This window comes from Ceratotherium simum, chromosome 20, assembly GCF_057802395.1.
Source record: "Ceratotherium simum simum isolate JZ-2026a chromosome 20, ASM5780239v1, whole genome shotgun sequence".
In the NCBI taxonomy this organism is placed as follows: Eukaryota; Metazoa; Chordata; class Mammalia; order Perissodactyla; family Rhinocerotidae; genus Ceratotherium; species Ceratotherium simum.
This window is the reverse complement of record NC_141919.1, coordinates 864,989-1,153,346: the sequence shown is the minus strand read 5'-3', so window position 1 is coordinate 1,153,346 and position 288,358 is coordinate 864,989. Positions and strand designations below refer to the sequence as shown.

Here is a 288,358-nt window from a genome sequence, read left to right as displayed (position 1 = left end):
AAAATAAAAATAAAAAAAATAAAAATAAATAATTAGCTGACTCAAATTATATCTTGACATGTTAATTTATATCAAGGGGGACTGATTCAGCCATAGACCTCATAAAGTAGATACTTATTTGTTAGAGGCCACCTGTCTGTTGTGTGTGTGTATCCTTTTGGGTCTTATTCTTTTGTCCATATTGCTTTTTAAAAAATTATATAAGTTATACATGAATATTTCTACTAGAAAAGAAATGCAATATAGAAATGTGCTGAGAAAAAGAAGAAAGTCTCCTTTCAATCCTACACCAACCATATTGATTTCTTTAAAACACACTGTAGATGAAATATCAACAACAGTAAAATAAGCATTGAGACAAGAAATTTTTTAAAACCATGAGTCTAGTTTGCAGACTCTTATGCAAATAAATTTGAAAACCTAGAGCAAATTGGTAATTTCCTAGGGAAATTCAGATTAGCAAAATTAAATGCATTTTAGTTAGAAAGCTTAAAGAAACCAATTTCCATAGAAGAAACAGAGAAAATTATTAAGTGACTACCCCAAGAAAAAGCACAAGGCCCAGATGGTTTCACAGGGGAATTCTACCAACCAACAATCTAGAGCTTTAAAAAATAAGGAAAACTGGGCCGGCCCCGTGGCTTAGCGGTTAAGTGCTCGCGCTCTGCTGCTGGCGGCCCGGGTTCGGATCCCGGGCGCGCACCGACACGCCACTTCTCCGGCTATGCTGAGGCCGCGTCCCACATACAGCAACTAGAAGGATGTGCAGCTGTGACATACAACTATCTACTGGGGCTTTGGGGGGAAAATAAATAAATAAATAAAATCTTTAAAAAAAAAAAATAAGGAAAACTATGTAATTTCTTTTATGAAGCAAATAACATGGATATCTAAACCAGACACAGCACAAAGAGAGAAAACTATTGGCCAATATCATTCATGAATATTGAAACAAAAATTCTAAACAAAATTTTAGCAAAAAGAATTCAATATCACATTAAAAAAATAATATACACCATGACCAAGTGGGATTTTTTCCAGAAATGCAAATTTGGTTTAATATTTGGAAATCAATTAATATCATACACCATACTAATAAATCTAAGAAAAAAAGATCATATCATTATCTCAATAGAAGCTGAGAAAGACTTTGAATAAATTAACACCTATTCAACATAAAAACACTCAGGAAGATAGGAATTAAAGAATACTTTCTTAACATGATGGAATATACATACACATATACATACACCTTACTTCTAAAAGTAGTTTCTTACTTGATGGGCAAACACTACAGGCAATTCTTCTAGGACTGGAAACAAGACAAGGCTGTACGCTATCTGTTACTATTCAACATTGTACTAGAGGTATTAGCCAATACCATTAGATAAGAGAGATCAATTAGAAGCATCAGAAGGGGTAAAGAAGAAGTAAAAATATCTATATTTGCAGATGATATGATAGTATACCTGGAAATCTCTAGAAAGATCAATGGTAAAATTAATTTAAACAATAAAGGAATTCAGTGAAGTAGCAGGATGTAATATTAACATACAAAAATAAATAGCCTTTATATACACAAACAATAAACAGTTAGAAGACATAACATTAGAGACAACCTCATTTACTACAGCAACAAACAAGATTAAGTACTTAGCATTAAATTTTTAAAAATGTGCAAGAGCTATATGAGGAAATGTTAAAACACTACTACATAAAGATATGATAATAGACTTCAACAAACGGAAAGACATCCCCTGTTCTTGGATAGGATGACTGAATATTATAAAAATATAAGTTCTTCCTAAATTAGTTTGTAAATTTAATGCAATCCCAACAAAAATACCAACGAGCCATTTTCTAGAGTCAGACAAGTTGATACCAAACTTCATATAGGAAAACATACAGGAATAGCCAAGAAAACACTGAAAAAGAGAAACTATGTGGGGACTAGCTTTACTAGGTATGAATACATATAAGTCACTCTAATCAAAACAATGTGGTACTGGTGAATGAATAGGCAAATGGACCAGTGGACTAGAACAGAAAGTTAGAATTAGACCCCAATACATATGGAAACAGTATATGACAAAGGTGGCATCACAAATCACTAAGGTAAAGATGAAATTTCTAAGAAATTGTGTGACAGAAATTACATGAATCAAGTCAAAAGACAATTGACAACCTGGGAGAAAATATTCAGAACATATACCATAGACAAAAGGCCAATATTTTAAAATATAAAGAACTCTTAAAAATAAAGGGACATTGTATCCAGTAGGATGGCCATAATGAAAAAGATAGATAATAGCAAGTGTTGATGAGGATATGGAGAAATTGGAACACTCATACACTGCTAGTGAGAATGTAAAATGGTGTGGTTGCTTTGGGAAACAGTCTGGCAGTTCCTCAAAAAGTCAAACATACAGTTGCCATATGATCCAGCAATTCCACTCCTAGGTATTATCCAAGAGAAATAAAAACATACATCCACATAAAAACTCGTACATGAACGTTCATAGCACCGTTCTTCATATTAGCCCAAAGTGGAAACAACCCAAATGTGCATGAACTGATGAATGGATAAACAAAACATGGTATCTATCCATGCAGTAGAATATTATTTGGCCATTAAAAAGAATGAAATACTGATTTACACTGCAACGTGGATAAACCTTTAAAACATGCAAAGTGAAAGAAGCTTGTCACAAATCTAAGTTGAGGGATATTCAACAATATAACTGACCAATTCTCTTCAAAATTGTCAGGATTGTGAAAGACAAGGAAACACTGAAGAACTGTTACTGACTGGAGGGAAGTAAGGATGAATGATAACCTAATGTTCTGTGAGATCCTAGACAGGATCTTGGAAGAAAAAAAAGACATTAGTGGAAAAATTGGTGAACTTTGAGTAAGAACTGTACTAATGTTAATTTCCTGGTTTTGATAATTGGCTGTGGTTAGCATTAGGAGAAGCTGAGTGAGAGAGCTATGGAAACTCTCTGTACTATTTTTGCAACTTTTCTGTAAGTCCAAAATCAGTTCTGAATAAAAAGTAAAAAAAAAAAAATCAATAATAACTATACTGACACCGTTCTCCAAAGTTAGTCTCTGACATCCAGAAGTGAGGAGGAATAGAATTTAAAAGTTCTATTTTTAGTGCATTTGTCCTTACTTACCTTAATTAATTGACAGTAATTAAGATGAAATGCCACAGCAGAAAGTTTCCATAGATACAACTACTTTTGGCAGAAGCTTACAACTGGGGCACCCAACATGCCCACAGTTACTAAGTGTGATAAAAAGGGAAGCCATCCCAAGAGTCAGTTCAAGGACCTCTTAAAAGATTTAAGGGCTTATTGAAAGTATTATTAATCAGCTGCCCTAATTAAACTGCTTCATTTAAATCTATTTTGGATTTTATTCTAACAAGCCAAATTAGTATTATTTAGATTGTATAGCCACATGCCATTTTAAACTTGATTCCAAATCCAGCTGATAATTAACTGCTGTGTCTAAAATAATGAAGCTTATGTCTTTTGTGGAGCATAACAGAATCAATATTAGTACCTCATAGTCACTCGGTCACTTCCAGACAGTGGAGAAGAGTAAAACTGCCCAGTCTTCAGATGCTCGCTGACCATGGGGGTGTTGAGGAGTGCTTAGAAGACGGGTTCAACCCCCCAAATCACCACCTGTGTTACCAAAAGCAATTCCAGAAGTAAGTAATAATAGTAAAATCCATTTGTATGAATAATTGAAACTGCTTCAATCTTGTGTCAGTTTTGTAAAAGTGTTTGTTATTTTGTATCAATGTATAACATAGACTCCAAGTAAAAACATCATGCTTGCTATGAAAGATAGTATCAAGGCGAGTCCCTTGGCACTGCCTTCCAGCCAGGATGGCCATTCCTAACCCCTCTCATGTGAGAATTCTGGGTCTCTCTTGTCCCTATATTACCATGTATATGGCAATCACAAGCTGAAGAGGTTTACCAATTTATCCCTAGTGTTATTAGGCTGCTAACAATGATTTGTATCTGGTGACTTAAGTTACACAGTCCACCAAGGAGAATTTTACTGTACTCCCATGAGGATAAGAGTATCTTTTCTATGTAGTTTACAGGGGTCCCAAATTTACAAGTCCATTGTATTTGTATGAAACTGTAGTCCTCTTGTTACAAAATGTCTTTTGCGGGTTTGAGTCACATATCATGGCCTGTATAGGTGCGAAGTTGCAACCATGCACTGGAGAACATTTCCATCAGCATCTTTTTAACATGTGGTATGGGAGTTGACAGCCTGGGTACCACAGCAGGGCACTTACACACCCAGTGTGATTACATTAATGGACTGACTCCACCTTTCCCTGTATCCACACCCTCAGCCATGTAACTTTGCAGTTCCCTCTCATAGAGCAGTAAGGTGTAATTCCCCATCCTTGGGTTCAGCCAATGGGATATTGGCAGATGTGAAGCAAGCTGCCATGAATGCATCATTAGGCCTACTAACTCTTGTGCTTCTAGCATCCCCAGGTAGACATACCTGGGCTAGCCTTCTAGTCCCAGGAGGATGAGAAACTGAACTGTCCCAGCCAAGTTGCATGAGAAATGTTTATTGTTGAATGCCCCTGAAGTTTTGTGGTTATTTGTTATGCAGCTATAGATAACTGATACACATACCAATTAGTTACAAACATGTAGGAAGACCTTGTAGTAGACATTAGTCAAGGACATGACTTGCCCCTCATGTCACTCACTGGTAACAGGGGGAGAGAAAAATTGAATGATGTGGAGAATCAGTCTAGGAGGTCTAAGTTATTGTAACTGACATTCCAGAAAATGAGAATAGCAGTATCCAGAGTAAATTTAAAATTTTATGGCACTGAAGCAAGGCAGGAGTCTACAGATTAAAAATGCCCATAAGTGCAGAGCAAGATAAATCAAAAAAGACACACACCTGGATGTATCATGGTGAAATTTCAGAATACCAAGGATAAAAAGAAAATCCTGAAAGCTTCTTGGGAGTGAGTGAGTGGGGAGGGATGAGAGTCAGATTGCATTGTTCCTCTCATCAGTAAAATCAAATGCTGGAAAATACTAGAGCAATATTTTCAAAACTTGATTTTTTTTTTTTTTTTAGTATAGACAGTCTAGTATCTAGTCCCAGCCAAATTAGCAGTCCAATGGAATGACAAAATAAAGGCTTCCCTCCACAGATGCTCACTGAGAAAAAATTCTGGAGGATATAGTTCAGCCAGGTGCTTCCTTGATCTTTGCAGACCTAAGTAGGAGTACAAATGAAGATTTCCAAATTGTGACATCCCCCTCTCTTTATTCCTACCACTGGCTCCATCTTCTTCTGCAAGGGAAATCACATTATGCATGTAGAACTCTAGTCTGCAGGTCCAAGTTCCATCCTACCCACCTTGAGCAGCCTTCCCCTGCCCAGCCCTCAGGTCCAGCTAGAAGTATGGTCTGCCTACAGGAGTTAAGGCCTAGGGCAGAGGCCTGCACAGTCCCTGAAAGCAGTCTTGGGCCACATAGGCAGGGAATTCTGAAATCCCAGGCACTCAGAGCATGATCTTGAAGGTGTGGGCATGGGTTCTGAATAGGCCCCATGGACTCTACCCAGTGGGAAGGGGCTTGGCTGGACGAGGCTCACAGCAGGGCCCTATAACGCTTGCAGCCCATGGCAAAGGCCCAGTCGTCCAGGTCTAGGGGTGATATTAAGTCCAACAAAATGAAAACTGAATCCCAAAGAAAGACATAGGACATAATAAACAAACAGGGAACAGACAAATATATCATGGAATAGAATAGATCCATACTTAATGGGATTTAGCATATAATAATTAAAACAACATTGAGAACAACTAACACTGATTGAGAGCTCACTACATACCATATTCTCACTGACCCCTTCTTACTTATGGGGAAACTGAGAGAAGTTAAGTACAACATCCAACTTCACAAAACAGTGCCATGGCATGCTCTTCATTGCTGTACTGTTCTGTGATCAAGATAAACGCATTTCAATTCAGAGGGGAAGGGACAAACTTTTCAGGAAACAGTGTTGGAAAAATTGGCTCGAAGATTAGTTCAGGTAACATTAGCTGTTGTAACTTCAGTGGTTTAACAACATAAAAGATTATTTCTCTCACTTAAAGTCCAAAATGGGTGTTCCTGATTGGCAGTGGCCCTCCTCTGAACAGTGATTCAGGGATCAAGACTTCTTCCATTCTAGGATATTTCCACTTTCAAACAGTTCTCAAGGGTATGTGCTTGACTGCATCAGCTAGAGGGGAAAAGGCATGGAGAATGAGAGTGGGTGGTCTTTATGGGCCAGGCCTAAATGGGGTCCATAATTTCTACCAACATTTCCTCCCTAGAGCTTAGTAATATAGTCACACCTAACTGCAAAGGAGGCTAAGAAAGGCAGATTGCTGTATGTCTGGGGAGAAGAAATGGTTTGCTGAGCATCCAGCAGTCTCTGCCACAGCTATCCATTTAGATTAAAAAAATAAGCTAGATTTGTACTTCATATCATATCCACAACAACAAATTCAAATGGTTAATAAGCCGACACCAAAATCAACTATGAAAGTATTAGAACAAAATATTTTTTACAATCTTAGGGTTGGAAAGGCCTTAAATAAATCACAGAACCCAGAAGCTATAAAGGAAAAGATTGGCAGATTTAATTATATAAAAACTAAAAACATCTGAACAACAAAGGTACTGTAAACAATGTAAAGAAAGTAACAGATCAGAAGAAAATATTTATAACATGTATAACTGACAATAGATATATGTAGTCTATGTAAATACTTATACAAATCATCAAGAAAAAGACAACTCAGGGGCTGGCCCCTTGGCCTAGTGGTTGGGTTCCACACGCTCTGCTTTGGCTGCCCAGGTTTGGTTCCCGGGTGCGGACCTACACCACTTGTTGGCGGCAATGATGTGGCAGTGACCCACATACAAAATAAAGGAAGACTGGCACAGATGTTAGCTCAGGGCAAATCTTTCTCAGCAAAAAAAAAAAAAAAAAGGGAAAAGAAAAAGACAACTCAGTGGAAAAATACACCAAAGATATGAACAAGAAATTTTCTGAAGAAAAACATCAAATTGCTAGCAAACATATGAAAGCATGCTCAAATGCAATATAATCAAGAAAATGCAAATTTAAATAATAAATAATTTTTCCCCATCAATTTAGCAACAACAAAAAATATTTATTTTGTTTAGTATTAAAGTGAATGTGAGGAAATAGTACTTTTTTATACTACTTGTAGGAATGTAAATTGTCACAGCATTTTGGAAAGGTAATTTGGCTATATCAGTTAAAAATTTCTATAACTTTCAACTCAGCAACATTTTTGCCTATGTGCGTAAGGTGGCATAACTAAGAATGTTCATTGCATTATTGTTTAAAATGTTAGAAAAAATGTAAACAATCTAAATGTCCATCAGTAAAGAATAATATGGAATAATATTGTCATATAAGCTATGTTATTAATATATACCATGAAATACTATGCCATGAATATAAAGGATGAGCTGAAGCTCAATGTACAACATATCCTCCAGGACATGTTTTTCTAAGTGTAAAAGTAAGTCACATAGCAAAAGTAACAGTTTAATCTCTATGTTTTAAAGAAAAGCTACAAAATATACCATGCATTTTTATATGCACATGTTTACGAATGCATTTTAAAAGGTCTGGAAAGATACTACTACGATGAAAACAAAGGTTATGTCTGGGAAGGGGCCCATGCCTGTCTGAATTTAACTGAATTTAAAAAGAGCCACTGGATTTTGCTATTGGGACATCATTGATGACTTTTGAAGATCAAGTCTCACGAGAGTTGTGAGACCAGAAACAAAATGGAAGAAGTCAATGAATGGAAGGAGATGAGAAGAGGAACTGAGCATAGAAAGAACTAAGACACAAAGTCCCAGAGAAAATGGACTAGAAATGTACAATGAACACAAGGTGCAGAAAGGAAGGGCTTGGTGGTGCAAATGAGCTCGGTAGACCAGCTGGTGAAGTCTGAAGATAAAGGGACTCCTGAAGGAGATTGTGGCCACAGCTCAGGATGAGTTTGTGGAGTGTTTTGGGCTCAGTGGTTGGCTGTGCATTGGATGTTATCGGTTGGGTTGGGGAAGCAAGGAGTCCTGGGTTGACTTCATCTTGTTGTTAAATAAAATTAGTGAACAAGAGAAAGGAGAAGTTTACATAGAAAAATATCATCAAGAGTCTATGAATTTGGGGGCCGGCCCCGTGGCTTAGCGGCTAAGTGCTCGCGCTCCGCTGCTGGCGGCCCGGGTTCGGATCCCGGGCGAGCACCGACGCACCGCTTCTCCGGCCATGCTGAGGCCGCGTCCCACATACAGCAACTAGAATGGATGTGCAACTACGACATACAACTATCTACTGGGGCTTTGGGGGAAAAATAAATAAATAAAATCTTTAAAAAAAAAAAAGAGTCTATGAATTTGGAAGTTATAAAAATTGTTACGAATCTCTATTGACGATATTTTATTTTGGAAGTTAGCCCATTGATTTCTGTAGCTCACCTGAAATAATTCTTTTTGGTGAAGTATTGTGAAATAATAAGAAATATATATGTTGGTCTCAGCCCCTAGTTCCTGACACAGGGCCCCTAAAACTTTTGTAAACAGGGGTGCCAGGAGAATCTTTTGTTCTAATATTTGGTCTTTGACGCCAGTACCTGACACAGAGCTCCTAAATCCCTTGGAATTTCCTAGGTAATAGCAGTGTTTTTTGTTTTAATGAGGTGACTCCTGGATGGCTCCTGGATGGAGGCTGGTCATCAGAAAGACTGGGCCATGATTAGAAGCGTGGAATTTTCAAACCTACTCTGAATTCTCTAGAGAAGAGAGAGGGGCTGGAAATGGAGTTGATAATTGATCACGCCTACATGAGGAAGCCTCCATAACAATGGCAATAGTATAGGGTTTGGGTAACTATCAGGTTGGTGAACGCATGGAGGTGCTGGGAGAGTGGTGGGCTAGAGAGGGCATGAAAGCTCCATGCCCCTTCCCACATACCTTGCCCTATGCATCTCTTCCATCTGATGTTCATCTGTATCCTTTATCACATCTTTTAATAATAAACTGATAAACAGTTAGTAAACTCTTTTCCTGAGTTCTGTGAGCCTCTCTAACAAATTAATAGAACCCAGTGAGGGGGTCTTGGGAACCTCCAATTTATATCTGATCCATCAGAAGCACAGGTGAGAACCTGGACTTATGATTGGCATCTGAAGCGCAGGAGCAGTCTTGAGGAACTGAGCCCTTACCTGTGAGATCTGATGCTGTCTCCAGGTAGTTAGTGTCAGAATTGAATTAAATTGTAGGACAGCCAGCTGGTGTGGGGAAAACCCCCACACATCTGGTGTCAGAAGTGTTGTGAATATGCTGGTAGTGTGAGAGTAAAGGAGAAACACAGAAGTGAGTTTTTCCTACTCAGGTGTGAACAAATAAATAAACGAATGACCAACACACAGACACACACCTTTATAAGCTGGTTTTCTAGCTAGCTTCCCTCCCAAGGGTAGCTAGCCTAATACATCCAACTTCCTGTTTTCACTCCTGCAGTATACTGAGCTTTCCTCAGCCAAGCTGCCCCTGCAAGTCTCACCAACAAGTCTATCCACTCAGTCTAGCAGTGATGCCAGCCCTGTAAACCTGACCTATCTATGTTCTCTCCTTAATGCACAACAGGCTCTTGCTGAACTAATATATGATTTATTTGCAGAAAGCTGCAAGGGACCTTAATACAATAATTAGTCTCTTGGTAGTAAGTCTTTGTTTCTATCTGCCAACTAAAATGTGCATGATACACTCTTTTCTTACTTCCTTCTTGGCAAAAACGTTTTACTGGATCTGAGATGACCATAAGGTTTATTTCAACATTAGACTTTTATTATTTAATGTATTCCAAGGAAGAGACCTAATCTTACCGATTAAGAAATATGGTATACCAAGAAGATATAGAAGTCGCTGACAAGCACGAGAAAAGATGCTCAACATCATTAGCCATCAAGGAAATGCAAATTAAAACCCCAATGAGATATGACATCACATCTACTAGTATCGTTAAAATTATAAAAAGAAAAAAGTGTTGGTGAGGATATGAAGTTGGAGTGCTCATATACTGCTTGTGGAAGTGCAAAATGGTACAGCCTCTGTAGAAAACAGTTTGGCTGTTCCTCAAAAATTTAACCATAGAGTTACCACAGGACCCAGCAATTCCACTCCAAGGCACATACCCAAGAGAATTGAAAACATATATTCACACAAAAACTTGTATATGGATGTTCATAGCATTCTTCCTAATAGCCAAAAAGTAGAAACAACCCAAATTTCCAGCAACTGACAAATGATAAACAAAAATCTCCTAAATAATAAGACCTTGTGTGTTATTAAACATTTGCAAAGAGATCTAGTACTCTTATCTCTCCGAAATCTTCCCTGTCCTTTTACAAAAAACAGAGTGGAGATGAGCAGGAGGTATAGTTACTCAGTATATACACACACAAAGAATGTCTCTGGTAGTAAATTGGTCTTAGTAGAGCATCAGAAATTAAGCTTTCCAACTCTAAATTTGGAGACTAAACTGCATGACCTCAGCTTCCACCTTAAGAAACTAGAAAAAGAAGAACAAGTGAAACCCAAAGTAAGCAGAAGAATGGAAGTAATGAAGATTGAAGCGTAAATCTGTGAAACAAAAAAATTAGAAAGTCAATAGAGAATATCAATGAAATTTCTAGATAAAAATAAAAGAAAATTTTTGTGACCATAGATTAGGTAAAGATGTTTTAGATATAGCACCAAAAGCACAATTCATAAAAGAACAAATTGATAAATTGGCTGTAATCAAAATTAAGAACGTTTCCCAAATACACTGTTAAGAGATGGGAAGAAAATATTTATAAACCACACATCTGATAAAGGACTTTTATCCAGTGCATATAAAGAAATCTCAAGACTAAGTAATAAGAAAACAAACACCACCATAAAAATTGGGCAAAAGATGTGAAGACACTTCACCAAAAATTATCTATGGAGGCAGATAAGAACAAGAAAAATGCTCAACATCATTAATCATTAGGGAAATGCAGATTAAAACCATAATGAGATACCACTATACATGCACTAAAATGGCTGATGAAAATGAAAAGGTCTGACTATACCAGGTTGACAAGAGTGTGGAGAAACTAGAACTCTAATAAATTGATAGTGGGAATTTAAAATTCTATAACCACATTGGAAAACTGCTTGGCAGTTCCTTAAAAAATCTAAATATACATCTACCATATGGCCCAGCCATTCAACTCCTAGATATTTACCCAAGAAAAATGAAAGCCAGGTTGCCGAAGGCAATATACAAAATTAATTGTATTTCTACACACTTGCAATGAACAATTGTAAAATGAAATTAAGAAAACAATTCCCTTTACAATAGCATCAAAAAGAATAAAATACTCAAGAATAAATTTAAGAAAACAAGTGCAAAATTTATACTCTGAAAACTATAAAACATTGTTAAAAGAAATTAAAGAAGATCTAAATAAGTGGAAAGATATTTCACGGTTGTAGATAGGCAGACTTAATATTGTTACTGATAGCAATACTCTCCAAATTGATCTACAGATTCAATGCGATGCCTATCAGAATTCTAGCTGGGTACTTTGTAGAAATTGACAAGCTGGTCCTAAAATTCATATGGAAACTAAAGGGATGCAGAATAGTAAAATAATCTTGAAAAGAAGAACAAAGTTGGAGGATTCACACTTCCTGATTTCAAAACTTACAAGCATCAGTAATAAAGACAGTGTGGTACTGGCGTAAGGATAGACATATAGGTCAATGGAACAGAAATGATTTTTGACAAAGGTGCAAAGATTATTCATTCAATAGGAAAAGGAAAAGAAGAGAACTGCTTGTTCTCTTCTTTTCAACAAAGGTGAACCACTACTTCACATTGTATACAAAATTAATGGAAAATAGACCAAAGACCAAAGACATTTAGGTCTTAAAACTGTAAAACTCTTTTAAAGAAAACATAGGGCCCTTACCTTACACCATATACAAAATTAACACAAAATGGATCAAGAACCTAAATGTTAGAGCTAAATCTATAAAACTCTTAGAAGAAAACGTAGAAGAAAAGTTTCATGACATTGGATTTGGCAATGATTTCTTGGATATGACACCAAAAGCACAAACAATAAAAGTAAAAATAAATAAATTGGACTATATCAAAATTAAAAACTTCTGTGCATCAAGGGACACAATCAACAGAGTGAAAAGGCAACCTATGAAGTGGGAGAAAACATTTGCAAATCATATATCTGGTAGGGGTTAATATTCAAAATATATGAAGAACAACTCATGAACAACAACAACAAAATGAACAACTTGATTTAAAAATAGGCAAAGGGCTTGAATAGACATTTCACCAGAGGAGATATAGCAATGGCCAACAAGCACATGGAAAGATGCTCAACATCACTAATCATTAGGGAAATGAAAATCAAAACCACCATGAGATACCACTTCATATCCAATAGAATGGCTATGGAAAACAAGTTTTGGTGAGGATGTGGAGAAATTGGAACCCTTGGGCACTGTTGGTGGGAATGTAAAATAGTGCTGCCACTGTGGAAAACAGTATGGTAATTTCTTTAAAAATTATAAATAGAATTACTGTACGATTCAGCAATTCCACTTCTGGGCATATACCCAAGAGAACTGAAAACAGGGACTTGAAGAGATATTCGTATATCCATGTTCATAGCAACATTATTCACAATAGCCAAATGTGGAAGCAAACTAAGTGTCCACTGGTGGATGAATGGATAAACAAAATGTGATGTGTATATAAATATATACACACACACACACACAAAATGGAATATTATTCAACCTTAAAAAGGCAGAAAAGCAACTGGCCCAGTGGCGTAGCGGTTAAGTTAGTGCGCTCTGCTTCAGTGGCCCAGGGTTCTCAGGTTTGGATCCTGGGTGCAGACTGACACACTGCTTGTCAAGCCAGGCTGTGGTGACGTCCCATATAAATTAGAAGAAGATGGGCACAGATTTTAGCCCAGGGTCAATCTTCCTCAGCAAAAAGAGGAGGATTGGCAACGGTTGTTAGTTCAGGGCTAATCTTCCTCACACACACACAAAAAATGCAGGAAATTCTAACACATGCTACAACACAGCTGAACCTTGAGAACATCATGTTATATGAAGTAAGCCAGTCACAAAAAGACAAATACTGTATGATTCCACTTATGTGAAATACCTAGAGTAGTCAAATTCATAGAGTCCAAAGATAGAATGGTGGTTGCCAGAGGCTGGAAGGATGGGAGAATCAGAAGTTGTTTAATGCTTATACAGTTTCAGTTTTGCAAGATGAAAATAGTTCTAGAGATTGGTTGCATGACAATGTGAATGTACTTAGTACTACTGAACTGTACACTTAAAAATGGTTAAGATAAGGGTAAATCTTCATGACTTTCAATTTGGCAATGGATTCTTAGGTGTGACATCAAAAGCATGAGCAACAAAAGAAAGAAATAGAAAAATTGAACTTTCACTAAAATTAAAAAATTTCTGCTTCAACAGACACTATCAAAAAAGTTAAAGACAGATGATACTGACATCAGCATCATGGCAGAGTGAGTTGCTCCCCTTGTCTTTCCCTTCTAAGTTACAACAAATTGGACATCCATTGACCAACAGAGGATTCCCTACACAGCACAACAGGACACATAAGAGATCCAGGCATCTATACAGCTGAAGGTGGGTGGACTGGATCCCCGGGAGGTAGTAGAACTAGGGGAGCAACCCCCTCCTCCCTCCCCAGGCAACAGTGATCCAGGGCACGGATCCTCACAGTGGCCCACATGCCTGTGAGAAAACAGGTGTGGCTTGCTCCCTGCTTGTCTCCCAACAAACTCAGCCTGCTTGCCCATGAGTGGTCTCAGCATGGCTGGAGAGGGCAGATTGGATTGCTCCCTGCCCATCTCCTAGCAGATCCAGTGTGCAAGCCCCCACTCCCTCCCCCAGCAGTGGCGAGATCCTTCCAGCAGTGGGGATAGTATACAAAACTCTAATTTTCCCGACTGGGGCAGGGTGCTCTGACTCGACTTTTCAAAACACACCAGCTAGCACCAGAGACCAAAGGCTACATAGCGAGCAACAACAGAAACCTCTCCCTGCTTAGCTCCTGCTCCCCCTAGCAGGGATAGGTGGAACCTGTGACCACAGGCTTCAGGAGCCACAGCAGAACTGGTGACCCAACCCCCAGTGGCAGCACCCCTGACACCAGCTCCACCAGCAGCAAGGGCTACGCATAATTCCCCAGGCCCATAGGTACCTGGCAGCAACAGTGACACTTATGAACCCAGCACCCCTGGCAGTGGTGCAACCAGCACCCCCAGACAACCCAGGAGCAGCAGCACAGGTGGTGCATGGGGCAAGAGCATCCAAGCCCATGGAGAGCCCATGGAGAGTCAGTGGAGGAACAGAAGACCCAGGTAACCCCAGAAGCAGTAGAAGTGCTTGCAGCCTGGTGACACTGGTGACAACACTGGAGACTAAAGTGAGATCGTAAGCAGTAAGGCATCAGCAATCATAGAGGTACAAGCAGCACAAGGAGGGCACTGATGATGCCCCTGGCAGAGGCTGTGGAGGGTGGAAAGCACAGTCTATTAAATGCAACCAGAAGCAGCACAGAACCAAAGTAACCAAAGCTGTATGAAAATAAGAAAGGTGGTTACTACCACAAATGTGCTGTAAAAGGATCAATTCATCAAACGCTATGAAGAACTACAATAACATGGCAGAACACAAGGAAAATGACAGCTCTGCAGAAACCACACTTCAAGTCACAGAAGTTTGCAATCCAACTGACAGAGAATTCAAAACAGCTATCATAAAGAAACTCAATGAGTTACCAGAAAACAGAAAAACAGTGCAATGAGCTCAGGAATAAAATTAATGAATAAAAGGAGTACTTCACCAAAGAGATTGAAACTCTAAAAAAAAAAATCAGAAATTCTGGAGATGAAGAACACAATTAATGAGATGAAAAATAATGCAGAAAGCATTAAAAATAGAGCAGACTATGTAGAGAAGAGAATTAGTGAGCTCAAAGATAGAAATCTAGAAGTGATTCAGGTGGAGGAGAGAGAACTAAGGTTTTTTAAAAATGAAGAAATTCTGCAAGAAATACCTGATTCAATTAGGAAATGTAGCATAAAGGTAATAGGTATCCCAGAAGGAGAAGAGAGAGAAAAAGGAGCAGAGAGCTTATTCAAAGAAATAATAGCTGAGAACTTCCCAAATCTGGAGAAGGAACTAGACACACAACTACATGAAGCTAATAGAATTCCTAATTACCTCAATGCAAAAACACCCTCTCCAAGGCATATAATATTAAAACTGTCAAAAGTCAATGACAAAGAAAACATATTAAGGGCAATAAGATAGAAGAAAATGACCTACAAAGGAACACCCATCAGACTTTCAGCAGATTTCTCAGCAGAAGCTCTACAGGCTATGAGAGAGTGGAATGATATATTCAAAATACTAAAAGACAAAAATTATCAGTCAAGAATACTCTATCAAGTGAAATTATCCTTCAGATATGATGGAGAAATAAAAGCTTTCTCAGACAAACAAAAGCTGAGAGAGTTTATCACCACTAGGCCTGCCTTACAAGAAACGTTGAAAGCAGCCCGCCTATCTGAAACTAAAAAGCAAAGGTTAAAAACCGTAAGCAAGGAGATAAATAGACAGACAGAATCAGAAAATTGCAGCTATGTATTAGAATAGGTTAGTAAACACTTAATTATAATGTAAAAGATAAAGGGAAAGAAGGCATGAAAACTAACTATGAACACTTCAGGGCTGGCCCCATGGCTTAGTGGTTGAGTGTGTGCGCTCCGCTGCTGGCGGCCTGGGTTCAATCCTGGGCGCTCACCGACGCACTACTTCTCCGGCCATGCTGAGGCCACATCCCACATACAGCAACTAGAAGGATGTGCAGCTATGACACGCAGCTATCTACTGGGGCTTTGGGGGGAAAAAAATAAAATTATTAAAAAAAAAAAGAAAACTAACTATGAACACTTCAATTGGGGCCGGCCCAGTGGCGCAAGTGGTTGAGGGTGCACGCTCCACTGCAGTGGCCCAGGGTTCGCCGGTTCAGATCCCGGGCATGCACTGACGCACTGCTTGGCAAGCCATGCTGTGGTGGCGTCCCATATAAAGTGGAAGAAGATAGGCATGGATGTTAGCCCAGGGCCAGTCTTCCTCAGCAAAAAAAGAAGAGGAGGATTGACAGATGTTAGATCAGGGCTGATCTTCCTCACACACACAAAAAAAAGTGAAAAAAAAAACCCACTTCAATTTAGTCACAAACTCACAGCACAAAAAAGAATTTGTGACAACAAAAACACAGAGGGGGAAGAGTAAAGGAATGGAACCTTCATAGGCTAATGGGGATAGCAGGCTATGAGAAAATGGACTATCTCCTCTATGAGATCATTTATGCAAACCTCATGGTAACCACAAAATAAAAAATCAGAGCAGAGTCATAAAGCATAAGTAAAGAGAAAATAGAGAAAAACGTCACAGAAAACCACCAAACTGAAATGGCAGACAGAAATATAAAGAAAAAGAAACAATGGAAATAGAGAATAACCAGAAGACAAAAGATAAAATGGTAGTATTAAGCCTTCATATATCAATGATTACTCTAAATGTAAATGAATTGAATTCACCAGTCAAAAGACACAGAGTGGCCGGGTGGATTAAAAAACAAGACCCAACAATATGCTTACTCCAGGAAACACATCTCAGCTCTAAAGACAAATATAGGCTCAGAGTGAAGGGTTAGAAGATGATACTCCAAGCAAATGGCAAGCAAAATAAAGTGAGTATAGCTGTACTTATATCAGACAAGACAGATTTCAAGATGAAAAAGATAAGGAGACAAAGATGTGCATTATATAATGATAAAAGGGACATTCCAACAAGAAAACATAACACATTAATATATATACACCTAACACAGGAGTACCAAAGTATATAAAGCAAGTATTAACAGACCTAAAGAGAGAAATTATCAGCAACATAATAATAGTAGGGGACTTTAACACCCCACTTACATCAATGAATAGATCATCCCGACAGAAAGTCATGAGGAAACACAGGCCTTAAAGGAAACATTAGACCAGATGGACTTAATAGATATATACAGAACACTCCATCCAAAAACAGCAGAATACACGTTCTTCTCACATGCACATGTAACGTTCTCAAAGATAGACTGTATGTTGGGAAATAAGGCAAGCCTCAATAAATTTAAGAAGACTGAAATCATTTCAAACATCTTTTCCAACCACAATGCTATGAAACTAGAAATGAACTACAAAAAATATGCTGGAAAATTCACAAATATGTGGGGACTGAACAACCATTGGATCAAGGAAGAAATCAAAATAGAAATCAAAAAATACCTGCAGACAAATGAAAATGAAAACACAACATACCAACTCTTTTTTTTTTTTTTTTTGTGAGGAAGACCAGCCTGAGCTAACATCTGATGCCAATCCTCCTCTTTTCTGCTGAGGAAGACTGGCCCTGGGCTAACATCCATGCCCATCTTCCTCTACTTTATATGGGATGCTGCCACAGCATGGCCTAACAAGCGGTGCATTGCTGCGCGCCCAGGATCTGAACCGGCACACCCCGGGCTGCCACAGCAGAGTGCACGCACTTAACCACTTGTGCCACTGGGCTGGCCCCCACAACATACCAACTCTTAAGGGATGCAGCAATAGCAGTACTAAGAGGAAAATTTATAGGACTACAGGCCTACCTGAAAAAACAAGAAAAATCTAAAATAAGCAATCTTACACTATAGCTAAATGAACTAGAAAAAGAAGAACAAACAAAACCCAAAGTCAGTAGAAGGAAGGAAATAATAAAAATCAGAGCAGGAAAAAATGAAATTGAAACAAAAAAAAGTAGAAAGGATCAATGAAAGTAAGAGCTGGTTCTTTGAGAAGACAAAAAAGTTGACAAATCCTTAGCCAGACTCACTAAGAACAAAAGAGAGAAGACTCAAATAAATAAAATTAGAAATGAAAGAGGAGAAATTACAATAGACACCACAGAAATACAAAGGATTATAAGAGAATACTATGAGAAGCTATACACCAACAAATTGGACAATCTAGAAGAAATGGATAAATTCTTAGACTCATACAACCTCCCCAAACTGAATCAAGAAGAAAAAGAAAATCTGAATAGACCAATCACAGGTAAAGAGATTGAAACAGTAATCCAAAACCTCCAAAAAAGCAAAAGTCCAGGACAAGATGGCTTCTCTGGTGAATTCTACCAAACATCCAAAGAAGATTTTTTTTTTAATATTTTAATTTTTATTTTTATTCTATTTATTTTTTTGCATGGAAAGTTTCACCCTGAGCTAACACCTGTTGTGAATCTTCCTCTTTTTTTTCCTCCCCAAAGCCCCAGTATATGATTGTATATCACAGTTGTAAGTCATTCTATTTCTTCTATGTGAGCCGCCACCACAGCATAGCAACTGATAGGCAGGTGGTGTGGTTCTGCAACCAGGAAGTGAACCCAGGCTGCTGAAGCAGTGAGCACCGAACTTTAACCACTAGGCCATCAGGGCTGGCTCTCAAAGAAGATTTAATACCTACTCTTCTCACACTATTCTGAAATACTGAAGAGAACAGAACGCTTCCCAACTCATTCTATGATGCCAACATCACCCTCATACCAAAACCAGACAAGGACAACACAAAAAAGGAAAGTTACTGGCCAATATCGCTGATGAACATAGATGCAAAAATCCTCAACAAAATATTAGCAAATCAAATATAAAAATACATTAAAAGGATCGTACACAAAGAACAAGTGGGATTTATTCCAGGGATCCAGGTACGGTTCAACAACTGCAAATCAATCAATGTGATACACTACATTAACAAAAGAAAGAATAAAAATCACATGATAATATCAGTAGATATAGAGATAGCATTTGACAAGATCCCACATCCATTTATGATAAAAACTCTCAATAAAATGGGTATAGATGGAAAGTACCTCAAAATAATACAGGCCACACATGACAAACCCACAGCCAACATCACACTCAATGGTGAAAAATTGAAAGATTTTTCCTCTGAGAACAGGAACAAGACAAAGATGCCCACTCTTGCCACTATATTCAACATAGTACTGAAAGTTTTAGCAAGAAAAAGAAATAAAAGGGATCCAAATAGGAAAGGAAGAAGTAAAACCATCACTATTTGGGGATGCTGTGTTTCTATATACAGAAAATCCTAAGCAATCCACCAGAAAACAATTACAAATAATAAAAAACTACAGCAAAGTGTCAGGGTACAAAATCAAGTTACAAAAATGAGTTGTATTTCGCAAGTGACCTCAGCATCATGGCGGACTGAGCTTTCCCCCAAAGACTGTCCCCTGCAAGATACAAGAAAAAGGGCATTCATATAAAAACAAAGGACATTCACACACACAAAAGACATCTGAGAGACCCATGCAGCCTTACATTTGAAAGTGGAGGTGATGGTATGCTCACTTCCTCCAGAGGAAGTAAAGAGAACTCCTCCCTTCCCCACTGACAGCGAGACTGGGAACGGGACTGCATGGCTCTCTGAGAGGGTGGGGACAGGTGGACCTCTGCAGGAAAACTAGTGTTCTCCAAGTTCTCTCACAGTCTATGGGAAATTCACATATGGAGGTGACAGAAGTGTGGCGGGGTGTCTTCATCAGGCTAGCACCACAGGAGAGCAGATAGCGAGAGAAGAACGTGAAGCCCCAAGGATTGGGTAGGTGAAAGAAAGACCCATCCCACTGCCTGGAACACCAGCACAGCTGGTAGGCCAGAGAACTGGGGGATCACCGCAGCCTCAGAATACACAGCTCTTGACCACCACCCAGCGGCAGCAGGTGGCGGCTGCAACCAGATATTTTCAGAATGAGGAAAAATAAGCCCACACCCTCAAGCAGTATGCAAAAATATATTGAATCTCCAGACCAGAAGGAAAATGACAAGCACCCAGAAATCAATCCTGAAGGCACAGAAATTTGTAACCTAAACGACAGAGAATTCAAAGTAGCTAGCATAAAAAGGCTCAATGAACTACAAGAAACACAGATAGACAATTCAATGAAATCAGGAACTTCTTCACAAAAGAGATTGAAACCATAAAGAAAAACCAATCAGAAATGTTGGAGATGAAAAACACAATGGAGGAGATAAATACAAATCTGGAGTCTTTAAAGAGCAGAGCTGACAATATGGAGGAAAGAATTAGCATTATTGAGGATAAGAATGCAGAAATGCTCCAGGTAAAGGAGGATAGAGAACTGACTAGAAAGAAATGAAGAAATTCTCCAAGAAATATCCGACTCAATTAGGAAAGGAAACATAAGGATTATAGGTATTCTAGAGGGAGAAGAGAGGGAAAAAGGAGCAGACAGCTTGTTCAAAGAAATAATAGCTGAGAACCTCCCAAACCTGGGGAAGGAGCTGGAAATACAAGTGAATGAAATCAACAGATGTTCTAAATATATCATCATGAAAAGACCCTCTCCAATGCATATAGTAGTAAAGTTGGCAAAGGTCAATGATACAGAAAAAATATTAAGGGCAGCAAGACAAAAAAAAAATGTACATCAGAATTCTTTACAGCCCGTCCACCAGTTTCTCGGCAGAAACTTAAGAGGCTAGGAGAGAGTGGAAAGATATATTCAAAATTCTGAAAGACACAATTTTCAGCCAAGAATACTCTATCCAGCGAAAATATCCTTCAGATATGATGGAGAAATAATAACTATGCCAGATGAACAAAAGCTAAGAGAGTTCATTGCCACAAGACCCCTGCTACAAGAAATGCTCAAGAAGGCCCTCATGCCTGAAAAAAAAAAGAGAGAGAGAGAGAAATGGGATATAAAGCTTTGAGCAAGGAGAAAAATAGGTAGACAAAATCAGAAAAATTGCAGCTCTCTATCAGAATAGCTTGGCAAACACTGAATTATAACATCAAAGATTAAGGGAAGGAAAATCCACAAAATAAACATAACCTCATCACTTTAAACACAAACTCACAACACGAGATGGAATAAGTTGTGACAATAACTTAGAAGGAGAAGAGGAAAGGGATGGAATAGACTTAGTCTAAGGAAATAAGAGGCCATCAGAAAATGGATGATCTCCTCTGGGAGATTTTTTGTACAAACTTCACGGCAGCCACTAAACAAATAATCAGAACAGAGACACATACGATAAATAAAGAGAAAACTAAGAAAACCATCATACAGAACTACCAAACTGAATTGGTACTCTGAAACACACAGGACGAGAAACAAAGGAAATGCAAAAGAACCAGAAAATGAGCGATAAAATAGCAACATTAAGCCCTCATATACCAATAATCACTCTAAATGTAAATGGATTGAATTCTCCAATCAAAAGACACAGAGTGGCAGGATGGGTTAAAAAACAAGATCCAACAATATGCTGCCTCCAGGAAACACATCTCAGTTCCAAAGTCAAACATAGGCTCAAAGTGAAGGGATGGAAGACAATACTCCAAGCTAATGGCAAGCAAAAGAAAGCAGGTGTTGCCATACTTATATCAGACAAAGTTGACTTCAAGGTAAAACAAGTAATGAGAGACAAAGAGGGGCAGTATATAATGATAAAAGGGACACTCCACCAAGAAGACATATCACTTATAAGTATCTTATGCACCCAACACAGGAGCACCAAAGTACATAAAGTAACTGTCAACAAACCTAAAAGGGGATATTAACGACAACACAAGAATAGTAGGGGACCTTAACACCCCACTTACATCCATGGATAGATCATCCAGACAGAAAGTCAATAAGGAAATAGTGGACTTAAATGAAAAACTAGACAAGATAGTCTTAATAGATATATATGGAGCACTCCATCCAAGCACAGCGGATTACACATTCATCACAAGTGCTCATAGAACATTCTCAAGGATAGACCATATGTTGGGAAACAAGGCAAGCCTCTATAAATTTAAAGATTGAAATCATAACAAGCATCTTTTCCAACCATAATGGTATGAAAGTAGAAATCAACTGACAAAGTGACACAGATGTAGAGACTAAACAACATGCTACTGAACAACCAATGGATCGTTGAAGAAATGAAAGGAGAAATCAAAAAATATCCGGAGACAAATGAAAATGAAAACACACCATACCAACTCATATGGGATACAGCAAAAGTGGTCCTGAGAGGGAAACCCATAACAATACAGGCCCACCTTAACAAACAAGAAAAATCCCTAATAAGCAACCTTAAATTACACCTAACAGAATTAGAAAAAGAAGAACAAACAAAGCCCAAATTCAGCAGAAGGAGGGCAATAATACAAATTGGAGCAGAAGTAAATGAAATTCAAACCAAAAAACAGTAGAAAGGATCAATGAAACAAAGAGCTGGTTCCCTGAGAAGATAAACAAAACTGACAGTCCCTTAACCAGACTCACTAAGAAAAAAAGACAGAAGGCTCAAATAAATAAAATTAGAAATGAAAGAGGAGAAATTAATTGGATACCACAAGAATACAAAGGATTATAAGAGAATACTAGGAGAAACTATATGCCAAACGAATTGGATAACCCAGAAGAAATGGATAAATTCTTAGACTCATACAACCTCTCAAAATTGAATCAAGAAGAAATAGAGAATCTGAGTAGACCAATCACAAGTAAAGAGATTGAAACAGTAATCAAAAACCTCCCAAAAAATGTAAGCCCAGGACCAGATGGCTTCTCTGGAGAATTTTACCAAACATTCAAAGAAGATTTAATACCTATCCTTCTCAAACTATTCCAAAAAATGGACAAAGATGGAACACTTCCTAACACATTCTATGAGGCCAACATTACCCTGATACCAAAGCCAGACAAGGACAATACAGAATAGGAAAATCATAGGCCAATATCACTGAGGAACATAGATGCAAAAATCCTCAACAAAATCTTGGCAAACCGAATACAGCAATACATTAAAAAGTCACACACCACAATCAAGTGGGATTTATACCAGGGACAGAGGGATGCTTCAACATCCGCAAACCAATCAATGTGATACACCACATTAACAGAACGAGGAATAAAAACCACATGATCCTCTCAACAGATGCAGAGAAAGCATTTAACAAGATCCAGCATCCATTTATGATAAAAACTCTCAACAAAATGGGTATAGAAGGAAAGTACCTCAACATAATAAAGGCCATATATGACAAACCCACAGCCAACATCATGCTCAATGGGCAAAACTGAAAGCCATTCCTCTGAGAACAGGAAGAAGACAAGGGTGCCCACTGTCGCCACTCTTCTTCTACATATTATTGGAGGTTTTGGCAAGAGCAATTAGGCAAGACAAAGGAATGTAAGCCACCCAAATAGGAAACAAAGAAGTGAAACTCCTACTGTTTGCAGATGACATTATTTTATACATAGAAAACCCTAAAGAATCCACTGGAAAATTATTAGAAATAATCAACACTACAGCGAAGTTGCAGGGTACAAAATCAACTTACAAAAATCAGTTGTGTTTCTATACTGTAATCACGAACTAACAGGAGTGATGTCAGCATCATGGCAGAGTGATCTTCCCTCATTGAACACTCCCCCTCTAATACACATCAAAAAGGACATTTATATTCCAACAGAACCTATTCACACAACACAGGGCACATCTGAGGTACCCAGGCAGCCATATGCCCAAGGACTGAGGTGCTGGAATCCCCAGAGTAAGTTGAAGGAGGTAAGAGGAGCTCCCTTCCTTCCCCAAGGACTGTGACCCAGAGACTGAGACCACACGGCTCTCAAAGGGAGGAGGAGTGGCTTGCTGCATGAAAACCAGCACTCTCCAAGACCCCTCACAGCCCATGGGGATCCCCATATGGAGGGAGCGGAACTGTTGCAAGGGTACTTTTGACAAGCTAGCCCATCAGGAGAGCAGAGAGCAACAGCAAGGCAAGAAACCTCTGAGATCAGGGAGGCAAAAGTAAGCACCCCTCCCCCACCCAGCCCACCCGAGTGGCGCTTCAAGCACAGTGGTGTTTTAGCTCAGCCCCGTCTCCAGAGGCAGTGGCCCCCAGGTGCCCAGGCCCCACCAGCGGGGGCCGCGTGATCATGACCCACCTCCACAGGCAGCGGCCTCCCAGGTGCCTGGGCCTAACCAGCAGTAGAGTGAGCCTGCGCCCCCACACCAGAAGCAGAAGCAGCTCAGGCCCCACTGCACCACAGCCCCAGCTGCTCTGACTGGACCAAGCCATGGCCCCAGCTGCCCCAGCTCGACCATGCCACGGCCCCAGCTCCTTTGGCTCAACTGTGCCCTGGCCCCAGCTGCATCAGCTCAACCATGCCCTGCCCCCATCTCCTTTGGCTTGAGCCCCCCCCAGCTCCAGCTGCTTTGACTTGGCCTGCGCTCAGCCTCCAGCTGACTTGACGCCAGCAACTTCGGCCCACTGCACTCCAGCTCCAGCTTCTTTGGCCCAGCTGTGCTCCAGCTCCTCCTTCTTTGGCCCAGCAGCACTTCAGCTGCAGCTGCTTCAACCCACTCGCACCCCAGCCCCAGCTTCTTCAGCCTAGCTGTGCTGCAGTCCCAGCTCTTCCCACGCTCCAGCTCCAGATGTTCCAATGCTTCACCACCAGCAGCCTCCACTCAGCCATGCCTCAGATCAGCCAGGGGCTGACAAGAGTGCCCTCAGATTGAGGTGGGTTAGAATACACAGCCCTTGACCCCCACCCAGTGGCAGCAAGAGCAGAATGCGACCATATATTTTCACTATGTGGAAAAGTAAGCCAACACTGACAGGCATTACACAAAAATATATTAAATCTCCAGACCAAAAGGAAAATGACAAACACCCAGAAGTTAACCCGGAAAGCAGAGAAGCATATAACTTTAATGACAGAGAATTCAAAACAGACATCATAAAAAAGCTTAATGAAATACAAGAAAACACAGACAGACAAGTCAATGAAATCAGTAGTTTCTTCACAAAAGAGATTGAAACTATAAAATCAGAAATCTTAGAGATGAAAAACACAACAGAGGAGATAAAGACAAATCTGGAAGCCTTAAGCATTGGAGCTGACAACATGGAGGAAAGAATTAGCAATATTGAGGACAGCAATGCAGAAATGCTCCAGATGGAGGAGGAAAGAGAACTAAGACTAAAAAGAAATGAAGAAACTCTCTGAGAAATATCCGACTCAATTAGGAAATCCAATAGGAGGATTACAGGTATTCCATAGGGAGAAGAGAGGGAAAAAGGAGCAGAGAACTTGTTTAAAGAAATAATAGCTAAGAACTTCCAAAACCTGGGGAAGGAGCTGGAAATACCAGTGAATGAAATAAATAGATCTCTTAAATATATCAACAAGAAAAGACCCTCTCCAAGGCATATAGTAGTAAAGCTGGCAAAAGTCAACAACAAAGAAAAAATATTAAGGGCAGCCAGACAAAAAAAAAAAATAACATACAAAGGATTTCCTATCAGGCTCTTGGGTGAATTCTTGACAGAAACTTTACAGGCTAGGAGAGAGTGGAACAATATATTCAAAAGTCTGAAGGACAAAAACTTTCATCCAAATGTACTCTATCCAGTGAAAATATCCTTCAGACATGATGGAGAAATAATAACTATCCCAGATAAACAAAAGCTAAGGGAGTTCATTGCCACAAGACCCCCACTACAAGAAGTGCTCAAGAAGGCCCTCATCCCTGAAGAAAAAAAGAGAAAAGGGATGCAAACTTTTTGAATAGGGAGGAAAATAGGTCAACAAAACCAGAAAAATTGCAGTCATCTATCAAAATAGATTAGCAAACACTTAATGGTAAAACCAAAGATCAATGGAAGGTAAGCACCAAGAATAAATAATAACCTCATCATGTTAAACACAAACTCACAACACAAGAAAGAATAAGATGTGACAACAATAACTTGGAAGGGGAAGAGGAAAGTGATGGAATCAACTTAGCCTAAGGGAAGAAGAGACCATCAAAAAATGGACTATCACATCCATGAGATTTGTTATACAAATCTCATGTTATACAAACCATTAACCAAATAATGAGAACAGGATCACACATGATAAAGAAAGAGAAAACTAAGAGAACCCCCATACAGAACTACCAAACTGAATTGGTACTCCAATACACATGGGACTAGAAACAAAAGAAGCGCAAAAGAACCATAAAAAGAGTGATAAAATAACAACAACAATCCCCCATATATCAATAGTTACCCTAAATGTAAATGGACTGAACTCTCCAATCAAAAGACACAGAGTGTCAGGATGGATCGAAAAACAAGACCCAACAATATACTGCCTCCAGGAAACACATCTCAGCTCTAAAGACTAACACAGGCTCAAAGTGGAAGGATGGAAGACAATACTCCAATCTAATGGCAAACAAAAGAAAGCAGGTGTAACCATACTTATATCAGACAAAGCTGACTTCAAGATAAAACAGGTAATGAGAGACAAAGAGGGGCAATATATAATGATAAAAGTGACACTCCACCAAGAAGACATATCACTTTTAAATATATATGCACCCAATACAGGAGCACCAAGGTACATAAAGCAACTATTAACAAACCTAAAAGGAGATATTAACAACAACACAATAATAGTAGGGGATCTTAACACCCCACTCTCATCAATGAACAGATCATCCAGACAGAAAATCAATAAGGAAATAATGGACTTAAATGAAAAAATTGATGAGATGGACTTAATGGATATATGTAGAGCACTCCATCCAAACACAGCGGATTACATGTTCTTCTCAAGTGTGCATGGAACATTCTCAAGAATAGACCATATGTTGGGAAACAAGGCATTTCTATATAAAGATTTTATTTTATTATTTATTTTTCCCCCCCAAAGCCCCAGTAGATAGTTGTGTGTCATAGCTGCACATCCTTCTAGTTGCTGTATGTGGGACGCGGCCTCAGCATGGCCAGAGAAGCAGCGCGTCGGTGCGAGCCCGGGATCCGAACCCGGGTCGCCAGCAGTGGAGCGCGCTCACTTAACCACCAAGCCACGGGGCCGGCCCGGCATTTCTATATAAATTTAAGAAGATTGAAACCATAACAAGCATCTTTTCCAGCCATAATGCCATGAAGCTAGAAATCAACTACAAGAAAAAAACCAGGAAAGTGAGAAAGCTGTTGAGACTCAACAACATGCTACTAAACAACCAATGGATCATTGATGAAATTAAAGGAGAAATCAAATCATATCTGGAGATGAAAGAAAATGAAAACACACCATACCAACTCATATTGGATGCAGCAAAAGTGGTCCTGAGAGGGAAACTCAAAGCAATACAGGCACACCTTAACAAACAAGAAAATTCCCTAATAAGCAACCTCAAACTATACCTAACAGAATTAGAAAAAGAAGAACAAACAAAGCCTAAAGTCAGGAGAAGGAGGGAAATAATAAAAATCAGAGCAGAAATAAATGAAATTGAAATTAAAAAACAGTAGAAAGGATCAATGAAACAAAGAGCTGGTTCTTTGAGAAGATAAACAAAATTGACAAACCCTTAGCCAGACTCACCAAGAGAAAAAGAGAGAAGGCTCAAATAAATAAAATTAGAAATGAAAAAGGAGAAATTACAACAGATACCACAGAAATACAAAGGATTATAAGAGAATACTATGAAAAACTATAGGCCAACAAATTGGACAATCTAGAAGAAATGGATAAGTTCTTAGACTCATACAATCTCCCAAAACTGAATCAAGAAGAAAGAGAGAATCCGAATAGACCAATCACAAGTAAAGAGATTGAAACAGTAATCAAAAACCTCCCAAAAAATAAAAGTCCAGGACCAGATGGCTTCTCTGCAGAATTTTACCAAACATTCAAAGACTTAATACCTATCTTTCCCAAACTATTCCAAAAAATAGAGGAAGATGGAACACTTCCCAACACATTCTATGAGGCCAACATCACCCTGATACCAAAGCCAGACAAAGACAATACTAAGAAGGAAAACTACAGACCAATATCCCTGATGAACATAGATGCAAAAATCCTCAACAAAATATTGGCAAACCGAATACAGCAATACATTAAAAAGATCACACACTATGATCAAGTGGGATTTATACCAGGGACACAGATAGTTTATCATCTGCAAATCAATCAATGTGATACACCACATTAACAAAATGATGAATAAAAACCATATGATCATCTCAATAGATGCAGAAAAGGCTTTTGACAAGATCCAACATCCACTTATGATAAAAACTCCCAACAAAATGGGTATAGAAGGAAAGTACATTAACATAATAAAGGCCATATATGACAAACCCACAGCCAACATCATACTCAATGGGGAAAAACTGAAAGCCATCCCTCTGAAAACAGGAACAAGACAAGGGTGCCCACTCTCACCACTCTTATTCAACACAGTACTGGAGGTTCTGGCCAGAGCAATTAGGCAAGAAAAACGAATAAATGAATCCAAATAGGCAACCAAGAAGTGCAACTCTCACTGTTTGCAGATGACATGATCTTATATATAGAAAACCCTAAAGAATCCATTGGAAAACTATTAGAAATAATCAACAACTTGCAGGGTACAAAATCAACTCACAGAAATCAGTTGCATTTCTATATACCAACAACAAACTAACAGAAAGAGAACTCAAGAAGACAATCCCATTTACAATTGCAACAAAAAGAATAAACTATCTAGGAAAAAATCTAATCAAGGAAGTGAAAGACCTATACAATGAAAACTATAAGACACTATTGAGTTAAATCAATGATGACATAAAGAAATGGAAAAAATATTCCATGCACTTGGATTGGAAGAATAAACATAGTTAAAACGTCCACACTTCCTAAAGCAATCTACAGATTCAATGCAATCCAAATCAGAATCCCAAGGACATTTTTCACAGAAATAGAACAAAGAATAGAACAAAGATAGCTAAAGCAATCCTGAGAAAGAAGAACAAAGCTGGAGGCATCACAATCCCCAGCTTCAAAACATACTACAAAGCGATAGTAATTAAAACAGCTTGGTACTGAAACAAAAACAGACACACGGATCAATGGAATAGAATTGAAAGTCCAGAAATAAAACCACACATCTATGGACAGCTAATCTTTGACAAAGGAGCTAAGGACATACAGTGGAGAAAGGAAAGTCTCTTCAATAAATGGTGCTGGGAAAACTGGACAGCCACTTGCAAAAGAATGAAAGTAGACGATCTTCTTTTGCCATACACAAAAATTAACTCAAAATGGATCAAAGACCTGAAGGTGAGACCTGAAAGTATAAAACTCCTGGAGGAAAATATAGGTAGTATACTACTTGTCATCAGCCATAAAGGGATCTTTTTGAATTCCATGTCTATTCAGACAAGGGAAACAAAAGAGCTTCTGCAAGGCAAAGGATACCAGAATCAAAATGAAACAACAACCCACCAGCTGGGAGAAAATATTTGCAAATCATGTATCTGACAAAGGGTTAATTTCCATAATATATAAAGAACTGACACAACTGAACAACAAAAAAAAAACAAACAACCTGATCAAAAAATGGACAGAGGATATGAACAGACATTTTTCCAAGGAAGATATACAGATGGCCAATAGGCACATGAAAAGACGTTCAACATCACTAATCATCAGGCAAATGCAAATCAAAACTACACTAAGATATCACCTTACACTCATTAGAATGGCTATAATCACCAAGAAAAAAAATAAATGTTGGAGAGACAAGAACTCTAATTCACTGCTGGTGGGAATGCAAACTGGTGCAGCCTCTATGGAAAACAGTACAGAGATTCATCAAAAAATTAAAAATAGAAATACCATACGAACCAGCTATCCCACTACTGGGTATTTATCCAAAGAACCTGAAATCAACAATCCAAAGAGGCTTATGCACCCCTATGTTCACTGCAAAATTATTCACTATACCCAAGAAGTGGAAGCAGTCCAAGTGTCCCTCAACTGATGTTTGGATAAAGAAGATGTGGCATATATATACAATGGAATACTACTCAGCCATAAAAAAGACAAAATCGTCCCATCTGTGACAACATTGACGGAACTGGAGGGTATTATGCTAAGCGAAATAAGCCAGACAAAGACAAACACCGCATGATTTCCCTCATACGTGGAATAACTAACTATGGACAGAGGGAAGAATTTGCTGGTTACCAGGGGGAAGGGTGTTGGGGGGTGTACACAAGGAGTGAAGAGATGTATTTATATGGTGACTGACAAAGAATAACAAACAACTAAAATATGTTATAAAATATTATGACATCAATTTTAAAAAAAGTTAATATGTAGAAATAAATATATACACACAAAAAACCAGAGATCAAAAAAAGTTGATGACAGATTATTACTTTGACATAATTATGACACCTTACATTTTCATGATGTTTTTTCATGCATTCAAAGCACTACATATTTTCTTCTTTGACCCTCACAATATCTCTGTTAGGTAGACTTGGCAGGCCATCTGCATTTTACAGATCAGGAAAAAATCTCAAGGAGATTAAGTGTCTTTGCTAAGGCCATCTAACCCTGACGTGGGGCAGAGTTAGGACTGGCATCAGTCCACTCCTCTTCCCTTTCTGTCACATTGCTCCTCACAGCCTGACTTCCCCTCGGCTGTGCTTTAACGGTGTGTGCCATCACAATGTTTACTAAACGATAATGTCAATAGCAGAGACGTTATATAGGCAAAACAATTTAGAGATTGTGCTTTTAAATGTTCACTCAGCCTTAAGAGGGTAATTATACAATCACTTAGGAAATCCAGCCACTTTAAAATACTTACTAGAATGGCAGAAATGATCTTTGATGCTAAGCGAAAGAATCAAGTACACTGTATTGCTTAGCATTTCTATTTAGCTGAAAGTAAGAGTTTTTCCACCCCCACTCATTCAACAGATATTCATTGAGGGTCACATACGTGTCAATGGCTGTTCTTAGCACTGAGGGCACAGAGAAAACAAAGTCTCTGTTCTCAGATTGCTCACACTCCAGCGGAAGGAGGCAGACAACAAACAAATGAATACACACATGGAACATGCTATGGAGAGAGAAATTCGGAAATTGGGCTTTAATGGGCTGGTCAGGGGAGGTCTCTCTGATAAGGAGATTCTGAGCAGGGACTTAAAAGAATTCAGGGCAAGAGCCATATTGGGGAAACAGCCCCAAACAGAGGGAACAGGTGGAAAGGCCCTGGGACAGGAGAAAGAATTCTCCCTGACATTCTTAAAACTGTGAAAGAGAAAGATAATTCTCTGATCCACAGAGGGCCACCAGAGCTCAACATTTTCCCTGATATTGAGAACTAGTGTGAACAGTGTCTTGTATTTACCTGATTGCTTTTACTTAAAATAACATTTCTAATGGTAAAACCTACTATGCCTCTGCTGCCTAAACATGTCAAATATTTTTAAAAAGAAAATACTGATCATTTTATTTATACATCTATTTTTATACTCATGTCTTCACCACATAGATACTGTCTTTATTTTTAATAAATTGAATTTTTACATAAAGAGCTTACTTAAGCTACACGTCATGAGGCTCTTGAAAAATCTAGTTGACCAGGGAAAACAACCAGAAGAAATGTCTTTTCAGCCAGACATTTGTTAAGCTGAACTTCCTTTCGTCTTACAGAAACCACACTTCTTGCTCAGGATGTTTTTATCTGTTTTCCTTTTATACATTTCTCTATGCTAGGGAAATATCCAGGATATTTGGTATCTTCGTGTTACCGACCTCACAGACTAATGATCACCAAGCCCAAAACTCAATGGCTTAAAACAACAACCACGTTATTATCTTATGATTCTATGGGTTGACTGAACCAAACAGGGCAGTTCTTCTGCTGGTCTTTCTTGGTGTGTCTCAGGCAGTTGCAGTCACATGGTAGGTAGGGTTAATACCATCTGGAAGTTTGCCAGTGATACAGGAATGGCTGAGTCTTTCTCCTTCCCTATCTAGTTGTAGGGCTTCTCCTCTTCATGTGGAGAAGCCTTTCTACATGGCTGCTTGGGCTTCCTCACAGCATGGCAGCTAAGTTCCAAGAAGAAGGAAATGGAAGCTGCCATTCCTCCTAAAGGCTAAGCCCAGAATTGGCACAGCATCATTTCCACTTCATTCGATTAGTTAATAGAGTCACAGCCAGTCCAGATTCTATGAGGGAGGGGACTACACAAGTACATGAGTACTGGGAAGTGAAGTTCATTGACAGCCATCGTTGGAGAACAGTTGTAACACCTTCTCATCCTGCATTATCAGTATGTGTGTTTACTTTTGTTAGATAACCAAATAAAAAGGCTATAAAACACGCTGGAACAAGGTCTGAGGCAATCACAGAAGAAGGAATGACCAACACTTTCTGGTGGGAGAAAGAACACTTGGAAGGAAAGGAGACTTCAAAGCTAAATCTTGAATGAATGGTCTCAGGTAGGGCAGGTTAGGCAGGTGAGGTAGGACAGGTGAGGTAGGGCAGGTTAGGCAGAGGAAATAGGATGCGTGAGGTCGCTGAGGCGTGAAGAAGCCAGGGGTGTTTGGGGAACACACAACCTCAAGGAGCATATGAAAGGGTGGAGGAGTTGGCAGAAAAAACTGGAGAGGAAAGCTCGGGTTTGATCAAGAAAGTGTACGTTCTACCTGCAAATGAGTTAGCCAAACTCAAGATTAAGGGCACAGTCCTCCAGACTGCCAAGTCTGCCCAAGACTCGCCAACTGCAATGATTTTGCTGAAGTCAAAGTCAGAGGAAACAGTCCCCAGAAGACTGCCCTTGCTTCAGACACCAGCCACAAGTTTGGGCGTCCCTAGGGCCACTCTCACTTCAGACTAGCTGGCTACAAATTCAAGAGTTCTCACAACCACCCTCAGGATTGATAATTCACTAGAATGACTCACAGAACTCAAGAAAGTGCTATGCTTACTATTACAGTTTTATTACGGTGAAAGGATACAAATTAGAACCAGCCAAAGGAAGAGATGCATAGAGCAGAATCTGAGAGGGGTCCAAATGTGAAGCTTCCGTGTCCTCAGGAATGTGGTCCCTCCTGGCATCAATGTGTAGCAATACACAATGTGTGGCTGCTAACCCAGGAAGCTCACCTGTGCCTTTGGTGTCCAGAGCTTTATTGGGGCTTGATCACACACTACTAGTGTGGCTGACCTTTAGTGTCCAGCTCCTCTGGAGGTGGGAACTGACATGACATGTCCCAAAGCCCCTCATTGTCCATCACATTATTAGATTGTCTGATGGACAAAGTCCCAGTCAAACAAAGACACTCCTATCAGGCAGGACATTCCAGGGAGCACCTCCCAGCAGCCGAGGGCCAAGGCCAGACCCCTCTTTGGTAAAGTTAATTCCTCAACACACACTACCCCACCTGTATTTTGGAATACACATTAGAAGTACAGGCTCTAGAGTTTTCCAGGGTTCCCCAGCCCTGTGTGGTGGCCATGATGCTATTTATAAATGTCCTGGATCTCCTCTCCTTCTGGGCATGTGGTGGGATTGTGCTCCCTTACCCCCTTTGGAGATAGGTATGGCCTATGACTTGCCTTAGTTGAAGAAATGCAAGTGAAAGTGATGAGCAGGCAGAAGCTTTAGAAGTCACTGTAAGATTCACCAGGTAGCCTTTCCCCCACCTCAGGGATGGTGAAGACACATGTTGAAATGGAAGCTCCATGTGCCTGGGCCCCTGAGTAACTTTGAAGAACAATTGCCCTACCCAAAACCCTTGTTGGATTTGTAGTGTGAGAAGTCAATCTTTGTGCTAAACTGCTGAGATTTGGGGATTATTTGTTACCACAATGTCTTAGTCTATCCTGATATTTTACCATGGGTGATCTTGGGCAAGTTATGAATAAGTTGAAGCTTCCCTCTGTCTTAGTTTCTTCACCCATAAAATGGGAATAATAGGAGGATGATGTTAAGATGGTGGCATAGGTGGACTCTGAACTCACATCCTCCCATGGACACAACAAATTTACAGCTACTCTTGGAACAATTACCCCTGAGAGAGAACCAAAAACTGGATAAAAAGAAGCCCTGCAACAAGGGACAGTGCTGGCTGAGGTGGAAGAGGCACAAATTCCTTTCTGGAGAGAAAAAAGCCACCTTCACAAGCTGTGGTGCTTCACAGCTGGCCAGGAGCAATCCTAAGGTCTGAAGCCTTCCCTAGAGGAGTGGGAGATCTGAGCAGGGGAGCATCACCGCTATCAGCAGCTTTTGGACTCAGCACAACTGAGACAAGTGTCATGATATCTGGCTTTGCTGGCTACTGACAACAACGGGGAATACCCCCAGAAAAGCTATTGGACATAAAGGGAAAAAAGTGTGCTCTTAAAGGGCCCATTTCACCCATTTCAGAAAGCAACCTAAAATCAGCAGAAAGAAAGGTGCACAATCCTTTGGTGAAAAGAGACTCACTTGATAGGCTCTGGGTACATCTCAGTGAGAAGTGAGACCTCTCCAGGGACTGAGACATTGGCGTCAGCTATTATTGTGACCTAGTACAGGTGTGCTGACACAGATGCTAGAAGATGCCATTGGACTTCTTCCTTGTGGCCTGCTAGCCCAGGGTCTGCCCCATCCTCTAGAGCACTGACTTAAACCAGCTCAGCCAGGGCCTGCACTAGGAACTGGCCCCATCTAACAGCAAGCCCTCCAGCAACTTGTGTGCCTGTATAGGTGGGGTGCCTGGAACATCTGCAGCCCAGTGAGTGGGTCCACCTCTGTGGGGCAAGGCATGTGGAAGAAGTGGATGGAGTGTGTAGGTTGTTGGTGGAGTGTGTGGGACCTCTGTAGTGGGGTGACTGGGTCTACTTCAGGGGGTTGGGGCACATGCACAGGGCAGGATTGTGTTGCTGGTATGTTGCCTTGTGGGTGGTAGGGCTTGTCAGCTGCAGACGACTTGTGCTTCTCAAAATCCCCTATGTGCTAGCCACATAGGGGATTGGCCCCAACTTCCAAAGCCTGAAACAATTGGGTGCTCCCATGCCTGGAGCTGGACCCACTCAGCTGCAATCCTCAGAGAGCTGAAACAGCCTACAGCAATTGTCAGCTCTTGGGCCTAGCAACCAGCCATGCTGGGGGTCTACTCACTTAACAGAAAAACTGCAACAGGAATGTGCTATTAGACCTTGCAGCCAACTGTGCTGGGGCTCCCTGTGCCCGATAAAGTTACTGAAGGGTCCATAGCAGCCACAGGCAGCTAAGCATTACAACCAGCCAGCCAGGGGACAGGATAGCCTCCCTGGACACCTGCAGCAAGAGCAACCCTGCCATAACAGAAGGACACATGTAGCCCACACAGGGGTCACTCCTGGAACATTTGGAACTGGTGACGAGAGGGAAACACACTGCAGGGCCTCATAAATCATCTCTTGCATAAGGCCACCTCTCCAAGATCAGGAGACGTGGCTGATCCACCTAAAACATAGACATAAGCACAGAGAAAAAGGCAAAATGAGGAGACAAAGGAATATGTTCCAAGTAAGGGAATAAGATAAAACCCCAGAAAAAGAACTAAATGAAACAGAAATAAACAATCTACCTGAAAAAGAGTTCAAACAAAAAGTCATAAGGATGCTCACAGATCTTGGGAGAAAAATGGATGAACTCAGTGAGAACTTCAACAAGAATTGGAAAATAGAAAAAAGAACCAATCAGAAATGAAGAACACAATACCAGAAACAAAAAATTCACTAGAGGGACTCAAAACCAGAGCAGATGATACAGAGAAACAGATCAGCAAGCTGGATGAAAGACTAGAGGAAATCACCCAAGCTGAACAGATAAAAGAAAAAAGAATTAGAAAGAATGAGGATAGTCTAAGGGACCTCTGGGACAACATCAAGTGCACTAACATCCATATTATAGGTGTCCCAGAAGGAGAAGAGAGAAACAAAGGGGTGGAGAATCTACTTGAAGAAATAATAGCTGAAAACTTTCCCAACCTAAGGAAGGAAACAGATATCCAGGTACAGGAAGCACAGAGAGCACCAAACAAGATAAAGCCAAAGAGGCCCACACCAAGACACATTATAATTAAAGTGTCAAGAATTAAATATAAGAGAATCCTAAAAGCCACAAGAGAAAGACAACAAGTTACATACATACAAAGGAAACCCCATAAGGCTATCAGCTGCCTTCTCAGCAGAAACCTTACAGGCTAGAAGGGACTGGGATGATATATTTAAAGTGCTAAAAGGAAAAAACCTACAGCCAAGAATACTCTACCCAGCAAAGTTATCATTCAGAACGGAAGGACAGATAAAGAGTTTCCCAGATAAGCAAAAACTAAAGGAGTTTATCACCAAGAAATCAGCCTTACAAGAAATGCTACAGGGACTTATTTAAGTGGGAAAGAGAAGACCACAAATAGAAATAAAATTATCAAAAAAAAAGAGCAATAAAATCACTGGTAAAGGTAAATATACAGTAAATGTAGCAGATCAACCACCTATGAAGATAATATGAAGGTCAAAAGACAAAAGTACTAAAATTATCTATTTCCATGATAATAGGGTAAAAGACACACACACACACACACAAAAGAGTTGAGATATGATATCAAAAACATAAAATGTGGGAAGAGAGGAGTAAAAGAGTAGAGCTTTTAGCAAGAGGTCAAACTAAAGAGACTGTCAACTTAATATAGATTGCTATATATGTAGGTTATTATATATGACCCTCATGGCAATCACAAATCAGAAACCTATAATAAATAGACAAAAAATTAAGAGAAAGGAACCCAAACATAATAATAAAGAAAGCCATCAAACCACAAGGGACGAGAGCAAGAGAAGAAGAAAGTAACAGAGAAGAACTACTAAAACACCCAGAAAAAAAGTAACAAAATAGCAATAAGTACATACCTATCAATAGCTACTTTAAAAGTCAATGGACTAAATGCTCCAATCAAAAGGTATAGGGTGGCCGATTGGATAAAAAACAAGACCCATATATGTGCTGCATACAAGAAGCACACTTCAGACCTAAAGACTCTCACAAACTGAAAGTGAAGGGATGGGAAAAGATACTTCATGCAAATGGCAATGAAAAGAAAGCTGGGCTAACAATACTTATATCAGACAAAATAGACTTTAAAACAAAAACTGTAACAAGACACAAAGAAGGGCACTACATAATGATCAAGGGAACAATCCAACAAGAGGATATAACACTTGTATATCTATGCACCCACGATAGCAGCACCTAAATATATAAAGCAATTATTAACAGACAAAGAAGGAGAAATAGACAGTAACACAATAATAGTAGAGGACTTTACTACTCCAGTTATACAAATGGACAGATCACCCAAACAGAAGATCAATAAGGAAACATTGGCCTTAAATAACACAATAGAACAAAGGGACTTAGTAGATACATAGAGAACATTCCATCCAAAAACTGCAGAATACACATTCTTTTCAAATGCACATGGAACATGCTCCAGGATTGATCACATATTAGGCCACAAAACAAGTCTCAATAAATTTAAGAAGATGGAAATAACACCAAGCATCGTTTCTGACCACAACGGTATGAACTAGAAATCAACTACAGGAAGAAAATCAGAAAAGCCACAAATAGGTGGAGATTAAACAAAATGCTATTGAACAACGATTGGATCAATGAAAAAATCAAAGGAGAAATCAAAAAATACCTGGATACAAGTGAAAATGAAAATAAAACACCAAAATTTATGAGATACAGCAAAATTGGTTCTAAGGGGGAAGTATATAGCAATACAGGCCTACCTCAACAAACAAGAAAAATCTCAAATAAACAATCTAACAGTGCACCTAAAGGAAGTGGAAAAAGAAGAATAAACAAAGCCCAAAATCAGTAGAAGGAAGGAAATAATAAAAATCAGAGCAGAAATGAATTAAATAGAGACTAAAAAAACAATAGAAAAAATCGATGAAACTAAGAGCTGGTTCTTTGAAAAGATAAACAAAATAGACAAACCCTTAGCTAGACTCACCAAGAAAAAAAGAGAGAAGGCTCAAAAAAATAAAATCAGAAATGAAAGAGGAGAAATTACAACGGACATCTCAGAAATTACAGACACATCTCAGAAATTACAATGGACACCTCAGAAATTACAACGGAAATCTCAGATTATAACAGAATACTACAAAAAGCTATATGCCAGCAAATTGGATAATCTAGAAGAAATGGACAAATTCTTAGAATCGTACAACCTTCCAAAACTGAATCAAGAAGAAATAGAGAATTTGAATAGACCAATCACCAGTAAGGAGATCAAAACAGTAATCAAAAACCTCCCCAAAAATAAAAGTCCAGGACCAGATGGCTTCCCTGCTAAATTCTACCAAACATTCAAAGAAGACTTAATATCTATCTTTCTCAAACTCTTCCAAAAAATTGAAGAAGAGGGGAAGCTTCCTAACTCATTCTAGGAAGCCGTCATTGCCCTCATACCAAAGCCAGACAAGGACAACACAAAAAAAAGAAAATCATAGACCAATATCACTGATGAACATCGATGCAAAAATCCTCAACAAAATACTAGCAAATCAAATACAACAATACATTAAAAAGATCATACACCATGATCAAGTGGAATTTATTCCAGGGATGCAGGGATGGTTCAATATCTGCAAATCAATCAACATGATACACCACATCAACAAAATGAAGAATAAAAGTCACAGGATCATCTCAATAGATGCAGAGAAAGCATTTGACAAGATACAGCATCCATTTATGATAAAAACTCTGTATAAAATGGGTATAGAAGGAAAGTACCTCAACATAATAAAGGCCATATATGACAAACCCATAGCTAATATCATTCTCGGTGGAGAAAAACTGAAAGCTATCCCTCTAAGAACAGGAACCAGACAAGGATGCCCACTTTCACCACTCTTATTTAACATAGTGTTGGAAGTCCCAGCCAGAGGAATCAGGCAAGAAAAAGAAATAAAAGGGACCCAAATCAGAAAGGAAGAAGTAAAACTGTCACTATTTGCAGATGACATCATTTTATATATTGAAAACCCTAAAGAATTACCAAAAAACTTTTAGAAATAATAAATGAATACGGTAAAGTTGCAGGATACAAAATCAGCATACAAAAAGTTGCGTTTGTACACACTAACAACGAAGTAGCAGAAAGAGAAATTAAGAATACAATCCCATTTACAATTGCAACAAAAAGAATAAAATACCCAGGAATAAACTTAACCAAAGAGGTGAAAGATCTGTACACTGAAAACTATAAAACATTGTTGAAAGAAATTGAAGAAGATATAAAGAAATGGAAAGATATTCCATGCTCTTGGATTGGAAGAATTAACATAGTTAAAATGTCCATACTTCCTAAAGCAATCTACAGATTCAATGCAATCCCTATCAAAGCTCCAACAACATTTTTCACAGAAATAGAACAAAGAACCCTAAAATTTATATGGAACAAAAAAGACCTCAAATAGCTAAAGGAATCCTGAGAAAAAAGAACAAAGCTGGAGGTATCACACTCCCTGATTTCAAAATATACTACAAAGCTATAGTAACCAAAATAGCACAGTACTGGCACAAAAACAGACACACAGATCAATGGAACAGAATCGAGAGCCCAGAAATAAACCCACACATGTATGGACAGGTAAGTTTGACAAAGGAGCCAAGAACCTACAATGGAGAAAGGAAAGTCTCTTCAATAAATGGTGCTGGGAAAACTGGATAGCCACATGCAAACGAGTGGAAGTAGACCATTATCTTACCTCATACACAAAAATTAACTCAAAATGGATTAAAGACTTGAATGTAAGACCTGAAACCATGAAACTTCTAGAAGAAAACATAGGCAATACACTTTTTGATATTGGTCTTAGCAGCATATTTTCAAGTACCATGTCTGACCAGGCAAGGGAAACCAAAGAAAAAATAAACAAATGGGACTACATAAAACTGAAAATCTTCTGCACAGCAAAGGAAACCATCAATGAAATGAAAAGACAACCTAACAATTGGGAGAAGATATTTGCAAACCATATGTCTGATAAGGGATTAATATCCAAAATATATAAAGAACTCATACATCTCAACAACAAAAAAACTAACTCAGTTAAAAAATAGGCACAAGATCTGAACAGACATTTATCCAAAGAAGATATACAGACGGCCAATAGGCATATGAAAAGATGTTCAACATCACTAATTATTGGGGAAATCAAATCAAAACTACAATGAGATATCACCTCACTCCTGTCAGAATGGCCATAATTAACAAGACAGGCAACAACAAGTGTTGGGAAGGATGTGGAGAGAAGGGAACCCTCATACACTGCTGGTGGGAGTGCAAACTGGTGCAGCCACTATGGAAAACAGTATGGAGATCCCTCAAAAACTTAAGAATGGAACTACCACACAATTCAGCTATTAAACTGCTGGGTATTTATCTGAAGAACGTGAAAACACCAATGCATAAAGATACATGCACCCCTGTGTTCATCGCAGCATTATTCACAATAGCCAAGACTTGGAAGCAACCTAGGTGCCCATCAAGGGACAAATGGATGAAGAAGATGTGGTATATATACACAATGGGATGCTCCTCAGCCATAAGAAACGATGAAATCTGGCCATTTGTGACAACATGGACAGACCTTGAGGGTATAATGCTAAGAGAAATAAGTCAAAGGGAGAAAGTCAAATACTGTATGATCTCACTCATAAGTAGAAGATAAAACAACAACAAACAATCACATAGAGACAGAGATTGGATTGGTGGTTACCAGAGGGGAAGGGAGCGGGAGGAGGGCAAAAGGGGTGATTAGGCACATGTGTGTGGTGATAGATTAGAATTAGTCTTTGGGTGGTGAACTTGATGTAATCTATGCAGCAATCAAAACATAAGGATGTACACCTGAAATTTATATAATGTTATAAATCAATGCTACCACAATTTAAAAAAAGAGAAAATTTCCAAAAAATAAAAAATTTTAAAAAACCCTAAAAACTAAAAATAAAATAAAATGGGAATAATAGTACCTACCTCTTGGGGTTATGATGAGAATAAATAAGTTGCACACTGTCTTACTTTGCTAGGGCTACCATAACAAGTAACACAGATCGAGTGGCTTAAACAACAGAAATTTATTTTCTCAAGTTCTGGAGGCTGGAAGTCCAAGATCAAGGTGTGGGCAAGGCTTGTTTCTTCTGGGGCTTCTCTCCTTGGCTTATAGATGGCTGTCTTCTCTCTCTGTCTCCACAGGGTCTTTTCTCTGTGCGTGTCTAAGTCCTAATCTCCTCTTTTTTGTAAGGATAACAGTCATATTGGATTAAAGGTAACCCTAATGGCCTCATTTTTAAAGATCGTATCTCCAAATATAGTTATATTCTGGGGTACTCGGGGTTAGGACTTCAACTTATGAATTGGGGGTGGTGCACAATTCAGCCCCTAACATACATGAAAAGCATATATAGTAGAACGGTACATGGCACATGGTAAATATTCAATAAATTTAGCTATTATTCTTTTTTTTTTTAATTTTATTTATTTATTTATTTTTCCCCCCAAAGCCCCAGTAGATAGTTGTATATCATAGCGGCACATCCTTCTAGTTGCTGTATGTGGGACGCGGCCTCAGCATGGCCGGAGAAGCGGTGCTTTGGTGCGCTCCCGGGATCCGAACCCGGGCTGCCAGCAGTGGGGTGCACGCACTTAACCGCTAAGCCACCGGGCCGGCCCTATTATTCTTATTATGATCATTATCTTTTATATACACTGATAAGAAAATATATTCAAGGCATAGTGTTACCTGTAGACAGTTGCTGAATAATATATTTGATATTATCCCTATTTATTTAGTTAATTAATAAGTAAACAAGCAGATAATATTGTGCACTTAGGGAAAACAATCTAAAAAAATATGCTAATCCAAAAAGGCTATGTACTGTGTGATTCCAACTATGTGACATTCTGGAAAAGGCAAAACTATGGAGACAGTAAACAGATCAGTGGTTGCTAGGGACTGGGGGAGGGAGGGATGAATAGGTGGAGCACAGAGGATTTTTAGGACAGTGAAACTATTCTGTATGACAGTATAATGGTCTATACATGTCATTATACATTTGTCAAAATACATAAAATGTGCAACACCAAGAGTAAACCCTAATGTAAACTATGGAATTTAGGTGATAACAATGTGTCCATGTAGGTTCACTGATTTGTATACTACATTTTAGTGTGACAAACGCACCACTCTGGTGGGGGATCTTGACAGTGGGGGAGGCTGTACTTGGGGGCGGGGGCAGGAAGTATATAGGAAATCTCTGTAGCTTCTGCTCAATTTTGCTGTGAATCTAAAATTGCCATAAAAAACTGTCTATTAAAAATTTTTAAAATATGTAAAAAAATCCAAACTGTGAATAATGTATTTTTAGGGGAGGGTGAGGGGTTGAGGAATAAATTATGAGGATTTTTCTGTCACATATTTTGGTGATGTTTGAATTTTTTTATTTTTCATGTCTGTAAATTTATCATCAGAAAAAATATATATAAGAAAACAAAAATAAAGGATAGCCAACTCCTTTGGGATGAATAATCAAATACAATGGTGACAGAATTCACACTCTGCACTTCTGTCTCATGCCAGGCTGATGCACAGCTGATTCTCAATAAAAGTTAGCAGAATCTTCACTGCTTGACTATAGTCTCAGCTGGCATAATGTCTCTAAGAGAAGCTCTCCGAAGGAGTGTCCATCCCCTCAGAAGCCACTGCTGCCCCTTTTCTGGTAACTCTGGCTGGGACTAAGAACTCTGAAGGAGAGAAAGGGTCCTTTGAGGAGCAAAGACCTCTGAGGGTATGTGGAGAGGTGTTCAGATATCCCCAGGAAGGCTCCCTGGAGTGGCCGGCCGCCAGGCCCAGACTGGCAGGGCAGGGACTTCTGTGGGGGCCTGGAGAACCATGGGACACAGTGAGGCTTTCTGAGCCAATGCAGAAGATATCAAGCCTACTGGGGCTTTTCCCTTTTGGCTAATTATGTTTTTTATGAAACGTGAAAGCAGCTTGGACTTGGCCTTGGGGTCTGGCCTCAAATGCCAGCTTGACCACTGGTTACCTCCGGGACCTTACACAAACCCTCCAGGCTTCTTCACTATAATTTCCTCATGGATAAAAGGGCGATAACAACACCTATCTTTTAGGATCCTTCTAAAGATTCCCCGACATAATGTGGGTGCTCAGCTGATTAATGGATTGAGGTATGTCTGCCAGAAGTGAACATCAACAGGGTGAATCTGAGGGATTTCTAGGTAGGAAATGGGGGGTGAAGAGCAGGGACAGCCTTCCATGCAGGAGACTGGGCCCTGAGGGCTTTCAGTTCTGCTTATAAATATCTATCAATATGGAGTCTGATATAACAAATTTAAAAATATCCCCAAGGAGAATACGCTAATCTCCTAAAGGGGAAAATGGACCCTCAGTCTAGTGAAGAAGGAGCTGAAGGGGCTGGGGTGGCCCTGCAGGTGGCAGGCCGGGAGTCTGTGACACTGGGAGAGGCCGCAACAGCTCACAGCTTGGGCTCTGATGGCCATCCAGAGATGGGAGATGAAGCCTGGGTGGATGAAGACTTCTTCCTTTTTTTTTTTTCTTTTATTGATGTCTTAATCATTTATAACATTGTGAAATTTTAGTTGTACGTTATTGTTTGTCAGTCACCATATAAATGCCTCCCTTCACCCCTTGTGCCTCACCCCCTCAACCCCCTTGCCCCTGGTAACCACCAAACAGTTCTCTCTGTCCATGTTTTGGTTTATATTCCACATATGAGTGAGAACATGCGGTGTTTCTCTTTCTCTCTCTGGCTCATTTCACTTAACATAATACCCTTCAGGTCCATCCATGTTGCAATAACAATTTATTCTTTTTTCTGGTGAGGAAGATTGTTGCTGAGCTAATATCTGTGCCAATCTTCCTCTATTTTTTGTATCTGGGACACCGCCACAGCATGGTTTGATGAGCGGTGTGGTGTGTAGGTCCGTGCCCAGGATCGGGATCTGAACCTGTGAACCCCAGGCCACTGAAGCAGAGTGCGCGGACTTAACCACTACTGGTAGCCACAGTGATTATTAGAAAAGTAGCATTTCCCCAAGCCAACCAGAGCTTTGATCATCGAATCCAAGAATGGGAAGTAAATCTCATGTCCATCTCAATTTAAAACTCTCTTCTACTCATCACTCAAGTGTAAGAATATGTATGTCTAGAGTCACATGGGAAACACCAAAATATCCATTAGTAGAAAACTGGTTAAGTACACTACAATGTGCATTATTGATTTCTTGTCTCACATCTCCACATTCACCCTTCATTGCCTGCTCTGCAAAAATGGATTAGGGCCCTTCAAACCATTTTCTTGTACTAGCAGAAGATATTAAGCTCTGGCACTAGTGGGTGCTGGAAGGACCCTGGCAGAGAAAGAGCTTTTCTCTTCCCAGTTCTGGGGTGGCTTGTTGCCAGAGCATGCTTTTTTCTCCACTGCCTCGCTCCAAGTGGTTTTCTCTCTGCTGTCTGCTAAGCTTCTGCTTTTCCCAGCTGTCAACATGGGCAGTGGCAGGATAGCCAGGAGCCCCACGGTACATGGGCCTGTGTCTTAGCCCAGGTTGCTGCTCCTGGCACCTTATTTTCTGTCCCTTGTGTACACACACCAGGGCCCCATGGGACTAGCCATCTAGTGGGCCAGCCGCTTGAACTTTGTCCAGAGTCTCCCCAGCTCAAGCCACACACAGAAGTGCGCTGAGTTCCTGCAGAGCGAGATTTCTCCGGCTTCTGGTTCCAGCAGTGTCAACAGTGGCACCTGACTCCCTTTGTGCACCCCCTGCCACATCAAGCTTGGCTCGCCTGAGCCCTGCAGTGCTGCTCCTGCTTTCTGGGTGATTGTGGACCATCCCTGGCCTGACAACCCAGCAAACTCTTCCACCATCCAGGGGCCTGTAACCACATCTTCCTCAATGAAGTCTGAACTCCCTTCCAACTTTGCTCTTCCTTGGGTACCCTGCCTCAGCCCTACGGTACCCTTTAGAATTCTTTTTCTATCTTCATAGTTAATCTCTTATCATAGCTTAATAATTCTCTATATTGACCTTCCCCTGTTTAAATTACTGTGTTTCTGTCTTCTGATTGGACCCAGACCTCATACAATGGAATATTTTGTGGCCATTAAAATGATGACATAGATGTATTTATTGACACAGAACTATGTCTTTGACATTGTTGAGTGAAAAAAGTAGACGTAAAATTATGTGTGTGTACACACGCATGAAGAAGACTAGAAGGACGCTTTGAATGTGTTGTCAGTGGTTATTTCTGGGTGGTGGGATTTCAAATGAGTTTTACTTCCTTTGTGCTTTTCATAGTTTTGATTTCTTTCAATGAGTATGTATAATTTCATCCAAAGCAATAAAGTTAATTCCTCCCAACCCTCAAAAAACTCCGGTGACATGCCCTGGGTTTAAAAGGCAAAGTCCAACTCCTTACCATGGCACAAGAAGTAATCCAAGGTCTGGCCCCTACCTGCTGGTGTAGCCCCATATTATGCCATACTACACAGAAATTCTAGTTAATCTGAAGCTCTGATTTCATATCTATGAGTCTTTGTACATGTAATTCTCCCTGGAATGACTCAATCATTCATGAAAGCCTTCCTTTCTGGAGCCTGTCCCAATTCCTTCCCCTTAGCCTTGTGTTAAGGTGTTAAGTTCATCAAAGGACATGTGGCTAGAAGACTTTTCAGTGAAAAAGGTGGTCTGAGCCCCTGGTGGTGCAGGATTTCTGTCCTTCCTTGGCGGTCAGGCTGTTTTTTTCATTGTGTGCTTCGGTCCCAGGCTGAGCAACTCAAACATACCAGCTGCTGGAAAAGACTAAACTACATCAGTGACAAACGACAACCAGGCTTCCATCAGATGATACTGACAGATCACATTACTGGCTTTGCGTTTTCACTTTAGCTCAGTGCTTCTCAAATTTCACTGTGCACAGACATCTCCCAGGGATGCTGTGTGAAGCGCAGGTTCTAATTCAGTAGCACTGGGTGAGCTTGAGACTCTGCTTTTCTAACAAGCTCCCAGGTGAGTGCAGCTGCTGTCCACAGACCATCCTTCAAAAGTGTTAGTTTATTTTTTAATACATTTCTGAAATATAATTTAAGCAGACGAGCAGCCCTATTTCAACATCTTAGTCAATGCAACCTCAGAATGGAAACAATACAGCTTTCACCCCACAAAATTATATTTGGGGGGGTCTAAGTATATCATTTCCTCCCACTAGGGCCTCAACAAGCACTCCCTCACATAATTTCTATTAGTGGTGTAATTATCGACCCCCACTCAGCTTGCCTTTAGGTCTATTCTGAAAACTGTGCCCTACGTCTACAATAATGTTTGCCCCCTGCTTGTGTAGCTCTTTAAGGAGTGAGACCATGTCCTGCTCACACCCCAGCTGTTAGCTCAATGCTTAGCAGGAAAGCATAATGGTTAGGAGTGCAGACTCAAGCCAGACTGCCTGCATTCACGATCCCAGCTCTACCACTTACTGAGGCCCTCATCTCATTGTAAGATGGGCACAGTTGAAGCATCTATCTCTTCAGGTTGTTATAGGGATGAAATGAACAGATAGAAAATGCTTAGAATGATGGCTAGCACCAAGTAAGCACTGTATAAAATTCAGCTATGATTATTAGTGAATGTGTGGAATAATTAATCTCTCAGAAAAAAGAAACAGTATTATAGCCCTTTGATCATATGACATGTATTAATTAATTTTCACACATTAATTAATTTGTTGAATTTTTATTTTTAACACATACAAAACCGTTTGTCAGGAGCACAAGTATACAAACAAGAAACTCATTCATTCGCACAAGTATTTCCTGAATGAAAGGCACCTTTCCAGGCACTGAAGATGAGGCCAGAAAGAAGGGAAGGAAGAAATACAGAAATGAATTAGATACGATATCTAATTAGGGAGGAGAAAAAAGGAGAAAGAATTATAATGCAGGGCACAATGGTACAGTGCTACAAGAGGTATACCAATAACGGGTTCATGCTAAGCATCACCTGTGAGGAATTCTGTTTGTTACCTGCCCAGCCATCTATTCCTATCTGCTGGTATTGGAAACGTTATTTCCCTCGGGGAACCATCCCCTCCACTCAGTCCCGGTGTTCAGGGGGCTGACTCTAATCAGATTCCAGCTTGGTCTGGTGATCTGGGCCTGGCTGATCAGAGAATCAAATGCCCTTCGCTACAGCAGCTGGTTCAAAGACGTACACATGACCCAAGACATGCCAATGATTCAACTTCAGGATTCCTGTGCCAGCATATTTCTTTTCCTGCTGGGCTTACAACTGAAAGGCTTTAAACATGGCACTACTGGGACCATGTGAGGAAAGAAACTGGTGAAAGGGAAGCCAATACAGAAGAAAATAAAGCAGAGAGAGGGGGCAGGGAAGAGAGAGCGATCAGGTCTGAGATGGTTTATCCCTGATTCAGCTATGCCTGATTCACTCTTGGACTGTTTTTCTTGAGCTAGCATAGTCCTTTGTTTTACTTATGGGTTTTCTGTTGCTCACAACTGAAGGATCCAGAATAAACATGGAACTAAAAAGTTCTAAATTCCAAATTATTTTATTTGACCTTGATTAAAGTTACAACCAAGACCAAAATTTTAATAGTAGGAACTTTGAGAGAATAAAAAACTCTTCTATTGGCACAGTGCTCTGAGGATACAGAGTATTGTGCTACCCAGTAACATCCTGCCATAAGATAGAAAGCTGGAAAGAACCAAGAATACAAATATTAGTAGGATGGCTGCAGGTCCTTTTTGGATTTAAATGTTCTGTATCTGGTCACTATGAATGGATTTTGGCTTGCCAGAAGTTCTCCTGTAGCATCCTGATTGCTAATGGTTTATGGTTCTACAACCCCTAACTATGAGACTACGTACTTGCTTAATTCATTTGCCGTGGGAAACTGAATTTGAATTCACTTATCAACCTTGTAACAACTAAACCAGGAACTATAATTTCACTGATCTTATCACAACTGGCTCAACTGGCAAAAAAGAGGATATTCTTTTAAGAAAAATGCAAGTAGAAACAATTGTAAAATAATGCACTTTTTTTTTTTTACCTTTCCCAACTTACTTCTTTGGTTTATTTTCCCATCAACCATATGAGGAACACAGGGCCGATTATAATCATCCTAATTTTATAGAGAAAAGATAAGCGAAGAGGTAGCAGTAATCCAGTGGCAAAACAGAGCACGTGGAACGCAGCTCTCTAGTGATTCACAAAAGTTCACACCCTTTACAGCCAGACGGGCCCCTCTCCACTGGCCCTCACCCAGGTGCTACTCCCTGCATGTAATTAAAAGTAATCAAGCTGCATGCTTTTAAATTCTTGACGGATCTTTCTGTGAATTTCAAGTCAATCTGGAAGATTTTAGTGTATTTTATTTTATTATTCCTAATGGAATTCAGATATTTAGTAACTCAAGGTAATTTACCTTTTGTATGTAGTTAAATTTCACTGCATTTCCACTGGCGCCAATAAATAACTGCTACAGAAGGGCATCCACACCTCACTGCTTTTTTTTGGCATGCTTTATTTTCTAAGCTGTATGGACATGCGTGTGTGGGGTTTTTGTCTGTTTGGTATTATAATTACTAAAGATAGTTTTTATGTCTTGGATTATTAGAAAGATCAGTCTAGGCCGGCCCCGTGGCTTGGTGGTTAAGTGAGCGCGCTCCACTGCTGGCGACCCGGGTTCGGATCCCGGGCTCGCACCGACGTGCTGCTTCTCCGGCCATGCTGAGGCCGCGTCCCACATACAGCAACTAGAAGGATGTGCAGCTATGACACACAACTATCTACTGGGGCTTTGGGGGGAAAAAGTAAATAAAAATAAAATCTTTAAAAAAAAAAAAAAAAAAAAAAAAGAAAGATCAGTCTAGGGCCGGCCCTGTGGCTTGGTGGTTAAGTGCGCGCGCTGCGATGCTGGTGGCCCGGGTTCGGATCCCGGGTGCTCATCGAGGCACCACTTCTCCGTTCATCCTGAGGCCGAGTCCCACATACAGCAACTAGAAGGATGTGCAGCTACGACACACAACTATCCACTGGGGCTTTGGGGGGAAAAATAAAATAAATAAAATCTAAAAAAAAAAAAAAAGATCAGTCTATTACACTGATCACATTAAATGCAATGTCGCAAATAACTCATGCTAATGTGGTGGAGTGTATTTTAGGAATGCATTTAGGGATGCAATCTCCCAGCAGAAAAATGGTCATGGAAAAATGTGAGGCTGCTTCATAAGTTACCATCAGTAAATTCTACAGTAATCAATAGCCCCATAAAAAACACACAGCCAGCTAATATCAGTTAGAAGCTACTCATCTCTATTTTTTTTTTTTTTTTTTGTGAGGAAGATCAGCCCTGAGCTAACATCCATGCTAATCCTCCTCTTTTTGCTGAGGAAGACCGGCTCTGAGCTAACATCTACTGCCAATCCTCCTCCTTTTTTTCCCCCCAAAGCCCCAGTAGGTAATTGTATGTCATAGTTGCACATCCTTCTAGTTGCTGTATGTGGGACGTGGCCTCAGCATGGCTGGAGAAGCGGTGCGTCAGTGTGAGCCCGGGATCCGGGCCCGGGCCGCCAGCAGCGGAGCGCGTGCACTTAACCGCTAAGCCACGGGGCCGGCCCTACTCATCTCTATTTCAACAGTTCTAAAGGTGTTCTTAATCTTGAAGCAACTAGAGTTGGTTGCTTTACAACTGTTTTAGGCAGTTATGATTTGGATATCAGGAGGGAGTGCCTGCAGCGCATGCCTTAAGAACTTGCTGTGGCTGGCTATGTTGGAAAGGAAACTGGAGGAAAATGGGGGAGCAGGCTATCTCCAGATGTCCAGGAGGAACATGACAGGCCCTTCTCTCAAGTGGTAATGGTCTTTGTGTTGTGGCTTAGTGACAGCAGCTTAAAGATGCCAGAGACAACTCTGGCTTGAAGCAGTGCTTCTCAAGGTATGGTATCTGGTGCATGGGGTGATTCTGGTGTGTGAAGAATCTCTGGAAATTTCATTCACCTCATAATTATGAGGCCTTGTTATGACTCTACCTAGTCTTAAGCCTGATTCAAAATGATGGTGTTGATACTAACAACGTTGATAATGACTTTTACTGAGGATTTACTCTGTGCCAGGCTTGGTGCTGAACACTTCATATGCAATATCTGACCCAGTCCTTACAATAGCCCTCTGAAGTACATACCATTATTTTCTCCATTTTACAGATGAGAAAACTGACAGACAGAAATAAGGAACATGTCCAAGGTCATAAAGTTAATTACTCGCAGAGCCAGGATTCAAATCATGGTCTAATTCCAAAATATATGCTTTTTAAAAAAATTATGGTAAAATACACATTTACTATTTTAACCATTTTAAAGTGTACAATTCAGTGGTATTTAGTATATTCACATTTTGTGCAACCATCACCACTATCTAGTTCCAGAAAATATTCATCACCCCAAAAGGCAACTTTATGCCCATTAAGCGGTCACTCATCATTCCCTTCACCCAGAACCCTTGGCAACCACTATTCTGCTTTCTGTCTCTATGGATTTGCCTATTCTGGATATTTCAAATGAATGGAATCATAAGAATGGCTTCTTTCTCTTAGCATAATGTTTTTAAGGTTGCAGCATGTATCATTTCATTCCTTTTTGTAGCCAAATATTAATCCATTGTACCAATTTGCTATCCATTCATCAGTTGATGTACATTTGGGTTGTTTCCACCTTTTGGTTATAGTGAGTAGTGCTGCTATGAACATTCAAGTACAAGTTTTTGTTTGAACACCTGCTCTCAATTCTTTTGGGTATAAAATATAGGCTTTTTATCATAAACCTCTGCTGACTCCAAGAAGGAGATGACCAAATATCTTAAAGTGTTCAGTAATTCAACAAATACTTAGTGAGAACTTACTGTACAGCTACCTAGAACGCTAAGCACTGGTAACATAAATTGCAATGAATAAGACAGGCCTCCTCCCTGTCCTCCTTGGGAATGACAGAAAATTGAATAAGTGAGTAAAACACAGACCTGGCAGCAGTTAGGATTAAGGGTTCCTTTTCCATTTGCTATTAAAAGAAAGTAAAAGCTGGTAATGACAGACCTGAGCAAGACGCTGTAACAGGATGCTTTTAGAAGCAAGAAGCAAGCACAACTAAGAGTAGCTTAGACAATGGTGGCATCTATCGTCTTACGTAACAATAAGTCTGAGGTAGGGAAGTTCCTGAGTGGGATGTCAGCAGCTCAGCAACATCGAGGAACGAGGAACGAGGCTTCTCCATCCTTCTGCTCCGCCATCCTCATAGTCACAATCAGGGACAGCAGCTCTAGGCGTCATGGCCTCCATACATAACAAAGACCAAAGAACAGAAGTGGGAAGATGGCAGATCCCTTCCCAATCCCTTTTTAGGTATAAGAAAAATGTTCCTAGAAATCCCCCAGAATACTTCCCATGAGGTCTGTTCTGCCAGATTTGCACCACAAGCCTATTCCTACACTGATCATTGGCAACGGAATGGAATTACAATGCATGATTTAAGATTAATCAAGTTTGAGGCTGGAAGTGGGCCCAGGTTCCCTTGGGGCATACAGCCACCTGATGCCCTAACAAAATACAGGTTCCGGGAAAATGTAAGAGGGAAAGAAAGGGCTGCAGGATAGGCAGCCAAGGTCTAGGCAAGATATCCCGGAGGAAGTCCAGTTCAGTGTTCTCTGAGCTCCAGGTGTCAACTGAATATCTCAAAAGAAAACAAAACTTTTAAAACAAAACAAAACCCAAACCTCAACATGTCCAAGACTGAACTCATGATTCTCATCAAAATGGTCTCTTTTAGTGCTGTTTCTTTGTGAATAGCACCACCATCCCAGCTGCACGAGCCAGAAAAACAGGAGTCATCACACCTTTCTTCTTCCTCATCACCCGTATCTAGTGCATCACCAAGTCCTGTTGATATAACCTCTAAAATAGCTCTTGAAGCTACCACTCTCTTCACCTTCACTGCACCAGCCTAGTCCAAGGCACCATCATCAGCTCTTCCCTGGAGCTCTGCAAGTCTTCGGTCCGGTCTCGCTGCGCTCCCTTTGACCTCCCTCCAACCTAGTCCTTCACATAGCAGCTATGTGGCCTTTTCAAACACATGCTCATGCCTAAAAGTTGTTTCCCACTGCTCCTAGAACAATGACCAATCAAGGCCCTCTCCCAACTCTTTGCAATCCAGTTCACTGGTTTTCTTTGAGCTTGAATGGGTTGCGCTCCATCCCACCTGAAACTTCTGCACTTGCCCTTGCTCCTGCGCTCGCCTTCCTTCAGATCTCAGCCTAATCGTCACTTCCTAGGGAAAACCTTTCCAAGCTTCCTAATTAGGTCGGGTCCCTTTGCTACAGGCTGGAAGAGAGGTCTATGCCTTTCCTTCAGGGCACTTTTCTGTCTATAGACTTAAGATCCATAAAAACACGGAGCTATTATCTTCTACAACGTAACGCCTGGCACATAGTAAATGTTCAATACACAGTTGTTGAATAGCTACGAATATATATACTTAAAAGCAGAGTGGCCGATAACGAATGCGCAGCCAGTCCTAAAGAGAACACAAATAATGGCCGTGACCCACGCACCTCGGAGCTGCCTGGACCACAAGACTCGTTGCTCCTCCCAGTAGCTCCGCCCCGTGGGCCCCGCCCCTCCCTGCTGAGACGGGGGAGGGGCATAGAGGTCGCGCGACGTGACAGCAGCCGGCCGCTGATTGGGCTTCCAGTTGTGCCGGCTACGAAAGGGGGCGTGTCCGCGCGCGCTGATTGGCTATCTGGCGGCGGCTGGGCGGGCGGGGGCGGCGGCGCGGGGGCGGGCTCTGGGAGGGACCTGACCAGGCAGGGCAGGGAGGGCGGCCGCAGCGGGCGGGATGGGTCGTCGCCGCCGGCTTCGCTGAGACTCGCTCGCGTGGGCTGCTCTGGCGGGCCCGCAGTGGTCGCGGCGGCATGAAAGGCGCTCTAGGGAGCCCCGTGGCTGCGGCCGCCGCAGGCGCTGCGATGCAGGAGAGTTTCGGCTGCGTCGTGGCCAACCGCTTCCACCAGCTGCTAGACGACGAGTCGGACCCGTTCGACATCCTACGCGAGGCCGAGCGCCGGCGCCAGCAGCAGCTGCAGCGCAAGAGGCGCGACGAGGCGGCGGCGGCGGCGGCCGGGGCCGGCAACCGCGGCGGCAGGAGCCCGGCCGGGGCCTCGAGCCACAGAGCCGGCGCGGGCGGCGGCGGCCGCAGGGAGTCCCAGAAGGAGCGCAAGAGCCTCCCGGCCCCCGGCGCGCAGCAGCCCGACAGCACCGGGGCCGGCCCGCAGCCGCCCGGTACGCCCCCGGGGGGGCACGGTGGGCAGGAGAGGACGGAGAACGGGGTCACAGAGGTCACCCTCAGCCGCCCACGACCCCACTGGGAGACTGGGGTCGCTGGAACCTGCTGCAGAGAGCGGAGGGGGCTCGGGGAGCAGTTGGTTGAGTTGAGGGTCCTTGTGGCTGAGAAAAGAGACGGGGATGGGGGGGTGGCACGCCCATTCTGGCCTCTCCCGGTCCCTTCTGGGGGTTGGGGGAGTGCAGGCTTGGGGTGGGGGTCTCAGAGCCCCGGAACTGAGCCTTTCCAAGTTGGGCAAAGTTGAGGGATATTGCTGGGGTGCCGTGTGGGGGCTAAAAGTGAGGTCGCTATCCCAGGGCTCTCAAATCTAGAGCCAGCAGGGACTTTCTCCTCCTGCAGCCCAAGCTCTGCAAGATTCGGGTTGGGAGGCAGGAGAACCGTGGTGGGGGGGAGCGCCTCCGGCCCCTGGGTGCAGCGAGAGCAGGGGTTTGCGGCCCGGGGCCGAGGGTGATGCCTCTGTGATGGAGGGAAGGCCTGGTGACCGCGGGGGGCCTGTGACGTCAGGGCCGTGAGCGGAATGCGGCGGGTGGACGCGGGTGCTGGCGCCTTCCGAGCCGTGCCTGCACCCGGCCCCTTACGGCTTCCAGCAGTCAGCCGGCATCGTGTTGCATCACTGCACGTAGTGTTGATGGGATGTGTAAGTTGTCGGTGACTCAGGCTGCTTTAAGAAGAACGTTTTAACCTTTCCGACAGGCATATTCTAAGTTCTCCCTCCCTGCTTAGCCAGAAGGTCCAGTGCGAAGCTTGGTGTACTACTGTCTATCTGGGGAGGGAGGGTGTGCGAGTCGTTTCTCACCTGAACTGCAGCAGTGGCATAGTCAGCAAGACTCCACCCGTGTTTCCTGTTTTCCTAAAATTAGGCAGTGGTCCTAAGGTTTGACTATATAGTTCGACTGCTTCAGCCAATGTTCGGCGGTGTAGTCAGCTCGTCTTTACTGGCTTGCTCTTTGCTTGATAGAAACTGTGCATCCCAGCCGTGAGAGAACAACTCCTGAGTTGAGTGTTGGGGCTTTGACTCCTACACCTAGGTAACGTTGACTTTTATCTGTGGAAAGGTCAGTGCAGCAATATTGCTTGAGAATCAGAAAGTCAAGTCACTGTAATAAAGATGTTGAAAATTGTTTAAAATGCTTTTGGATATCTCAAGACCTCTTGGTAGGCCAGTAAGTTTATGAGCCTATTTAAACAGTGATATAAACTTGAGATATAATGTACATTTTTTGTATTCCATTTTTTCTCGTAAATCTATTTAGATAAATATCACAATAATAAAAGAATTGAAGAAAGCTAAGCTTTTTCTCTCCCTTTATTTTTTTAACAAATGGAAGTAAATATTTTATCCTTTAGAATAGTGTGAAACTGCATTTGGTGCTAATATATCACTTTTTAACCTTTTGAAAATTTAAAATATCATGCATTTTTGTTTTAAGATTTTAAATAATTGAGAAACGTATGAAAGTGAAAATCCCGTATTTTTCCTACTGTTAACACCTTGCATTTATATACATAAATGCACAAAGCTATTTTTTCCTAAAATGATACAAACTGAGCTGCAACCTGCTTCTTTCACTTAGCGTTGTAGTCTAGTTTAAAACTTTTTTTCAGTCAATTGTTTGTGATCCAGGTGGTCTGGCTTTTGAGATGTGTATTAAAGATCTTTAGTTAATTTTGTAGTTAAAATGGAGATCTTGTCATTCTGGTTCTTTTTCAAGTGTGTTCTTTCAGAAGCAAACAGCTCATAATTTCCATTTATGTAGTTACTGTACTAAATTTATCTGTAATGGGTGTTAGAGAGCTACTCTCTCGAGGTTTGTAGCCCTAATTGTATTGGACTGTACTTTTCTAACACTCAAAATTTTTAATTTAGTTAGAATATTATAAGTGAATGCTTAGTGCAGATAAGAATCAAAGGCAAAACAGGTTTGACATATAATGGAAACATTTATTAATCTCAAAAGGATGTGGAAATCATAAGATTTTCCCGTGGAAATGGAGATTTTTTAATGTCCTTAACTATTTGACAGTGTACGTAGACCCTCGGGTGAGCTTTGCTCCATAAATTCCTCCTGAAGTCCTCAGGGACTCTTCAGCTTTGCTGTCCCTAGCCTTTCAGGACTGTTGTCCTTGGTCAAAGCTCAACTTTATTTTGTAGGAACTGTCACTGTGTATTTTACTCTATTCTGTCTCTTCATATGGGTTTGGGTTTAGGTCAGTGATCAGACTGCTTGTGCCAGCCTTTATTGGAAAGGGCCAGTGAAATTCAGTTTTTGCCCTCTCCTCTTGGAGCTGCTGATCCAGCACAGAAAAACTAGGTTCGGCTGCAGTCTTGATCTCTTAGTGCTCAATTGTGGGAAAAAAACCGGACCCCTGTTATCTTTGTCTTTTTGGTTTTAGGAGAATGAAGTGTTTGCAGGGTATTGATAATTATTCTAATAAGTAGCCAATCATATTTAATGGTTTTCAAGTTATACACAGAAACTTTGGAAGAAGCTTTAATATAAATTATACAGTAAATGTCATTTTAAGGTTTGAATGGTGAATTCCAAATTTAATTGATACAATTTAAAAATAACCTTGAGGAAGCAGAAAGAAGGTGGGATAAGCCCCTAAGTAATTCTGTCGTTGAGTGGAGATATTAAGATTTTTTTTTTAAATTACAGGTTATAAATAGGAAATTTGAAGCTGTATTAAGATAACTTCTTTTTTTTTGTTTTGTTTTTGTGAGGAAGATCAGCCCTGAGCTAACACCTGCCAATCCTTCTCTTTTTGCTGAGGAAGACTGGCCCTAGGCTAACATCCATGTCCATCTTCCTCCACTTTATATGGGACACCGCCACAGCATGGCTCGACAAGCAGTGCATCGGTGCGCGCCCCGGATCCGAACTGGCGAACCCCGGGCCGCCACAGCAGAGTGCGCGCACCCAACCGCCTGTGCCACCGGGCCGGCCCCTAAAATAACTTTTTACATTGAGGGAAAAGTATTGAAAAGGATTTAACTGTTGACATATTTGCTGATGGCGGCGTCCTTCTAGTTCTTCTATGTGGGACGCCGCCTCAGCATGGCTTGATGAGCGGTGCGTAGGTCCATGCCCAGGGTCTGAACCAGCGGACACCAGGCTGCCGAAGTGGAACGTGCGAACTTAACTGCTTTGCCACCAGGCTGGCCCCAGCTTTTTCTACCTTACATTTTGGATGCCTCTTCCGCATTTGGTCTCTGTCAGTGATGCATGTGCCTTGGGTCTGGCATTGTGTACTCCTGGGCAACTGGGCACGAGTGTCAGTCTCTGTTTGTTTCTGCAATAAAAGTATAATGCTCTATTTATGGTAACATCTTTCCAATATCCTACATATGTCAAAAGCTCGGATTGTTACATCAGTACAGGATGCAAATGGGATTTAAACATTTCTAGGTTTAATGTGACATTAACTTAAGATTAAACTTAGATCTGTTGTGCAATTTTGCACATTTGAAAAAAATACTTTATGTTAACTAACAAGTAATAAATTGCACAATTTTATGTTGGTGTCACAGACATTATTTTTTTATTTTTATTTTTTTAATTTTATTTATTTATTTATTTTTTCCCCCAAAGCCCCAGTAGATAGTTGTATGTCATAGTTGCACATCCTTCTAGTTGCTGTATGTGGGATGCGGCCTCAGCATGGCCAGAGAAGCAGTGCATCGGTGCGCACCCGGGATCAGAACCCCGGCCGCCAGCATCGGAGCGCACGCACTTAACTGCTAAGCCACGGGGCCAGCCCTCGCAGACATTATTTTTGCTTTAAAATGAGATCAGTAACGTATTGGAACTATGTTAATATTTCCATGTGCCCAGTTTATAAAGTTTAGATAGGAAATATTAAGTGGAAAAATGGAAAAATATGTATAAACATATATTCCTTAAGAGTCATGTGTATCTAAGAAGGAAAATCTGGCAGTTAAAAAGATACGTATTAATTTGAATACATTTAATATTTTTATAGCCATACAACCCATGGGAAGGGCAATTTATACCAAGAAAAATCGAAGCCATTATAATAAAAATTGTACATAATGTTTGAGATGGAGACCTTTTAAATGTATACAAGGGAAACATAAGCATACATTTTTGGAAGATGATTTAAGAAGTAACAAAGTTCCTCACAACATATTTTTTTTGTTTTTTTTAATGTTTTGTTTATTGCAGTAACATTGGTTTATAACATTGTATAAATTTCAGGTGTACATCATTATACTTCTATTTCTGCGTAGATTACATCATGTTCACCACCCAAATACTAACTACAACCCATCACCACACACGTGCCAAATTATCCCTTCTGCCCCGCTCCCTGCCCCCTTCCCCTCTGGTAACCACCAATCCAATCTCCCAACATATTTATCAAGTGTTAGATGCCTTCAAACATAGATTCTGCTTAAACTTGTTAAAGCGTCAAAACTAAAGAGGAGTAAAGTGAGAGGAGACAAGGCAAGATTGGGGTGGCCATGGCCCCGGCCCCCCTGAGTGCTGGCCTCCGTGGATGAGAGATGCCCCTTCAAGTGCTCCCTGGCCCTTGTATGAGTTGGCAAAAAGCAGTTTGGCCTCATATTTAAGAAGTATGATCATGAATGTATAAATCCCATCAAATAGCAGGGAAGTCTGTTTTAAAATGAAAAACATACGGCGATATAAACTGTTTAAAAACGAAAACCTTAGTAGTTGATGATAAACCACAGTTGGAGTTCCAAAAGTACAATGTGAAATACAGGGTGTTGACCTTTTAATTTTCTGGATGGAGCTAGGCTACCATGTTTTGATAAAGCTGCTATTGTGAAATGTAGTTGATTTAGCAAATATCTTTATCCTTCGCTATCACAGAGTCATTGTGAGATACCTGTAATTATAGGTTAGTTGGAATAGTTTTATTATAATTTCTAAGACATAAGGGGAAGCATGTGATTAAATAGTAACTTAAAAGTTTTATTGAAAAGTAGTTGACTCCCGGCAGTAGTAGTATCAACAACTTTTTTCCTTCTCTGAACTTGTCCAACCCAAATTTTCCTATGACATTGATTTCTAGAAAAGTGAAATTTAAAAGTTCCTATACATAATGTGCTGTCAACAGACCCTGTGTTCCAGCTCTCCCTTTTGATGTTTTGATGGCAGGCCAGAAACGAACTCCTAGAAGAGGGGAGCAGCAAGGATGGAATGACAGCCGGGGGTCAGAGGTGACGCTTGACAGAGCAGAGCGGAGATCCTACAGGGAGTATCGACCCTGTGAGACGGAGAGGCAGGAGGACTTTACAGCGGAGAAGTTTACAGATGAAAAGTATGTACTGCAGACCTCCGCCAGGAGGGCTGGGGAGCAGAAGGGGTTTTCGGAGAACCGCTAGCCTTTGCCACCTTTTTGTGGTGCTGGTCTTGGGAGTACTTTGCCAATTTAAGTAGCAAATCGTATTACTTCAGGAGACACATGAAGGATCTTCTGTTTATCTCAGATGACTTTAAGTCGCGGTTCAGGAAATGACTGTACGATGGAAAATGAATTGTTTGCTGGTAACTATGAAAAGCACTCTCATAAAAACATACAGGAGTGTGTTAAATGGGTTAAATGTCTTTTGAAGTTTAGGCTAGGGATATTTTTATGTTTTTTATTTAGTTAATGCTAAATTAGACTACTAATGAATTTAAACAAATTCCTAGCCCCATGGTCAGGTCAATAGGCTATCATGATGAAATTTGAAGAAAAACTAATAGAATGTGTAACACCAATTTCTGGCTCCCATACCTTCTCTAGAAAGTGCTCTGACCTGAAAGATGGTCTTGGGCTGGTGCAATCTGAATGATCAGCATGCAGGCTATCTGTGCCCATCTGTACACAGGTGGCAGTTCTTTATGTCTTACGCTTGGCACTATCAAGAAGGATGCTTGCTGCCTAAAGTTTTCATTTACTTTTTAAGCATACAAAGCACTGAGTTTAGTTTAAATAGAAGCACCCTATGAAACACATTTAAAGGAAAATAAAGTTAAAAAGCTAAGGAAGACTAGAATAGTGTACAGTTTAATGTCAAGGGAGCCATTATTCCCAAAGTCTTTTAACTTCTTGACTACTAAGTCTACTTAAGATCCTGGCTACAAGGTTTAACCAAAGAACATGGCTTTGTAAAACCGTACTCTAGAGTCTGTTAAAACAAACCAAAAAAAAAGGTCCAGCAGAGACTAGCTCAGTTGGAGAAGGCTGAGCAGGTGGTGACTTCTGCAGATCTGTTCCCTAGAAGTTACACATTCAAAACATCGAGATAGTGTATCTGCCACCATGTGGGAGGGAGAGGGTTAGAGAAAGGCGTAATTCTGCTTTTTTTGGTGATTACTTCAAATTTGCTGTGTAATGGCCACAGTCTGCTTGCTTACAAGAAGTCTTCTGAATCAGAGCTGCTTAGTTTTGGAGGTATTTGTGAATTTTTCTTTTCCTCACTTGAGGGATTTATTCTGTGGAAATAAGGAAATTATAGTTCAAAAACACAAACCTGAATTGCCACCTTTTTTTTTTTAGTAGCAACACAATGAGTCTTTAGAAAGTGTAAGATAGGTCTTTATATGTTAACATGAAAAGATGCCTATTAAGTGAAATCACAAATGTGTGTAAGGGTAGGAGAAGGGTGGGATATGGGATTATGGAGGGATTTTTTTTTTTTTAAATAATTTCAGCTTTACAAAAAGTTGTAAGAATTATACAAAGAATTTCCATCTGCCCTCACCCAGATTCCCCAAATGTTAACATTTTACCACGTTTGCTTTATGAGACTCTTCCTCCCTCCTTCCTTCCCTCTCTTCTCTCCCCCTACACAAACACACACACACACACACACACACACACACACACACACACACACTCCCTCTCTCTCTCAAATTTTACCAGTTGTCTAATAACGTCCTTTTAGCATAACGTCCTTTTAGCAAAAGAAAAAAATGTCTGGTTCAGGATCCAGTCCAAGAATGTACATTGCGTTTAGTCTTCTTTAATTTGGAACAGCTCCTTAGTCTTCCTTTACCTTTAGGAGTTTGATGTTTCTGAAGAATATGGGCCAGTTGTTTTTATAGAACTGCCGGATTTTGAGTCTGTTGGTGTTTCCTTGTGGAACGAGATTATGCGTTTTTGTAGGGATAAGACAGGAGTGATGTCTTGTGTCCTTCTCAGTGTATCACATTAGGAATACGTAGGGAATTTTTACTTTTAAGGAAATTTGAATTTTTTTTTGATAAGTCATGTGCTACCAGAAAAGATATTTTCCTTAGCTTCTTAAAAAGTACTCTTCTGTTAGTAAAGGTCAATAAGATATTTAATAAAAATAACGTATCATCACTTGAGACAATTTGGAAAATGCATAAAATTATAAAGAAAATGAAAATAGCCTATCTTACCATCTGAGATAATTACTCTTAACATTTGGACTATTTTCTTCCCTTTTTTGTACATAGATATATGTTAAGATGGTAATGCATGTGCCCTGAGTTCTTTATATTCTTTCTTTTCCGCTTGACGTGGCAGAAGTCTTTTCCATGTCATTAACAATGGTGGGTAAGCATTTTTAATGGTTCTATTGTGATCTATTGTTTGGATTATTATAATGTAATCATTCCCTTCGTGTTGGATGTTTGCTCGGCTTCTGGTTTTTTGCTTTGTAAATAATGCCCAGTGAGCAGCTTTTTATATATGTAGGGTCTTTCCTAGATGGAGTTCTAGAAGTGAGAATCGCAGTTAGGGTCATAAAGCAGTGGTTCTCAGCTGAGTGTCGTGTATCCAAATCTGGGACCCAGCTCGTGCTTCAGCGCAAGGTTGGATGGGTACATGTACTGTGAAAACAAACTCAGCTTGGGTGGAGGGGGCTGTTGATCCATAGTGACAAATCACTCTCCTAGGAACCTGTCAGTTTACTCTATCACTAATACTCAATACGATCGTTTCTCCTAGCACTTTATCCAGACCTGAATATAGTACATTAAATGGTATCACTTGGCATTTCTATGATACCTATACATGTTTATTGGACAGAATTATAGAATCTTGATCATCTTAACAGAGTATCTAATTCAGTCCTCTCAATTTATGAATGAGGAAACAGGCCCAGAGTTTCAGCGATGTGTGGTACTCTGGTCACAGCCAGCTGACCTGGATTTTTCTTCCATGGAGGCAGAACACATGTTTTCACATCGAGGCAGTGTCATCAGTGGTGCTGGGAGTAACTGTCAGTGTAGCTCAGGTCCAGAGTTCAGCCATGTCAGTTGTGTATAGTCTGGGAGTGCAACTACTGTTTTTAATGCAGTAGGAATTTTTCTTTAGGCTCCAAATGATGGACTTAAGTGAACTCAGAACATAGGCTATTAGGAAATTAGTCTGCCTCTGTCTGGATATGTGTTGGCTCTTTCTGTGGTTTACTGCTGCTCATTTAAAGTCAGTTTCAGTTCTGAAAGAATCACTTACTCAGATGTTTAAAATTTTTCTCTCCTCATAAGGAAGCATTTTTTTAAATTGTGGTAAGCTATAATAACATAAGATTTACCATTTAACCACTTTTAAGTGTACAGTTCAGTGGTATTAAGTACATTCATATTATTGTGCAACCATCACCACCATCCATCTCCAGAACTTTCTCATCTTCCTCAACTGAAACTTTGTACCCATTAAACACTGACTCCCTGTTCCCCCCTCTGTGAGCTTCATTCCCTTTACCTGTAAAACGGGTCCTCATGTCTACTTAATAGGATTGTTGTAAGAGAGTGGTTTACAGGTGTGTAAAGCAGGATGCTTGGTCAGATGTTATTTTCCTTCCTTGCTTGTGAGTACATCACAAATAAAGCATCCTAAGTGGAGACAAGATTTCTTAACACTCACCAACCTGTAAAAGAGGATGTATTTTATAAGAAGGGGATTATAAAGAAGCAATTGAAAATATATTTAATTGGGGGTGGGAGTGGGGATAAACCTGTGGAGTAAAGAAAAAATGGTTTAAGGGATTAAAATATACCAGAACACACAGGGCTATTTTTAGGGTCAGTTTCAATCACTGTTATATTTTAAATGAATTTGTTATTTTGTTGGTAGCTGATCTAGATTTCATGTAAATTTAGACCAGATTTTGACTGTTGGCATTGTTTTTCATGTATGTTTTTGTGCTTCATTTCCTCTCAATTTCTAGGTAGACTTTGTTTCTTTTATGGCCCTGTCCAACTTCCTGGCTAAGATCTACTGTTACTTTTCTTTTGTCATTGTTTGAGAACTCTTATCTAGATATTTATTGTAATGTGGAATAGATTTTACAACAATCTCTGTTTAAGAATCTGGTTTTAGTCAGAGGGGTTGGGAGACAGAAAAGCTGACTTAGGGAATTTATTTAGGATGGTGTTTCTTGTCAGAGACTGTCGTGAAGTTAATGATCTGTGCTTCTGTATTTCTTTATCTTTTTGAGTAAGGAAAATTGTGAGTTTTGTATCTTTTTACCCACGATCATACAGTAGCCTTTTAATGTAACATTTTCAGCCATAAAAGTAGACTGGAACATACCTCTAGTTCTGGTGTTTGAGCCACTAGATTTCAATAAGTAATTTGTTGTCGTTTTAAATGTTTTTAAAAGCCTTGACAAATTTAAAAATATAATTTATCTTACTAAACTAATGCTAAAACGATGAAAAAGATGTGGTCTTTCCTGCAGGAGCTTCAAGTCTAGTGGAGGAGAGGCAAGTCCTCATAAAAAGTGATGGCGACAAGAGACTTGGCAGAGAACAGGTGTGAGGAGAAGTGGGCAGGCGGTCAGGCCCTGGATCTGGCCCAAGTGGCAGGGGAAGAAGGGAGGAGTGGAGAGGGGCCTGGTTCTTGGCTTGGGTACTCTCGTGAGTCAGGAACCGTAGGAGGAGCAAGGGGTCAGTGTTGATCATATATCTGCAAAGCTGGGGGATACACTGAGGGGGATGTCCAGGAAGTAACTGGCTTTGTGGGCTGGAATCAGAGAGACCCCCAAATGAGAGACACAGGGTCACATGAATGCGGGTCATGTAGCACTAGCATAGAGGCAAGGACGATGTGTGCCGGGGCTGGGGAGTCGGTAATGCTGATGCGCTTAAGGACAAACAAGTATCCTAAAGAAAGAGGGGGCAGCTGGGTGCCGAGCGCCAAGACGTGTCATATGCGAGAGGTGAGGTGCTGAACTTCCCCTTCCTGTGACTCTGGAGGTGACTGCCTCTGAGAAGTGGAATGGGATGGCTGAAGAGCAAGGAGGGTACCTTTTGAATTACCTTGCGAATTTTGTACTGTGTTGGGGTATTCTGATTCCAAAAATAATTTTTTAAGGACAGGCAGGGAAAGAGAAGCCAGAAAGGTCAGAGGAAAATGAGTGGTCAGCAGTGTCAAATGATGAATAGAGGTCAAATGAGATAAAGACAAAGGTTGCTACTGGATATAACAGCAAAAACGTGGGTCTTCAGCTGTCCTTGGAAGTGTATGTGGAGCAGTGGGGGTAGAAGTCAGGTTGTTGTAGGTTAGTGTTTTCAGCCTCAAATGTCACTGACTGGTTGAGTGTTTGGGAAGGGCATGATTTGAAGTTTAACTATTTTTCTCATTATACAAGAGATTCCAAATTTAACTTAAATATTTAGTATTAGAACTGGAATGAACCTTGGAGTTTGTTTATCTAACTTCCTCATTTTATAACAGAGGGAACCAGATCCAGAGAGAGGAAGGGGTGCCCCTGCAGATTAACGTAAGGCCTCTGCCGGCCTGCCTCTCCTGGCTGCCTCCCCCCTGAGCAGCTGTTAAGATCTTGGTCGGGCTCCCTGCCTCCTCTGTGGCTCGGCTTCCTCGCCTGTGGACGTAGTTGTGTAGTGTAGATTTGTTTGTGAGAATTAAATTACTGTATGTGAAGGGCTCAGAATAATGCCAGGGATGGTATGTATTCAGTAAAAGTTAACTACTAATTTGTTATTCAAGCCACCACTCTTTCTAATATACTGTAGCCATAATGTCCTTCTAGAATGTTTTTTCTCAAAAAAGCCTTAGCCCTTTAATCCAATTCACCACTTTTTATTATACCCATCTCTTCCCAGACCAATTGACAGGTTTGATCGAGACAGACCACTGAGAGGGCGTGGAGGTCCAAGAGGGGGCATGCGAAGCAGAGGCAGAGGTGGTCCTGGGAACAGAGCTTTTGACGGTTTTGACCAGAGAGGGAGACGAGAATTTGAAAGATATGGTGGGAATGATAAAATGTAAGTTTCTTTGTAAATGCTAATTACACTGTAAGATCTTGGTAATACGTGGTATGAATCTGTTATGTGTTAATATTTAATTGACTTTATATTAGTAAGCTCTTATTCCTGAGGGAGCTGATCCTGGGACAGCTTTTATGATCAACTTTTCTGATTTGGAGATTGACTGGAAACCAGCTTCCAGTGTAAGGAATATTCTTTCTTTCTCTAGAGCAATCAGAACTGAAGACAACATTGGTGGGTGTGGAGTTCGCACCTGGGGATCAGGTAGAGATACCAGGTACGGTGGGAATGTCTGCCTCCTGTGAACGTACAATTCAGTAGAAGTCTCTGGGTCTTTGTTTGCCTTTCTTGAAAATTACGTCCTGTGTGCTGTGTTTGCTGTGTCTTCGTACTTGTGTGTCCTAATGTAGTGATTGATTTTAGGTTTTTGTTTAGTGAGATAACTTTTTTAAATGGGTTGATATGTTGCAATTAGATTTGAAAACTGCTTTTAAAATTCTTTTATTTTATCTTATTTTAGCCAAACAAATTCGTGTATTTGCTGATGCCCCAAGCACATGGACTATACATATGCATATGCCTCAGAATGCTTTTTAAATTCCTGGATATTCTATACTTTATTTTCTGTGACCTTCCAAAGTTCTAGTATACATCGCATCAATGACAGGTTTCCCCTGAGGTTCAAATGTGACATTTCTCTGCGGCTTCATGGTGTCTCAGATCTGTGCCGGTTTTGCTGATTAGAGGAGTTGCTTGCTTCTGCTGTTTCTGCCATTTCATGGCTGCAGGGGTGATGCCTTTCTGGCATCTGCAAAGGAGTAGGCAGGCTGTACTTCTGGGTGGTGCAGGAGAGGAATGGGGCGTGTCTTTCTAGAAGTTTGAAGGCTTGAGGGGATCCAGACTTCTACGTTTCTTCTTTTGAAGAATATAAGCTTTTTACATAGACTATTTTTCTTAAATTGTTGTCCTTAAAGACAAATGTATAAGACAATACCAAATGTAGTATTAGATTTACTATCATTGCACATCTGTGTTGTCCTTGGAAGGAAGAGAAACTTGTTGAATGTTTCTCAGTCTGGGGTTCCATAGATTTTGATTACAAATCTTTTAATTGTGTTTTATTTTACTTTGATAATATGTATAAAAGTAATACCTTCTGAATCATCTGATTTACCACGTTATCTAATACTACCACTCCATTTTAGTTTGCATTTGAACTTAAAATCATTTTGGCTCCAAGTGATTACGTACCCTAGAAGGTCAGCATTGGCCTTATGAAGAGGTGACCATGTGTGGTCCTGGTGGACTGGCATGTCCCAGTGTTAAAGTGACACATGCCCCATGTCATTTTGGATTGGTTTGTGAGTTATGAAGTCAAAGCTCTTAGGTGGTAATAATATGTAATTGAAAGATTTTCATAGAATAAGGCTTGAATATTTTATTTAATAAATGGAGGTTTTGATTTTGATCATGAGGATAATGTAGGACAGTGGAGTTATGTGCTACTTTTGATTAGTGAGGAAAGGGCAGAGTTGAGCCTAATGTGGCAAGTGCTGTGTCTGTGGCTGGCGAGGCCAGGTGCTGCCCAGTGCACTGTGGGTGTGAGGCTTTGCTGTGGTTAGTATTCCTGTTTGAAGACATTGGGCTATAACTCGATCAATGGGCAAGATGCTTTCAAAATGATGCGACTGAGCCATTTTCAGTGTTACTGGTTTTCTTCATCTGCAGTAATTAAAAAAGTATAATATCAGATATTATTTTCTTGTTACCAGTTGGAATAGAATGCAGTTTTCAATAATGCTGCCTTCCAACTTTCGTTGTGAAAAGCAAGACAGTTTTATCAAACAACATTTGATTAAAATATGTTCACTGTCATAGAGATTTGGTTAAGTGTGTAGTCTGATTGAATTTGAACTAGAAACAAAGCCTTGAGGTGTTGAACATCATTTTGTGGAATGTACTTGCATAAACAGGCGTTTTCTGCATAAGTATAACTGAAGTCAAAATACAGACATGGGCCCTGGAGCCCATGGAGTCTTTCTTCTAATAAATCCAACATTGGTGATTTACTTTCAACAAAATAACAAAATCTGCCAAAATAAATTGTTGTTAATTTTGAAACTTGTTTGTTTTATAGTTTTGGTCATATGGTTCAGTAAGAGCTGTAAGCACAGCATTAGTTTTCTGTTTATTCATAAAATAGGTCAATACATAAGGGAGATCTGTGATTCTTCTTTTCTTTAAAATTGATTGGTCAAGTTTAAGAAATGCTGGTTTTTACAAGGTCTCTTTGTTTTCTGCTTTTTTTCCTTCCCCATATCTTTGTAGCCCTTTCATGATTTTTAATTGTTGAAAGCTATGAACTGTCAGTAAACTTTTGTTTTTTATCCCCTTGCTTTATTACGTGGTCAGGGCAATAAAGAGAGAATGGGACTCAGCACTGCCACTGCTGCTAGACTTTGGGGCTCAGGATGCCAAAACCTCCGTGCGCACCAGGGTTGGGCTGCTGCGCGGAGGCAGCCTTGGTGAAGGTCCGCCGGGCAAAGCAGCAGCCCTGTCCTTCCAGACTCAGAGTGCATTTGATTTAGGACCTTTTTTATTTTTATTTATTTATTTATCTTTTTTGTGAGGAAGATCAGCCCTGAGCTAACATCCATGCTAATCCTCCTCTTTTTTGCTGAGGAAGACCGGCTCTGAGCTAACATCTATTGCCAATCCTCCTCCTTTTTTTCCCCAAAGCCCCAGTAGATAGTTGTGTGTCATAGCTGCACATCCTTCTAGTTGCTGTATGTGGGACGCGGCCTCAGCACGGCCGGAGAAGCGGTGCGTCGGTGCACGCCCGGGATCCGAACCTGGGCCACCAGTAGCGGAACACGCGCACTTAACCGCTAAGCCACGGGGCCAGCCCCAGGACCTTTTTTAAAAGTAAAAATTAATTATTCAAATTTTGTGTTGAAAAACAGGTTTTGTTTTTTTTTTAAAGTTGATTACAGTAGCTTTGAGTTGAAAATAAAGAAAATTTAAATGTAAAAAGTCTACTCTGTTATTATAATTCAATTTATGTTTACTTTTTTAAAAAAACAGTTTATTTTATGAAGCTTTTCCTGAACTGAGGATGAAAAAGTCCTGGGTTCTCTATGTAAAGAATAAAATATTTCTAATGGATATAGTTAAATTGACTAATTTTAGCTTTTTCCTCAAAATGAAATTTCTTTGCCAGGACTTTTTTTTTAAGTAATATTCAGATAGGATTAATGTTAACATAAAAAGGTAAAATTAAGATGATGTATACTAAAATTCAAATTATTTTTCATTGTGCTATAATTTCTAATCAGTAGGTTGTATATTTAGATGTGGTAGTGTATAAACTGATGTTTCAGAGCCTTATTCTTCTGGTGTAGTTATCACCAGCTTGTTTGCAGTCCAACACACTCATGTTTGTGGTGTTTCCACTTTCTTACCGTTTTCTGAAAGTTTGATATGGCATATTCTTATCTATTGTAAGTCATTCAACACTTGTAGGTTGAGAATCTTTATGGCTCCTATTAATCCTTGGAATTTTCTAGGATAATAAGAGTTGCGAATAATTGTTCTGGTCCTTTACAATCTGTTTTTAATTTTAGGTCATATGTGGAAACTTCTATTTCTCAAAATACTTTTCATATTTTTGGAAATAATGTGTACCGATTAGCAATTACGAGCAGTTTTTCTCTTTTTCATTTTGATATGGGTTACCTTTATGTGTATGTAATTCTTTGAAGGATGTTTACTTAAGAAAAAGGACATTGAAATGTGTTTTTTTCTGTCTTGAATATACAAGGGCACTGATGTGAACATATCTGTGTGACTGCTTTTCAGTGACGTGGAGCCAGCTGTGCCCATGGAAGAGGTCACCGTGGTGGAGTCCCTGGGCCCCCTGGAGGAGGAAGCTCCAGCCAAGTGGGTGTTTCCTTCATTTTCCCTATTGGGTTGTTGGTCTTTTTCTTTACAATTTCTAAGAGCTCGTCACAGAGCAGGAAGCTCAGCCTTTTGTCATATCACAGACGGTTGATCTTCTTAATGTATTAGCAAATAATCGAACTAATTAATAATTAGTTCAAATAATCTAATGAATGATTATTAACGATAATTAATAGATTAAATTCAGGTATTCTGCCCTGTGCCCACAACCTCTTTCCTGTCAGCAGCCTGCATGTGACTAGTCTCTCTTTCGTCAGGACCCCCATCTCTTGTCCGTTTACTCTCTCCCAGGCCCTCCTCCCTCTTTTCTTCATAGAACTAAGGCCTCTGGTCCATCTCTAGCACCCTTGCCAAGTCTTTCCACTCCCTTGCCCCTTGCGTCTTCTGTTGTACTTTGCTAGCAAAACCCGCCTCCTGGATGACCACTAGCTGTCTGCCTTCTCTCTGCCTGCACCACACGCTGAGCACTGCAAGTCAACAGTGGGGCTGACGGAAACCCCTGTAGATTCTCCCTCATTAGCATTCCGAAGCAAGCCCTCAACACTGCTCAGCAATCCTGTTTCTTGGGCTTGTTCTTTCTCAACCCCCTACAATGACTGATTCAATCCTTCTTGTCTCCTCAGAGCCCTGACACTGCCCTGCACTTTCCCCTTCCCCATCCTCCCCATACCCACACCTCCTCTTTCATTTTCTGGATACAGCTTTACCTCCTATGTCACAGAGAAATTAGGAGCCATCAGATGGGAACTTCATTATCTTCCCGTCCCCCAACGTACAAACCTGCCTACACCTGCGCACCTCCTAGCCTCCTTCCCTCATGGTACAGCAGAGGCGCCCTCTCTCCTACCTATCCAGGCTTTGGATCCTGTTTCCTGCGATGTCACAGAAGTCTCACACGGTCAGTTCCTTCCTTTTCAGGTATGCTCACCTCCTTCCTCCCAGCTCTGCTCTTCCAATCAACATTTCAAACCTGCTCAATCTCTCCAATTTAAATCTTGTCCTCTTGCCTCACGTTCTCAATTAGCTACCTTTTTCGGGGTTGTGCATACTCTCTCTTCACTTCCTCCCCTCTCGCTTAACCCTCACTTCACTCCAGGTCTGGCTCTGTCCTCATTGCCCTTCTGAGACAATTGTCACATGTCTCCAGACCTAATGGACGTTTCAGTCTGCATCTTGCTTGACCTCTCAGAGCATGACTTTACCTATTTCTTCTTACGCACACCCTCCTGTTGGTTTCTGTGAACCTGCACTCTTCTGGATTTCCTTCTGCCTCTCAGGTTCTCTGCAGGCTCATCTTTGTCTTTCTGGTCTTTTAAACTGTTGAGTTCTTCAGGGCTCTGCCATAGGCCCCCTTCTCTTTCTCTGGCGTCTCTTTATAGGATCTTAGGCATCTCTGCAGCTTGAATTGTCATTTATCTGCTGACTCCAGAATATGCACCTCTGGCTCCAACCTTCAACATGGGCTCCGGGCCTATGTATCCATCTGCCTACTGAACACCTCCCCTTGGACATCCCAAATGCTCTTCATGCTCAGCATCTCCAGGACTGAGGTTCACAGATCTCTGGGCCTCATTGGGTTTCCATCCTGTGGAACAGCATTGCCGTCATCCAGTTGCACAAACCAGGAACCTAGGAGTCATCCCTGAGACTTCCCTCTTCTTGACGCCCTGCCTCCCCAAAATCCAATCTGTCACTCTGTCCTGGTGATTTGTACCTTGTGATATCCACCATCTCCACTCACCATCATAGGCTCAGCTCCTGTCATCTGATCTATCACCAGAGCTCCTACTGGGGCTACCTGCATTCTCACCTTCTACCAACCCATTTCCACACCAAAGTGGCTTTCATACTGGTGTTCTGATTGTCATGCCCCCACCCCTCACATAAGACCCCCAGTGGCTTTCTGTCCTTTTTCTGTCCCTTGTCCTGACCTACACGGTCCTGTGTAGTCTGGCCCCTGCAGATCCCTCAAGTTCAACCACTCCTATGCCTTCTCTGGGTTCACCATGTGGCCCTTTTCTCATGTCCCAAACACCTTCTCTACCTCTACCCCAGGCCTGCCATCGAGCTTTGGCAAGTGCTGTTTCCTTTTTTTTCTGTACCTCTCTTCCAAATCTCCTTCACCTGTTTAACTCTTACTTATCCTTCAGCTGCCAAGAGGCAGGGTATCTAGTGGGTAAGAGCACGGACTCCTAGCCAGTGTGCTGGGTTCAAATCCCAGCTCTGCCACTTAACTAATTTGGGCAAGTTATTTAATCTCTCTGTGCCTCAGTTTTCTTCATGTGTAAAATGGGAATAATAAGTGTACCTATGGGCCGGCTCCGTGGCTTAGCGGTTAAGTGTGCGCGCTCTGATGCTGGCGGCCCGGGTTCGGATCCCGGGAGCGCCCCGAGGCACCACTTCTCCGTCCAACGTGAGGCCGAGTCCCACGTACAGCAACTAGAAGGATGTGAACCTATGACATACAACTATCTACTGGGGCTTTGGGGGGGAAAAACTGAATAAATAAAATCTTTAAAAAAAAAAAAAAAATAAGTGTACCTACATCAAGGGTTGTTACAAGGATTGGTTGGGGAACGTGTGTGTGTGTGTGTGTGTGTGTGTGTGTGTGTGTGTGTGTGTGTCTAGAGTGGGGCCTGGCATGTAGTTAGTGCTATATAAGTATCTGTTGTTATTGTTGCTTATTGCAAGAGTAAAATGCTACAATGATTGATGGTTTTGTAAAAGCTGTTAATTTACTATTCAAAACAACTGAGAAATGTATTTAATTAAAGAAACAGATTAACGGTTATTATATGAATATTTGGATAGAGAGTTAACTAAGGAAATAGATTAACAGTGTATCTGAATGTTGAGAAAGTGAGTTAACTAGATACCTTCAGGGAAAGTTATATCCTTTTTGAGCCAATAAACCATTTATACAAATTCAGGTAATATAAAGCAGAATATTAGAGAGTAAACTATAGCATAATTCTAATCTATAGAATTGATTGAGGTACTCTAGCATTCATAATATTAGACAAAATAATTCTTTCAATTAATCGGTTACTATGAGAGACAAAATAATACTTAATGACTGGGTGACAGTCTCAGTGTCTGCAGTGTCCTGGCAGAGCCAGCCAGCAGATCTCCCTATCTCTTCTCTGCTGACCCTAGTGGACAGTGAGCATCTAGTTAGAATGGCAGGAGCTGCACCACAGAGCAGCCACCTGTGTTATCTAGTGGACGACTGTGCTGAGAAATTCTTGTTTCTGCACTGCCTTGTCAATCTTTAAAGTTATTACTAAAATTTCTATTAATACAATTAAAATGTTTTGGTAATTTCAAAATTAGGCTTGTACGTGAGAAATGCATTCGAGGATGGTGACACTCTCTGATCTCGGCTTTGTCTGAATATTGATCTAGCACTCAAGCTTTCGGCATTCAGCCAAAATGTACATTCAGTGCACCTCTCAGTGTAGAACTTGTTGATAGGTGAATTTAATGTACACTTACTTATGTCCAAACATACAACCCAAAGTGTATGTTTCCTCACATTGGACACATTTTGTTGATAATTATATGTGCTATTTCCTTCCTTCCTCCTTTTGTTACAGAAGCATTACATGTCCCTTGTCACATGGTATTCTAATGTCCAAGGATACCTGTCTCAACTTCCTGTATTGTGCTTTAAGAATAAACCTAACATTTACTGAGCATTTGTTGTGTGCCAGGAACTACTCTAAATGCTTACATGTTGTAACTCATTCAACCCTTTGCTGCCCGTGAAGGAGAAGGTACTGTTATTATTCTCATACTGAGACATAGAGGTTAAATAATTTGCTAATAAGTAAGCAGAGCCAGAAGTTGAACCAGGTGTTGTTGCACAGACATTCATGCTCTTTAGTGAATGGTAGAAGTGATTAAAAGTGCTGTTTAGACTGACTTGCTATTAAGAACTGAAAAGGGGGGCCGGCCCCGTGGCTTAGCGGTTAAGTGTGCGCACTCCGCTACTGGTGGCCTGGGTTCCGATCCCAGGCGCGCACCGACGCACCACTTGTCCTGCCATGCTGAGGCCGCATCCCACATACAGCAACTAGAAGGATGTGCAACTATAACATACAACTATCTACTGGGGCTTTGGGAAGAAGAAGGAGGAGGACTGGCAATAGATGTTAGCTCAGGGCTGATCTTCCTCACAAAAAAAAAGAACTGAAAAGGGGAGAAGACGTTGGTTTTATAAGCAGAGGAAGAGCTGCCAGATCACTGAGGATTTCCCTATTCAGTAATACGGGGCCACATCTCCCTTCCTTCCTTAAAAGTAAAGCACTCTTTATGAAAGAAGAATGTTGAGGAAGCATTATTAGAAAATATCTGCAATAAATTATTCTTTAATTGTAATTTGTTTCCAAGTGTGTTTACTTAGACAATGAAGATTATGTATTGAATTTTCTTAAAGCATAGCAACACCTCTTTAAAATTTTTATAGCAAATTTCTGAGGAGCTCAATGTTTATCGTAAAATTCACTTCTCTTTCAGTACTTTGGAAGGAAATAGGAGATATTATTTACCTGTTAGGTTGAATCCGCTTACCCCAGTTAAGTATTCAGTTAGTAAAGTTTTATTTCCAGCATCCACTTCTCTTGATTCACTGCACACTTTCAGATACTCAAGTGACAAGATATTGCCTAAATGGGAACTCTGACCTTTGAATTGATTTATATGTTTCCTCTGCCCATATCTTGACTTTCTTCCATCCAACCATATTTCTCTGCCCTCTTATTCCCTAAATAGCACAGAGGGTAAGTGTGGGCTTTGGAGATAGAAGGACTGGGTGTGAAACGTGGCTCTTTCATTTATTGTTAGCTGTATGACCTCTCTCTGCCTCGATTTTCTTACCTGTAAAATGGAGCTGTTAATTGTATCTAGCTTGTGGGATTAATTATCAAGAGCGAATTAATATAATGCACTTTGAGTAGCATCTGGCTTCTAGTAAGTGTACGGTAAATGTTAGCATAATTATCCCATTTATTTCTAAGTAAAGGTAACTGTTATTAAAACAGTTCTGTTTCTTCTGTAATTTTACCCATTTAGAAACAAGTGTATAACTATCAAATTTGCATATAACATTATGCGTATTACAAGTCATAGATTTGACCACCTGATATCCATAAGCAGCTTTGATGGAAAATTGTGTCCCAAGATTTTTGATAATACACCAAGAACTGTGAAAGTTTTTGAATTACTCAAAAAGAGTGTGTTAAATTTACAGTGATAGCAGTTACGATGCTTTTATTACTCAGAAATATACCTGCATTAGTCCTTCCTGGAACTGAGGGATTACTCACACATCTCTTCCTGTCGAATATCCAGTCTTTGCTAAAACTGTCAGTAAAAACTGCATTTCTTGCCAATTCAAATGGGAAATGGAATCTGCCTCACAGAACTGTCATAGAATGTGTTTTTTGTAATCATTTTTGGTCAGTAGGGAATAAGATTAAGGAGCCTGGCCTGGGTGATGTTATACTGCTCCTAACATGGCTTGTTGAAATGGCAGATGATAAAGGAGAACGGACGGGGCACCTGTGTGTGCACCCTTCTGCGAGGCGCGCTGCGTGAGCGGGGCGAGTCCTTGTCGCAGGTGCTCTCACCAAGCTCCAGTTTGCTGGACCTGGGGCATCCACATGTCACTTCAGGGCTGTGCTTCTCATATGCCTTGTACTTTTTGGGTCTCATTCTTTATGTTTAGATATGATGTTCTTTAAAACAAACAGAGAGACAAATAAGTACTTCTTTTGTGGCCTTAACACAAAATCTGTTTTTATTGAACTTTTTGAGATTTATTAACTTCTATTAGGTTATCTTAGTTATGAAAGAATCCTCAAATTCATAGCATCCAGTTCTGCTGATGTCCTAATTCTGTCACAAGTAGGCTAAAGAACCTTTATGTTCCTTAATATTTCTTTATTTTTAGCTCTGTATTAAAAGATTATAGTACAGATAAATGTGTTTAAAATAAGAACAGTAGAATGAATCTTCAAGTAAGTTATTCAGCTTAAACTGTTATCAAATCATGGCCATTCCTTTTTTTTTTTTTTTTTTGTGAGGAAGATCAGCCCTGAGCTAACGTCTGGTGCCAATCCTCCTCGTTTTGCTGAGGAAGACTGTTCCTGGGCTAACGTCCGTGCCCATCTTCCTCTACTTTATGTGGGACGCCACCACAGAATGGCTTGACAAGTGGTGCGTCAGTTCGCGCCAGGGATCCGAACCTGCAACCCCAGGGCGCCAAAGCAGATCATGCGCACTTAACCGCTATGCCACCAGGCTGGCCCCGGCCATTCTTATTTCATGTATTTCTCTACCCCCTCCCTCTTCCCCCAGGATACCATATAGCATCCATAAATGTTTCAGAATGTTGTATCTAAAAGACCACTCTTTTTAAAAAAATAACGAATACCATTATCTCATCTAAATTTCCATTAATATCATTAAATATCTAGGCAGTTTGTCAGTTCCCTGATAGTCTCAAAATCTTTTTTAAAAACGACTTGTTTGAATTAATATTGAAATATACTTCTCAATTGGTGTGTCTCTTTTTAAAACAGCTTTATTGAGATACAGTCCACATCCAATAAATGGCATATATTTAGTATGTACAATTTTACAAGCTTGGACATACATTTACACTTGTGAAAGCATTACCACAATCAAAATAACAAGTCTATCAACCCAAAAAGTTTCCCTTTGTCCCTTTATAATCCCACCCTCTTGCCCCTTCCCCCCAGGCAACCAGTGATCAACTTTTTGTCACTAAAGATTAGTTTGCAGTTGCTGTAATTTTATATAAATGGAATCATATGGCGTGTATTTTTCGTCTGTGCTCTTTCACTGAGCATGCGTATTTTGAGACTCATCCATGATGGTGCGTGTGTTATTAGTGCATTCCTTTTATTGTTGAGCGGCATTCTGCTGTATGGATAGACCGCAGTGTGTTTATCCACATGCCTGGTAATAGTGTTTGTGTTGTTTCAAGCTTTTGCTGTTACAGATAAAGCTGCTATGGACATGTTTGTGTACCAGTCTTTCTATGCATATACACTTTCATTTCTCCTCATAAACATCTAGAAGTGAAACAGTTGGACTACATGGTAGGCATACATTTAACTTTTTAAGAAACTGACAAACTCTTTTCCAGAGTGGTGGTTCCAGTTTTTATACTTTTTTTAGCCATTATAATAGGTGTATATCTCATTGTGGTTTTAATTTGTATTTCTCAAATGACTAATGATGCTGAGCATCTTTTCAGGGGTTATTTGCCATCTGTATATCTTGTTTTAATAAAGAGTCTATTGGAATCATTTTATAATTGGGTTGTTTTCTTATTACTGAGTTTTGAGAGTTCTTTGTAAAATATTCTGGATTCGCCTCCTTTATTAGATACATGATTTGCAAATATTTTCTCCCAGTCTGTGGCCTGTCTTTTCATTCTTTTCACCCTGACTTTTAAAGAGCAGAAGTTTTTAATTTTGATGAAGTCTAGTTTATCAATTTTTTCTTGTATTGATCATGCCTTTAGTGTCAAATCTAAGAAATCTTTGCCTAACGTAGTATCACAAAGGTTTTCTACTATAAGTTTTATAATTTGGGGTTTTATATTTAGGTCTTTGATCCATTTTTTAAAAAATTAATGTATGAATGTACATTAATTTTGTATGTATGATCCATTTTGAGTTGATTATTGTATATGGCATGAGGTATGGATAGAAGTTCCTTTTTTTTGGCACAGGCATATTATTTATTAATTATTCCAGCACACTGAACACGATTGTTGAAAATCCATTGCCATGTGTGTGTGGGCCTCTTCCTGTACTCTGTATTTTGTTCCCTTGGTCTGTGTATATTACGCTAATACCACACTATCTTGATTATCCTTAAGTCACTTTTAATCTACGTTTTATTTTTTCTTTCCCTTGTAATTTATTTGTTGAAGAGTTTCCCAGAGTCAGAATTTTATTGACTACATCCCTGTGGGCAATAGTCTTCTATTTAACATTTAGCTCTCTGCGATGAAAAAGCCTGGATCTGTTGCACTTGCTGGTTTCTGTGGTATATATTTTGAATCATGGCTGATTTAATACCAACATGACATCACTGAATGCAGAGTTGGGAAGAGATGTGCCCTATTATATAGTATTTCCACTATACACATACAATAGGTATAAGTAACCCCAAGAGCATAGATAAAGGTAAAATGTAGTGAAATAATTAGGGAACAATGAATTGTATTTATTACCTTTGTTTTAATATAATGAATTATAAGTTTGTATAATTTAATTTTTGACAATGACTGTGTTTAATAGCCAGCTCACAAAATTCCTGAAAATTGAACAATTGGCTGTTATGACTTCGTGAGAGACAGTTCTAGCACAGCACTGCTTGTAGAGTGGTAGAACACGTTTCTCTGTCTCCTGTATTTTCTGTATTTCCTGAAAGTTAATAGTGAGAAGCAGAGGTTTGATCAAATTCAGGTTCAGCGTTTTGGCAAGATTGTTTGAAAGGTTATGGAAGGCTGTTGATCATCATTGCCTTTATCCATTAATTCATTAGGGCTGTGAATTGATTATTGTCTGATTCTGTCATTCATTCTTCATTTATTAGCTGGGATGATCTGTAAAGAAAAACTTACCTAGAATTAGTTGATTACACTGAGATATAAGTTCGTTTAGGAAATGCAGGATAAATAAAGGTACTTCTTTCTTTTATTTACCTATTTTAAGAAAAATGAGTTGTTTCCCTAGCATCCTTTAAAGATGCCAGTGACTTTTTTTGGATCATTATGAATTTACAGATTTAAACATCTTTGATGTGTTTTAATCCACTGAGTTTTTATTCTTATGGGTGCTTAAAGTGACCCATTTTTTAGCTACAGGGAGCCTCTTCAAGCTGATTCTTGATCCTGTGCACACACACTCAGTGGTCTCTGCTAGCTTCCTTGCTTTCTGGTAAGACAAGCTGTTCCAGACCCATCATTTCTACTTCCTGTCCCATGCTTCATACCTCATACTGAGCCATTTTTCCAAGAAGCCCATCTCCTTTAATAGAATATGGTATTTAGAGACCCGAGTCTGAGCACTAGGGGTGCTCACTGCTACCGTCTTTTTGATTGTTTCTAGGACATTTAGGTGGAGAGAGCTGGGAAATAGACATACACACATATATTTTTAAGTTCATTCAATATGTCCTTTTGAAATTTAGGACTATAAGATTGTTAGCTAAACTTCCTTACATTTGTTTCTCCTTTTCTTCCATGCTGAAAATTCCAGTTGTTAGTAACATCATACTATTACTTATTTGCTACAGATACAACAGTCACAAATAACATAACCAACACTACTTTCAATAATATGGTTACTAAAAAGTTATATATAGAGATGACTAATCAAATTCATATGTTAAAGGCACTTTAGTTTCTCCTGATGGTTATATCACTAGCTTGATAAACATTTAGGTTAATTTGATTAATTTTGCTTTCAAATTTTAGAGATTGAATTTTAATTTAAATCTGTTTTATACCTATGTAAAATATTCACGTTTCCAAAGTTCGATCTGATAAAACGTGATATTTTCCAACTAGCTTCTATCCCTGTTCTTTCCCTGGTTTATATTACAATGAAAAAAAACCTATATGTATTAATGTTTGCGTGTCTCCCTATGCCTTAGGTGAATGGTAACATACGTTCTTTTTTTATTTTTTAATTTAAAAAAAAATTTTTTTTTTAAATTATTTTTTATTCCCCCAAAGCCCCAGTAGATAGTTGTATGTCATAGTTGCACATCCTTCTAGTTGCTGTATGTGGGACGCGGCCTCAGCGTGGCCGGAGAAGTGGTGCGTTGGTGTGCACCCGGGATCTGAACCCGGGCTGCCAGCAGCGGAGCGCGCACACTTAACCACTAGGCCACGGGGCCGGCCCGGTAACATACATTCCACCTTGCTTTTGTATCAGTATATCCAGGAGGTGCTCCATAGCAATATATATATTCCTCATTCCTTTGTAAGCTGCTTAATATTGGTGTTTAATATCCATAATTTTTTACCCAATTCCTTTCTAGATGAGTTTGGGTTGTTTCTAGTATTTACTATTACAAAGTCTTAATGTCTTTTCATATTTTTGCCAGTATGTGTTTGAGATACTTATTTTTCCAACATTTTATTATAAAAATTTTCAAACACAGCAAAGTTTAAAGAATTTTACAGTAAACACCTATACCCACCACCTAAACTGATATAAAATTTATTGTGAAATGTACAAAAACAAATGTACAGTTATTGTTTTGAAAAGTGCATATACTTGTGGAACCCACACTCCTGGGTTATAGAGATATAGAATGTTACCGTCACCCGAGGAAGTTCGCTCATGCTCCTCCATAGGGAGCCACGGCTTTGATGTTTTTTCTAGTGTCACATTTGTATTTTAAAATCACTTTACAAATGTCTCTACTTTGGATGCTCTATGATTAGTTTTCTCTCCTGATTTTTCTTGTGTTTTTATATCAGTAACCTGTAATCTAGAACCTTAGATTACATTAGCCTTCATTGAGAGCATTATAGACTAGATTCCCTCCGTACTCCACATCGAATATGTTTTTTTTCTTTTAAACAACCTTATTGAGATATAATTTCCATATTACACAATCCGGCTGTTTAAACTGTACAGTTCAGTGGTTTTTGGTATTTTACATTATTAAATTCTTTTTTGTATATAAAGGCTTCTTTTTTTTTTTTTTTTTTTTTTTTGTGCTGAGGAAGATTCACCCGGAGCGAACATCCATGTCAGTCTTCCTCTATTTTGTATGTGGGTCACTGCCACAGCATGGCTGCCAATGAGTGGTGTAGGTCTATGCCCGGGAACTGAACCTGGGCCACTGAAGCAGAGTGCGCCGAATTTAACCACCTAGGCCATGAGGCTGGCCCTACATTATTAATTTTTTAAAATTGTAGTAAAATATATAACATAAAAATTGCCATTTTTACCATTTTAAAAAAGTGTACAGTTTAGTGGCATGAGTTGCATTCACGTTGTGTGCAACCATCACCACTATCCGTCTCTATCTTCACCATCACAAACAGAAACTCTGTACCCGTGAAACAATAACTCCCCATTCCCCCTTCCCACAGCCTCTGGTAACCCTATTCTACTTTGTCTCTATGAATTTGGCTACTCTACATACCTCATATAGGTGAAATGCAATATTTGTGCTTCTGTGTCTGGCTTTTTTCACTTAGCATGATGTTTTCAGGTTCATCCATGTCATAGGCTGTATCAGTACTCCATCTTTCTCTTTTGTATATTATCTTTTTGTTGGTGGTAAAACCTATATATTACAATTTTAATCATTTTAATGTATACAATTAAGTGACATTTAGTACATTCACAGTGTTATGCAACCATCACCATTATCTAGTTCCAGAACATTTTCATCACGCCATACCCATTAAGCAGTCACTCCCTATCCCCTCTCCACACAGTCCCTGGCTACCACTAATGGGCTTTCTGTCTCTATGAATTTGCCTTTTCTGGATGTTTCATATAAACAGAATCATACATAAGCTTTTTGTGCCTGGTTTATTTCACTTAGAATAGTGTTTTCAAGGTTTATTCATGTTGTAACATGTATCAGTATTTTATTTCTTATAGCCAATGATATTCCATAGTACAGATATACCATATTTTGTTTACTCATTCATCAGCTGATGGACATTTAAGCTGTTTCTACTTTTTGGCTGTTAGGAATAGTGCTTATACCATTCTTCTGTATGTTTTCACATGGATATATGTTTTTGTTTCTCTTGGGTATATTACCTAGGAGTAACACTGCTAGGTCAGGTGGTGACTCTATGTTTAAATTTTTGACCAGACTGTTTTCCAAGTTGGCCACACCATTTCATATTCCCACTAGCAATGTGTGAGGTTCTAATTTCTCCAAATCCTCGCTGCACTTGTTAAATTTATTTTTTATTCTAACCATCCTAGTGAGTGTGGAGTGGTGTAAGTCATTGTGGTTTTGATTTGTATTTCCCTGATGTTATATTATGATGCTAATGATGTTGAGGATCTTATTGGCGATTTATAGATCTTTTTTGGAAAAATGTCTATTCAGAGCCTTGCCTGTTTTTTAGTTGGGTCATTTCTTTTTATTGAGGTGTAAGTGTTCTTTATGTATTCTAAATGTAAGTCCCTTATCAGAAATATGATTTGCAAATATTTTCTACCATTCTGTGGGTTGTCTTTTCACTTTCTTATTGGTGTCCTTTGCAGCACAAAAGTTTAAAGTTTTGGTAATGTCCAGTTTATCTACTTTTTCTTTTGTTGCTTATGCTTTTGGTGTCATATATAAGAAACAGGTGCCTAATCTAATATCATGAAGGTTTATGTCTGTTTTTTCTTTTAAGAGTTTTATACTGCTAGCGCTTATATTTATGGTGTGAGATAGGGGTCCAACTTCATTCTTTTGCAAGTGGATATCTAGTTTTCCCGGCACCATTTGTTTAACAGACTATTGATTCTCCTTTGAATTGTCTTTGGCACTCTGGTTGAAAAAAATCAGTTGATCATAAATATGAGGATTGATTTCTGGAGTCTGAAATCTATTCCATTGATCTATATGTCTGTCTTCTGTTTTCTTTTAAAAACTCATGAATTTAAAGAGGATATTTAAAAAAACATGCATTTGTGACCCATTGTTTTATAACCTCTGTTCATGGTTTCCTATATTTGTTTTGTCTCAATAGCTTCTCCCATTTTCTTCTAGAATTATCTCATTTTGTGTGTAATGCCATCCAGGAAGGGAGTGCCTGGTGGTGAAGCATAATGTTAATATCATCAGGATGGTGATGTTCCCATTTTTCAAAGACTGCTTTAAACACAGGAAGTATCTTCAGTTGGCAATGTTGGCATAAAATGATGAATATAAAATAAGGAAGCTTATGGTTCAAAGATTTTCTTACCTTATTTAGATTTGACATGGAGTGCATGAAAGTATGTTAAACTAATGGTTATGACTTTTTCTTTGAGAGAGTAGACATTTCAGACCCATCAAAAATTATTCTTTATGACTATACTTCTTTATAGAGTTCCTGAGTTGGAGGTAGAAGAAGAAACTCAAGTTCAAGAGATGACCCTAGATGAGTGGAAAAATCTTCAAGAACAAACCAGACCAAAGCCTGAGTTTAACATCCGGAAACCTGAGTCCACTGTCCCTTCCAAAGCAGTGGTGATACACAAGTCGAGATACAGAGATGATGTAAGCATCACGTTTCTGTCTAGAGGGAATCTTCACTGCTGCCTTATTGGAAACAAAATGGGCCTGTCCACTTCTATTTTGAAAATGGAATGTCGTAGTTGGCATTCTAGTTTCTACCTAAGAGTAATTAGAGATGATGTGTGCCTAATTTTACTGTATCTTTATTGTTCATTAAGAAAAAGAATTGAATCCTGATCTGTTGACACTTAGTACACAGCAGTTAGAGTGACGGTGCGTTTTCTGCTCGCACTGGTACTGTGCTGAGACTGTGAGAACACTGTATGTTAATTGCATTTCATTTTTGTCTCAAAAGAGAGATTCACGAGCCAGTCCTGATGTTCTAGTGGTTCAAGTTCGGTGCTCTCACTGCTTTGGCAGCCCAGGTTCCTTTTCTGATCATGGAACAACACCACCCGTCTGTCAGTTGCCATGCTGTGATGGTGGCTCACATAGAAGAACTAAAAGGACATACAACTAGTATATGCAACTGTGCACTGGGGCTTTAGGGAGAAAAAAAGTTATATAAAAAGAGAAGTTCAGAATGTTTTGTGAATGATGACCTTTCAAAGTATAACTACTCTGCATTTTGTGATTAGATTACCTTCAGCTCTAATTCTTTTTTGTTTATTTCTTTAATTTCCTTTATTTTTTTGTTTTATTTTACTTTTTAAAATTTAATTATTTTATTGAGGTCATATTGGCTTATAACATTGTGTAATTTCAGGTGTACATTATTGTATAATATCAGTTTCTGTATAGACTGCATCGTCCTTGCCACCAATAGTCTAGTTTTTATCCCTCACCAAATATATGTGCCCCTTAACGCCTTTTGGCCTCCCCGCCGCTTCCCCTCTGGTAACCACTAACCTGTTCTCTTTATCCCTGTGTTTATCTTCCACATATGAGTGAAATCATAAGGTATTTGTCTTTCTCTGTCTGACTTATTTTGCTTAGCATAATACCCTCAAAGTCCATCTATGTTGTTGCAAATGGCATGATTTTGTCTTATTATGGCTGAGTAGTACTCCATTATACATGTGGTATATATACATATACCACATCCTCTTTATCTGTTCATCTGTTGATGGGCACTTGGGTTACTTCCACATCTTGGCTATTGTGAATAATGCTGCAGTGAACATAGGGGTGCATAAATCTCTTTGAATTGTGGATTTCATGTTCTTTGGGTAAATACCCAGTAGTGGGATAGCTGGATCATATGGTATTTCTGTTTTTTTTCTTTAATTTTTTGTTTATTGCAGTAACATTGGTTTATAACATTGTATAAATTTCAGGTGTACATCATTATACTACTATTTCTGCATAGATTACATCATGTTCACCACCCAAATACTAATTACAACCCATCACCACACACATGTGCTGAATTATCCCTTTTGCCCTCCTCCCTCCCCCCTTCCCCTCTGGTAACCACCAATCCAATCTCTGTCTCTATGTGTTTGTGGGTTGTTGTTATTATCTACTACTTAATGAGAGAAATCATATGGTATTTGACCTTCTCCCTCTGACTTATTTCACTTTGCATAATACCTTCAGTGTCCATCCATGTTGTCACAGATGGCTGGATTTCATTGTTTCTTATGGCTGAGTCGTATTCCATTGTGTATATATACCAGATCTCCTTTATCCATTCATCCCTTGATGGGCACTTAGATTGCTTCCAAGTCTTGGCTATTGTGAATAACGCTGCAGTGAACACAGGGGTGCATGTATCTTTACGCATTGGTGTTTTCAAGTTCTTTGGATAAATATCCAGCAGTGGAATAGCTGGATCGTATGGTAGTTCTATCCTTAATTTTTTCAGGAATCTCCGTACTGTTTTCCATAGTGGCTGCACCAGTTTGCACTCCCACCAGCAGTGTATGAGAGTTCCCTTCTCTCCACATCCTGTCGAACACATGTTGTTTCCTGTCTTGTTAATTGTAGCCATTCTGACAGGCGTGAGGTGATATCTCATTGTAGTTTTGATTTGCATTTCCCTGATAGTTAATGATTTTGAGCATCTTTTCATGTGTCTGTTGGCCATTGTGTATCTTCTTTGGAGAAATGTCTGTTCAGGTCTTTTGCGCATTTTTTAATTGGGTTGTTAGTTTTTTTTGTTGTTGAGATGCATGAGTTCTTTATATATTTTGGAGATTAAGCCCTTATCAGATGTATGGTTTGCAAATATCTTCTCCCAATTGTTAGGTTGTCTTTTCGTTTTGTTGATGGTTTCCTTTGCTGTGCAGAAGCTTTTTAGTTGGATGTAGTCCCATTTGTTTATTTTTTCTATTGTTTCTCTTGCCCGGTCAGACATGGTGCTTGAAAATATGTTGCTAAGACCGATGTCGAAGAGTGTACTGCCTATGTTTTATTCTAGAAGTTTCATAGTTTCAGGTCTTAAATTCAAGTCTTTAATCCATTTTGAGTTAATTTTTGTGGATGGTGTAAGGTAAGGGTCTACTTTCATTTTTTTGCATGTGACTATCCAGTTTTCCCAACACCATTTGTTGAAGAGACTTTCTTTTTTCCATTGTGTGTTCTTGGCTCCTTTGTCGAAGATTAGCTGTCCATAGATGTGTGGGTTTATTTCTGGGCTTTCGATTCTATTCCATTGATCTGTGTGTCTGTTTTTGTGCCAGTACAATGCTGTTTTGGTTACTATAGCTTTGTAGTATATTTTGAAATCAGGGAGTGTGATACCTCCAGCTTTGTTCTTTTTTCTCAGGATTCCTTTAGCTATTTGGGGTCTTTTGTTGTTCCATATGAATTTTAGGATTCTTTGTTCTATTTCTGTGAAAAATGTTGTTGGAACTTTGATAGGGATTGCATTGAATCTATAGATTGCTTTAGGAAGTATGGACATCTTAAGTATGTTAATTCTTCCATTCCAAAAGCACGGAATATCTTTCCATTTCTTTGTGTCTTCTTCAATTTCTTTCAGCAATCTTTTATAGTTTTCAGTGTACAGATCTTTCAGCTCTTTGGTTAAGTTTATTCCTAGGTATTTTATTCTTTTTGTTGCAATTGTAAATGGGATTGTATTCTTAATTTCTCTTTCTGCTACTTCGTTGTTAGTGTATAGAAACGCAACTGATTTTTGTATGTTGATTTTGTATCCTGCAACTTTACCATATTCGTTTATTACTTCTAAAAGTTTTTTGGTGGATTCTTTAGGGTTTTCTATATATAAAATCATGTCATCTGCAAATAGTGACAGTTTCACTTCATCCTTTCCAGTTTGGATCCCTTTTATTTCTTTTTCTTGCCTGATTGCTCTGGCTAGGACTTCCAGTACTATGTTAAATAGGAGTGGTGAGAGTGGGCATCCTTGTCTGGTTCCTGTTCTTAGAGGGATAGCTTTCAGTTTTTCACCATTGAGGATGATATTAGCTGTGGGTTTGTCATATATGGCCTTTATTATGTTGAGGTACTTTCCTTCTATACCCATTTTATTTAGAGTTTTTATCATAAATGGATGCTGTATCTTGTCAAATGCTTTCTCTGCATCTATTGAGATGATCCTGTGACTTTTATTCTTCATTTTATTAATGTGGTGTATCATGTTGATTGATTTGCGAATGTTGAACCATCCCTGCATCCCTGGAGTAAATCCCACTTGATCATGGTGTATAATCTTTTCAATGTATTGTTGTATGCGATTCGCTAGTATTTTGTTGAGGATTTTTGCATTGATGTTCATCAGTGATATTGGCCTGTAATTTTCTTTTTTCGTGTTGTCCTTGTCTGATTTTGGTATCAGAGTAATGTTGGCTTCGTAGAATGAGTTAGGGAGCTTCCCCTGCTCCTCAATTTTTTGGAAGAGTTTGAGAAGGATAGGTATTAAGTCTTTGAATGTTTGGTAGAATTCACAAGGGAAGCATCTGGTCCTGGACTTTTATTTTTGGGGAGGTTTTTGATTACTGTTTTGATCTCCTTACGGGTGATTGGTCTATTCAAATTCTCTATTTCTTCTTGATCCAGTTTTGGAAGGTTGTGTGATTCTAAGAATTTATCCATTTTTTCCAGATTGTCGAATTTGTTGGCATATAGCTTTTCATAGTATTCTCTTATAATCTTTTGTATTTCTGAGGTGTCTGTTGTAATTTCTCCTCTTTCATTTCTGATTTTACTTATTTGAGCCTTCTCTGTTTTTTTTTTTTTGGTGAGTCTAGCTAAAGGTTTGTCTATTTTGTTTATGTTTTCAAAGAACCAGCTCTTGCTTTTATTAATTTTTTCTATTATTTTTTTAGTCTCTATTTCATTTATTTCTGCTCTGATTTTTATTATTTCCCTTCTTCTACTGATTTGGGGCTTTGTTTGTTCTTCTTTTTTCAGTTCCTTTAGGTGCATTGTTAGATTATTTGAGATTTTTCTTGTTTGTTGAGATAGGCCTGTATTGCTATAAACTTGCCTCTTAGAACCACTTTTGCTGTATCCCATAAATTCTGGCATATCGTATTTTCATTTTCATTTGTCTCCAGGTATTTTTTGATTTCTCCTTTGATTTCTTCGTTGACCCAATCGTTGTTCAGTAGCATTTTGTTTAATCTCCACGTTATTTGTGGCTTTTCTGATCTTCTTCCTATAGTTGATTTCTAGTTTCATATTATTGTGGTCAGAAAAGATGCTTGGTATTATTTCAGTCTTCTTAAATTTATGGAGACTTGTTTTGTGGCCTAATATGTGATGAATCTTGGAGAATGTTCCATGTGCATTTGAAAAGAACGTGTATTCTTTGGTTTTTGGATGGAATGCTGTGTATATATCTACTAGGTCCATGTGTTCTAGTGTGTCATTTAAGGCCAATATTTCCTTATTGATCTTCTGTTTGGATGATCTATCTGTTGGTGTAAGTCGAGTGTTCAAGTCCCCTACTATTATTGTGTTACCGTCTATTTCTCTTTTTATGTCTGTTAATAATTGCTTTATATATTTAGGTGCACCTACATTGGGTGCGTAGATGTTTACAAGTGTTGTATCCTCTTGTTGGATTGTTTCCTTGATCATTATGTAGTGCCCTTCGTTGTGTCTTGTTACAGTTTTTCTTTTAAAGTCTATTTTGTCTGATATGAGTATTGCTAGCCCAGCTTTCTTTTCATTGCCATTTGCGTGGAGTACGTTTTTCTATCCCTTCACTTTCAGTTTGTGAGTGTCTTTAGGTCTGAAGTGTGTCTCTTGTATGCAGCATATATATGGGTCTTGTTTTTTTATCCAGTCAGCCACCCTATGCCTTTTAATTGGAGCATTTAGTTCATTGACGTTTAAAGTAGCTATTGATAAGTATTTACTTACTGCCATTTCTTAACTTTTTTTTTTTCTCAGTGTTTTAGTAGTCCTTCTCTGTTCCTTTCTTCTTCTATACAGAATTGATGGTCTCTTTAGGTTGACCTCTATCTGAAAGCTCTACTCTTTAACTCCCTTCCTCCCTCATTTTATGTTTTTGATATCATATGTAACCTCTTTTTTGTGCATTTGTATCCATTACCCTCTTATCATGGAAATAGATAATTTTTCCTATTTGTGGTCTTCTCTTTTCCCCTTAAATCAGTCCCTTTAACATTTCTTGTAGCACTGGTTTCTTGGTGACGAACTCCTTTAATTTTTGCTTGTCTGGGAAACTTTTTCTCTCTCCTTCCATTTTGAATGATAACCTTGCCGGGGAGAGTATTCTTGGCTGTAAGTTTTTTCCTTTTAGCACTTTAAATATATCGTGCCACTCTCTTCTAGCCTGTAAGGTTTCTGCTGAGAAGTCAGCTGATAGCCTTATGGGGTTTCCTTTGTATGTAACTTGTCTTTCTCTTGCGGCTTGTAGGATTCTCTCTTTATCTTTAATTCTGGACATTTTGATTATGATGTGTCTTGGTGTGGGCCTCTTTGGGTTTATCTTGTTTGGTGCTCTCTGTGCTTCCTGTACCTGGATGTCTGTTTCCTTCCTTAGGTTAGGGAAGTTTTCATCTATTATTTCATCAAATAGATTCTCTGCCCCTTTGTCTCGCTCTTCTCCTTCTGGGAGACCTATAATATGGATGTTAGTGCACTTTTTTTTTTTTTTTTAATTTTTTGTTTATTGCAGTAACATTGGTTTATAACATTGTAAAAATTTCAGGTGTACATCATTGTACTTCTATTTCTGCATAGATTACATCATGGTCACCACCAAAATACTAATTACAACCCATCACCACACACATGTACCAAATTATCCCTTTCACCCTCCTCCCTCCCCCCTTCCCCTCTGGTAACCACCAATCCAATCTCAGTCCCTATGTGTTTGTTTATTGTTGTTATTATCTACTACTTAATGAAGGAAATCATAGGGTATTTGACCTTCTTCCTCTGACTTATTTCACTTTGCATTATACTCTCAATGTCCATCCATGTTGTCACAAATGCCTGGATTTCATCATTTCTTATGGCTGAGTAGTATTCCATTGTGTATATATACCACATCTTCTTTATCCATTCGTCCCTTGATGGGCACTTAGGTTGCTTCCAAGTCTTGGCTATTGTGAATAACACTGCAATGAACACAGGGGTGCATGTACCTTTACAAATTGGTGTTTTCAAGTTTTTTGGATAAATACCCAACAGTGGAATAGCTGGATCATATGGTAGTTCTATCCTTGATTTTTTGAGGAATCTCCAGTATGGATGTTAGTGCACTTGATGTTGTCCCAGATGTCCCTTAGACTATCCTCACTCTTTTTAATTCTTTTTTCTTTTACCTGTTCAGCTTGAGTAATCTCTTCTGGTCTTTCATCCAGCTCGCAGATCCGTTCTTCTGTATCCTCCACTCTGCTTTTGAGTCCCTCTAGTGAATTTTTCATTGCCATTATTGTATTATTCATTTCTGATTGGTTCTTTTTTATATCTTCCATTTCTTTGTTGACATTCTCACTGAGTTCATCTATTCTTCTCTCCAGATCAGTGAGCATCCTTAACACTCTTAGTTTGAACTCTCTGTTGGGTAGGTTGCTCATTTCTGTTTCACTTAGTTCCTTTTCTGGGGTTTTGTCCTGTTCCCTCACTTGGAATGTATTCCTTTGTCTCCTCATTTTGTCTCTTTCCCTGTGCTTGTGTGTACGTATTAGGTAGGTCAGCTACATCTTCTGCTCTTGGATAGGTGACCTTATATAAGTGATGCCTTAGGAGGCCTGCAGTGTGCTTCCCTCAGTTCCCAATATTCCAGGGGTGACCCCTATGTGGGCTACCTGTGTCCTTCTGTTGTGACATGTTTGCTCGCTCTGTAGGTGCCCAGGGAGGCTGAGTTATGTTCCTGGCCAGCTGTTGTAATGCTCGGCTGCTTGTAGTTGTTGTGGGCCCTTCAGTCTCTTTATCAGGTGTGGGGAGCCCCAGCACAGTTGGCTGCAAGTTCTAATACCACATTTGTGTTGCAGTATTTCTTTAAGTATGTAGGCCCCCAGCGTGGCAGGTTGTTAGGCTCAGGGGCTTACAAATGCTATAAGTCTCCAGCCTTTAGGTCTCTTGTCAGCTCTCTGAGAATTGCAGCTGGGTGGGGCTGGCCTCAGGCATGGGAGCACCCAGTTGTTTCAGGCTTTGGAAGGTGGGGCAAACCCTCATTTGGGTCTTTGAGAAGCACAAGTCTTCTGCATCTGACAAGCCCTGCTGCCCACAGGTCCACACACACAGTCAACACAGTCCTGCCCTGTGTGCGTGCCCTGACCTCCTGAAGTGGACCCAGTCACCAGTCTGCAGAGAATCCAGTCACCAATCTATGCAGGCTCACAAGTTGCCTGAGGGCTTGTTGTTGGCTGGGGCCAGTCCCTAGGGTGGGCTGCCTGCCCTGGCTGAGCTGGATTAAATCAGTGCTCTAGTGGGTCGGGCAGACCCTGGGCCAGCAGGCCCCAGGGAGAACTCCAATGGTGTCTGTGTCAGCACGCCCACACCAGGCCACAACATGGCTGCTGCCAATGTCCCACTCCCTGGAGAGGTCTCACCTCTCACTGCAATGCACTTAGAGCCTATCAGGTGAGTCTCTTTTTACCAAAGCACTGTGCACCTTTCTTTCTGAAGATTTTAGGTTGCTTTCTGAAATGGGTGAGTTTGTGCGTGGGCCCTTTAAGAGCCGGTTTTAATTTCTTTGTGAACCAGCTTTTCTGGGGGTACTCCCCAATGTTTTAGTAGCAGGCAAAGTCAGATATTACGCCACTCGTCTCGATTGTGCTGTGTCCACAAAATGTCTACAGTGGGGGCGATCTCTGGCTCAGGGGCCCGCTCCTCCAGGGAGGGCTGCCTACCTTTGGGCTGCTCCTGGGCGGCTGTGGAGTGCTGTGGCTTGTGAAGGCAGCGTTTTTTCTCTCCAGAAGGGAGTTTCTACCTCTTCCACCTCAATTAGGATTGTCCTTTGTTGCAGGAGTTCCTCTTCTCCAGTTTTCAGTTCTCTCTCAGGGGTAATTTTTCCAGAAGTAGTTGTAAATTGGCTGTGTCCACGGAAGGACGTGAGTTCAGAGTCTGCTTACACCGCCATCTTGACTTCTCTCCCTCTCAGCTTTTTTCTTATTGTTGATTTCTAGTTTCATAGTATTGTGGTCGAAAAAGATGCTTGATATCATTTCAATCTTCTTAAATTTATTGAGGCTTGCCTTGTTTCCCAACATATGGTCTATCTTTGAGAATGTTCCACGTGCACTTGAAAGGAATGTATTCTGTTGTTTTTGGATGGAATGTTCTATATATATCTATTAAGTCCATCTGGTCTAGTGTTCCATTTAAGGCCACTGTTACCTTGTTGACTTTCTGTCTGGATAATCTATCCATTAATGTAAGTGAGGTGTTGAGGTCCTCTACTGTTATTTTGTTGCTGTCAATTTATCCCTTTAGGTCTGTTAATAGTTGCTTTACATACTTTGGTGCTCCTGTGTTAGGTGCATGTATATATTCATAAGTGTTTTGTCTTCTTGGTGGAGTGTCTCTTTTATCATTATATACTGTCCCCCCATTATCTTTTTTATCTTAAAGTTTGTTTTATCTGAGATAAGTATGGCTACACCTGCTTTCTTTTGCTTGCCATTAGCTTGGAGTATCATCTTCCATCCCTTCATTTTGAGCCTGTGTTTGTCTTTAGAGCTGAGATGTGTTTCCTGGAGTCAGCATATTATTGGGTCTTGTTTTTAAATCCATCCAGCCACTCTGTGTCTTTTGATTGGTGAATTCAATACATTTTAATTTAGAGTGATCATTGATAAATGAGGGCTTTAATACTGTCATTTTATCTCTTGTTTTCTGGAGCTCTAATTCTTAATAGGATCATTTAATCACAGGAGTTGATCATTTGGGCTGGTCAGGGTTCTGACCTCTGAAGCCTTTCCTGTGTTAGTGCAGCAGCTCTGCTCCCTCTGGATAATCACCCGAACTGAGGAGAGGAGCCCTAAAGAGCCTGGCCACATGCCACGCCCTGCCACAGTAACCCACGCTCCTAGCTGGATTGCTCACAGCATCCTGCTCTCTGTGAGGACCTTATTTTTCATGATTTATGTTGAGTTCTTTATTGGAGGACTCAGCTTTGAAAATATCTACCAGCTATATTGATAAGGTTGGTCGGTAACCCATTTAATCACATTCTATTTGTTACTGAACTTAAGGGTACAGAGAAGCATTGTAATTGAAAATTTAGAATTTGCATCATTTAATCACAGCTATTGATCTTGATACCAGTCTCTGTCATGATGGTGATGAGCAAACTCTTCCTTTCTGCTGAATATTATTCATTGATTTTCGGTTTGGAACTGGTGAATTGTGTACTATGTAGATTTGTTTGTGTTCCTATTTACATTTTGGTTCATTGTATTCTTTGAATGAATACTTTCACTAGAGAGCCATTTATGATACAGGATCCCCTCCCACCTCCTGTTTTGGTTGGTCCAAGCTCTTAGAGGCCTTACTAGTAAGTTTTGAGCTATTCCACTAGAAATGGCTTTTGTGCACATGGGAGGCCAGAGCCGCCTTCTCTTGGAAATCTCTGTGAGGCATTTTTACAAGTCCATCAGCTAGCTGCATTGGTTCTTTTCCTATCCACTTTATTTGTTCTTTTTTGTTCTGGGGCATTGTAAATAAAGCTTTGCCTAAAACAAATGTGCTGTCAGGATGTGAAATGTGCAGCTGACACGTTGGGTAAAAATAATAGCTGCTTTTCCTTAATCCACACCAAATTCATCCTCCCTGGCTCCAGAGACAGGCCTCCTGGAATATTTGAAGCAACTGGGTTAGCTGAGTCATCGAGCTTGGTCTCAGTAAAGCGCACATCTTTGGTCCTTGTTAATCTTATGGCATTGAAGATTTTAGCCAGGAATTGTTCTTAAAGCAACATAAGCCAAACCTTGGGGTCACTAGTGTACTTTGTTCTGGGCGCTCTCAGAGACAAAACCCACCAGAGTAATGCCTCTCGTTTGGGTGGAGCTTTGTGGTTTGCCAGGTTCAGACCTAACAGTCGCCTGTGAGAGGAGCTGGGCCTGGACGCGCCCTGGCCTCGGAGCACTCCACTGCACGTTGCCCCTGCTTCCTGGGACACTGCCGCTGCCTCCCTGCTTGGGCAGTGGTTTATTATTTGCCTCTTACTGCTTTTTTTGTGCTTATCTTTTTACCAGAGTGCCAGTGTTCTTGAATTGTTCTTTTCTTCACCTTTTTAGCTTTAAGAGCCCATCTACCTAAGGCCTCTGCTTTATTTTCATGTGAATCTTTGAAGGGGACACAAATGTTAAACATGAAACCTGTAATAAACATATGGCCCAGAGGGGTTGATGTGCTCGGGGAGATTTGGTTCCAGTTCCTGGACAGGTTGCAGGAATGTTTAACATTATAGCACTTTGGAGAGTCTCATCCAAGATCATTGGCATATTTTTTCTAGGTTTATATTTTATTTAAAAGTGAGAGGTTTTGTTTTCTTTTGTTTTATCCATTATTATGAATTGAATCCAAATCAAATTTGGAGATTCATTTATTATAGTTTTCTTTTAATCAGAGACAGAACTTATTTGACCTCTTACAATAAAACGTACCTTCTCAAAGAATTTTAACTAAAGCAGTTCTTAAAAAGCAGCTTGAGCTCTTCTGCAGCATGCTAGCAGCCCTCAGATCAGCATACTCTGTTGTTTTACCATTACCATGTATTTGGAGTCAGAACTGTTTATTGTAAGTCATGTGGGTTTTTGGTTGTTTTTTTTGGTGAAGATTAGTCCTGAGCTAACATCCGTTGCTAATCCTCCTCTTTTTGCTGAGGAAGATTGGCCCTGGGGCTAACATCCACGCGCATCTTCCTCTACTGTATATGTGGGATGCCTGCCACAGCATGGCTTGATAAGTGGTGCGTAGGTCTGCACCCGGGATCCGAACTGGCGAACCCTGGGCCACCGAAGCGGAGTGTGTGAACTTAACCACTACGCCACAGGGCCAGCCCCTGCAGTTTTTAACATATGGTATTTGTATAGTTAGCACCCATATTGAAAGGAGTTTCTTTATCAAGTTCTATTCTAGGAAGGTGATATTTCCTTATTTATCAAAGTAGCATTTGTGAACAAATTTAAAAAAAGCAGAAATTAAAACTTTTTAATCTCAGCAAAATACACTTAGATATAAAATGTAGATTGCTGTTAATCATGTCAAATCTTACATCTTAAACTGCTAAACTGATACAAATTGGGTCTCACTTGAAGTAATAGTAAGGACTGTGAGTATGAGAATGTGTATTTGAGAAATGAGCAGAACCCACCTGTGCTGGAACCAGAGCAGCAGTGTCGTCTCCTCTGCCTAGCCCCACAGCCCAGGGTGGTGACACGTCAGGGAGGGCTGCTTTCCAGTGTGACGCCATCTGGGCTCCCTTGCAGCATAGCGCTAGGACACTGAGCTGAATGAGTGTCCATGGAGATGCTGTGTGTGTGTTTGATGCTGTAACTGTTGTTTCAGATGGTAAAGGATGACTATGAGGATGATGCCCACATTTTCCGGAAAGCGGCCAATGACATCACATCCCAGCTGGAGATTAATTTTGGTAACCTCCCTCGTCCCGGGCGTGGAGCCAGAGGTGGCCCACGGGGAGGCCGAGGAAGGATCAGAAGGGCCGAGAACTATGGTCCCAGAGCAGAAGTGGTGGTAAGTGTTTGTGTTCGAAATCCTGGATGGTTTTCTGAGGGACATGAGAGGATTAGGATGCCCCGGGCCTACACAGTCTAATTTTGGAGGGTCATCAGGTTTTGCTGTCGATTCCTCCTCTGTCTAGTGTGGATCTGAAGTTGGGGCGTTTAGAACGGCTATGTCAGCATTATGGTTATCAATTGGATACAGACCATTCTGTAGCCCTGTCCTTCAGGGTCTCCAGGGAGGTCCACTGTCTGCTGGGAATGCACACTCAGAACTGGAGAAATACTCACTCATCTGCATCAGACAAGATCCCCAGGCTTGGGTCCATCAGAGCAGCTGATGGTTGCATACTAACTATGATTGGACCGTCTGCCCGGTGCCCTTACGATGTCTTCAGGGTAGACAGAATCCTTCCTAAGGCTTCTAGGCCTCCTTGTGACCTCTCCAGGCTCACCTTCTTCCCCTGAGCCATTCCTCCCCACCCCTCAGCCAACACTGCTCTTCCTCTGCTTCTTCAGAATGGCCTCCTCCTCAGCCCACAGGGCCTTTGCATCTGCTGGTCCTTCTACAACCCCTTTGCCTGCTTACCTAGAATAGATCCTCTAGCCTTACTTCCTCAGAGAAGGTTCTTTGGTCACATTTCCTTCCAGACCAGGTCAGAGTCCTTGAGCAAAGAATTTTCTTTCTTTTCTTTGAAGCATTAAATCATTTGTAATTGTGTTCTCACTGGTGTGATTATTGATCAGTGTCTGCTGTCTCTACAGTGGACAACAGAAGCCATGTCTGCTTTTGCTCATTCTTGGTTTCCCCAGTGCCTAGCACAGTGTAAGGCTATAGTAGGCGTTTCATAACTGGTTTATGAACAAATAGATGAATACCTATTTAGTGGCAGTTGGGCACAAGGCCCTGTGGCCAGCATGGGCCGCCATGCAGGCCTCCTGACGATGGAGCAGGAGCAGCCCCTTGTCTGTGGCTGGTCTTGGGAATGTTCCTTTTGCTGCCTGATTCCCTAACTCCACGAGCAGCCCCTGGGAGGAGTGCTTGTAGTTTATTGTACTTGAGCAAGAGCAAAAACACAATCATATGTTTTCTGAGTACATTTGAGGCCAGGTTGGAAAAAGGATCTATTCTGGGAATAGAAAATAGCCATTCACTCCTTTCCAGTAGCCAGCTCCCGCCGCCGCATCACTGAGCCTGGCGTGCGGTGATCTGGCGCCAACCTGCCTCTCCTCCTGAGACTCCTCCCTGCCGCCCACATGTGCTCCCCCAGCTCAGAACCTCCCTGCCCTCGGGCCCCTGCCCTTCAAGGTCATATTGCAGTGTTTCGGGATCCCTGTTCCCTCTGCTCATTCACTGAGGCTCATCTCCGAAGAACCTCCTCTCCCAGAGATACCCGATCGTGACGTGTACTTTGCTACCAAATTGCAATGGACACCCTGCCATGGGCCCTACTCCCAGCCCATCTGCTCCTGAGGTTCCCACACTGGAAATTCCTGTGTGGTTCTCCCCCCTCACCCTGGGAGCTCCCAATGGCAGGGACTGTCTTTAATCATCCTTATATCTCCATAAGGCAACATCTGTCATGTTTATTAGGTGAAGGAAGTGCCAGATACAAAAAGGGTCACTCAGTAAGGGTTTGTGGGAGGGAGACAGGTGCTACCAGCTGTTTTGCAGAGGGGACACGAGTGAGTCTGAGAAGGGAGAGGCGTCCTTCCAGGACCATACCCCTGTGGGCTTCGTGCAGCACTTGGCTGCAGCTCAGAGGCAGCACCTCACATATGGTGACCGCACACTCCTTTTTCCACTGGGGCCTTGCCTCTCCCTCAGTGACTGGGCTGCCCCCACCCTTGGCTCGTCCCCTGGGAGAGAACTGGCATTCACATGGGGCTCTGCCCGAGGGGGAATGGGTGGAATGAGTGTTGGTTCAAAACCTTTCTTCTCTTCTCTAGACACAAGACATTGCTCCAAACCCAGATGACCCTGAAGACTTTCCTGCTTTGGCTTGAGAGAGCCCTATCTACCTGGCAACTTAAAACAGCACTGACGTACCAGTGAAGAGACTTTTCTTGCTGTGGGGAGAAAGGCAGACTCTAAGAACAATAGATATTGCTTGTCCCCGTGTGGTGTGAAGTGTTGCTCTTTTTTGGCCTGGGGGGTGTGGAACAGGGATTTCTCCAGGTATTTGTGGGCAGCAGTTCCCGTCAGAGGGTTAGTCTGGCACTTTCCCAAGAAGGTGGAGAATGGTGATTATTTTTTTATTTAAGGAATTCCAAATGAAGTTCAGAAATAATGTTTAAATTGTGTACATAGAGATTGTATTAAATCCTCCACAAAAGCAGGGAGAGTAAAATAAGTTGTAAAATAGAATCTGTTGAGACTACTTAGTAAGTGGTAGAGATAGGAAGGCCGTGTCCTTTAGTATTAGAGGCGATACATGTAACCTGGACCATTAATTTAAAGCAGTCACAGCCTAGTTTTCAGAGACCAAGAAATTAAAATACAATTGTATTTACTGTTTACTTGTAAACATGTTATACTCTCCTGGAATTTTTTGAGTTCTGGTTTTCGTTTAATCAATAATTTTAAACAGCTGTTGTGCAGCCACTGGTTACCAATGTGTGACAGAGAATTAGAGAAAGTATCGACTTTTTAATGGTGATTTAAACTACCTCGTGGTTTCTGTGCGTATGCACACACACGCTTAGGATAAATGTGCATATTTAGTGTTTGGGTGGTTTTAGGATGAGTATTAAGTATATGATTTTAAAAATCATGTTATTTAACCCACCAATCAAATGAAAAGAGGTCCAGGCAAAAGAGTGTTGCGACTTAACCTCACATCTTTTTCTCCCTTGAAGCTAGTGTCAGAATCCAACAGCCGTGTACAAAGGCCCTCTGTCCTTGTCCTGGGCAAGGCTTGTAAATAACGGGTATTTATTGAACGCCAATCTGCAGTTTTTCTCCCTCTGTCCTTGCACCAGTTCTGGTTCCCATTTCTTGCCTCTGGTGACCGTGTAGGGTTAGGGGCTACCTCAGAGGTTCAGTAACTCCCCAGGTCCCCCCAACCAGCAGAACTGAGACCTGCAGAGCCCACGCTGTCTCTGCCAAGCTGCCTGCGGGGACGGTGCCCGGGGAGGGCAGGGGCCGAGGCAGCTGTAACAGCTGCTGGAAGCTGGGGTGATGCTCTCCCCACTTTACCCAAGAAACTGTGGGCAACACTGGCCTGTTGTCACATGGTTAATATGCTTGTGTTGGAACTGGAACCTTGGTCCCAGAATCTGCCTTTTCCTGCTTTGCTATACTGTCTAAGATGGCTCTGAACTCGAACCTAAGTGTAAATAAAGGTTTGTATTCCCTCCTAAGTTTGTGTATAGAAAGCTGAATCCTTTTGGTTACACCCAGGTCAAGAGAGAAGAATGTGGGAAAGGCCACAGTGAAAGAATTGTATTTAGTTGGATGATCAGAGCTGAACCCCAGCCACAAGTTAAGGACATTCACTGTGGGTGATAGCCTACTTTTGGGCTCTTCTTATTAATATCCAAGTACAACGGTATATTAACTGATTGTTTTATTCCCTTTCCCTGGAAGAGACACAATGACCAAGTACCCTGGTCTGAGTAAAGTCTTGTGAATGTCAGGTTCAGCCATAATAATCAGCTGGTGCAGCACGAGGCTGTGTCACTGCTGAGCAGGCTCGAAGCTGTCCTGTGAAGTCATTTTGCCTTGCCTTAGCTTTGAAGATTGAACAGAGATCCCCTTCAAGGAAATTCCCCTTAGTGTTGTGAATGATACCTGAAAAGCCCGCAGCGCTGGATTTGATGTTTCTGCAGACGCTGCGTCCTGCTGCAACACTGACGATTCGCGCCTGTGGTTGGAAACAGTTGTGGGACGTGGGCTACAGCTTCTGAGCCTGTGGAGGGCTGCGTTTGCTTGCCAGGGCCGCCTCCTGCCTCTTCATGGGGCGGGTGGATGTGGGGCTTTTGTGGTGTGGTTGTCCCCAGTCCAGAGAAGACAGAGCAGAAGCAGAGGGCAGGAAACCCTAACATGCTGCAGGGAAGACAGAGGAGGCAGGGGGATTCTGTCTCTGGACCTGTGCACAAGGCAAGGTCTTCCAGATCCAAGTTCCTCTGCCAGCCAAAGCCCTTTGTAGACACGCTGCCATGAGGCAGGACCTGTTTCTGGCTAGTAATTTAACATGAAGCAGATTAACCCCACAAAAGAAAACCAGTCAGACCCCCAAGGCCATCTTGGAAAGCAAAGGACAAGCATGTGTGGATTCCAAGGACAGGGGTGCAAGCCCAGGCCCGATTCGGATCCCTTCTGATACAGGAGCTCACCCCCAGGTCTCTGGCTACTGTGGGGCAGTGGAAGACAGAGCTGGGGGTATGTCCCAGGGCCTGCTGAGCCCTCCTGCAGCTAGGAGAGCCTCACAAATCAGGAGGTGTGACCCCTGACAGCCAGAACCCCTGAAGGGAGGAGGGTGGTACCCCGCCTCAACTGGCTGAAAACCTAAATTGCACCTCTGTCTCACAAGGTCTGGGAGGAGGCGGACCCGCACCAGAAGCTGCTGCTCCTGGGAATGCCTTGGAACACGTCCGGCCAGGCTACTTTGAAAAGTACGTCTTTAGCCTAATGTTGCTAGTAAGCATTTGACGTTTTCATCCCATGCAAGGCAGGCCCCTCAGAGCCAGAGAAGCCACAAGAGACCCCCCCCCTCTTTTCTAGTGCTGGTCATCAGCTGAGGTCTGTCTGTCCTGTGTGCTAGCTCTTCCATGCCTTCCCAGTGTGCAGGTGTGTCAGAAGGCAAGGCATTGTGGTTTCAAACCATGTGGTGCTGGCAAGTCCCGTGGAGCGCCTGGACCCAGTCTCAGAAGCTGGGAAAGGTCAGCCTCGAAATAAAAGCAGGAACTGCCGTCGTCTTCTAAGCTCAGGAAAGAGCCGTGCTGCCAACAGCAGGCGGGCCCACCGCCCTCTCACAGCAGGGCCCAGCTGGAGGGGCAGAGGCGCACTCGGAGAGATCGGCCCGTTTTCTTTCACGGCGGCTGCTGTCTCCCCTCAGCCTCTACGAGGACCCCGCTCTGTGTGAACGGCCCCCTCCCCTCGTCCTCCGCTCCTCCCCCACATCAGCACCACTGGCTGCCATGCGCCCCAAGTGTGTGAGGCTTCGCCCAGCTCTGTCCCACAGGGGCCTGTATGTGTGTAGTAAAGAGAACGAAGAGAACGAAGCAGGTATCTAAAAAAAAATCTTAGTTGTGAAATACAATAGGAATAAAAGTGTACAACTTCCTTGTAACCACTACCTAAGAGTCTGATTTCCTCAGACGCCTGTCCACATGACCACGCCAGTCACGGCCTCCCCTCTCTCTGAAAGTGCTGCTATCCCAGCTCAGGAACCACTGCCCACAGGGGCACCCCCAAACACTACGGCCTGGCCCTGTATCTGGATGCTTTTTGTCTGAAGGATCCCCTCTGCCCTTGGTGCAGAACCTGGGTACCTGGAGAAAACAAGCATTTCTTGAGTGGCTGCTGTGTGCTGTCTTGTAATTGTCTCATCATGTTGCAGGCAGGGAACAGGGAAGGACAGCCATCTTCCTTGGTCTCTAGCTAGTATCTTGGCAGGGGTGGGATGAGGACATACAGGCAGAAACAAGGTTCAGCCCCAAGCCCAGTATTCTTGGTACACACTTCAGAAATTGCCAGTTCAATGGCTAGTCTGGTGGGCAAAGCTGCTAGGAGAGGGACAGGGAAAGGCCAAAGGACACATGTTCCTCCTCAGGGACCAAAGGAGCCACACAAGGTATGTGCTGTGTGCTGCTGTGCTCGGCCACTCCAGGGCGAGGCTGCGGGCCACTGCAGCACAACATGGTGACTGCTACAGTAGTAGCTTAAGTGAGCCGATGCCTTCTCCTAAGAGCATGTTGGGAGTCAAGTGTCCTTAGAACGCTTTCTTAGGTCTCCTGCATAGGCGGAGATGGCAAGACTTGAGAGGCCACAGGATTAGGTTCAAGGTCGCCAGCAAGGCACTGATGGAAACAGGAATAGAAGCTTGGCTCTCCTGGGGCCTCGTGGAGCCTAAGGGCCTAACGGCTCCTGAGGCGTCTGCTCAGGCCAGGCTGCCTCTGCCCATCTCCCATCGCTCCGGGAAAGCCTTTTCTTTGGCCACTAAGTTTCTCGTGACTCAACGCAATAGGATTTTCCCTGACCAAACCACAAAGGCTCTCGAACCCATCACAGCTCTACCACGGGCAAAGCAGGCCCTCCCTGTGGTGTGGAGAGAGCAGGTCAACCCAGTGGAGCAGAGAACCAGCTGCCTTCTAAGCATTGTTTTTTTCCAAAAATGGGCCTGATTTTAGAAGGGTGACTTGGGAGCACAAAGTCATTTGCAAGTTGGGGAATGCCTGTCATGTGAGAGAGGAGTGGCATCAACTTACACATGAGTCCCTCAGGGGCTCTGCGAGTTCTCAGATGTCTCAGACACTGAGGTAGGGAGAACAGCCACCCCGCCAGAGGCACCTAGAACACCTCCGCCATAAGTGTGCACTGCCCCACCCCAGGGGACCTCATACACATTGAGGAACAGTCTGCACAACTGTGTTGGTGGCCATGGCCTGCATTTACTGGCCACTCAGGTACTGGCAGCATTAGAGTAGCCGGAAGGAAACCCTTTAAAGTATCTGAGTAAGTCCTAAATTCTTGGCAATGCAAAGTGATCAGAACTCGCATGTTCTGGCGGTGAGGGAGGTGTAACCCCTGCCCCGACTCCATCCCGATCCCGGGACCTGTGACCAGGGTGGAAAGACATTGAAGGCCTGGAGGCCTTGAGGGAGCCTTGAGATGACTGGTGAATAGGCTCCTTTACAACACACCTGCAGGGGCGCCCTTCCCACTGCATCTGGATGAACAGCGCCCCTGGAGTTGGATGGTGCACAGCCAGCCAGGCCAGGGAAAGCCTGTCTACGAACTCTTCTAAGGTTTTGCATGAACTCTTTTTTAGGAGATGGAGGGACTTCAGCCTCCATCAAATAGTCCACAGGGGCCCCTAACGTAAGAAAATTCAAGAAACGCTATCTACTGGGGCTTGGGGTTGAACCACTGCCAGAAAGGGTGTCAATCTGGTCCCTTCCCCAACCCAGTTATCCCCTCAGGTCAGCTACAGGAAGGCCCAGCTTGGCGGGGAATGAAATCTCAACACTCAGAGGAAGAATGACGAAAAACTCTTTTGCTGAGAGGCCGAAGCATGAGCCTGAGGTGACAGGCTGAGATTGCACCTTGAGAGGATTTCCGTTGGTGAGCGCCGTGCCATCCATGAGAGACTTTTTCTGGAAGTCTAGTCCCTGCGGATCCCGAGCCAGATTAAAAGACGGTCTAGAAAGGTTACAGCCTGAGACAGCCAACCATCACTGGAAAAGGGAGGAGACAGCCAGAGTTGTATTTATAAACACCAGAAACTGTCTTAGGGAGCTAGCTACTGGGGATAGCAAGGACTAGTTTAGCATGACAGCTGGAGAGAAGGCCCCAAGGTCCATGCTCTAAACTCCTTGGTTAACTGCAAGGCAGATTTGGGGTTGGCCAGAGCAGAATCACTGTGAACAAGAGTGATCCAGGGTGGCCACCAGCCACCCCCTCACCCTGTCCTCTCCTGCCCAGCAATGCTGTGTGAACGCTCTGCTACTGCTTAAGGACATGCCCATCGCTGGCCTTCCTATGGTGCTCTGGTGGTGGTTCTGCCAGAGCAGAACAAGGCAGGAGAACAATATTCACTTCAGCAGGGTCCCAAGAGCAGCTGTCACTGTCTCCACGACATTGCTCAGTGAAGCTGTACTTGAAGCTAATCAGCGGTTCACAACTGGGGGCAGCACCGCCTCCGACGGTGGTTGAAAGTGTGTGGGGGTGTCTGGATTATCCAATGGCTAGGAACATGACTGGCATTTAGTAGGTGGGGGATGCCAGACTGGCTGCATTTTCCAGAGTCCTACGCAAGGAAGAACTGTCCCACCTGACAAGTCATCTTGTTTTAAGTAGAGAAGCAAACCGTGATGAGAAGCCATTGTCTTTCTCCAATAAAACAACGCACAAACCATACTACCTCTTCCACTGTCTTTTCCTACCCAAAGCCCCCCCCCCCATTTATGAATATATCTGGCCATTATAAGAATCCAAGGGGCCAAGGCCAGTGCCCTGGTGGTAGCCAGCCCACATAGGGTCCGGCCCTGCCGGGCAGGAGGCCTCCTTACCTGGGCATTTCAGTGTGGACAGAGCACCTGTCATCCAGAAGCATGTCAAAGCCATGCAGACTTGCTAGCAAAGAGATGAGACACAGTTAGAGACAAGGCAAGGTGTTCAGACCTGCTACAGGAGCAGCGTGGAAGCGTCTTCATTCCCACATGGCTGGGCCAGCATGCCCAGTGACAGAGCTGGGATGCCTAGGGAGGAACATGGAAGCGTTTGCCCAAAGGGTCCGTTTGCTCCCCCAATAAGCTGAGAAAAATGGTGAGACTATAACATAGGGACATACTGTGCCAACCACTTAGAAGACAAAGTGCCGCAAATCTTAATAATGGGGCAGCTAAAAGAGGACTATATATAGCAGGGAGTGACAATGACCCATGACCATGGAACCGGGGCCAGTGTCCTGCTATTAGTTAACCAGGTCCGCAGTGTCACGACAGCTGCTGATGGGGGAGGCGGGGTACAGGGGACTGCACAGTCACAGTCCTTTTGGAGAGCATGAAGACAATATTTTAATTTTTCTATTAAACAATATGTATGGCTCTTAGTATGTGCCAGGTGCTTGTTCTAAGTAATTAACAAACATTAACTCAATCCTCATATAAGCATATTAGATACTGCAATTCTGGCCCAGATCACACAGCTAATAAGCGGCAGAGCAAAGGTTTGCACGCAGTCTGGGTCCAGAATCCATGCTCTTCACAATTATACTAAGCTGCTTTTTGAGGCACTATACATCAAAAGCTTTAAAATTTTGCATATCCTTGACCTAGAAATGCCTTTTGTAAGAATTTATCCCCAAATGAGCAGCACCCAGGAAGAATTTACATTTGAGAATGTTTATGCAGCGTTACAATCATAAAAGGCTGGAAACTACCTCTGTGGGCAACAAAAGGGAGAGAGTGATGAAGGAAGGCACGCCACAGAGAAGGTACAAACCACCTTTGTGGAGGACTGCTGCCACCACGCTGCCTTCCAGTGCCTTCCAACCGCACTCAGACCCACGGGAGGAGGAGGAGGAGCAAGCAGTCACTGGGGGTGTGAGGACCCACACTGGCACTGGGACCCTCAAGTTCTTAAGCTGAAGCCCTAAACCCCCATGTACCTCAGAAAGTGACTGTCTTTGGAGACAAGGCCTTTAAGGAGGTAATTAAGTCAAAATGAGGCCGTTAGGATGGGCCCTAATCCAGTCTGGCTGGTGTCATAAGAAATGGAGGACAGACAGAGGCACACCAGGAACTGGAGCACAGAGGAAAGCCCAAGGAGACAAGCCCCAGGAGAAACCAGCCCTGCCACACCTTGATCTTAGACTTCCAGCCTCCAGACCATGAGACAATAAGTGTCTGTGGTTTAAGTCGTGGTGTTCTGCTAGAGCAGTCCTGGCAACCTCACACAGAGGGTTATGTCCGCTTTCTATTTTCACCACTGCCTACCATGATTCAGAATGGTCAGGAAGTGAACACAATAAACCAAAAGGCAGCTTTGTTAATACTTTTAATTATGTGATTATAATTATACAATTTCCACTATTCAATATTTTGTATAAAACCAGTTACAATACACAAGATTTTCAAATGCAACAATACGTATCAAACTACATAGATATGCAAAGTTTACAGGCCATTAGGAAGCTTTATCTTAAAAATACCTTCAGAAAAATAAACAATCATTCAACCAGTTCTCTCAGCTTTATAAAATATGATTAGAAATATACATTTTAATTAAAAAAAATCAAGACAATGATTGATCAAATACTGATTAATCAGTTACATTTTAAAACTTTTAATAATCTGTACATGAGTGCAGGTTAGATAAAAGTCTGCAAATTATTAATATAAAACCGTGGTACTATAATCAGGTGAATCTCCTGACAGTGAATTCTACTGGGCAATTAAAGAGGTAATTTCCTACAGTCTAGGTGAACTGTCCGGTCTTCTACACACATCTGCAGTACTGCCCTTAGCAATGTGGAGAACCCTCAGATTCAGGGGGAAGGGAAGACAGCGGCCAGCCTCACCAGGACAGCTTCTGTGGGAGACGACTAGTAAATGATTAAGATATGTTTTTAAGGTTGTTTTTGATGAGCACTGCTTTCCAAAGTGCAATGATTACTTTTAAAAACGTATGAAGAGAAGTAGTGAAGCTACTTTTAAAACAAACATCAAAGGAGCGCACTGCTCATCTGTCACAGGTGGTGATGCCAGTGGAGGACAGGCTCCAGGAGCTCTAGGCACACGCTGCCCGGAAGGCTGGGGTCCACACAGCACACCAACCCAGGTCTCTGGTCCAAGGGCAAACACACTCGCCTCATGAGGACACTGAGCAACTCCTCCAAAACTAGGCTGGGCCCAAGAAAAGAGGTAGAAATCACCCTTGCGAGTGGGGGAGGGGGGCAGGGAAGGGAGTGGGGGGTGATCGGCTCAGGGGATCAAGTTTAGAGCAGGAAAATTCTGGAGACCAGAAGAGCAGCGCACCACTGGCTCGGAAGCAGCTACATTTGACAAGTAAGGCGACCAGCAAAGTGAGGCACTGCTCAGGGCCATCCCTCTTCACTGAGGGTGAGGAGAGATTTCTAGGTTTCCTCAGCATGACAAAACAGAAGTCCGTCTACATTTCTAGCTACCCAGTTTTGCAAACACTCTTCCTTTAAACTGTCCCTGACTCTTGATGATTTGAGACCCCAAAAAGCTTCAAGGGCACCTACAAATATTCATTTCTAATTTTAATTCCAGTGGAAACTGTCTTGGTGTACTTTCAAAGCTATTTAAGGCTCTTAAGTTAAAGAGAATCTCTCCATCTGACATGCCCTGTGTTTCATATTCCATAGCAACAAGGTCTTCTGTAACAAGGACTCGAAATTAGAATCTCAGAAGACTCTGGGTGTGTTGAAGTTTCAGCTGGGGGGAGAAAAAAGAGTCCACTCTTATTCACAGCAGGAAGAACTTTCCATCTTCAGACCCATAGACTTCCTGGATTCTAGCTGTCTCCAGTAAGTTTAACACTGTGCTATGCAACCCATCTGAAGCACAATCCCATGTCCTTTCTGTGCTCCAAGGAACGCTTCTTTATCAAATCACCGGTTTCCTATGACTAATTTCAGTGAGCCTGTTAAATGAAAGGATTTTTAGAAAGAGCCACAGTGACGGCAATTCTAGCTGGAAACATGAGCAGCCAACACGAAAAGGCAATTTGTAAAATAAAAAGTACTGTGGTTAACACTGAAGTCCAAATATTTCACTCTTGGCCAAGACACCAAATGGCTTATTTGCTGTGAAGGACAGAACATTTACTTGCTCTGACGTAATAAAAGGCTAAACCAAGAACGGTTCAGATAGAAGATTGATTTTCACAACTACCTGTATTATTTATGCAGGAGATGGCCTTTAAAAGTGTAACAACGAGAAGAAGAGTTGCCCTGAGAATTCAATGTCTTATGTCTGGGCACAGTTTGAATCTTTAGTATTGTCTCCCAGCACAGGAGAGCAAACGGAATGTTTCTCCTCCCACCCAAAGCTTCTTGAAGAGGGGTCTTCCCCCAGGCAGGTGGGTCTTTGTGTCTATTCCCTTACAGGGGTAGAAACCACAGTTTTTCTGAGATCTAGCCCCCAGGGCTGAAAAGCCTGACTGGTGGGAAGAGCTGCTTGTTTGGGCAAAGCTGTGGCATCTTCCATCTCCCCTGAAAGCGATTCAACCTGACAATTTGCTTCAAGAAAGTAAATGCCAAAAGGGAGCCATGGCCTTCCAATTACTTTTCCCATTAACAGTCGTTAATCTGTTTATTCCAACCACTTCTTATTCCTCATAGTTTTGTTAAAAAGGCAGCTTTTTAAAATGGAATTGCCTATTGGCCTGACTCCTTCATCTTGTAATGTGAAGGCATTTGCCTTCTATTGCCTTTCCATCTTCTACCCCCAATTCTCCAAACCGGGACAGGCAAACAGTGGTTAACAATAACTAAAACCATTCACTTCTTATTAGGGAGTAACCAAGTTGATTGCAAAATATTCTTTTATTTTGGGCCCCATTTTTTTTTTCAAACAAGTTCTGTTTTTATGATTGCTTTATATCAGACTCTGCTGTGTTTCTACAGGGTTGAGGGGAGAAGGCACTCTGCAAGGAGTTATTAGTTGTAGTCTCTAACCAAAGGCAACAGTGAGTTTCTTATTCACAAACAACAGAAATCCAGATGCAAATAACTGTTACTAAAATCAAAGGGTGTATGAAGGGCCTTAGGCTGATCACAGAACAGAAAAAAATCTACAATGCTATAGAGAAAGACCCTAATAGAGTGGTAACTTTTTTTTTTTAAAAGCCACCATTATTTGGGATTGCTGTTTCCAAGGGGAAACACCAACAGTGTGGGGGATATTTATGCAAGGAAGGAAATATGATTTTAATTTGTATGACTGGGCAAGCAAACAGTGGGCAGCCTTGGCATTCTTCAGTCCCTAAACGACATAAAAATGACTTACAACAATCTTCCAACTCTGAAGCCAGTTTTTCCTCCTGAGTCTTCTAAAGCTATCATTAATATTCTCTTGCAAGTTCTAGGTTACAAAAGTACCACTTTATATCTCAACATGCAGCAGTCTTCAAATGTGGTTTTCAGATTCTTGTTAATAAAGCACTCTTTGGTGGAAGACAAGCAGCTTGGGTACTTAACAAAGTTAAATTACAAGAGTATTACAAATATTAAAGTGAAGATGATTAAACCAAATAGTATCAAATTACAGAAAGTACCATTTCAGTAATGCCTGTTTTATCTTGATAAATTTTGACACAGGGTAAACAGAAAATAAATACGTAAAAAACCTCCATCAGATCCTCAATTCTTCTGAAGGCCAGCAGCTAAAATGATTGCCATCACAGGGACACACATGCACCGCACAGACTGGTCAGCTCTCCTGATAACAGAGGGCTTGGATATTTACACCTGAGACTCAATTTACAACAGCTTTTTTGTCGTAAACTTGAGACGTTTCTACCAAAGGAGAGTTGGGCTGTCTTCAAGTCATTCACTTGTACCCAAACTCATGCAGTTATTTCAACTCCAGTGGATATTTTCTTCCTTGAATACACTTCTTAGGTGGAAAGCAGCTAAGGCTTTTGCAATTTTGTTTTGTTTCCAAATAAATTGTGCTAAGTCCTGTTGTGGTTTTCTGTTCCTAGAGTCTTCCTTCAGTTCTGGTCACAGGTTTTTACTTAACGCAAGACTGTTTTAGTCCTTGAAATGGAGGGACTATAGGGGGGAAAAAAAAAGGATTTTACCATGAAGGTTTTCAAGTGTCCCATATGTAGTTATCAAAGACAAGGAAGGCAACATAATGAAAATATTGACATGCTAAAAAGTACACACTTTGTACAATTTTTTAATGACATACTTTGGAAAAGACAGTACAGTATCAACCATAAAGTAAAGACAAACAGGAGAGAAAGGCAGAGCAGAAAAAAGTTCAGTTCTGCAAAAAATAAGAAAACAATAAAAGACAATAAAAAAAGAAGGGAGGGCAAAGGCAGCCGAGCAATGAGAGTACCATAATGCCATTAAGGGCATTTGCTGCAAAGCATTCCTTTTCCTTCTTTCCCTCTGAGGAACCAGGCTGTGGGGAAAGTGGAAAGAACGAAAAGATAAAGAGTGTTACTTGCTTATTTCCAAAGCCAGAATTCAGTCACAGAAAAAGCTCTGGCACCTCAAGCAGTTTCCAGTTGAGCAGAGCGCAGGGGCGCACGCCCGGCGCCCACCTCCTCTGCATGCCCTGCAGGTTGCACGGGGTCGCCCACGCCAGCGCCTAACCTCATGTGGGGACGCAGCCAGCACACGCCTAGCCGGCCGCCCAAAGGGAAATAATTGACTTTGACTGACTCTCACCCTTCCTCCCTTCCCCAATTTATGATGTTACACTTTCAACTAAATGGCAACTTTCTGAGAAAAATTAAGCAGAAGAGTCAGGAAACCCAACCCCAGTCCAGAGGTGGCCTCCCCTGGACAGCGCTGATGCTCTAGCGGAGCAGCTCGTCTGATCGGTCAGACAGTTTCCAGAGAGCACTGAGTATCAAGATCCAGGTCAGCTGGTAGAGCCAAGAGGGAAAATATCTGGAATTTCAAAAGGAAATTAATATTTTGAAAGATCAGAGGTAACCAGCATTTTAACAAAAGACTATTTAGACACAACATTCTGGGACTTCTACACTGATGTACTTTTTGAGATAAAATTAAAGCCCAGAGGTGATGGAATAGACACTGAGATCTGAGACTCTAAGGGACAAGAAGCAGTGACGATGCAAAAGTCATTTGGTATGATGACGGCAAAAGTCACAAACGAGAAGACTTAAGAAGCTAAAGTCCTAAATATAGCTACTCCCAACAGAAGGGCTCATGAATGAGAGCCTCATGGTTTCAGAGACCAAGGAAAGACTCTTTGAGCATTTATCTTTTCCCAAAATATGAATAATTAGGTACAAAATACCCCAAAGCAATGAACATTAGGTTGGTTTGGCAGGTGAAGCAGAAAATGATGGTTCCCAATAACGCAACTCGAAATTTAAAAAAGCCCTTGTACATGACATTTTTCTTAGAAAATGGATGAAGTTATAATTAAAACAAAAGAAAAAAGACAGAAAGGAAAGACTGCCACAAAGAAACAGCCTAAGCTTACAGAAACATGCACTGGATGGGTGAGCTGTGCAAAGACATGGACTGAACTGAATGGTCTCAGATGAGGTGGCTGCAGGTTCTCCATTGGAGGCAAGATGATGAAATTTTCAAGACTCATTCTAAGAGAGCTCTTCAAAGAGTTCATGCAAGAACACTGAAAAACAGGCCCATTCCATTTAGCCAATTCTTCACTGGATTTATTAATTCTCAAAAGAGGAACATTAAAATGAGTTTATAGCTCTAACAGGAAGTGGGAGGTGTAAAAGCCCATTAATTCACTTCTTTGGAGTTGAGAAAGGGGATGGGGAAGGTGCCACACAGTCCCCCTCAGCACCGAGGGCCAGCGCACCCCCTCTACCAGACACTGCAGTGTTCCCATCCCGAGCTGCTGCTGCCACGCAGCGCAGTTTATCACGTGGACTGAAGTTTAGATGGGGCTGATGTTCAGTGGATACATGGGGAACAATCACCTGCCATGAGATAAACATGGTGGCATTCCTTCCCAACAACAACCCTATTTTTTCAGTTTCCAAATAATTGCTCTTTTAACATGTTTGTGGAAAAGTTTTCCAAAGTTGTAGAACCTTGCAGTAAACTGTCAAAAATCAAGAGCCAAATCAGTGGAAAGTGAGTTTAGGTGAGGTTTTCATCCTGGAAGCCTCTAAGAATCGAACAGAACATGGAAATGAAAGGTCCAGTTCCTACAGACGACCAAGATGATGAGGATGATGTGTGAACAAAATCAACCTGCAAGAGAGAAGGCCTTAGAGATGGCCGTGATTGCAGACTGGCAACCCTGGCAACTTCAAAGGATTTATGAAAGTATACTTTTTTTATTTATTGCTGTTCAAAGAAAAGATTTCTATTCAATATCTTAAAATTACTCAACAATCTTAGCTCATGTTATTTTGTCCCGATTTAGATTATGCCCAATTGTGTTAATTCTCTCATTACCCTCCAACCCAAAACAAATCCTATTCAGTAGAATAAAAGCTTGGCTGCTCCACTCCCGTTATGTCCTAGAAGGAAGAGGGGGACCTGTACGTAACGTATTTGCCTCTCGTTTGTGAGCTGTAGGTGGCTCTCAGTTAAGGTGATGTGAACACAGGCCAAAGCCCTGAAAGAGGCACAGCAGACCCTGTGGGGAAGGGGCTGGTTGAACGCATTGTGAAACCCAGTGAACTCTCACTGTCTGGCTTCTCTGCCCCTCCAAATCTCTACGAGTCCACTTCAGAATTTAAGTCCACTTCTTTAAAAAGAAGTCTTTTTGGTTTTCAGCACTATCCCAAATGCCTGGAAACTGCTTTGGGCCATTTCAACATTCAGTCAAGTGTACTCAGTCTGAACCCTCCGTTAGCCCCTCAAAGCATCCGGTGCAGGGACCTTGGGCAGACGCTCACTGCAGTCAGGAAGCCCCTCTGCAGAGAAGCACATGCTTAGATCACTACACAAGACCTAGATGGAGAAAATGCCAGACAGCCACGCCGCAGAGGGACAGGCTGTGACTGGGCACACGAAGTCCCGGCTCCCGGACTCTAAGCCTCTGAAACCTGAAGAGCACAATCCAGAAAAGCAGAATGAAATGTGCAAAACACACTTGACAGGGCCGGCCTGGGGGCACAGCGGTTAAGTTTGCTTCCGTGGCCCGAGGTTTGCCGGTTCGGATCCTGGGCGCAGACCTATACTCACCGCTCATCAAGCCATGCTGAAGTGGCGTCCCACATAGAAGAGCTACAACTCTACAACTATGATACACAACTATGTACTGAGGCTTTAGGGAGAAAAAGGAAAAAGAGAAAGATTGGCAGCAGATATTAGCGCAGGGCCAATCTTCCTCAAAAAAAAAAAAAAAAAAACCACACTTGCCTGTAATGGAAGCCTGAGCAATTATACCTAAAAAAAATACATTCACTTAAAACATGTCTATCACCAACAGCAGGTTCTGTATTTGAATTTTTAATTCACCTAAAAGTGTCAAAGTTAAAAGACTCCCATTCCCCTCATTCATTGTTGAAAAGTTGGAAGAAAATGATAAAAAAAGAAAAGAAAAATCCCCAACTGTCCTACCAACCAGAAGAACTGTTAATATTATGGCATATTTTTCCTTCATCTTATTTCTATATATATAGAAATGTATACATCTATAAATATTTATACATCTATACATTTCTACATATATAAAGTATATTTTACATTTACAAAATTAGAGTAATATTTCATAATTTTTATGTGTAGCTCTTTTCACTTATTGCTCCATGAGCATTTATCCAGGTTGTTAAATTTTCCTTAAAAACACAACTCTTGATTCATTTGGCATAATTCAACAACCTTTAGCCCATTTCCCATTTCTCACTGTTATAAATAACATTGTGATATTATAAATGTACCTAAATCTTTGATTTTGTCAGTATTTCTCTAATATTCTTCTCAAGTGGAATTAGAGAGTAAAAAGAGTAGGAATATTTGCTACCTTCTAATGAAAAACTTTAAATCCTAAAATCATGAGTCAATGCCCAATTCTCAAATACTTGTAGTGGGGCACTACCATATCCCCACGTAAGTAAAAGTATGTAGTAAAACTGTACAAAGGAATCAGCCAAGAGGGGAAAACGGCAGAACGGAACAATTCCTTAAAAGAGCAAAGCACACAGAGCTCTCTGCGCTGTGGGCAAGGCCCGTAGGACGCAGGCTGCTGTGGGACAGCGGACACTCACTCAGTTCGAGGAGGGCGCCGCAGCCCAAAGCCTCAAAGAGATGAGGGCAGGAGGTCAAACAGAAGCAAGGAGAGTTGTGAAGGACATTTTAAAGTCTGGTTCAGAGGCTCTTCAGACCTCTATTACAAGAGACACGCTGTGCCACTAGTGCAGGACCTCGTGCTCAGGACCACCCGGGCTGCCAGCTCCAGGCGAAGATACACAAACACAAATAGGGTGCCCACCCTCTACTCCTGAGATGACAGTGAGTGGGTTATCCGCTCTTCCCTCAAAAGGGATCTGTTTTTGGAATACATTAAAAATGAAATGTCTGCCTTCATTTCATTATACACATCCAAAGACAACAGTGAGTGATGGAGGTGGTCACAGAACACGTCCATTCTCTCGTCAAATCCTGTATTAATGAAGGAAGTAAACGACGCTGGCTCAAAGTGCAAGAACTAGCCCTCGTGGGTGTGGACTGTGGCCAAGAAGACAGGCACTAGGTGAAGAAGGACCCCAAATTCACTCGAGTTCTCATGTTTCCACCATCACACTTATTTGAGCTAATTCTCCAACAATTAAGCTGTATATGATATGCAGATGGAAAGATTTCCTGCAAGTCCTGACAGAGAGCTTTGGAAATCCTTAAGAACTTATAAGTACAATATTCTCAACTTTCCCATATCATGACCCAGAGACCACATTTCCGTTGCTGAGAATCACCGCTGAAAAACAAAAGCAAACAAAAGCCTACATTAAAACGGTCCAGATGTTCTAGATGATGACCAAGTCAAACGCATGTGATTAATGTCTGATCACAGGGACTCTGCTTTCTCCTGTCTTCAGTTCTATCTCCAGAGAGAAACTGGAAAACTAATGCTTGCAACTTTTCAGAAGAGTAGGATTCTTTTCTCACCTTTTAAAACTGCTTTTTCTTGAAGCAGATCTGGTGGTTCTTTTAGTAATGCCTGCACTGCCAGAAATGTTAGGTTCAGATGTTTTACAGCTCTGAACACTGGACTGAAGAATTACTCTGAAAACAGTTGGAAAAAAATAAGATTATATTCACTGAAACAATTTGCAAATACTTGACAGAGGAAGGCATTTTTGCACTTCAGTGCAAATTATTTTATTGAGAATTGATAGGATTTTCCATAAACACATTTGCCAAAAAAATCTGAAACATTTTTATATCAAGGTCTTTTGAAATGAAGCATCTCATTTCCCTGTGAAGGTTACACAAAGATAACCAGAGTACTTTGCTTTTGGAAAATAAATGACCTGGAATTTTAAGCAGTTCTCACACCAAAGAAATCAATCAGTAAAACAAATCTTTGTGCCCCAAAGTAAAAGTAGATTCTCTGAATTCTAGTCACGAAAACAAATCATTTAAAACCCCCAAATTCTAAAGAATATGAATATACATATATCTACACAATATTCACTCTTCAGAGCTGAAAGCAGGGGCAATAAACCCCACATCAACACTAATTTTATATAACACTTCAAATTTAAAAAACATGTTCAAGCAAAATTTTGAGTTTTGTCTGGATGATAACTACTCAGTAAATCACCAAATACCATTAACATGAAGTACTACTAACAAGAAAGTGAAACTGTTTAAATTTTGTGAAACTTGATTTAAGTAAACTCTAAAAATCTCAAGGAACTGACCGGTATGGGAGTAGACTGCCCAGGAGGCAAATTCATGACTCAGAAAGAACACCCTGAGATAAAGCCCCACAGAATACTCTGCTCACAAGTAGAGGGTGTTTTTAATTCCTCATTGTATTGTCATAGGGAAAACAGCAGAAACATCAAAAGATTTTGTATGCAATTCTTTTCTTCGAGAGATAATGACTGAAACACTGAACCGCATACACACATTCACATATACTTATACGCAACTTTTTATTTGTCTGTAAGAGAAAATACTGACTTACAAAAGCTTTCTCCTCTCATATACACACATAAAGGTGAGACAGCCGGTAACAACTTACGTGAATCCAGCTCATAAGAGGAAGAAGAAACCATGACAACTAACTAGCAGTCCTATCTACTATGCCTGCATTACCACCATGTTAGTTAATAACCAAAGCCAGGTCCTTAACATGTAGTCAAGATTAGTAAATTCTTATCATCTTAGTATTACCCAAACCACAGCATATTCAACACTGAGTAAAATGCTAACTTCTGCTCACTAAGGAAACCGTGGGTTGTCCTGTACCAGAGCAGAAGGCTGGAGCCCAGTGGGTCAAGCAGCTTGCGGAAGAGAGGGGGAGGGCTCGGGATGGGCCCCTATCCGGGCTGTTTGGCTTTCTCCACGCAGCATTTCTGAAAGCCTCAGGAAACAGGCCTGCAGTCTCACTGGAGGGAAACTGATCCCGGGTAAATGAGCCAGTGCTTGATTCAAGATTTCTCATCAAGTTTTAACATCCTAAATGTTGGATGTTCTAACAAAATAGAACGAGTACATGCAGACACAGCTGTATGATCAAGGAAGGCACCGACTGCCCTGGCGTATGAACACTACCCCTGAAAACAGAGGCTCATTTTAAAATTCTCTGATGATATACAGTGACGGGGAGATATTTAGTAGTCTCTGTTAAGGATCTGAATCTATAATTTTTCATAAAGAAAAACAAAAGAACAACAACAACAACAAACCACAGATGCCTCACTGATATTTCTGAGGCCCAGGCCCAGCGCGTGGTGCAGCCACTGTTGTCACACAGCCTCTCACTGGCTCGGTGAGGCTCCTGGTCTTTTCCTCCATTTTTACAAAGGGAGAAAACGAGATTCCTGTTGGCTTTTTTTGAAATACTACACATATTTTTCAAATAATTTGAGGTCACTATGGCCAAAAGTAACTAACACACCGTAAAGTCATTAATATGAGAAAAAAAATAAGAGCCAACGTATTGCCTGCTCAGGAAATTTAAGTCCTGATTTCTTAAATTAACTCTTACTGAAATGTTTAACTATTCAAAACAAGATATCTGCTAAATCAAATTTTAGGCTAATAGAAAACATCTTTTAAAAAGTATTTATTTCTCTATAAAATTAGTGTAAATAATTCAAGTGAAGTAATATAATAATATTAATAGCTAATAATTTATGTGGGATTTTAAAAAGAGCATGATAGAAATTTGGAATGCATTAATCACAGCAGTAAAGATTCAGGTCACCAGTTATTTGCATTAAAAACAGAGCAGTTATTACACCTGTAGGTTATATATCAATAAAGTGGGAAAAAACCCAGCAACTACATGTAGATATTTCCAGTGACATCCTATACATCACACCATAAGGTGGGAAATGCGGGTAAACATGGGTGAAGTATTCACTCTGCCACAGGCTATGTGGGAACCCACCACCTCCCACCTTGCAAACCAGGCCCATCACCAGGGTTTGCACAGCAACATTCAGAGCATGTGTTTTCTCCTTTCCATCTTTCTCTGCGAGAATCCTAGTCCCCCTTTCTATCTCCTGCCCATACTGGAGTTCACTTTCTTCTCTGCAGTATCTTTTGAGCCCCAGTATTCTCAGATTGATGTCTGCAACTTGAAGTATTAAGCAAAGAAAAAATTGAAAAACCAGGTCTCTCACCCCTCAAGCCATAAAATGCTTTCAACATAAACGCTCAATTCCAAGTAAAGAATCCATCAATGCAACTACGTAGTATTTATACTGGCTGTCCACCACTGACACAAACGAGCTTTCGAAATGATGGGCCCAAGGCCTCGCAGCCTCCAGAGGTGCCTTTCCCACCGTCTAAGAGTCTGATACGCAATCTCAAGTGTTGAGCCAGTCGAGTTCTCCAAGCATCCAGGTAACAACCTACCAGGTGAGGCCACAATGCCAGCCAATAGAGGTGAATGTCAACAACGGTGCCCGTAAGTAGTCACCTCAAAAGATAACTACAAGCATCTTTATACCTGTTTACATCACTGTTACTGTTTAAAGCTTTTGTTTCCATAAATTCCAAATTAATCACGTAGGTTAAATTGAATACTCTGCTTTGGGTCTAGAAATGTAGTGGCAAGTGTTAGTAATAACAGCAAACAAGGTTCTATCTTACATAGAATATTAAAAAGAAAAGAGCCTGATGGAGACTATTTTTAAACTTACCCTGGGAAAAACAGTACAATCACGAAGTGCCCAAGTGTTATTAGCAAGGACTCTACTCATTAAGAATTCCACTTATTCAGCACACCTTTGACACTCAAAATAGCTGGAGAAAAATAAATCTATGCAGTGTGTGATGCTCCTGAGTCAGAATACGTGGAAATCTAAGTTCACTAAGAGAAGTAAAGAAAAAAACACCTAAAAGGATAATCTATATCAGAAATATAGCATATCTGCCTATGTGATAAGCTTGTATTAGTAAGATATTCAAGAAAATATCACAAATAGGAACATGTTAAGCAGCTTTTCCCTAATTTTGAAAAGAATGGAGTCTGCTAGATTTTTAAATCTTATCTAGCCATCTGAAGACACAGTGAAATCACAAAGTACTGGAGTTGGCTGCAGTGGAATTTTACTTTGGAGCAGATCCTAGAATGAACTTGTATTCCTTTATAACTTGCAAGTCCAAGTTGGAACAAGAGAAGAAATTCTTGACATATGAGCTAAAGAAAAAGTTTCAGAGAAAAGAACGCAGCCTAGATAGAAGAGGGTGGTGGAAACCGCAGTCTCAGAGCTGTGCTGCGGTTGTAACTAAACAATGTTCCCCGGGTGAGCTTCTCGCCACATTCTCCTGCAGAAGTCTTTGCACTGCTAAGGTATTCATTCAAGGATGAAAGATATCAAGAATACAAGTTCCGCCTCTAGTACCTAACGAAGGCATTTTGGTAACTTTTGGGAACGGAGAAGAGTGGGAGGGAGTAAGGAGCACGTGACTGTCATGCAGAAACACAAACATAAACGAGGGGCTCCAGGCTTCTCTGCTTTCCTACGTTCACTTAACATCAGGTTCTGAAGACTGTACACAACTGTACACCCTAAAGGGGAGGAAGTGAAATGAGGCAGAGGAGCAGATTCTAACACAAGACGTATGAGGGAAGCAGCCGCCTGCGAGAGCACTGTGGACAGTGGCAGGAGCAGAGGCGAAGCAGCAGGGCGACGCTCATCAGACCTCACTCCTACAAAACCCAATCTTCACCAACAGCAGAAAACCAGTGGGAAAATTCTTTTTGCTAGGCCAGAAAGAATATACTAAAGATATTTACTCTAGAAAACAGATGAAAGTTGTATCAACAACTGATTGAAAGAAAACCACCCAATTATCCCAAACTAAATATTTCCAATAGGGAAATGAAACTATTTCAGTGTCTTTATAAATTGCTATTTCAAAAAATCTGTTAAGAGTAAGCACAACTTAAAAACAAAGTTGTGTTATTTTTAATACCCCTTGTATGAAAGGAACAGTCAAGACCTCCCTCCCCACCACCATCCCATTAATTGAAGATTCAGAAAAAGAACCTTTGAGAAAGGCAAACTAACAAAGCTAGGAGAGCTGATAGTGAGAAAAATACGCATCATGAGAAACACACTAGACACCAGAGGTGAGCACTAGTAGGGAAATGGAATGGGACACTTACACAGCAGCTATTTGTCAAATGGTTCTGATGGCTACTGTGTTCTTAAACCATCGAGACCGAATAGCAGGATGGGGAGAATGTAGTCACAAACAATCCACCAGAGCACAACACTACACAGTGCGGAGGTCAGCACCACTAGGGAGCATCTGGAAAGGGTGAAGGGGAAAGAACAGGTGTTCAAATTGGCAAGACAAAATAAATAAAGTAATAAATAAAGTCACGTGTGAATTTCAGACATCCTATGATGCAAAGGTGGGGGAAACAAGGATGGAGTTTTGCAATTTTATGTTGGGGAAAAAATGCTGGCTTCAGTTTTAAACTGATTTGATATTTGGTAACAAAACATTAGACCCAATCTCTAGTTGGATAACTGCCCCATATTAATTTAATTGTATGATATACAAATCAGAGTCAAAGTTATATGATCAAAATTCTTCAAAAAGCACGTGATATGCAGACACAGAAAACTAAACCAAACCGAGAAAAAGGAGGCAAAACCAACCAATCAAAAAAAGCCCTGTCCTGAAAATTACAACCATCTCATGAGAGGCACGATCATAAATGAACACAGCACAGCAGAACTGATCTCATGTCAGTGGAGTTGCACACGGCATCACCAGGAGTTTAGAAAAACTGCATATTCTGAAAACAAAGATTGCTGAAGCACACCCAACCTCAGGCAACACAAATTATGGGAACTTTCCCAAATGTATTAATAGTATATATTTTTCCTCAGTCATTCTCCTCACTCATCTTCCTCGTGTAACCAAACTTGGCTTTCAGCTTGGTGTTTCTTAATCCTCTGGTCCAGCTTCTAGCAGTGAGGAAGGACACTCCCTCACAGCTGGAAGGGTGGTAAACTCCTTCCAACCACCACACTCCCAGATGGTCACCCAGACACACCTGTGACCAATTACAAAAGGCTCTATTGAGCATTTGCTTTGTGCAAAGTATTGGGCTGATCAAGTGAGAAATGACTGATTTGGCTTACCACGCCTTGTCATCATAATCGAGCACTATGTGCCAGGCACCCTATCTGGTGATAAGGGATTTCACTAAAGGGTGGACATGAAATCAAATTTAACCTCACCTCACAGTCTACACCTGCACCATCTCATTTACTCCTCCCACAAAAAAACAAACCTACTAATATATGTTAAGATTACAGGGACTAACTATTTAAAGAGAACGGAATAAATGGCCTAGGAACACAGAACCTGCTACCCATCCCAATTTTCATTTGCAGTTACTGATTTAACAGTTATCTTAAAGGCAGAACGGTCTGAATATACAAGTGTCTGCATTATGGATTTTTATTTGTTCCTCTAGTAAAGCTCACGGGATAACAATTATTTTCCAATGAGGGAACACATACGCATCTCCACCGTACTGTTAAGGGGGATTTAAGGGATTTTCAAGGATAATTACATTTATATTTTTACCTAATTCCTATGTAGGATGCACTACCACTCTTCAAGTATCATTTCATTTAACCCTAACAAACCCAGCGGAAATGATCAGTATGTAGAAAGAGAAGCAGCATGGATAAAGTTACAAAATCTACCAAATCTATGTTAGCACAGATAATAATATACTTGCTATCACACCTTGAAGGTCACTTCAAGGTCATGGTGCTACATGATGTACTGTCTTCATGGTAGTCAGGATCAGACAGGCTCTCTGAGAAAATACTATTTTACAGTTTCTAACCACTTTAATTCTCTCCAAATATTGACTGTAAAATAGAAACCAATAATTGGAATGATATTTTACATACTATGACTTCCGTTAAGAATCACCAGTATGTATATATTTTTCACTAACTTTCCTTCTTACAAGTATTTTCATTCGGCTAAGTACCACAGTGAAACAGAATACCCTGCCTGCAGTGACAGATAAGCCAAAACTGCAAGGCAGAGATTCAATTTAGATTTCTCAACCCAAGCTGCTGTTGGTTCACTCTCTCTCTCGGGGACTTGTATTTCTAAAATAATAAGGACTTGAGAGGAAAAGGAAATCTCCAATTGACTCCTCTTCTAGGGCCCAAAGAGCTACAAATAAGAGCAAAGAAGAGATGATTATAACAGCAAAAAGGGTTTGAAAAAGCAGAGGTGGGGGGAAGCAAAATGTTGTGAAGGAGGAAGAGGGAATCTGCTGTGAATAATCTAAAAGCTCCAGGGTCTTCATACATAATTAAGAGCTTAGGGGGTGGGCCCCAGTGGCATAGCGGTGGTTAAGTTTGAGTGCTCCACTGTGGTGGCCTGGGGTTCGCAGGTTCGGATGCCAGGTGTGGACCCAACACACCGCTCATCAAGCCATGCTGTGGTGGCGTCCCACATAAAGTAGAGGAGGATGGGCACAGATGTTAGCCCAGGGCCAACATTCCTCAGCAAAAAGAGGACAATTGGCAACAGATGTTAGCTCAGGGCTAATCTTCCTCACACACACACAAAAAAGAGCTTAGAAGGACTTCAGCATTTTTCTTTTTCTTTTAAAAGTGTGGCCAAAAGTTTGTTAATTGCGTGTATGGGAGGGGGACAGTTTTGGTGTCATTCTACTGTTTTTAGGATTATAATTACAATTAAAGAGGATCTTGAACAAGCTCTTCTTTATTTTTTCAGCTTTTACCATTTTACTTGGTTTTAACTTACGCCAAGAATGCTTCAGAGCAAAGGGCCCGGGTCCTTGATTCCTTCTAGGGGTAGGGTAGGGTGTCACTAGATAACTAACGCGACCACAGAGGCTGGTCCTTTCTCCACAGTCTCTGCTACTTACTGTTGTTAAACCACCACTGACCACATTCAACTTCCACTCCAGGGGACCTCACACACCAAGGTGAACGTAACAGCATCTAGCGTCCTCTTCAGGTTTCCAACAATATTTAGAATTTTAGTCTTCATTAGATGTTCTTTCATATTACCACAAACCTATCAGCTATGAAACAGACTTTTATAGTCTCAATTTTTCTAGAAAAGAGCATCAACTGATTTGAACTCTCTAGAAAACATATTTACAAGGTAGCAAACTCAGAGGAACTAAAGGAAATTTCCTATAAGCCTTATTTAACAAGAACTTTTGACTAAGCAGAATTCCCATCCCCTGACTCCAAACTTGACTTTTGAACAGAAGGCAACAAGCTATTGAGAAATAAACCGATATGCTGCAGATTCTTAAAAACAAAACAAAAAACCTGGGCACAACTAAAAGCAACCCACAGAACCACCCATTTTCTAGGGCTTGCAATTTAAATGTGGTCCCTGGACCAGCAGCATCTGCAACCCTGGAAGCTTGCCAGAAACGCAGACCCGCAGACGTACTCCAGGTCCACTGAGCACAACCTGCATCGTGGCCAGCTCCTCAGGAGACTCAACTGCACACTGAGGTGGGAGAGGCACTGCTCTAGGGCTCCACCTGTTCCCTCCATCATGTCTAAAATCGGCTTCAGAGTGATTATCCAGAGGAACTATAATATTTCTAAATAAAAAGAACCATTAAGGCTTTAGATGAAAACCTTCAATGAAATTAAAAACAAAATGGCATTTGGAGTCAAATAAATTATATAAAATGCACCATTCTTAAAACATCTGATTGATGTACCACTAAGCTGCAAAGACAAAGTTTAATTAACGCCTACAACCCATATTGATGCTTTCATTTACATGGCACTTTGTATTGGAAAACTCCATTCCTTTCCTCGGGTCTTTTAAGAATCTCTTACGGCAGTGGCCCATGAAGACACAAGCCTCATGTGTAATTCTACTTCAGAACTTAAGATTATGAGGAGATACCAGCGAAGAACTACTTTTAATTAAAAAAAAGGCCTGTTCTTCTCAGCCATGAATATTTATTATGTTATTACTTTCTTACTTATTACACAATGTCTACTGAATAGAATGACCATCTCCATCAACCTCACCCCTAAAAAAAGCTGGAAACTTGGTGTCCCACAAAAAAAGATAGGTTACTTGGAGGAAGGAATCCAATGGCATAGATGGGAGCATTTACTAAAGAATACCCTAGGAAAAAAGTACAATAGCCAAGTTTTTTGATTATACGTATTTTCCAACAATCCTGGTTGTTCCATAAGATTGAATCCAAACTAACACGTATCATGACCAAGCAGAAGTGGACATACACTCACACAATAACGATTAAACTTCCCATCCCCAGGCTAAACCTTCTTCTGTAACTTGAAAATAATTAAACAAAAAACTAATACAAAAATATAGTTTAATCTAGTTCGTTGTTGCCCTGAAATAATACAATGCCATTAAGCCAACATATCACCACTGACAAAATTCTACCATATCAAAACAAATTATCTATAAACATGGTAGTGAATTTAAAGAAATTTACAATTTTAATAACTATGGACCAATCTGTTATTCTGCGGTTTACATCTGCTGTCATTGTCTCGAGGATGTCACATGGTGATTATCCATGGACAAAAAGCAATCCTAATGTTGCTTTCTTATCTACACAGGCCAGCGAGGTTACAAGAGAAGACGGAGATGAACGAAGGATAGCCAAGAGCTTCGCAGGCAACGAAGCTAGATTTTAAATAACGTAGATAATCATTTCAAAGCTGTATAATGGGCATGCAACTATGGAGAAGAATACACAGGAAAAAATGCTCATGAAGCACCTAATACACGTATTAAACAACATCAACCACACAAAGGAAACCAGACTCACGTGAGGGGAATAGCGTTTGTTTTTGATTGTCTTCTGCTTTTCAAGGCCCGAAGTCTATCACCTTGTGTCACTCCGTTGATTTCGTCATCATCACTGTACTGTATAAGTAAGAAAACACTGAGCTAGTTATTTAAGATGCACTTATTAATGCACTAAAGCATAGCAGCTACATTTATCCATATACACATGTAGACACATAATACGCTTCAACTTTCTGCTTAACTCTAAAATATTTTGCTGCTTTCAAAATAAAGCTACAGGTCACATTTCAAGATAAACCAAAAGGTGACTTTCACAGACACAGAACCCAAATAGCACTTGTGTTATGAAACATATCCACAGTGAAGAGGCATAATGGGTTTTCAATAACGAAAACATTCTTTTGTAAATTTCACAATCTACTTACCACCACTTATCTAGTACTACTCTCCCCTAAAGAACTCTGGGTTCTTTCAAGTTCTCCATCTGAGAATGACTGGCTCCCTAAACCAGCTGTCACAAAATGGGAAAAAGTGGAGGAGGAGGAGAGTAACTAGGTCCATCTAATGAGCTTACTTCACATGTCTTTTTTCCACCAGGGCCTAGTAAGTAAAAAAAACTTTAGTTTTATGGACACATAACCTTGTTCTAACTATTTTGAGTAAAAAGTTCCTAGAGAGGGCTAGAATTATAAAAAAAAATGTGTGACAATAATCCCTCAAAATGTGCTTTATTATTTTTATCTATAATTTTCTCCATGCCATAAAAGGCTCTCAGCAGCATTTAAAGCAATGACAACAGCGTGATGGGGACGGTTCGATTACCAGTTCAGGGTCTTGCTTGTCTTGATTCTCCACCCCACTGATGGAAATGTCATCAACAGCCACAAGGAGTTTTGAGACAGCTGCCCTGTGTTTTCCACTCTCCTGACCCCTTAACTTTTGACGAAAATAGTCACCTTCCAACCAGAGGCTTGTCTGTTTCCTAGAGCATTTAAATGACAAGATCAAAATACAGCTTTCCAGAAAAATCCATGAAAACAACTTTCTCTAATTAAACTATCCATTGTTAGTGGAGACTAAGAAAAATTCTACTTCCCATCATTTTCCAGACCCATGTGTTCCCTGAGAAATTACAAAAGCTCTCTGTTAACGTACATCACCAGAAATTGTTGCTGAGGCCCAATCACTGAGCCAGGTCTACAGATTCTGACCCAAGCAATGGTCTCAGCTGCTGTCATCCTATAATGCTTCATGATGTAGCAGGCTATCAGGGTGCCCGTCCGTCCAAGGCCAGCTAGGAAAAGAAACAAAGCAATGAGATCGGTCTCATGTACTCAAAAATTTTGTTGGGGAGGTAAAATTTTCTTAAAAGGCTTCCCATGATTCTGCTTCCCTCGACAGTGCTTCTCAAGTTTGGACGCACACTGCAAACACCTGAAGAGTTTTGAAAAATACTGGCTGGGTCTTACCTCCAGAATTCTGATTTAATTGGTATGCGATGCAGCCTGGACAGAGATTTCTAAAATTCCCCAGCTGATTCTATGTATAGCCAAGATTGAAAATCACTTTCTAAGCCATGCTTCTCAGTAAGTGCAGTGTACTCTACTCGGGGTTTTCTGTTAATGGTACCAAAAACACAAGCTTAAAATCTTGTACTTTCTCCCTCATCCAACAGTTTTTTCTACTCTGTTTTTATACCTATTTTCACATGGATTTATTTTCTCACTCGATTCCTACTGTCCTCCTTTACTCTCATCTAGACTACTAGCATTACCTCCTGTGATGGTTAATTTTGTGTATCAACATGGCAGGTCTATTTGGATGAGACTGGTGGACTTTGAGCACGCAGATTGCTCTACATAATGTGGGTCGGCCTCATCCAATCAGTTGAAGTCTGAACAGAACGAAAAGACTGGCCTCCTCAAACTAGAAGGAATTCTCCAGCAGACTGCCTTTGAACTTTGACTGCACCATGGGCTCTCCTGGGTCTCCAGCCTGCCAGCCCACTGCAGATTTTGTACTTGCCAGCCTCCATATTTGTGCGAGCCAATTCCTTATAATAAATCTTTTCTATATATATGCATATCCTGGTTCTGGTTGTTTCTCTGGAAAACTCTCACTGATACAGATTTTAGTACCATAAAGTGGCATGCTACTGTAACAATATGTAAAAATGTGGGAGTGGCTTTGGAATCGGAATTGTAAAGGCTGGAAACTGAAAGAAAGGCAATCTTTGTTGTTAGAAAGTGGCAAAAAGCCAGGCCGAACTGTGTTTCAGTGCTTTTTGGAAAGTAGAACTGGTGACTGATGACCCTCGATATTTAGCAAAGGAGATCTGTAAGCGAAGTGTTGAAGACGCAGCCTGGTTTCTCCTTACTTATTATAGTGAAGTGCGAGAGGAGAGAGATGAATTCAAGAAAGGATTGTTAAACAAAATGGAACCGGAAACTAAACATGTTGCATATTGGCCTATTTATATTACAAAAAGTGAGAAAGCATGTTCTGGAGAAAACACCAAGGGTATGGTCAATCAACTCCACAAAGAGATTAGCCCTGAATTTAATTCGCCCTCTCAGCAGAAGCCAGCAATAGTGACAGGATTATACCAGCAGACACACTGACAATTTGGACTAAAAGGGACAGACACAGGATGACATAAAGGCAGGCTTTCAGATTTCTGGGATTCTATAGGACTGAACATCAGAGGCATCTGGCTGCAAACATGCCTCATCCTTCAAGAGAAGGGAAGCATGACGCCGAGGGTGATGTGGAGGTCAGCAGGGCTGCCACTGCCATCACGGGCCCAGGGGACAAGGCTATCTACTCCTAGGTTTCGTGGGGTAGGCCACTTCCATGGTATCAGTGGACCTCAGGGGCAGGGCTACTTAAAATCGAATGGCACTTGCCTTGCTAGGTTCTGGACTTGCTTGAGACCTGTCACCCTTTCTTCTTGCTGATTTATCCCATTTGGAATGGGAATGTCTATCCTATGCCTGTCCCACTATTGTATTTTAGAAGCAAATAACTTGTCTGCTTCACAGAGTTAACAGCTGGGGAGGAATTCTGCCTCAGGATGAACTGTACCTGGAGTGTCACTGTATCTGATTTAGATGATATTTAGATGAGACTTTGGACTTGGAATTGATGCCAGAATGGGTTAAGTGTTTTGGGGCTGTTGGGATGGGGTGAATGTATCTTATAAGTGAGGACGTGAACACTGGGCGGCCAGAGAGGAGAATATTATGGACTGAATTGTGTCCCCCCCAAAATCCATATGTTGAAGTCCTAACTCCCAATGTAACTGTCTCTGGGAAAAGGTCCTTAATGGAGGTAATTAAGGTTAAATAAGGTCACGGGAGGAGGGGGCACCTAATCCAAGAGGACCGGTACCATTCCTTATAAGCAGAGAAAGAAACACCAGGAGTGAGTGCATAAAGTGAGGAAGAGAGGCCTCACCACAAACCAACCCGATGGGCACCCTGCTCTTGGATTTCTAGCCTCCAAAACTGTGAGAAAATAAATTTCTGTTATTAAAGTCACACAGTCTGCGGTATTCTGTTATGGTACCCTGAGCAAATTAATACATCTCCTAATGAATCTCACTTTTCACTTGATAATCCAATCTTCACAGTCAACAGTTTTCTTCTCCAAACAAAGATCTAATCAGATAAAATTCTCTTCAGGTTTTTAACTGGGCATCAGTCAACTTCAGGGTTTCTCAACCTCAGCACTACTGACATTTGGGGCTGGATAATTCTTTGTTGTGGGGGCTGTCCGTGCATTTTAGGATGTTTAGGAGCATCTCTGGCCTCCACCCACTATGCCAGTAGTAACCCTCCCCCCAAGTTGTGAAAACCAAAATAAGTCTTCAGACATTGACAAATGTCCCCTGGGGGGCAAAATCCCTCTGAATGAGCACCTTAGCTGAGAATAACCTCAATTGCTTATTATAATAAAAAAAAAGATGAAATAACCAATGTTGGATTTTGTTTTAATTATTTTTTTAATTACGGTAAAATATACATAAAATTTACCATTTTAACCATTTTTCTGCATGCATCATTTTCCTGATTCCATTTACTTCTCTATGTTTCATTTTAGCATCATTGAGCATTTTTAAGACAGCTGTCTTAAATTTTTTTGTCAGGTAATTCAAAGACCCATGTTTCTTTAAGGTTGGTTTCTGGAGGTTGTTTTAACCACTTTTAAGTGTACAGTTCAGTGGCATCAGCAAACACACTGCTGTGCAACCATTACTACCATGCCCATGTGAACTTGTGGGTTCTGTTGTTGGTGGGCAGAGTGTTCTGTAAGTCTGCTAGATCTCATTGGTTTATTGTGTTCTTCAATTTCTCTATTTCCTTTCTTATCTTCTGTCTGGTTGTTCTATGCATTACTAAAAATGGGATATTAAAATTTCAACTATTATTGTACAACTGTTTATTTTTCCCTTCAATTCTGTCTATTTTTCTTTCACATATTTAGAAGGTCTGTTATTAAGCATGTAAAATGTTTATAATTGTTCTATCTTCTTGCTGTATTGAAACTTTTAATATATAATGTCCTTTTTCGTTTCCTGTAATCTTTTTTGATTTAAAGTCTATTTTCTCTGATATTAGTCTAATCACCTCTGTTCACTTTTGGTTACTATTTACATGAAATATCTTTCCTCATCCTCTCACTTTCAACCTATTTGCATCTTTGGATGTGAACCGAGTCTCTTTTAGATAGCATACAGTTGGACTATCATTTTTTTAAGCCATTCTTCCCATCTCTGTCTTTTGATTGGAGAGTTTACAACCGAATCAGCCTTTATAACTGTCCATGTATTTACTTTCCCAGAGATCTTTATTTCTTCAGATGGCTTCGAGTGACTGTCTAGTGTCCTTCCAGTCAACCTTTAGCATTTCTTGCACGGCAGGCCTACTGGCAGCAAACTTCCTCAGCTTTTAATTATCTGAGAATGTCTTAATTTCTCCCTCTTTTTTTTTTCTGAGGAAGATTCACCCTGAGCTAACATCTGTGCCAATCTTCCTCTACTCTGTATGTGGGATGCAACCACAGCATGGCTTGACAAGTGGTGTGTAGGTCCGCGCCCGGGATCCGAACCCACGAACCCCGGGCTGCCGAAGCGGAGCGCCCTGAACTTAACCACTATGCCGGGGCCAGCCCGGGGTTTGTGGGTTCGGATCCCGGGCGCGGACCTACACACCACTTGTCAAGCCATGCTGTGGTTGCATCCCACATACAGAGTAGAGGAAGATTGGCACAGATGTTAGCTCAGGGTGAATCTTCCTCACCACACATACACACACACACAAAAAAACCCACTACACCATGGGGCTGGCCCCTCTCCCTCATTTTTGTGGGACAGTTTTGCCAGATATAGAATTTGTGGTTGACAGTTTTTTTCCTTCAGCACTTCGAATATATCAACCCACTGCCTTCTGGCCTCCAAGGTTTCTGAAGAGAAATCTGCTGCTAATCTTACTGGGACCCCTTGTATGTGATAAGTTGATTCTCTCTGGTTGCTTTCAAGATTCTCTTTGTCTCTGACTGTAGACTGATTATAAAGTATCTTTGTGTGGGTCTCTGAGTTTATCCTGTTAGGAGTTAGCCGAGCTTCTTTGATATTTACATTCACGTCTTTCATCAAATTTGGGAAGTTTTCAGCCATTATTTCTTCAATGGCTCCGTTGTCTCTGCTCCTTTCTCTCCCTTCTCCCTTTGGGACTTCCACATTCCATACATTGGTCCACTTTATGGTGTCCCAGAGGTCCCTTAGGCTCAGTTCACTTTTCAATCTTTTTTCTTTCTGTTCTTCAGACTTGATCATTTTAATTGTCCTAGCTTCAAGTTCACTGATGCCTTCTTCTGCCTGTTCATGTCTGCTTCTGAATCTCACCAGTAAATTTTTCGAGTTATTGTACATTTCAGTTCCAGAATTTCTTTTTGGTTCCTTTTTATGTTTTCCACCTCTTAACGATATTTCCATTTTGTTTATACATTGTTCTCTTGACTTTGCCCACATTTTCTTTTATCTCTTTGAGTATCTTTAAGACAGCTGTTTTAATGTCTTTGTCTAGTAAGTCCATTTGGTCTTGCTCAGGGACAGTTTCTTTTTTTTTTTCATTTTTTATTTGTTTATTGCAGTAACATTGGTTTATAACATTGTAAAAATTTCAGGTGTACATCATTGTACTTCTATTTCTGCATAGATTATATCATGTTCACCACCAAAATACTAATTACAACCCATCACCACACACATGTACCCAATTATCCCTTTCACCCTCCTCCCTCCCCCATTCCCCTCTGGTAACCACCAATCCAATTTCTGTCCCTATGTGTTTGTTTATTGTTGTTATTATCTACTACTTAATGAAGGAAATCATACGGTATTTGACCTTCTCCCTCTGACTTATTTCACTTCGCATCATGCCCTCAATGTCCATCCATGTTGTCACAAATGGCTAGATTTCATCGTTTCTTATGGCTGAGTAGTATTCCATTGTGTATATATACCACAGCTTTTTTATCCATTCGTCCCTTGATGGGCACTTAGGTTGCTTCCAAGTCTTGGCTATCGTGAATAAGGCTGCAATGAACACAGGGGTGCATGTACCTTTGCAAATTGGTGTTTTCAAGTTCTTTGGATAAATACCCAACAGTGGAATAGCTGGATCATATGGTAGTTCTATCGTTGATTTTTTGAGGAATCTCCATACTGTTTTCCATAGTGGCTGCACCAGTTTGCACTCCCACCAGCAGTGTATGAGAGTTCTCAGGGACAGTTTCTATGGATTGCTTTTTTTCCTCTGAATGAGCTATACTTTCCTGTCTCTTTGTATGTCTTGTGATTTCTTGGTGAAAACCGGATATTTGAATCTTACAATGTGGTAACTCTGGAGATTATATTTTGGCTGTTCCCCAGGTTTTCTGTTTTTCTCTCTTTCAGTGTTGAATTTTTCCTAACAAAAATATTCCTTTGTCCTCTTTTTTTTTTTTTTTTAATTTTTTGTTTATTGCATTCTTTGTCCTCTTAATCAACTATCTAACAAGAGGAGAAAAGTTAAATAAATCCCTAGTACATTCACACAATGTATTATTACACATTCATTCAATAACTATTAAGTGCCAGGCGCTGTTCTACCTGCTGAAAACAGGAACTTGTTAGAATATAAACTCCACAAAGACAAGCTCTTGGAGTCTGCTCTGCTCACTGACATATCCTAGAACCTTCCAAACAGTAGGCACTGAATAGATATTTGATGAATAAATGAATGCATTTCAACGTGATAAGGCTTTGTAGAGTTAACTATGAATACAATTTAATTTACTAGACTTCATATGAAATTAGGGTTTTTAAAAGCATTCTATAAAGAATAAAGGTACCTATAAAGGTGCAGCTTTTTAATGTCAATCATACCTCAATGAAGTGGTTTTAAGAAAAAAGCAACTTACAGAAGAAAAACAAGGCATTCTTTTAAAAACAAAGGCAGCTTCATGTGCTCTGGCATATCATCTAAATGAGTATAGTACGTTTCTACACATATATACATACATGTCAATCATTCTTTAGCTAACCCTAGAAACATACCTTTACAATGTACTGCAATGGCACCCTCAGCATTTTCACAAATATCCAGAAATTCTTTGACAATGGCATCAGTAGGGGTGCTGCCATCCGCAAAGAAAAGATCATAGTGATCGAAACCAGCATTCGTAAAGCGTTTGGCGTCATACATCCTTTTATTCAGACGAACAATGGTAGTAACGTTGTGATTCTTAAAATATGGAATATAAGCCTCAGGAGAATGTTGGTGGTAACCTACATAAAGAAATTCACCAGATGTTGTGAAATGCAGAAAGAAAACAATGGATAACAATTTCACCTGTAATTCACCTGGAAACAGTATGAATACCAATTTGATTATAACTGTAAAAAATAAATTAAAAAAGTTAAAATCCAGGCAGAATGATGTACTAAAATGACCAAGTATAGACAGTCAAGCTTAGTTTAACTCTTTGGCCTCTTTCAAAAGAAAATACAGAATGGATACTTTTAATAACAAAACTATACTGGTCCCATATTTTTGCATACCACTTTCAAGTCTGGTTCTTGAATGAGGTCCACAGAAGGCAAGAAATCGGTCTGGTATTATCCAATTTAAATCTCCATTTTCTGCTTTCTGCAAAGGGAAGACCAGCACAATTCATTTTGAAACTTAATCTCCTCTCCACACCCCTTCTGAATACTGGTGTCTGAAGGACTTCAAATACACTTGCTTTGGCACAAAAACTGTTTATAAATGACCATGAGACAGAAAACTAAAATTTAGCCAGCTATGAGTATTCCCAGGGAATAGCTAGTTAACTTCTCCTAGTCCTAATCACTTTCTTTTAACAGAGCTTCTTTGCTAGGGTAGTTAGTCTTTGGAAACTAGAGCTGACTGCTGCTATCCGAAATATACCTAAGTACTTTGGTATTTTATCTGAGTAAATTCTCATATAGTTGCTGCTAATTAATAAGAAAGCAAACTTTTCCATTATAAGGAATCTGGAAACTTTCCTGTTTTTCCGCATGGCTAACTGGCTTCCAATATGTGCAATCTTGACTCCTCGAAAAAACGAGAAAAAACTATTTATTTAGGTTCCTGGCTTCTCAATATTTATTTTTTATTTGCAGAGAGACACTTTTCCATCATTTTGCACTTAATGAGAGGGTCAATGAAAAAGTTCACAAAACCCACCAGGGAATTCGAAATTATAAGTATACTGAGATCACAGGAAAAAACACGACTATAAACTGAAATTTAAAACACTTTACTTCCTGCTATTAAGTCCTTCGGATTGAGTTACCATAACAACTACCAGAAGATAAATATAGTTCAAATTTAACAATAGAAATGGATAGACAAAGACTTAATCAGGAAGTAGGATATACTTGATAGTGGACAAAGAGAGAATTAGTGATAAAAACAAGATTAATTAGCTTCACAATTGGGGTTTGTATATGTGTACCTAAGAACAAGTAAGAAATAAACTGAGAATTGCTTGAACATGTATCTACAGGCCACGTTGGTAACACATAACCAATTTACTTGACTTTAAATTATCAGCGAGGGGAACTGGTGAAATAATGTTCCATGGTAAAGATCTAAGCAGGAATCAGGACAAGTGTTGCCAGATGTTCCAATTTTGAAGTGAAGCCAGAAATCTGGAGTTTTTAATGAGAAACTCATGATTAGATTTCAATGAATCGCAGGCATTATAGTTGATAAGATGCATCCTGAAGTCAGAAAAGTTAAAACAGGAAAAAATGGGCATAATAGAACCAATGAAAGACACTAATCCAAAAATTTCTAAATACACTGCAGAGACCAAACAAAACCAGTCTGTGAGCTACTCATGGTCTGTAGCTACCTAAACAGTTCCCTGCATCTCAGTGCAGTTTCACTGAAAGTAAACCCATTTGTGGGTGACCCTGCTACTCCCCCCAGTGCCACAATTTCTGCATTAGTGAGAGGGAAGCTACTTAGCACCTAATCACTCCTTAGTCACACAAAAAGGCATCACTGTTCTACACTGAAGGAACACCAACTGTAGTTTCTAGTCGTTTTCACTGTTCTACACTGAAGGAACACCAACTGTAGTTTCTAGTCGTTTTGCTTACCCAAAAAGGGAAAGTAGATTTTAATTTAAATGTTTCATTTTATAAGGATAAGCACAAAAAAAATGTTGTTAATAATTAAGTTATATTCAGTAGTTTAACGTGGTGATTAAATATATGTTGTACTTTAGAAACGTATTGCTATTACAGAGAAGGAAAGATAGGGTTGGCCCTACTGAATCACACAACATGCTTTTACATCTTTGACACGTTACACTAATGATTGATTGTAACTGCTAACCCAACTCATCAATGAAATGGTTCAGTTATATCTACGAGTTTAAAATAAGTTACTTGAAGAAATTGATTGTGAAAGAACAGTTATCTGAGGATTCAAGATACTGCCGCATAAAGTGCTGTCTGTGGAATCACTACTCCATTCTTCTTGAGAATGTCTGCTCAAGATAACTTAATAGGATAAAAAGACTAGATTCCACAAGTATTCTTGGCCGAAAAAGACCTTTAGCATAGCATCTTACTCATTATCTTAACTGTTTGGAAGGTGGAATGGTGAAGCAAATTACTTACTCTTTAAAAAATATATATACCAGATTAAAAACTGTAGAGGACACCTGCGGTTTTGGCTGCCTGGACTCTCCTCCTTTTTTTTTATCTGTATGGTTTGATAGGGCTGATCCCAGCACTCCAGCTCCTGGGATGGCCAGAGTATTCTAAACGCACCCACCCCTAACACAGCCTGGTTCAGGGCCACATGACCTAATAAGCCAGGCCAACGAGAGGAATTCGTGGGTCTTCTGCTGGGGCTACAAAATCAAAGCTGCTGGTGGCCATCTTCATTACTACTGAGGAGGGAGGGCCTGGGAACAAAGCGAGTTTCAGCCCAATTTCTGCTAAGTGTTTGAGCACCTGAATCTGGTCACATGTGAAGTCACACCTGCTCCTGGATTTTTTATTTATGTAAGTCAATAAATTTTCCCTTTCTTATTTAAGCCATTTGTGTTTACTTCTTGTAATCTGCAACCAGAAGTGTCCTGACTTCATACAAACAAAAGGTTATAATAAAAACAGATATTTTCTAGAGGTAACTAAATGTATAATGACTATTCATCTCATCAGATCCTATGCTAAGGGTTTTACAAACATTATCTCATTAGCCACTATGTGAAAGTCGTCAATACTAAAAAAATTTAAACTTCATGTTAAAGAAAAATGCCCAGGAGCACACTTTGGGAGGATGCACTGAATGCAGAAATCACCACTAAGAACTGGGACTGCAGAAATGGGGGTAAGAGGATAAAGGCTTCACTTTTTTTTACTCTCTATATATCTAAATTGTTCAATTTTTTAAAAAGCAAGAGTATTACTTCTGCAAGTAAAACATGAATAAAAGTTAAAAGCAATATCCTTGAAAACTTACTTCATAATGTTCATATTCATCAAGGTTAAATGAGTTGAAATTAAGGAAGCCATAATGCATTGCCTAAAATCCAAAGGAAAGCTTTTAAGAACAAAGATGCAAATAAGGAAACAATTTCCAATCCAACTTCCTAATAATAAATATCAGAAGGCAGGCCAGAAAAGCATTATTATACTTAGATTACGTTCCATTGAATAGTTTTTAAAGGAGATGGGCTATGTCTTTTAAACGCTTTCTTTATCTGGAAAATTAGTTATCACAATACTTCTCTTAATACAATTTGATTTTTTCTTCTCCTTCGTCAATCATCCTATCCATGCAGAGCTAAATAATCAAGCCTTTAAAGTAATCCTACTAACTTACTAGGTCACTACTACTCAGGCTTCAAACATAAGGCACAACCAAGGGGTCCCTAAATCAATAACGAAGAGGAAAGAAGCCATAGGTTAGTTTATCCCAAACAAATCCCACACGCTTCATAAACACCTTCACTTTCAAATTCTTCTGAACAGTCTTGAATTAAGAGATTAACGTTCCCTATACTAAAGACAGCCCAGAGATCAACACTAAAATTGAAAATTTTGAGGAAAAAAAATTCTTCTTTCAATAAGAAAAAAATACATAAAATTTCTGTTCTATTCTGTAGCCTCACCCTGAGTCGCAGTGGGCAGAGCACGCTAAGTGAAAGAGTATCTATTCTCTGAGAAAAGGGCAAGCTGGAGGCCGCTAAGAAGTGTTCCCCCTGCTCACTGGTCACTGAGCCAGAGTGTATGTAAGCAAGAATTCTTGATCAACAAGGTATTCTTAGTTCAAAACGGGTGACTCTGTAAATCCAGTTTTCAAAATTTAAACTCTGAAATACGAATGAAAAATAAGAAGGCTACAGTACCAAACAAAAAGCCCTCACTTTATAAAATACAGTTAAGTTCTAATTCCAAGACCAAGTCTACAATGAATTTTATTTCTTTGAATTCAAAATACTCAATATGTGTCTTGATATTTGGACTAGAGATGTTCCTAACAGAATGATACAACAAAACGTAGTTTACAGGCAATTTCTATTCTCCTTTGCATTTCACAAGATCCCATTACAAGTCTCACTAAAATTAAAACAATTATTTATAAATGTTTCATATATATAATAATATTCAAAGTCAGTCACAAATAAAAAATGTTTAAATTGCAAATCAGAAGCTATCGACTCAAATAAAATTAAATATAGCATGGAAAAAGCCATCTTTGACCTACAGTTTCAGCTAATTAGACTGTGGATATAGTATCTGATAAAAAACTAAGCCAAGAAATAACTAGGGAAACTGCTATAGAATGTTATAGTACATCCTTTCCAAGGCCCTCAAAGTTTTTCTTCTTTTTTAAAGGCGGTGGGGGCTGGCCCTGTGGCTTAGCGGTTAAGTGCACGCGCTCCGCTACTGGCGGCCCGGGGTTCGGATCTCGGGCGCGCGCCGATGCACCGCTTGTCAGGCCATGCTGAGGCCGCGTCCCACATACAACAACTAGAAGGATGTGCAACTATGACATACAGCTATCTACTGGGGCTTTGGAGAGAAAAAGGGGGGAAAAAAAAAAAGGAGGAAGATTGGCAATAGATGTTAGCTCAGGGCTAGTCTTCCTCAGCAGAAAAAAAAAAAAAAAAAGGAGGATTGGCATGGATGTTAGCTCAGGGCTGATCTTCCTCACACACACACACAAAAATAAATAAAATAAATAAAGGCGGTGGGAGTAGAGAGAAAGGAGCCCCAGGATCAGGATAAGTATGCTGCCTACACTGGCCGTTCCCTGGGGTCCATCTGGAAGGGACTGTAATTGCAACTGGAAGGGGTCATTTACACGGCTGTCTGCCTCCTGATGGCCTCCTCTGCCCATCACCCACCTAAACTGAGGCCTGCTGGGCTGCCCGAGCCTGTGGCCATCACCTCAAGTGGCTCCACACAACACAGAGTCACTGGACTCAACTCCAAAACATTAAATTCCATACATCGTTGCCTGATACATGAAAAAAGGGTATACTAATTAATCTCCGAATTTGTATACTAATTAGTCCTCTCATTTTAATCCATAAAACTTCTGTCAAAATTCTCAGAAAGCCGCTATGTTTATTATACAAGAAAGTAAACCCGGGTTCCTTTTGCCTCTGAAAATACAAGTCACATAAAACTTGAGATGTTGTTGAAAGCTTATTTGACCCATGGGCTACTCATTTACAGTTCTAGTTTCTTGTGCTACCTTGACATTCAAGACATAAACGTGAAGGACTGAATGTTATAGCAGGGTCTGCTGCACCACCTAACGCCAGGGGACCCTGTTCAGCTAGGACGTGGCATGAAGGGTGTCTCCTGGAGTCAAAGACTGCAAGCAGCCCTGGTTATAAAACACAGGAGGTATTTTAAAACAGCTTTGACAAAGCAGTAGTGACCTATTTCGTTTTACATAAAACCTAGTAACAAACTAATGGGCTATCCAAATTCTTACGCTGCACTAGAAATTGAATGCTTGAAGATACAAAAACGAAGTGTTGGACAGTTACTGTTATAGAAATGTCCGCTGTAAATAGGATTAAGGGGAATCAGACCCATAAAATACATAAATCAAAGAGAACTTGGAAACCAGTAATCTATTTACTTTTTGTTTTTCTTTGAAATCACAACACACTCAAAACCAATTCTGGATTTAGAACCTAATTATGTAACTGTCTCTTACTGTCCCCTGTTGTTCAAGTGGCTTTTCCCCCAACCCCTACAGAGAAGCACTCCGATTCAGAATAAACTGTTTTCTGGTTTGGTGTCATTCTAATGTTAAAGAGGAAATGGGACACCTCTGACATCATACACATCTTGGAAGATCTTTGGGGAAAAGGCCTCATCTTCCTTGGACTGTACTTTAGTTCCCCAACATAACACTGGGCGCACCCCACGAGTCACTTACCTTCTTTACTGCATAAAAACAGTCGAGAAGCGTAATGTAGAAACTGCAACTCCCATAGGCAGCATCTCTGAAATTCCAAAAGTAGTGAAATACACAGCTTGGTTAATTTAATTTTCTGCAGTAGACTTACCTCAAGACAAAACTGACTAGAATTTAAAATCAAACATGGACTCAGGACCAGACTCAAAAAAAAAAATTCTTGCATTTTGGTTTTTAAAAAAGGATAAGTCAGCATTATAAATGTCACTGCAGTTTCTACCTCCTCCAGCAGATCCTGTTTTATAGACAGGGATCAATAATGACCACTTCCTAAATTTCAAATGATCTCTCTAGATCATTTTTGCCTTTGATTGCTGAGCCTCAAAAGTTCCTTCTTGAGTTCAACTAATCAATAATATGTACCCCTCCCCCACAAAGGGCAAGGCATTTGAATTTTTTCTTCAAACTGGAAAATACTATATCAAACTGTTAACAGGGAAGACTGTTTTTTGATTCTGTATATACGTGTGTGTGTGTGTGTATAAGTGTGTGTGTGTGTGTGTATAAGTATGTAGTATTATCTCCATGCAAGTAGGAAAAAAATATTGGGAAATCAAGGTAATATCTGAAATACTAGGTGCAAGCTAAAAGGCATTTTGCTCCTTTCATTATGCTTGCACAATTTTTAACAATTTAATGGGATAATTTCCTTCTGATTCTTGAAGGACAATAGTGCCAATAAAAACCACAGGAACCAAGGAGTCAACTGCCTTCAGTGGAGTCACTCTACTCTTGAGGAAGTGCTTCAAACAGTTTACAGACAACTCTGCCCAACACTGCATCAACATCTATCAGTAATCTTACCACAAATCTCTTAGTATAGTTAAGATTTTGTCCAGAAATATAAGGCACTCCTCCACTCCCACCCACTTCTCCTTTTTGGCTACCTTGAGCCAAAGTGAAAAACTTTTGGAATTAGGCAAGATAAAAATTAATTTAACTGTGATCATTCTAGGCACGCCAAACACGTGTGCCTATCTGCATGGCACTTAGCTGGTCCTCAGTGGACCAGGTCGCTCCTGGAGCCATTGTTAATTGCCCGCCTTGGCTGGGTTTTCACACTAATATTACTTACCTGAAAAATTAAACTGCACATTTTAAAATTTTAATTCTTGCACGAAGCTTAAGATTTTAGATTATTATAGCACCATTAAACTAACAACGAGGAAAAGGGCATCCTTTTTAGCTAAAACTGTTTTAGACGTTACTGTCTGAATTGGTTAGAATTACTGAGGTATGTTTTATGTTGGCCTTCATGAGGACTGGACATAAGGTCTTTTTTTTTTTCCTATAATCCCCATTTTAATTTATTTATTGCAGTAACATTGGTTTGTAACATTGTATAAATTTCAGGCATACATCCTTATACTTCTATTTCTGCACTGATTACATCATGTTCACCACCCAAATAGTAATTACAATCCATCACCACACACATGTGCCTAATCATCTCTTTTGCCCTCCTCCTTCCCCTCCTCCCCTCTGGTAACCACCAATCCAATCTCTGTCTCTATATGTTTGTTTGTTGTTGTTTTTATCTTCCACTTATGAGTGAGATCATACGGTATTTGACCTTCTCCCTCTGACTTATTTCGCTTAGCATAATACCCTCAATGGACATAAGGTCTTAAAACAAGCCAGTTTTGTTCTGTAAGCTTCTGAATTTAAAACTTGCTCTTCCAAAAGCTAGAAAAGGTCTCTCTCTATCCAACCTAGAAAATGATTTTACTAAGAGCTTACTGGCAATATTCAGGAAGAAGAAAACCAAAATGACCTGTAGCAGTAGTTCTCAGAGTGTGGTCCCTGGGCAAGCAGTATTAGTATCACCTGAACTCATTAGAAATGTCAGTTCTCAGGCTCCACCCCAGACCTACTGAGTCAGAAGTTCTAGGGGTGGTGCCAGGTAATCTTTTTTCTAATAGGTCCTCCAAGTGATCGTGATATATGTTAAACTCAAGTTTAAGAACCACTGACCTATAGAATCAACTTAAATACTTGTTTTTCATGGAATAAGGAATGTTTTTAGATAGAGAAGCTAAGGTAGGAAAATTAAGTAGTTTAGGCTAAACCAAAATCAAAATTACCAGTGGAAATAGCGTGAACTCTCAAACTGCATCCCAATGTTTTTAACCATGTCTCCTCAGCTGGCTACTTTTATCATCTTCTTAACCTACTGATAATTCTTTTCCAATCAAGTTCAAGGCATGTTGATGCCATCTTTGGGACAAATTGATGCATTTATTCAATGCACATTTTTTGAGAATCTACTGTGGGTGAAGCCCAGCTCTAGAAAATGATGATTCAACAAGATTTGATCTGGGCGCAGCTAAAGTTCTGCCTCATACACTGCACTATCGAATAGAAGGAGAATCGTTCTTTATTCACTCAACGTTTATTTCATTAACACCTCCAACTTTAAACACACCCAACACCTACTTCTCCCCACCCAAGCAACCAGGTTTCTTTAAAACGGCAGAAGAGCACCTACAAATCTGGATGTTAAGCCTTTGTGTGTGTGTGTTGAGGCGGGGAAACCTTGTCACTAAGATCATTTAACAAACTTGGAAAAGCAGATGAGAATCAATGAAGGAGTGTTGTTTAGAAAGTGCAAAACAAGGTCAAATACTAGTTCAAAAAATAACAGCTTTCACAGCAGCTTGTATTTTTAATAGTCAAAAACAGCAAATAACCCAAGTACCCATCAAAAGGACAACGGGCAAATAAAATGTGGTATATTCACAAAATGGAATGCTACATAAGCAATAAAAATAGGATGAACTACTGATAACTACCCCCACATGGATAAATCTTACAGACAGTACGTATTTAAAAAGCTGGATCCCAGCTCTCCAAAAATCATGCTGTATGATTCCATGTACATGAAGTTCAGAGGTAAGAGAAACTAATTGGCGGTGGTGGAAGTCATAGCAGTGGTTACTAACTGAAAACGGGCTGAAGGGAATCTTCAGGGGTGTTGGCAATGTTCTCTATCTTGAACTGGATGGTAGTTAACATATACACATGTTAAAGTTTACTGTGGTATATAACACATAAGATTAGTGGGTTTTTTAATTGTATGTAAGTTATACATCAATTGAAAAAAGAAAAAAATTTTTGAATGTTCAACAAATGTTAGCTAAGAACCAGGCACTATTCCAAGTGTTTTCTATGCAGGATGTTACTTAATTCTCACAATCCCATTAGGGAGAGACTATTATTGTTCCCACTTACAGACTAGGAGACCAAGACTCACATTTATAAAGAACCATGGAGATACTAGTGGCAGAGCTGAGAGTCAAACTCCCATCTGCCTGACATCAACAGCCAAGCTATTAACAGCTATGCAATACTATCTTTCGAGAAAAGAGAGAGCAGAGAGGAAAAATCAACTAAGAAGCAAAGGAGTATTATAGGTTATACCAAAGAATAGAAGTATATGTTCCTCATAACAATGATCCTAAGGTATCAAGAAAATGTTGAACTATATTTTATATGATTTTTTCATTTAGACAGGCAGAGAAATATCTAACATACTTCATTAAGAAATCATATACATATGTATATATACATATTTAAACTTAGTGGTTGAAGAATTATATCTAAGTTGAATTAAATCTAATTAAATATTGCTATGGGGCATAAAAGAGGTTATTAACTGCAAATGTATGCTACTCTTGCACAATCCCTTGTTAACAATACTTTGTTAGCAGTTGTATTTATTCTATGCACTTGAAGTAGCAAAGATAAAACACTACAATGTAATTTCTTTCAAAACATTACCAGGCTTTATTAATTCTGATTGCCCTACTTTCTAATTAGTAAGTTCTACAGAAAATGTAAATGTGGTATACATTTCTATAGTAAAATGTGGTGAAGCACCAGATCTTTAAATCTGTCATAGGCTGATACTTTTATAAAATACAATAATATTGTACCATTACATACCCAAAGTAATGCAATAATCTTATATTTGTAAATAAAGATGAATTACTAGAAAATGGAAGGAAAAAAACATAAAACACAAGCTCAAATTCTTCTATTATTTGATTCCACAGACATAAAAATACTCTTTTAAATTACTATAAAAGTTTCTAAAATCTTACTCTCCACTCCTGGACTTAGAGCAGCTCGAGTTCACAGGCCACACGTGGAGAAACAGTGCTTTAGGTAAACCAAGTAGCTGGCAACTACGACTGAAGAGATTCAAATTTCAAAAACCTGAACTGCTTCTAGCCAAGTCCTGCTTTTTAAAGAATTACTGACTTTTGCTCCTGGGACCAGAGTAACTAACTTCACTTCTCAGTGCCAAATTAACACAAAACTTCTTTTACATCAACAGTGTTCCATGCATCCTTACTTGGATTATGTGAAATGAGTGAGTTTATTCCTATTTTAGGACCTTGTGTTATAAACTTTAAGAACGGCACTATTATAAAGGATTACCAATATAAAGAAGAGTTCTGTGGAACAAAATTATCACTGCATATTAATATGCCTGTAACTCAGGGACCACAAAACAAGCATTTCTCCTAAAGTATACGGTTGCTATTATATTACAGGTTGAGAAAGAAAATGGAGAACACTACAGTTTAGAAAATAACCTTCATCCCTTCCTACCCACCTTAAATAAACAGAATACTTAAGATGATCCACGAGCTTAGAAGAAAGGGGGTGATACTGGGTTCAAAGCAACTGGGTTCAAAGCAATTGTTCTAATTTGCTAACTCCCTAAACATACAGTCTTTATGACTGAACACTGCAGACTATCCTAACAAATCTCTATTTCACGGAGTAAGTCCATGGATGATCTGACGCAGTTTTTTAAGAAAGAGATTCTGCCTAAGATTAGGGAGACCCATCCCGAGCTTGTCCACAATGAAGTCAGATTCACAACTTTCAAAATCAGGCATTCAAGGTATATGCAAAAATCCTAAAACTATTACCTAATTTGTGAGTGGAAGAATAATGCAATATGTGAAATCACGAATATAGCATGCAATGAGTAAAATTATTTCACACATTTATTACACATTAAGCACTATACAAGTATGTATATAGCTAAGTCGAGCATTTTGATAAACAAGTAGAGAAACTTTTAGAACTTAATATGATTTAAAGAAAAAAACCCCACAAGTTTTTTCAAAATATCTTCAACACAATCACCTGGTAAAATGAGGATGAGATGTTATCCATTTAGGAAAGACGTTACTTATCTACCACCTCTACAACACAGCCGTTTGGTTTTTCAAGGAGTGGTGCTACATTAGCAACCTCATCGACTCTCTCTCTGCTGGCAGTGTCCCTAGGAAAAAGGGGTTCATTTTTGCCCCAGAAAGCAACTCCTGATTATTGGGAAAACTTATTTCTTAACTCCTCAGGGGTAGTTTTGAGTCCCAGAACTCCAGGATTCTCATCTGATGACACAGCACTGGTTCTCAGGCAGGAGCAATTGCCTACCACCACCACCATCACCATCGGGGACATCTGGTAATGTCTGGAGACATTTTTGGTTTTCACAATTAATTTTGTGGGGCTGGAGGTGTTATTGGCATCTAGTGGGCAGAGCCAGGGATGCTGCTAAACATCCTACAGTACACAGCACTCTACAACAAGATTGAGTAACCTAGATCTATGATCTTACTTGAACCCACCCTAAAATGACTATTTACCAGCTCTTCTTTTTTCAGAAACAACTACATCAAGATATTTCCAGCAAGGGCCTGATTAAATGAATCTACCATATCATTCTTATATTTACCTGAAAGGAATATAAGATGTATCTCCAAACATTAATATTCTATATGCTTCTTCTGGAGTTCTCCCCAAATATATAACCTACATTTGAAAAGAGAAGAAAAAGGCAATTTACTCCTAAATGAAGATACAGTGCTGTCATTGCTAAGTTTTATACAATTTCTAGCCAATCAACTGAGCCTGGTTCTCCAGCCTTCCCAAGGATGCTACGAGTCACCAGTATCCTATCACTGAATTCCTTTTTGTTTATCGGCCGTAGCTGGTTTCTGCTGCTTGCAATAGAAGTGCTGATTAACAACTTTTCACAACAACGGTTTTGTGGTAAGAAGTATAGCATTTTAAAGACAGATTGTCTAAACCAGGTTGTTAGACGGAGCACATGCTTTAACCTCATCTCCTTCCTGAAAATCCACTGAAATGACAGTAAAGAAGGGTGTGGGGGATGGGGTTGGGGGATGCATTGGGATGAGGTGGAGAGGGACATAAAAGCAGAACAAAGATTTTGATTAACTCTATCCGTTTAGATTTAACTACTTATAATACTGTACAGGTTTCCCATAAAACTGCATTTATTTCCTATCCTCATTTGCTTCTTTTATCTTCAGAACTATGTTGTGCTTCAATTTTCATCTGGCAGAATACTTCAAATAGATTCTTCAGCATTTCAGGTCCATAGCTGGTATTCCTTGCATTTCCAAAAGTCTGTTTTCTGCCCTGACATCTATTGTCTATTACAGGATTTTTCATCTGCAGTCCTTTGCTCTCAATGGTTTAGAGATGTTGTTCCACTGTCGTCTCATTTCTACTGTTGCAGAAGAGTTCTGCTAGTCTCCTTCTCACAAGTAACTTGGTTGCTCTAGAAACTTGGAGTGTGAGAATTTCACTGGCATCCCTCTAAATAAGTAATCTTAATCCCCAGGGACTTTCTGACCTCATTCTATCTGAAGACACAAGTCTTCTTCCAACTCAGAACCTTTCTGCAGGGCAGGGCATTTTCAACTCATACATGCAGGGATCGGAGGGAGGCTATAAGCATCAGATTTGGCAAATATATTATTACCCAAATTAGATTCAATTCTAAAGCTTACTTTAGGATAATACACTTTAAATTTTGACTAGTAAAAAGAAATCACTAAAAAAGAGTTAGTTACAAACTTTTTGTCTCCATTACTTAATATTATATATATGAGTCGTTTCCCCAACCAAATTGTGAGCATTCTGAAGTGAGGTAACTCCTGGTTCACACATTATATATGGACTCTGATTCAACGTTAATTCACTGACTCTAAGTCTTACACCAGCCCTGGTGGTCTAGTGGTTAAGATTTAGCATTCCTACCGCCACAACCCAAGTTCGTTTCCCAGTCAGGGAACCACATCACCCGTCTGTCAGTTGTCACACTGTGGCGGCTGCGTGTTGCTGTGATGCTGAAAGCTCTGCCCTCAGTATTTCAAATACCAGCGAGGTCACCCATGGTGGACAGGCTTCAGTGGAGCTTACAGACTAAGACAGACTGGGAAGAAGGCTCTAGCCACCCACTTCTGGAAAAACTGGCCATGAAAACTCTACGAATAGCAGCGGAGCATTGTCCGATACAGGGAAGGTGAGAGGATGGCGCAAAGACCGAACAGGGTTCCACTCTGCTGTACACAGGGTTGCTAGTAGTCAGATTCAATTCGACAGCACTAACAACAAAAATCCACTTATAATAGTTAGGAAAATTTTAAATAATTGATTAAAAATTGGTATAAATATTAAAATATCGTTGAATTAAGAGAAATTATAAAAATGAAAGATCCAGCAAGGATCTCTGAAACTTAGAGAAGGGCATATCCTAAAACTAGTCATAATAGATGACTCAGCTTCCAGAGGGCATTTTACCAATTTTCTGTTTCAAGACTCATAAATGGAAAGTTATGAAAATTTTTCCCAATGTCTAGCCTGTTTCTCAATATGATTTCACCCCATTTACTCTAGAAAGAATACAAAACTGTAATTAACTACATAGAATCTTCTAACATTTATTTATCTACACCAGCATATGAACCCACAAAAGGTAAAATAAAGAGCAATCAATTCCAAGATTAAAGGAATGCTTTGTTACCTAGGATCAAATTTTCAAGTACAATATTACTGACTCACAGAAGACTGTAATTTGTCATGAATTAACCAAAAAAGATCATCCATAGTCTCACTCAACATATATTTGTCTGTACATTACTTACTCTACACTCACATCCATTAAGCATTAACCTATCAATTGACTTTCTATTTTATTACTATTTATTTGGAAAAACAGCATAATAATTCTTTTATGAGAAATTTGAAAATTTTTAAAATCCAGCCCTTTTTCCCCCAAACTTCTTCATTCTCTTCCAGTCTCCAACATGCTTTCTCTTCTCAGACTTACTAGATAACATCAGTCAAGTCTTTTCTTTTCTCCATTCTATTTTAGCTCCTCCTTCCCCCAAAAATATCCCTAAAACCAAAAAAACAAAATCAAATCAAAAAACCCCTTGAGGCCAATGACAATGAAAACAGAGTTTGAGTCATTTGCGTATATTTTGTATGTATGTATGTGTATATGTACATAATTTAAATTAATTAATTAAATGAAACCCAGAGACCGCTTTCAGAGTCTCCCTAAATTTTTCATAAGACTTTCTCTTAAATTACATAAATTTTCCTTAAGCACCAGATTAAAGATTATTCCTCCTACTCAAGATCACAGTTCTCTGATTTCTTTAATTACTAAAATTGCAATAGTATTATTGCCTTCTAACTTGCAAGACAAAAATAGTCTCTAACACATGAAATAATTGCGGGTTAGCCTTGGAACAGGAGTTCAATTCAAAGAACACAAGAAGAATGTAACATTTTTTCCTATGGAGGAACAAAACCTAAATTCCTAGTGATGAAATTTTAAAAAATGTAATTTTTAAATTCAGTTGGGCAATAGATACTATTAGGTACAATGAGATAAGTTGAAGGAAATTTACAGATTCAGAATAAGTCTATTTACATAATGCTATGGTCTGAATGTTTATGTCCTACCCAAAACTCATGTTGAAATACTAAACCACAAATGGTGATCGCCTTAGTAGATGGGGTCTCTGGGAGGTGATTAGCCATAAGGGTGGAGCCCTCATGAATGGTATTAGTGTCATATAAAAGAGGCTCGAGAGAGATCCCTAGCCCCTTCCACCCAGTGAGAGCCCTTATCAGACTGTGCCGTCACCCTGATCTAGGACTCCCAGCCTCCAGAACTGTGAGAAATAAATTTCCCTTGTGTATAAGCCTCCCAGTCTCTGGTATTTTGTTATAGCAGCCCAAAAGCACTAAGACACATAACTATCAAAGAGATATTTGCTAACAATCTATAATTTTCAATTTTACATCCACTCATCTTCCCCAGTCAAAAGGCCTTCCCAAATGAAATTATTCTAAATTTGTTACTTAAGAAGAATCCTGTAAATGGCTCCTAACACAAATTCTAAATTAGTAAACTCTAAATCAATGCAATTTTATGATCCATCACTATATTCCTGACAATTTGGAAGCTAGGTGCTTCTCAAATTCTTTCATGAGAAGCTATGTATATAGAATGGCCACTCTAATTCCACACTGCTGTCCAAAACACGGAAACAACAAAGGATGAACAAGAGAGAAATTAAACAGCTGTGGTAGCCTGCTTCCAAGACAGCCCCAATAATGCTCATCTCCTGGTACTTCCACCCTCATGTGGTCCCCTCCCATGATGAATAGGGCACCCCTGTGTAACAATAGGATATTGCAGTAATGGCAATGTGTGACTTCTGAGGCTAGCTCATAAAAGATGTGTGGCTTCCGCCTTGCTTTCTCTTGACTCCTCGCTCTAGGTAAATCAAGCTGTCATTTTGTGAGGGCACTCGGGTGGCCCATGTGTCAAGGAACTGAGGCCTCTTGCCAACTACCAGAACTAATTCGCCAGGCATATGAATGGGCCATCTTAGCGGCAGTCCCTTCAGCCCCAGTAAAAGCCTTCAGATGACTGCAGCCCAGACGGATCCAGAAGCAGACCACCCAGTTGGCCACTCCCGATACCTTCCCCACAGAAACTGTTTGAGAGAACGTCAATTGTTGTTTTAAGTCACTAAGCGTTGGGGTAATTTGTAAGGCAGCAATAGACAATACAGTAGCACAATAAACAGTGAGTAAGGAAATGATCACTTCAGAAGTTTGTCAAAAGTGAATAAATAAAAAACCACGTGACAAGTGCAGAGATGTAAAGGAAGGAAGCCCCATGGCTTAGGAAATATTAGTAAAGAGAGCTTGTCATCATCTGTCTCTAGGGTAAGTAATCTCTCTGAAGGAGCAAACAGCAAATCTCACAGGAAGAATGAAATTCTGGGGTTGAAAATACTTGAGAAGTCAGTAGTGCTTTTCAATGTCACAGTATAAGGTTCTTTGCTGAACAATACAGTAGCCATTTCTAGGACTTCCACTACCCCTTTTTTTTAAATTACCATCTGCCTGCCCCAGCCCCTATGAAAACTTTGACCTTGGATTGCCGATCTATGTTTCAAAACCTAGGAGAGGCTCAATTAGTAATGGATGAATTAGTGGACTGAAACAAAAAGATAACAACTTGATCATTTATGGCTTTAATCCTGACAATCCAGGTCTCAAATAATAAAACCCACTTATTTAGACACATGCTTCTTATTTCTATTCTTATACAGAACATTGTGAAGCTTAATCTGTGTACTCAGGGAGCCTTTGGTACAGTTTAAAAAACCAAAACATTACACAAATCATCATATCTGAGAGTTAAGAATAACGGTATTTCAATTCCACAACAAATGTGGCAGCCTGATAAACAAGTAAACTATTTTCAAATATTCTTCATGCAGAAATGTCACAACGTTTCCAGTATTTAACTATTTTCACATCAGCCAGATGACACAGTCTTTCTTATGCCAAGAAGTTGATTGATCTTTTTTAAAAAAATCACTCCCTCCAGACCAACACTGAATGTTCATGAATCAATACAAGCTGGAAATAGGCTTAAAAATATAACTGCTGAATAAAAAAAGTGAGCAGGAAAAAGACTATATTTAATAAACAATTTTATATGATAAAGTCAGTAAATAAGATAAAATCACTTTCATAGCTCCAGCACAAGTAGTAGTAGAAAAAAATATCCTAAATCACTTTTTAAAATATCAGACGGCCTTGTATTTCAGTGGTTTTAACTTTTCAAATTACTTTCATTTACATATACAGTAGAGGTTGGTATAAGGATTCCCAATGTGGATAAAGGGTAAGTGGACGTCCAGAGCAGCGAACTCCTATTCACTACGGCAGACAGCGGACAGAGGTGAGCGAACTGGCCCTGCGTACACGTGCACACGGATACACGCTATGTGAGGGGAGAAACATTTTTTTAAGACAAAGCAAAAATCTTTGATTTTTTTTAATGAAATCTCCTAATTTTTAAACACTGGCAAAAACAACCAACCAACCAACCATTTATAAATACTTTGTGAGTTACATAAAGCTGGCCGGCTACAACTTGCCAATCTGTGGTGTTCACTGCTCATCCAAAATCACACTGCTTATTATTGATGGAAGAGGGCCTACTGCTCAGGCCTCATTTATAGATAAGAAACCATACTATCTAAAACAAATACTGAAACAAGGATGGGATCCCAAATTCCAGAGAGCTTAACAGATCTGCAAAGATCATAAATGGTTAGAGGGCCATTTCTCTTTACTTTTTCCCAAAGTTAATACCAACCAGCAAGTACCACAGGCAGCTGAAATATCAGTCAGATCACTGGGGTGAAAAGGGAGGTAAAGCCGGGACAATGAGAGGACTGTAGCCAGCTGCCTCCACTTCAGGGTCTTTTCCCAGGGCAGGGGCCAATGTCCCACTGGCAGCCTGTACCGTCCCCTTTCTGCAGCACCTCCTGCCACCTGGTGCCTGGTTGCTATTTCCAGCTGCCTGGTTGCTGTTTGCCCTGCCCTTCACAGAAGCCCAGGAATGGTGTCTGCCCAGGGATGAGTGTTGACAAAGCCTCTGGCCGTCCCACTTGGTTTTGTCCTCTGGTCTCTGTTGCCCGTCTAGACTGCTGTTTGCTGAACTGGAATCTTACCACTGCTTCCAGATCCTCTCCCCTCTGCTCCCCTTGTCTTAAATTCTCATCTGATCTCTTCACCCTGCAGCCAGCTTAACCCAGCATTCTCTGGGTCCAAATAATTAAAGCATTTAAAAAAGTGTACCACAGGTTCAAAAGATCAGCATTAAATAACAGATTAAGTCCCTGAGCTCTTATCATAACTGTTGAAGCAATCTCAAATTCAACTCAATTTAGGATTCTACTCAGAGACCACTGAATTACTATATCCCTAGAATTTAATTAGTATTATAATTTTCAATATAAATGTTCACAAGGTAAGCCATTCTAAAGGCTAGAAAAATTGCTTAAAAATAAAAAATAAGAGTGATAAATTTTGAACAGATCCACACTTAGCCGTACCAAAGTAATCTACTAAACATTAGAGGAATGCAAATTTGAAAGCTATGTACCAACAGTTTGCCTGCATCATTTATTTTACACTCAGAATGCTTTAACCACAGAAAATGTTAGAAACAACGGTTAATTTCTCAGGCTAGCCTTTAAAGGTACATTTAACCTCTGGATGAGCTGAATACTGTATATCTGCAAGAAAATACAAATGCTAGGGCAGTAAGGTATAACCAAAGTCGAAAACCAGTAAGATAGAATGGTAGCTTTCTTGTTTTTTAATATAAAAAGCAGATTTAAGGTATAATAATGGAAGAAAGAACCAGGAAAAAGAGAGAGAAAGACATTTAGTGAATGCTTAATTTGTATCACATACTCAACCTAAATGGAAATTAAAAGCCAGCTCAGTCTGAACCTAAACCTAAACTTCATCCACTACACAATGGCCTCTTCCAAATAACTGTTCTGCAACTAGAAATTAATGCTTGCACCTACTAGTGTAATAACACATCACCTCCATTATAAAGTTTACACATAAAAAATTAAAAAGTAAGAAAAAGATAAAGTGACAATTACTTCTAAAATGGATTATTATATATTGTAATTGTGCTAAAAAACCCTGATCACTAAAATATTAATAAATTTAACAGTTAATGTGATTAATATGCTTCATTTTTAAAAAATCTTGATTTAAAAGCCTAGTTGTAAGTTCAACTATTTCAATTCTTGATTTTAATGGGTGTAGTAACTAAAAAAGATATTTTACCAGGATATGTAAATGCAGCTGCAGGAATGATTACACTCATTTTTTAATCCCATCTAGCAATGATGCACATTTGGTTAGTAAATTTCCAACTTCCCAAATGTTAATCAGATGTTGTTAAAAACTAATGGGAGGGGCCAGCCCCGTGGCTTAGAGGTTAAGTGCGTGCGCTCTGCTGCTGGCGGCCCGGGTTCGGATCCCAGGCATGCACCGACGCACCGCTTCTCCGGCCATGCTGAGGCCGCGTCCCACATACAGCAACTAGAAGGATGTGCAGCTATGACATACAACTATCTACTGGGGCTTTGGGGGAAAAATAAATAAATAAATAAATAAATAAATAAATAAATAAATAAATAAAAGAAAAAAAAAAAAACTAATGGGAAAGTGCTGCAAATTTTAAAAATGTTTAGTAAATGAATTTAAAACCTACCAAACTTTGTTTACATGATTTTAAAGCAGGTTATAAAATTTTGTTTTATAGCTATTAATATATCACTTTACTTTGAAAACTGGTAATTAAAGGGAAATGACTATTCATTCTGTCTTTTCGGTAGGACATTTGGTTTCAGGGTAACCAAAGAGCCCCAAGTGGATGAGGGAAGCTCAACTCCCATAAAAGAAAGCCAGCTAATAAATGAAGGATGAATGCTAATAAATGAAGGATGAACGAAATAATTAGAAAACTGATATACTGAAACCTTAATAAAACGGTTGATTCAGGCAAGTACTATCAATCGCTATTTAAAACACTAGATGAATGGTTGATGGGGAAGTGGACATACAAGTAGTTCCAAAACACCACCACATAGAATACTGCAAGTCATAAGGAGAAAACCATACAGTGAAGGGATTCAATGGTGAGCACCTAAACCAGTGGTCATTTTTAGCATCATTAACGGTAATTTAGGTATTACATGTATTCTGATGTGATTCAACATGTACTACTAACGCACAAGCCTTTACATATAACTTTCAGTTCATAAGAAATACAGAGAATGGAGAAGCAAGTTAAAAGATACCATAAAGAAGAAACCAGAGAAACGCAAAAAGTGAAACATTCTAATAGATAATAGGTCTGGTCTCTTCAATAAAACAGCGTTAGCAAAAGGGGACCGTATGTGGGAGAGATTAAGGGCACAACAACCACATGCAATATATGGTCCTGGATTAGACACTGGTTTGGACATTTTGGATCAACTGGGGAAATATGAATACAATCTGGGCGCAAAGATGATAAAGCCCGTACCAAAATGGAAGAACCGATCACCGAGTGAAAAACGCAGGTGATAAACTGTCCTGGTGAACCTAAAACATATAGTGTATGTCTGCGCGTAGATACACACACATACATGTGCACAGGTCCTGCTTCTATAAATAGAAGAGAACGTTTTTGAAAAAAGGAAAATTTTCTAAATTTCTCAAGGGTGTAAATATGGATTTTGTAAGTGACATCATTTTTTACAACAAAATGACAAAACAAAGTTTCTAACTTTTACTTTTGAAACATTCCCTTAATCATAAATTTGTTTTGAAAAACAAATTTGTTCAAAACAAAACTTACTTTTCCACTTAAAATGTCACCTTTACTTGAAATGACAGGTTAAGTACCACCACTGCAAAATCTGGCTAGGTAACAGCCACTGACTTACCACAGAACAGGGTAGCAAACTTATTTCGTAAAATGATGTGGTTCACTTAAGTTTTCCACACAAGAAAAACTCGCAGTTATCTTTTATGTTCTTCAACTCTTGCACAGTGAGTGGTACAAAGACTTTTAGTTTCACCCATATTTGTTAGCAAAGATTCTACCATTTCAGATAGTTGGTAACCCATTTCCTAGACCACATATAGAACAATACTTGGCTATACACTGAAGACAAATCACTAGTCAAGGCACGCATGGTGCCTGACCAGATGACAAAAGGACAGAATGGGCATGGGCATGTGAATCCCACTGTAGGTATGTGAGTATTTTAAGTATTTGTAAAGCCTAACATCTTCTTTAAGATAAAAAACATAAATAGAAGTTCTCTTAACACCTTACTCTTATGCTCCCCCCACACCTCATGCTAGCTCCTTTTATGTACACAAGGATGAATGGAGCATGATTCCTTTCAGGGGCCCAGAGTTTAGAAAGACAAAGATAAAGTCAGTCCATTTGGAATCCTTCCTAAGAATTCTTCCTCCAGATTTTTTGTTTTTATTTTAACATTATCACACTACCCTCCAAGTCAATCACTATAAAAAGCCTATCTTACCAAAATTCCTCAGCAACTCCAGAAAAGGTTATCAAGGCTGCACATCAGTTTTTAGACAATTTTCACTCATCTCTACAAATCTTTAATCAGAGAATTCAAAACACTTCAATCAAATCAAACCTGCACTAACTTACCTTGATGTATAATCTTTTGAGGTATCCATATTCTATCTTGACATTCCTTTGCTACTATTAATAAATTGCCTTTTCTTAGAAGTTTTTCTCCTTTTCCTCACCTCGCATCATTACAGCTCCACGCTCCTACTTGAGGCAACCAGTCATGGCTGCAAAGACTTCTGCTACAGCCAAGAGCTATAACCCTCCTGCCAAGCTGGCTTCTAACGGAGCAGAGCAACAAACTCAAGCGAAGGTCCAACACCGCTCACCTGCCACTTTCCTAACAATCAAATCAGTGCCGACCTGGGAGCATAAAGTCCTGGAAGGAGTTCTAAATCTAAAATATACTAACTGTAGAAAAATAAACTTTTGCATGCCAAAATACAACCATAAACAAAGTCAAAAGGCCAACACCAACCCGAGAACGAATATGCCAACACATTTTCAATAAACTGCCAAGGGGTTATGGCTTTTTCACTAGCAGTAAAACACAACAGCAACAAGATTTTAAAAGAGGGATTTCTTATATATAAAATTATCAAGTGTTTTGTTTTTAAGACAACTCTTGGTTCCCACCATACCCACAGCCACCCTCTAAGGGTTTCTTCACACGGAAGTCACGGTATCTAGCTCCTCAAGACCCCACCATCTTGGGGACATCTCATCTGACCAGAGACAAGCAACTGACCCAAAAGCAGCCTAGGCAGAGCTGTGTGTGTTCCGCTCAGGAGCATACTCTCTGAGATGGAACTGCTTCAGCCATCCAGATTTTCTCCTGAGCAGTGTAAAGACTTTTACTGTCCCACCAAGGGCCACTTTCTCAGGGTTCCCTGGAGTACTTTATGAGCCCCAAGAATTGTGGCTGCATCCTTTTTTCTGTAAAGCTGTCGTGATTTCACTCTAATCCACGGGGTTCCTCTCCACACTGACTAGCCAAGTAATGAGACCAAATGCCCAGTTAAAACAGCCACCTCTCCATATTCTCCTTTTCTCGAGCCCTCAGATAGGCTCTTTTCCTTTCCTAAGGACTTTTGCCGCTAAGCACAATAAACAACAGGAAAGATGGAAAAAAACAAAAAACAAAAACACCATATCTGGGTAAGCTTAAGAAATGAAATTTTAATAGATATAATCTATAACCTGTGTTTCATACACTCAGAGATGATATTAAACTTAAAGTCATCTCAGAAACATTTCTCTCAACTACTCTTGTGAGCACAAATACGAAAACTAAACCAAAAAAGGCCTCAATCGTTGTCAATGATTAAACAGAGAAAAGGAAATTATTAAATCTTGAGGTGCAATTTCAACTAGTACCACCAACTTTTGGTCTAATCATTGTAAATTCCAGATTATCAAACTATATACCAGAAAATAATTTTAAAAGAGAGGAAAGCATGACAGAAACAAGTAGCAAGGTGGGGGAAGAAAGAACTTATCTAAAGAACTCCAAAAAGAATCCTTTATCTAGGAGAATAACTATTACACCTATGGTGGGCAGGAGAGGAAGAAACATCCATTCCTTCTTTCTCTCCACTGATTAGAGCAGCTAGCTTCCACACCACCAAAAAGATGAAGGACGTTCCTCTGGAGAGCTCTTAGCTTACTCAGGAAAAACTGTGCTAAGGTACTCCTGCAGATGAATGCACTAGGCGCTGGATAAAATTTGACTCTAAAAAAACAAAGTTCTTCCGTGATATTTACAAATAAATGAAATTCATAACTCTGTAAATCCTGGCTATTCCAAAGCATACTTTCCACGACCCAAATTGACACTCCATGTCATATGTGATCCACATAGCATGTTTCCATTTTCCTACAATATGGGCAGGCCATGTCCTCCTGCTAGATGTTCTCATGAGAAGGGAGATGACTTTGGAATCACACCTTAGTTAGGAAATGTATTCAAATCATAAAGCACTCTTACCTCATGTGATGCCCTTTGATGTTTTTCTTAAAAAAAAAAAAAATCAATTACTGGTCCTGACTGCACTTTCACAACTTTATTAAATGGATCATGAGTTAATAAAAACACAGCTTTGAGGGCATTATTTTCTAACCCTAAGTGCCATAATGCATAAAAAGGTTTTCACAGCAGTTGGTTAACGTAGGTTCAGAACAGCAAAACTGAGTAGAAGGTACAGAGATCTCCCATATACCCCTCCTCCTCCCACATATGCACAGCCTGCCCCAGTTGGTCAATTCTTTAAAAGCAAAACATGCTTTTTTGGGAAAGAAATCAAGACATTATCTTAGAAAAAGAAATTACAAAATTCCAACTGCAAATTTAAAGTATCACTGTTGTATGCACTTTCACCAACACATTAGGAAAAAGTAGTTAAATACTTACCATATAACATCCAACAAGGAAAGCAGCATTTGCTTGTTTTCTCTGATCAGAGCCAGTAAAATGAATAATTTTTTTCCTTATCATTGTAATGGACTGCATGAAGATAAACAGCTGTCAGTATTTTCTTTTTAATTTCAAGTTTTCTAAAACTTTATTTTGTGATGAAGATAAATTCCAAATCTCACAATGTATAAACATTCATATTAGCAAGCTCTTTAAACTCTGATACCAAAAATTACCAAGTACCTTCCCCAAAAAAGACATATCCTTGGATTAGAATGAATGTACAATGAAAGAGGGAGGAGATATGAAAAGATACATGCTTAAAGTAGAGACTGCCTCTGAAAGAAGACACAAGAAGCTGGAAAGGGAGGGGGTCCTTTTCCTTCCTTTTCCTACTGCTTGACTTGTTTAAAAAATCTATTCCCAAAACCTTTAAATTAAAAGAGTATATAAAAATGTGCAAAAATAATTCGTTCTGTTAGAAATCAGGATAGTGAAGGGGGTGGGGGTGGGGTGAGGGTGGTGCAGAGATAACTGAGAGCAGAAGTGGGCTGGTGTGGGGCTACTTATGTTCTGTTCTTGATCTGATGATCAAGATGATTACCCACTATATTCAGTTTGTGAAAATTCATTGAGCTGTACACTCAAGATCTGTGCATATTTCTGTACGGACATTATACTTCAATAAAAAGTTAAAAATAAAAGGGTATGGAATTTAAAAACCAAAAGAACACATGATTAGTTAGCACTTCCTCACCTGTACTTCATTCATGTAAGTAGAAATGGATCTGGGTAAGGGTTAAGGGACAAGCTATATTCAGTTCAATAAGCACATGTTCCTTGGCTTCTGTGAGTCAATGCTGAATGTGTACTATTTCCTTTAGTTGTTTACATGGAGCAAGAGATCCAAGTTGGTTTAAAAAAGAAAAAAAGCAAAACAAAACCCAACCAGCCATAGAGCAAGACAAGCACAAGACACTCAATTCAAACTCCCAACACACTGTTAGCATTACTAACTGAATAGCAGTCATGTTTCAACCAGCTTAGATGCTCAACACTCTGCAAGTTGTTCTAGAAAATGATAAAAAGTAAAAAAAAAAAAAAAATTAAAAAGGAACAATACATTCTTCGTTGACCCAAAGGATAAAAATCCATAGACGGCTGAGTACGGGGAAAAAAAGATTCTTTCAAAATTAAAGCAAAGGAACACAAGTGGGGGGAAAGGAAAATATTTTTAGCTTTTTTAGCTTCCTGGCCCTGTGTAACAAAAGATCTGCCACTGGCAACTGGAAAAGGGGGTGGGGGTGGGGAATAAATATATAGGGCCATAAATGCTTATATTCCTATTCAAGAGAGAAATAAAAGCCAGAAAGAAGAGTCTCCATCTCTATGTAATTCTGTAATGAATATACACATAATGCAAAAACAAAAAGCAATGCTACAACTTCCATTTTACAGATCAGTAACTCATCTGACAGGTGCTTCTAACACTTATGATGTGGAATTTAGGCTTGATGCTCAAAGAAAAAAAATATGCCTTACCCCTAAGTTTTTAATACAACTTAATTTTTAATTGAAAATAAATTGTATTTCTTCTGTGTAGCAGTCTGGTAATTAATCAATTGAATAAAGTTGTTTTTAAAAAGTACCTGCCCCCAAATCCAGTATTTTCTACCTGAGAATTTACAGTGACTAATTTGGAATTTCTAGCAGTACATAAACACTTCTTATTGTGTATGACAAATAATTCAAAGTTTTTTAAATAAATGAATGGGGTCCAAGTACAAACTAATAGAAATACACTTTTGTTACTCAGTGACACGGCCTTACAGGTACGCTGCCTGCCCTTGCTTCCTCTGCTCCTTCACAGCATGTGTAAAGCGGTAAGGTGAAGAATCACAGGCAGTACACTGTCATGGTAGGGTGAGGACAGAATGAGAGCAAGTAAGAGGAACCAGTTTTCCTTTATTAGTTGGCTAGCATTCCGTATCAAAGTGAAGGCAGAAAGAACAAGGACCAAAGAGAAGTTTCTCTTGTTAGCTTTCAGTTCTATTAGCTCAGACAGTAAGAGGTTCACTTTATTAACCAAATTCTACTTTGGCTTTTCAAGCATTTGAGCATTACCAATCCAAACCAGAACCAAATGACCCAAACTTAAACCATTCAATCAAAACTCTAGAAAACAAACATGTATACTATGACTTTATAAAACAAAAACCACGCATATGTCCCAAACACCACTGCAGTGAAAAACAGGATATTTCCTTTTTAAACACAGATATGTTTTCCTTAATTTTCCCTCCCCAAGATCAGGCTAACAATGATTACTTAAGTCAAATTTTAAGTGAAAAAGACTTTACCTTTAATTTCTTATTTATCTTGCAACAATATCTGTAAACCATTGCCAGATTGAGGGGTCCAAAATCTGCGTAGAAGCTTTAAAAATGAAAAACAAAAACATATATGTATATTCTAGATGCTCTGAATAAAAATGCTTTTTTGGAGCTACAAGATCAAATTAACACAAGAAAGCATTCACAAATTGTCGTCAGTCATATAACTTAAAGGTATTGCCTTACTAGTGGAAGAAGTATCTTGGTAAACAATGTCTATTAAAAATAGGACAAGTGCTACAGCACCTAAATCTAATGTCAAATAACATATGAAAATACCTCTGAATCAAAAAGCTGTTTTTCCACACATATTTTTCCACTGGCAAAAACACATCTTACTTATTTTAGTACACTAGTTTATATCTCATTGTATTGTAAACTATTAGAATTTTAAATGTAAATTGTTAAAATTTAGAAAGGTTCTTTCATTTTGATTTTTCCCCTAAGGATCTATTTTATTACCAAGTGCTAAAAAAACAAAATCCTGTAATTATCAATCAACAGATGTGTATTTTTCCGAGGCTATCCTGTTTATAAACATACCTTTAGATTCTTAAAAAAAAGTTACCAGTAATCATTTAAAAAGCAATACTTACTTCTCATATTCAAGTTCATTATCTATGCTGAAATAATGTACATTTGATGAACTCTTTGGTCTGCTGTAGAGAATGGCAAAACAAAGGCGATCTGAAATGGAAAAATTGCAATGTTCTTTCCTTCAGGTTATTAAAAAACACTTCATATATCATGATGCAACTCGTTTCAGATGAAGTCAGCTTTTTATTTTTTCCATGCATCTTACAGATGGTAAGGCTTGCCACTGGGTAATTTTAAAATGTTTTGGCTATTTTGGCGGGTAACAGACAAAGCAATTTTTTGTAAAGGAGAAACTGCCTGTAACCTTAAAGTTTCAATAGCGATGCAACTTTTCACATAAAGATACGGCTTGATTTCTGGAGGAACCTCTCATCACAAAACTTTAGTTTCCTTAGACTAAGAAATTTCAGCAAATGGCAGCATGCATTTGATGGCTAACCATCAACCTAGATGACTTTCATTGTGTTTCGCTATGTTTTCAAGACATCCTAGAAGTCTTTTCAATAACTTTTTTTTTTTAAAGAAGAGAAAGAACTCTGTTGAAATTGCTTCAAAATTAACGTATAAGGCAATAGAACGCAAAGAACAAAACAAACCATATGTTTATGCAACTGTTCTTAGGGATCACTATTTTTTTTGATTCGGAATCACTACCTTTGTTGTCATTTTTACACTTAGACAAATTACAAGGAAAGCAATGAGAGGTTTCTGCCTGACGAGTGTGAGATGAACCTGTGTTGCATAAATGCAGTTGGGCTGCCCTGAGGTTCAGCAAGAGTGGAAAAGAGCAGTAATACTCAGAGGCTCCACCCTTCCTCCCCCGCCCCACCCAAAAAAGCTGCCTAAAATCGTTGGCGAAGCAGTCATCTGCAATACCTAGTGGTAGTAGTGCTAGCAGGACACTGACACTGAACGTGCGGCAAAATCAAGTGCAGCCTTTAACATATTAAGAAAGAAGGGACGCCAGCGGGCATCCTTTCCCCAAACGGTAATTTAAACAATTTTTGTCTGCAATTCGACTTACGCAATTGCTGTATTTATTTCCTTGTCAACTCTTCAACTAAAACGTCTCGCAACCACAAACACTCAAAGCGGACGACCTGGCTCACTCCCTTCCAGTCACAGACGACCCTTGATCCCCGTGCACAGGGAGGGGTTTCGCTCGCCGAGGCGGAGAGGCTCTACTCCTGCGCCAGCCAGGGGTGCAGGGACCCTCGTGTCCCTGCAGATACGCCCACAGTGACTCCGCCGGGACCAGGAGTCCCAGGAGGCCACCCACACCCGGGAGACAGCGGCGGCCGGCCCCAGCTTAAAGGACCTCCCGGCCAGCAGTCGGGCCTCCTTGCCGGGGCCCAGCTCTAAAAGCGCTGTCCGGGCCAGGCCGCGCCTGCACTCACCTCGGATCACCTCGGCCACCAGAGAGGTGCCCGCGCCCTCCCGGCTCATGACCGCACAGCATCTGGAGGGCGGGCGGAGCCAGGGGACAACCAGCGCCGACCACACCCCCGTAAGAAGTTGACAACGCCAAGTTTAAAGGGCCGAGCCCACGCGTGACAGCGACGCCCTCGGCCGCCCACCCCACCCCGGAAGTTGACAACTTCTCAAATGGCCCCAAACGGGCGGCGGCGAGGGAGTGCAGCACGGAAACCACCCGGCCGCTCGGGGAGCGGGGGTCTGCGCGCGGCGCCGAAATCCTGCGGACGCGCGGCCCGCTCCAAGAGCCCCGGCCTCGGACAGAACGCGGCCCGCGGCGCCGCAGGGACTTCTCGGCCGACGGGGCGCCGCCCTCGGCCGCCAGGGGGCGCTGCGCCGGGCGGGGAGGCGGGACCGGCGGGCGGGCGGGGAGGCGCCGCCCGCGGCCGGCAGAGCGTCCAGCCTGAGACCGCGCCGGCGGGGCTGCGTCCGCTGGGGCCAGCCCGCCGAGTGCCGGGGAGCTGGGAGAGGGCGGCTCATTTAAAATGGACGCCTTCAAAACTGTTCCAGATTTAAGGTAAGCCTAAAACTGAGGCCGTTCATTCCTTTAAAGGCCTTCGATTTCTCCTCAGAAAACTGTTAGGATGGTGGAAAAACAAACATCCTGCCACAATACTAAGCAACCGTTTAAAGTATTTCCTAAACCTATGTTCCTATGTTAGACTCAAGTGAAAAAAATTTAAGATACAGTATGGTCCCAATTTTGTTATATATAATGGTGCTGGGATTGTAGGCGATTTTCATTCCCTTCTGTATTTTTCCAAGTTTCCTACAGCAAAGTGTTACTTTAATAATCTGTGGGAAAAAAAAATTACGACTCTCTCATAGACCGGAGAACCAATACAGTAACAACTCTCCCCAGGAACTACACTTTATTTATAATCTCAATACAATATACACATTCTATATCACGATATACAGTTTTGCTTCAGAAGTAAACCTGCATACTTCCTAACTTTATTCTAAAATTCCAGACGGATAAAATAAACCATGAATTCTTTTTTATAACCTCCAAAGAGGAAGGCCTTTCTAAATGAAACAAAATCTAAAAGCCAAGAATCGACCGCTCAATTGATACACATCTTTTAAAGGGTCTTCATGGCAACAGACATATAAAGTCGAGAGATAAACAGGAGAAGTATTTTAAATTCATCTCAAGAAGATGCCCAACTTCAATTTTATGTTATTGCAAAATAACAAACATGCAAATTTAAACTATAAGGTACAATCTTTCCTTCAGATTGGCAAAAATCAAAGGAGTTTGATGAGGCGCTGTGTTGGTGACGTTGTGGGGACACTCTCTCACGTTCCCTGTGGGTGGGAATATAAACTGGGACAACCTCCATGAAGGGCAAAAGAGCAATTTGGCAGAAATTTTCAAGACTGAAATTGAAAACTAGCAAGATTGCCAGGATAGGCTGCCAAGTCCTACTATTTGTATGTGTCCGTTTAAAGCATATATATACATGTATATGACTGTATAGGAAATCTTGCATAGCAAATCTCTGGAAGGATATACAAGTAACTGGTAGTAGTAGATGCCTTTTTAGGGGAAAACTGGGTGTCTGGAAGTAGGGAAGGGTAAGAGAGATTTATGCCTTTTTATAACTTTTGAATTTTGTACCATATTTTACCTATTCAAAATTATGAAACTTTTCAAAAGTGAACTTGCAGGCTAATAACGTTTTTCCAAAGCTGACTCTTCAAGATATGAAGCGTACAGTCAGCACAGTATAAGGCAACCTGGAAAATGTCCTTTGCAAACATTTAAACAAAGTAAGTGGTTAATAACCTATGTTGGTTTCTACCATCTCTTGAAATCTAATTTCTTTTTTTGTGTGTGTGAGGAAGATCAGCCCTGAGCTAACATCCATGCCAATCCTCCTCTTTTTGCTGAGGAAGACTGGCCCTGAGCTAACATCTATTGCCAATCCTCCTCCTTTTTTTCCCCTTTTTCTCCCCAAAGCCCCAGTAGATAGTTGTATGTCATAGCTGCACATCCTTCTAGTTGTTGTATGTGGGACACGGCCTCAGCATGGCCGGACAAGCTGTGTGTCGGTGCGCACCCGGGATCGGAACCCGGGCGGCCAGCGGCGGAGCACGGGCACTTAACTGCTAAGCCACAGGGCCCGCCTCGAAATCTAGTTTCTTTTATTTATTTATTTATTTTTTTGTGAGGAAGATCAGCCCTGAGCTAACATCTGTGCTAATCCTCCTCTTTTTGCTGAGGAAGACCGGCTCTGAGCTAACATCTATTGCCAGTCCTCCTCCTTTTTTTTTCCCCCAAAGCCCCAGTAGATAGTTGTATGTCATAGCTGCACATCCTTCTAGTTGCTGTATGTGGGACGCGGCCTCAGCATGGTCGGTGAAGCAGTGTGTCGGTGCCCAGTAGATAGTTGTATGTCATAGCTGCACATCCTTCTAGTTGCTGTATGTGGGATGCGGCCTCAGCATGGTCGGCGAAGCAGTGTGTTGGTGCGCGCCCGGGATCCGAACCCGGGCCGCCAGTAGCGGAGCACACACACTTAACCGCTAAGCCACGGGGCCGGCCCTCTAATTTCTTTTAACAAACCCAAATAAAACTGGAAGTAGCTAGACAGAAGTGGGGAGAGGTTTTCGCTCCAAGTCCAAACTTGAAATTCAATTTCCTAGGGAATATTTTATATATTATGGGGGGAAGGGGTAGATCACTGATTTTTGATGTCCAATTATCTCTGCACAATATATTCTCAACATTCTGTTGTTACAAAGCATTGCTATAAACTATTACAGAAGCTAGAGTGCTGGGATGAGAGCTATTTATTAGAAACCTGGAGCTAGAAATGGGGTTCTTTACAACATTTTGCTTAAAGGTTCATAAGTAAACATATAATCCTATTGTAAACCCACGTATCCTCCCTTTAATGTGTTTGTTGTCAAAAACAGAAAACTGAAGTATTGAGATAATAAACCTTCTTGCCTATATATGCCTGTCACATAATGTCACCACTCCTGCTTCTTTGACTAATATGATACAGTAGAAGGAAATGAAATCTCATGATTTTAAATGTTGAAAAAACATTCAAAATCCATCCTTATGCCAAATTTGTCTGCAGTCAAACTTGACTTTTGGGCCTCAAAATTGCTACTTCTTCCTTTAATAAATATTTGTTGAATGAATGAAAAACATTTTCCTGCATAACAACTGTAGATATTTGGGGGATAATTAATCATAAAACAGAGAGGGGTATGTTCGAAACCAATTGAGAAATATATGTAGGAGTCAAGTGGCAATGATAACACAGTATCTACTTTTTAATAGAAAAGATTAAAAGAACTCTACTTGGATCTGAAGTCACAGTGGGCTTTCTACTATTTCCCTTTCCCCCTAGAACTGCACTGACTTCACAGGTCCTGGCAGAGCAAGTGGAGAAACGCCAGGATCCCCTGCAGGATGGGGAAGCCTACCCTTGGTGAGCTCACCACAAGAGAAGCAGAAAGGAAAATGCACATCCCTAGGGAGCAAGAGAGAACAGGCAAAAAAACAGGCTCCACTCAAACACTGACTGTCCCTCAGAGAGAGGGCCAACAGACACCAGGCTCTCATCTGTATTAGTCACTCATTTTTTAAGGGAAGGAGTGATGAAGGGAAGCAGAGGAAGAAATGTTCATAAAAGTACTGATTTAAAAAAAGCAGCATTGGGCCGGCCCCATGGCTTGGCGGTTGGGTGCACGCGCTCCACTGCTGGCGGCCCGGGTTCAGATCCTGGGCCCGTACTGACTCACTGCTTCTCCGGCCATGCTGAGGCCGCGTCCCGCATACAGCAACTGGAAGGACGTGCAGCTATGACATACAACTATCTACTGGGGCTTTGGGGAAAAAAATAAATAAATAAATAAAATTATTAAAAAAAGCAGCATTAGCCCCCTAAAACAACAGTGACAGCTAACAATTATTCCGAGTTTAGTGCCAGGTACCGTATAAATCTCATTACAACCTACGAAGTAGATACTACTACTACTACTACCACCAATATTTTCCAGGAAAGGAAACCTAACCTTAAAGACGCAAAAGTGACTAAGCGGAGCAGAGTCGCAAAGCTTCTTGCAAAGTAGCAGAATTAGGATTTGAACACAGGCTATTTGATTGAAGCCTGAGGTCTTTAAATCCCTGCCTTAGAGACTTGCCTTAATATAAAGCAAGAGTAATTAAAACAATATGATTTTAGCACAGCAATATACAAATATGGACCCAGCATATATGAAAATTCAGTGTATGAAAAAACTGATATTTCAAATCAGGAACAAAGAAGGCCTTAATCAATAAGGGACAAATGTCTACATGTATGAAAAGAAAATGAGGTTCCAATCTCACATACTATATAAAACAAACAGTAGATAAAATAATTTTTTAAAGGCTGTCAGATAACTATAAAAATTACAGTGAATAATTTTACAATTTAACATGGAGTATTTTTAAGCATGACATGAAACTCAAGCCATAAAGGGAAAAACAAACTTAGGGGAAAATATATAATAAAGAGTTAATCATCACAACAGATAAAAAATATCCACACAGTAATATAACAACCAATTAAAGATAAAATCTATAAAGGCTATGAACAGTAGAAAGGATTAATGAAACAAAGAGTTGGTTCTTTGAGAAGATAAACAAAATCGACAAACCCTTAGCCAGGCTTACTAAGAAAAAAAGAGAAAAGAATCAAGTAAATAAAATTAGAAATGAAAGAGGAGAAATTACAATGGATACCACGGAAATACAGAGGATTATGAGAATACTATGAGAAATTATATGCCAACAAATTGGACAATCTAGAAGAAATGGATAAATTCTTAGACTCATACAACCTCCCAAAACTGAACCAAGAAGAAATGGAGAATCTGAATAGACCAATCACAAGTCAAGAGATTGAAATAGTAATGAAAAACCTCCCAAAAAATAAAAGTCCAGGACCAGAAGGCTTCTCTGGTGAATTTTACCAAACATTCAAAGAAGATTTAATACCCACACTTCTCAAACTATTCCAAAACATAGAGGAAGATGGAACACTTCCTAAATCATTCTACGAGGCCAGCATCACCCTGATACCAAAGCCAGACAAAGACAATACAAAGAAAGAAAATTACAGGCCAATATTGCTGATGAACATAGATGCAAAAATCCTCAACAAAATATTGGCAAACCGAATACAGCAATACATTAAAAAGATCATACACCATGGTCAAGTGGGATTTATACCAGGGACGCAGGGATGGTTCAACACACACAAATCAATCAACGTGATACACCACATCAACAAAACAAAGAATAAATACCACATGGTCATCTCAATAGACACAGAGAAGGCATTTGACAAGATACAACATCCATTTATGATAAAAACTCTCAACAAAATGGGAATAGAAGGAAAGTACCTCAACATAATAAAGGCTATTTATGACAAACCCACAGCCAACTTCATACTCAACAGGGAAAGACTGAAAGCCATTCCTCTGAGAACAGGAACGAGGCAGGGCTGCCCACTCTCACCACTCCTATTCAACATAGTACTGGAGGTTTTGGCCAGAGCAACTTGGCAAGAAAAAGGAATAAAAGGAATCCAAATAGGTAACGAAGAAGTGAAACTCTCACTATTTGCAGATGACATGATTTTATATATAGAAAACCCTAAAGAATCCGTTGGAAAACATTAGAAATAATCAACAACTATAGCAAAGTCATAGGGTACAAAATCAATCTACAAAAATCAGTTGCATTTCTGTATGCTAATAACAAACTAACAGAAAGAGAGCTCAAAAGATAATAACATTTACAATTGCATCAACAAGAATAAAATATCTAGGAATACATCTTACCAAGGAGGTGAAAAACCTATACAATGAAAACTACAAGACATTATTGAAAGAAATCGATGATGACATAAAGAAATGGAAAGACATCCCATGCACATGGATTGGAAGAATAAACAGTTAAAATGTCTGTTATTACGTAAAGCAATCTACAGGTTCAATGCAATCCCAATCAGAATCCCAATGACGTTCTTCACAGAAATAGAAAAAAGAATACTAAAATTCATATGGAGCAACAAAAGACCCCGAATAGCTAAAGCAATCCTAAGAAAAAAGAACAAAGCAGGAGGCATCACAATCCCTGACTTCAAAACATACTACAAAGCAATAGTAATCAAAACAGCATGGTACTTGTACAAAAACAGACACACAGATCAATGCAACAGAACTGAAAGCCTAGAAATAAAACCACACATATATGGACAGCTAATTTTTGACAAAGGAGCTAAGAACATACAATGGAGAAAGGAAAGTCTCTTCAATAAATGGTGTTGGGAAAACTGGACAGCCACATGCAAAAGAATGAAAGTGGACCATCTGTTATCGCCATACACAAAAATTAACTCAAAATGGATCAAAGACCTGAAGGTGAGACCTGAAACTATAAAACTCATAGAAGAAAATATAGGCAACACACTATTTGACATTGGTCATAAAGGAATCTTTTCGGATGCCATGCCTACCCAGACTAGAGAAACTAAAGAAAAAATAAACAAGTGGGACTTTATTAGATTAAAGAGCTTCTACAAGACTAACGAAACCAGAATCAAGATGAACAGATTACCCACCAGCTGGGAGAGAATATTTGCAAAACATACATCTAACAAGGGGTTAATCTCCATAATATATAAAGAACTCACACAACTGAACAACAAAAAAACAAACAACCCGATCAAAAAATGGGCAGAGGAAATGAACAGACACTTCTCCAAGGAAGATATACAGATGGCCAACAGGCACATGAAAAGATGTTCCACATCACTAATCATCAGGGAAATGCAAATCAAAAAACACTAAGATATCACCTCACGCCTGTTAGAACGGCTATAATCACCAAGACAAAAAACAACAAATGTTGGAGAGGATGTGGAGAAACAGGAACCCTCATACACATCTGGTGGGAATGCAAACTGGTGCAGCCTCTATAGAAAACGGTATGGAGATTCCTCAAAGTATTAAAAATAGAGATGCCCTATGATCCAGCTATCCCACTACTGGGAATCTATCCAACGAACCTGAAATCAACAATGCAAAGAGGCTTATGCACCCCTGTGTTCATTGCAGCATTATTCACTATAGCCAAGAAGTGGAAGCAACCTAAGTGTCCCTCGACTGACAATTGGATCAAGAAAATGTGGTGTATATATATACAATGGAATACTACTCAGGCATAAAAAAGGCAAAATCGTCCCATTTGCAGCAACATGGATGGGCCTGGAGGGTATTATGTTAAGCGAAGTAAGCCAGAAAGAGAAAGACAAACAGTGTACCATCTCACTCATATGTGGAATATAAACCAACCCATGGACACAGAAAACTGTATTGTGGTTACCAGGGGCAATGGGGGTGGGGGGTGGGCACAAGGGGTGCAGGGAGACATATATATGGTGATGGACAAACAAAAATGTACAACCCAAAATTTCACAATGTTAAAAACTATTAAAACGTCAATAAAATAAATAATAAATAAATAAATAAAATAAACCTTTGCTTGTTACATTCCTCTAAGATTTTGGAGTTGTCATTACAACATAACCTAGACTATCCTAACTGATGCATATCTTTAGATGTTTAAGAAAAGTCTTAAAATAAGACACAAAATGCAAAAGCTATAAAGAGAAGGATTTTTTTTTTTTTTTAATTTTTTCCCCCAAAGCCCCAGCAGATAGTTGTATGTCATAGTTGCACATCCTTCTAGTTGCTGTATGTGGGACACGGCCTCAGCATGGCCAGAGAAGCGGTGCCTCAGTGAGTACCCGGGATCCGAACCCCAGGCCGCCAGCAGTGGAGCGCGCACACTTAACCGCTAAGCCACGGGGCCGGCCCGAGAAGGATTTGATAAGCTTACAAAAGATACTATAAAAATATTTTTAGACAGGGGGTGGGAGGAGAGTGGAATACAGGAGCCAACCTGAAAAAACTCCCAAAAGCCAAAGCTGGAATAATTTGAGCAATAAAATAAGTACATAATATTGGATTATAACCCAAAGTATAAAATAAATATGCATGAATCCATGCTGATATAAATAAGTGATTGAATAAATAAATGGAGAAGAGACAAATCTTCCTTACAGAAGAATTCCAAATAATAATATGTAGATACTTCCCTCCAAGAAGTAGAGCTTAACCTCTCCCCTCTTTGAGTGTGGGGTGGACTTAGTGACTTGCTTCCAAAGAATACAGTATGGCAAGGGGAAAATAGTAACTTTACAGAGGAAGAAACCTGGCCAACACTCCTTTAACCAAGTGATCATAATTAACCAGTGATGTCACGTGGATTTCATGTACCACATGATAAAATGTGATGAGAAGGGCACTTTTCCTCTGTGGTATTTTATTCCAAAAATCCAGTCTAGTCATTAGAAAATATCAGACAAACAAAATTTGATGGACATTCTACAAAATGCCTGACCAGTACTTCTCAAAACTGTCAATGTCATGAAAAACAAGGAGAAGACTGAGAAACTGTCACAGACCTTAGGTGACTAAGGAGATGACAACTAAATGCAACGTGGTATCCTAGACTGAAGGCTGGAATAAAAAAGGCCATTAATGGAAAAACTGGGGAAATCTGAATGAAGTCTGGAGTATACTTAATAGTAATATACCAGTGTCGGGTTCCTAATGTGCCACGGTAATGCAAGATGATGTTATAGACTGAATTGTGTCCCCCCCCAAATTCAGACGTTGAAGCCTTAACCCTTAATGTTACTGTATTTGGCAAGAGGGCCTTTAAGGAGGTAATTAAGGTTAAATGAGTTCATAAAGATGGGGCCCTAATCCGACAGACTGGTGTCCTAATTAAGAAGAGGAAGAGACACCAGAGACCTCACTCCCTTCTCCAGAGGACACAGCCAGCCAGGAAAAGAGGCTTCACCAGAAACCAACCCTACTGGCACCCTGATCTTGGACTTCCAACCTCCAGAATTGTGAGAAAATAAATTCCTGTTGTTTAAGCCACCCAGTCTGTATATTTTATTATGATAGCCGGAGCAAACTAATACAAATGATAACATTCGAGGAAACTGAAACTGGGTGAAGAGTATGCAGGAACTCTCTGTACTATCTTTGTAATGTTTCTGTAAATCTAAAAGCTAGCAACTGACTGGGAGAAAATACTCATATAACAAAGAATATATATATATATATATATACACACACACACACACACACATACATATATATATATATTCTTGTATCTTAAAAAATTGCAAACAGTCCAATAGAAAATTGAGTCAAGCATAAAAATGGCAAGACAAAAATAAATAAAAATGATAAAAAATGTGAAATGTTTAACCTAATTAGTAATCAGAAAAATAAAAATTATAAAACAATGAAATTTTATTTCACACCATTGAATTGGAAAAAATTTAAATACTGATATCAGTGAAGGAAAGGTTGTGGGGGGAAAATTGCTACTTTCATACAAGGAAGATGGGACTGTAAAATGGTAGAGGGTTCTGGAGAGCAGTCTGGCAGTTATCTGTTATGCATGTGTCCCTTGACCCAGCCAGGCCTCCTTCTTCACAGCTACCTCAGAGAACTACTAGCACTGGAGCACTAAGAAGCATTTGCAAGGATGTTTACTGTAGCACTGTCTGCAGTAAAACTAAATGGAAATAACAATTGTTATCAATAGGGGAATAATTACATAAATTATGGCAGTCATACTGTGACTTAAAACTAAAGAGGTAGATCAATATGAAATCTTTCCACAGTAATACAAAGATAAATTATTTTTTAAAAAACTAGTTGCACAAGAGATATATGTAAAAATGATAAAACTAAACTAAGCATACTTCTACAGGTAAATTTATCTGTATGAAACTTAACAGAAAAGCCCCCACCAAACAGCTTATGGAGATGGAACTGGGATTGGGGAATGGGGAAGGAAATTTTTACTTTATCAATATTACTTAGGTTTTTAAGAACATCTTAAGTGTTAGTTTATAATTGAACATATATTCCTCTGGTAAGTAAGGGAGGGATGGGGGAGGAAGACTTTCACCTTTCGAGATTATCTCCCCCTCAACCTGGGTGTCCTACTTCCCTTTTAATACGTGTGGTGAAACAACAGCTAATTCCAGCCAGGACAAGATCTACTGTCCCAGTGCAGACATAAGTTTAAATGAAGCATTAGTAGCTAGCACTCTTAAAAGGAAAGACGAGTTAACAACCCCAGCCAGCTGCCTTTCACCATCCTTCCTTATCTTAGTGTATCCGTCATCGCTGGACTGGAGATTCAAAGTTGTTTGACTCTAAATGCACTTTATGGGGAGTAACTGAGCGGTAGGAACGATAAGAGCTGTATCATTGCTGCTCTTTTAAAACAAGGGACCCTGAAACTTAAATCTCTGGAAAAAATTCTCTCCAGCCCTCTGTCTCACATGTTCTCTGGCTATGTGACAAAAAACAAAATCAGAGTTTTAGATCCTGGTTTCCTTTGTCACTGAATGTTGTATAATTCTCCATTAATTACTCCTGAGACTTTGAATGTATTTACTGACTCAGTTTATCAGGAGGTAGAGTGAACTATCCAGATAAATTCTTTGCTTACTTGTTTTATACAATGGGACTGGGGTATTGTTAACAAACTTTCAAATTGCGTGGACAAGGTTGAAATATATATAGTTTGGTTTGAGCTACGCTGTAGTAGCAATCAGTTGACCTGGGAGCAGTTGATCTAATCAGAAACTCATGCTCAGAGATGGATGGCTGTTATTAAAGCAGGAGAGTCACAGTCCAGAGGCGATATGGTAGCTTTTCTGTTATCCATACATCTGGAGAATTTATAATTAAAATACTAAATGCCAAAAATGTTTTTTTATTGGTAAAATTAGTAGCTTGTTAATCAGAATAATGGTTGTTAGAAATGGGCTCTTATTGGTGAGATTGTCTAAAATATTTTACAGACAGATTGCACAAACACAAGAATCTAATGAGACTCTTATTTAGGGACAGTGTTTGAGAGTTAAGTCTAGATGCCTATACTGGTCCCTGTCCAGCTACTGATTGTGAGCATTTCTGGTTGACTGGTGCCAACTATAAGGTTAACAGAATACTGTACCTGGAATATTGTTGTGTCTGCTTCAAGTAAACCTTTCATAAAAGGAGTGCTCAAAATACCTAAAAATGCAGGATCTAAGCTTATAGGATAGAGTGTATCATGTTTGGTGCCTGCTTGCTAAGAATATTTAATAAATGACTGTTGTGTGGGAGAATTTTTTATCTGATCAGCTTTCACTATAACTTGGTAGCAAGGTTGGGAGGGAGTCACTAAATCCCATCTGCCTGGAGCTTTCCTACAGTTACTGTTATCTATCAAAAAGTCCTAAGAGCTGTGAATGATCAAATTGGCTCAGGTCAGTTTCCATTAGTATGATACAAAGATGAGATCTGGCATCACTACATGTCCTAAAACATTTGGATCATAGACATGGAAGTCAGATACTTGTACCAGAAAGAGAAGTCACACAGAAGTAAAGCAGTCAATTTCAGCAGACAGATATTTTTCTAGGATCCTAAGCCAAGAACTTTAATAAATATTAGATGTCTAATAGATAGATATGAGAAATTCTAACTTATTTACCTAAATAAGCATTCCAAAGGTAGGCAGAGGAGGGATAAGTAAGTGGTATGTCTCATTTCAATTTGAAAAGACCTACTTTAATGAGAATTTTTAATATAATTTCCTTATCGGAAGCAAATTCTTAATCACAATACTCATTCTTTATCTCCAATGGTATTTCAAGGCCCTCCTAACAATATTCACGACATATCACAAATCTAGGCCACTACTCATATCCAATAACTAATTTTTTTCTCTAAAGAAACCTTTCAGGGAGATTTTAAAAAATCATCATGCCAAGCCAGCCCTGAAGGCCTAGTGGTTAAAGTTCTGCATGCTCCGCTTCGGCAGCCTGGGTTTGGTTCCAGGGAGCAGAACTGTACCACTTGTCTGTCAGTAGCCATGCTGTGGTGGCAGCACACATAGAAGAACCAGAAGAACTTACAACTATACACAACTGTGTACTGGAGCTTTAGGGGAGAAAGATGTTAGCTTAGGGCTAATCTTCTACCAAAAAAAAACATCATCATGCCAATTTGGCTGCGGTTTTTAAGAAAATGGTGTAGAGTAGACAGAATTAAGGGTACATATTAAATATTTTTAAATGGGAACCAGGGCCAAAGATTTGAAGATACTTTATGAAAGAAGTTATAAGAACAGCCTATAAGCTCATGAAAAAGGCATTCAAATAAGGGAAATGCAAATTAAAGCCACAATGAAATACCACTTCACACCCACTAGAATGGCTAAAATTAGAAATGACAACACCAATTGTTGGAGAAGATGTAGAGCAAGTAGAACTCTCGAACACTGCTAATGAGAATGTAAAATGGTATTAAGATATTGGAAAGGTTTAGCAGTTTATTACAAACTTACATACACTTTCCCTGTGACCCAGCCATCCTAATCCTAAGTACATACCCAAGAAAAAGTAAAACCTGTACATGAATATTTGTAGCTCTATAATAGTCAAAAATTGGAAACAACATCAACAGGAGAATGGATAAACATATTGTAATAGATTCATACGATGGAACAGCACTCAGCAAAAACAAAACAATGAAGTATTGATACACAAACAACATGGGAGCATCTCTAAAACACTTGCTGAACAAAAGCAGACAGACACAAAAGAGTTCACGCTGTAGGACTCCAGATACATAAAGTTTAAGAACAGGTAAAATGAATCTATACTCATAGAACTCAGAACAGTGGTTGCTTGGGGTAAGAGAGAGTTGACTGGAAAGGGGCCCAGAGGAAACAGTGGTTCACAGGGGTATACACTTGTTAAATTCAAACTGTACACATAAATCTGTGGATTTTACTGTATACAAGTTACACATTACTTTTAAAAAGTGGGAGTGGGAGGGTGAGGTAACCAAAAAGAATCTTGACTGGTACAGATACATGAAAAGATAACAGAATTAATAAAATATTTTGTATAGATTATAATTAAACAGTATCTTAACCTAATTAAGTGTACAGTATGGAACATGAACAGTAAATTACATTGCTACTTAAAAAACAGACCTACCAAAAAAGATAGTGTAGCTAGTAGAAAGATTCTTTAAAAGATTCTTGAAATATTAAATATTTTTATCCTTCCTCAGTCTGTAAGACTACTAAAAAAGAAAAAGAAGCAGTTTCTCAAGTCCTAAAATCTTCAGAGAAAAATTCACATAAATAGGGCCTTTTAATAGAAAGATTATCTACCATTCCTTATAGTCTATCAACCATATCATTTAAAAAGTACTCTGGATTGAGAATAAGAGAAAACAGTGGCACTGTTAATACCATGTCATATGGCTCCATCTAAGACTTGCTTCAAATAACATAAACATAGCAGAATAATCTGGAGCTCTTCTTACAGCTCTTCTCTTTTGCTTAGAACTAATGATCCATATTGAGTGACATCAGCATCATGGTGGAGTGAGCTGTCCCCCTCAGACCCTCCCCCCCAAGATAGAACAAAAAGGACATTCATAACCGACAGAGGACATTCACACAACACAATAGACGTCTGAGAGATCCACGCAGCCATATGTCTGAAGGTTGGGGAGATGGACCCCCCGGGGGGCAGTGATAATAGGGTGTGGGACCTCAGGTGGCAGCTGACGTGTGACTCTGAGGAGAAAGAGGAAAAGGCAGCTCTCTGTGGGAATAATTTCGCTCTCCAAGTTGCCTCCCAGCCTGGGGGAACGCACCACACCAAGGCAGCTAAGCAATCGCAGAAGCATCCCCACCAAGCTGAGAAGCCCAGGTGGGGAGCCAGTGAGTGCAGAGCAGGAGCACACAAGGGAAAGAAGGTGCCCCCACCCCCCACCCCACCTGGCACACCAGCTCGGCCAGTTGGCCAAGGGAGGAGATCCCCGCCAGAGAGCCTGTGCCTACGTGGGTAAAGTAGTGGCGGCCAGAAGCAGAGGGTGAAATGGCACAGCTTCCAACGGACGGGCACAACTGCCAGGGGTTGCGGTAGGCTCAGAAAACAGCTCCTGTCTACCCCGCAACCCCAGTGGTGGCAGGCGGAATCTGCGACCAGATACTACTACTATGTGACAGCCAAAAGTCCACCCCATCAAACAGTATGAAGAAATATATTAACACTCCAGACCAGAAGGTAAATTACAAGTACCCAGAAACCAATCCTGAAGTCACAGAAATTTACAATCTAAATGACAGACAATTCAAAATAGGTATCATAAAGAAACTCAACAAGTTACAAGAAAACTCAGAAAGACAGTTCAATGAACTCAGGAATAAAATTACTGAACAGAGGGAATTCTTCACAAAAGAGATTGAAACTATAAAAAAAAAATCTGAAATTTTGGAGATGAAGAACACAATGAGATTTAAAAAACTGGAATTCTTAAAAAACAGAGTTGAAATTATGGAGGACAGAATTAGTAATTCAGAGGACAGAAATATAGAAATGCTTCAGATGGAGAAGGAGAGAGAACTAAGACTAAAAAGAAATGAAGAAATTCTCCAAGAAATATCTGACTCAATTAGGAAATGCAACAAAAGTTTTATAGATATTCCAGAGGGAGAAGAGCAAAAAAGGAGAAGAGAGCTTGTTCAAAGAAATAATAGCTGAGAACTTCCCAAACCTGGGGAAGGAGCAGGAATTACATGTAAAAGAAGCTAACAGAACTCCCAATTACATCAATGCAAAAAGACCTTCTTCAAAGCTTATATTCATAAAACTGGCAAAAGTCAATGACAAAGAAAAAATATTAAGGGCAGCAAGGCAGAAGAAAATAACCTACAAACGAACTCCTATCAGTCTTTCAGCAGATTTCTCAGCAGAAACCTGACAGGCCAGGAGAGAATACATTCAAAATACTGAAAGACAAAAACTTTCAGCCAAGAATACTCTATCCAGTGAAATTATCCTTCAGATACAATGGAGAAATAAAAACCTTCCCAGAGGGGCCGGCCCCGTGGCTTGGCGGTTAAGTGCGCGTGCTCCGCTACTGGCAGCCCGGGTTTGGATTGCGGGCGCGCACTGACACACTGCTTCTCCGGCCATGCTGAGGCCGCGTCCCACATACAGCAACTAGAAGGATGCGCAACTATGACATACAACTATCTACTGGGGCTTTGGGGAAAAAAAAAGGAGGAGGATTGGCAATAGATGTTAGCTCAGAGGCCGGTCTTCCTCAGCAAAAAGAGGAGGATTAGCACGGATGTTAGCTCAGGGCTGATCTTCCTCATACACTCAAAAAAAAAACCTTCCCAGATAAATAAAAGCTGAGGGAGTTCATTGCCACAAGATCCCCACTATAAGAAATGATCAGGAAGGCCCTCATACTTGAAAAAAAAGAAAGGGTTTATAAAGCCTTGAAGAAGGAGTTATAGACACACAAAATCAGAAACTTGCAGCTCTCTATCAGAACAGGTTAGCAAACAATTATAATACTAAACATAAAGGGAAGGAAAGCATCAAAAATAACTATAATCATATAATCACAAACTAACAACACAAAACGGAATAAGTTGTGACAACAATAACTTAGACAGGGAAGAGGAAAGGGATGTAACCCTCCTTAGACTAAGGAGATAAGAGGATATCAGAAAATGGACTACCTCATCTACAAGATCTTTTATATAAACCTCACAGTAACCACTAAACAAAAAATCAGAACAGAGACACAAATGATAAAGATAAAATTGAGAAAACCACCATAAAGAATCACCTAACTGAATTGGCAGTCAGAAATACACAGGACGAGAAACAAGGGAAATAAAGAACAACCGTAAAACAGACATAAAATGACAGTATTAAGCCCTCATATATCAATAATCACTCTAAATGTAAATGGATTGAATAGCTGGATGGATTCAAAAACAAGACCCAACAATATGCTGCATCCAGGAAACACATCTTAGCTCCAAAGACAAAACATAGGCTCAGAGTGAAGGGATGGAAGATGATACTCCAAGCTAATGGCAAACAAAAGAAAGCAGGTGTTACCATACTTATCTCAGGCAAAGTAGACTTCAAGATAAAAAAGGCAATGAGAGACAAAGAGGGGCAGTATATAATGATAAAAAGGACACTCCCCTAGAGGACATAACACTTATAAATATATATGCACCTAAAACAGGAGCAAAAAGTACATAAAACAACTATTAACAGACCTAAAAGGAGAAATTAACAGCAACACAATAATAGTAGGGAACCTCAAAACCCCATTTACATCAAAGGATAGATCATCCAGACAGAAAGTCAATGAGGAAATAGTGGAGTTAAACAAAAAACTAGACCAGATAGACTTAATAGATATATATAAACACCATCCAAAAACAGCAGAATAAACATTCTTCTCAAGTACAGATGGGACATTCTCAAAGACAGACCATATGTTGGGAAACAAGGCAAGCCTCAATAAATTTAAGAAGATTGAAATCATATCAAGCATCTTTTCCAACTGCAATGCTATGAAACTAGAAATCAAGTACAAGAAAAAAGCTAGGAAAGTGACAAAGATGTGGAGACTAAACAACATGCTACAGAACAACCACTGGATCAATGAAGAAATTAAAGGAGAAATCGAAAAATATCTGGAGACAAATGAAAATGAAAATATACCATACCAACTCATATGGGATGTAGCAAAAATGGTCCTAAAAGGGAAATTCATAGCAATACAGGCCCACCTTAACAAACAAGAAAAATCTCAAATAAGTAATCTTAAACTACACCTAACAGAACTAGAAAAAGAAGAACAAAGCCCAAAGTCAGCAGAATGAGGGAAATAATAAAAATAGAGCATAAATAAATGAAATTGAAACCAAAAAAACAGTAGAAAGGATCAATGAAACAAAGAGCTGGTTCTTTGAGAAGATAAACAAAACTGATAAACCCCTAACCAGACTCACTAAGAAAAAAAGACAGAAGGCTCAAATAAATAAAATTAAAAATGAAAGAGGAGAAATTACAATGGATACTACAGAAATAGAAAAGATTATAAGAGAATACTATGAAAAACTATATGCCAACAAACAGGACAATCTAAAAGAAATGGATAAATTCTTAGACTGATACAACCTCCCAAAATTGAATCAAGAAGAAATAAGAGAATCTGAATAGACCAATCACAAGGTAAGAGATTGAAACAGTAATCAAAAACCTCCCAAAAAATAAAAGTCCAGGACCAGATAGCTTCTCTGCAGAATTTTACCATTCAAAGAAGATTTAATACCTAGCCTTCTCAAACTATTGCAAAATAGTGAAGAAGACGGAACACTTCCTAACTCATTCTACAAGGCCAACATCACCCTGACACCAAAACCAGACAAGAACAACACAAAGAAGGAAAATTACAGGCCAATATTGCTGATGAACATAGATGCAAAAATCTTCAACAAAATATCGTCAAACTGAACACAGCAATACATTAAAATGATCATACACCATGATCAAGTGGGATTTATACCAGGGAGACAGGGATGGTTCAACATCCACATATCAATCAATGTGATAGACCACATTAACAAAATGAAGAATAAAAACCACATGATCCTCTCAATAGATGCAGAGAAAGTATCTGACAAGATCCAACATCGCTTTATGATAAAAACCCTCAATAAAATGGGTATAGAAGGAAAGTACCTCAACATGATAAGGGCCATATATGACAAACTAACAGCCAACATTATACTCAATGGGGAAAAACTGAAAGCCACCCCTCTGAGAACGGGAACAAGACAAGGGTGCCCATTCTCGCCACTCTTCTTCAACATAGTAGTAGAGGTTTTGGCCAGAGCAATTAGGCAAGAAAAAGGAATAAAAGGTATCCAAATTGGAAATGAAGAAGTGAAACTCTCACTGTTTGCAGATGACATGATTCTATATATAAAACACCCTAAAGAATCTGTCAGAAAACTATTAGAAATAATCAACAGCTACAGCAAAGTTGCAGGGTACAGAATCAACTTACAAAAATTATTTGCATTTCTATACTCTAATAACAAACTAACAGAAAAAGAACTCAAGAAGACAATCCCATTTACAATCGCAAGAAAAAGAATAAAATATCTAGGAATAAATTTAACCAAGGAGGTGAAAGACCTATACAAGGACAACCATAAGGCATTATTGAGAGAAATCAATGATGACATAATGAAATGGGAAGATATCCCAAGCACATGGATTGGAAGAATAAACATAGTTAAAATGTCCATATTACCTAAAGCAATCTAGGTTCAAAGATTCAATGCAATCCCAATCAGAATCCCAATGATATCTGTCACAGAAATAGAACAAAGAATCCTAAAATCCATACCGGGCCACAAAAGACCCCGAATAGGGAAAGCAATCCTGAGAAAAAAGAATAAAGCTGGAGGCATCAAAATCCGAGACTTCAAAATATACTACAAAGCTATAATACTCAAAACAGCATGGTACTGGCACAAAAACAGACACACAGATCAAAGGAAAAGAATTGAAAGCCCAGAATAAAACTACACATCTATAGACAGCTAATCTTTTACAAAGCCAAGAACATACAATGGAGAAAGTCTCTTCAATAAATGGCGTTTGGAAAACTGGACAGCCACATGCAAAAGAATAGAAATAAACCATTATCTCACGCCATAAAGAAAAATTAACTCACAATGAATTAAAGACTTGAAGGTAAGACGTGAAACCACAAAACTCCTAGAAGAAAATATAGGCAGTACACTCTTTGACATCGGTCTTAGAAGCATCCTTTCGAATACCATGTCTACTCAGGCAAGGGAAACAAAAGAAAAAATAAACAAATGGGCCTACATCAGACTAAAGAGCTTCTGCACAGCAAAGGAAACCAGGAACAAAACGAAAAGACAACTCAACAACTGGGAGAAAATATTTGCAAATCACATACCCAACAAGGGGTTAATTTCCAAAATATATAAAGAACTCATACAACTCAACAACAAAAAAACAAACAACCCTATCAAAAACTGGGCAGAGGATATGAACAAACATTTTTCCTAAGAAGATATACAGATGGCCATGAAAAGATGTTCAACATCACTAATCACCAGGGAAATGCAAATCAAAACTACAATGAGATATCACCTTATACCTGCTAGAATGACTATAATTATCAAGACAAAAAATAACAAATGTTGGAGAGGATGTGGAGAAAAGGGAACCCTCATACACTGCTGGTAGGAATTCAAACTGGTGCAGCCAGTGTGGAAAACAGTATGGAGATTCCTCAAAAAATTAAAAATAGAAATACTATACAACCCAGCTATTTATCCAAAGAACTTGAAATCAACAATTCAAAGAGACTTAGACATCCCTATGTTCACTGCAGCACTATTCACAATGGCCAAGATGTGGAAGCAACCCAAGTGCCCATCAACTGATGAATGGATAAAGAAGATGTGGTATATATATATATACACAATGGAATACTCCTCAGACATAAAGAAGACAAAATCGTCCCATCTGCGACAACACGGATGGACCTTGAGGGTATTATGTTAAGGGAAATAAGCCAGACAGAGAAAGACAAACACCACGTGATTTCACTCATATGTGGAAGATAAACAAACACATGGACAAAGAGAACAGATTAGAGGTTACCAGAAGGGAAGGGGGTAGAGGGTGGGCATAAGGGGTAAAGGGCCACATATATATGGTTACTGACAAATAATAATGTACAACTGAAATTTCACAATGTTATAAACTATTATGACCTCAATGAAAAAAAAAAAAACCTAATGATCCTGCTCTCTCACACTCCTTACAACATTGCTGCCCAACAGAACTTGTCGTGATGATGGAAATGTTCAATATCTGCTAACACATGGTCAGTGGTTACTGCAATGCCCACACAGACTTAGAGGAAATAAGTCCATCAGTTTCTCATCTATTCCTTCTGACAAGTGGATACTAAGAGCCAAAGGCCTCCACCCTCAGCAAAGCAAGAGCAAGGGGAGCTAAGCCTTGCCTTCTGCTTTTAGGGCCTTTGGTTCCACGAGTCCTGATCCTAACACCAGCCCTCACGGCACAACTCTGATTTTCTCAGCTGTCTGAAGGGAATGAGAGCATCTGTGGTCAGAAACACACCACACAGCACAGTACCTAGGACACGAGGCACTCAGTAAATGCCTGTTGAATAAACAAATGTAATAAATGGAGGAAGGGCAGACAAGTCTAGAGGACAAGGAAATCTTATTTATTGAGTACATCCTAGTCGAGGCACTGTACACACATTATCTTATTTTTCACCACAGTCTTACGATATAGGTATTACCATCCTCATTTTACAGATGGGAGGAGCAGTACCAAGGAAAAATAAGTAACTTTTGGGGGTCACTTGGCTTATGACAATGGGGTAAAACAAAGCTTTGAACAAATATAAACAATGTATCCCTAAATCAATTCATATTTAGGAGTATACATACCAGTAATTGCCCTACAGCATCAAAAAAAAAAAATCCCCCTATTTCTCATTATTATATCACAATTATATGGAAAAGTAATTAAGTAGCTCCAGAAAGTGACTTCCAAAACTGCTTATTTTATATGATATGGCTTTCAAGATTTAATATTTTTTTTTTCCAAAAGGAAAAACGGGCAAAAAACACTGAAATCTGCATCATATAAAGAGATGCTTTACAAGAGCTTTTCCAGGCTCAATTCCCCTCAATGCTTTGCTTCCTTGGGGGAGCAGTGACACCACAGAGGAAACACTCTCGGAGTCCAGAAGGAGAGCTGGAAGCAGCACAACTTTGTGGAAACCTAAGGAAGAGAGTGAGATGTTCCTTGAAAGCCTCTATTAACCCCACCATATAGCGGGGTTAATAGCATCAATCAGCAAAGAAGCACACTACCTTTACTTACAGGTCATTGTGGAACACAAGAGATGCTCACAACAGTAACATTAGCAGCTCCAGATGAAGCAGTAATGCCAAGGATTTTAAGAGAAATTTGTTTATACCTTCATTTTGAGGAGGAAAAAGCTCTTGCTAAATTTAACATAATTTTGAGTTAGTGTTCTCTGTGTTCTTAAATTTAAAGTTTTTGTTTTTTTAAACAAGGGAAACTTTAGAAGTCATTAAAATTCCTAGAATTTTAATTTTGCTGAATTAATTATTTTATAACAAAGTGATATTTAGCTTTTAACTATGGAGCAGCTTTATATTTTACAGTATTGTTTAGCTAGTTATAATTGAAAACCACTGCCTGAAAGCAGGAGTGAAATCTTCCTGTTGAAAAAATCATAAAGTACTAAAAATTCTGATAAAATCTACACCTGAAAGTGTATTTTATTGTTTTTTGTTTAAATTGAATACACACGTACAAGCATTCTGTTTAATTCTGTTGCTTAATCACACGTTCTGAATTTTCCTAGATAATTTTAATGTCAAATATTCTGTTCAGTTCCTAGAAGTAACCCTTATATTCATCAGATGCACTTACTTGCTTAAGACACAAGTAAAACATTCTCTGAAATCTGGATTCTTGGTCTCCAGGAACCTAATATATTGCAGGAAGGAATACCTACACAAATAACAATGTTAAGATTAGTCTGCAAATAGAAACAGATGTGAAAATGAGTTTTTTAAAACCATAAGTTTTTTGGGGCCAGCCCGGTGGCACAAGTGGTTAAGTGTGCACGCTCCGCTGCGGGGGCCCAGGGTTCGCCGGTTGGGATCCCAGGCGCGCACTGACGCACCGCGTGGCAAGCCATGCTGTGGCGGCGTCCCATATAAAGTGGAGGAAGATGGGCACGGATGTTAGCCCAGGGCCAGTCTTCCTCAGCAAAAAGAGGAGGATTGGCAGATGTTAGCTCAGGGCCGATCTTCCTCACCAAAAAATAAAATAAAATAAAACCATAAGTTTTTTTTTGTGAACAAAAACAGGAAAACATACCATCTTAACCATGTTTAAGTGTACAGTACAGTAGTGTTAACCATACGCACATTGTTGTACAAAAGATCTCCAGAACCTTTTCATCTTAAAAAACTGAAACTCTTGTACCCATTGAACAGCAACTCCCTTTTTCCTCCTCCCCTAGAATGGCAACCACCATTTACTTTCTGTTTCTAAGAGTTTGACTACTTTAGATACCTCTTAAGTAGAATCATACAGTATTTGTCTTTTTGTGACTGGCTTATTTCACTTAGCTTAAAGTCCTGAAGGTTCATCCATGTTGCAGCATATGACAGGATTGCCTTTTTTCTTTAAGGCTGAATAATATTCCACTTGATGCATATAACACATTTTCTTTACCCATTCATCTGTTAATGTACATTTAGGATGCTTCCACCTCTTGGCTATTGTGAAAAATGCTGTAGTGAACATAGGTGTGCAACTATCTCTTTGAGATCTTCTTTTCAATTCTTTTGGATATATACCTCGAAGTGGGATTGCTGGATCATATAGTAGTTCTATTTTTAACTTTTTAAGAAACCTCTATACTGTTTTCCATAGCACCTGCACCTTTTTACATTCCCATTAACAGTGTACAGCAGTTCCAATTTCTCCACATCCTTGCCAATACTTGTTATTTTGGCTTTTTTTCTTTTTCTTTTTTTTTTTTTTGGATAGTGGCCATGCTAACAGACATGAAGTGATATCTTATTGTGGTTTTGATTTGCATTTCCCTAATAATTAGGGAGGTTGAGCATTTTTTCATATGCATGTGTGAGATAATAGAAAAAATATGTATTGGTCTCTGCCCCCAGTTCCTAGCACAGAGCTCCTAAAACCCTTGTGATTTCCTAAGTGATAATAACACTAGGAGTATCTTTTGTTCTAATGTTTAGTCTTTGACCCCAGTTCCTGATATAGGACACCAAATCCCTTGGAATTCCCTGGGTGACAGGAGTGTCTTTTTGTTCTGAGGCAACTCTGGTGGGCTTCTGGATGGCTTCTGGATGAGGGCTGGTTACCAGAAAGACCAAGCCTTACTAGAAATTTGGAATTTTCAGCCCTGCTCCGAATTCTCTAAAGAGGAGAGAGGGGCTGGAAATGGAGCTGATAATTGATCATGCCTACACAAGGAAGCCTCCATAAAAATCCCAATAGTATGGGGTTCAGGGAGCTTCTGGGTTGGTGAACGCTTGGAGGTGCTGGGAGAGTGGCAGGCCCACAGAGGGCATGAAAGCTCCATGCCCCTTCCCACATACCTTGCCCTATGCATCTCCTTCATCTGGATGTTCATCTGTATCCTTTATCCCATCCTTTTATAACAAACTGGTTAACAGTTAGTAAACTGTTTTCCTAAGTTCTGTGAGTTGCTCTAGCATATTAATCTAACCTGAGGAGTCGTGGGAACATCTTATTTATAGTGGATAGGTCAGAAGCACAAGTAACAACCTGGATTTGTGACTGGCATCTAAAGTATGTGTGCGGAGAGAGGAGAGGTTGTCTTGTGGGACTGAGCCCTTAACGTGTAAGATCTGATGCTGTCTCCAGGTAGTTAGTGTCAGAATTGAGTTAAATTGTAGGACACCCAGCCGGTGTCACAGAATTGCTTGGTGTGGGGAACCCCACACACACATATTTGGCAACCAGAAATGTTCTGTGTGAGTGTAAAGGAGACACACAGGAGGGAAGACTGGGAGGTCTTTTTCCAATACACCTTGTTGGCCATTTGTGTGTCTTCTTTGGAGAAATGTCTATCCAAGTCCTTTGCCCATTTTTAAATTGGATTGTTTATTTTTTTGTTGTTGAATTAAAGGAGTTCTTCTTATATTCTGGATATTTAACCCTTTATATTAACTCATTTATCAGATACATAGTTTGCAAATATTTATCTCATTCCACAGGTTACCTTTTCACTCTATTCATCGTGTCCTTTGACGCACAGAAGTTTTTAAGTTTGATATAGTCCCATCTGTCTATTTTTGCTTGTGTTGCCTATGCTTTGGAGCCATATCCAAGAAATCATTGCCAAATCCAATGTCATAAAGCTTTTCCCCTATGTTTTGTTCTAGAAGTTTTATAGTTTCTGGTCTTACATTTAGGTCTTTAATCCATTTTGAGCTACTTTTTGTATATGATGTAAGAGTCCAACTTCATTCTTCTGCATGTGGATATCCAGTTTTTTCAACACCATTAGTTGAAGAGACTATCCTTTTCCCATTGTGTAGCCTTGGTACCTCTGTCAAAGATCGTTTGGCCATATACATGAGGGTTTATTTCTGGGCTCTCTATTCTGTTCCATAGGTCAATGTCTGTTTTTATGCTAGTACCATACTGTTTTCATTACTGTAGCTTTGTAATATATTTTGAAATCAGAAGTGTGAAGTTTCTAGCTTTTTCTTTCTCAAGATCGTTCTTGCTATTCAAGATTCCATATGAATTTTATGATTTTTTTTTCTATTTCTGCAAAATATGCCATTGGAATTTTGACATGGATTGTATTGAATCTGTAAATTGCCTTGGGTAGTATGGGCATTTTAACAATACTAAGTTTTCCAATCCATAAGCATGGAATGTCTTTCAATTTATTTGTGCCTTCTTTACTAATTTCTTACAGCAATGTAAAACCCTAAGTTTTTAAAAGGCCATTTTGCTTCTCAAACAAATTCCTATTCACTTATCAAACAAAGAAATCTATTCCCTGAATATGATCACCATTAGCTATACTAACTTACTCTACATAGTTCAGAAACAGGTAGCTAAATACGGTTATTAACAGAGTCTTATTTACAAGGGCTATAATAAGATAAAATACCAAGAAGATCAGAATTATCAATCCCTAAATTTTAATAATTAAAAATAAAGCTATGAGGGGCCGGCCCGGTGGCACAAAGGGTTCGGTGCACGCGCTCCACTGTGGTGGCCTGGGGTTCGCGGGTTCGGATCCGCGGCATGCACCAACGCACTGCTTGTGGAGCCGTGCTGTGGCGGCATCCCATATAAAGTAGAGGAAGATGGGCATGGATGTTAGCTCAGGGCCAAGCTTCCTCAGAAAAAAGAGGAGGATTGGCATCAGATCTAGCTCAGGGCTGATCTTCCTCACAAAAAAACAATAAAATAAAATAAAGCTATGAGATAATCATCTACAATGTAAATGTAGCATTAATGAGGTTACAGTAACTCCTCAGTCTTCATTCTAACATCTAAACATTGAACAGCCACTTCTACCTTCCAAACGCTGTGGTAGGCACTGTGGAGTCAAAGTTAAATAAAATTAAAATGTTTTTCATAAAAAGTTTAGTTAACTGTTCAGAGAATTGCTAATATGTGAAATAAAACAGAAGGGGAAAACATCTCATTTCTAATAGTAACGACAAAAATTAAATACCTAAGAAAAAGTTTAACAAGTAAAGTGTAAGATATTGTATGGTAAAAAATTTTAACACATTAATGAGTTACCCAAAAGAAGACTTCAGCAAACAAAAAAACATACCATTTTTGTGGACAGAAGAGTCATCATCCTAAAGATTTTTTTTTCTCCAAGTTAATACATGTAAGTAACTAACTGGATTTTCTGTTGTTTATGGAATAGGCAAGTTGATCTTAAAGTTCATATGCAAAAATATGCAAGAATAAACAAACAAGAACAGCTGGAGAAAAGTTCTTTTTAAAAAGACCTCTAAAAAGGAGCTAACACTACTAGATATTCAAATATACGGGTAGAAGATCTGAACAGACATTTTTCCAAAGAACACATACAGGTAGCCAACAGGGACATGAAAAGATATTTCAACATCACTAATTATTAGGAAAAAGCAAATCAAAACCACAATGAGATATCATATCATACCTGCCAGAATGACTGTTATTAAAGACAAGAAATAACAAGTGTTGGAGAGGATGTGGAGAAAAGGGAACCCTCGTACACTGCTGGTGGGAGTGCAAACTGGTACAGCCACTATAGACAACAGTATGGAGATTTCTCAAAAAATTAAAAATAGAACTACCACATGATCCAGCTATTCCACTGCTGGGTATTTACCTAAAGAACATGAAAACACTAATTGGAAAACATATATGCAACCCTATGTTCACTGCAGCATTAGTCACAATAGCCAAGACTTGGAAACAACTTAAGTGACCATCAACGGATAAATGGATAAAGAAGATGTGGTATATATATACACACACACATATATATATATATATACACACACACATATACACACACACACAATGGAATACTACTCAGCCATTAAAAAAAGAGGAAATCTTGTCATTTGTGATAACATGGATGGACCTTGAGGGTATTATGCTAAGCGAAGTAAGTCAGATGGAGAAAACAAAATACCATATGATTTCACTCACAGGTGGAAGATAAAACGACAACAACAAACAAACAAACACATAGATACAGAGAATAGATTGGTGGTTACCAGAGAGGAAGGGGAGAGGGGGAGGGCAAAAGGGTAAAGTGGGACATTTGTACAGTGACAGATGGCAACTAGACTTTTGGTGGTGAACACAATATACTCTATACATCAGTCAAAATATAATGATGTACACCTGAAATTTATATAATATAATAACCAATGTTACCTCAAGAAATAGATAAATAAATTTATTATATTATATTAAAAGGCCTTCATTTCTAATAAAGAGTTCCCGGTACCTGATAGACATATATACAATAGAACACAAGTTCCGAAATAGACCCAGACACATACAGAAATATAACACGTGATAAAGATGATAAATCAAACAAGATGTTGAATAAATGGTATTTGGTAGCCATCTGAAAAAATAAAAGTGGCTCCATGACCTCAGAGCAGAATAAATTTCACACGGAGAAAATATTTAAACACAAGAAAATGAAAACATAAAATACAGTCATACATTGCATAATGATGTTTCGGTCAACAATGGACCGTGTATACGACAATGGTCCCATAAGATTATAATGGAGCTGAGAAATTCCTATCGCCTAGTGACGTCATAGCCGTCATAGTCATAATGCAATGCATTACTCATGTGTTTGTGGTGATGCTGGTGTAAACAAACCTACTGCACTGCCAGTTGCATAAAAGTTTAACACAATTATGTACAGTAAATAATACTTGATAATGACAGTAAATGACTATGTTATTGGTTTATGCATTTACTACACTATACTATTTGTCATTATTTTAGAGTGTACTCTTTCTACTTATTAAAAAAAAGTTTACTGTAAAACAGTATGCCATGTTAAATCAGCAGCAGCCTCACAAGTCTCGTATTTGCTGAGTCTCTCAATTGCATCATTTTCTCTTGTGCTTGATTTAATCTCACATTTTGTTCATCATGACCACTAAGTGTACAAAATCCACTGCTAATGTTGCCACGTCAAGTGACTAACCTGGAAACAAAATTAAAAGTAATTAAGGACTACGAAGATAGAAAATCAGTGATGGTTACTGCTGGCCAGTCAGGCATGTCCCATTCCAAAATAGCTACAATCCTGAACAACAAGAACAAAGTGATGGAAGCTGTTAAAGGATCTGCTTCATTGAAGGCAATGAGATTAACAAAAATTCAAGAAGGGCCTATATCAGACATGGAGAAACTTCTAATAACCTGGATTAAAGATCATACACAGAAGCGTATCCCTCTCAGCACCATGACAATCATGGCCAAAGCAAAAAGTTTGTTTGTGATGTTGAAAGAAAAGGCTGGACCCAACTACGATGCTAAATTTACTGCTAGCTGAGTGGTTTAAACAATTCAAGAATTGTTATTCATTACATAATGTGGAAGTGAGTGATGAGTCTGCAAGTGCTCATGTGAAGGCAGCTTAAGAATTTTTGGAAACTCCAGATGAGCTGATTGTGGAAGGTAATTACTTGCCAGAGCAAATATTCAATATGGATGAAACCTCCCTATTCTGAAAATGGATGCCTGAAAGGACTTTCATCCATAAGGAGACCAAATCAATGCCAGGTTTCAAGGCTTTTAAGGACAGAATAAGTCTTGCTTGGGGGCAATGTTGCAGGCTACAAATTGAAACCCTTTGTGATGTGGCACAGTGAGAACCTCAGGGCCTTCAAGCATGTCAGTAAGCACACACTGCCAGTGTACTACAGGAGCAATAAGAAGTTATGCATGACACAGCTCCTCTTCCAGGATGCCCTCCTGAATTGCTATGCCAGCGAAATGGAGAAGTACTGTTTGGAGAATAACATATCTTTCAAGATTTTGCTTATTGTTGATAATGTTCCCAGACCTCCTCCTTTTATTGGTGATCTTCATCCCAATATCAAAGGGTGTTTCTCCCTCCAAACACCACCTCTTTGATCCAACCAATGGACCAAGGAATTATAGCAGCTTTTAAGGCCTACTACCTGAGGAGGACCTTTGCCCAGGGTATGGCTGCAACTGAGGAAGACACTGAGAAGACACGGATGCAATTCTGGAAGGATTACAACATCTATGACTGCATCAAGAACCTTGGTTGGGCTTGGGGTGATGTCACCAAGGAGTATATGAATGACATCTGGAAAGAGACACTCAAAAGGTTCGTCCATGGGCTCAGCCCCGTGGCAGAATGGTTAAAGTTTCACATGCTCCACTTCGGCGGCCTGCATTTGCAAGTTCGGATCCTGGGTGCAGAGCTACTCCACTCACCAGCCATGCTGTGGCAGTGTCCTACATACAAAAAAATAGAGGAAAATTGGCACAAGTGTTAGCTCAGGGCTCCTCTTCCTCAGAGCAAAAAAAGAGGAGGTTTGGCAACGGATGTTAGCTCAGGAGGAATCTTTCTCAGCAAAAAAAAATAAAAAAAAAAAAGGTTCGTCCATGACTTCAGAGGATTCTCCAAGGATGATGAGGTTGCAAAATCACCAAGGCTGTGGTTGAGATGGCAAAACACTTCAACCTGGGTGTGGATGAGGATGACAGTGAGGAGCTCCCAGAGGTGGTTCCTGAGGAACTGACTAATGAGGAGCTGTTGGAACTGGAACAGGAACGCATAGCTGAAGAAGAGGCAAGAGAAAAAGGAAACTGCAGAAGAAGAAAAAAGAAGAACCCCCAAGAAAATTCACAGTGAAGGGTTTAGCAGAAGCTTGTGCAGACCTCGATGAGCCCCTTAAAAAGTTTGAAGACATGGACTCCAACACCGAAAGGTTTTAGAGAGGAATGTTCATGGTGCATTATCTGCTCACAAGCAAATCTATAATGAAAAACAGAAACAAACCAAACAAACCACCACGGACATATTTCTGAAAAGAGTGACACCTCCTCAAGAAGAGCCTCAGGCAGGTCCTTCAGCAGGTATCCCAGAAGAAGGCATTCTTCATAGGAGACGACAGCTCCATGTGGGTTATTGTCCCTGAAGACCTTCCAGTGGGACAGGTTATGGAGGTGGAAGACAGTGATATTCATGATCCCGATCCTGTGTAGGCCTAGGCTAATGTGTGTGTTTGTGTCTTAGCTTTCAACAAAAACGTTTAAAAAGTAAAAAAATAAAAAATTTTAAAAATAGAAAAAATCTGGGCCCAGCCCCATGGCTTAGCGGTTAAGTGCGCGCACTCTGCTACTGGCAGCCCAGGTTCGGATCCCGGGCGCGCACTGACGCACCACTTCTCCGGCCATGCTGAGGCGGCGTCCCACATACAGCAACTAGAAGGATGTGCAACTATGACATACAACTATCTGCTGGGGCTTTGGGGAAACAAAGGAGAAGGATTGGCAACAGATGTTACCTCAGAGCCAGTCTTCCTCAGCAAAAAGAGGAAGATTGGTATGGATGTTAGCTCAGGGGTGATCTTCCTCACAAAAAAAAAAACAGAAAAAATCTTACAGAATAAGGATATAAAGAAAAAATATTTTTGTACAGCTGTACAATGTTTGTGTTTTAAGCTAAGTGTTATTACAAAAGAGTCAAAAGTTTAAAAAAGTCAAAAGTTTAAAAAAAATTCAAAGGTTATAAACTAAAAAAGTTACAGTAAGCTAAGGTTAATTTACGAATGGAGAAAGAAAAATATTTTTTTATACATTTAGTGTGGTCTAAGTGTTCAGTGTTTATAAAGTCTACAGCAGTGTACAGTGATGTCCTAGGCCTTCACATTCACTCACACTCACTCACCGACTCACCCAGAGCCACTTCTGGTCCGGAAAGCTCCATTCATGGTAAGTGCCCTATACAAGTGTACCACTTTTTATCTTTTATACTATATTTTTACTGTATCTTTTCTATGTTTAGATACACAAATACTTACCATTGTGTTACAAATGCCTACAGAATTTAGTACAGTAACATCCTGTATAGGTTTGCAGCCTAGGAGCAACAGGCTATATACCATATAGCCTAGGTGTGTGTAGGCTGTACCATGTAGGTTTGTTTAAGTATAGTCTATGATGTTCACACAATGACAAAATTGCCTAGCGATGCGTTTCTCAGACCATATCTCTGTCATTAAGTGACGCATGCTGTATAAGAAAACACAGGATTTCCACTGCTAGCCAAGATAAAGTAACAGTGACCAGAGATTTCTCCCGAAAAAAAAATTTTTTTTAACAGACAAAATACATTAAATAATGATTTTCAAGACTGGTTATCAGGCAATGGAGGACAGTGATCCCTGGGACACAAGAAACAAAAAAGGTGAGCCCTAAGATTGCCCCAGCTTAGTGCCACTGCAAAGAGGGTAAACTGAGGCAGATCACAGCAGACTCCCTGAGTTGAGGAGATAGAGCTGAGTCCAGGGAAACAAAGCCAATAAGAGTTCACAGAACAGAATACCAAAAAGAAGAAGGCTGCACAGAGAGAACCCCAGAGATTTGCAAAGGGACTTAAGTACTTAACAGAGTATAGAACATGCATGTGAGGAAACTACTGGAGGCCCAAGGAAAGAACCATCCAAAAAGATTAGAGCAAATAGTGTTTGGCACTCACACAAGGCTGAGGACAGCACTTGCTTTCACAGGCCGTTATGTAAAAACTCCTAAGCACAGGGCGTTGGATAAGAGTACTCAGGAAGGTCTTGCCTCAATAATGAATAATTACCCCTCAACTGAACACTGATCCAGGCCAACCTAACAAATCATAAAAGCAAGACCTGAAAGTATGAAACTATTTCCAAGCAACTTAACTGCATCCCTGAACAAAGGTCAAGAAGATATACAAAAATATCCAGCACCCACTAAGGTAAAATGCAGCATCCAACCCAAGATCGCCAGGCATGCAAGGAAGCAAGACCCAGAATGGAGAGAGTAATCAGACACTCAAATAGACCCAGACCCAGAAGTGATGCACAAGTCAGAATTAGCAGAGAAAGACGTTAAAAGTTATTATAACTATATTCATATGTTCTGTAAGTTAAGTAGATGAAAATATATGTCCACATAAAAACAGCAGCATTATTCACAATAGACTAAAAGTGGAAACTACCCAAATGTCCATCAACTGACGAACAGATAAACAAAATGTGATACAGTCATACAATGGAGTATTATTCAGCCATAAGAAGGAATAAAGTACTGGTACATGCTACAACATGGATGAACCTCACAAACATTATGCTAAGTGAAAGAAACCAGTCACAAAAGATGACTAATAGTATAATCTCATTGAAATGAAATGTCCAAAATAGGAAATCTATAGTCACAGAAAGTAGATTAGTGGTTATCTAGGGCTGGGATGGATGGGAGGGTGAGAGGAATGGGGAGTAACTGCTATTAGGTTCAAGGTTTATTTTTGGGATAATGCAAATGCTTAAAATTAGATTATGGTGATAGCTGCACAACTGTGTAAATATACTATTCACCCCTCAAAAATACTATTTTTAAAATATTTAAAATTTACATATTTAATATTTAATTTAATATTTCAATACTATATAAAATATACTATTACAAAAAATAAACCATTGAAATGTACACTTTAAATTGGTGGATTGTATGGTAGGTGAATTATATCTTAATAGGGCTATTATTTTAAAAATAGAGTAAAAAAAGTAGAGACAGAAGATATTAAAAAAAGGCCAAAATCGAGCTTTTTGTGAAGAGGAAAACTACAACCTATGAAATGAAAAATATGAAATTAATGGCAGATAAAATAAGAGAAGGAAAGATTAGTTAACTTGAAGCCATAGCAGTGAACCTATCACAAACGAAACAGAGCAAGAGAAAAAAAAAATCCAAAAGAATGAAAAGAGCATCAGTGAGCTGCGGGACAGCTGAAAATGGCCTAATACACAGCTCACTGTACACTAAGAAAGGAGAGCAAGCAGAACAAATATTTAAAGAAATAATGGCTGACAACTTTCTAAATTGACAAACTCTGTAAACCTACAGATCCAAGAAGTTCAATGAATCCTACGCACAAGAAACATGAAGAAAGCTACACCACAATCAAATAGCTTAAAAGCAGTGATAAAGAGAAAAATCTCAAAAGCAGCCGGAGGACAAAGTACATATTACATACAGAGAAACAAAGATAAGGATATCAGATTTTTTGTGGGAACCAATGCAAGTGATAAGACAGTAGAGCAACATATTTAAAGTACTGAAAGAAAAAAGAAAAATGCCAACCTTGAATTCTGTACTAAGCAAAAATTGTTCAAAAACAGCATAATGAAGACATTTTTAGACATTCAAAAGATGAAAGAGTTCATCACTAGCAGACCTGCACTATAGGAACTGTTAAAAAAAAAAAAAATCCTTCAGTTAGAAGGAAAGTGATGCCAGTTGGAAATCTGGATCCACACAAAGGAATGAAGGGCACTAGAAATGGTAACTATATGAGTAAATATATAAGATTTTTAAAATTTAAATCTCTTTAAAATATGATTGTTTTAACAAAAGTAAATAATGTATTGTGAGGTTTATAATATAATATCTGTACAAGTAAAATGCATGAGAACAATAGCATAAAGGCCAGGAGAGGAGAAATGGAAGAAAATGCATGAGAATTCCCTAATAACTTTGTTGAGTCCAACTAACACTTAAAACCCAGAAGCCGTAAGAGAAAAGATTAGCAGGTTCACCTAGAAACTCTGCATGGCAAACACACATCACCACCACAACTAAAGCTAATGACAAATAGAAAACATATTTGTAAATCATCACACATAATAATTTCCCTAATATTGAAAGAGCCTAATGCATATAAATTGGAATCAGCCAATGTAGCCCAACAAAAAAATGGGCAAAGGGTATTTATACCCAGTTTTCAGAAACTCAATCTGTGCTCATAAAAGAAATACAAATGAAAATTACATTGAGACTATAATTTTCTACCTGTCAGACTGGCAAAAATCCAAACGTTTGATAACCCACTCTGTTGGTGAAGTTATAAACAAGTCCTCTCATACACTGCTGGTGGGACTGTAAATGGATATAATTTTTATCAAAATTACAAATATATATACCTCTAACTCGGCAATTCACTTTTGAAAAGTCATCCCCTATACACATCTGTACATATATAACAGGCTATTCAATATAGCATTATTTTTTATAGCTAAAGACTGAAAACAATCCAAATGAGTATCAATATGGGCTTGATTAAAGATCTTATGTGCATTATAAAATGAAATCCTATGCAGCTATAAAAAAGAATGATGAAATAAAATTGAAAGATCTCCAAGATATACCATATTCCATCAATTCTGAGATGTATATATTTTCACATTTGAACATCTCTGAAATTATGCCCTTATCTTAAAATCTGTGACTTACAGTTATAATTGGCATATTTCCTATGAATTACTTAATACATTCTATTGTATTTTAGAATCAATGAAATATATTAGTCGAGAACAGCAAGGTACAGAAGAAGTATGTGCAGAATATACTATCTTTTAGTTCAAAAAGAATCTATTAAATGCAATGTAGTATCCTGAATTCTATACTCGATCGTATCTTTTTTCTAAAAGATATTTATCAAAAACGTGGGGAAGTCCAAATAAAGTCTAGAGTTAGTTAATAGCTCACATCAATGTTGGCTTTTTAGTTTTGACAAATGTACTGTGGTGATGTAAGATAACATTAGGGGAAACAGGTGAGGCATACATGGGAGCTCTTATATTATCTTTGCAACTTTTCTATAAATCTTAAATTATTCCAAAATAAAAGTTTGCTAAAATAATAATTTTTAAAAGAACTATATTTTATGCAAATTCATTTTAAAAAACTCAAGACAAATGTAAGAAACTAAAACCTCCGTGGGAGAGCAGAGTGGGGAGAACTAGACAGATACGGGCAGGGAGAGGCCAGCGGGAGACTGCTCACTATACTCTTGTCTCAGAACCACGTGAATGTATTTACCTATCTAAAGTATCAATTAAAAAATTATAAAAAGGTACTTTATGAGAGGACAGAGGGGATAAAGAAGGGTCATTCTAAATGGAGCTTATATTTACAATCTAGAGACCATGACAAGAATCCAAGGCTTGGCTGAGGAAGGTCTACAACCTCTAAATTCTCTACCCAATTTTATGCAAATGAAGTTATGTACATCTTCCTCAGTAGAGGAGTCACAAGGAAATAAATAATTATAAATGTGTACAATGGAATAATATGCATTCACTAAAAGATATATATTTAGACATATTTATGACAATAAGTGATTCCACTGTAATATATGAAGTGGAAAAAATTATAATAGTATTTACAGTGTTTATCTTGCTGTAAAAACATCTCTCTCTATAGAGATATCTGTGTATATAAATACGCACTGAACAATCTAAAAGGCTATATGTGGTAGTGATTAATGCTGTTCACCAAATATTTCTGGCTTCCTGCCTAACAGGCACATTCCTGCCTCTCTGTGGTTGGGTGGGTGGGACCATGTGATTATTTGTAGCCAATGAGCTATGAGTGGAAATGAGCATTTAATTGCTGATTCAAGACCCTCCATAGCACTTTTTCCTCTGGCACAGGGACCAGTAATATTAGAGACGACTGCTGCTCATCAGCCTAGATCTCCAAGCAATTACAATAAGCAGAAGCCCCTGCTGACCCACAGTGGATGTTGAAACAGAAACAAGCATGAAATCTCTAAGCTGCTGAGATGCGGAATACAACCAAGTCTAAACTAACTACTATGATAGAGAAAACATCCTTGCTACTAGAATCATTGATCGTTTTTTTCTTTTCTTTCTGTGATGTCCTTTTTTAAAAATAGGGAGCACCTATATTTTAGAAACTTTTTTGGGGGGTGGAGGAGAGACACAGGTCTTAGCATGGGCCTTGGCATGGAGCAGACACTGACAACCCAGAGGCCATTATCATCACTTCTTAATCTACAGGAGCTTGAAAGCATCATCCATTAGGATCCTCCAGCTTCCTTTGTTCCAATTCTGTGCTCACTGAGCAACCGAAGAGCAGGGAAAAAAGCAAGGTACAAAACAGGGGGAATAATGTGTTGTAATTTGCATAAGAGGATACAAACATACATACATCTCTAAACACACATATACATATATTTGTAAATACACAGAAAATCTCTGGTAAGACAGAAGAGGTTAGTTATGTTGATTGATTCTGAGGAGGCAAAAAAGGTACCTAGGTGACAGGGGAAAGGGAGAATCTTACTCTGTGCTGTTTACTCTTTTGTATCTTTGAAATTTGAACCATGTGCATGTATTATCTATTCAAAAAATAAATAAAATGAAAAACTTAAAAAAAAAAAACAACTCTAAGTGAAGGGGTATACTGATTGGTTAGTGGGCCATATTTCAAAAACACAGAAAGCCTAATAAAGGGGCTTGCATGGACCAATGATGACTGCGTCACCAACCCAGAATCATGAACGCACCTCAACAACATGGAACATGATTAAACGGTGAGAAACAGCATCAGCACTATTTTTTTAAATAAGTTCTAAAAGCTGCTCACTGATATTCAAGAAAATGAAGAAAAATTATTTCTAATGCTTCCTAAGTCAACGCTTTTATTATTGAATCTTCATCCCAATGTAAAAGTTTCAGCATTGCTAAATTCCACCTCTTACAAGATTAGCATTATGACTTATATTTTTCCCCCCCACTAAGAACAATGGACTGGATTATTGTTTCCAAAGAAAAATGAAAAGGGACTTTGCAAGACTTAATAGTATGGGGGAAGCATCCAAAAAAGTAGGAAAATAGCACTGACACCATATATGGTAAACTGTGATTTTTCCGCTTTTTATCTGTGTAACTCTTTGTACATGCATATGATACACAGATTATAAACGCTTGAGCAATTAAATCAGTAGATTTCTTTATCTTGAAACATTCCCAAGAGTACCTAGCACTTGTTATCTGGCCTTATTAGAAATTTTAAATGACATAAGGTGGTTGACTTCACACGCATGAGCTGGGGATAAGGAGTTCCTGGAAATGGAACTTGCATGGAATCCGCAAAGTCTCCATGGAGATCCAGTCCTGGCCTTCTACGCTGGCAGTGGCTCAGCAATTCCAGTCACTTCACATTCAGTGAAGTCAGGATTATCTCTGGCCATAATTCTTCCAGATGCCAATCACAATTATCAGTCAAACCTCCAAGCTACAGTGATGTTTATAAAGCCTTTCATAAAAATCAAAGAACTTCCACCCATCCTTAATTGCACACTGATCTTTACCTAGTTTCCTTAAACAATTCCTTGCAAGGATCTCATTAAGCTTGCATTTTAAACATCCAGCTTAGCATGCTCCCATTGGTTCTAACCCTCACATGCATACCTTTTCTCAACATTTGCTATCAAAAATGCCCCACGAGGACGAAACATAATCATAACAACACACTCAACTCGGGATATGATTGAGCGATAACTAGCTAAGAACTTACAATAATAGCGCTAAGATCACACAGAAAAAATACATCAATACCGTAACTGATTCAGGAGGCACTGGAAGAGCTCCACCCCCTCCCCCTTTCAACACACTTTCCAATTGCATCAACATTTCTCCCCCACCCCCCCCAACATTTCTTTCAGGGCTTTCTCTGGCCTACAGAGCCCATTTGGGCCACCCTCATAGCAGTTCAAAATTATCACTCACCCCTCCAAGTTACTGGTGTATAAATATCCCAGCCTCCTGGAGCCTCACGTGTTCTATAGTGGCTCTATAGTTCCCCTGTGAGATCAAACTCCAGTTACTACATAGTAACTTGCTTGATAATGAGCCATCTACGGCCTGCCTTTCCAGACCCTCTCACTTCGCCATTCCCCTTGGAGAGCTTCCTGGAACATCTCCCAAAGAAAGTACTTGCATTAGAATCCTTGACTCAGTCTGTTTGGGGGAACCCAAAACAAGCAGTTTTATATATGCCTATTTATTCCTAGCAAAGTATTTTGTGGACAATATAATTACAACAAAGCAGCACTGCATAGGGTTACGTTAAATGGGGTATGTAACAGGTACACAAAAAACTGGCATTATTAAAAAATTGCTTTTGTGGCATAAAACAACAAAACTTAGTAATCCTATTCATAAATCTCTATATTAGAATCACATTTGTTTTCTGAAATCATTTTAAAATAGAGTCATTAATCCAAAGCTTTGATTAAAAAAAAGTCCAAGTTTCTTGCTTAGCCTTCAGAATATCCCACATTTTAATTATGGAAATTCCCAAAAGTGTCACATTAAGAAAAAATTCCCTTAGCACTGTGCCTGGAAATGGTTGTCTTCTGAGTCCTTGCAAATTTAACCTCTAAAAATTTATTTAATCAAAATAATCTGAATAGGTCCTAACAGATAAAGGACGCTTTAAGGTTTATCTTCTTTATCCTGCCCTCTTGAGTAAGAGAGATTTCATTAAATAAAGTATTTTTCCATTTTGGAACAAAGTTGTTATTTAGTTCAAGTTAACTGCCATGTCTCAATGCTTGTTACTGGTGGAATGTAAGAGCACTGTGGGGCAGCTCTGAGGGTGTGAAGAGGATATTCCCCCTGTGCTGGGGTAGAGTCTAGCCCCAGTCCCAGCAATCACCCCCCAACTGCCACCACAGTCGGGGTAATGCTGCTGTCAAGAGGAAGGAGAAAGCGGGGACTCATGTCTTAACTGTGATCAACAACAGTTCCTACTGGTTCTGGACGGGAAAAGAAGAGAATCTTTTCAAGTGTAGCTCAAGCCTCCTTTCCAAGAATCCCATTCATTCAGAGGCCTCCGTCTTTGCGTGTCCATGAATTCACAGAAAAGCTCCTCTATGTGACACAGATAGAGACAGAGATATATATATAGATCTGTATCACCCAGTTCTGTGTGCTAGCCTCACTTCCCAGCGATCAGAGGTCAAGTCTGAAATCTCTATGGCAGCTCTTGCAGCAGCCATCGCAAGGAAGAGACCATAAAATGCACTCAAACATATGCTGAGTCAATTTGTGCTTCAAGCCCTTTCAGTCACAATAGTTTAAAATTAGAACATATTAATAGTAGAATTAAAATCCCAACCTCAGTTGTGTTTGCTAGCTAAATTCTAAGCTATTTTGACAGTTTATTGTCAAAAAGGAAAGAAATGCATGTTAAGATGCTTCAGTTCTTTCTTTTTTGGATTCCCGAGGCCCTGGCTGGTGTTGTGGTTCCTCGCTGTGTAGTCCCGGCCGTCGCCATGGTGAAGCTGAGCAAAGAGGCCAAGCAGAGGCTGCAGCAGCTCTTCAAGGGTGGCCAGTTTGCTGTCCGCTGGGGCTTTATTCCTCTCGTGATTTACCTGGGATTTCAGAGGGGTGCAGATCCTGGAATGCCTGAACCAACTGTTTTGAGCTTACTTTGGGGATAAAGAACCATTTGGTCTTCTGGATTTGGAAGCAGTCAATGGACAGGAACAACATGGAAGGTGTGCGCACTGGCTGGGATAAGAGACGAGACATCGTTCCGACGTTCACCAGTTGAATGGCACAGGGCTCTTACTTCTCAGATGCATTGTAGCAGAGTGGAACCTCTACTGACTTGTTTATGATAGACTATCAAAATAAATGGTTTTAACAATGTTAAAAAAAAAAAAAAAGATGCTTCAATTTCAGGTATCAGATGCTTCCACCAAGCTATCTAATGACAGTATTACAATGAAAAATTCCAAGAACACATTGAGAACAGCTCCCAAAAATGTAAAAAGACAATGTTAATTCTGTTATACATTCATGTCAAAGCGATTCTTCCTCAGCACCTATAAAAGAATGTGAAAATCAGAATGCTTTTCAGTTCAAGTCACACACACCAAACCTAGTTCTTAAAATATTTACGATGAGGGGCCGGCCTGATGGCCAAGTGGTTAAGTTCAGGCGTTCTGCTTCGGGGGCCGGGGTTCGCCGGTTCGGATCCTGGGCGTGGACATACTCACCGCTCATCAAGCCATGCTGAGGCGGGGTCCCATATAGAAGAGCTACAACTCTACAACTATGACACACAACTATGTACTGGGGCTATGGGGAGAGAAAAGAAAAAAAAGAGGAAGATTGGCAACAGATGTTAGCACAGGGCCAATCTCCCTCAAAAAAAAAAAAAATTTAAGATGAGTATTATTCATCTTTAGTGGCTTCAATTTAAGAAGCAATACTCAGCTTAAAAAGTGCTCTGTAATTACTTCTTACCAATAAAGAAGGTATTCTTAAAAATAAACAAGGTATCTTATTTTAAATCACACCTGAGATACTTTGAGATTCAAATTACAGATATAGAATTGATTGGAATGTAGACCTTTCACTTCGGCTCTTAGACAGGATTTTCAGTATATTATTAACTATATGCATTCACATATATATATATATATATATATATATATATATATATATATATATATATATATGATTAGTTATATAACAAAAAGAAGCTTTTCCCCTTGTTTCTTTTGAAGGTTAAAACACACACACACACACACACACACACAAAAGACACCATAAGACAGATCATTTTCACCATATATTGGAAAAAATAATTCACTTTGTATAGGAATTGAGTGACATTTCCATCACAAAATTCTCTCAGACTGATAGTTTAAATGAAGAAGAGAGCAAACTACATAATGACTGATTCCTTCATTACCTGTCTTCATTGAGTTGATGACTTAAGAGTCTATTCCTTCTCATTCTTTCAGGGATAAGGAGCACATTGTTAGAAGTCTTCACATCCCCTTCTGCTTTCCTCAATAATACTTGGCCCAATCCCTTGCTCAAAGTAGCTGCTCAATAAATATTTGTTGAATGGATACACTAATTAATTCCATAGCACAATTCAACAAATACAAATAAGTATAAATTAGCGAAATGCAAAGAATGATTCAGCTGAGATGGTCCTAAAATAGAGGGCCTTGCAAAATTCTGAATCTGTAATGATATTATAGCATTATGGATTGGGTATAAAGAGATCAATGTCATAAACTGCATAGCAGTGCCAAGAAAGTAATTTTACTTTCAAATTAGAACTTGAAGGAACAACAAATATCACTGACATCAGGAACAAGATGTTTTTCTTCTGTGAAAAGTACACTGCCGACCAAATTTTAATGGTATAAAAGTGAACTACCTGGGAAATGAAGTCAATATGTGATATTACATAATTAGAATGAATTTACTCAGCTTTTCAGACTCAAAGACAATGGGACCAAATCTTTGGACTGGTGAATAAAGCAGTCTAAGAGAACCGCTCCTAGAATACAAATGATACTAAGAATTAAAGGAGCTGAATAAAACACCAAGAGAATAAAGTCAGAAATCTTTTTAACAATTGGCAAGATATATACATACATAGCTATTCAGATTTGTTCTTTTGATAACTGGCCTTATTTGAGGAACTTTAAAATCAAAGGAAATCAGATTACTTTTTAAATTCTTTAAAAAAATAGAATATAAAAGAGCTTCCCTGTTCCCAAAGTTCAAGCTGGCATTTCATGAGATTTCCTTCTTGCCAAACACAGTAAATAAGATATAAGCCTGTCCATTAAGCAAAGAAATGCCTAGAAATAACTAAGTAATCTAGGGGGGAGAAATCAAGAATAGCTTTTATAGTTATAACAATTCATTTTATTGTTGTATCATATGTTATTCATTTATTGTATCCTTTCAGCAAGAGCCTACAAAAGTGAGATTCAATTAAAACAGCCAAAGTTTCGTAGTACCAAAAATATCCACCATCCAAAACAGATTCATAATTAACCCAATAAAATATCACAGAAACTACTTTCAGCATTACCTATACACAGAAACCAACAAAACTTTTCATATAAAGACAAATTTCAACTTAAGTCATAAACATACGAAAGATACTCTACAGTTACAGAAAACGGAATCTGCTACCTACGACTAAATTTAAGACAAGCAAACAGGAAGGGACGGAACCAAGAATCACAACTAACAGATTAAATCTACAGTTTTAAAATCATCAGAAAGAACTGCAAAGTAGAGTCAATGATCTGAATACCTTTGTTGGAGCAGTATCCATGAAAAGCTATAGAAAAAAGAGAGAGAGAGAGAAGGGCGTAAAACTTTCACATAAACTAGAGAATCCAGGTGAGACGTACACATTCCAGTTAAATATCTTTGTATTTAGAAAGTTAAAATCAACTTTATTTTGGAAAATGTTTTCTAAGGTAATCCCTGCCTAATATGGTAGTCAGCACCTCTAGAAATTAAGTGACGAACCTCAAAAGCTAAAAACCAAATAACGTAAAGAAACAATGTTTGAAGATTGCGGAGCCCCTGCCAAACCAGTTTCTCCGTCTCTGATGCAATCTCTCCACTTCTTTCCCACACCAACCCCTGCACCTACTTACCTCACTCATTAAGGTGCCTGTACTAAGTGAGGAAGGACTTTGAAATAAGTCTTCCCATACTTTTCATTTCAACTTACAGATAATTATACAAGTAATTTTTATGTGAAGGACCTTAATTAAAGGACTTACGAAGATTAAAACTATTCTGTGGCTAGGATGGGAAGGAAAACAAAATACTGGCTACTAAAAGTATTTGTTTTCCAGTGGAACAAAAAAAATAGATTTAAAGGTATAATTTTTCATTTATGTTCAACTCCCACCCCCTTCCAAATAAACTGGGTCTCTGTGCTACACATTAAGTATGGAAAAGCCCTTTGAAAGGCAATTTTTTTACCCAGGGAAAAAAAAAAGCCCTGTCTGCCAATAATATGCACCACCAGTATCATATCTTTTGGATCTGTGAAAGATTCTTTTAAAGCGAATGCACTAGGGCACAGTCATGCTTTAAATTAACCACTCTGAAAAATTTATATTCTATCATTAAAGAATGTAATATACATGTTTTATTTTCTATAACCTTCTACCTCTGGCTCTCCCATGAGGCCTTTGCATCTTTACAAAAGACCACCCCCCCCATAAGCTTTGCTGCGATTTAACATTTAGCAACATACAAACTCTTCAGTATAATAAAAATACATAACAATAGCCTCAAAAATGAAGGAACACCTTTGGTTTACTCTTTCTCTTAGAAGGTATCTTCAAAGAGAAACCGTAACGTTTTCCCCACGGCAGAAAAGATTATCAACACGACGCGAACCTCCTCCGCTGCTCTGACAAATACTGAGCCAGCCTCATCAGGAGCATTTCTGCCCTAAAGATCCCTCTCAGAAGCAGAGAGGAGCACACTGCATTTTCACTGTGCTGATTCACTGAACCTTTCGTGCAAGTGCACATATGAGGGAAAGGTTGCTTCTGAGCTGGAAACCCTTCTAACCATGACGACTGCTCAGTCTGCCCTCTGTAATCCGCCTAGCCCACTGCGGGCACACTTGTAATTCTAGGGACCCTTTACAGAACCCTGGTTGTCAACGAGGCACCAGGCCAGGCACTTCACAGGCATCCTCTTCATTTCATCCTAACAACTCTGTGGACTTTTTATTTTTATTTTTTTATTAATTTTTTTAATTTATTTATTTTTCCCCCAAAACCCCAGTAGATAGTTGTATGTCACAGCTGCACATCTTTCTAGTTGCTGTATGTGGGACCGGCCTCAGCGTCGCGGGAGAAGCGGTGCGTCGGTGCGCGCCGGGGATGTGAACTTGGGCCGCCAGCAGCAGAGCGCGAGCACTTAACCCCTAAGCCAGGGGGCCGGCCCTGGACTTTTTATTTTTAAACGTTTGAGAGAATAGAGGCTCCAAAAGGTTATTAATGATCTGGCTGTGTTCAATCCCAGTGTGGGTAGACACGAGCTTTGCCTCTGTCCTCGTGTCTAACCACTAGAATTAGCTCTTCAAAAACTCCAGTGTTTTTTCCCCAAAGATTTCCACCACGGTTCCTCTATATGCTAATTCTTCCTCAGACCCTCCAAATTTTATTTTCTTAATTATCACAGAAAACATAAACCCATGAGAACAGGGACTATCTCCAACAGTGATTTATTAGAAGCACTTGAGAGAAAAAAGGCCTGGCAGAGTAGGTATTCATCACACATTTCATTATACCTTTTTTGAATGAATGAAATATCTGGAAAATTTGGACTGTGATGATGGCCAATTTGGAAAACAGCATGAGCGCTGGAGACCTGAATTGGGTACTTAGTTTGCTCATTTTTCCAAATTCACTAGGTAATTATTCATCTCTCTGAATTCAACTTTACACACACTACTTATCAAGCATCTACTACGATATCGTCTACTAGCCTAAGTAGCACAGGACTAACTAGTAGATGTTCAATAAATCATTTATATACAACTCTGTGAAGCAGCGTTAGCTGTGAGAAAGAATAAAAGTCAGGTGGTCATGGCTTTGCCAAAAAGAAACTGCATCAATTTGGCCAAAATTACTTATCTCTGGTCTTGGCTTCTTCAGACAGAAAACTGGACGGATGTGGTATTTCTGTATGATCTCTTGAAATTCTTTTAAAAAAAATGAAACCCCTGTCCTGTCAATTCAGAGATACACAGAGATGATCTCAGAAATTTCCAAGAAATGTCACTGGTAGGCACCAATGCCTTCCTTCTATCCTAAAAATCCACAATGTGGTTTCATGCCAGGTCTCCCTAACCCCAATGGGAATTGGGGAAAGTCATTCCCATTGAAAGGCACAGAGAAGTTAGTTTGCACTGATGGGAACTCCTGGCATTAGTTCCATCTCTGTAACCCAGTTATTCCACTGCCTCCTCATCTGTATGCCCACCAACCACTCTTAGGTCCACTGAAGCAGTAACATTTAAACTGTGTTAAGGTTTTGTCTGTCTGTGAGGCTGGAATGCCTAAGAACTTAGACTTAAAGCAGATAACTAACATGACACCATCAGAAGTAAACATGTTGAAGAATTAAGCAGGCACATAAATCAAGAAAATAAATTCACATTATGCAAAAACTTAAGAGTAAGTATAGAAATAAGTCATAAGCAAGAAGAAAAATAAACACTACATACTTTGATAAATGTCAGTCTACTACTACTAGAAAAATGAATTTATTTCCTCCTTGAATCGGTGCCCCAGGTAACAGCATTCCTTTTCTATCAAAAAAATATACTTCTATCACTGCAAACAATGAATATACATGACTATTTTACATAGTAAGCATTCAATAAATATTTCTTGAATTAATGAATAAATTTTCCCTGTCTAATGATGTCTATTGTGAATTTTTTAAATCCTAAAAAGACGGGGGCGGGGGGAGGCAGTGCTGTACCTGTTTAATTTTATTTGATGAGTATCCAATACACCATTAATCAGTGCTTTTAAATGACAATCCTGACCTCCACTAAAGCTTCTCCAATAAACTATTTACTGTTACAATATAAGCACTCTTTAAAAGATAAAATATCATAGCAGACACTGAAGAAAAATTTTTTTTTATTTTAAACAAACCATCAAGAATCTTTTTTAGCCAGTAGTTATTACCAATTTTCTTGACTAGTCAGAAATTTAAAAAATAAAAAAAGTAAAATAAAGTTGTGTACCAACTATTAAATCCTAAGCACAGCGATTATGTAGTAGTGTTATAGTCTTTAAAATTTTTTCCTATATTAAGATACGCGAAAGATACGCGAAAGGAGAAATGTGCACTATCATTTATAGAGGGCCCTATTTAAGGGACAAGAAATTGAGATCAAAAAGATTCAGACTTTTGGTTGCAAACAGGTTCATAGGAAAATCAAAAACCTGACTACATCCAACATTTTTCCTTTGGTATTTATCTAGTTCCAAATCCAACTAAAAACCCTTCTCACTTCCCTTCTTCCCCCAGCTTCCTTGACTGGGTAACAACTCATTCTGATCATATCTTTACTCAGTATCTCTTTAGCATTAATGTATACAGTTTACACTCTATTTATGACCTTTCTTTCACATGGTACACTGGAACTGCACCAGGAATAGAGCTCAGGTAAAAATCCATGTCACTGCACATGGCAAGAACTAAGTGAATAGTCAATGAGAGGTTGATAGGGTCCGGTGGGAATAAAACCCCCATCAGTCTGCTCCTAGCAAGAGTAAATGTCCAGTGTAGGAGGCCGGCTGGCTAGACACTAAACAATAGTGACCACGTAACAAAGGACTACAGGAACAAAAATAGGCATTAAGCATCCTTAATTAAATGTACACACATGAAATATCCTGGGATCTAAGTGAATTCAACTTACAGATAAAACAGATTGCAATGAAAATGTCAAGGAACTAAAGTTACTTACTAAAGTAAAAAAATTTTTAACATATTTAAGGGTAGAGTGGGCAGAAGTGATAATGTGCATTAATTTTTACAAACCAACCCCACTGGGAAAGAATCTTCACTATCCTAAGTGTTAGCGACAATGTAGAATGATTGGTACATGCTGGTGGGAATGCTGGTGGTGTAGCCACTTTGGAAAAAAGTCTGGCAGTTCCTCAAAAGGTTAGACATGGAGTTACCATGCAACCCAGTGATTCTACTCCTGGGTATATACACAAAGGAACTGAAAACACGTGTTCAGGCAAAAACTTGTACGTGAATGCTCATAACAGCATTATTCATAATCACCAAAAAAAGTCCACTGATGAATGGATAAACCTATGTATACTCTGGCCTGGCCTCTTCACTTCTAGTTTACAGATACAGTCACATATGTAGGCAGACATGTACACTGATGTGACTGCAGTCATTTGCAGTAGGGGCTGGAAAACCCTCAAATAACCATTTATTTATTACCATTAAATAGATCACAGTTCAGCCATACAATGAAATACCATGCAGCCATTAAAAAGAGGACTGCTCTTGCTGGCATGGCACAATTTGTAGAAACTTGAACATGCAGAGAAAACTGAAGGGAAAGAAAATATTACCGGGAAGGGAGACTATATCTATATATCTCCTTTGGCAACGTTTGACTTTAAAAATGTGCATGCATTGCTTTTCAACTTAAGAAGACAATGAGGGAAAAACAAGTTGGAAAGGATGGGACCAGGTGCCGTTTGCTGAGGATAAGGCCTCAAGCCTTCCCTACAAGCCCAATAAAAGGTAATCCGCACCCTGCATCCAAACTTACTTTAATTTATCTTGTATATCACACGGAAACAGACTGATTCAGTACCATTCTTCCAGAAAGCCGAGTCTGTCACTAAGGGATACAGCTGGAGAAATCCAGGGAAAGCTGACTCCCTTACTCCCCTGGAGTGATCTTACACTGAGCCTGGACCCTTCCATTATCTGGGCTTGTAATATAAATAACAGCATTTTGATTTTATATAATGCACTAACTCTTTCCTCAACATTCTGCTTGGTGATATTTTCTGAAGTTAATTCATTGGTCACTGCCTCACTGAAAGCCAGCCACGTTGCATTTTTTTCTCCATAAAGGAGAAGGAAGAATTACTCCAATGACTTTGCTTTCAAAAATCTCCTTTTTGATTGGAGACAACCTAAATGTTCATCAATAGGGAGCTGTCTAAACAAGTTATAAAACATACATACATTTAAATCCACGTATACTTTTGTATGGTTTTATACTTTAAAACTATATCTACTTTGGCCTAAACAGTAGTAATTAAAATCAAATAAGGCAGTTTGGTATGTAGTAATACAGAACAATCGTTCTGCTAAGAAATACTGTGAAGAAAAAACAATACACAAAACAACATTTTGTGTGTACCATGCTTGGGTATGGTATATATACGTGTGTGCACGCAGAGTCTATTTCTGGAAGGATTCACAAGAAACTAGGAACATAAGTTGCCTCTGGGGAAGGGCAGCAGGCGGCTGAAACCAACTTTTCACTATATACTCCTGTGTGCCTTTAGAATTAAGAGTTCTGTGCCATGTAAGTGCGTTACTTGCCTTAAAATTAAACAAACTTCCTTTGAGGAGGTATAAATAACAAAAGGCATTAAGGAATGTGTGTCCTCCACCCAGCCCTCCTCAGCGAGGCCACCTCCCCGGGAGGGCACAAGCTGATGGGACCTGGTCTCAGCCTCAGCAAGCCGGCTTCACCTCCTACAGCGCCACGAGCGTACCGCTGACCCAGGCAAGTGGCAGCCTGGGACAGGTACTTAAGGCAACCCCTTCCTCCTCCTACTTCGTTCCCAAGGGCAATCCATCAACGCTAAGAAACCTTCCGCTCTACTCTCAGCTTTGTTTAAAATGGACCTTAGTTTGCAACTATCCATCAACCTAGAAAATAATTTCTAGGAAATTTGTTTGTCTCATCACTTTCTAAACTAATGTTCTGACCACTCCAGCTCACCCGGTTTATCAAAGGCTAAGAGCGGGAAAGAGATTATAAAAAAACCCCAGCCCCCCCTCCCCCCACGCCAAGGTTTACACATTCGGCGCCACAAAAACAGACTGCAAATTCCCTCAAAACTGTAGACAGCTATGCTGTTTACAAAGCGTTTCCACAAACATCATCACATTTAATGCCTTCACACGGTTCAGTGTCAATCTGGCAAACCCAACAGCTGCCAAGTTGGATTTATTAGTCTTCAAGAATCGGAGAATCAGCACTAACAATAAAACAGCTATCAAAGGGCTTCTTTTCTTCCTGCTCTGGCTGGCTGCGATTTCTCACAAGTGACAACTCTGGGCATTCAGCATGCTGGCCAGTTCAAAAGCCATCAACGTGACACATTCCTTCTGGCAGCCCCGGAGGGGACCTACCCCTAGGAGGTCTGGGGCGTGCTCACGCGCGTGCCTAGGGGAGCGGCCAGTGCAGTGAGGACCCGGCACGGATCTGGCTTCCGTGCGGGCGGGAGCGCCGCGCCGGCGGGACTCCATTTCCTACGGAGCAGGGAGGTCTGGCAAACGCCAAACGAGCGGGCAGCTCCCGCGCCGGCGTGTTCGCGCGCTCGGGGAATCCTCCCGGGCGATCCCGAGGTTCAGACTCCCGTGAGGGCCAACCGAACTGGCAGCCCCGGGAGGCGGTATCAACCCGAACTCAGAGAAAGCCCGAGGCGCCGACCTGACGCCAGCAATTTAGAAAGGTGACCCTCGGCCCACCTCGCTGGGGTAGGAGAGTGCAAACCGGATAAAGTTACAGCTCGCAACAAACGCAGATGGAAACTTGGGGTAGAGGGGCGCTCCCGGGGCGCCCGGCTCCCGAGGGGGGTGTGGCCGGCCGGGGCTTTTATGGGGGTGGGGTGGAGGCAGTCGGTCGGGCCCGGAGGCGCCTCCACTGCGCGCTGGGTGGGCTAGGACCCCCGCGCAGGGTGCCGCGTGTCCCGGGCGCCCCTCCGCGCGCGCGCTCGCCGGCTCACCGGTGATGTCCAGGTACACGTCGTCCTGCTGGTCCAGCCGGTGCAGCTCCTGCGACGTGGAGCTGCGGCTCTTCTTCACTCCCGGCGAGGACGCCGAGCAGCGCCGCGAGCAGGGGGGCGCAGCGGCCCAGCTCGGCCGCCGCTCGCTCTTCCGCTTCATGGAGGTAGCCGCGGCCCGTCAGGGGGCCACGACCATGGCCCCGCGCGCCCGCGCAGGCGCCCGCCAGCCCGGCGCGGGCGCTCGGGGTGGCGGGCGCGGAGAGGCGCCGCGGGGACGGCGGACGCCGGCCGAGCCCGGCGGGAGGAGGCCGCGCCGGAGCCGGAGGAGGGGCCGGCCCCACCGCGCCTGCCCCGCTCCCTCCTGCGGCCGCCGCGGGACCCGCGCCGCAGCCCTGGCTACAGCGCCTCCTGCCGCCGCGGGCGCCCCCAGCCTGCCCCCAGGGGCCGGCAGCCCGCTGGCGCGGCCGAGGCGAGGCTGCCGCCGCCGGCGGTCGGGGCTGCTCGGGGTCAGCGCGCGCGCCCACCGCGGGCGCGGCCGCTGCTGCCGAGGCGCCCGAGCACAGCGGGCCGCGGCTCCCGGGGACCCCGGGAGGGCTGCTCCGTGGAGCTTCATTCACAAAAAAGGGCCCACAACCCCCCTCAGGGTCCGCAGACCGAGGCCTTTCATTGGTCAGTGAGGCGTGACGTCACGGAGACAGCGCCTTTCTACAGGCAGGTACTCGGTGACGCCATAAAGAGAAGTCTGAGTGGTTCCGCCAATCAAAGATAAAAGAGTGCTCGCGACCCTCCGCCAGCCCCCAACTTTTCTGTTTTTTCTGTTCCCTGAGTGCCTGGATCCTAGTTCCCACCTTCCTTCAGTGAGTCACCAAAGCTTTACACAGTCCCACTCTGGTAACTTAACTCCAATCCTTTGGCATGTATATTTTTTAAAGTATTTCTTGGTTTTTCTTGTAATCGCGCCAAGTGAAAGGGCCTCTTGCCATGGCTGCTGGCTTAGAGGAGAGTATGGACGATTAAATTGTCCGCCGCTCTGAAGACTAAGGCACAGTTGATTTCAGAACTTAGAACTATTTAAATCAGCTCCGTTCTTTTTGTCAACCTGTGCCCAGCTTTCAAGAAGACCACGCAAGGTCTTCTTAAGGAATCGATAAACCTGCCGTGGAAACGCTGTATATACCACAATGGTTTGCCCTCGTAGTCCCTCGTCACAGAATCCAGTACCCGTATTAACTCAGTAATTTAATACACCAGTTGCTGTGTTTTTCTTACCTAAGGTGTCGACAGGTCCAATTATTGAAGTATTGAAGCAAGTGCGAATTTAATCCTTGAACTTCTATCTTGCAAACTCTAGAGTCATACCACTTTTCTACTGAATTAAGATCTTGCTTGATCTTTCTGGAACTTAACTAAAACTAATTTTTGACGGCCTTTAAACAAATGTCCACGGTATCATCAAAAGGGTGAAAAGATTGGAGGGCAGTCTTTAGATTTCATAGCCCAAAATTCTACATCTTGTAAACTATTCCTAATTTTTCACCAGCATTTCAACGTTTTATCCTGCAGTTCCGCAATTACTGCCAGCCTCTAGAAGAGAAAGATGAATTTGAGTCAGTTCCCCTGGAAGCCTCTCAGAAATGCAAATTTTGATGGAGTACTTCCCGGAGGGGCTATTTGACTTTCATTGTTGAAGGCCTTTACCTTAAGCCCTGCTAATTAAGGAGGAAAGAGGGCTGAGGAAAGAGAGTTCTGCCTGACAGTGTCAGTGGAACAGTCTGGAACTAGGGATCAGCCACGTAGATCAGAAGCTTAGTAATCATGTTCATTCTTCCCTTGTTTCCCATAAGAAAATCAGTGAAGGCCTTAAATTAAAAATGGACTACGTGTTTGTCGGTAGGGGCAGCAAAGAAGCAAGAGATGTGGGAGGCTGTGAAGTGCTGTGCAAATAAGTTGTGGTAAGCCGAAACCGGGATGGGGTGGGAGGGGGCCAGGTCCTCTGTTTTGACCAGGAGGAGGTGTACAAAACAATGATTTGATATTTGTATATACTGCAAAATGATCACCACAATAAGTCTAGTTAACATCCAAGTAGGCCTTGTTTTGCATAGATATTACATGGGAATTGTCCGCTTGGCTCCCCAGAATTAAAGAAATTCAAGTATCCCATGACATTCTATTTATCTGAGAGTGACTTACATAAATGTCAAACTAAGACTAAAGTGCCAAGAACTTCACTTATATCAGTTTGTTTTCTTTCACCTTCAAATATAACATTTGGGCTAGAAATTCTAACAAAATGAATGTGATTTCAATAAAAGAAAAATGTCATAAATACAGCGAAGTATACTGTTTAAGCATTTCACATTTTACAAACATATAATTTTACGGTTTTGTTAGTGTAACATCATTAGGGAGAAGGTATATGATTATGCTTTGTAATTAAGGGGAAATAACTTCCATTCTTGGGAATAGGGAGCCCACGTGCTAAGTATACACATTGAAGTTTTAAACCCTATTTATATTTTGTTTTTAGATCATGTTTAGATAGTGGCATAAAGAACCATTTCTTTCTGATACTTGTTTTATCTATGGATCTCTTGAACAATTTGACTCTTGCTGCTGTTCAATAAGGTGACCTCTGGGCTCTGAAAATTTGGCCACACAAAACGTAGTTTAGTTTGCTCAGTTGGTTGGTTAGTTTGTTGTTCAGTGTTTGATCATGGATCATAGAATTGTAGAGCTTAAAAGCACCATAGACAATATTTGGTCCAAGGCTGTTCTTTCACAGTAAGGACATGGGGACACATAAGTGGCAGTGGCAGAGAACCTAAACACTTTCCCCAGGCCTCGGAGTTGTCTTTCCCTGAGCTGTCTGAGCTTAGAGAACAGATGCCTCTGATTGTTCATGCCTAGCATGATGGGCAGCACAGAGAAAAGCAAAAAAAGGAAGAGAGGGGCTCTCTAGAATATTTCTTTCTCCTAGGTGAATTCACCCTGAAAGGAAAACAATTAAGGAACATTTTCTTATGCGTATATTTCAGATAAGTCATATTCTGAAAATCTGAAATCTTACCCTAAAATTAGTAGAAATTGGTCAATAGATACGTGATATTCAAGTTTCAAATAAGTTTCAGAATCAGTGAATTACAGCTTTAATTATGTGAAGATAAAAAATTTGATTAACATCAAAATTTCCATAAAAACTAGAAGGTTTAGGTGGCAGGCATAGAGGAAGACAGACACACTAAAATCTTCACTAGCATATTTAAGAAGAGTTGGTTTTATTTCATTGGATATTCTGGTAGTCTCAGCATTAATCTGAAATCCCCGCATATTCCTGACCCTGACACTGAAAAATCTCTTAGAATGGTAAAAAGGGAAGAAAATGAATATTTATTGAGCTACCATCACATGCTGGACACAGTGCTAGGGGCTTCACACTGTTAAATAACAAAAATTCAACTAAGTAAATTTTAAAGATCGAATTGGCTTTATTAAATGATTCATGAATCGGGCAGCATCCCATCTAGCAAGTAGATAGGAGCTCCAAAGGGCTACAGAAAGGGAAAGGTTTTTAAGGGCAAGATAAAGAAGTCATAAACAAAAAAGATTATTTCAGGCTTAGGTAACCTACCTGTGGGGGATGGAAGGGGTCTATGTGACAGGTTACCTCATCCTCCTTTGAGGGATGGAAAGGCTTACCTCTTTGGTGCTGACCAGAAAATTCCACACTGACTGATTAATACTGCATTCCCAGGGAAGGTTGTAACTGCAGTTAGGTTAGGTATTAAGTCTTGGTTTGCTGTCGAGGGGCAAATTACTCCATTTGGGGCCTGTTATTTCTTTTTTTTAACAATTCCTCCTTTTGGTCAAACCCTCAGCCTGAGAAATGTGATCAAAAATTAAGGCATTAGTGCCACTCAGCTACCACTCGGTAGTTCTGGCAGCTTCACTGATCCTCTGTTTGGTATTCACAGGTCATGATGTTTTTTGCTGAATCCCTGTGATATTCACAGGCCACAACTTCAGGTTCACAATCTTCAAGTTGGTCATTGTCTGTTCCTTTCCTGACGTTCCAGTCTTAGATCATTTGCCTGGTGGTTAGTGGCTGCGAACAAGCATTTAAAGCTTTTGAGAGGATACAACACTCCAGGGGGATTATTATGATTATAATAAGCAGGATAATTCCTGGTGTGTGGAGTGCACTTCGGAGTCATGGTCCCCAAGACCCAAACCAATCGAAAGCAAATAAGTCAAAGAAAAACCCTGTTGAAGGAGTCACCCTTTTAAGCCAATGGCTTGCCCAGTGATCTTATGTAAGTGAGTTTCAACTTCCCCAGAAGTGTTGATCCAGGTACAGCAGGTGGTCTTGGCCACAACACAGACACCTCCTTGCTCAGCTAAAAGATAATCAAGGGCTATCTTATTATCAAGAAATCCAGGGATGTTGACCAGTGAAGTGTCTCAGTCTGTTTGTGAATAGCTGGGGGCTCAGTTAGATAACCTAAGAGTCATTGACCGGTTATGCGCCAGCTATTGAGGCATTTATAGGCCCAAGGAGAATGATAACTATCACAGACAGAGATAAATCCTGTAAAGGCACAAACCATTCCAATTAAGGAGGTACCGTTAATGGATAGATAAGAGTTTTTGAAGACAAATCCAGCAGTCTGAAAGGCAAAGATTACCCCTGTTAGCAATGGCCTGGGAGATAGAGGTTATGGCATTATTTTTCTAGGCCAGTGCCAGAGTAAAGGAGAGAAAGGGAAGAAAAAAAGAATTTCATGTTTAAAGTATGAAGTCTTGATTCAGCATCTTGGGAGAAAGCAGTCTACCTCAATGTCAGCTACTTCTCTTCCTAGTGAATTTGATTTGGAGGTTTCCAGCGTTTGTACAGGACCACATGTCAGGTGGAACATTCTTCAGCTGTGAGATGTATATCTAAGGCTTAAGTCCCTAAAGTTTGGCTGTCATCTGGGTATTGGGGAGGACCTGGTATAGTCTCTTCCAAGGAGATTCAAGGGCAGTCTTTCTTCTTACTGATTCCAAATCAGAAGGGTGGGAAAAAATTCGAAATGTTAGTTTGGAAAGTTGTAGCCAGATATTTGAGGAAACTAGGAGAATTCAGGATCCGGTCCAATTTACAGGTATGTAACAAATCCTCAAGGCAACAGGACTAGAATCTAATATCTACAAATGTGCAAACATAATTTTTTCTCTCTACAATTACCCCCACTTTTTTCCCAAGGAGGATCACAGTAAAACTAATTTGTTTGCATTAGACTTGGCCTGATTATTTACATAAAGTGCAGCAAGAATAGTGATTGACCATATATGCTCTTTTTTGAGACTCTTTGCTGGAACTTTTTATAAGGAATCACAGATTGAACTTCTTAAAAAACTTCTTAAGGCCAGGAAGCCAAGCCAAAGTTCAAGCAGTTCCTTAAAGCTGTCTGGTCATATCTGAGTCTATGTACATTTCTCTCAAGTATGATATTCCAGTCAAAGCCGTGGTAATATAGCCAATGTTTCTAATTGCATAACAAATTTTGTTGAACTTATATAAATAACTAACAATATTGCCATGAAAAGAATACTCAAGAGTTTTTGAATTTTGGAGGGATCAGGTAGGGAGAAAAAGTAAATGTTCATCTTTGTTTACAAAGGTATATTTTACCAAATTGCTCTAAGTCATAGATAGCTTAAGAGAAAAAGTTTCCTTAAATCTGGAAAAGCAAAACATTAGAGAATAAGTGATGTTTCAAACAAGAAGTCATAAAAATTATAATCATCCTTCTCAGTTCATTCAGTCCTATGTTATTAATTCTTGTGCTTGAATCCAGTTTTTCCACTAGTTCCAGAAATTTTTACCCAGTTCAGTTTTATGATCTTAAAAGTTTTCAGAAAGCTGTACTTGTCAAGGTGCTTTTTATGAATCTCCTTGAAGATGAAACTCTTTTGTAGGAACACTTTTGCAAAAGCATCTGAATAAAATAATAACTGTAAATGACAAAAGACTTAAAAATGGCCATGGTTAAGGATCTGATGAAAGTTCATTATAATGCAATTGACAAGGAAATTTGGTTATATCTGTAACATACAACACTTCAAGATAATAACTAGAATTATGACTGATAATATTATACCAGGACATATCAGAATTTTAGGAATTTCAAACAATTTCTTAGAACACTTATACCTATACAAACGCAACGTAAAGAAGGCTTAGTATTACTTCTTATTTGACAATGCTTCCCATGTAACTTAACATATCAAATTAGTCTAATTAGTTTAACATCTCTCTTTTTATAAGGAAAGAGAACAAATCCTTTGAGATGGTCGAAGGGCTCTCTGGAAAATCCCAGGGTCAGTTCAAGGTCAAAAAGACTTCACTTAGAATTTGATTTTGGGGAAGTTTGTCAAAAATATCAAAAGGCTTTAAAACAGTTGGTCAAATAGGATCATAGGTCACTGTGAAACAATACTTAGTTATCCATTTAACCATGGTGACAATTAAAGACTTCGAAGGCAAATACAGAAAGTTAAATAGTTGTAAGTAAAACTTAGCTTTTTTAATAGAGAAGATTCTGTTTTCTTAAGTAGTCAAAGACTTGATAAAAAACAACATGGAACATAGGTGATTATTTTGATAGACACAAATTCTTTGTTAAGCAAATTACTTGAAAGGTAAAAAAAAAAAAAAAACCCTTTTATAATCTCTTATCAAGAGAAGACCAATAGTCCTAGAAAACTTTGTCCATTTAACAGAGAGAAAACCAAATTTTGATTTTTGTACCAGCTTACTTTTCATATTAAAACTCATTTACTTAATTAAATGCATTCCAGTCTTAGCCAGTCCTGACCACACATAAAATTTCTTTCCAAAGATTCCTTTTCCATAAATCTTTTACTGAAAATGCATATCCTACTTTTCTTGTATATGGAGATGTTTCCCTTATTATTTCTAGTTGCTTTAATCATATATATTAGAATTTTTTTTTTTTTTAAAGATTTTATTTATTCATTTTTTCCCCCCAAAGCCCCAGTAGATAGTTGTATGTTGTAGGTTCACATCCTTCTAGTTGCCGTACGCGGGACCCAGCCCCGGGCTGGACGGAGAAGTGGTGCCTCGGGGCGCGCCCGGGATCCGAACCTGGGCCGCCAGCATCAGAGCGCGTGCACTTAACCGCTAAGCCACGGAGCCGGCCCTAGAATTTTTTTTAACCCCTAGAAACTTTTAATTTCCAGTGAAAAGTAAAAAGTACGCAATTATGAACTGTCTTTTACAGTAGCATTCTGTAGATTGGCAAACTTATACTTTTTATAATTTCTAAAAACCTGTGCTTTCTCATAGAAAAATTTTCCAACATGGCACCAAACATGTTTACTAATAGACCCAAATATCAACTAATAGACCCAAATATCTTTAGTTTCTCTGAAGAGAAAGCCAAAAGTAGATAAACTTATGTTCAGTAATTAATGTTTCAGTATTTTATCTTATTTGGGAATGATCTAGATAGTCAATGACTATCCATCATTTAATTCAACTTAGCAAAACTTTAAGGTTTCAGCTTCAAAAACTATTTAAAACGTTCACCTAGAAACTTTTATCTCATTGACATCCATTTAATTTACTTGTTTTCAACAATTAGGTTTAGATTACTTATGCAAATCTCATTATACCAAGTTACTTTTCTTGCTGACAAATTTTGTAACAGAGATAACATGAACTTATTTGATTAATAAACCCTGGTAGAATAAAAGTTGTATGTTTGCATTATATTCAATGTAGATAACTTTAAAGATATGCCTGTTTTAATTAAACCAACAACCTTAAGCCAGTTTTTATTTACTAAAGATTAATCCTAGATCCCATGAGCTTGAAAAGCATTTGGGTTAATTTCTATTATATTTCTTCAGTTCATAAGCACTTGTTTATTTTAAACCAATTAAATAGAGTTCTTTTATAAATTAATTTTGGCAATATGATCCAGAGTCAGAAAATATGACACATCTATAACATACCTACATAGATATACATGAACATACAGACAGATGCAAACAGAGACCTCATAGTTTTGTTATAAAATTTTAGCCATGAAACAGGTATGATAATGTACAACTCACTAGTTATAAAAGAAGTTGGATCTAAGTTGGTGTTTTTGGTAGATGGAATAAGTTAAGGTTCCCTGCTCAGAAGGCTAAAGCTTTTTCTACTAATTTTTGTGGAGAAGACACATGATTTGTATTTGTCCTTAACAAGTAATCTTAGGGAAGCTGTGGAGCAGTTTGTGTCTTTAAATAGAACCTCTTCGTTTTTTTTACCCTTCAGTTCTCTAGAGCTGTATTTCTAGTTTTGCAAAGATTTGTAAGATAAGGACAGTTGCTCTCAATTCCTCAAAGAATTGGGTTGCCACCTAAATTATATCATAGGTGGATCTACCCGTCCAACCATATCATTCCTAATTTGCTTCTTTCCCTCTGGGTACATAGTTTTATTTAGCTTAGGTGAGAAGGCCTAAAAATAAATTCCTATCAGGCTCTGAATATCAGCTTCCAATTTGGTCAATTTTTTACTACAGAGCTACTAAAAATTTCTTTTAAATATTTTGTCAGTTTTCAGCCAGGCCAAACAATAAATATTTTTGGCAATATTAAAAACCTCAAAGAGCATACAAAAGATGTTATCTTCAGACGATCTAGCATCACTCACAAAGATAGCCAAAAAGAAAGAACCAACAACGTACATGTCCTGGGCAGGCAGAAAGCCAAGCCAAATTCTCAGGATGCAAAATGAGACAAGCAAGAAGGCAATAGCTATCCCTGGGAGAGAAAGCATTAATAACAAATAAGTCTGGATTTGGAACGAAAGGGACAACGTGAATTTTTATTTTCCTCTCTTAACTGAACACTACTGACAGAGAGAGATCTGGGAGAGCGGATTCTGGTAAGAATTCTCACCCTTAGCCAGCTTCTGCCAATTTTTTTTCCCAGGATTCCATCTCTAGGTTCTGATTGGGGTTTAAAGTAGAGAGTATAGCTCTGATATTTACCAGAATTTGGCAAGCTTTTTTATTAATTTTAATTTTAGTTTCCCATTAGCTGTTTAAGGGAGTAACATAGCAGTTTACCAGAAAAATCCCTCAGAGTCTGGTCAACCCTAGAAGGGGCCCATATAGAGGCCCTCCTTCGAATGTAGATATGGGAGTGTCTGTAGGGCCTTTAATTTGGCAGGCTTTTGTTTACGGTTGCGTAAAAGCAATTTAGAGGATAACTAGAATGAGTACTCAAATAAAGGAGGATCGAGGGAAGCAGTAGGAATCAAGTCAGTCTTACCAGCTTTTAAGTACCTCTTGTGTTTTTAATTTTTCATTAGCCTTTTATAACAAATCTTTCAATGAGGCTATTTTGGAATTTTGAAGCCTTTTGGAAGCTTCTGCATACCAATTAAAATAGGTATCCCATTCTGTTTTTTTAATTTGGGAACTCTTACTTTTAAGTGTACTTCTTAAACGATCTTATCTAATTGAAATGTTCCTTCTAACCGCCATTGTAATCTGCCTGAGGGCTGGCAGCAGTTGGGTAGGACCCTTGGCCACGAATGGAGTTTAACACACGTTTCTGTCCAGCCATATCTAGCCGCAAATGGGCTGCAACTCACATTTCTGTCTGGCCTTATTGTGGGGCCTCCAACCTGATGGTTACCAAACCAAGCTCTCAGAACACAAAACTTTTAGGTTGTCTTTAGTAAGATTTTGCTGTTTTTGTAGTTATTTATAGCTTCCGGACCATAGTTCTTAGACACAAAATAAGCAGATGTGCCAGAAGGTGGTGCACTTAACTCGTTGGATTTTAGGATCCCATTTTTTGCTTAAAATATTATTCACCCAGGGCCTCATACTGGACCCAGTCGAGCTCAAATCAGATCCAGTCCAGTCCTGGACGCAGTCAGGCCAGTAACCACCACCAATTCCCAGCATTGAACTAGGGACCTGGGAAAGGATTGAACCAGCAGACCTCAACAAACAGGGACTGATTCCAAACAAATGGGGAATTGCAGCTGCCACCACTGGTTGGGGATCTGGGGACAACCAAGGTCTGGGTTTCCAAACAAAGGGGGAACTGACTGGAAAGCCAGTTAGATTGGGAGCTCAACTCAAAGCAAGTGGAGCTCAGAACTGAGAGGAACTTACCCACGGCCCTCAGCAATGATGAGAAAGGCAGAAAACTCATGAAGGGTCATGCAGGGGTTCTTGGGTACCATGCCTGTGTTTCTTGTTGTCCCCAAATGCCATTAGAAGCTTGCTTTGGATCCCGTTGCTCCCACTAAATCTGCTAAATAACAAAAATTCAACCAACTAAATTTTAGAGATCTAATTGGCTTTATTCAATGAATCATGAACCGGGCAGCATCCCATCTAGCAAGTAGAGAGGAGCTCCAAAGGGCTACAGAAAGGGACAGATTTTTAAAGGCAAGATGAGGGAGTCATAAGCAAAAAAGATTATTTCAGGCTTAGTTAACCTACCTATGGTGAACTGAAGGGGTTTATGTGGCAGATTACCTCATGAATGGAAAGGATTACCTCATTGGTGCTGACCAGAAAATTCCACACTGACCAGTTACTGCTATATTCCTGGGGAAGGCTGTAACTGCAGTTAGGTTAGGTGTTATTAAGTCTTGGTTTGCTTAGCACAATGACTCCATTTTGGGCCTGTTGTTTCTTTTTAGCAACACAAATGCCCTGGTAGATGTTATTGTTCTCATTTTATAGGTGAGAAATCCCTCATTTGACAGGTCAAGGCATTATCCCAGGTCCTGCGGTGAGGGTTTGGAAACCCATAGCTCTTTCTTGGGGCAGCACCATTCTTCACAGGTTGAGAACAGAGTTGAAAGGAATCTCTTCTTGCAGGTGGGTTTCTGAAATTGAATAACCTCTATAGTTGTGTAAATGTCATAAGTTTTGATTAATTTTTTCAGATCTCAGACCAGATGCTAACAGTATAGATTTTTAAAACAATATTCCTGATGTTAATTTGTTTCTTTGGTTCTATATACTTTCTCCCACAAAAGAAAAAAAACAATAAATGGAATGCTGTAGTGGAGGTGGGGGAGAGAACGGTGAGAATTCTGGTTATTTTGAGTCTTGTGATCACAGTATGACTGAGGATGCTTTCACCGCAAAGCCAAAGAGGCCTGTGCTTAGGGGACTGAGTGCGCAGTACCAGGGGACTGAGTGAGCAGTACCAAACTCCTTATCTCACGTTACCTTTTGAAAAATGCTGCATGCGTTTGACACACTGTCAGATATTCAGTATATCAATAGAGCAGAATTTAATATTCTGGGAGAAATGGAAAATGATACATGAAGATCAGCACATTCATGCTCTCCTTGGCTAAATGCTTCTACCAAGACTCCATGAAGGTACATGCTCATGTACATCCTTATTAATAGCTTCTTAAATCTAGGTCTTATTTTGTGATAGTGGCTTTTTACCTCAAAGGTTCTTGAGTAAGGAATTTTTCCTTCTCTTCAGTTTTATCCCAAAAATTTAAATAAAAAGCAGAAATATACATATGTTTATGTATATAATAAATATAATTAAATATTTAGAAATATTATATATTTATATAAAAGTTCTCCTTCACCCTCACACCCCAATCCTACCCTCATAGATAACCACCCTTAACAGTCTGTATTTAGATAAAAAGACAGACTTTAAAAAATAAATTGGTTCATACTGTGCGTATTGTTCTGTGAACTGTTTTTTCACTTAATACTGCATCTTGAAAATTTTGCTTGTCAGTCCTCATGGCCAACTTCATTCTCTCTACTGGCTGCATAGGTTTTGCTTGCATGTTTTCCATAATTTATTTTCCTCTGGATGGACACTTAGGTTGTGTCGGAGGGAGTGGGTACTATTACAAACACTGCTGCAATGAATACCCTAACTTTTGTATATCCATAGGAGATGGAATTGCTGGATCAAAGAGTATTCACTTCTTAAATGTTGATAGATAGCAACAATGTTTTAGGGTACTTTTTTCCTTATACCCTTGAAATCACTGGATATAATCTATATTTTTAAGTTTGAGGGTAAAAAATGATGTCTCACTGTTATTTTCATTGCATTTCCCTGATCACTACTGAAGCTGAGCAGATTATAAAGTGCTTTTCAGCATACTTTCTCGGAATTTCTTATTCATGTCCTTTGCTCATTGCTCTATTTGTTTTCATTTTCTTTTAGATTGGGGGAACTGTTTATATATTATGGATATCAGCCCTCGACCTTTGCTGATATTACCTATCTATTCTTTGTCATATTGCTCTATTTATATTGCTACAAATTTATGTGTTTTAATGTCAAATCAATTTTACCAATCTTTTTTTAAGGCTTCTAGGTGTTGTATCTTATTTTTCCCATCCCCAAATTTTAAAAGTATTCTTTATTTTCTTCTGTTTCTTTTAGCGATGTTATTACATGTAGTTCTTTTATCTATCCGGAATTTATTTGGAGGATATAGGATAAAGTAGGGATCTATTTTTTTCCCCAACACTTTTTATTATATAGTCCATCTTTTCCCCATTAATTTGAAATGCTACCCTCTTATATGTACAGCTCTCATATGTGCTGTGGCCTGATTCTAGTCTCTATTCTTTTTTATTTATCTTTTTTGTCTATTTCTATGTCTATGGACACTATTCAGACTACAGTAGCTTTATAGTATGGATTGGTGTCCAATGGGATAAGTTCCTCCTTACTGTTTTTCTTTTCCAAACATATTTTTATAGTATAACTATTACCACCTTAAACCAGACATCAAACTTTGCCTCCCTAAAGAGTGAGCCAAAAAGACATTATGTGCCTCTTGATGAACACAGCATCACCAATAAAACAGTAGAGCCAGAATGTTTACCCTGAATCTAATCAAGTCTTGGTATTCTTACATATTTTTAAATTCTAATTATGATTTTGCCTGGGGTAGGATTCAACTTCTAGATTAACTTGAGGAAAATCGATATATTTACAATATTGAATTTCTTTAAATATAGAATTTCTTTAAATGAAAAGGTGTCTCTTTCAGTCTATTTAAGTCCTCTCTTATGTCCTTCAGTAAGTAAGCCATCATAGGTTTTCTATGAGGCATTTCATGATTTTGCTGCAATTGTGAATGGGCCTTTTTTTTTTTCTCCAATACAGTTTCTAATTGGTCATTGCTGGTGGACAGGAAAGCTATTGACTTTGTGGGCTTTTTTTTGTATTCTACTATTGTTACTAGAGGGTACAGCCTTTATCCATACTAAGGAATGCAAACTTTTTTTCATTAAACATAGATTTCTCAGCTTCTTCTGTTCACAAGGGAGACAGTATTTTATTTTATTTTATTTTATTTATTTATTTTTTGTGAGGAAGATCAGCACTGAGCTAACATCTGATGCAAATCCTCCTCTTTTTGGTGAGGAAGATTGGCCCTGAGCTAATGTCCGTGCCCATCCTCCTCTACTTTATATGGGACACCGCCACAGCATGGCTCTACAAACAGTGCGTTGGTGCACGCCCGGGATCCGAACCAGCAAACCCCGGGCTGCCACAGTGGAGCGCGTGCACTTAACCGCTTGCGCCACCAGGCCAGCCCCCGGGAGATAGTATTTTAAATTATTGTCCAGACTAATTTCATTTCCTCATCCTAGTTTCTCACAAGGCCCAGAGACCTACGGATACAAAAGAAATTACATCTATTACAGTCTGACCTAAAAACAGAATCCACTACATCTGGGACACTTTTATTTACATTAAGGCCTAACAGTGCTTTGCAATTAAACTCTTTATTTTTGTCTAGATTTTTGGACAGTGCAGTCACTCATCACCTCGTTTTTGTAAGTGTGAAGGAGGCCTAATGAGGATTCATTAATCTTCTGTTCAGAGTAAGCCGTGGGCATGTGGTAAGATTGCAATTTCAGCTATAGACATTTCCTGCTGTATTTACTTCCTGTGGGCTTTTTAACAATTGAGGTGTACTTAACATACAATAAAAGCTAAGCTCTTAGGTGTTAGTTCAATGAGTTTTAAAATTATATACACCTGTGTAACCACCACCTAAAACAAGATATAGAATCAATGGGCCTTTCAGAAATACCATCCATGCTAACGTGAGCGTGGTTCCCTGTGTCAGGCCCTTACCAGACCATCCCCCTTGCCACCCCAATTCATCCCCGCCTTTCTCTTGCCCCTGCTTGCTGCTCTCCATCTCCTCTCTGCCACTCCTTTGGCACCATGGACCTCAGCTTCTGAAACTTCCCTCCTGCTCTCTCACTGTGACTGAGTTGGATGGGCTCTGCTGGCTGTAGTCTCCATCCTCTTCTTCAGACAGGACTTGGCTCTTCTCCCTTGAGCTCCGCAAAATCTGCTGAGACCCAAGTTGTCCCTGCCTTTTGCCCCAGCTGCCAGGCCAACACCACCAGGCCTCCTCCCACTGGGGCTTGGTGGTGGTAAGACAGATCGTGGCACAGGTAGTAATCAGTAGAGATAATCAGGTAATCTGAAGTAGCTAATAGCCTCCTTCACCTTCACAACACGCATTTTTCTTTCCAATTGTTGCAGAACAAGAAAGACATTCTTGTCTGACTCTGCCCTTATCTACACAGTTAGAAGTAAATTAAAGGCATCAATTTCAAGTCACTTCTGTAGTTGTAGAAGGGTAAAAGCAATTTATTCTTTTATCTCCTGTTGTGGCTGGGAAGAAAATTCCCTGTCAAGATTTTTCTGCCTTTGGAAGAGAACTAGCTACCAATTCCAATATATTGGTTGATTTTTCTGTCTTTTTGTTACAAATTTGCCATCTATGAGGAAATCCTAGCCCATTCTTGGTTCTCCACTCTCACCCATGATTTTTCATAGGAGTAGGGAGGGCAGGAAAAGAGTAAAATGCACAAATCTATAGTTTTAAATTCTTATATGGTGGGAGGTGTGCATTATTCATAATTTTTTTTCCTCTTCAATGATACTGGAGTACAAATGGACAGCTTAAGTTAGATTCTCCATTAATTTCCTCTTTCCATTTTTAAATGCAGATTCAAGTGAGCAGTGAATTATTTTATCCAAAGTTAGGAGCTGTACAAGACAAGAACAGAAGGCTGAAATAACCCATAATATAGGCAATTAGCTTCTAGAAATTGTCTATAAAAGTGAATTGTTGTTTAACAATATTTATCAAAATAAAAGCAATTACAGTATGTTTTCACATTTAATGTATTCTTTAAGTTTGTTCACTATTAAATATATAAAAAACTTATGCTTATGACTTAAATCTAGCTGCCAAAATAACGTTAAAATGTATTTAGAAAATCCATGTGGGAGTAATGTCAGCATCACGGCAGAGTGAGCTGTTCCCTTAGTCTCTCCCCCACAAGTTACAACCAAATGGACATTCATTAACCAACAGAGGATTCCCTACAAAGCACAATAGGACATCTGAGAGATCCACACAGCCATACATTTGAAGGTAGGGGTACTGGATCCACGGGAAGCAGCGGAAAGAGGCGAGCATATCCCCTCTCGCTCCCCAGCAGAAGTGATCTAGGTTGAGGGTCCTCATGCCACAGCCAGAGGCACGGGACTGTAAGAGGAGGTGGGGGAGCACAGAGGCCTGCACACAAACACTTTAGCTTTTGGAGTGGCAACCTGGCCCACTGGAACACTCCACACTGAGTGATACGGCTCAGCCACCGCATGGGGGCCTCTAGCAAGTGCAGCATCCCAGGCGAGCTGCCTGTGAGTGCACAGCAGGCCTGTGCATGCATGAAAGAAAGCGCCCCTCCCCTCCCCTGCCTAGCGCACCAGCTCAGCTGGTCCCCAGCCAAGGCAGCAGATCTGCACCATAGCACCTGTGCGTGTATGTGTGACATGCCAAGCAGCTGTGGCCAGCCAACAAATGCAGATGAGCCCTATTGGCACAACTTGCAGCAGACACAGTGAGTTCAGAAAACACAGCTCCTGTCCCCCTCCCTGGTAGTGGCAGGTGGAATCTATGACCTGATACTACCACTATGCGCCAGTAAAGGATCACTTCATCAAACTCCATGAAGAACTACATTAACACTCCAGAATAGAGGGAAAGTGATAAGTTTCCAGAAATCAATCCTGAAGTCACAGAAATTTACAATTTAAGTGACAGACAATTCAAAATAGTTGTCATAAAGAAACTCAATGAGTTACAAGAAAACTCAGAAAATTCAATGAACGCAGGAATACAATTAATGAGCAGAAGGAATTCTTCACAAAAGAGATTGAATCTCTAAAGAAAAACCAAATAGGAAGTCTGGAGGTGAAGAACAGAGTGAATGAGATAAAAAACAATGTAGAAACCTTAAAAAACAGAGCTGACGTTATAGGACAGTCTTAGTAATTTAGAGGACAGAAATATAGAAATGCTTCAGGTGGAGGAGGAGAGATAACTAAGACTTAAAAAAAATGAATAAATTCTTCAAGAAATATCTGACTCAACTAGGAAATGCAACAAAAGGATTATAGGTATTCCAGAGGGAGAAGAGAGGGAAAAAGGAACAGAGAGCTTGTTCAAAGAAATAATAGCTGAGAACTTCCCAAACCTGGAGAAGGAGCTGGACTTACAAGTATATGAAGCCAGTAGAACTCCTAATTACATCAGTGCAGAAAGACCTTCTCCAAGGCATATGTTAGTAAAATTAGTAAAAGTCAATGACAAAGAAAAAATATCAAGGGCAGCAAGGAAGAAGAGAATGATCTATAAAGGAACCCCTATCAGGCTTTCAGCGGCTGTCTCAGCAGAAACCTTACAAGCTAGGAGAGAGTGGGGAATGATATATTCATAATACTGAAAGACAAAAACTTTCAGCCAACAATACTCTACCCAGTGAAACTATCCTTCAGATACAATGGAGAAATAAAACCTTTCCCAGATAAACAAAAGCTGAGGGAGTTCATCACCACTAGAACTCACTTACAAGAAATGATCAAAGATGCCCTCATACCTGAAACAAAAAGGCAAAGGTTTACAAAGCCTTGAGCAAGGAGATAAATAGACAAAGTCAGAAAATTGCAGATCTCTATCAGAACAGGTTAGCAAACACTTAATTATAACATAAAAGATAAAGAGAAGGAAAGCATCAAAAATAACTCGACACTTCATTTTAATCACAAACTCACAACACAGAATAATTTGTGACAACAGTAACTTAGATGGGGAAGAGGAGAGGGATGGAACCTGCTTAGGCTACTGGAGATAAGAGGGTATCAGAAAATGGACTATCTCATCTACAAGATCTTTTATACAAACCTCATGGTAACCACTAAACAAAAAATTAGAGCAGAGACACAAATCATAAAGAGAAAACTGAGAAAACCATCACAGAAAACCACCAAACTGAAATGGAAGTCAGAAATACAAGGGAAGAGAAACAAGGGAAATATACAACAACTGGAAAACAAGAGATAAAATGGAAATATTAAGCCCTCATATATCAATAACCATTCTAAATGTGAATGGATTGAATTATCCAATCAAAAGACATAGAGTGGCTGGCTGGATTAAAAAACAAGACCCAACAATATGCTGCCTCCAGGAAACACATCTCAGCTCTAAAGACAAATATAGGCTCATAGTGAAGGGATGGAAGACAATACTCCAAGCAAATGGCAAGCAAAAGCAACAGGTGTTGCCATATTTATATAAAACAAAGTAGCCTTCAAGTAAAAAAGGCAATGAGAGACAAAGTATACAATGATAAAAGGGACATTCCACCAAGAGGACATAACACTTATGAATATATGTGCACCTAACACAGGACCACCAAAGTATACAAAGCAACTGTTAACAAATTTAAAGGGAAAAATTAACAGCAACACAATAATAGTAGAGGACCTCAACACCCGACTTACATCGATGTATAGATCATCCAGACAGAAAGTCAATGAGGAAATAGTGGACTTAAATGAAAAATTAGAGCAGATGGACTTAATATATACATATATATATATAGAGAGAGAGAGAACATTCCATCCAAAACAGCAGAATAAACATTCTTCTCAAGTGCACATGGAACATTCTGAAAGGTAGACCACATGTTGGGAAACAAGGCAAGCCTCAATAAATTTAAGAAGATTGAAATCATATCAAACATCATTTCTGATGACAGTGCTATGAAACTAGAAATCAACTACAAGATAAAAGCTGGGAAAGTCACTCCAAAATATGTGGAGACTAAACAACATACTATTGAACAACCATTGGATAAAAGAAGAAATCAAAGGAGAAATCAAAAACTATCTGGAGACAAATGAAAATGAAAGTACATCATACCAACTCCCATGGGAAGCAGCAAAAGTGGTCCTAAGAGGGAAATTCATAGCAATACAGGCCTACCTTAACAAACAAGAAAAATCTCAAATACGTACTCTTAAACTACACCTAACAGAACTAGAAAAAGAAGAATAAACAAAGCCCAAAGTCAGCAGAAGGAGGGAAATAATACAAATTAGAGCAGGGAAAAAACAAAACAAAACAAAAAACAGTAGAAAGGATCAATGAAACTAAGAGCTGGTTCTTTGAGGAGATAAACAAAACTGACAAACCCTTAGCCAGACTCACTAAGAAAAAAAGAAAGAAGGCTCAAATGAATAACATTAGAGATGAAAGAGGAGAAATTACAATGGATACCACAGAAATACAAAGGATTATAAGAGAATACTATGAAAAATGCTATGCCAACAACCTGGATAACTTAGAAGGAATGAATAAAGTCTTAGACTCATGCAACCTCCTAAAACTGTACCAAGAAGAAATAGAGAAACTGAATAGGCCAATCACAACAGATTTAAATAGTAATCAAAAACCTCCCAAAAAATAAAAGTCCAGGACCGGATGGCTTCTCTGGAGAATTCTACCAAACATTCAAAGAAGATTTAATACCTGTCCTTCTCAAACTATTCCAAAAAATTGAAGAAGATGGGACACTTCCTAACTCATTCTACAAGGCCAACATCACCCTGATACCAAAACCAGACAAGCACAGCACAAAAAGAAAAATTACAGGCCAATATTGCTGATGAACACAGACGTGAAAATCCTCAACAAAATATTGGCAAACCAAATGCAGCAAATACTTTCAAAGGATCAAACACCATGGTCAAGTGGGATGTATACCAGGGACGCAAGGATGGTTCACCATCTGCAAATCAATCAATGTGATGCACCACATTAACAAAATAAAAACCACATAATCATCTCAATGGATGCAGAGAAAGCATTTGACAAGATCCAACATCGATTTATGATAAAAACTCTCAATAAAATGGGTATAGAAGGAAAGTACCTCAACATAATAAAGGCCATATATGACAAACCTGCAGCCAACATCATACTCAACAGGGAAAAAGTGAAAGCCATCCCTCTGAGAACAGGAACAAGACAAGGGTGCCCACGTTCACCATTCTTATTCAACATAGTGCTAGAGATTTTGGCCAGAGCAATTAGGCAATGAAAAAGAAATAAAAGGCATCCAAACTGGAAGGGAAGAAGTGAAACTCTCATTGTTTGTGATGATATGATACTATATATAGAAAACCCTAAAGAGTCCACCAGAAAACTATTAGACATAATCAACAACTATAGCAGAGCTGCAAGGTACAAAATCAACTTACCAAAATAAGTTGCATTTCTATACTCTAATAATGAACTAAAAGAAAAATAACTCAAGAATACAATCCCATTTACAATTGCAACAAAAAGAATAAAATATGTGAGGATAAACTTAACCAAGGAGGTGAAAGACCTATACACTGAAAAGTATAAGACATTATTGAACAAAATCGAAGATGACATAAAGAAATGGAAAGATATTCCATGCACATGGATTGGAAGAATAAACACAGTTAAAATGTCCATATTACCTAAAGCAATCTACAGATTCAATGCAATCCCAATCAGAATCCAAATGACATCCTTCACAGAAATAGAACAAAGAATCCTGAAATTTATATGGAACATCAAAGACCCTGAATAGCTAAAGCAATCCTGAGAAAAAAGAAAACAGCTGGAGGCCTCACAATCCCTGACTTCAAAATATACTACAAAGCTATAGGAATCAAAACAGCATGGTACTGGCACAAAAACAGACACACAGATCAATGGAAGAGAATTAAAAGCCCAGAAATAAAACCACACATCTATAGACGGCTAATCTTTGACAAAGGAGCCAAGAACATACAATGGAGAAAGGAAAATCTCTCAATAAATGGTGTTGGGGGCCAGCACTGGTGGCCTAGTGGTTAAGTTCAGTGTGCTCAGCTTCAGTGGCATGGGTTTGGTTCCTAGGCACAGACCTACACCGCTGCACGATGGGCATGCTGTGGTGGCAGCACACATACCAAGTAGAGCAAGATTTGCCACAAATGTTAGCTCAGGGCGAATCTTCCTCAAGCAAAAAGAGGTGGATTGGCGATGGATGTTAGCTCAGGGAAAATCTTCCTCAGCAAAATAAATAAATAAATGGTGTTGGGCAAACTGGACCGCCACATGCAAAAGAATGAAAGTAGACCATTATCTTACACCATATACAAAAATTAACTCAAAATGGATTAAAGACTTGAATGTAAGACCTGAAACCGTAAAACTCCTAGACGAAAACATAGGCAGTACACTCTTTGACATTGGTCTTAGCAGCATCTTTTCAAATACCATATTTATTCATGCAAGGGAAACAAAAGAAAAAATAAACAAATGGGACTTCATCAGACTAAAGAGCTTCTTCAAGTCAAAGGAAACCAGGAACAAAGCGAAAAGGCAACCCACCAACTGGGAGAAATTATTTGCCAATCATATATCTGACAAGGGGTTAATTTCCAAAATATATAAAGAACTCATACAACTCAAATGGGTTGTAAACAATCAAAAAATGGGCAGAGGATACGATCAGACATTTTTCCAAAGAAGATATGCAGATGGCCCACAGGCACATGAAAAGATATTCAAAATCACTAATCATCAGGGAAATGCAAATCAAAACTACAATGAGATATCACCTTACACCTGCTAGAATGGCTATAATTATCAAGACAAAAAATAACAAATGTTGGAGAGGATGTAGAGAAAAGGCAACCCTCATATACTGCTGGTGGGAATGCAAACTAGTGCAGCCGTTATGGAAAACTATGGAGATTTCTCAAAAAATTAAAAATAGAAATACCATAGGATCTAGCTATCCCACTACCAGGTATTTATCCAAAGAACTTGAAATCAACAATTCAAAGAGGCTTATACGTCCCTATGTTCATTGCAGCATTAGTCACAATAGCCAAGACATGAAAGCAACCCAAGTGCCCATCAACAGATGAATGGATAAAGATGTGGTACATATATACAATGGAATACTACTCAGCCATAAAAAACACAAAATCATCCCATTTGCAACAACCTGGATGGACTTTGAGCATATGATGTTAAGTGAAATAAGCCAGATAGAGAAAGACAAAACACTGCATGATTTCATTCACATGTGGAAGATAAACAAACAAATGGGTAAAGAGAATAGATTAGTGGTTACCAGATGGGAAGTGGGTTGGGGAGAGGGGGAAAGGGGTAAAGGGGCACATATATATGGTGACGGATAAAAATTAGACTATTGGTGGTGAGCATAATGCAGTATATACTGAAACTGATAAATAATAATGTACACCTGAAATTACACAATGTTATACACCATTACGACCTCAATAAAATACTTGAAAAAAAAAAGAAAAAGAAAATCCAAGTGAAGAGTTTGGACATCAGACTTGTCCTTTGGCCAGCGTGTCTGTTTCCTGGACCATGCTCCACCCTTCACCCTAGTAAACTTTCAAAACGGCAAATCTAATTGTATCATTTTATCAATTCAAGTGCTCTAACAGCTCCCTGCCCCATTTAGGGAAAGTCTTCTTGAATTTATCTCCTGGACTATCCTATATATTTCTATGAGAGTAATCTTTATTATTTTCTTTTAGTTTGAAAATTTTCAAACCTATAGAAAAGTCAATTTAGGGGAAAAAGTTTAATATCTGAACCATCTGAGAGTATGTTATAGACATCATGACCTGTATCTCCTAAGAACAGGGACATTTTCTTACATAACCATGATGTCATTGTCAAATTCAGAAAACTTAACATTCCTACAATATAATTATCAAATATTTAGTCCATCTTCAAAATTCACCAATTGTCCTAATAATGTACTTAGTAGCAGTTTTGTTTCCTGACTCAGGAAGCAATCCTTTTCCTAAGGATTAGCCTCAGGATGTGCATTTTTGCAGGAGTTCTCTGCTGTGATGTGCTCCTTTGATGTATCAGAGTAGAAAGCCCAGAATGACAGTTTGCCCCATTCTGTGTAGTACATGAACTTTGATTGCTGAGTTCATTAAGGTGTCGCCTGCCTGGTTTTGCACCGTAAAGGTATAATTTTTCCCTTTGTGATTAACAAATAATTTGTAGGGCGATAACCTTATGAGCACAAACTTCCATCCAACGATTTGGTATACATTGATGATTCTTTTTTTTTTTAAAGATTTTATTTATTTATTTTTTTCCCCCCAAAGCCCCAGTAGATAGTTGTATCTCATAGTTGCACATCCTTCTAGTAGCTGTATGTGGGGCACGGCTGGAGAAGCAGTGCGTCGGGGCGCGCGCGGGATCCGAACCCGGGCCTCCAGCAGCGGAGCGCGCGCACTTAACCGCTAAGCCACGGGGCCGGCCCCACATTGATGATTCTAAATCAGTTGTTACTAAATGATGCAGTCTGGTGATTTTCTAATTGTTCTTTACATTTATTAATTGGCATTCTATAGAAAGAAGAGCTTTCTTTTCTTGTTACATTTGTACGTACACATGTATTTATGCATGTAGGTGGATGGATGGATGGATTATGGATTATTCACTTCTTGCTTTCTACAATGGGTTATAATCCTTTCCTGTCATTATGTACTTCGATGCTCAAATTGTCCCAGATTTGACTAGTGGGTGGCACTTCATAGTAGCTTCTCTGCCTTTTGACATGTCCCCATCAATTTTTTAGTGCTTTCTTACTTCCTGGCACAAGATATTCCGGGTTTAACTTGTCCTTTCCCTGCCCTGGGCCTGGAATCAGCCTTTCTTCCAGGAAGCCCTGTCCCCTTCATTGGGTAATGGTATTTAGAAAGCACACAAGGCCTCCGTGACCTGGCTCTTGCCTCTTTCCCACATCTCCTCCTTCGGTTCCTTCATGGCCTCCTGTGCTCAGCCACGCGCCCTCCTCGAGTCCCTGGAGCACCTGCTCCTCCACACTCTGCCCTTGTCCGTGCTGTGGCCTCTCCCTGGATGCCCTTACCTCTACTCTTCTGTGTGGCCAGTCCTTAATCTATTTCATAACTATTCAAGTATGAACCAATATGTAGTCTTTTCTGACCACATCAGAAACCCACCCTGAGCTGCACTCCTTGAAGCACATCCTCTGTAACTTCTCTCACATGTAGAAAAATGGCATCTCATTGTTTTAATTTACATTTGCCTGATTACTAGTGTGACTGAGCATACAGTAGTACCCCCTTATCCGCGGCTTCGCTTTCCTCAGTTTCACTTACCTGTGGTCAACTGCTGTCCAAAAATATTACATGGAAAATTCCAGAAATAAAGAATTCATAAGTTTTAAATTGCTCATTGTTCTGAGTAGCGTGATGAAATCTCATGCCGTCCTGCTCCCTCTACCCGTGGACGTGAATCATCTCTTTGTCCAGTGGATCCACGCTGTATACTCTACCCACCTGTTAGTCACTTAGTACCCGACTCGGTTATCAGATAGACTGTCTCTGTATCACAGTGCTTGTGTTCAAGTAACCTTTATTTTACTTAACAATGGCCCCCAAAGTACAAGAGTAGTGATGCTGGCAATTCTGATATGCCAAAAAGAAGCCGTAAAGTGCTTCCTTTAAGTGAAAAGCTGAAAGTTCTCGACTTTATAAGGAAAGAAAAAAAATTGTATGCTAAGGTTGCTAAGATCTATGGTAACTTTTATTACAGTATATTGTTATAATTGTTCTATTTTATTATTATTGTTGTTCATCTCTTAACTGTGCCTCATTTATAAATTAAACTTTATCATAGATATGTATGTATAGGAGAAAACATAGTATATATAGGGGTCGGTACTATCCATGGTTTCAGGCATCCACTGGGGGTCTTGGAATGTAAACCCTGTGGATAAGGGGCGGGGAGTGACTGTATTTGCTTTGTGTGTGGAAAGTAGAAAATAATACTGTCAAGATAACATGAGAACTGGGATTATAAAGCAATGAAGTTGATATTCTTTGTTGCACTGCATTTTAGTTGAATCTTCTATAACCAATTACATAGTATCAAATAATCTAGAGAAGGTTATAGTGCAATGACAATTTGGATTATTATTACTTATAAAAATAGCTGTATTTATTTATTAAATAGATAATACATCCACATGGTTCAAAACTCAAAAAGTACAGAGCAATAGATAGTAAAGAGTCTCCATCCCATTAGTGTCCCCAAATTACCCAGTTACCTTCCTACAGGTAAAGAATGTTTTCAATTTTTTATGTATCTAGATATAGTCTGTGCATATGCAAGCATAAATATGTTATTATATACCCTGTGTGTGTGGTTCACTTTTATATTTGAAACAATATGACCTAAGAATACTTACTAACAGAATGACTTTTATAATTTTTAATGGAGATATGTGTGATTACACTACAGCTCATAGATTCTAAGTCACATTAGAATAATTTCTCAGCATTAGGAAATGGATACATTTTCTTTCCTAAAAAAGTGACAGAAAGATGCTTAAATTGTTGGTCTGTGGTCACAGGTCTCTCTACCAGAATGTCTCTGGGTATTATATGCTATTTTCCTAATTACACAACATACACGGATCATTGTTTCCAATATATTTTTTTATTGAGGTATAATTGACATATAACATTATATTAGTTTCAGATGTATAACCTAATGATTCAATATTGTACATATTGCAAAATGATCACCACAATAAGTCAAGTTAACATCAGTCACCATACATAGTTACAAAAATTTTTTTCTTGTGATGAGAACTTTCAAGATCCACTCTCCTAGCTACTTTCAAATATACAATACAGTAATGTTAACTATAGTCACTATGCTGTACAATACACCCCATGACATTCATTTTATAACTGCAAATTTGTACATTTTGACCCCTTCACCCATTTCGCCCACTGCCTACCCCCCAGCTCTGGCAACCAACAATCTGTTCTCTGTATCCATGAGCTATTTTTGTTGTTGTTATTGTTGTTTATTTGTTTTGTTTTTAGATTCCACATATAAATGAGATCATATGGTATTTATCTTTTTCTGTCTGACTTATTTCACTTAGCATAGTACCCTCAAGGTCCATCCATATTGTCACAAATGGCAAGGTTTCATTCTTTTTTATGGCTGAATAATATTCCGTTGTATATATCTACCGCATCTTCTTTATCCATTCATCCATCAGTGGACACTTAGGTTGCTTCCATGTCTTGGCTATTATAAACTATGATGCAATGAACATAGGGGTGCAGATATGTTTTTGAGTTAGTTTTTTCATTTCCTTAGGATAAATATCCAGAAGTGGAATTGCTGGATCGTATGGTAGTTTTATTTTTGATTTTTTGAGGAAACTCCATACTGTTTCCATAGTGGCTGCACCAATTTACATTCACACCAACAGTGCATTGCATTCCCTTTTCTCCACATCCTTGCCAAGACATGTTATCTCTTGTCTTTTTTTGTGTATATGTGCTAAGTGCTTAATTTATTCTTATTAAATTCTTAATTTTTAAAAAATTTTATTGTGGTCACATTGGTTTATAACATTGTATAAATTTCAGGTGTACATCACTATACTTCTATTTCTGCATGGATTACATCATGTTCACCACCCAAATACTAATTACAATCCATCACCAAGAAAAATAGAACACTTCACAAATTTCATGTCATCCTTGTGCAGGGGCCTTGCTAATCTTCTCTGTGTCATTCCAATTTTCGTATATGTGCTGCCGAAGCAAGCACTCTCTTGTCTTTTGGATAACAGCCATTTTAGCAGGTATGAGGTGATATCTCATTGTGGTTTTGGTTTGCATTTCCCTGATGATTAGTGATGTTGAGCATCTTTTCATCTACCAGTTGGCCATTTGTATATCTTCTTTGGAAAATGTCTCCAATACATTTTTTAAAGCATTTGCTTTTACTGTTTTCCTCTTGTATGGCAAACAGAATTAATTCACAGGAAGCCTTCATGCTTGCCAGTATAGACACGAGCAACAAAGTATCAAAATCTGAGCTTTCAGTCTAGAGAAATGGAGAGGAAAGTGCACTGGTTTAAGCAGAAATAAGGGTGAATGTTGTGCTTATGAGAGATGTATGCATGTTGTTTGGAAATATGAAGCTATTCCTTATTGACATCAAGTCAGTAAATACATTCACCTGTGGCATTGTAAGTGCTTAGGAGTCAAAGTCTAGGAATGTCAGCGATTCCCAGCTGCTCTCAGAGTGAAATGAAATAACAGGCTGAATGATTTCTAAAGAAACCTTAAAAATATTCTGAATGCTTACCTATTTTTAAAAATTGCATTGTAAGAAGATTGGCATAATATTTAAAATAATTTTCTAGAAACAAGTTTTACTTACATAAGAGCTTTGATCAAATACCTCATCATGATGAATAAGGCTAATTACACTTGTGGTCCTTGTGAGCTGTTTTTAAAAATTCATGTGCAAACCTTCTTTGAGCACTCCGGTCTCCAGAGATCCTCTCCAAGATCTTCTTCAAACCACTGTGAGGTTTACGGCACCCTGCAGAGGGCTGTTTATCATTTACTACCCTATTTTGTTAGTTACCCTGATATTCTTCCTGCCATCCTCAAATATATTCTGATTGATTCAAGGTAGAAATTCTGCTTTATCTCTCCTTTAAATCTCCCACGGTACCTAACACATTATAGGCATTTGAAAACAGCATTTCCTTGGTTATCAGATCACGTCCCCTGTAAGGCATATGCAGTACAGATCCCAAACAATAAAGATACCCCTGAATCATCACTCTAGGAGAGAATTGAAACTGCATGATCTAAAGGTATAGAAATTGCTTTTCCACTTCTCATATGTATAAAAGTAAAACTGCTGACTGTCCTCTCTTTCAACATTTAGGCTGTAAAGACAATTATTGTGTAATGAAGTAATGCACAAACCAATTAATACATCTACAAAACAGGCTATGGTATACATATACCATATATGTGTGTGTGTAAATATATATATACACACAGATATATTTAATTTTCTAAAGTGCTATACACCATTTAAGAATGCAAAAGGTGGGGCCGGCCTGGTGGCATAGTGGTTGTTTGCATGCTCCACTTTGGCGGCCTGGGGTTTGAAGGTTCAGATCCTGGGTGTGAACCTCTGCACTGCTCATCAAGCCATGCTGTGGCAGCATCCCACATACAAAATAGAGGCAGATGGGCATGGATGTTAGCTCAGGGCCAGTCTTCCTCAGCAAAAAGTGAAAGATTGGCAACAGATGTTAGCTCAGGGCTAATCTTTCTCAAAAAAAAAAAAAAATGCAAAAGGTATAAAGAATGACACAACAGATACCCATGTACCCACGACCCCACTTAAGAAATGAAATATTGCCAACTCAGCCAAAGCCATCTGTCTATGCCACTCTAATCACCTCCACCTTCATCCCCAGAAGGTATTCCTTATCCTTTATTTGCTGTTTATCATTGCTTTGCATTTCTTCAAAACTGTAACACATATGTAGGTATCCTTAAGCAACATATTTGCTTTTTAAAAACCTTATGCCACAATTTGTTCATCCATTCTCCTGGTGATGGACATTAAAGATGTCTCTAATTTAAAGCTATTACAAACAACGTTGCTATAGATGTTCTTGTGCATTTCATCTGGTTTATATAAGGCTGACTAGAGCTGTATGCATTTTCAGTTTTACTAGGTATTGCCACATTGTTCTCCAAATTATTTTTCCAATTCATTCTTTCTACATCAAACTAAAAAGCTTCTTCACAGCAATGGAAACCCTCCACAAAATGAAAAGGCAGCCTACAGAATGGGAGAAAATAATTACAAATCATATATCTGATAAGGGGTTAATAATCAAAATATGTGAAGTTGTATGAAAACATACAACTCAATAGCAAAAAACAAACAATATGACTTAAAAATGGGCAGAGGATCTGAATAGACATTTTTCCAAAAGAAGACATATAAATGGCCAACGAGTACATGAAAAGATGCTCAACATCACTAATCATCAGGGAAATACAAATCAAAACCACAATGAGATATCACCTCACACCTGTTAGAATGGCTATTATCAAAAAGGTGAGAAATAACAAATGTTGGCGAGGAGGTGGAGGAAAGGGAACACTGGTGCACTGTTGGTGGGAACAGAAATTGGTTCAGCCACTATGGAAAACAATATGGAGGTTCCTCAAAAAATTAAAAATAAAACTACCATACGATCCAGCAATTCTGCTTCTGAATGTTTATCCTAAGGAAATGAAAACACTACCTCAAAAAGATATCTGCACCCCTGTGTTCATTGCAGCATTATTCACAATAGTCAAGACATGGAAGCAACCTGAGTGTCCATTGATGGATGAATGAATAAAGAAGTTGTGGTAGATATATACAACGGAATATTATTCAGCCATAAAAGAATGAAATCTTGCCATTTGTGACAACATGGAATGACCTTGAGAGCATTATTTTAAGTGAAATAAGTCAGACAGAGAAAGACAAATACCATATGACCTCACTTGTATGTGGAAGTTAAAAAAGAAAAAAACCCCTGAACTCTTGGATACAGAGAACAGATTGTTGGTTGCCAGAGGTGGAGGATGGGCAGTGGGCAAAATGGGTGAAGGTGGTCAAAAGATACAAACTTCTAGTTATAAAATAGATAAGTCACAGGGATGTAATGTACCACATGGTGACTATAGTTGACAATACCGTATTGTATATTTGAAAGTTGCTAAGAGAGTAAATATTAAAAGTTCTCATCACATAAAAAAGATATGTAACTACGTGTGGTGATGGATGTTAACTAGACATATTGTGGTGATGATTTTGCCATATATACATATATCGAATTATTATGTTGTACACTTGAAACTAATAGGATGTTATATGTCAATTATATCTCAATTAAAAAAAGTTTATGCACTCACTGTCAGTGTCTGAGAGTACTCATGACTCTATAGTCTCAACAACACTTGTTATTGTCATACTTCTTATTTTTTGCCAAATTCCTGAGTATAAAGTAGTATCTCATTGTGGTTTTAATTTTCAAGTCCTTAATTACTAGTGAGGTTGGACATATTTTTGTGTGTTTATTAGCCACTTATGAGGTTTTTTTCCCCTATGAATTGGTGGTTGTGAAGTAAAAAATTTAATCTTTCCAAAAAAGAGGTGCACCCTGTGCCCTCAGCTTCTTACAGAAAATCTCTAAGCCCTTGGAATGTTGTACCTGATAGGAGTGTCTTTATTTGCCTGGGGGCCTGGAGTCATACCAGATAGACTAATGATGTGATTAACAAGGTAATTGATGGTAGGAGCTTTGAGTCATGTAGTATCAACTTAACCTCCAGGGGGCTGGAGAATGAGGTCAGCCATGTGGGCAGTCGACCATGGATCCCCAATAAAGATGTGGACACCAAGGCTTGGATGAGCTTCCCTGGTTGGCAATACTCCAGGCATATATATGGTCACTCATTGATGCTGGGAAAGTAAGGCTGTCCTGAGTCCAAGGGGATAGGGCAACTGGAAGCTCCAAATTTGGTACTTTCCTGGACTGGGCCGGATGTGCTTTTTCCCTAGGCTCATTTTAATCTTTTAAAGATCTTAAAGGCCTGTTGATTTCAGTTCTTTCCCTGTGATAAACTGTGAGTATGATGGCTTTCAGTGAGTTCTGTGAGTCCTTTTAGAGAATTGTCAAACCTGAGTGTGGTTTGGGGAACCCCCTGAGCTGGCAGTTGGTGCCAGAAGTGGAGAGTCTTGTGTACTACACCCTCTAACTTTGCAGTGGTTAATCTTTTTTGCCCATTTATCCTATTAGGTTGTTTATCTTGTTTAAAAATTGATTTGCAGAAGTTCTGATATATTCTTGTTATTAATCTTTTTTGTTGTTATATGCATTGCATATAACTTTTCCCAACTTATTTTCTCCTTTTTGCTGTCCATTGATGAATAGATTTGGATTTGATTAAATGTCTCAATCTTTTCTTTTATTATTTTTATGAATATGATTTTAAAATCTTATTTAAGAATTTCTTTCCTACTCCAATTTCATAAAGACATTCTCTTATAGGGAATAAAAGTATAAATGTTCTGTTTTTCATATTTAAGTCTTTAATTCTTCTGGAGTTTATTTATGTGTTTAGTGTGAGTGAGGAATCTCTATAAAAGAGAATTTAATTTGGCTGCAAATAATAGTGATTTGAAAACAGTGACTCAGAAATATCGCATTAATGTATTTATCTTTTCCTCTGGCTAATCAAATCGTCCAGCACCATTTATTTAAATACTCTATCCATTCTCCAGTTATCTGCAGCATGGACTTGGTCGTATATCGAGCGTCTATATATGTTTATGTCTGTTTCTGGGCTTTCTATTCCATTCCATTAGTCTACAAATATGTATGTCCTGCCGATTCCACACCATCTTAATTGCTATGGCTTTATTCTGCATTTTGATACCTCATAGATATCAAGCCACTTTGCCTCTTGTTCTTCATGAATGTCTTAGCTTTTCTTGACCTGTTGGTCCTCTATATAAATTTTAGAACTTCCATGTCAAGTTTCATGAAAAACTCTCTAAGGATTCTGTTCAGAATCTGTAGATCAATTTGAGAACAACTAACATTTTTAGGATAGTGAGAATTTTCCTCCATGAATATGTTATATCTTGCATTTTTTCAAGTCTTTTAAAAATTTCTTTAACAAAGTTATATAATTCTCTTATAAAAGTTTAACATATGTTTGATTTATTCTTGGGTCCCTTGTAAGTTTTATTGCTCTTATAAATGATTTTTAAATTAGATGTCCTATTTATTAAGGCTGTGTAGAAATGTAATTAAATTTTTAATGTTACTATTATATCCAGCAGCCTATTTTATTAATTCTAAGAATTTATCTCTAGATTCTTTTTGGTTTTCTGTATAGACAATCATGGCATGTGTGATAAATGATAGTTTCAGTTCTTTTTTTCTAATTCTTATATGTTTTATTTGTTTTGTTGTGGTTTTATGCTAACTAGAACTCTGGTATAATGTCAAATACTAGCAGTAATAATGGGCATTGCATTCTCATCATTTTTCTTTGTTTACAGAAATAGTTGTGACTTTTTTTTCATTAAGTATGATATTTGAGATGATCATGTGATTTTTATTCTTCATTTTGTTACTGTGGTGTATCACATTGATTGATTTGAAGATGTTGAACCATTCCTGCATCCCTGGAATAAATCCCACTTGATCGTGGTATATGATCCTTTTAATGTATTGTTGTATTCGATTTGCTAGTATTTTGTTGAGGATTTTTGCATCTATGTTCATCAGCAATATTGGCCTGTAATTCTCCTTTTTCTGTTGTCCTTGTCTGGTTTTGGCATCAGGGTAATGTTGGCCTCATAAAATGAGTTAGGAAACGTACGTCTTCTTCAATTTTTCAGAATAATTTGAGAAAGATAGGAATTAAACCTTCTTGAATGTTTGGTAGAATTCACCAGAGAAGCCATCTGGTCCTGGACTTTTGTTTTTTGGGAGGTTTTTAACTACCGTTTTAATCTCTTTACTTGTAATTGGTCTATTCAGATTCTCTATTTCGTCTTGATTCAGTTTTGGGAGGTTGTATGAGTCTAAGAATTTATCCATTTCTTCTAGGTTATCCAATTTGTTGGCATGTAGCTTTTCATGGTATTCTCTTATAATCCTTTGTATTTCTGTGGTGTTTCTCACACCACAGAATTTCTCCTCTTTCATTTCTGATTTTATTTATTTGAGTATTTTCTTTTTTGTTCTTAGTCAGTCTGGCTAAGGTTTGTCAATTTTGTTTATCTTCTCAAAGAACCAGCTTTTAGTTTCATTGATTCTCTCTATTGTTTTTTTAGTCTCTATTTTGCTTATTTCTGCTCTGATTTTTATTATTTCCTTCCTTCTACTGACTTTGGGCTTTGTTTGTTCTGCTTTTTCTAGTTCTTTTAGGTACAGTGTAAGCTTATTTGAGATTATTCTTGTTTACTGAGGTAGGCTTGTATTGCTGTGAATGGCTCTCTTAGTACTGCTTTTGCTGCACCCCATAGGTTTCGGTATGTTGTGTTTTCATTTTCATTTGTCTGCAGGTATTTTTTGATTTCTCTTTTGATTCTTCCTTGATCCAATGGTTATTCAGTAGCATGTTGTTTAGTCTCCACGTATTTGTGACTTTCCTAGCTTTTTTCTTATAGTTGATTTCTAGTTTCATAGTATTGTGGTCAGAAAAGATGCTTGATATGATTTCAGTCTTAAATTTATTGAGGCTTGCTTTGTTTCCCAAGATATGGTCTATCTTTGAGAATGTTCCCTGTGCACTTGAGAAGAATGTGTACTCTGCTGTTTTTGGATGGAATTTTCTATATATATCCATTAAGTCCATCTGGTTTAGTGTTTCATTTAAGGCCACTGTTTCCTTGTTGACATTTTTTTTTTTTCAATCCAGATTCCCAGACCCTAGACCAGAAGGACTCGCTCATGCCTGCCTTGGTGCCTTGAAGCTTGTAATTTTTTTTTTTGGTGAGGAAGATAGGCCCTAAGCTAACATCCATTGCCAATCCTTCTCTTTTTGCTGAGGAAGATGAGCCCCGAGCTAACATCTGTGCCCATCTTCCACTATTTTGCATATGGAATGCCATCACAGCTTGGCTTGGTGAGCGGCATGTAGGCCTGCGCCCAGGATCCGAACCTGCCGAACCCTGAGCTACTGAAGTGGAGTGCGCAAACTTAACTACTACGCCACTGGGCTGGCCCCCCCGTTGACTTTAAGTATGATATTTGTTGCAGGTTTGTGGCACATAGCTTTTATCAGATTAAGGAAATTCCTTTTATTCCTAGATTGCTTAATTTTTTTTGGAACTATAAACAGGTACTAAATTTTGTCATATGCTTTTTATGCTTCTTTCAAATGACTACATACATTTTCTTCTCCCTTAAACCTGTTAATGTGATGAATTATATTAATTTTTACTGTAAAACCAAATTTGCATTTCTGGACTAAACACTACGTTTTTGTGATAAATATTTTATACATTGTTTGATTTCATTTGCCAGTATTCAATTTAGGAATTTTGCATTTGTTTCCATGAGAGAGTCCACCTATAATTTTCCTTTCTTATGTTATTTTAGTCTGATTGAAGTAACAAGGTAAAATTAGCCTCATTTTCTATTCTCAGAAACTTTAAGATTGTAAGTATCTTTTCCTTGAAAATTTGGTAGAATTCACTTGTGAAACCCTCTTGATCTGCTGTTTTCTTTGTGGAAAGAAACTGCTGATTCAATTTTCAAATGGTTGTAATGCTATATAGGTATTCTATTTCATAAGACTTTTGAAAAATTACTTTTTAAATACAAGTCATTTTCTTAAAATTTTCAAATTTATTGGCATAAAGTTCAGAATATGTTTTTATGTTTTGATCTCTGCTATGTCTGGAGTTATGTCCCCTTTTTATTTCTAATATTTGTACTTTCTTTTTTTCCTTAATTTTGCCACACACTTGTCTACTTTATTATCAAATTTTGGTCCTTTGAATCTCCTATTATTTTTTTGTCTTCTATTTAATCAATTGCCACTTTTTTCTCCCACCTCCTTTCATTTTTTTATATGGGTTTAGTTTGCTGGTTTTTTTAACTTCTTAAAGTTGAACACTTAGTCCATTAATTTTCAGCCCATTTTTCTTTTTCCATATGAGAGTTTTTAATATATTTTTATTTATTTATTTTTTCCCCCAAAGCCCCAGTAGATAGTTGTATGCCATAGCTGCACATCCTTCCAGTTGCTGTACGTGGGACGCGGCCTCAGCATGGCTGTAGAAGTGGCGCATTGGTGGGCACCCGGGATCCGAACCCAGGCCACCAGCAGCGGAGCGCGTGCACTTAACCACTAAGCCACGGGGCCAGCCCTCCATATGAGAGTTTAAGGGTATAAATTTACATTAAGATGTTATTTTTAAAGAATTCCACAAGTATTGTCATTATCATTCACTTCTAAGTTTTAACATCCATCACAATTTCTACTTTGTCCCATGAGTTTTTAGTGTTTTTTTAATTTAAAAATGTCTATGGATGGTCGGCCCTGTGGCTTAGCGGTTAAGTGCGTGCACTCTGCTGCTGGCGGCTCGGGTTCGTATCCTGGGCGCGCACCAATGCACTGCTTCTCCGGCCATGCTGAGGCCACGTCCCACATACAGCAACTAGAAGGATGTGCAGCTATGACATACAACTATCTACTGGGGCCTTGGGGGAAACAATAAAAAAATAAAAAATGTCTATGGAGGGTTTTGTGGGGGTTTTTATTATTGATTTCTAATGTAGTTGCATTGTAGTAACAGAACACGGTCTGTATGAACTTGAGTCTTTGAAATTTATTGAGATTGTCTTTAAGAGATAATATATGGTTAATATTTCATGTGTTCTTGAGAAGAATGGGTATTTTTAAATTCTTGTCTTACCCTTGTTCATTAAATCAAGCTTATTCTTTGTGTTGTTCAAATGTTCTTTATCCTTAATGAGTTTTGTTTGCTTCATCCATCAATGAAGATGATCCATAAGGTGACCGTATGATTTATGATCCAAACCAGAACATTTGAGAGTGAAAAAAGGCACAAAAATAATTAAGATTATGTAATTTCTTGAACTATTTATTGACTGACAATTGTTTCAATGGTGAGGGACCTATAAAATCATTCTATTCAAAAACTATTTTGAAAAATAAGATTCTTTCTAAGAATTTTTAAACTTCTTACATTATTTGAATTTTAAAAAGGTATATAAGAATAATTATGCTTAGCATGTATTTATACATGTACTTTAGTCCATTTCTAAGCTGAGTCTGTCTCTAATGCCATGTCATAGGTATTTTTCTGAAAACTTTTTTTTTCAATATGGTTTTATTATTTCCAGTTTTTAAATAAAATTCCCTGCAGCCTTCTCTAAAGTTGCATTTTATAGTTAAAAGACTTAGAGTTGTAGACCTCTTCATTTGATTCTTCTCTGTAGTCCAGATTTCACATTGAGAATATTCTGTCTCTAAAAGTACCTGGTAAGCTCAGGACAAATTTTGCTAAATGGAGGATATTTTCAAGTCCAATTTTTTCATATTAAAAACAGATATTTCAGCCTTAACATTTTCAGATACTGTCTTTTGCCTTTACTCAGAGTACCTTTCTTCAACATGATTTTTACGTGATGAAACTCATCAAATAAATTCACCATTTATAATTCCTTCGAATGTTTCACCAAATTTTGATGCTAGAAAATCATAGGCCATTTTATTCCTTTTATCTTTTTTTTCACTTCATTCCTGTCTGATGCAGAATTCACATTTACCCAATTAAAAATAGGAACTCCACCATAAGTTAAGAAACTGTAAAGCAAAGTTATAGAATTTCAAAATTAAATCTTTTATCCTATTTGAGCTTTCAATTATATAGTTTATCTGGTTTCCTTCTTTTTTAAGAGCCAAATTTCAGTGTCTTCCTACTTGTAAGGTTTGTTTTCGATCATGTGATTTGCTAAAAGCGTCAAAATTTAGTTTTTTGGCACACTATTCATTGAATAAATTCCTTAAAGATTTCCAACTTACTAAATGAAAGAAATCAAAACATACAGGACCCATTTACAAAACAAAGTTCACTCTCAGTGAGGACAACACAGGTTGGTTTACAGAGCAGTTCTTCAATGCTTCAAACATTTCCAATGTCTGCTTGATGATGGGCAACAAAAAAAAGTGCAGACTGCCATGTTTGCTTTTAAAAAAATTATTATTCAACATCAGTTTCTCACAGATATTTTGTTTGGTTACTCTGTGCGTACGTTTTTTAAAATTGGCAATTTTTGTCAAAACTACAATATCTCATCCTTTAGAATGGCTATTATTTAAAAAAAAAAGGCCAGGGGCTAGCCCCATGGCCTAGTGGTTAATTTTGGCGTGCTCTGCTTCAGCGGCCCAGGTTCAGTTCCTGGGTGCAGACCTACACCACTTGTCGGCCATGCTGTGGTGGTGACCCACAAAGCAGAGGAAGATTGGCACAGATGGTAGCTAAGGGCAAATCTTCCTCAGCAAAAAAATAAAAAATAAAAACAATAATAAATAAAAAGAGAAGCTTCTAATAAATAAAAAATAGAAAACAAGTGTTGGTGAGGATGTAGAGTAAGTGGAACCCTTGTGCACTGCTGGTGGGAATGTAACATGGTGCAGGTGCAGTGGAATACAGCATGGTGGGTCCTCAAAACATTAAACATAGAATGCAAATATGATCCAGCAATTCTTCTTCTGGGTATATACACAAAATTGAAAGCAGGGACTCAGGCAGGTATTTGTACACCAATGTCAACAGCAACATTATTCACAATAGCCAAAAGACAGAAATAATCCAAATGTCCACTGACGGATGAATGGATATATAAAATGTGGTATATACATACAATGCAATATATATATATATATATATTTTTTTTTTTTGTGAGGAAGATCAGCCCTGAGCTAACATCCATGCTAATCCTCTTTTTGCTGAGGAAGACCAGCTCTGAGCTAACATCTACTGCCAATCCTCTCCCCTTTTTTTTGTTCCCCCAAAGCCCCAGTAGATAGTTGTATGTCACAGCTGCACATCCTTCTAGTTGCTGTATGTGGGACGCGGCCTCAGCATGGCTGGAGAAGCGGTGCATCGGTGGGTGCTTGGGATCCGAACCCGGGCCGCCAGTAGTGGGGTGCGTGCACTTAACCACTAAGCCATGGGCCGGCCCATACAATGCGATATTATTCAACCTTAAAAAGGAATGAAATTCTGATACATGCTACAACATGGATGAAACTTGAGGACATTTTGCTAAGTGAAACAAGGCAGACATAAAACAATAAATACTGTATGACTCCACTTATATGAGGTACCTAGAATAGTCAGGTTTATAGAGACAGAAAGTAGAACGGTGGTTACTAGGGGCTGGGGGCAATGAGTGAATGAGAAGTTATTGTTTGATGAATACAGAGTTTCAATATGAGATGACAAAGTTCTGAAGAGGGATAGTAGTGATGCTTGCATTAACAATATGAATATACTAATGCCACTGAACTGCACACTTAAAAATGGTTAAAATGGTAAACTTTATGTTATGTATATTTTACCACGATAATGATTAAAATGGTAAATTTAATATCATGTATATTTTACCACAATAAAAATGGTTAAATTGTAAGTTTTATGTTAGGTATATCTTACCACAATAATAAAAAAATAAAATCAGTAAATTTTAACTATAATCTCTATTTTGATTGACAGCTTAGTTTGGACACAATTATGAATTATGTGTGCACCACAAATTCCAAGTATGCTTCTGCTCCATAGGTTTCTTAATATGAATATTTTTATCAAAATATATATTCGTCTAAATTTATACTCACATTGTCACCACATAAAAACAAATCAATTTTTCTTCGATGTTGAATTTTTAAACTGAATATAGAGTAGCATTCACCATAATATCAGATATTTCACCTTTGAGAGAATGAACTTCCAACGGTTTTGCTTTGATTTTGTAAACTGGATCAAAAAAAAAGAAAACTTTTTTCAGCTCATCTTTTAGGAATGAGTTTATATGACTTTCTATTTGAAGCATCTGACAGTACTGATAAAAAACTGGTATCCTGCAACTGTTTTCAGAGTTTTCTGCTAATAGAGCCAGTACATGAGTAGCTACCACTTCACTTTTTACATGTTCATAAGAGAACCTGGAATTCAAAATAAATGAAATTAATTTAAAAGAACTCTGTTCTAAATGAAAAATCATTCTTCACAGAATGACATGTAAATGTACCTTCTGCAACTGCACATTTTAAGTCATCTTCTGCAATACTCTTCTTAAAGTAACTATAACTTTAAAGTAGGTAATGTTGCTTCTTGACAAAATTTGTCTTCCAGTTTTCACATGGTCAGTGTTATCATTTGGGCCCCCATGGTAGATGGTAACATAAACGAACATTTTATGCATGTTACTAGTTTATCATCAATCTTCTTGAGAAACAAAAATATTTGATTTTTAAAAGTAAATATGCACGTTCATTTTCTTGAAGTTCTTGTTGCCCTAATGGTTCATTGCAGAAGCCTTACATTTCCTCCCTGGGCTCTGTAGTCTATGGACGGATTTGACTGTAGCCCATTCTGACACAGTTGCAGCCCTCAGAAGGCCCAGGAGGTCCCAGGCCTCAGGCACAGGTCTCAGGTCGTACTTCATGCAATGGTCTCAGTTTTAACTCTCTGCTGTGAAGGCCTTTGAGTTCACCACGGAACAGCCTTGTCCAATTCTTTGAACAGGCACAGCCTTCAGGGCAGCCTGTGGCTTCAATCATGGTCATCATGCTGGTTTCTGCTTCTGTTTTTGGCCCTGGTGGAGTTTCCTCACATTCTTGTAAGTTCACCTTAAAAAAAGATGTTTCTTCTCTGTAAAATGGAGATGATTACAGTAATATCCATTCTATAGAGCTAATGTATGTAAAGTGTTTGGAATAGCACCTGGCAAATAATTAGCATCAAAAAAAGGTTAGATGTTATTATTCTTTTATCAGTATTTCTATGTATTTATCACAAGGTTTTTGAAAATTTTGAGTCCAGTAGTTTACTGGATGTGGAACATGTTTATATATTTCATAACACCGATTATAAGTAACTTTTATAGTGTTTGTTTGGGTAGGCAAGTTACCACTCCACTATATTTTTGTAACTGTACCTCCCAAATAAAGAACATTTATACATCTTAAAAAATGTGGTGTACATTTAGAAATACATAAATTTTTGTGCAAGCTATGATTCAGAAGTTTTAAGTCTAAAATCAACAACAAAGGTATCTGGGTCACAAGTCTTTCCTTACTATACGAAATAGTACAAAATTGCTTAATTTTAAATTTTATGACAAACTTTTTATTAAAAACATGATTGTCCATGTATATATATGAAAATACATTCAAATATTTGGATACTTCAAATATATATATTTGTGTGTGACTTCATATGCTTTATATAAAAGTATTTTAAGTTCAAAGCAGTATTATACTTGCTAACAATTACCAATTATTTTGATTTTGCTGTGCATTTCATCAGAATTTCTGGAACACTTCCCAACTAAGCATATTAAGATTCTAGAAAAATAAACAATACTACTCCACTAAATAAAAGCAATTTGGGGGTGAGAAATAAAAGCTGTCTAGGAATATATAACCAAACCACAGTGTACGTTTAAGTTACAAAGTTTTCAGTTTAAACAATTCTTAAAATTTCCTTTCAAAAAGCATACTGACCATATTTTACATACATATCTTAAATATCTAAAACATATTTTTCTCCTTTTACCCCCCCCCCCAATCCTAGTGAAATGATAGTGGGTGAGCCGTACAAGGTGCTCTCAGACTGAACGGTTTGTTCTGTCACATTTCCTCAGAGGAGAGCAATTAGGTAGAAACATGTAGTGTATATAACTGCACCTTTGTGGAGCTGGTTATGTGGGAATGTATTCTTCACATAATTTTTAAAGACCTTTTCCTGGCCAAAAATGAATCATGCTCATTATAGAATATTTTGGAAATAGAGAAAAGTATGGAAAAGAAAACAAAAATACCTGTAATCCTACCACGTAGAGACACCTACTGGCAATATTCTGGTGTGTTTATTTCCTGTCTTTTTTTTTTAAGCACACAAAAATATAAACATATACATAAAAAATGTGATTATATTGTTTACAGAATTTGATATCCTGCTTTTTTCCGTGAATAAAATGGTCTTGACTTGTTTACCCTTCCCCTTGTATGTTTCATAAAAATTTATGATTTTAATGGCTAACAAAAACTTTCACTGAATGGATATACCATAATGTAAAATAAAGAATGGTATTTATAATTTTATAGCTTTTAAAGTTTTACTATGTATAAATAAAATTTTATTTTGTCTAAAACTTTAAAAGCTATAAAATTATAAATATATATCACATCTTTGATAACTGATGCCTCTCAGCATGCAATTCAACTGGTACATGGTCTCTTTATTCGTTCATAACTCCTCAAAGGCTGGGAAGAGCCAACAAGTTAGATGCTGCACAGGGATACTACACGCTGACATTTCTGGGCATATCGCAAGGGTCCACGGGAAAGCCTGTACTGTCACACGTGGATAACTGAAGGTCTGCCTGTAAAGTCCACAGGCTGAACTCCTACAAGCTGTAAAACAGAGTTGATGGGTTTGTGGTCCAACCTATTCCTATCACGGTGTATAAAATGGATGCTGTTACCTAGAAGAGAATAAGAATAAAAGGCAGAGGTTGGCACACAGTATTATTCATTAGATTTATTGCTTACTAGAATCAAGAAAGCTTTTCAACTTTTAATTAGTCCAAAGGGAAAAATTAATTTCCTGGACTACATTATATTCTCTATATAATGCCATAATAATTTTTAATTAAGGTAATAAAGCATGACAAGGATTATGGTTAAATAACAGTGATATTTAATGTTTTATGAGATCCAAGAGGAAAGATTCTTAAATTATAACCTTCTTAGGTTTTATTAAATGTAATTAAATAAAATGTCCTGTCAAATAGACAGGCAGAATATGGAAACTAACATAGATATCAAGCTGGAAAATTCTGTTTCTTAAATGTAATGATGGAAGAAATCACTCACTTAAAAAGATTCACTCCCAAATACTGATTTAATAGGCTATCTGCATTATAACCATAGAGCAAAAGAGGCTGGAAAATAGGGCATTACCACAATCAATTACAATACACTTAGATGTCCACCATCCCTTTATCTGCTCAAATAAAAAAAGTCATAATTTATAGTCTAGGTTCTGTTTTCTTTGATTCTTGGACTCAAGACTCGAATTTTAATTTAAAACATTAGATTAAGTAAATATTATGAGGCAGGTTTTTGGCACTGTACGTATCTACTGTCTACAGTAATCACTAGATTCAATATCATAAATTGGCTTATTATCAAATAAGACAAAATGAATTACAGGGTTAACAGGGATAGAGATTTGTATAAATAAGTACATGCAGCTAGCTCTTTCCTTAGAGGAGCCACATTTTTTCCAGTGGTTACCATCAAAATATTCTCTTGATTAAGTATGTTTCTAACTTGGCACACAATGGCACACTCTCCGTGGGATGAGAGACTCAGAGGACAACCCCTCCAAGTCTGGAGCGTCATTCAGAAATACGGCTCCATGTCATTCTGGGCCAATTTATAGGACTTACCCTCATAACACAGGGCTTCCTTTTTGGCTGGTCTAACTGGTACAAATTCGTGAGAGAAGGAAAGGGAGATTAAAGAAAATGATGGATTTTAGCTAGCTACAGTGTTTCAGCTGCAGAAAGCCAAAAAGTCATAATACTTAGTCAAAATTCTCTTTCTAAAGATTTCCTTTTAGATATCTGGAATTTATTAAAAAGTAAATGTTAATTTTGTAACTCTTAGAGCTCCGCTCACTAATGTGGCCTTTTTTTTTTTTTTTTTTTAAAGATTTTATTTATTTTATTTTTCCCCCCAAAGCCCCAGTGGATAGTTGTGTGTCATAGCTGCACATCCTTCTAGTTGCTGTATGTGGGACTCGGCCTCAGGATAAACGGAGAAGTGGTGCCTCGATGCGCACCCGGGATCCGAACCCGGGCCGCCAGCATCGCAGCGTGCGCACTTAACCACCAAGCCACAGGGCCGGAATGTGGCCAATTTTAAAGAGGAAAAAGAACCAAGAGAAATCAGTTTACAACCCAGTGATTCAGGCTTTTGGGCACTGTCACACAGGGGTGTTTGTCTCTGACTGCGATGTTTGACTGTGGTGGAAAGCTAACAGTCAAGCTTTCAGCAGAGAGGAGCCAAAGGAATTTCAGGTGCTCCAAAGTGATCAGTAAAGCTACTACAAGTATGTGGCTTATAGTAATTGTTATTGAATGAGTTGTCCCTGGAGCTGACTTGCTTTGGACATTGAGCAAGTCTCCTAGTTTTGTTAGATATAAATAACTAGATTATTCTTCTATTGACAAAAAAAAATGTGGTGGATGATTTTTTCCTATTTGGAAATGTTCACCTCCACTGAACTTTTTAGAGTGTTATAGCCATATACAATTCACCAAACCACCACTGACTTTCCTAATCCCAAATACCTGACATCACTCAGGCATGGAATGATGGGCACCTTACATCCAATACACAGACATCAAAATGCACAGAAGACTTTGAAAACAAAAGATGCCCCTATGAAAGCACAGCCTCCTGGCTGTTACAATGTCAAGCTGCCCATTTTTGCATGGTGTCCATTTTATGGAGAAGGTGGGCGGCCTCTAGACTTCTAAAGGGCACAGAAAGTGTGCTGCTGCATCTGGGCTTTGACTGCTTACCTGGACCTAAAACGAGGGTTCCGCCCTGCTGAGCTGGGTCTCCTTGAAAATCAAAAAGAGGGCCAGTCACTGCCCGCCACAGGCTCCAAATGCTTCCTGAGAGTATATTTGATTTTATATGGGGGCTCTTTCCTGAAATATTGGGAATTGTCTTTAGATGTTATCATTTTACATTTGATTAGATATTAGAAGATAATGTTAGTACTTCCATAAAACATCCTCTTTCTTGTGTGTCATCTTACTTTTGACTTGTGTTGTTTTCTTCCTTCAAAGAAGGTTGTCTCAGTCTTTCACCATTGATGTTTTGGACCAGATAATTCTCTGTAGGGTGCAATGTGGGGTGTTTAGCAGCATCCCTGCCCTCTGCACCCGCTAGATGTCAAAGCACCATTCACCAAGTTGTGACAATCAAAAATGTCTCCAGACAATACAAACCGTCCCCTGGGGTGGCGTAGGTGGCAAAACTGTCCCTGGTTAAGAACTACTACCTTAAAGGAAGAAGTGATGATGAACCCAGGTCATTTTCTGCCACAGAAAAATGTTAGCTACGGACTTCTCCAATTGGTAGTGCTTTCCTTTTAATTCCCCATTTACACTCAGTGTAGTCTCTCACCTACTGATAGGAAGCTACACTCCTTTTCAAGAGACAGTGTGGCACAGACTATCATATAGCGCTCAAAACCCATTTCTTCTTTCTGGGCCTGCAGCTAAACTACATCTCCCAGTGTTCCTGGCAGTTTGGTATGGCCATGTGACTATGTTCTTACCATCAAGTAAAATGGTGTGTGCTACTTCCAAGCCAGCTCCTAAAAACCTCCCAGGAGCAATTCTCCATGTTCCTTCTACATTCTTGGAAGTCTTGGGTTGAAAATGGCAGAGTCACAAGATGGAAGGGGCCTGGGTCCTTCCATATTGTGACCCTGAACTCCTACTTAAACAAGAGGCACCCACACAGATATATGCATCCTGAAATGTAAAAGAAAAAGGACTAACCTTCTACACCACATTGTGCTATGGAGACTTTGGGGTCTAGCTGTAACAAGAGCCACCACAGCTGCCTCTCCGTCTCTCCTTGGCTGTCAGTTTTTCTATTTCCTCTCTCATAGTGACTGATGCTTCACTTTCACTCCCCTTCAGTAAAGAAACTCAGTCACTTTACCCTTCCTGTAACTTGTCTTTCTCCTCTCCCTGCCTTTTATGTCTTGCTTTTATTTTGATGATTATGCTTAGACCTGCCTGACTTCTTAATATTTCCAAATACCTATTATTTCCCTTCATCTCTCCAACTCTTCTATTTCTTTCATGATTACATTATGACGGACATTCTTCTTACCAAGAAACAAACACAGGCTCATTAGCTTAGAGATATGGGTAAAAGACTAAATTTTAATGTTTTCTATGATACTATACCTAAAATAAATGTCCAGAAATCCAAACTATCTCATGTCCAAAGGAGTCATTGAATATTTCTGAAATCTTAGAAATTCAATTGAAGGAAATTCCACCACCTAGAATTTAACAATCTTTGCTGTGAAGTATAATCTAATTTTGCCAGTTTGAATTTAGTTCTTATGTGTAAAACTCCTGTTTTTCAGTCTTCTACAAACCCATTAATCCCTCACATTTAATGGCTTTTCTTTTTGTCTTTATAAAATGTCCATTAATTTTAAATTATAAATGTATATTTTTAGTCTCTTAATTTTCAAGTAGGACTATTCTGAGACTGATTCTGAGATTTATACTTTTTTAGGGTGGAACTTTTAAAAGATTATTTTATGAGAAAATATTATTTTCTGTTTTGAAATACAGTACTTTAACTCAGGTCAAAGGAGTTTAAAAGATTTGAATATACCCTCTCTTATAGTTACTAGCATGTATCTTGTTTAGAATTCATGTTTTCTTTGTAATTCCATATCTTTATGGTAACAATGAATGGTGAGGTGTCACTAAAGTGAAGATCACAGTTCACAGCTGAAGCGCTGGGTGACGAACAGACCTCACACACGCTGCGACTGTCACCACACAGGAAAACCTCTACCACAAAGGGACGTCCACAATCTGTGCTGCTGCAATTTCCCATACTAAAGAGAAAAAAAAGAGCAAACTCTGTGTTTATTATGCTAGCTCATCATTAGTTTTAACAGAGGTTAGGTTGCTTTCTTTAAAACCATCAGTAAAGAGATCATGTCAACTCTACCTCATCAACGGCTCCTCTATCCATCCCCTCCTCTCCATCTCCACTGCAGCCCCGTCATTTCTTTCTCGCCTATCACGAATATCACTGCCTCCAGTTTGGCAGGTTCCAATTACTCCTCCATGCTGGATACGGGACTGCATCACTCCTCCATTTAAATACTGGCATGATTCCCCCACTGCCTCCAGAACAAATCCAGACTCCTTGGCATGTCACCCCAGACTCACCACAAATTGGCCACAACCTGTCCTCTGACTCACACCAATTCCCCAACTGGCTCCTAGACTTCGGCCTGATGCAGGGACTCGCACTTCTCCAAGAGACACATTTTTTCATGCCTGTGTGCTTTTGCATGTGCTACTTTCTGTCAGCAGCACCCTTCCTCTGCCTCACTTCACCCGCTAACTCCTTGAAGAGTGAGCTTAGATGACACCTCCTCTGAAAAGCCTTCTCAGATTCCTCTCTCCCCTCGTATTTCTGGCACAAGTAATCCCAGTGCATGCTCTCCTTTATTACAAACCATTAACATGTGCTGTAATTAGCTGTTTGCTTCTGTCTCCCAGAGTAGATTATGAGTTTTGGGATGGCAGGGGCTGTGTCTTTTATCACTGTCCTCTTGGGAGCATCCAATACAGTGGATGTCACGGACCAGAGCTCAATAGTATCTGGTGAGAATGAATGATTTGAGTTCAAGTTGAGTTCTCTTATTTGGCATTTCAGAAGCCAAGTTCTTTCTACCTAAAACGCACATAAACAGTTTACCTGAGCTTATGAAGCTCAACTACAAAGAATTGTGCTAGGGGCTGGGAACATGGACCATATAAAGATGAATAAAATATCAAACTCTTCAACTAACTATAATACCCAGCCACCTTAAGTGCAATAATGGAGCATATAATAAAGTACAAGGTGCTGTTATTAAAGTACAATGAGGCAAGCAACTACTTCTGCTTGAAGAGCTCTTAAGATGGGCCGGCCCCATGGCATAGCAGTTAAGTGCACGAGCTCTGCTGCTGGCGGCCCGGGTTCGGATCCCGGGCGCGCGCCAATGCACCGCTTGCCAGGCCATGCTGTGGCAGCGTCCCATATAAAGTGGAGGAAGATGGGCATGGATGTTAGCCCAGGGCCAGTCTTCCTCAGCAAACAGAGGAGGTTTGGCATGCATGTTAGCTCAGGGCTGATCTTCCTCACAAAAAAAAAAAAAAGAGCTATTAAGAGCCCCTTTGAGTTGGGCTTCAAATGAAAAGATTTCATCAATTAAAGAAGAGAGTATCCAAAGCCATGGTGTTGAGGTATGAAAATACAATAACTTAAGCAATATTATTTTTCTTTTAATTACAAAAGTAAAATGTACTCATTGTAAAAAAATACAAAAGCCACTTATTCTCACTCCCATGCCTTAGGGTAAACACTACAATGTCTTTTAAAACCTTCTTCATTACACACACTCACACACACACAGATACTATAAATCTTTATGTTTATGAAAATGGTTTTTATTTTCAGAAAAATGGAATCATACTGAAAACTCTGTTCTGCAACTTGCTTTTTCATTCATTTAGTACTTCACAAACAGCTTTCCATGTCATTACACCCAGGAAATGAATCTTTAAGATTCTGGTGTATCTGGACCACTTACTAGAATCATAAAAAGCAGCATGGTTAGTGAAGTTACCATTTATCCCCCTATGCATATATACCAAATGTGGAAAGACACCGTCAGCGTTTGCTACTTACAACATGTCTTGCCTTACCTGAGGACGCAATTTCTTCACCTCTTTTCATTCCCAATCTTTTATAAATTTCTCTCTCAGGGTCAACATAGATTTCATGAGAATACCCAGTCAGTTTGCAGAAAGGCTGCAAAAAGAGAATAGCTGGGACTTTTATAAAAACAAACAAGAAAAAAATTAATGATAATCTGATTTAATTTTAGCAAATTTAACCTACACTTAGTGGTTCAAATAATATAACTTGTCTGTCTGAAACAGATTTAATCTGTTAGTTTCCCAATTTGCTATATATTTACCTCAATATGATGGTAGGATGACTGTCCAATCACTATAAGGGTGACATTTGCCTCCTTTAGGATAAAAAAAGGATGCGTACATATTATTAGAAATTATATGCTTTATACAACTTCCTCTAATCCAACTCTTTTGTTCAATCCTAATGCCACCTATAAGCTTCTAAAAGAATGGAATAAACAGCAAAATTGTATGAGTCAAAGCAAAGAAATGTACACTAAAATGTTCAATTAATTCAGATGATTCTTTTGCTAAATAAGAATTTCAAAATAATATAGTCAATAATTCTCTACACTCCCCCAGAGGAATATACAAAAAAGAATAAAAACTATTAAAGTAGGGTTATTTAATCAGACAATTTTATTTGTTCACATCCCAACTGATAAGGTCTGCTAAAAACAGATCTCAGTTTTACAAAGGCTGGTCAGTCTTTCTCTCAAACGCTCACCTGGGGACAAACCTGTATGTGCCTGAAGAGAAACACACATATGTGGCTGTCATATGGATGTGGAACATGCATCCTATTAACAAATACACATTTTCACCTTTAATATATATGAGTATTTTCCTATCATGAACAACTATTTGGAGTGTTTTTATTACATAAATAAAGAGAAGAAAATATCAATAATTTCCATCATTTGTGTTTTTGGTCATTATCATTTAACATTTACAATTAGGCAGGTTACCAAATAACATCAAAATTATTATTATGGTTAACACGTTTATAAGCAGGCAGTAATGAATAAATAATAAATCAGGACAGAACGAGATCTCTGTCTCTCCCTTTTCGGAGGTGTTGGAGAGACGTGCGGGAAGGTGATCATCTGGGTCTGTGAGCTTCCGCGCAGGAAGGCGGCGCACTCGGCACCTGACCCCACCGCACTTCTTTAAGTGACAGGCGACTCACGAGGTCGCCCTGAAGCAGGGCGCTCTCCCGCTCACTCTCAGGAAACTTACTTGTAAGAAACTCCTGGGGATTTTGGCCAGATCTTCTACATATTCCTTGCAGATGTAACACAGGAAATGCTGAAATCCAAACACCAAAAAGGACAAGTGAGCAGCCGACACCCTCAGGGTCCAGAAAGGACCAAGTACTTCGATATGCGTGACGCTAATGAACACAATACGCCAGGCGGGCAGAGAAAGGTGTCAAGGGCGCCCGAAGTACGTTAAAATTGGGCCGCACCCAGTCCCTGCGAGGCCTCCTCGCTCGCTGAGAAAACAGACCGGCTGGGCGGGCTGTTTTTCCATTCCCGGGAAAGGAAGCGAGAGGAGCGGCTCGCGCTCCAGAAGCCTCTAGCGGACGACAATGGGAAGGGCCGGCCCCGGACCCTCCCAGGAACCCGCCGTCCCCACCGCCGAAGCTGCGGAAGCCACTTCCATCGCAGTCTGCGCGCCAGGTCCCTGCTCCGGGCCACCCGCTGCCCGCGCTCACCCGCACGAAGACCACCACGGCCCGGCGCTCCCGGAACAGCGCGCCGAACAGCACCCGCCTCCCGGAGGCGTCCAGCACCGGCAGCTCGGCCACGGCGGCGGGCAGGGGCTGCCCGCACTCGGGGCCGCTCGGGACCGGGGCCGGGGCGGCGCGGCCGCTGACCTGCCGCGTGACGGGGGCCACGGCCGGGGCGGCCATCGCGCGCTGCAGCCGCGGGCCGGGCTTCGCGGGGCGGCAGGGCGGCGCGCAGGGGCGGGCGAGCAGCGCCGCGGCCGGGCGGGGCGGCGCGCGCGGGGCGGAGCTGCGTGTGGTTGCGACCCGCCGGGGCGCGCGGGCGGGGGCGGGCCGACCCGGGGCGCGCGCGGGGGCGGCTGCGCTGGTGGTGATGCTGCGGGCGGGTGCCGACCCGCTCGCGCGTTTTCTGACTCGGTCCCTCCGGGTAGCAGGAGAGAGCGGGGTCCGAGGCGAGCCAAGCCTCTTTTCAGGAAGAAAGCAGCCCCGCCTTCCATAGCCGCCTGGGCCGAAGTTAGTTCTTATCTATTCAAGAGAACCTGTTATTGAGCAGTGTAAAAACAGTTTTCGACCCAGGGCAGTCACATGTATGATCCAATAGGTTTATTGTATTTCCTTCTATTTCGTTTTTGACCCACCTCTTCGTCCGTTCTGGTGCTTTTTCTTTTTAGGTATCATTAATATACAGTGTAATGTACAGATCTCAAGTGTAGAGTTAAATTTTATTTTTAAAGTTAATTTTTAATTTAAAAATTTCCAGCATTGTATCGTGGACATTTTTAAACGTCCAAAAAGTTGAAAGAATTTTACAGTGAGCACTGCTATATCCACTACCAGGATTCTACTCTCCTCTGTCACGTATCTATGCATCTGTCCACTCTTTATATATTGCCCCTCTTTGTCTCTCATTACCTGTTTTATCTTGAAGTCTACTATGTCTAAGTATGGCAACACCTGCTTTCTTTTCTTTGCCATTAGCTTGGAATATTGTCTCCCACCCCTTCATTGTAAGCCTGTATTTTGTCTTTAGAGATGAGATGTGTTTCCTGGAGGCAGCATAATGTCGTGTCTTGTTTTTTAACCCATCCTGCCACTCTGTGTCTTTTGATTGGAGAATTCAATCCGTTTACATTTAGAGTGATTATTGATATATGAAGGCTAAAGTTGCTACTTTGTCACTCATTTTCTGGTTCTGTTGCATTTCCTTTGTTCTCGTCCTGTGTGTTTCAGACTACCAATTCAGTTTGGTAGTTCTGTATGATGGTGTTCTTAGTTTTGTCTTTATTTATCATATGTGTCTCTGTTCTGATTGTTTAGTGGTTACCATGAGGTTTGTATAAAAAATCTCATAGATGAGATAGTGCATTTTCTGATGGCCTCTTATTTCCTTAGATTAAGTTAATTCCATCCCTTTCCCCTTCCCCTTCTAAGTTATTACTGTCACAACTTATTCCATCTTGTGTTGTGAATTTGTGTTTAAAGTGATGAGGTTATATTTATTTTTGGTGTTTTCCTTCCCTTAATCTTTGATGTTATAATTCAGTGTTTTCCAACCTATTCTGATAGAGAGCTGCATTCTTTCTGATCTTGTCTACCTATTTTTCTCCTTGCTCAAAGCTTTGTATCCCCTTTCTCTTTTTTTTTCAGACATGAAGGCCTTCTTGAGCATTTCTTGTAGTGGGGTCTTGTGGCAATGAACTCGCTTAGCTTTTATTTATCTTGGATAGTTATTATTTCCGCATTATATCTGAAGGATATTTTCGCTGAATAGAGTATTCTTGGCTGAAAGTTCTTGTCTTTCAGAATTTTGAATATTTCAGTCTACTCTCTTCTAGCTGTAAAGTTTCTGCTGAGAAATCAGGTGAAAGCCTGATAGGAATTCCTTTGTACGGTTTTTTTTTTTTTTTATTGTCTTGCTGCCCTTAATATTTTTTCTTTATCATTGACTTTTGTCAGCTTCACTACTGTATGCCTTGGAGAGGGTCTTTTCATGTTGATATATTTATGAGATCTCTTGATTTCATCCACTTGTATTTCCAGCTCCTTCTCCAGGTTGGGAAGTTCTCAGCTTTTAGTTCTTTGAACAAGCTCTCTGCTCCTTTTTCCCCTCTCTTCACTTTCTGGTATACCTATAATCCATATGTTGCACTTCTTAATTGAGTCAGATATTTCTTGGAGAATTTCTTCATTTCTTTTTAGTCTTAATTCTCTCTGCTCCTCCATCTGCAGCATTTCTGAATTCCTATCCTCAATATTGCTAATTCTTTCCTCCATATTGTCAGCTCTGTTCTTTAAAGATTCCAGATTTGTATTTATTTCCTCCATTGTGTTTTTCATCTCCAACATTTCTGATTGGTTTTTCTTGATAGTTTCAATCTTTTCTGTGAAGAAGTTCCTGATTTCATTGAATTGTCTATCTGTATTTTCTTGTAGTTCATTGAGCTTTTTTATGGTAGCTATTTTGAATTCTCTGTCATTTAAGTTATGAATTTCTGTGCCTTCAGGATTGATTTCTGGGTGCTTGTCATTTTCCTTCTGGTCTGGAGATTAATATATTTTTGCATACTGCTTGAGGGCTTGGGCTTATTTATCCTCATGCTCAAAAGATCTGGTTGCAGCTTCCAGCTGCCACCACTGGGTTGGGGTCAAGAGCTATGTATTCGGAGCCTGCCGTGATCCCCAGGTGCTCTGGCCGACCAGCTGTGCTGGAGCAGTGGATGGGGGTAGGGGATCTTCCTTTCACCTATCTGATCGCGGGGGCTTCTTGCTCTTCCCTCACTGTCTGCTCTCCTGGGGTGCCGGCTTGATGACGACACCCCCAGAACAGTTCAGTACTCTCTGTATGGGACTTTGCCACGGGCTGTGAGATAACTTGGAGAGTGACTGTTTATCTGCAGAGGGCCGCCTCTCCCCGCCCACCAGAGACCCTCATGGTCCTGGTCACAGGGTCACTGTTATTGGGGAAGGAGAGGTGTTCTCCTTACCTCCTTCCACTTCCTTTGGGGGTTCCAGCACCTCTACCTTCAGATGTAAGGCTGCGTTGGTCTCTCAGATGTCTTTTGTGTTGTGTGAATGTCCTCTGATGGTATATGAGTGTCCTTTTAGTTGTATCTTGTGTGGGAGAGTCTAGGGGGGAAAGCTCACTCCACCATGACGCTGACATCACTCCTTCTTTTGCCCATTTTTAAATAGATTTTTTTCCTATTGTTGAGTTTTAAGAGTTCATTATCTATTTTGGGTAACAGTCCTTAGTCAGATGTGTCTTTTGCAAATATTTTATCCCAGAATGGCTTGTCATTTCATTCTCTTGATGTTTTGTGAAGAGCAGAAGTTTTTAATTTTAATGGAATCCAGCTTATCAATTATTTATTTCATGGATTGTATCTTTGGTGCTGTTAAACTTATTGTTTAGTTCCTCAGGAGTATGTAATTCCCAGCTCTGTTCACTAACCTGGACTAGAAGCAAGATAATCCAGTAGCAATGAATAACCCTACTGCCCCTACTATGGTTTCTAAATACCATTCTCCACAAAACAGGAACCAGGGCTTCTTTTAGAAATAGCTGATCCCAGATTTGGTCAGGAAATATACAAAATGAGCCTGGAACTTGATGTTGTACCAGAAAGCAAGGAAGTTTTCAAAGAATAAGGGAATGTCAGAAGGACAGGAGCCAATTTGCAGGGATCTCAATGGCAAACTTTGGAACAAATTGGGAATCACAATTGAATAACAATTGCAATGAGTTAAAATACATCAAATATTTAAAAATATATTATGATACTAAATGGTACTAAAAACAAAGGCCCAAGTAAACAGAACCTTCTTGATCACCTTTGGAAGTTGCTAGGTCATCAACTCATTATTCTGAATATTGGTAAATAAAGAGAAGAAATCAAACATTTATCTCTTCTTGTATTTCAGAAACTTTCAAGTCATATTAACAAGTACAATGTTTGGATCTTTTTTTTTAGATCCAGATTTGAACAAATAAACTGTAAAGACACACCAAATAGTCAAAATAATCAGGAGAAAGAAGAACAAAGCCAGAGGCATCACACTTACTGATTTCAAACTATACTACAAAGCTATAGAAATTAAAACAGTATGGTACTGGCATAAAAATAGACACATAGACTAATGGAACAGAATAGAGAGCCCAGAATTAAACTCTTGCCTAAATGGTCAACTAATATTCGACAAGGAGCCAAGAACACCCGATGGGGAAATGATAGTCTCTTCAACAAATGGTATTGGGAAAACTGGATAAACACATGCAGAAAAGTGAAATTGGACCCATATCTTACACTATTCACAAAAGTTAACTCAAAATGGATCAAAGATTTAAACATAAGACCTGATACCTTAAAATTCCTAGAAGAAAACATAGGGAGGAAGCTCCTTGACGTTGGTCTTGACAATGAAATTTTGAATATGACATCAAAAGCACAAACAACAAAAGCAAAAATCAACAAATGGGACTACATCAAACTTAAAAGCTCTGGACAGCAAAAGAAACAATCAACAAAATGAAAAGGCAATATAAAAAGAAGACATTCAAATGGCCAAGAGATACATGAAAAGGTGCTCAACATCACTAATCATCAGGGAAATGCAAATAAAAACCACAATAAGATATCACTTCACACCTGTTAGAATGGCTATTATAAAAAACATGAGAAATACCTAAGATTGGCGAGGAGGTGGAGAAAAGGGAACTCTGGTGCACTGTTGGTGGGAACATAAGTTGGTGCAGCCACTATGGAAAACAATTTAGAGGTTCCTCAAAAAAATTAAAAATAGAACTACCATATGATCCAGCAATTCCACTTTGAATATTTATCCTAAGGAAATGAAAACACTACCTCAAAAAGATAGCTGCACCCCCATGTTCATTGCAGCATTACTTATAAAGTCAAGGTATGGAAGCAACCTGAGTGTCCACTGATGGATGAATGGATAAAGAAGATGTGTTGTATATATACAATGGAATATTATTCAGCCATAAAAAAAGGAAATCTTGCCATTTGCAACAACATGGATGGACCTTGAAGACATTCTGCTAAGTGAAATCTCAGAGAAAGACAAATGCTGTATGATCTCACTTATATGTGGAATCTAAGAAAAGCTGAACTCATGAAAACAGAGAGTAAAATGGTGGTTACCAGGGGCTGGGGGATAGGGAAATTGGGGAGATGTTGCTTAAGGGTACAAACTTGCAACTAGTGGGTAAATAAGTCCTGGAGATCTAATGCACAATATAGTGATTATAGATAATATTGTGTTGTAAACGTTAAACTTGCTAAGAGACTAGATCTTAATTATTCCCACCACAAAAAAGATACGACAACGGCAGTCATTCTGCAAAATATAATTGTATCCAATCAACATGTTGTACACCTAAACTTACACAGTGTTATATGTCAAATATATTTCAATAAAAAAACCCACATATTTTAGACAACTGTAAACCATAAACTGAATTTTAAATGATATTAAGGAATTATTGTGATTTTTGTTAGGTGTGATAATGTCAATGTGATTATGTATTTTTAAAGGTCCTGTTCTGTTAGAGATGTAAACTGAAATGTTTATAGGTAAAATAATATAATGGTGGAATTTGCTATTTGCTTCAAATTATTCTAGTCCCTCCCCTTTCACAAAAAAGAGAAAAGAAAAAAAGAAAGGATGAGAGAAAAATAGATAAAATAAAATTAGCAAAATGATGATAGTTTTTGAAAGTACCTGATGATTAAATGGGCATTCATTACACTATTCTTTCTTCTATTTTGTAGTTTGGGATTTTCCACATTAAAAGTTTAAGATATTGCTCCATAGTTTGTCCTTGAGTTTATAAAAATATAACTAACTGGTTTCCAAATGATGTGGATGTAGATAATTCCTTATTTATTTATTTAGGCCGTTAGAAATAATGTTTGAGTCACATTGTTTTGCTTTGAAGTGGGAGAGTACATGCCCAGGATAAATTGTTAGAATTGGAATTTCTGAGTGAGAGGACATGCTCATTTTTGATGAGGGTTCTTGCCTAGTATATCATGGCAGAGGCAGTTGGAGAGTTCCTCCTGCCCCATCCTCTTGCCAGCACTGAATATTATCAAATTAATTGAGATAATTAAAAATGGTGAGCAGAAGCCAGCATGAGGTTATTTGAAAACTTCTAATTCCCTATGGGGCTTATGTGGGATTTAAAATAGATGTCTCCATCCTCTCTCTCGTTTGGGAGTCATCAATCTGAGATATTAAGGAAAGAGAATGGTGTGTTTACACTGAAGACTCTTTGCCAGTGGGTATTTCAGTACCCAAGACTTTGGCCTATAGAGAGGGAGCTTCCCGAATTCCTGGGAATAAATGCCTGACCAGAAGTGAGGAACAGGATGATGGATAGCACTGACAACAGGCAGTTTGCCAGAGAAAGACGTGAGTATATTTATTATAAGCAGTGTTCTGGTAAGCAGAAATCGATGTGCAAGTCAGAAAACGGCTGTCGTAATTTGACAGCTCTAGTTAATTACTGATATCAATGGATGAAAAGTTTTCTTTGACATTACAGCTTTCAGGGTTATATTTCATGTGAAATATGAATTACAGATTAGACAACTTCATTTTCAAATCTAAAGACACATATGATTTAGTCATGGTTATTTCAGCAAAGCAATGAACTCACACATCATTAAAAAGTAATTTTGTAGGAAGGATAGTAGCCATGCACAAATGCAGGAATTAGAAGGGATCATAGGGAACATGAGCACAGACTGAATGAATTAGAGACTCTGAGAGATAAAGTGCCTGTGGTGGTTATCAATTTATTGCCTCTCAGCTCCAAATTAATCCTTTAGTAAATGCCCTGTGATACTGGACAGATTTCCTTTAAGCATCTCTCCTTTACAGTAAGCATGGCGTTAAGCATTTTCAGTGGAGGGCACTGGAGGGGGTTGCAGGAGGAAGGGGCTCTCATGCTGTTTCCACCTGCTGCATGTTGGGTCAGTGGAGCTCTGTCCCAGTCACGTGCCCAGGATGGCTGATCTATCAATCCTTCCTGCACCTTGCTTGACATGGAAACTGCCTGGAAGCCCTCTTACCTCCGCCAGTGGCCGGAGTGCAGTTCTTTACCTCCTCCACTACTCTCTCTGCAGGCCTGTGCATGGCTCACCTGCACCCTTGGCCACTCCTTCATGCTCAGGCCTCTGGGGCTGATCACCTGTGGCCCCTGCACTCTGGAGGGTTGCTTCCAGCTTGCCCATTGACTGCAGACCTTTGACATGGACTGGCCTGAGAGAGCCAGCAAACTTCTCTGCTATCCAATAGGCTGAGCTGCATCTTCTCCAATGAGGTCTGAACCCCAGATCTGGGGAAGGGACCCATTCCAAGTTTGTCTTCCTTGGGTGCTCTCAGCCATAGTTTCCTTATATTTTTTAGTCACATTTTAATCAGAGTTTTATAATTCTTTGTATTAAACTTCCCCTGTTTAACCTATGATGTGGTTTCAGTCTCTTTATTGGCCCAGACTGCTACAGTGCCTTAGAGACTGTGATCAAGGAAGTGTCAATGTCAACTATTGTCGTTTCCATCCTGTTATTATTTAAGAATGACCTGCTAAGATTTGGTGGTATAACTAAGAAAAATGCTCTTCACGTGTACGTGGTTTTAAAATAGAACAAATGCGTGTTTCAAAACATGCATTGAAAAACACACACACACACAGAGACATAGAGTTGCCAATATGAACCATTTTGTTGCCCAAGATAAGCCTCCTGCCCCAAAATATCTTCTGACGAGTCCAAGAGAAGATTCAACTACCAAGAATAAAGCCCTGAGGGGATGATACAAAGGATATGTAAGTTATTTCTTAATTTCTTAGGTTTTTTTTGTGTGTGTATGAGGAAGATTAGCCCTGGGCTAACATCCGATGCCCCTCCTCCTCTTTTTGCTGAGGAAGATTGGCCCCGGGCTAACATCCGTGCCCATCTTCCTCTACTCTATATGTGGGACGTCTGCCACAGATGGTGTGACAAGCGGTACATCGGTACGTGCCCGGGATCTGAACCCACGAACCCTGGGCTACCTAAGCGGAGCGTGCGCACTTAACCACTTGTGCCACCAAGCTGGCCCCCTGGAGCATGTGAACTTAATCACTACACCACCGGGCTGGCCCCCTACTTAATTTTTTTAAATCTTTTTTTCCCCTTTTTTAAAATTGTGGTAAAATACGCCTAACATAAAATTTACCATTCTAATCTTTTTTGGGTGTGTGTGAGGAAGATCAGCCCTGAGCTAACATCCATGCCAATCTCCCTCTTTTTGCTGAGGAAGACCGGCCCTGAGCTAACATCTATTGCCAATCTTCCTCCTTTTTTTTTCCCTTTTTTCTCCCCAAAGCCCCAGTAGACAGTTGTATGTTATAGTTGCACATCCTGCTAGCTGTATGTGGGATGCTGCCTCAGCATGGCCAGACAAGCGGTGGGTTGGTGCACGCCCACGATCCGAACCCAGGCCGCCAGTAGCAGAGCACGCGCACTTAACCACTAGGCCACGGGGCGGCCCTAATCATTTTTAAATGTACAGTTCAAAGGCATTAAGTATATTTGCATTGTTGGCAACCATCACCACCATCCATGTCCAGAATTTTTTTCATCTTCCCAAACTGAAACTCTATAACTGTAAACCAACTCCCCATTCTCCTGCCACTCCCAGCCCCTTGACAACAACCATTCTACTTTCTATCTCTAGGAATTTGATGCTGTAGGTACCTCATTTAAGTGGAATCATATAGTATTTGTCCTTTTGTGACTGGCTTATTTCATTTAGCATAATGTCCTCAAGGTTCATCCATCTTATTCATATGACCAGATTTCCTCCTTTTTAAGGCTGAATGATATTCCATTGTATGTATGTTTCACATTTTATTTATCCATTCATCTATGGATGAACATCTGGGTTGTTTCCACCTTTGGGCTATTGTAAATAATGCTGCCATGAACGTGAGTGTACAGTTCATTGATTTTTTGAATGTTGTATTAGTCAATGTATTATCCATATTGAGAAAGAAAGAGAAAGATTTATTTTAAGGAATTGACTCTCTGAAGTCTGAAGGACAGGCCAGCAGGCTGGAAATTCAAGTAAGAGTTGATGTCGAAGTCTTGAATTCGAATTTTGCAGGACAGGAGGCTGGAAACACAGGCAGTGTCTCTTGCAGTCTTGAGGAGAAGTGCTTCTTCAGGAAACCTATCTTTGCTCTTAAGGCCTTCAACTGATTGGATGAGGCCCATCTACATTATGAAGGGTATCAACGTTACTCAAAGTCTACTAATTTTGATGTTAGTCACAACTAAAAAATACCTTTAAAACAACATTGAGACTGATGTTTGACCAAATGACTGGGTACCATAGCCTAGCCAAGTTGATACACAAAATTAACCATCACAGTTGAACTCTTATCAGCTTGGCACCTATACACAGCCACCTAAACCAAACATAATCTCCAAATAAATACAATAACAAAGTCATACTTTTGCCTAGCACGATATAACTATCCTATGTACAACCAAAAACAAACTAACCCTTTCCCCAGAAGAGAAAGCATAGCCCTTGTGTGATGTTCCCTCTTCTTGACATCCTGTAACTTAAATACTCTTATGTAAAGTTAATGCATCTTATATTATATGATAAGGAGATAAGAGAAGGAAGAAAACAAAGGTATTTACACATACATATATATACACATATGCATACGCCCATGTGTATACATACATACACACACACAAACATATTCATGAAATAAAGAAGATACATTCATAACAACTACCGTCCTCATTTCTGCAACTTGTCACATGTGTGTAGCTGGTATTTATAACTACCTTCTTCAGCTACACATTCCGTATTGCTTTTACTCTCAGTAAGCACCTCAGCTTGTTGTGGCTCTTTCTTTAGGTGAAGGGTCTGGGCCATTAGTAGTTTTATCTGAATTGGGTTGTTACATTTTCCCACTGACTTTAATCACAGGGCATGGTAGTACTTAGAGACACTGTGATATTGTGATATAATAATAAATATATATTTGGGGCCTGGCCTGGTGGCGCAGCGTGCTCCGCTGCGGTGGCCCGGGGTTTGCCAGTTCGGATCCCGGGCGTGCACCAACGCTCTTGTCAAGCCATGCTGTGGCAGCGTCCCATATAAAGTAGAGGAAGCTGGGTACGGATGTTAGCCCAGGGCCAGTCTTCGTCAGCAAAAAGAGGAGGGTTGGCATCGGATGTTAGCTCAGGGCTGATCTTCCTCACAAACACAAAAAAGAAATATATATTTGGTCTTCATCACTGGTTCTTGGCACAGAGCTGCTAAAACCCTTGTAATTTCCTGAGTGAGAGGAGTGTCTTTTTTCTTTATAATAAGCTCCCTTCAAACATACTGAGTTTATGCTAATGAAGCATAACTGAGTTTATAACTCAGCATAATAATAGCATACTGAGTTAATGCTAAAGAATTGACTCTTGGAGGATGAGGACTGGTTACCAAGGAACCAACTATGTGATCAGAGAGTTGGAACTTTCGGCCCGACCCCTTGACCTCTGGGGAGGGAGTGGGGCTGGAGACTGAGATAATCACCAAGGGCCAATGATTTAATTGATCATGCCTCCATAATGGAACCTCCAAAAAGCCCTAAATGACAGGGTGTGGAGAGCTTCCAGGTAGGCGAACACACCGAGGGTCTGGGAGGGTGAGGCGCCTGGAGAGGGCATGGGAGCTCTGCACTACCCACATCCCCTCCTCGCCCCCATATCTTGCCCTATACATCTCTTCCATTTGGCTGTTCCTGAGTTGTTTCCTTTATAACAAACTGGTAATAGTAAGTAAACTGTTTTCCTGAGTTCTGTGAGCCATTCTAGAAAATTATCAAACTTGAGGAGGGAGTTTTGGGAACCCCTGGTTTATATCCAGTTGGTCAAAAGTACAGGTGACAACCTGGGATTTGCAACTGGCATCTGAAGGGGGGATAGTCTTGTATGACTGAGCTTTAACCCGTGGGGTCTGCACTAACTCTGGGTAGTTAGTGTCAGAATTGCTTGGTGTGGAAAATCCACACATTTGGTGTCAGAAGTGTTGTGAGTAGAGAAAAAATTTTTCCTTTGAGATGCCCTAAGGGGTCACCTATATTCCAGACATAGTCTTATTTCCATTGTGGAGTAGCAGTCCAATTTCCTCTTGGTAATCAAGACTAATCACTCAGCCGGCACAGTAACTCCCTTCTTTCCCTGTTGACCCAGAGGCAGAGGAGCTGAAAATGGCCAGGTGGCAGTCTTAAGTTCCAGTTCAATGGAATTGTTGTGTCTCCTGGTAGAAGCATTCTCTCTTGTAGAACAAAGACCTCTAGACCAGCAGATCATTAGGTCATAAGGATGGGGCAAAAATTCTGTTAGTGGGTCACTAGGGTTGATAGTGTGTGGTACCACTCCCATTTCCACCCCTGGATTCCTGGCTATAGGAGAAACGACGCCATATATTGGATACCAATTTAGGACATATACAGCCTCCTGGAGAACCTTGACCCAGCCCTGCAAGGTATTGCCACCTATCTGGCATTGTAACTGAATTTTCGAAAGGCCATTCCACCATTCCATCAAGCCAGCTGCTTTACAATGGAGGTGGGACATAGCAAGACCAGTGAATTCCACAAGCATGGGCCCATTTCCGCACCTCATTTGCTGTGAAGTAAGTTCCTTGATCAGAAGCTATGTTGTGTGGAATACCATGATGGTAGATAAGGTATTCTTTAAGTCCATGGATGACAGTTTTGGCAGAAGCACTGCGTGCAGGGAAAGCAAATCTGTATCCAGAGTGAGTTCTATTCCAGTAAGAAAAAAATGCTGCTGTTTCCATGATGGAAGTGGTGCAATGTAATCAAGCCTCAAGGAAGCTGGCTGATCACCCCAGAAAATGGTGCCATATTGGGGCTGAGTGTTGGTCTCTACTGCTGGCAGATTGGGCACTCAGTGTTGGCTGTAGCCAGGTCGGCCTTGGCGAGTGTTGCTGAGCCTATGCATAACCTCCACCCCTGCCACCATGGCCACTTTGTTCATGAGCCCATTGGGCAATAGTGGGAGTGGCTGGGGATAGAGGCTGACTGGTATCTACAGAAAGTGTTATCCTATCCACTTCATGATTAAAATCCTCCTCTGCTGAGGTCACCCTTTGGTGAGCATTCACATGGGACGCAAATATCTTTTTGTTTTTCACTCATTCAGAGAGGTGAGTCCACTTACTTCTTCCCTAGATCTCCTTGACAACAATTTTCCAGTCATGTTCCTTCTAAGTCCCTGACCATCCAGCCAAATCATTGGCCACAGCTCATGAATTGGTATATAGTTGCACATGTGGTCATTTCTCCTTCCAGGCAAAGTGAACAACCAGGTTCTGCTGGTTGTTCTGCTTGATGTTCTGCTCACTGGAGGAGTTCCCTTCACTACTGTCCTTCAGGGATGTCCCAGAAAGGGGCTGTAGTGCTGCAGCTGTCCACTTTTGGGGTGGTGACTGCATATCATGCAGAACCATCTGTAAACCCGGCCTGAATTTTCTCTTCTTCTGTCAAGTGATTGTCAGGAACTCCCCATGCAGCCACAGGTGCAGGCTGGGAGACAGGAGTGGGGACCATGGGCAGTTGGGCCACTTCCTCATGTAACCTTTGTGCCTTCAGAGCCTGTGCAAGCCCAGTCTCATCTATGCTGCTTCCATTTGATGATGGAGGACCTAACTTTATGGTGCAGTGGGTCAGATAACACCTAGTTCATGATGGGCAGCTCAGGTACATGGTAATTTGGTGGCCCATGATTAAGTGTTTAAACTCTATTTAGGCCAAGTAGCAGGCCAAAAGCTGTTTCTCAAAATGAGAATAACTAACTGCAGAAATTATCCTGAATCTATGGATGATGGTGTCGTTGGTCAACTAGAGCTAATTCTCAAGGAGATTCAGCCATATATGTTCTCTGTAACCCCAGACCTTAGAACTGAATTCTTCTTCCTGAAGATACCTGACATAACGTTAGGATGAAGCAAAGTTACAACTCACTATCTCTTTTGCTTGTTGTTGAAAACATAGAATGGGGAAATAACTCAAAAGTAAAATCAAACCTAAGATTTGATGAATTTTTCTGAAGCAGGAACTTAGCTGAATTAGTCTGTCAGATTGGAAAAAAATGAATTAGAATTCTCATCATGTTTCATGTATCAGATTGGTTCAATAAACAAGAAGATAAAAAACAAACATGATAAAGAATCAACTTTTATCTAGAAGAACTGGCAAATAAATATTTTTCAAATAAAGAATTTTATTGAATGAAGTCCCAAGAGGAGTAAACTAGATGGTGCTGTGTGCTTGTGTATCTTATAAACAGAAATACTGAGAATTCATCTGCATCTTCATTTCAGTAGAAGGAAATCCAAAAGTGGACTCTTGGGGAGACCTCCTTCCTTAGTTCTGTTAATTATTCCCATTTTGGAAAACATATAATATCATCTAAATCTTTACTCAGACTTGGTAGCAAAATGGTCTGTTATAGTTTTTCCCCCATATTTGAGAGTGCCTAACAGTTTGTCCTCAGTCCTAGACATTATGATTCTGATACTGTCATGTGTGCCTCAGTTACTCCAGGCCAGATTCTGGTTATAAACCTTACTAATGACTTGCATGCCTCTTGGAAACCACATTTGCTCAGAACAGTGTGCTCACCATGTTGAACCACCAGTGGTCCTTGTCACATCCTCTAGGAGACGCTGCTGGGGAGGCATCCTCAGGGCTGACCCCCAAGAATGGTGTGCTCCTCGGACAGGAAACTCTCCCGAGAAGGGGAGGTGGGAAGATGGGAATAGAAAGTACTGGGACCAGGGAGAGTATGTGAGAGGTGGCCTCTGCCTAGTTATATACCCTCTGACAGCAGAGGTTCTTCCTGGATGATTCTGGGACTTTGGAGACCACACTCAGAGGAGTGAGGTCTTGCTGGGCATGGCAGAGGCTTCAGGGAGGGTGGCTGCTGGTATTATTGTTATTGAGAGTGAAGCAGGGTCTTATAGTCTTGGGAAGACCTTCTTCTTAATAGTAGGTCAGAGAAGAAACACCCTCAACCTCTCTTTGCCCCTTTTCTTGGGGATAAACATTAGAGGTAGAGGTGTCCAGCAAGAAATTTCTGGGTGGTGGGGGATAAATATGATCCCTTCTGTGAGGGTAACCCCAGAGCTAGGACCAGAGGCCTCCTTCTGGTCAAGTGTGAGCTGCAGGTGAGAAAACTGACCTATAAATCAGATGAAGTGGGTTGTGACACTCTCGAAATTTATTTTCCTTTCCTTTTCTCAAAGACTTTAGTAAATCCCAGTCTGGAGATCCCAGCTCAGTTTCAACTGTCCCTGGGTTCAGCAGGAAACCAGAGCCCTTCGCATGCATGCGTTGGTGAACAGCACCTTCCTGAGGTTAGCACAAAGGCAACAGTACTCATTTGTAACTTTTTATTAATGAAGGTATCATTGCCCTGTTGAGCTCCTTCTGCAGGAGCAGAAGTTTGTACAAAGGGCTATGCAATCCATCCTGGCATGCTGGAATCTTGGTGGAGGTGTTGGGGCCCATCAGATTCAGGCTATTTGCATCTCTTGAACGCGCTGACCTTGTGTCAGGGCCCACTTCTGCACACCTGGGTGAGAAAAATTAGATATGCTCCAATTTGAACTCTGGTTCCCCAGAGCCAGGGCAGCAGAAAGCCTGAGGCTGGTCATCCCACTCAGCAGACCTGGATGGCCACATGGGTTCCCTACAGGGGAACCTGACAGATGGGACACTGAAGCCTGAAGGATTCCCTGTGGCCTCTGATAAGGAACTGGGAGACTAAGTTTGGGACCCATCTAGAAGATTTTGGGTCTCAGAGAGGCCAGTGTAAAATCAGGTCCAATTTAAGGGGTGCCCCAGCACACTGAGCTCACTGGGGAGTCATTGCTACTGTTACTTTATTTGTTGCTGTGATAGAATTTGAGGAAGAAGAAAAAACATAGGTAAATAAAGCATAGGTGAGGACCTCTGAGAGGGAACAGAGGGCCTGAGCTTCCCCTGTAGAAAGTATTCTAAAGAAGGCAAAAGAAGCTTGGGACTGGATGTCGTGCGTGAAGTAATAAAGGAGGCAGTGGAAACATTTCCCTGCCTTGGTGTGGTCAGCCAGCCTGGCCTCAAGTCTAAGTAAGCACAGGAACCTTAGAGGCCAAGGTCATTCAGTCAGCCTTTTGAAGATCATACCTTCAGGCAGAACACAGGAGCAGCGTGGTGGCTAGCATGTGAATGATACCAGACGCATTTAACGGGGAACAAAGGAAGGGTGAACACCTTTGCCCAATCTCTGTCTTCACAAGCTACAATTCCAGTCTTACTCCTTCTCTTGGAGAGGCGTCCATAAGGCTCTCAAGGCATGCCCTGCCCATGGCGCTCTTCTGAGGAAAGCATGCCCAGAGGTTCCCTCCTGTCCTGGGCATCCAACAAAACCAGTCTTGCTGTCCTGGCCAGGGACTGAGCTGGATCAAAAGGAAGTCCTCTGTCAAGTGATTCTGGGGGGAAATAACCCTCTCTACTCTGCCTTGGCATAACCTTCTGCCCAATTAGAGTGCTCTGCCTTGGAGGCCGGAAAACAGACCCAATTCCATCTCATGGAACTCCTGGGGAGTTATAGGTTCTATTTATGGTGCGTATAGGTTCTCCTAGAAAGGCAAGTCATGGTAGCTTAGATTCTCGGTCAAACAACAATGAACTGTGGTTCATGTTTTCCACAATGTCTCCCAAATACCTTCTTCTCCAAAGCACTACGTGACTGCTGGGTTATTTGGACCAACTTCTGGCCTCCTCCTATTCCCATGTACATTGCAACACCATCACCTGAGTGTGACACCTGAGTGTGACAAGCCCAACTAATTCCCTGCTGATGGGGGGATTCCCTGCCACCACCCCCGGGTGTGCGTTGAGCTGCCATCTCTGCTGAGGGAGCAGGCATGGAGTCCCCAAGGAGTAAATCAAGCCCCCTACACAGCCCTAAGCTTCCTTTCAGTTTTCGTGAAGTTTTGGTCAGTTCTTTCCTTCTTCAAAGATGGTGTAATAGTGTCCTACGGCTGCTGCAACAAATTACCACAAACTTAGTGGCTTAAAACAACACATTTATTCTTACAGTTCTGGAGATCAAAATTTCAACATTGATTTCACTGGGCTAAAGTTCAGGTGTCAGCAAGGCTCGTTTCTTGTGGAGGCTCTGAAGGGAAATCCATTCTCTGCCTTTTCAGCTTCTAGTGGCCACCTGCATTCCTTGGCTCATGACCCATTCCACACATCACTACAACCTCTTGCTTCTGTTCTCACGTTCCTACTATTTACTGTGATCTCCTCCTTTCCTGTATAAGGACCCTTGCGATTTACATTGGGTCCACCCAGATAATCTAGTTTAATCTCTCCATCTCAAAATCCTTAACAATCACATTTGCAGTGTACCTTTGCCACATAAAGTAACATTCACAGGTTCTGAGGATTAGGATGTAGACATCTTTGGGGGGCCCTCAGTCTAGCACAGATGGTGACCACATGCTTCTCTGTGCAGGGAGCCCTGGAGATGCGGAGATCAGGCCATCTCTACCCCACACTTAGCCTTCACTCTTCCTGGTCTGGTCTTTTTAATTGACTCCTACCTTGGTGTCGACTAATGAAAACCCCAATGATGTGGAGCAAACAGGAAGATATGGTCTGGTATTATGTGTCCCACAGCATTGCTCCAGCCTGGAGAATTTGACCCAGCTCAGTTTTAACTCTTGGTTCCTTTCTCCTATTCTGTCCTGCCCACTTCCTTCTGATCTTGGCAACGTAAGAAATCATATATTTCCTTGGTAGATCTTGCAACAAAAGTATTTAAATGAAACCTAAGTAAACAAATACAATTCGTGTGAAATAAAAGAACTGAATTTACCAGAAGTTAGAATAAAAATGGACTAAACTTGAATAAGTGAAGGAATATTTGAACGAATATGAATTGACCCGTGAATGCCTTTTAAACATTGAGTGCTTAGTGACAAAGAAGTGTTGAATACATGAATACATGAATGAATAAAATCCTGAGGGCTTGAACGCGTATGTACACATGTATGTGGACATGGATGAATGTAGGCGAAACTGAGTCGATGAATGAATCAACACATCATGAATAAATCACCATATGAATCCCAGGATGCTGACAGTACTCCCTTGGGCACTGAGAACAGACCAGCGGGAGGGTAGACAAAGGGACCAATCAGAGCCCTCGTCCTGCTAGTGCTTCATCCCTGGAGCTCCCACGCTCTCCACTAGGCCAGGGCTGCTCAGCCACTGCCCCTGCATCTGCTAGGGAGAGCTCACTGTCACCCTCTGCAACTGCCGCCTGAACTCAGGGGAGGCCAGGGCTCCTTGGACCTTCTAGTCCCACGCTTGGAGTCCTGTTACCTCTGACCTCATCTCCTCCTCTTCCCCTCATTGTCATGCCTTGGCCACACTGGACTCCTCGCTGTCCCTTAAACACGCTTGGCACGCTCCTCCTCGGAGCCTTCGTCCTGATGTCTGTTCTCTCGGTCTGGAAAGTCCCTGTCCAGACATTTAGGTGTACTCATCTTTCTCAGGGCTTGACTCAACTCTCTCTCTCAATGGATCCTTCCCTGGCAAGTCCACCAAATACTGCAACCTCCTTGTTTTAGTTGTCTTAGCACCTATCACCGTCTAACATACTATTTATTTTACTAATTTATTTTGTCTTCTTCCCTAAAATATGACACTTTTTTTTGTCTGTTTCAATCACTGCTACATCCCCCAGTGCACCTCAAATATAACCTGGCACATAAGGGGCAACCAATAAGTTTGTGTTGAATAAATGGCAAAACAAGCAAATGTTGTCTTCTTTCCTTCCCCCATTTTCCATTCAGAAAGTGAGACTACGTGACTTCTGAGGCTAGGTCATAAAAGGTTGGAAAAGCTGACTTCTGCTTGGCTCTCTCTCTCTCTCTCACTCTCGGATTGCATGCTCTGGGGAATTCAGCTGCCATGTTGGAGACCTTCAAGCAGCCTTGTGGAAGGGCCCATGTGCTGAACAGTCCACACAGAGAGGAAGCCACTTGTCAGACAAGTGAGTGAGCGCCCTGGAAGCTGATCCTTTAGCCTCAATCAAGCTCAGATGATCTCAGACCCCCAGGCTTTGAGTCTTCCAGCTGAGGACATGGTGGAGCAGAGACAAAACAATCCCACTGTGCCCTGTTTCAATTTTTGACCCACAGAAACCAATCTACTGAATGTTTATTTTGTTTTAAGCCACTAAGTTTTGGGGTGATTTGTTAAGCAGCAAGAGATAACTAATACATAAGTGGTGCTATGTGACTTCTGAGGATAAGTCATAAAAGAACAGATTCTGGAGCCAGCCCTGATGGCCTAGTGGTTAAAATTCGGCACACGCCACTTTGGCGGCCTGGGTTCAGTTCCTGGGTGCGTAACCACACCACTCGTCTGTCAGTAGCCATGCTGTGGTGGTGGCTCACATAGAAGAACTAGAAAGACCTACAACTAGAATATACAACTATGTACTGGAGCTTTGAGGGCAGGGGAAGGGGGAAGCTTATGTTTGGGTCTCTCAGATGGTTGTAGCCCTGGCTGATGTCTGACTACAATCTCATGAGAGATCCTGAGTCAGAAACACCCAGCTTACCTGCTCCCACAGAAACAGGAAAGGTGATAAATTTCCTGTTGTTTGAAGCCTCTGAAGCTCTGGGGCACCTTGTCATGCAGCAGTAGATACCTCATGCCACTCTGTCAAAACTCACAACCCCTGCTTTTAGCCTTAGCACCCATCACTGTCTAACATACTATGTGTTTTCCTAACTTATTTTCTGCCTTCTCCACTAGAATCTAAGATCCATGTTTTTTTTTTAATCTGGTTAGTCACTGTTGTACACCCCAGTGCCTAGAATAGAATCTCACACACGATGGGCAGTCGATGAGTCTGTGCTGAATAAATGAATGGCAACCCCACAACAGAGACTCAGCCCTTTCCCTCCCCTTTCCACCATTTCAGAATCCCACGATTAGAGCTTTGGCAGGATTTTTCTTCCCAAGAGGGTTAGGGGAATACACCTGCTTTTTGTGCCTGTTCTGCTCAAATTATATTTACATTCAACCTCTTGATTTTCTCAATGGCATTTATTTGTTCCCTCACCACTTAACTGAATTCCACATCTCTGGTAGTTAACTTAGAGGGCCTCCCCTCAGAGACTGGATGATCCCCTTGTCCTTTTCCATTAGAAGAAAGTACCAAGTATATTCTCTGTACTGTGCTCTATCCTAAACTCCTGTGGGTATCATTGGAGGTGATTAATGGGGAAGGAGATTCCTTTGGAGAAGTGGCCATGATCCCAGAAGAGAGCTGCTTCTTCCCCCAAAAAACTGTGATGCTCTTCTCTTTGCATCATCGATCTCCTTCTCCCTCAGAAGACGGCTTCAGAGCCCAGGAAAAGCCTGGCTCCTTTCACTTTGATTCATCACACAAGAGCTCCCATCTTATAGCCCCACTCTCCTCCCTCTTCCTCCTCCATCTTGTTCACACCCAGTCCCAGCCCCAACATAACCAGTGCCCTCCAGCAACAACCCTGCCTGATTCTGTGTCCTAAACTCCAAGTGGGGGCTTTTTTTTTTTTTTTGGTGAGGAAGATCAGCCCTCAGCTAACATCTGATGCCAATCTTCTTCTTTTTGCTGAGGCAGACTGGCCCTGGGCTAACATCCATGCCCATCTTCTTCTACCTTATAGGGGACGCCACCACAGCATGCTTAACAAGCGGTGTGTTGATGTGTGCCCGGGATCCGAACCGGCGAACCCCAGGCTGCCCAAGAGGAGCACACGCACTTTTAACTGTTGCGCCACCGGGCTGGCCCGAACTGGGGGCTTTTTAAGACGGAGTTACCTAGTCCTCTCTCCTGAATCTCAGACACCATTTCTTCCCAGTTTAATAGAATTTCAAACATGAAACCAAATATGCACATTTAGACCATATTTTCCATTTTTAGGAAATAATATTTAAAATATAAAAGCAGGGGCCAGGCAGGTGGCGCAAGCAGTTAAGTGCGTGCGCCCCGCTGTGGCGGCCCGGGGTTCGCCGGTTCCCATCCGGGGTGTGCACCGACGCACCGCTTGGCAAGCCATGCTGTGGCGGCATCCCATATAAAGTGGAGGAAGATGGGCATGGATGTTAGCCCAGGGCCGGTCTTCCTCAGCAAAAAAAAGAGAGGAGGATTGGCAGATGTTAGCTCAGGGCCGATCTTCCTCACAAAAATAAATAAATAGAATATAAAAGCATACAAAGCCAGTGAAAACAGCTTAACGTGTCACCATTATGTATGAGAGGGGTAAGGAGAGTACATAGGAGTTCATAGAAATTTTTAGTACAAAACAGTGGCACGTGGTTTCACCAGTAGGTGGGAATCTTAGGGAGATACTTTATTCCTCAAGCTCCAAGAGTCGTTGTGTGGATCCAGTGGAGGCAGCAGGTGCCAGTGGAGACAGACACCTGGGCTCCTGGGAGACACTGTTGTCTGTGGCACCATCTGAGGTTGATCTAGGGTAAAAAAAAAAAAAAAAAAGGAGAAGGAAAAAAAACCCTGTCTGAAAATGATGAAGCCAAGAGGAATGAGGCCTTGGTGATCAGTGATGAAAAGAAACAAACGTGTTCCCCAAATGTGTATCCCTCCTTTCTCTTTGACCTCTTTCACTCACTGTCCCCTAGCTGCCTCCCATTTGCATGCCCCTCCCTCAGGCTAAGGGGTAGGATATGTTATGTTAAGCTACTCTAAGTACCCAGACACCATCTTAGAGGAAGGAAGGAATACAAAATTTTCTTCTAAAGACAGTTATCCAAAAGAGACCATTTACCTGGAAGAGACTAAGATACAATTAACAAACTTAAAATTTCCCATCCCAACTTGTGGACTGCAACTGGGACATACACTTCGAAGGACTTCAGATACTGTGAATGCCCCAAAAGGTAGGATGTGGCCTAGATCACAAGGTCAGAGAAAGCTCCCCTAAGAAAATAATACTCGATATCCACAAGATTAGAGTTATCTAAGTGAAGATGGGGAGGGAAGAGCATTCCAGGCAGAGAACAGAGGGATAAAGGCCCTGGGGCACAAGAGAGCAAGACAGGAACAAGGGATTAAAAAAAGGTCACTTGGTCAGAGCTGAGAGAGAGAGGTGTATCTCATGGGAGATGAATCTGGAGAGGTAGGTGGGTAGGTAGGAAGGTAGGTAGGAGCCAGACAGTGTAGGGTCTCGTAGTCGCTGTTGAAAAGCTCTGCTCTATCTTAACAGCAATGGGAAGTCACTGAGAAGCCTCACACAGCTCACATTTGCTGCAGTGTAGAGATGGATTCATTGTAGGGGTGGGGTCCACATTTGATGACAATAGACTAGTTAGGAAGCTACTGTGGTTTAATTTTTCGTCTGGCAGGGTGAGTTAAAAAATCCATTATTTTACTCAAAATAATTCTTAATAATCTTGTCTTTCTGTTATGCTAATACTTTGTCATGTTTTATCAAATCTTATTCTAATATGTTAAATAAAATTGTATTAAATCTATATGTTTATCTAATGGGTATTGTCACCTTTCCTGTATTCAGCTAAACAAATGAACTACATAAAGCCTCAAGGGTCTGTACAAGGCTCTTAACCTCAGTCTTAACTATCAATTATCACCACCTTAAACAATTTTCCTGTAATTAAAAAAAGTCACCGGGGCCCTGCCCTTTGGTGTAGTGGTTAAGTTGGTGCGTTCTGCTTCAGTGGCCTGGGTTCACGGGTTTGGATCCCAGGCACAGATCTACACCACTCACCAGCCATGCTGTGGCAGCAACCCACATACAAAATAGAGGAAGACTGGCACAGATGTTAGCTCAGGGCTAATCTTCCTCAGCGGGAAAAAAAAAAAAAAAAAGGTCACTGATTCATAATTCAACTACCTCAAACAAGACAAAAAATAATAAAAAGTAAATTGAGTTTGAGCCAAGTTGCTCCACTGCTCCAGAATATTCAGTGATTTTCTGTCCTATCTTATAAGCCTTACAGAAAACCCTCATTGTGTACCCTCCACAGATTTCTGTTAGAATTATTCACATTCAAAACTAATGTTTATTGCTTGTAGCTGACTAAAAGCCAAACATTCTTACCTAGGGTAATTTACTGTACTTAATATGAACTCCAGAAAGGAGAAATATCCTCAAAGATATTGTAGAAACAAATCTTGCCAAAAAAACAAGCTTCACCTTTTCTTTCAAAGCATGATATTAGTATGGGGGGCTGCTGCAGTGCTGAGAGCTCCACTCAGGTGTCAGAGTTCCTGCTTCGAGGGGCTGAGGTTTTAGTCCAGATGAAGAAGAGAGACTTCTCTGAGCCCCTAGGTATCTAGCGGAGGCCCAGAAAGGCCGTGCTGTCCTGGATGAAACACAAAGCAGAAATCAGCCTGTCTTAATCACGAATAAAGCCAAGCCTGGAAAGGTCAAAAGGAGTCACCAGTCACTTAACAGCCAGAATAAACTCAACACCCCTTAAAGCAGGACAACACAATCCAGACTCCTTGCAACCTATCACACAGAATGTCCAGTATAAGATAAAAATTACTAGACATGTGTAATAGAGGAACAGTGTAATCTGTAATTAAGAAAAAAAGCAGTCAAGATGACCCAGATGTTGGAATTAGCAGATAAGAGGCTTTAAAACTATTATAAATATGTTCAAGGATATAAGGAATAGACCATAATGAGTAAAGTGATGCAAGCTCTAAGCAGAGAAGTGGAAACTATAAAAAAGAACCAGATGGAAATCCAAGAAATGAAAAGAATAATATCTGAAATGAAAACATCACTGGATGGACTTAACAGAAGATGGGAAACTGCAGAAGAAACGGCCAATAAACTTGAAGAGAGATTAATAGGAATGATTCAATCTCAAGACTAGAGAGAAATCAGATTAACAAAAAAAAAAGGTTGAAACTCAGTGACCTGTGGGTCAAAATCAAGTGTTCAAATATACATCTCCAGAAGCAGAAGGGAGAGAGAATATGGGGAAAAAATATCTGGAGAAATAATGGCTGAAAATTTCCCAGTTTTGGTGAAAAACATCAACCTATAGATCCATAAAGCTTAGCAAACTCCAAGAGGATAAATATAAAGAAAACACCTACATCACAGTTGACCAAGAGCTCTCAGTTACCTAATTTACCCACTGAGCTGACTTGACAAAACTTTACTCAGGTTCTCTCCTCCCTACAGGCCCCTGAACATTGGCTTGTCCCCAAGGTTAAGCAAGTATTAAGGTGCAAACCATCCACCCTTAACAGCTCATTCTGAGGATCAGCCAACCATAGAGAGAAACATTTCCTGTTGAAATGCCCTCATTTTGCCATGCACTCACCCTGCTACTTGCCCAAAGTTCCTGCTAGCCCTGCTTACCTCGCTCTATAAAAGAAAGTTCTTCCTGTTTGATTTTGAGATACTTGCAGATCTTGAGGTTGAAGCAGTCTACCTATTTCAATAGTTTTTATGAATAGAGTCTCTCCTTGTGCAAGTACGGATTTGTTTTTACTTGACAAGGTCAAACTGCTGGAAACTAAATATAAAAGAAAAATCTTAAAACCTGATTGAGGACAACAAGACACGATGTAGAGGAGAAAGCATTAATACAAATGAGGGCTGATTCCTCATTAGAAAAAAAGGACACTAGAAAATATTGGAATGATATCTTTAAAATGCTGAAAGAAGAAAAACGGGGACTCAGAATTCTACATCCAGTAAATATGCCCATTAAAAATAGGTCAAAAAACATTTCCAGATAACTAAAACCTGAGAGGATTTGTCACCAGCAGATCTGCATGAGAAGAAATGCTTAAGGATGTTCTTTAGGCTGAAGGAAAATGATTTCAGATGGAAACTGAGGTCAGCAGGAAAGAACGAAGAGAACTGGGAAAGATGGATGTGTGTCCTTTCTGGCTAAGATGTGGACAGGTAACCACATGGGATCTCAGAAATCGTAACACTTAAGATAATCTGAGCTGAACTGTGCAGGGGAACTGATTTAGAGCTGGATAGTCCTGGGTTTGAATTCCAGCTCCCCCACTTACCAGGCAAATCACCATGGGCAACGTTGTTCATTTGTCAATAATTCAACAAATATTTAGTGAACAGCTATGTCCAAGGCGCTATTCCAGGCCCTGGGGATTGTGAACAAAAAAGACTAATTTCTTGTCCTCACAGAGTTTACAGTCCAGTAACTTTCAGCTTAGGTTTCCTCCTCTGTGAAGTAAATATAACCAATTTCTTAGAGTTATTTTGAAGATTAAGATAAAGCATGTAAAGCGTAAAGTGCTTAGCAAAGCACATGGTACTGAGTAAACATTCAATAAATGTCACCACATCATTTACTTCTTTATTACAATAACAATCCCATGGTTAAGTACTAGTCTCTATTTATAAGTCAGAGGGCAAGAAAGCAAGAGAGAGAAAAGAAATAAAAACAGAAGATGCAGGTAGCCTCAACTTATGCTTTCTTCTCTGTTTGGTCAGATGACTGATTCGCTTTCCTTCTCTGTCACTGGTACCAAATGGGCACTAAACTCATCTCCAAGGCCATTACAGAACTCTTTGTACGCTGAGGAAGAGTCTGGTTCTGAGCTGGAGAAGGAGCTACTAATGTCAGAGTCTGTTATTTCACCTGCAATAAAAGCCCAATACAAGACCTGTTTATGTTTTAGAAGAGCGAGGCCAAGGATGTCGACTCAGGTCAACTGAACTCCTTTAGTAGCTGTTATATTTCTGTTGTTGGCAGATGCAAACACAAGACTGGCAAGTTTAGGGTGAGACAAAAACCAATATTTTATTTTATTTATTTATTTTTTTGGTAAGGAAGATTGGCCCTGAGCTAACATCTGTTGCTAATCTTCCTCTTTTTGCTTGAGGAAGACTGTCCCTGAGCTAACATCTGTGCCAATCTTCCTCTATTTTGTCTATGGGACACCACCACAGCATAGCTGGATGAGCAGTGTGTAGGTCCATGCTCAGGATTCGAACTCGCAAACCCTGGGCCACTGAAGCGGAGTGTGTGAATTTAACCAGTAAGCAACTGGGCCGGCCCAAAACCCAGTATTTTAATAAGTGAATCCCTAATGGCACTGGACCTTGAAAGGAATAAAAAAAAGTTATCATGGGAAAAAACAGCTTAATAACTACTGAATATATATTAGAAAGTGTAAGTCTAGCCAGCAATTTAACAATAACTGTGGTTGACCAAGTGAGAGCTAACATTCCCTGAGACATGCACTTGAAAGCTCCAAGCCGGTTTGCATTCAAATGTTACTTTTAAAGGAAATTTTAATTTTATTTGGGTGGAATGGGTTCCTTTTTCAAATTAGTGTTAACCAAAAGGTTCCTGGAGTTGATTTTGGAAAATACTGATTATTCAGTTCTGTATTTGGCTCAAGGACTTCTCTCCTCAGTCAGGTCCTAAGTATGGAAGAAAAGTAGAAGAACAGGAGCCCCACTGACCGGTCAGAGCAAGGTGAACAGAAACCCTCAGACAGAGAGACTTGTGGGGGTCCATGGATATACTTAGGGGGTTGTTGTGCCTTCAGAATTACATGCATTTTTCTAGCTTTATTTAGGTTCTCAAAGGGTCAATGATCATAAAAAGGATTGAAATATTGTGACATAATAAATATATATTTGGTCTTCATTCCCATTTCCTGTCACAGAGCTTCTAAAATGCTTGGAATTTCCTGAGTGATGGAGGTGAAGAGGAGTGTCTCTTGTTATTTATTTATTTATTTATTTATTTTATTTTTTTTTTTAAAGATTTTATTTATTTTATTTTTTGCCCCCAAAGCCCCAGTAGATAGTTGTATGTCATAGCTGCACACCCTTCTAGTTGCTGTATGTGGGACTCGGCCTCAGGATGGACAGAGAAGTGGTGCCTCGATGCGCACCCGGGATCCGAACCCGGGCCGCCAGCATCGCAGCGCGCGCACTTAACCACCAAGCCACAGGGCCGGCCCTCTCTTGTTATTTATAATAACCCCCTTCCAACCATACCCGTTTATGCTAATGAGGTGACTCCTGGTGGCCCCTAGATAGCTTCAGGATGGGGCTGGTTGCCAGAGGAATCAACCATGTGATTAGAATGTTGGAACTTGCAGCCCCACTCCTGGACCTCTGGGGAGGGAGTGGGGTTGGAGATTGAGATAATCTCAATGTCCTGGAGAGGGCATGGAAGCTCCGTGCATCCCTCCCCTCCCTCATACTTTGCCCTGTGTATTTCTTCCATTCGGGTGTTTCTGAGCTGTATTCTTTATATCAAACTGATCATAAACAGTTACTTCTATTTTCCTGTTTTTCTGAGTTCTGTGAGCTGTTCTAGCAAATTATTGAACCTGAGGAGGAGATCCTGGGAATCCCTGATTTATAGCCAGTCAGTCAGAAATATAGGAGACCCAGGACTTGCAACTGGCTTCTGAAGTGGGGAACAGTCTGGTGGGACCGAGCCCTTAACCTGTGGGGTCTGTGCTAACTCTGAGTAGTTAGTGTGAGAATTGGCAGGAATTGTAGGACACCCAGTTGGTGTCTGGAGAGTTGGAGAACTGGTTGTTGGTGTGGAAAAAATCCACGCATCTGGTGTCTGAAGTGCTGGGAGGAAAAATCAGATTTTATCAGGTTAACGAAGACTTCATTCTTTCATCTTCCCCATTTCTCTGCATCTTCAAAGACGCAAGGCGGGGAGCTTTTCACCAGGTATGGGCTGGTCAGCTCGCCTTCTTCAGGACTTCCTGCTGGAGGAAGCAGTTTTGTTGACCTGTTTCGTCATAAGTCTTTTCCTCTTTCTGGCTTTTCCATTCTTCTTCTTTTTAAGGCTCTTAAACGTCCACTATGAGAGTAAAGACAAAGGAAAACTTATGCAGGAATAGGGACTTCATTGGATAAAGGTGGAGAGGGAAAGGTATCTGACGCCCATCAAAATGGCTACGAGAGCCACAACAGCTGCAAAGCAAACACAAGGAAACTTACACGTTAAATGATGGGGATTTTTCAGTCTGTGGTTAAAAATCTACAACTTCTAATTTCTTACTCTGGAATTGCTTAGAGGTGGTACATAAATTTCTTAACAAATATTTGACATCTTTAATTAATGCATTAGAAAAAAGACAAACTCTAAATCAAGTCAAATAAGTTAACTAAGATTTTAAAGAAAACTTTTTCTAATTTTCTCTGTGGTAGGGAGCGATCAGTGAGTCCTAAAGACTGGTTTGTTTGGATTGCAGTACAACAGAAGACAGTTATTTCTTCTGCAGGTCTTGAGGGGATAAAAACGCAGAAAACAAAAGGGAAAGGTGATGAGGGTGACTCTTCAGCATAGGTGATGACATTGCTATCAACTCCCAAGTAGTTAGGAAATCAGATTTGTTAAATAGGTCATTAAAATATTTTTTAAATCTGCATATATTATAATCTGTTTAAATCCAGATCATAAACAGTGACTTCCATTTGTTTAAACACTGGAAGCTGGTATTTATATTTTCGAAGTAATAGAGGAAGCAGAAAGAATGCCGTTAACTTTCCTAAGGCCTAAAAATCCTCTTCCTTCAGCATCATAATTTAATTATACAGCTGAAAGATCATAAAATTCCTTTCAAAATTTCAAAAATTAATTTAATTACATTAAACTATATATATATACTTTGATATTTTATTAACAAAATATGGGAAAATATTGCCAATATTTTGGGGAAAGTCATTTAGGAAAAAATATTTTACTTTGGAACATTTTTTCCATATATTTTACAGAATAATCTACATTTTGCCAGTATTACAAAATTAATTATAAATCTGGTACTTTACATAAAATTTCTAAATCTAGTATTTAATGAAAATATAAAATCTTTGCTTTTTCTGTAATGTTAAGATAAATTAACCCCCTACCACATAATTGATAAGTTTACAAGTAAATTTATTTTGGTGGAGCTTGAGGAGTATCTGTGTGCGTGTGTATTTGGGTGTTTGGGGACGGTGGTGGAGGGTGTAGTTCTGAGGAAGGTGTCCATCTTAGGAATTTCCCATCTGAGCTATTCTTATGCAAGCTGCTTTGCCACTTGGGCCATATGATCCAGGAAATCCAGTGGTGCTTGTAGTGTCAGTGGGAAATAGAGATGCTATTTGGCGCCCTTGGCAGGCCCCTACATGTGAATCATTGAGCAGGCCTTTAGGATTTTGGAGCAAGGTGTCATCTGCAGATAACTACTCTTCTTTTGAGAAACAGCTCTTGGCCTGCTACTGGGCCTTAGTAGAGACTGAATGCTTGACCATGGGCCAACAAGATACCAGGAGACCCGAGCTGCCCATCATGAACTGGGTGTTATTTGATCCACCAAGCCACAAAGTTGGGCACGCATAGCAACACTCCATCATCGAACAAAGGTGGTATATATACGATTGGGCCAGGCAGGCCCTGAAGTAACAAGAAGTCATGTGAAGAAGTGGCCCAAATGTCCATGGTTCCCATTCCTGCTGTACTGCCTTTTCCCTCCCATCCTGTACCTATGGCCTCATTGGGAGTTCCCCACAATCAGTTACAGAGGAAGAAAGACTCCAGCCTGGTTTACAGATGGTTCTGCATGATATGCAGGCACCACCCAAAATGTAGACAGCTGGGACATCCATGAAGAACAATGGTGAAGGGAAATCCTCCCAGTGGGAAGAACTTTTGACAGTGCACCTGGCTGTACACTTGACTTGGAAGGAGAAATGGCCACATGTGTGATTATATACAAATTTATGGGCTGTTGCCAATGGTTTGGCTGGATGGTTAGGGAACTGGAAAGAACATGATTGGAAAATTGCTGACAAATTTGGGGAAGAGGTATGTGGACAGACCTCTCTGAATGGGGAAAAAAGTGAAGATATTTGTGTCCCCTGTGAATGCTCACAAAAAGGTGACCTTAGCAGAGGAAGATTTTAATGATCAAGTGGATAGAATAACCCCTTCTCTGTACATCAGTCAGCCTCCTTCCCTAACCACCTCTGTCATCATCCAATGGGCTCATGAACAAAAGCGGCCATGGTGGCAGGGATAGATGGTATGCATGGGTTCAGCAACACAGACTTCTACTTACCAAGGCCGATCTGGCCATGGCCACTGCTGAGTGCCCGATCTGCCAGCAGAAGAGACCAACACTGAGCCCGAATATGACACCATTCCCCAGGTGACCAGCCAGCTCTGGTGGCAGGTTGATTACACTGGACTGCTTCCATCATAGAAGCAGTAGCATTTTTCCCTCTCTGGAATAGACATTTACTCGGGATATGAATTTTCCTTCCCTGCATGCAATGCCTCCACCAAAAGTACCATCTATGGACTTACAGAATACCTTATCCATGGTCATGGTATTCCACACAACACTACTTCTGATCAAGGAAATCACTTCACAGCAAATGAAGTGTGGAAATGGGCCTGTGCTCATGGAATTCAATGCTCTTACCATATTCTCACCATCTTGAAGCAGCTGGCTTGATAGAAAGGTGGATTGGCTTTTTGAAGACTCTGTTACGGTGCCAGCTAGGTGGCAATACCTTGCACAGCTGGGGCAAGGTTCTCCAGGAGGCTGTATATGTCCTAAATTAGTATCCAATATATGGTGTTGTTTCTCCTATAGCCAGGAATCAAGGGGGTAGAAATGGGAGTGGCACCATTCACTATTACTCTTAGTGACCCACTAGCAAAATTTTTGCTTCCTGTCCCTGTAACTTTATACTCTGCTGGTCTAGAGGTCTTATTTCCAGAGGGAGGACTATTTGCACTAGAAGACACAACAATAGTTCCATGAAACTGAAAGTTAAGACTGTGCCTGGGCCATCTTGGGCTCCTCATGCCTGTGAATCAACAGGCAATAAAGGGAGTTACCGTGTTGGCAGGGATGACTGACCCTGACTACCAAACGGAAACTGGACTACTACTCCCGAATAGAGGTAGGGAAAAGTATGTCTGGAAAACAGGAGGTCACTTAAGGCATCACTTACTATTACCACACCCTGTGATTAAGGTCAATGGAAAACTGTAACAACCCAATCTAGGCAGTACTACTAATGGCCCAGACCCTTCAGGAATGAAGGTTTGGGTCACCTTGTCAGGTAAAGAACCATGACCAGCTGAGGTGCTTACTGAAGGCAAAGGGAATGCAGAGTGGGTAGTAGAAGAAGATAGTTATAAATACCACCTAAGACCATGTGACCAGTTACAAAATGAGAACTGTAACTGTCATGAGTTTCCTCCTTATTTTGTTATGAATATGTTTGTGTGCAAACATACGTATATTAAGGTAACATCTTTGTTTTTGTTCCTCTCTTATTCCCTTGTCATGTAACAAACGATGTATTGACTTTATATCAGTATTTAAGTATTGTTAATTTTACATCATAGTATCTAAGGTATGGGATATCAGGAGAAGAGTAAACATTACTCAAGGACTTTACCTCTTTTTGGGGGAAGGGATTAGTGTGCTTTTGGTTGTATGCAGGATACTTGTATCATGTTAGCTGGAATTATGACCTTATTACTGTCTTTGTTTGGAGACTAAGTATGGTTTATGGAGATGTGTGTGGGTGCCAAGTTGACAAGGAGTGGACTTTTGATGGTTAATTTTATATGTTAACTTGACTGGGCTAAGGGATACCCAGATAGCTGGTAAAACATTAGTTCTGGGAGTATCTGTGAAGATTTCTGGAAGAGATTAGCATTTGGATCAGTAGCCTGAGCAAAGATCACCTTCACCAATACAAGTGGGCATCACCTAATCCATTAAAGGCCTGAATAGAACAAAAAGGCAGAGAAGGGGGGATACTGTTCTCTGTTTGAACTGGGACATCTGTCTTCTCCTGCCCTCAGACATCACTGTTCTTTGTTCTTGGGCCTTCAGACTCAGAATGAGACTTAGACCATAGGCCCCCCCCCCACCAGTTCTCAGGCCTTTGAACTTGGACTGAATTACACTACTGACTTTCCTGATCCTCTAGCTTGAAGACAACAGATCGTGGGACTTCCTGGCCTCCATAATGATGTGAGCCAGTTCCTATAATAAATCTCCTCCTATATATATTCTATTGGTATTATTTCTCTGGAAAACCCTGAGTAATACAGTTTTCTTCTAGGAGTTTTATAGTTTCAGATCTTATGTTTAGGTCTTTAATTCATTTTGACGTAATTTTTGTATATGATGGATGATGTGTTTCATTCTTTTGCATGTGGATATCCAGTTTTCCCAAACCATTTGTTGAAGAGACTGTACTTTCCCCACTGAGTGGTCTTGTCACCCCTGTAAAATATCATTTGACCATGTATGTGAGAGTTTATTTCTGGGATCTCCATTCTATTCAACTGGTCTATTTGTCTGTCTCAATGGCGGTATCACACTGTTTTAATTACTGTAGCTTTGTAATATGTTTTGAAATCAGGAAGTGTGAGTCCTCAAACTTTGTTCTTTTTCAAAATTGTTTTGGAAACTTGAGGTCCCTTGAGATTCCATATGAATTTGTCTATGTCTTCAAAAAATGCTATTGGGATTTTGACAGGGATTGTGTTGAATCTTTAAATTGCTTTTGGTAGTATGGACATCTTAATAATATTAAATCGTGGGTCCAGCCCGATGGCGCAAGCGGTTAAGTGTGCGTTATCAGCTGTAGCAGCCCAGGGTTCACCAGTTCGGATCCCAGGTGCGCACCGACGCACTGCTTGGCAAGCCATGCTGTGGTGGTGTCCCATATAAAGTGGAGGAAGATGGGCACGGATGTTAGCCCAGGGCCAGTCTTCCTCAGCAAAAAAAAAAAAAAAAAAAAGAGGAGGATTGGCAGATGTTAGCACAGGGCTGATCTTCCTCACACACACACACACAAAAATAATAATAATATTAAATCTTCCAATCTGTGAACATAGGATGTCTTTCCATTTATTTGTATCTTCTTTAACTTCTTTTAGCAATGTTTTGTAGTTTTCAGTGTACAAGTCTTTCTCCTCCTTTGCTAGGTTTATTCCTAAAAATTTTATTTGTTTTGATGCTATTGTAAATGGAATTTTTTTAAATTTCCTTTTCAGATTGTTCACTGTTAGTGTATAGAAACACAACTGATTTTTGAGTGTTTTGTATCCTGTAACTTTGCTGAATTCGTTTATTAGTTCTATCAGTTTTTTGTGGAATCTTTAGTTTTTTTTTGTTGTTGCTGTTGAGGAAGAGTGGCCCTGAGCTAACATCTATGCCCATCCTCCTCTATTTTTTGTATGTGGGATGCCACCACAGCATGGCTTGCTGAGCGGTGCATAGGTCCGCACCCAGGATTTGAATCTGAGAATCCTGGGCCGCCGAAGCAGAGCACAAGAACTTAACCACTATGCCACTGGGCTGGCCTTAGGGTTTTCTATATATTAGATCATGTCATCTGAGATAATTTTACTTCCTCTTTTCCAATTTGGGTGCCTTTAATTTCTTTTTCCTGTCTAAGTGATCCAGCTAGGACTTACAATACTGTGTTGAATAGAGGTGGCAAGAGCAGGCATCCTTTCCTCGTTCCTAATCTTAGAGGAAAAGTTTTCAGCCTTTTGCGTATAATGTTATCCACGGGCTTTTCATAAATGGCCTTTTTAATGTTGAGGTAGAATACTTCTATTCCTAGTTTCTTGAATTTTTGGTAGTAAATCTTACCAAATGTTTTTTCCTGCATCAGTTGAGGTGACCACGTGGCTTTTGTCCTTCATTTGGTTAATGTGGTATATCACATTGATTGGTTTTCTTATGTTGAACCATC

The 288,358-nt window shown here is 39.9% G+C and overlaps 3 protein-coding genes, 1 non-coding gene and 1 pseudogene across 24 annotated transcripts; 2 read left to right on the top strand and 3 right to left on the bottom strand.

Annotated features, from left to right (window-relative positions):
• The first annotated feature begins 53,203 nt into the window (after positions 1–53,203).
• Positions 53,204–96,414, top strand: HABP4 (hyaluronan binding protein 4). Of its 7 annotated transcripts, XM_087444272.1 has the most exons (9): positions 53,210–53,652; positions 58,861–59,023; positions 64,792–64,953; positions 65,165–65,233; positions 68,815–68,895; positions 69,772–69,834; positions 82,026–82,197; positions 94,120–94,305; positions 96,243–96,414. In XM_087444272.1, the coding sequence occupies exons 1-9, from the start codon at positions 53,289–53,291 to the stop codon at positions 96,297–96,299; spliced, it is 1,317 nt and encodes a 438-aa protein (XP_087300398.1). In that variant the 5' UTR covers positions 53,210–53,288; the 3' UTR covers positions 96,300–96,414. The 7 variants fall into 7 exon arrangements, with proteins under 7 accessions (XP_087300403.1, XP_087300404.1, XP_087300398.1 ...); XM_087444275.1 differs by lacking the exon at positions 65,165–65,233; XM_087444273.1 differs by lacking the exon at positions 69,772–69,834 and having other exon boundaries at positions 53,212–53,652.
• A 7,584-nt stretch (positions 96,415–103,998) lies between these two features.
• CDC14B (cell division cycle 14B) lies at positions 103,999–207,269 on the bottom strand. 8 transcript variants are annotated; one of them, XM_087444266.1, is made up of 15 exons: positions 207,038–207,269; positions 156,931–157,021; positions 156,302–156,377; positions 153,939–154,031; positions 141,944–142,020; positions 136,147–136,213; positions 133,204–133,266; positions 130,257–130,344; positions 129,753–129,983; positions 123,308–123,446; positions 122,975–123,134; positions 122,172–122,269; positions 112,790–112,906; positions 108,057–108,122; positions 103,999–107,761 (listed from the first exon to the last, which is right to left on the bottom strand). In XM_087444266.1, the coding sequence occupies exons 1-15, from the start codon at positions 207,195–207,197 to the stop codon at positions 107,725–107,727; spliced, it is 1,563 nt and encodes a 520-aa protein (XP_087300392.1). In that variant the 5' UTR covers positions 207,198–207,269; the 3' UTR covers positions 103,999–107,724. The 8 variants fall into 8 exon arrangements, with proteins under 8 accessions (XP_087300392.1, XP_087300396.1, XP_087300395.1 ...); XM_087444270.1 differs by lacking the exons at positions 108,057–108,122; positions 112,790–112,906 and adding an exon at positions 117,477–117,622; XM_087444269.1 differs by lacking the exon at positions 108,057–108,122.
• Positions 196,964–197,376, top strand: LOC101395031 (mitochondrial import receptor subunit TOM7 homolog pseudogene; annotated as a pseudogene).
• A 25,760-nt stretch (positions 207,270–233,029) lies between the features above and the next one.
• LOC147914326 (U6 spliceosomal RNA) lies at positions 233,030–233,135 on the bottom strand. Its single transcript, XR_015555503.1, has one exon. It is a non-coding gene; the product is annotated as a U6 spliceosomal RNA (small nuclear RNA).
• An 11,451-nt stretch (positions 233,136–244,586) lies between these two features.
• PRXL2C (peroxiredoxin like 2C) lies at positions 244,587–255,665 on the bottom strand. Of its 8 annotated transcripts, none has more exons than XR_015555340.1 (7): positions 255,440–255,665; positions 254,962–255,030; positions 254,004–254,057; positions 253,729–253,834; positions 250,023–250,101; positions 249,781–249,912; positions 244,587–245,812 (listed from the first exon to the last, which is right to left on the bottom strand). XR_015555340.1 is itself a non-coding variant. In XM_087444265.1 (7 exons), the coding sequence occupies exons 1-7, from the start codon at positions 255,635–255,637 to the stop codon at positions 245,809–245,811; spliced, it is 552 nt and encodes a 183-aa protein (XP_087300391.1). In that variant the 5' UTR covers positions 255,638–255,665; the 3' UTR covers positions 244,587–245,808. The 8 variants fall into 8 exon arrangements, 6 of the variants coding, with proteins under 6 accessions (XP_087300391.1, XP_087300388.1, XP_087300390.1 ...); XM_087444265.1 differs by having other exon boundaries at positions 249,781–249,822; XM_087444264.1 differs by lacking the exon at positions 244,587–245,812 and adding an exon at positions 246,289–247,671 and having other exon boundaries at positions 249,781–249,822.
• Positions 255,666–288,358: the final 32,693 nt, after the last annotated feature.

Excerpts from the sequence above, each read along its gene's own strand:
- HABP4 (XM_087444272.1), top strand. The coding sequence starts at position 53,289 with ATGAAAGGCGCTCTAGGGAGCCCCGTGGCTGCGGCCGCCGCAGGCGCT. Across the intron at positions 64,954-65,164 it reads TATGGTGGGAATGATAAAAT|AGCAATCAGAACTGAAGACA; the intron begins GTAAGTTTCTTT and ends TTCTTTCTCTAG. Across the intron at positions 94,306-96,242 it reads GTCCCAGAGCAGAAGTGGTG|ACACAAGACATTGCTCCAAA; the intron begins GTAAGTGTTTGT and ends TCTCTTCTCTAG.
- CDC14B (XM_087444266.1), bottom strand. The coding sequence starts at position 207,197 with ATGAAGCGGAAGAGCGAGCGGCGGCCGAGCTGGGCCGCTGCGCCCCCC. Across the intron at positions 123,447-129,752 it reads CATTGCAGTACATTGTAAAG|CTGGCCTTGGACGGACGGGC; the intron begins GTATGTTTCTAG and ends TTCTTTTCCTAG. Across the intron at positions 122,270-122,974 it reads ACAAGCAAGACCCTGAACTG|TACAGTGATGATGACGAAAT; the intron begins GTAATCGAACCG and ends TTACTTATACAG.
- PRXL2C (XM_087444261.1), bottom strand. The coding sequence starts at position 255,637 with ATGGCCGCCCCGGCCGTGGCCCCCGTCACGCGGCAGGTCAGCGGCCGC. Across the intron at positions 254,058-254,961 it reads TCCCCAGGAGTTTCTTACAA|GAGGCAAATGTCACCCTTAT; the intron begins GTAAGTTTCCTG and ends TTTATCCTAAAG. Across the intron at positions 249,913-253,728 it reads TGAAGAAATTGCGTCCTCAG|GAAAGAGCCCCCATATAAAA; the intron begins GTAAGGCAAGAC and ends CCAATATTTCAG.